We start from the raw sequence: 246,945 nt of genomic DNA, 5'->3' as shown, positions 1-246,945 counted from the left end.
AATTTAGGCATAATTTGCCAAACCTCATTAAATCTTTGGTATTCTTGTATATGTTTAGTTAATAGCTATTATTTGGGTATAAATGTGTAAATAATTATATTTTTGGTGAAAATTATTGTGACTTCCACAACAATTGGTATCAGAGCCAAGTTTATTTTGAGTATGCTTTGTAGTTTCAATTTAGACTGATCTACCACATTAGAAAGAAATTTTCAGGGTTTATTGGCATTCCGTTTTGTTTGCTATTAACTAGAATTTATAGAAGAAATGACATCGACAACAACAGTTTCTTCGTCTTCAATTTTGGCTAGAAATGTAGTGTCTAATGCTAGATTTGTAGTAGAAATTTTTGATGGCACCGGTCATTTTGGTATGTGGCAAAGTGAGGTGCAAGATATTCTTTTTCAGCAAGGTTTAGACATTGCTGAAGGAGAGAAACCAGATGATGTTGAAGAAAAAGAATGGAAGATGATCAATAGAATAGCATGTGGTACCATTCGATCGTGCCTTTTTGGAGAGCATAAATATGCATTTTCTAAAGAAACTTCTGTAAATAAATTATGGATGACATTAGAAAAGAAATTTTTGAAGGAAAGTAGTCAGAACAAACTCTACATGAAGAAGAGATTGTTTAGATTTAACTATGTTTCAGGTACCACTATGAATGATCACATTATGAGTTTTAATCAACTGGTAACTGATTTGATGAATATGGACATGACTTTTAATGATGAAGATTTGACTCTGATGTTGATGGCATCGCTTCCTGATAAGTTTGAGTATTTTGAAACTACTCTTTTTTTTTTTTGAAACTACTCTACTTCATGGGAAGGCTGATGTGTCTCTTAGTGAAGTAACTGCTGCCATGTATAGTTATGAATTAAGAAAAATAAGAAAAATAAGGAAACACAACTAAAGAAGTAGAAGCTCTTGTTGTAAGAGGTCGTTCGCAGAGTCAAAAGAAAGGATGGAGAGGAAGATCTAAATCAAAGTCCAGATTGAGTAAAGATGAATGTGCTTATTGTTGAGAAAAAGGGCATTGGAAGAAAGATTGTCCCAAATTTAGAAACAAAAACAAATCTGAAAAGGGAAAGGGTGTCGTAGAGTCAAATGTAATTGAGTATGATGATGCAGATTCAGACCTCACAATTGCTGCTACACCATTAACTGACAATTCCAGCTCATGGTTGCTAGATTCAGCTTCTAGTCATCATATGTCTTCTAATCGAGAGTGGTTTTCTGATTTTAAAGAGCTAAAAGGTGGAGTTGTCTACACAGCAAATAATTCCCCTCTTAACACATATGGAATTGGTTCAATTTGCTTGAGAAACTAAGATGGATCAATCAGAATCTTAACATGTGTTCATTATGTACTGGATTTGATGAGAAATTTTATCTCTGTTGGAACCTTAAAATATAAAGGTTTCGAAGTGAAGATGAAAGATGGGATTATGAAGATCATATCTGGTGCACTTGTGATAATGAAGGGAATTTAGAAAAGAAATAATGTGTATTATTTCTTAGGTAGTACAATTGTTGGGACAACAGTAGTAACAGCTTCAACTGATGAACAAGAGTCAAAAGCAACCAAGTTATGGCATATGCGTTTGGGGCATGCTGGAGAAAAGTCCTTGAAATTGCTGATAGATCAAGGTTTATTGAAAGGAGCACAGGCTTGCAAATTGGATTTTGTGAGCATTGCATCAAAGGGAAGAAAACAAGAGTAAAATTTGGTAAAGCAATCCATAATACTGAATGTATTTTGGATTACATTCATTCTGATATATGGGGGCCTTCCAAGACAACTTCTTTGGGTGGAAGACATTATTATGTTATTTTTGTTGATGATTTTTCTCGAAGAGTTTGGGTGTATATAATGAAGACGAAGGATGAAGTTTTGAGAATTTTTCTTAAATGGAAAAATAGTAGAGACTCAAACAGGCAGAAAGGTTAAATGTCTCTGTACAAACAATGGTGGAGAATTTAAAAATGATTATTTTCAAAAGTCTGTGAAAATGAAGGTATTGTTAGACACTTCATCGTCAGAAATACACCACAACAGAATGGAGTGGCAGAGCGTATGAATCGGACATTACTGGAGAAGGTCTGATGTATGTTGTCTAATGCTGGGTTAGGCAAAGAATTTTGGACTGAGGCTTTAGTATATGCTTGTCACCTTGTTAATCGTTTACCATCAAATGCTATTGATGACAAAATACCATTTGAGAAATGGTCTAGAGATCCTGCTACATATTATGATTTATTACATATGTTTGGTTTCATCGTATAGTATCATGTTAAAGAGTCCAAGCTGGATCCAAGAGCAAGGAAGGCAATCTTCATGGGAATCACCTCAGGTGTTAAAGGCTATCGTCTTTGGTGTCTAGAAACAAAAAAGATAATCTTCAGCAAGGATGTGACTTTAAATGAATTTACTATGTTTAGAAATGTGTCTTCTAAACAATTATTGTAGTCAGATGATATTACCAAACAGGTGAAGTTTGAAGGTAATAAATTTGTCCCAGCTAATATAGAAATTGTTGATGACTCTCTTATTGTAGATGAAGAAGAGGTTCAGATCCAAGAACATCCACAGCAACATAAATCAATTGCACTAAGGAAGGGAAAAATGACCATAAGACAACAATTTACCTTATAGTCAACAATTGCTTTATCTATGACAAAGGCAGAATATATGACACTTACAGAGGCTGTGAAGGAGGCAATTTGGCTTCAAGGGTTGCTAGGTGAACTGGGAATGGAGCAGAAGCACATCAAAGTGCATGGTGATAGTCAAAGTACTATTCATTTAGCAAAGAACCAGGTTTAACATGCAAGGACAAAGCATATTGATGTTCGATATCATTTTGTACGTGAGATTCTAGAAGAAGGTAGAATTATAATTCTGAAGATTCAAACCGCTAAAAATCCTACTAACATGATCACAAAAGTGGTAACTACGGTCAAGTTTAAACATTGTTTAGACTTGATCAATATTGTTGAAAATTGATTTTATGAGAGAATCATATGAAATTTTACCAAGGTGGAAATTTATTTTTGGTAAAATTTATTAGTCCCACATTGGGAGTTTAGAAAATAAGGAAGAGTCTTAATGCTATAAAAAGACTTCTATCCTTATTTGTTTTTGCAAGGAGTTTGTGAATTTGGATTTGTATCCTCTCCTATATATTCAGGTTCTATCGTTCTCTCTTATTTTATAATATTTTGTAATATTTCATAAATTAGTGAAATATTTTGATCGTGTTTTGGAGGATTTAGAGCTGTCAAGTAGGTCAACTCATAGCGGGGCGGACTAACTCATGGCGGGCCCATCATATGGCGGGGCGGGCCAACCCACCAACTTGGCGGATTGGAAAATCTCCAACCGAATCCAACTCAAGGCGGGCCGCGGGTTAAGCAGGCCAACTCACGGGTCTGTTAAAAAATAAAAAAATATTAAAAATATTAAAATTTTTAAGTTTGAATTATAATTTAAATTGATTAAGTTAAAAATTTTAAGTTTGAATTATAATTTTTAAACTTGAATTATAATTTAAATGGATCAACCCCACTAATTTATTAAGTTTTTTACTTTAATTTTAAAATTTAAAATAAATAAGTAAACTTTCTCAACTCACGGGCCAACTCAAGCCCGCCGCGGGCCAACCTACACGGGTCGCAGGCCTAGGCGGACCAACCCATCTTAAAATGGGTAGATAAAATTTCAACCCAATCCGCCTAAATTACTTGACGGGGCAGATTAATCCGACGAGCCTAATCCAATTTGACAGCTATAGGAGGATTTAGGTATAATTTGTCAAACCTCGTTGAATCTTTTGTGGAAATTATTGTGACTTCCACAACAATATGCGTCATATTATTGTTTATTAAACACATCTTAATTTGGACTTGTCGAAGAAATCACAGTTGATCGTCAAATCACGTCATGTGGAAAATTCGAAGTCAAACATGGAATTGGAAACTGATCGATCATCGTGCTTCCCCAATTTGATCAATTACGTTGAAGCAGATCGATTGCATACGCAGCTTCACGATGTGGAGAAGTAGAGACTTGATCTTCCTCCTCTGCCTGATCGCCTTCCTGCTCCTCTGCCAAGCTCCCGCAGCTGCCGTGGCAGCAGACCCTTTCAGAGCAGACTGCGGCGGCGACGCCTACAACTCGAGTAGCAGCTTTGGCATAAGCCTAAGCGAACTCTTGTCCTCCCTCGCTTCTCTTTCCTCCACCTCTAACTCCGCCAACGCCACCGCCGGTGCCGGTAGCGACACGGTCTACGGCTTATACATGTGCCAAGGAGACCTCTCCGGCTTCAATTGCCAGAGCTGCCTCCAGACGGCCGTCGCCGGCGCCAACCAAAGCTGCCCGGGGGTTCGCCGAGCGATCGTCTACTACGACCAGTGCCACCTCCGCTACTCCGACACAAACTTCTTCGGCGTCGTCGATGCTGACGGATTCAACCTGACCAACCCCTCGGAGGTAACCAGTTCGCTGGTGGCGTTCAATGTATTGTCCGATTTGGTGCAGGTGGCGCCCCTGCGACGGCCGCTCATGTTCGCCACCAACGTGTCGGATATGTATCCCCTGTTCGCCCTGGCTCAGTGCACGGCCGACCTGAGCCCCGACGGCTGTCGGAGATGCTTGACGGCGAGTCTGGCGGCCATCGAGAGCTGCTGCCTGCGGAGAAAAGGGTGGCGCTACCTCTCCCCGAGCTGCTGGATAAGGTACGAGCCCACTCCGTTCTTCGGCAATTACCCCAACAACTTGAGCACGTACATCATCCGGAGCCAGTGCTCGAACCTCGACATCCAATCCAACAGCCTCAGCGCGAAGACGGCCAATCTAAGAAGCCTCTTTGACGACCTGAGTGCTCGAGCTCCGGCGACGGGCTTCTACACCGCTTCCGCCGGAGACGGCAGCAATACGATGTACGGCCTCGGGCTCTGCGCCGGGGACGACGCCACGCGCGGCGAGTGCGCGACGTGCCTCTCCACAGCGGGGCGGGCCATGGCGGACGAGTGCCCCAACAAGACGGAGGGGTACATGTGGTACGGGCCGTGCTTCTTGAAGTACTCGCAGCAGCGCTTCTTCGGCGTGCTGGACACCGACGAACACATCTTCTGCGGAGGCGCGGCGGCAGTGACCGCGGAGTTCGGTGGGGCGACCGAGGCGGGAGCACGGAGCATCGCGCAGGCCGCGTGGGACAGCCCGTCGTTGTACGCCGCCGGGGAGGTGGAGGCGAACGCGACGGCGAGCAGCTACGTGCAGGCGCAGTGCACGCGGGATCTGACGGCGGACAGATGCCAGACTTGCTTGGACGGCGGGATCGGCAGGATGACGGCGTACGCGTCGTGCGGAGCGCAGAGCGGCGGATGGCAGTACTTGTCCGGCAGCTGCACCGTCCGCTACGAACAATTCCGCTTCTTCAACGATTCTTCCGCTTGGACCACGCAAGGTATCTCTTACTCCATTGATGATCATATCAGAAAGGCTGCATCACATAAAATTCAGATTCGAGAGGCAACAGCAGTTCCTTTCTCTTGCTGAATTGATTTCAACAGTCTATAAATAGTAATCCTATTTTTTTTGACAGAAGGAAGGAAATCATCAAGAGGCAGAGTCATTGTCATTGTTCTTCCAATTGTGGGAGCTGTGCTATTTGCAGTTGCTCTCTTGTTTTTATTGTATTTGAGGAGAAGAAGAGGTAAACCTCAATTAGCTTGATGATTTGATGAATATATCATTCAATCTGAAGACAACTTGACTTTGTTTTCAGGAACTAAAGGCTTTCAGGAAAGTGAAAATTCTCAGCTAAACTCTCTCAAGCAGAGAGTGCAAGACAAAGACCTAACCTTCATGGATCTGGATGTCATACAAGCAGCTACGAATAACTTCTCCGACGAAAACAAGCTTGGAGAAGGTGGATTTGGAGCCGTTTACAAGGTACTCATCTTCTTTTCAATTGTTTGTTTGTTTCAAGTGAAGCAATGGCTAAATTCATGTCATGTTTTAGGGAGTCTTAGTTGATGGAAAAGAGATTGCAGTTAAAAGGCTATCGCAAAAATCGAATCAAGGTTCTTCTGAGTTCAAGAATGAGGTGAAGCTTATCGCAAAGCTTCAGCACAAGAATCTTGTGAGGATGTTGGGATGTTGTGCTGAAGGGCAAGAGAAGCTGCTAATCTATGAATTCCTCCCCAATAAGAGTCTTGATGTCTTTCTATTCGGTTGGTTCGATCTACTTCCTTTTTCCCACCATTTTCTTTCAAAATATGTGAACTCTAAACTTCTAAGGCTATTCTTCCTTGATAGATCCAACCAAGCGCGAACAATTGGGTTGGGAGAGAAGGTTTCTCATAATCTCAGGAATCGCCAAAGGCCTTCTCTATCTCCATGAAGACTCACTCCTCAAGGTCATCCATAGGGATCTTAAAGCGAGCAACGTCTTGTTAGACAAAGGCATGAACCCGAAGATATCAGACTTTGGCATGGCGAAGGTTTATAGCATAGAGGATAGTGATGTAGACACACATCGAATTGTTGGAACTTAGTAAGCGAGCCTAACCCCTATCTACTTTCAATTTCTTAAGAATCATCATTAGTATTAGTTCGATACGTTAAGCATGATCTTTTGATATAAACAGTGGATATATGGCTCCGGAATATGCCATGAGTGGATTCTTCTCCGTAAAGTCAGATGTGTTCAGCTATGGTGTTCTTCTCTTGGAAATTATAAGCGGGGAAAGGAACGGTCGAACATACACTGAGAAACATGGGCACAACCTACTCACACATGTATGTTAATTATATTCTTCCATTACCAATTCTCAAACATTTAAGCATCTACTAAGATTATAATATTAATAGGCATGGAACCTATGGAATGATGGCAAGGCATTCGAGTTCATCGATTCATTGCTTGAGAAGCGATATGGGGATGATGAAGCAATGAAATGTATCCAAATAGCTCTACTATGTGTTCAAGAAAGTATGGAGGGAAGACCTACTATGTCTGAAGTTGTTCTTATGTTACAAAGTGATCATATCGCGCTTCCTAGACCTATACCACCTCCAAACTATATGAATAGAAGCCAGTTTGAATCTGATTTGCCTTGTTCTAGCATGATGAATCGAACGACACTCGTGTCCATCAACGAGGTGACCGACTCGTATGTTGTTCCAAGATAACAAACTGAAAGAAGGGATGGTTAGGCAACGTATGCTTTGTGAATTTCGTCCAAGAAGATAATTTAAAGAGAGCAAAAAGATTTAATCTTACTCTCTATGATGAAAGCTATGTAACTAGTGTATCTTGTTCCTTGAGCAAAGACATAAGCTTGTGTTTTGTTTTGTCTTGCAAATGATCGATAATCTTGAATACTTTTAATTAAATGGAATGGAAGCTAAATTTGATCTTAGTGCCCTTCACAAAACTTATATCCTGTGTACAAACCATCATGAATGCATTTCAATTAAATGAAATGATGAGAGTAAAAGAGCAGTTCAACGCATGAAGTCCTGTCAATATTGGATTTTAAAAAGGATCTATTGTACGCAGTTTTATCTTGTATTTGTATTGATGGAAATAGACTTAGGGATAAAACTTGGGCGAAGATGGTAATTTTCATCTACAAAGTTCTCCAATTTAATAGATGTATCATTCTATACTAAGTCTAAAATGTACAAGTTAGTTTAGTAGTCACAGATGCACCAATCCTATACACTTGTATAGAGTAAGCGAAGCTCTTAGATGTAATGTAGTTGGTTCCCAAGTGACAGACTTACTTCCTTGGGCACGAGTTTGATTAGCGGGATTGACAGTCACAGAATACCCTCCCACATGAGGGTTTGTTGCATACCTGATTTATCTATCTATATATCATTGTGGGATCGACGAAATAGATCGTTTAGGATGAACGAAATCTTGCACTTCCTTCCTTGTTTTACACTAAATTATTAGTGCACCAGTACTATAGTTCAAGAATCATCAGTTTTGTGGACTCGAATACATGAATGTTTTATTGCTTATACATGCATAGCAAAACATGCGTCCTTAAGGGGTAAAGTTCTTTGGTTTTTTTCCCCATCTTTAAATAAAGTTGGAGCTTGTATGAAGATAAGATTTACAAGGTCATTAAGATTTGACCTAATGAGGAATTCTAACTATAATGTAGAAGAAAATGAGAATAAATAACCATTGATTATTTGAAGAAGACCCACTCGGGCCTGCTGAAGGTTACACAAGATGCTCCTTGAAGGTTACATATGACTTTAGTCGTTCATGCATCCCTAGGAATATCTCCGAATATATTACATAAAATTTCAATCGTACATTCACTTTGAGAACATTTCTGATTGGAAACATCCTCAAACACTAGATTACATTAGTGACAAGACTCTAGTTGTTCACTTATTTTGAGAACATCCCTAATCAAAAATATTCCTTAAGAGATTGCACATGATTCTAGTCGTGCATTTATTTTTAGAACATCTTTATTTGGGAACATTCCTATAGCAAATCACACAAGATTATCATGCACTCACTTTGGAAACATACTTGTAACATATCATACAAGACTCCAGTTATGCACCCACTTTAGAAACATTCCCGTAGTAGATCACACTGACAATATACCCGTTCTAGAATATCCCCTCCAACATTATACTCACTTTGGAAACATCCCCATTTAAGAACATCTTGCAACAGATCACACTAGGAACATCCCCTCCAACAATGAACTTATTTTGAGAACATCTCCGATCGAAAACATCTCTGTTGACTTAGATCTCTGTGAACCAAATTCTACTATTCCATTAATCAAGATTCAAATTCTTATCTTTCAGAACTAATTTAATTATTCAATTATGCTCTGGGGTTGTTAGTTATATCATCCTACAGCATGAGCATGTAGAATAATGGTGGCGTATTAAGCAAGCTATTGCCCCCTAGCATTATATTCTTCTTTGGACAAACTAATACTCTATTTCTTCCTTTAGTCAACCAGAAGACCAGGCCTTGGATTTCACAGGAGTTCAGTTCCTTTGAATCAACAAGTCTTGTCTCTGTCACATCAAGTTTTGAGAGAAGTTTTATCTAAACCGCCATTGATCCATTCTTCTCTGTTTCTGCTACACTGTGGTTTCTGAAAGATGTGGAGGAAAGAAGATTGGAGCTTGTTCCTCTATCTAATTCCATGCTTCATCTTCTTCAGTGCGCCCAGGACTTGTGCTGTCAACTACACATCTGACTGCAGTGGAGGCAACTACAGTCGAAGCAGCGGCATCGGCGAAAGCCTCACACTCCTCTTCTCCTCTCTCAGCTCACTGTCTTCGAGCTCCAACTTCGCGAATACTACCGCGAGGGCCGACGCCGACACTACTGTCTATGGCTTGTTCATGTGCCAAGGGGACCTCCCTCATTCAGACTGCCACAGTTGCATCAATTCTGCAATCCTCGACATCAACCAGAGTTGCTCCAACTCGCGCAGCGCCACCATTTGGTATGAATTCTGCGAGCTCCGGTACTCCGACCTCAACTTCTTCGGCATCCCTGTCACTGAGGGGCACGCCACTACCAATCCTTATGAGGAAACAAGCTCGACGAAGCCGTACCAGGTTCTGTCGACCCTGGTGCGAGTGGCTCCCTCAAGCAAGCCTCTCATGTTCGCAAGCAATGTGTCGAACATGTACCCCTTGTTTGCTCAGGCACAGTGCTCGTCGGATCTCAGCGTGCAAAACTGCAGCGTGTGCTTGACGACCATCTTGGCGGCCATCAACAGCTGCTGTGTTCGACGGAAAGGGTGGAGGTACTTCACTCCCACTTGTTGGGTTAGATACGAGCCGACTCCCTTCTTTGGCGACTACCCGAATGCAACTTCTCCTTACATCGTCCGGAGCCAATGTGCATCCTATGGCTTCCTCTCCGGCGAGGTCAACAGCAAGCAATCGAGCCTTAGAAGCCTCCTCTCTGATCTACAATCCAGTGCACCTGCAACTGGCTTTTACAGCACGTCGGTGGGCGAGAATTCTAGCCGGCTGTTTGGCCTCGCTCTCTGCAGGGGAGACCTCGCCGCCGACAGCAGGGAGTGCAGTGATTGCCTTGGCACAGCAGGGGCGGCGATAGTGGACGAGTGCCCCAACAAGACTGAAGGGTTCATGTGGTATGGCCAGTGCTTCGTGAAGTACTCGGATCATAACTTCTTTGGCACTCTGGACGACAGCGACTACACATACTGCAGCAGAGGACTGGTCTCCCAAGAGATCGATCAGACAACAAGTGCAAAGGCTCGCAGCCTCATTCCACTGGCAATCATCAACTCTTTGCTGTTTGCCGCCGATAAGGTCGCGATCAACGACACGCTGTCGAGCTATCTGCTGCTTCAGTGCACCAGAGATCTTACCAGCCGGAGCTGCCGGTTATGCTTGGAGATAGGGATCTCTCAAGTGACTGATGACTGCAAGCAGGTCAAAGGGTGGCAGTACTTGTCTGGTAGCTGCACTGTGAGATATGAAACATTTCCTTTCTATAATGAAACAGCTGCAGCTAGAATTCTTGAGCTGCAGCCAGAAGGTAAAATATTCACAGACAGTGTGTTTCTTGCAAAATTGATCTCGACCAATTAGTTCTTTGACAGAAGGAAGAGGATCATCAAACGTTAACGCCATTGCTATTGCTCTTCCAATTGCGGGAGTTGCAGTCTTGGGAGCTCTTCTCTGTCTTGCATGGTGCATGTGGAGAAGAAGAGGTAGGAACCAATGATCTGAAATTGTAAGCTTTCTCTGATCAGAAATCTGAACTCAGTCTCACTTTATTATTATACAGGAAGTAAAAGCCCCAAGCCAGCCGATCTCAAGAGTGTGCAAGATAGAGACCTAACCTTCATAGATTTGGATACCATTAAAGTGGCTACCAACAACTTCTCCAATGAGAACAAGCTAGGAGAAGGTGGATTTGGACCTGTTTACAAGGTATCAATGTCGATCGTCTTTTTCAATTGTTGTTTGAAGCCTTTATGGATGAACACTGGCTGAATTGTGATCATGTTTCAGGGAGTGTTGGTCGATGGAAAAGAGATAGCCGTCAAGAGGTTGTCGGAAAAATCTAAACAAGGTATTTTAGAGTTCAAGAACGAGGTGAAGCTGATTGCACAACTCCAGCACAAGAATCTTGTGAGGATGTTGGGGTGTTGTGTCGAGGAAGAAGAAAAGCTTCTGATCTATGAATACCTCCCCAATAGAAGCCTTGATGCCTTTCTATTTGGTCAGTATTCTTTTTTTCTTTCACTTCTTTCATCCAAGAATATCGATTAGATTCTGAATAATTCTTTGAACCTTTGTGTTCATTGATAGACCCAAAAAACCGTGAGTCGTTGAGTTGGGAGAGAAGATTTCTCATAATCTCAGGAATCACAAAAGGCCTTCTCTATCTCCATGAAGATTCACTTCTTAAGGTCATTCACAGGGACCTTAAAGCTAGCAATGTGTTATTGGACAAAGGCATGAACCCGAAAATATCAGACTTTGGCATGGCAAAGATCTATAACCTAGACGAAAGCGAAGTAGATAATACACATAGAATTGTTGGCACTTTGTAAGCAAATCTTAACCACCCTCATCTACTAATTGTCTAAGATACTAAGAATTTTCTTTCCATATCAATCGTAGTGGATATATGGCTCCAGAATATGCGATGAACGGGATCTTCTCTGTGAAATCCGATGTGTTTAGCTATGGTGTTCTCCTTTGGAAATTATAAGTGGCGAAAGGAATGGCTGGGCATATGTAGAGAAACATGGGCAAAACCTTCTCATGAATGTAAGTGAATTGCATTCCTTTACTAATACTTTGCAAGCTTAGAGCAACTACTATGGCTAATGTTTATAGGCATGGGAGCTATGGAGCGCGAACAAGGCATTTGAATTCGTCGACTCATTGCTTGCGAATCGATACGAAGCCGATGAAGTATTGAAGTGCATCCATATAGGTCTCTTGTGTGTTCAAGAGAAGATAGAGGAAAGACCCACCATGTCTGAAGTCGTTCTTATGCTAAGAAGTGACCATATGGCACTTCCTCAGCCTACACAACCTCCAAACTTCATAAAGAAGAGTAGTGAATTGAAGAACCCTCATTCTTCTAGTATGATTCCATCATCTCTTCAATCTATCAATGAAGTGACTGAGTCGGATGCCGTTCCTCGATAGAAAAGTGAAAATTTTGAAGCTGAATTGTGTGTTCTTTTCATGAATTTGGATGTTTTTGGTGAGAATATTTGAGTTACAAAGAGAAGTATGAGTATGATATCATGTAAACAGAAGTTATCGAATGCATCAAACTCTTTGAGTTCGTTCCATGCTATCGAGTTTACTTCATGTAAGCAAAATCTATCTTAACTTCATTCAATCAACAAGCTTCATGAGTTTTATGTGTGCAGAAACTGTAAAATAAACTTTCAGATATCCTAATTTTTTACTCAGGTATCATAATAAGATATCGTTGATTGTTAATTAGAGCTCTTTTAGAGATCTATATGGGTTATCATGTGGAACCTATAACAGGTCAGTTTCAAATTTATTAGACATCGTTTAGTATCTTTTCGGAGACTTTATTACTATTTTTAATTTTAGAGTTTAAGGATATTTTTATCTTTTGTAAATTAGAGTCTATTTAAGCATTTATTTAGTTGTTTTGAGATAGTTTTATCCAACAGACTTGTTGAATGGGTAAGAGTTGGTTACTATGAGACAGCAATGCCCTTCTCTGTCGTAGCTAATTATAGCTTTTTAATTTACCTCCTCAAGATAGTCGTGGAACCGATCGTGTGGAGTTACAAACCTTTTGCTGAAGAGAATATCCTCCTCCAACTATAGCTTCTCGATTTACCTCCTCACATATGGTCGTAGGATCGATCATATGGAGTGTGAGGTCGATTCCACCTTTTTAAAAAAAAAGATAGTTTTATTTTAATAATATTTCCACCGTTTTCTTCTTCAAAAAGCGATGAGTTTGCTTTTCCTATTTCATGATATTCTTTGATAAAATTAATATATTTTAAAAGATTATTTTTAATATTCTATATGAATCAACGAATTCAATAGTCCCCGCTACGTCAATAATCCAAATCTATATAGTGGAAATATAAATACAATATAATTGATAGCAAATTAATAGGTTTGAAAACTTTAGAGGATCTTTTAGAAAAATATTTAAAATTGTAGAGGAAAAAGTAAAAGTTTGTGACACAGTTGAGAGGGATAAAGTGCAATTTAGAAAATTATGGGGGGTGTAATGAAAAGCCAAAAGAAAAAAAAACTGGAAAATCTTAAAATATTGGAACTTGCAAGTAAATAAACAGAACAAGAATCCCCGATCGTCGTCTTGCCTCTTCGCCTTCTTCATCGGACCAATCCGCCCTAATTGGAGCATTGCCGCCATCACTGCCCTACGCGCTTCCCGTTCAGCTGACTTCCTTTATCTGGAAGAGCCGGCCCCCGGCCGCCGTTCTCTCCAGTCCGCTCGATTGATGGTTCCACATGCATGAGGGAGAAATTAAGATGTTTTTTTAGTAGATCGTCGACGTCAATTGCCGCAAAAGATACAATTTTTATTGCATTAGCGGATTCTTTCTCTTCCATTATAGCATCTGAAGTTGACAATTTGTTTTAGCCAAAGTCCTCTGTTGTAGAATTATAGAATAGATTTTTTTTCCCTTTTTTTTTAATCACCGCCGCCATTTTTTAAAGTTTCAGCTTCGTTTTTGCTGACGATGGGAAATATTTACTCTCTACTTTTTCTACTAATGCAAGAAGTTCCATCTCTTCTTCTTTGTTTGACCATTCACAATCAATTCAAGCCTCCTTCACGGCGAGAAATGGTAATTTTCTAACCTTATTCTTATAAGTAATTGCGCTCAACTACTACAACAAGCTAAGCTTCTTTGACTTTATCATTCTGGTGTCATTTTAACAAACCATTGCGTGTAGTGATTTCTCAATCACAAACTTGCATGCCCTATCAATATGTTGGTTTCCGTCACATCATGACTTGAGAAGCATCTCCCTAGGTTCCACAAAAATTCATGAACACCAATGTGATGCTTGTCTCGATGTCTTTTTCCATGTCCTGACTAATCTTTATTGATAGAGAGGAAAAAGAACCTTCTGTTGATTGTAATTGAAAGAGTTATCCTGCTAACAACCTTTCATGCTTCTTCCATTTGAGGGGAAAACATACTCCAACTTGTTATCGGGTAAAAGTGGCAAGTGGATTGATTGTGTATATTCTCTATTGTTTCTTCTCTTTTTGGCACAATATATTCTGAAAGATGTTCAGGAAAGAAGATTGGAGCTTCCTCCTCTTTCTAATTCCATACTTGATCTTCTTCGATGTGCCCAGAACTTGTGCTGTCAACTTCACAACTGATTGCAGTGAAGACAGATATGATCAAAGCAGCGGCTTCGGAGAAAGCCTAATCAGTATCTTCTCCTCTCTTAGGTCACTCTCTTCCACCTCCAACTGCGCGAATACCACCTGCTGGGGCCAATAGCAACACTGTCTATGGGTTATACATGTGCCAAGGTGATCTTTCCCATTCTGACTGCCACAGTTGCATCAATTCTGCAATCGTTGACATCAACCAAAATTGCTCCAACTCACGCAGAGGCATCCTCTGGTATGAATTCTGTGAGCTCCGATACTCTGACCATAACTTCTTTGGTATCCCTGTTACTGAGGGGCACTTCACGATTAATCCCAATGAGGAAACCAGCTCAAATAAGCCATATGAGGTGCTGTCTAGTTTGGTGCAAGTGGCTCCCTTGAGTAAGCCACTCATGTTTGCAAGGAATGTGTCAAACATGTATCCCTTGTTTGCTCAGGCACAGTGCACTTCAGATCTTAGCGTGGAAAATTGTAGCATGTGCTTGAGAACCATCTTGGAAACCATCAAGAGTTGCTGTATTCAAAGGAAAGGGTGGAGATATTTCACTCCGACTTGTTTGGTTAGATATGAACCAACACCCTTCTTTGGCAACTATCCGAATGCCAATTTTACCTACATCATCCGAAGTCAATGTTCACCGTATGATTTCCTCTTGAGTGGTCTCAGCGGCAGGGAGGCAAGCCTTAGAAGTCTCCTTTCTGATTTGCATTCCAGGGCACCTACAACTGGCTTTTACAGCACCTCTTCAGGAGAAAACTCTAACCAGCTATTTGGACTCGCTCTCTGCAGGGGAGATCTTGCCACACCCAGCAGGGAGTGCACTAACTGCCTTGAGACAGCAGTTGCTGCAATAGTGGACGAGTGCCCCAATAAGACTGAAGGATTCATGTGGTATAGCCAGTGTTTTCTGAAGTACTCGGACCAGAACTTCTTTGGCACACTGGATGACAATGACAAGATATACTGTGATAACGGGCAGGGGTCCTCAGAGATCAATGCAACGACAAATGCAAAGGCTTTTAGTCTCGTTCCATTTGTAGTAAATAATTCATTGATGTTTGCTGCTGATAAGGTTGCGATCAATGACACATTGTCAAGTTATCTCCTACTTCAGTGCACTAGAGATCTTTCTATTGAGAACTGTCAGTTATGCTTGGAGAAAGGGATCACTACAGTGACTACCGCATGCAAGCTGACCAGAGGGTGGCAGTACCTGTCTGGTAGCTGCAATGTAAGATTTGAGACCTTTCCTTTCTATAATGAGACTGCTGCATCGAGGATACTTGAGTCGCAGCCTGAAGGTAAAGCATCAACTAGATTTTTCATGTAAACAGTTGAAATTTTGATTGGTGGCAACACACAGGCGTACTGAGATATTTGATAGCTATAATTTTCACAATGTTCTAACTTAGATTTATTCTGATACTTGATCTGTGTGGTAAGATTTCTTCAATGCCAACTAATGATTGATATGATAGCAGCAGCAGGCTAGTAGTTTATGCTAGGCCTTGAAGCAATTGTAATACCCTTAATTACATTTAGTATACCTTCATGATCTTTAACAGGAACGACAAGATTGAGATCACGAAAGGTTAAAATCCTTGCGATAATTCTTCCACTCGTGGGAGCAGTACTTCTGGGTCTGTTTCTATGGTGTGCACGACAGCTCAAGAGAAGAATAGGTAGATGACTATCCGCTATATTGATATGTGAAGCTTGAACTGCTAAGAGTTTAATGATTTATATACTAAAATCATGTTCACTATGATTCTTTAGGTAAAAGGAAACATAAAGTCGATGACCACAAGAGCCACAAAAGTAGAAGCTTGATCTTCATAGATCTAGCTATCATAAAAGTTGCTACTGATAATTTCTCTGATGAAAACAAGCTTGGAGAAGGTGGATTTGGACCTGTTTATAAGGTATTGCAACTTCTTTTCACTTGGAAAAAGACTTTAACAGACCTAACAATATGACTTTGGCTGCATTTCAGGGAATCTTCCCTGATGGAAGAGAAGTAGCAGTTAAAAGGTTATCACAAGAATCCCAACAAGGTTCTGCTGAATTCAAGAATGAGGTGGAGTTAATTGCGAAGCTTCAGCACAAAAATCTTGTTCAGATGTTAGGATGCTGCGTAGAAGGGGAAGAGAAGCTACTAATCTACGAGTACCTGTCCAATGGAAGTCTCGATGGCATTCTCTTTGGCAAGTTTCTGCTTATCCTCTCTATTTGCTTACTTATGTGTTTATTTTGACATTCTTGACATACCCTCTTATACTTGAACAACAAACTACTTCTTTTCATTTGCCAGTCACTTGTCTGAAACTATGAACCTTTCGTATCAATGGAAAAGGGTGTGCAAAATCAAAATGTCCTTTTGATTCACCATTGACCATTGGGTACTTATGTATTATGTGTCTTAGACATTTAGATTCTTATGTCGTCTTCATTATGCTTCCCAGCGGATCCCGACAAGCGTATTCAGTTGGACTGGGAAAGAAGATTTCACATAATTTCAGGTATTGCCAAGGGCCTTCTCTATCTTCATGAAGATTCACTTCTCAAGGTCATTCACAGGGACCTCAAGTCCAGCAATGTTTTGTTGGACGGCCAAATGAACCCGAAGATTTCAGACTTTGGAATGGCAAAGATTTATCAGCCAGAGGATGATGAAGTGGCCACCAGAAGAATTGTTGGAACTTAGTAAGCGAACCTAAAACTCTCTCTTGCACCTACTCAACTAGTGCCACCTCTCTGACCATGCATGTTGCAATCGACAGTGGGTATATGGCCCCAGAATACGCCATCCATGGAATTTTCTCGGTCAAATCTGATGTATACAGCTACGGGGTTCTACTCTTGGAAATTGTATGTGGGGTAAAGAATGGCAGAGCACATTTTGCTGAACACGGCAAGAACCTTCTGCGGCGGGTAAGTTATTCATGTTCTTCCATTACTCGAAGACAATGAAATCAACTGAACATGGTCTTAATAGGTATGGGAGCTCTGGAACGAAGACAATGCAGCTTCAATAATTGATCCAGTGCTGGAGAACAGGTGCTCAACTGATGAAGCAATGAAATGCATCCACATAGGATTGCTATGTGTGCAGGAGAAGGCCGAGGAGAGACCCACCATGTCTGAAGTTGTTCTTATGTCAAGAACTGAAGGCATGGTGCTTCCTAAACCTAGACAACCTCCAAACTTCGCAAGGAATTCTGGGTCAGATGGTTTGCTGTTTGGATCATCACTCAAGTCTATCAATGAGGTGACTGACACTGAGGCTGTTCCCAGGTAAATCTGTCTGATTCATGAAGCTGAATATTTTTGTGTCACTTGGAAATACCAGAATCATATTGTGTTCTTTCATTCAATAAATTGATGACAATTTGCGAATGCCAACGCAAAACGAAACCCATTGTAGGGATTCAATGTTGTGTGGAGTTGATTATCGACTCATGCCTTGAAAGAGTTTCTTGGCTAAATAGAACGACTAAAGAGCAAAAGAACAAAAATTTGTAAGTTTCTTTGAGAGAACTTTGGACATTTATATAGTGGCAATATTTACCTTTTAAAAGTTCTTTATGAGTAAATCTTTTGTTATTTCAAATTTATATAAACCAAGTATCTCTGACTTCATCATCCACACGGCTACTTACGCTTTGTTTGGGAGGAGGTGAGAAAAGAAAGGAGAGGGTAAATTAGAGGAAGGAGAATTTTAACTCTTGTTTGAGATGGAGTGAATTAAGGAGGGGAAGGGGAGAGAAGAGTAAGTTTTACCTTTCAATGCTCATGAATCGTTAAAATTTCTTACACTTCGATTTGGAGTGTAAAGAAAGGAAAGAAAAATTAAAAAATATTTTATTTCAATTTTATTTTTATTTTAAAATATTAATTCTTAAATTAACTCATCTATTTAGATATCTTGTTTTTGCGCCATCGCTCTTCACACAACGAGCGTCGTCACCGTCCAGTGTCCAATCGCTCGTACTCTATGGCGTTGGTGTCGACATCGGCCTTCACTATAAATCTTTTTGAAAACAAGATTCAAGAGGATAGAGATAGATAATCATAATTTTCTTTTTTTTTTCTTCTCCTCTAATGACAGGGACAAGGACTTATCTAAAGAGCATGCGTTATCTATTTTAAGACCTTAATGAACCTTCCATCCCTTCCAAACAAGAGAAATTTGTGGAGCAGGAAAAGCTTTCATTCATAATTGTAGCAGCTTCTGTATCAGAGGAAGTGAATTCTGGAGTACCATCATGCTTACGATGAGTGTTTGATGTTTTGCTTCAATCCTTCACAGAACGATATTTTAAAAACTTTCAGAAATTATATCTAAATCTGCATTAATAGTTTGTTTTTCTTTTCTTCTCAGAATGGAGTTCATTCGGGAACAAACGAGGAGTCTTCGATCTATCACCATCAGTGGAAAATACGTGACTTTAGATGTGTGGAAACGCAACTGAGCAACAAAACCAAACATCATCAGGTAACTCTTGTCTTCTTTCCATCTTTTCATATTACCCTAACATTTTTAGAGATTTTATTTTACCTCTATATATACTTTACAAAACAGATTAAATACAAGCAAAGTTGCTTTTTGTTCAAATTTGGGCTGGGAAAAAAAATTGAGGGACTATTTTAATTTTGATTTTACAAACAATAGGGGATACAATGAAAAAACGATAAAATATTGGGGTAAAATAAAAACGACTCTAGAAAATATGTTCTAGTCAACTCAATGACGACTAGAAATAGAAAATAGTTTAAATTAACATATCTTTGTCATAATTTCTCAACCCTTTTGCAATCTTTTCAAACCTTTTTTGGATCCTCCTGATTACTATTTTGTCTGATACATAAATTGCAACTCCAGCATTTTCTATGATTTAATTCATCCTTCACTTCCGTGCTACTCGTTCTTTGTCGAAATTCCTTGACAAGATCAAAAATTTGATCCAAAAATTGTTTTTTTTTAAAAAAAAATCTTCACAGCATGAGAGGCTCTGTGTTAATTCTCTTCTTCATCGTCGTTCTTCCCGCCGCCGCCGCCCAACCGCCGCTGTACAACAACTGCACCGGAGGCACGTTCGACTCGGCGGCCAGCGGCGGCTTCGGCAGAAGCCTCAGCGCGCTCTTCTCCTCCCTCGCTTCCTCCTCCTCTGCCTCCAACGCCGCGAATGACACTGCCGGCGCCGGCACCGACGCCGCCTACGGCCTGTACATGTGCCAGGGCGACCTCTTCGGCTCCGACTGCCAGAGCTGCATCCAGATGGCGATCGCCGAAATAAACCAGTCCTGCGCCGGCTCCCGGAGGGGCGACATCTGGTACGACCAGTGCTTGCTCCGCTACTCCGACCTCGACTTCTTCGGCCAAGTCGATTCTGCTGGCGTTAACATGAGCAACCCCGGCGAGCAGACCAGCTCCATGGAGCCCTACGAGGTGGCGTAGATTGAGTTCTTTCCTTTTTCTTTTTCTCAAAGATGAGATTTTTAGGCGATTGAGATGGAAATTGAGCAGATGATGTCGGCGTTGGTTGAAGAGGCTCCTTTCCGGCGGCCGCTCATGTTCGCCTCCAACGCCTCCGACCTCTACCCGATCTTCGCCATCGCCCAGTGCACCTCCGACCTCACCTCCGCCGGCTGCCAGCGCTGCCTTACCTCGATCTTGGCCTTCATGCGGACCTGCTGCCTCCGCCACAAGGGCTGGCGCTACATCTCCCCGAGCTGCTGGATCCGATACGAGGCCTCCCCCTTCTTTGCGAGAGGTGACTACAGCATCATCCGCAGTCGCTGCTCCGACGACGATTTCCCTGCCGCCCTTCTCGCTTCCGAGCAGTCGAACCTCCAAACTGCAGTCGCCGAATTGGAATCCAACGCCAATTCGAGCGGCTTCTACAACACCACGACAGGTGATCAGAGAGTTGGTGATTTATTTGCCCTCGCGCTCTGCCGGGAAGACCCCTCGGCGTTGCCGAACAGCGCGTGCACCGATTGCCTCCACAGAGCCAGGACCGCCATCGCCGGCGAGTGCCCGAACAAGACGCAGGGGATCATGTGGTACGACGACTGCCTCTTGCGGTACTCGAACCAGAGCATTTTCGATGTGGTGGACGTCGAAGGGAGAACCTTTTGCAGCGAGGAGAACGTCTCGTCGGACACCGACAATATAACGATAACCGGAGCTTTGGCGCTCGTCGAAGCGGCGGTGGGCAGGGCGTCGTTGTTTGCTTCCGGCATTTTCAAGTTAAGCAACGCGAATCCGAGCTACGTGACGGCGCAGTGCACGAGGGATCTGAGCAGGGAGAATTGCCGTAGCTGCTTGAGGAACGCGACAAGCAGGATCGTGGCGGATTGCCGGCAGCGAAGAGGGTGGCAGTTCTTGTCCGGGAGCTGCATGATTAGATACGAGGTGTATCCTTTCTTTAACCAGACGGCGGCGACGATCACATCGCCGGAAGCCGCCCCTCCGCCGGCGTTTAGTGCCGCTCCTCCGCCGGCACCTGGCGGTGGCGGTGGCGGTGGAAACTCTTCGCGAGGTTTGCGTCTGCCTCATTGCATCAAAATTCGAACTCGAAAAAACAGTGAATCTTAATCTCTTGCAGGAGGAGGACGCGGTAGATCATCAAATGTTAATGTCATTGCAATTGTTCTTCCAATTGTGGCAGTTTTGCTCCTCCTCGGAATGCTTCTCTTCTGTCGATGGAAGCTTAGAAGAAGAAACAGAGGTAACACACCATTAGCTCTTTTGCTTGCATGAAGATTCAACTGCTAATTTTCGCTCTTTTTTTAGATCATAAGAGTCTTTTGGATCAAGATTTCAAAACTAGAGAGATGTCCTTGTTCGATTTCGACACCGTAAAATTGGCTACTAACAACTTTTCCAATGAAAACAAGCTCGGGGAAGGTGGATTTGGACCTGTTTATAAGGTATCAACACTTGGAACTTCGCTGCATGCCGTCTCATTGATGTCATGAAACAGAGCTGGGTTCATTGATGTTATCTCAAATTTCCTCAGGGAGTTTTGCGTGATGGAACAGAAATAGCAGTCAAAAGATTGTCGGAGAAATCCAAACAAGGCCCGACTGAGTTCACGAATGAGGTGAAGCTGATCGCAAAGCTTCAGCACAAGAATCTTGTGAGGATGTTGGGATGTTCTGTGGAAGGCGAAGAAAAGCTACTGATCTATGAATTACTCCCCAACAGCAGTCTTGATGCCTTTCTATTTGGTCAGTTCTTTTCTTCTTTTAGGTAATTAAACATGTAAATTCTAAATTCTTATGATCTCCATGCTTCTTCAACAGATGCGAACAAGCGTGCACAGTTGAATTGGGAGAGAAGGTTTCAGATAATCTCAGGGATTGCAAAAGGCCTTCTCTATCTCCATGAAGACTCACTTCTGAAGGTCATACATAGGGATCTCAAAGCTAGCAACATCTTGTTGGACAAGGACATGAATGCCAAGATATCAGACTTTGGCATGGCAAAGATTTACATCGCTGATGAAAATGTCGTCAACACGAATCGAATTGTTGGAACTTTGTAAGTGAATCCCAACAACATAAACCACTGGAACACAATTCAAGTCCAACTTTGTACTTCATTGTATATGAATGTTTCATTCAATGCAGTGGATATATGGCCCCGGAGTACGCCATGGATGGAGTTTTTTCTGTGAAATCAGATGTGTACAGCTTCGGTGTTCTCCTCTTGGAAATCATAAGTGGCGAAAGGAACGGAAGAGCACATCTTGAGCAACACGGGCAGAACCTTCTCAGAACTGTAAGTGATCAAAGTTTCTCCATTCTGTTGGCTGTACTATACATGTTACAAATAGCATCAAATTAGTAAAATTGCTTGGATCTTTGTAGGCATGGGATCTGTGGGAGGAAGACAAGACTATCGAATTCATCGATCAATCGATCAGGGATCATTGCCCGGTCAGTGAAGTAGTGAAATGCATCCACATAGGGTTGTTGTGTGTTCAGGAAAATCCAGAAGAAAGACCCACCATGTTTACAGTGGTCGTCATGTTGAGAACTGAAAACATGGAGCTACCTCCGCCTGGACAACCACCAAACTTCTTAAGGAAGCCTCCGGCGGAGGCCGATGCATCATCGTCCTCACAGAGCCAAACTCCATCAGCTCTTCAATCTATCAACGAGGTCACAGAGTCTCAGCTTTCTCCAAGATAGGAAACTGTAAGTATTTGAAGTTCTACATGCAGATTTATTTAGGTTTTGCTAATTCATTTGCTTGATTTTCTGTAGTTTTTCTGATAGAGTTTGAATTTTGTGGAGTGGCAAAAGACACCTTAATTCATACTGAAAAAGAAGAAAGAGATGAAACTTTAAGTGCTAAGATATGTGATTATCTGAAGAACTAGATTTCTATCTTGAAATGATTGTTAAAGAACAGCTCAATTCATGAGGCACCTTCTCCAGTGGGATTTTATTACTTGTCAACGGAAAATAAAAATGAAATTGACCGTTTTGAAATCTTTCGAAGGCTTGAATCATGGATCATACTTGTTCAAACAGACTGGTAGTTGACGCAGAGTCAACTTCAAAGTCTTCATGATTTTATTACCCTCTCTCTCGAACTCCTGCATTTCTATTATTTAATTTAATCTTCAGATTCCTGAACAAGATGAAAAATTTGATCAAAAAATTGTTTTTTTAGCTTTAAGAAAATTCTCACCATGAGAAGTTATGTTTTAATTATCTTCTTAATTCGTCGTCGTTCTTCCCACCGCCGCCGGCCAACAGTCTCTTAACCATAACTGCACCGGAGGCACGTTCGACTCGGCAGACAGCGGAGGTTTCGGCGGAAGCCTCAGCTTGATCTTCTCCAAACTCTCTTCAGCCTCCTTGGCCTCCAACGCTGCGAATGACACTGCCGGCGCGGGCACCGACGCCGCCTATGGTCTGTACATGTGCCAGGGCGACCTCTCCGGCTCCGACTGGCAGAGCTGCGTCCAGGTGGCGATCGCCGAAATTAACCATTCCTGTGCCGGCTCCCGGAGGGGCTACTCCGACGTTGGCTTCTTCGGCCAAGTCGATCTTGCTGGCTTCATCATGGCCAACTACGAGACGACCAGCTCCATGGAACCCTACGAGGTGGCGAAGATTGACTTCTTTCCTCTCGTTTTTTTGCTCAAAGATGAGATTTTTATGCGATTGAGATGGAATTGAGCAGGTGATGTCGGCGTTGGTCGAAGAGGCTCCTTTACGGCGGCCGCTCATGTTCGCCTTCAACGCCTCCGTGATGAAAACAGAGATCTACAATATCTAATATGACAAATGAGAAAAATACAATATACGAAATTAGACGTTAGAAAAATACCTGGAGCAGAAGATGCCGATGAGTTCATCTTTGTTTCCGAGAAAGAAACCTAAACAATAGAGAGAAAGTAGAGAAGAAACTGCTCCTATCACCCGCCGTAGACAAAAATTTCGTGTATGTCTCAATGGGGCGACAAAACACATACATTAGGGTTAGGAGTAGGGGTCTCTACATATAGAGGAAATAATGGACCAAGCCTACCCATTATGGCTAAGCCCAATAACATCCTATTAATTATGCTAGTCCACATAAATTATTCAACATTCTCCCACTTGGACAGCATAATTAATACATTAGATTAATCAACAATATGTGACCATAATAAGATGTCAAAATAAGTCAACACATAACACAAAAAGGTCTAAAATGGAACTATAAGCATCTTAATAATACAGAAAATCACATTCGAAGGAATAATGATATCATGCATTGTAAGATACTTATATCCTGTGACCCAACAACAAAAATGGAATGTGGATAAATGGGAAAGCTCAACACATGACATGTCAAAATTTGAACAAAATGCTATTTCCCAGTAGAATGATCCAAACATCTGCCCAAGATGTCATATAATAACAATAAAATTGAGACTGAGTCCGAAATGTTTCCACAATATACAATATTGCCCAAGATGTCATATATAACAACAAAATTGAGACTGAGTCCAAAATGTCTCCACAATATACAATATTGTCCAATATGTCATATAATAACAAAATTGAGACTGGGTCCGAAATGTCTCCACAATATACAATATTGCCCAAGGTGTCATATAATAACAACAAAATTGAGACTGGGTCCGAAATGTCTCCACAATATACAATATTGCCCAAGATGTCATATAATAATATACACTACTGTTATTATATGAGCAATATCAACAGTAGTTATTATTTGAGTGATATCTCAATATTGTTCAATATCTCAAATATTATAAATATGAGGTCATAACAAAACATAAGCATAAACTCCCACTAACCCAAAATATCAAAAGACCTTACTACACCCATACGGGTTACATGGTCTACAAAAGCTTTAACAATTATGTCTTTGGTTAGGAGATCAGCAATATTAAGCTCTATAGGGATATGCTCGACACGAGTTTTAAACTCTTGAACCTTCTCTCTTACAAACATAAATTTTGTCTCAAAGTGTTTGGTGCGCTTTGAGCTTTTATTATTGAGAGAAAAGCTCACCACGACAGAGTTATCATAATATATAGTGAGAGGCCTAGAGATACTCTCCACAAAATCAAATTCAGCAATAAAGTTTTTCAACCATATTGCTTGACATGTGGCCTCATAACAAGCTATGTACTCTGCTTCCATGGTTGATGTAGCTGTAAGAGTTTTCTTTAACACTTTCCCAAGAGATAGCTCCTCCAGCTAACATGAATATATATCCTGATGTGGACTTATGATCATCTGGGCAACCTCCATAATCAGAATCAAAATAACCTGTTACCTCAAGATGATTTGATCTCCTATATGTGATCATATAATTTTGGTACCTTTCAGATACCTCAAAACACGTTTTATAGCCTGCCAATGTGCCACACAATGTTTACTCAAATATCTCCCAATTAAGTACACCCACAACAAAAGCAATATCAAGATGTGTACAAACTTGAGCATACATAAGGTTGCCAACAGACTTTATTAGAATGAGTCCATTTTTTTTCATGTTTTGTTATAACAACAGCGGAAGATTCAGTTATGGGAACATTAGACTCATTCTCAGTAAGGGCAGCATCAACATTAGAAATGGCAAGGAATAACTTAATAGAGTCAATCCAGTCCTCATAATTGGTTCCATTCAACTTTGGTAAAGAGTTCATACTCATAGGCAAAGCTGGAATTTAAATATTAATGGGAGATTATTGTCGAACATATCCAACAAAAGAAATAGAGCTTATGACCACAATAAAGTTATCTCATGCAAATGCAATCCCGCCGAAGGGTCCCGAATTACAATGCATGAATTAATTCTCACATCACATAAAATAATTATATTTTAAAGCTAATATCGAAAGGATACTGAAAACTTTAAAATATAATTATCAATAATTAGAATTATATTAATAAAGACAAACCGATAGGGTAAGTGCATTATTAAAATAATTCCTAATGCCACACTAATAATAATTTTCCAACAATAATATTTTATCATAATCCGTCTCGCGAAGGTGAGCTCACAATTATGAAAAATATTAACAACAATACAAAATGGTCTTAAATCTAAAAGACCTCTTTTAAATTTAAGATAACTTAAAATAACAATTATCGTAGGTAATTTGGTTAATGGAGAAGAACAAAACCATTACCTTAATTATGCAAGCAAAAAGCAAAAAAAAAAAATTGGAATTTGGAAGGCCAAATGAGTTAATCATGCATCCTTTTGCATGCAGTTACAGTATAGTGACGTGACACCACATCTGTTGTGGACCAAAAAGACAGCGCCACGACATGGTTTTTTTTTTTTTAATTACTATTTCACATTAATTACTATTTTAATATAATCTTTGACTTTTCCAACATCGTGCCCTAAGCAAGCTTTGGCAAAAAAAAAAAAACTTTGATGTTGGTCGGCGCCGCATCTTTCATGAATTAGTTATCATGTTTTCTAACTTAGTTTACTGCTGGATTGATTACTATTTCAAGGTTTTGTTGGAAGATTGTGAGATACAACGCACTGCATCCTAATGAATAAATTCCATGATAATCTACAATATCTTGCTTAACAGTACATCAATTTCTTGCCTCAACTTGTAAAGAAGAGGTGGAAACTGGAAAAGCAAATTCTCTTTGTTGCCATGAATGAAAAAGTGAATATATCTATCAAGGAAAATTTAATTTTCTTTCTGGTTTGTCACTGCTTTGAGGAAAAGAAACAATACGAGGCCTCTGATTTCCCATGCTTCAAAATAAACTTCATGGCAATAGTCTAAACTTCGAGTCTTTCGACGAAAAAAGAAAATACAGTATTTTTCAAATCGTAAAATTCATTGTCATATTAAAATTGATAAACCTGGCTCTGATACCAATTGATGAAACAAAATCTACAATATCTAATATGACAAATGAGAAAAACACAATATACGAAATTAGACGTTAGAAAAATACCTGGAGCAGAAGATGCCGATGAGTTCATCTTTGTTTCCGAGAAAGAAACCTAAACAATAGAGAGAAAGTAGAGAAGAAACTGCTCCTATCACCCGCCGTAGACAAAAATTTCGTGTATGTCTCAATGGGGCGACAAAACACATACATTAGGGTTAGGAGTAGGGGTCTCTACATATAGAGGAAATAATAGACCAAGCCTACCCATTATGGCTAAGCTCAATAACATCCTATTAATTATGCTAGTCCACATAAATTATTCAACACTCCGACCTCACCTCCGATAGCTGCCATGGCTGCCTCACCTCGATCTTAAACTCCATCCGGATGTGCTGCCTCCACCAAAGACCTCTACCTTGAGAAAAGGTAGACAATTACATGAGGAGAATTTCACTCAAGAAATAACAGAATTATGGACAAGAAGATGAGTACCAGAAATCATGACAGGAACAGAAACCTTGAGAAAACCGATGATATCGATTTGGATCCTTCAGGATAATCTCTTTGTTGTAGGTAGCTGATACAAATTTGAAAGTTCTATGGCAATCTGTACATACCCTAAGGTTTTTACCTATCCGAATTATGCTTCCACCCTTCATCAGTGCAAAAGCAAGAGCCAATTTTTCAGTGTGACCACACAAATCCATCACTTTGTCATCTTCCTTCATCTTATGGCTCACACAAGAAGTGTCAGATACAAAACCTGACTTGTTCATGGCCTTTCTAACTGACTCTAAAAGATCATAAATCTGTGGAGAAACATCCTTCAGGCTGCAGTCACCAACACTGAACCTGTGCACAATGCCTTTAGCCTCCACCCAACTACAAGCAGTTTCTGGCTTAAGCCCCAGCTCTTTCATAACAGATCTTGTCTTAGCAAGAATCTCCCACCTTCCTGCATCAGCATACAGACGCGATAAGTGCACATAAACATTTGTGTCGTATTGATCCAGCTCTAAGGTTTTCCTAGCAGCATGCTCTCCCAGCTCCAGGTTTCTGTGATTCCTGCACGACGAAAGCAGTGTCAGCCATATAGCTTTGTCAGGTTCCACAGGCATCATGTTTATAAACTCGTGTGCTTCCTCAAGAAGCCCTGAACGACCATACAGGTCCACCATGCATATGAAGTGCATCATCTCTGGTACAATACAGTAGTCTCTTTCCATAGAATTGTATATCTCTTTGCCTTCATCGACTAGCCCACCATGGCTACAGGCTGACAAAACAGAAACAAAAGTGACACCATCAGGCCTGACTCCTAATCTTTTCATCTCATCCAGCAACTGCAAAGCTTTGGCACTCATTCCATATTGGCCATAACATGTAATCAAGATAGTCCAAGTAACCACATTCTTCCTCGGCATTTTGCCAAACAGAGAAGTAGCGTATTCGATGCTCCCTGACTTCACATACATGTTAAGGATAGAATTGTACACGACCAAGAAGTCCAGATTGTTGTTATCATAGACGTGTTTAAGTATGTACCCATGCATTTCTTTACCTTTGCGAAGATCAGTAGTCAAGCCACATACATTGAGCACCGTTGCGAGTATGGACGATCTCAACTGATACAGATTGTGCGAAACCATCTCCTTGAATAGTTGCAGTGCAGCCTCAAATGACCCATCGAAAAAGTAACCATTGATGATCGAATTCCACGAGACCAAATTTCTCTCGGTCATTCTGTCAAAGACACTCTTTGCACAGTCCATCTTTCGGCATTTTGAATACAAATCCACCAATGCAGTCCGCAAAACCACATCAGCAGTGTCAAGAAGACCACTCCTGAAGCAATACCCATGGAGCATTCTTCCTGACTTAACCTCCTTCAATCGTGCACACGAAGAGAGCAAACTAGCGATAGTTATCCTATTCGGTTCAATTCCCTCTTCCAACATCCTAGAGAAGAAATGCAGCGCTTCGGTTGCACGTCCATTCTGCGAGAACCCACAAATCATCGTGCTAAAAGAAATCACATCCCTCTCGGGAATTTCATCGAACAGGCGATAGGCTTCGTCGAAACAGCCATACTTCAGGTACATTTCCACAAGGCCTGTGCCGACCACAAGATCACCCATGCAAGAAGACCTGATGGCAAAGCCATGGATTTGCTGTCCATGGAGAGGAGACACTTTTAGCTGGAGGGAGAGCTTGATGAGGGCTGGGATGGTGAATCTGTCAGGCCTAAGACCTTCCTTCTGGGATTCCAAGAAGTAGGCCAGGGCTTCTCTCGGCCGCCCTGTGTTGAGGTGCGCCCTCAGAGTGGAATTTAGAGAGAAGGTGGTCATGGAGGAGATGAAATGAGTCGGATATGGAACTTTCATAATCTACAGTGAACAAATCTACCTAGTGGGAAAGTGGAATGATTGAGACTGGCTAAATCAGCCTAAAAATAGAAACTGAGAATCTAGTCTCAGTTTTCCCATTCAAGAAATAATACGACCTGATAATGCAGCAGATACAATTTGGCTTTTACATGGTTCAGTTGGTGGAGGACAGTGTTCTCCTCCTCTTCAACCGCATGCTCCTCTCACTCCAATTCCCCTGAAACGATCGACTTGTGAATGTTCTTCCTCCAGATGCAGTGTGTGATGAGCCCTCTCCGTTGTTCCATTCCATCTCGCTGATTCTTCGCGACGGCCCTGCTTCTTCTTCTTCTTCGTTTATCATAACACTGTCGCTGCTGCAGTTGCTGTTGCCATTTCTGCTTTCCACTGAAGAAGGAGAAGAAGAAGAAGTGTTGCTGTAAGTGTTAAAAATGGTCACACTCTCTCTTCTTCTCGTGCTGTGGAAGGAGTGGCTCTTGCCCTTTCCATCATACAGCGGCAAGATTGATCTCCCATGGCGGCTTCCTGAACCGGCTCTGTCGCATCCCAGACTGTAAGAAGTAGACAGTTTCCTCTCCACTCCCTTCTTCGCCCTCACAATCTCTCCCAACTGCTCGATCGCTTCGTCGTTTGCAGCGCCTTCAGCCGCCTCTTGCTCCAGCTGGGAGATCATGCCACTCAGTGTTCTTCTCTGACTATGAAGCGATCGCTGGCATTGGCAATGGGAAAAATGATGCAAAGTGATCGATTTGATTCAGTTTATCATAAAAAGGTTCAATTTTTCGTCGAGTTGCCTACCCTCTTGTCGAGGAATCGACCGAGACCATGATCTTGAAGTTTCTTCTTTCTCCACAAGTTACAGCAGAATCGAACAGTTCCAGCTAAAATGAGTAGCATCACGAGCTGGAACAGCAGGAAGACAAGGATCGCCCCTTCATCGCCTAAACTTATTTCAAGTCACAAGATCTTAATTTCATCAACAAACAAGAAACTAGAGTTCGAATCACCATCACCTTCATCAATCGGTGCGCTTTGTTCATTCGGTCGTGAGCAAGTCCAAGCAATCCTTTGGCCTAATCAAAACACACTCTGTTTCAGTTTGAAAATTTTATGGAAAGAACCAATGGATGATTTGCTACCTGCAGTATAACATGGAAGACTGCTTCCTATCCCTGCAAGAAATCAATGCTAAAATGGAATAAATCATGCACAAATCTTCTTCATCGACGAGCAATTTCAGAAGAAACAAACTCACTTTTTGCAGAGAGGATTGACAGGAAAGTGCTCTCATCCATGTCGAAGCTGTGAAGGTCACTCTTGGCCAACAAGGAAGACATTTCACCTGAAACATATACACAAATCGAATTCTCAAGCATTGTGTCCTAATTGCGAAGAACATGAACTAGGCCTCACCATGATAGCTCTCACTCCAGTAAACAGTTCCTGTAGCAGGAGCCAACAAAGTGATGACCATGCTTGTCGGCTTAAGTGCAGATACAAATGTGTAGTTTCCGGTTGTTCGGGTAGATTTCTCCTCCATGATCGTCTGAGAGACGTAAACTGCGAACCCCGAGCAGTCGAGGACTGGACTGCTCATGATCACTGAATCTTCAGCATTCTTCTGAAGGTGCTTCCTAAGCTCCCCGGCCGGCGAAAACGAATACAGAAACCCATCCAATGAGCCAATTGACAGCCAGCCTTAGAAGTTAAACAGGCAAACTCTTAAGAAGTATGCTTAATTCTGCCAAGTTTTGTGATCAGTGTAAAGATCTTCGGCTGTTTACCATTGGAGTCGACGACTGGCACGATCGTTTCCGAGCTCAAGAGACCGACGTTGCTCTGCCAAGAGACGGTTCCTGTCGATACATCAAGTGACATTACGGTAGCCTTCCTGGGGAAGACTAGATACAGATGCCCATTGTTTCCAGGCACAATGTTCATCATTCTATCTATCGAGCTAAAATCTTGGATCCATCTGAAGTGTGGACTACGAATGAACAAGGAATAGATCTGGCCTTCGGTGTTTGAAACCTTCACAGGGAAGTAATTATCATTCATCAAATCGTAGAAGAAGTAAGATTTTGGTAGAGGTTCTTACGTAGATGGTTCCTTCACACTGATCGACAACAGGCGCTGAATTGAAGAAGCAGTCTGTGGTGTTCTTCTTGCAGCCTTGACGATAACCAAACCGATAAAGCAGAGGGCCAGCGCTCCACAGAAGCTGCTCTCCTCTCAGAGAAAGAGCGAAAAGGCCACGGTTTCTTACCGCAACGAATAACGACGCGTACAAGCAAGATATAGAGATTCCAAGTATTTCCCCCGATCGCCGGAAGGTTGAGTTCTCGCCGAAGAAGACGTCGACGGTGGACTCCGGACGACCGATGTTGGAAGGATTTATCCTCAAAACTCGATCTTCGGCGACCAAATATATCTGACAGTGGAAAGTTCATCTGAATATAGTGGAAAAATCATCTAAAAGAAGTGCAAGTTATGGCGAAAGATCACCTTTCCTCTATCGTCGGCAATGGGGGCAAGATTTGATCTGCATTTGTACTGGAGAGGGATGATCCAAGCAAATGAGCCATTCTTTTCGAAGCAGATCAAATTCATTCCGGCGCAAGAGAGGAGCTTTCCATCTTCTGTGAGCATCAGTGGGTTCCCCAATCTGTTGCCCTTCCTAATGCGCCCTTCAGCTGGAACATAAACGCGTTAGAATTGAAGCAGTGCGCCGGAATCGATCTTTTCAGAAAAGAGGGAAACAACAGGAAGGGGAATACTGGGAATCTCGCGGGATCGCCATGAGTCTGTGGCATTTGCAAATGGCGGCGCGAGGAGCAGAAGGAGAAACCGGAGTAGCATCTCGAAAGATTCTAGAACGCAAGCTTAATTTGCCGATAATCTATGAAGCAGTTGTAGATCTTGGGGAGCGGTTGACGGGAGTAACCGCCGCCGCAGCCCCACGTTCTGGGGAGCAACCGCCGCCGCCGAACCCCCAAGCAAGATTCCATCAGTTAGATTTCTTTTTTTTCCCTCATTTTCGAGATTGACAACTATTTGCAATCGTCACCTTGTTCCAAAATCTATCCATATCTTCCAAATTTAACCCCCCAAAAGAAACTCCGGCCATGATTTTTCTAAATTTGGCATTGCAATTGTGGACGCCGTCCACCCGTTCCATGCCTTTTCTCCCTTTTTTATCTTCCAATTTTATCAACACCTCTTTTCGATCTAACAGCTTCGAATTCCATCCCTCCAAACAATCAATTTCGATCCAACAAACAACAGTTCTTCCTCTAATTCGATATATTCCATAAATTTCGAGGTGTTTTTTTTTGTTGCTCTGATCGGTTGTCGATCGATCGGGATTATGAGCGGCGGTCGGAGGCTGCAAGGGGAGCAACTCCGGCAGCTGCGCAGCATCTTCAACCGCTTCGACATGGACGGAGACGGCAGCCTCACCCACCTGGAGCTCGCCGCCCTGCTCCGCTCCCTCGGGCTGAGGCCCTCCGGCGACCAGATCCACGCGTTGCTCGCCGGCATGGACGCGAACGGGAACGGCGCGGTGGAGTTCGAGGAGCTCGCCGGCTCCATCGCGCCCATCATGACCGAGCAGGCGCTGCTCAACCAGCAGAAGCTCCTCGCCGTCTTCAACGACTTCGACCGCGACGGCAACGGCTACATCTCCGCCGCCGAGCTGGCCCGGTCCATGGCCCGCATGGGGCAGCCCCTCTCCTTCTCCGAGCTCAACGACATGATGCGCCAGGCCGACACCGACGGCGACGGCGTCATCAGCTTCTCCGAGTTCACCGCCGTCATGGCCAAGTCCGCCGTCGAGTTCCTCGGCCTCACCGGCGCCGTCTCGTAGCACAATTAATTAATTAATTAATTAATGTCGGGATTAGGATTAATTCGCTTCAAATAATTGTGTAATCTTTAAGTGTTTTGGTCTTTTAAATCGGTCAAATTCAAAAATAAGTTCTTTATTGCATTTCTTATACTTTTATTTTCATTGTTTAGGTCATTTAATAGTTTAGAAAACTTTATTAAATTTCATACTTAATTGTTTAATTTAAATTGATTAAAATTGATAGATAAATCTAAATTGATTAAATTTCATAAATATCCCTTGAAATTATTTTTTTCTCTCATTTTTATTATTTGAGCTTTTAAAAAAAATTGATCAAAATGGTTAGATTGATCTAAACTAGCTAGTTAATTAAATACATATTATATTCCTTAAAACAGGCTTGGTTATATCTCATACTTATTATAAACATTTAATATAATTATCTTTTTGTTATAGTGTTAAATAATTTTAAGGTCTTTAATCCAAGTATATCTATGACGATCTAGGCATCCAATAACATTGCTAAGAATTCCCTCAATTGCTAAGAAAATTCAGATAATTGGTTTGGTTTACTTAAGATTTGAATTTAATAGGTTTGAATTATCATAATTAAAATTATCATTATCCATCTAATTTGAAAAACAACATGATGTAGTAATGAAGCAACAATTAAGATGTCATCAATTACATGAAAAACAACATGTTGATTGTGTCTAACATTAACATGGCTGTGTCTTTTACTACCTGACTAAAAAAAGAAGTCCAGAGTTGAACATTGTTTGATCGTGCTTCCCAACACAGTTATGTTCAACCAACTACAGACATCCAATAGTTAACATAGCTAGATCATGCTTCCCAACACAATTGTGTTCAATCAACCGTAGATGTCCAACAGCTAACACGGCCAAACCATTCTTACCAACACAATCGTGGCACGGTGATGATGCCCCAAACCTGATAGGCTTTGTGATGTAGGGGGACTCGAGCTTTAAAAGGTCATAACTTTTAATTCAAGTTGAACCACAAGATATGTAACTTATTAAATCGAAGCTCGTTTAAATATCTATAAATGATTATTAAGTGTAACCTGTAACAGTTCAGTCTTAGATTAAAAAAAAAATTGTTTAAACTCTTTTTGAAAACTCCAAACTATTAGGATTATTTTCATCTTTTACTTCATAGGATTTCAAAACTATTTAAATCTTTGTTTAAATATTATTGGGAGATAATTATTATCTTTTATTTTGAATCAATTTATTTAGTTAAATCTAGTGACGGCTCCTTCTTTTAGTTTGGTAATTTCTCGTATTTTCTCTACCATCTCATTGTGAAAATAAACCTTCAGAATAATCGTTATTATATCCGGCATTACTTCATTATGAAACTAGTTTCTCCCCCTCATCATCTCTCTTCGTTTAATTGTAAACAAGGAATGAAATTAGCTAAGAAATAAATGTCAATGAATAAGAATAGTAGTTCCTTATGAATAAATTACAATTCATCAAACATAGAAATACATATTTGGTGATAATTTGGGAATATAATAGCTATTTCTATGAACACAAGACACCATTAATAAATAAATTGACCTAACAAAGACTTTGGGTCCATGAAGATGAATCTATATATCAATGAGAATGAAGCATAAGTGTGGAATATTAACATTTGAATCATCATCATCATCTTCTTCTTAAATACAAGTAATAATTAACATTTAATCACATTTAGGTCAAACTGACATGGCTTGTGTTCCTTCTTCTTCGAAAATACATTTAATCACATTTAGGTCAAGAGGCTAACCATTTTGCATTCTCTTCCTATTCATAGTCCTTATTAGAATGTTAATTTAGGAGACTTCATCATTTATTTATGAGATCTTAATCTTTTTCTTTCTTGAAATATATAAAAAGGCAAAAATTAAATGAGATGTAATTTATTATTATTTGTCTTGCTGTAAGATGCAAGCTACCTAATTTTAGCCACAAAATAAGCGTGATTTGGCAAAATCCTTTTTATTTTTTAAAAATATGAAAACAAAATACAATTTTAATTTATATTTATTAGGATTTATCAGGAACGGGAAAGGAAGAGAATGGTTAATTTAATCGCAGTATATATTCATCCGCCAAATGCAAATCCATGGCGGCATCGCATCGACGCCGTGGTTGAGTAGATCGAAGGCGTGCGCTGCTTCGATTTTGTGAGCGATTGTTGTTTGATTCCGTATCGTCTATCGCCGGAATCGCGACGATGAAGAAGAGGCCGCCGCCGTCGTCTTCGTCGTCGCCGCAGGCGGGCTTCTCCCCCGGCAGGCTCTGGCTTGGTCTGCAGCTGCTCTTTTGGGCGTCGGTGCTCGCCTGCTCGCTGGCGCTCATCCGCATCGCCGCGAGATCGGCGTCCCCGGATGCGGCTGTCGGCGAGGAGCCTCCCGTGACCGTCGGCACCCCCAAGATCGCGTTCCTCTTCCTCGCCCGATCCAATCTCCCGCTCGATTTCGTTTGGCACACCTTCTTCCGGGTATATCCGTCGCCAAAAGTCTCGCCTTTGGGGGTATTGCTTTCGCTGGCACTGTTAGAAATAAGCTCGGGTTTGATTTGTTGTGCAGAATGCGGAAGAGGAGAAATTCTCGATTTACGTCCACTCTGAGCCGGGATTTGTGTTCGATAAGACGACGACGAGGTCTCCGTTCTTTTTCGGCCGTCATCTTCGCGATAGCATAAAGGTCTTTTTTATCCTCATTTGTACCTTTTCTCCCTCATTTGGACTTAATGAAGAACTATATAAATTGAGCGAGAGTGGCAGGTGATTTGGGGCGAGTCCACTATGGTTGAAGCAGAGAGACTGCTACTTGCTTCAGCCCTCAAGGATCCTTCCAATCAGCGTTTTGCCTTGATGTCCGATAGGTACCATTACTTCCTTGAATATTATAAAGGAAACTAATGATTCTGTTTATATATATTTCATATTTGTGATTTCAGTTGATCTAATATTTGCTTTTCCATGTTTAAAATAAAACCTCTTTTTGTTGATGGGTTTGTTTCTGATCTCAAAAATGAAGCTCATCGACCTACAATGGCTTGTACCTTGGTCACCTTTGCTGCAAAAGGGCAACTGATACAGAGGCTTTCCTTATTTTCTGTGCTAGATAATTGTAAACTGTATGTTGCTTGTGTCAGCAACTCTTATGTTGAACATTTACTTGTGACTTAGTTGATTCTATTATCTGGAAACATGATTTATATTGCTTATGTCTATCCAGTAATCCTTTTCTTGCTTATCTTATACCAGAGCAATTATAATCTCTCTCTGATTCATTTTTTTTCTTTATTGGTTTTCAGGCTATTTTAATCTTCTTTTAATGCGGCAATTGTATTATTCTGAATCTGTTTTGATTGACCATGATAGGGCTGAGTGTCTGATTCATTTAGTTTATATTGCAGCTGTGTACCTCTTTACAACTTCAGCTATATATATGACTATGTGATGTCTTCTCCAAAAAGTTTTGTGGATAGGTAAACAGCCCGAAGGGTATTCTAATCTTATTTTCTTACTTTTACATCTTCTTATTGGATGTGGAGATGGCTAAGTTATATTGCCCTCGTTCTAGCTTTCTTAGCAAAAAGGAAGGGCGTTATAATCCAAAAATGTTTCCCACAGTACCCAGGGACAGATGGAGAAAAGGTTCTCAGGTAATTTAGAAGATAATCAATGTGTCTACTTTTCACAGTGAAGATTAACAATTGGTGTTTGTTTCTCTTTGAGTTTGTATAACTGTATAATTTTTAAATCCAGTGGATAACTTTGGTTAGAAAGCATGCTAAGATTGTTGTGGACGATACTGTTGTTTTTCCAGCATTCAGGAGATTTTGCAAGGTAAGGCCTGTTGGTGAAATTTTTATTATTCTTAGATATTTTGTGAGCTTAAGCTTTGTCTTCTCTGGAGTTGTTTGCATGCTGAACCGGCACCATAGAGGCATAGTGAGTAATGGTTAGAGCATGGTGATCTCTGCTGAGGGTTCTAAAATCTAAACCACTTGGGATACCTTGATCATATTTTGTCAGTTAAACTATTTAAAGTCTCTTATTGTGACCCTTGCAGCACCTGACTGGAGAAGTACTCGGAGGAAAACAGAAAAATGTGAGTAGATTTATGATCACTCTAATCAAATCAGTGCCTTTTGAAATGAACTCAGATCTTTTGTTTTTTCATTTTTTTGTATTATATATTGTGTTTCATTGTGCCACTGCTACTTCAGTTAACTTAATTCATATTACATTGATGAGATACTTGTTAACTTAGTAGCATGCTTTCTTTCTGTTAACTAAGTTTACCTGCTCAACACCTTGAAATGCTTTTTTCTGCTAATATATCTAGAAAGGATTTGATTCTTCTTGTTGACTACTGAAACTCTTAGTTGGAACTTCTATTCTCTTTTAAGTTTTAACATGTTAATATTCAACAAGAACTCTTTCATAAGTTCTTATTTGAGCTTACAAAAAGTTAGACATTGACACTCGATTTTCTTTGATGACATGTAACACTTTGGAAACACCATATCCTGCACTTGGATTTACACCTGTTCAATACTGCTGTCGAAGTTTTAGCAACATACAGTATGTGTCAATGTGGTGCTTGATGAAGTTCAAGTAAACAGATATTAAGGACTGGACAAATGTACATATGGGTGCCAAATTTGAAAAAAAAAAACTTAAGATAAAAGTTTACTAATGCAAAAGGAAGATTATTATTCTTTTGCAGCTAAAATTGTCTTCCATTTACTATTGCTTTCTGTTTATGCTGGCTAGCATTTACTATGTTATAATTGTTTTTGTGCGTTTGAGTTCATTTGTGATATTTTAAATGTTTACTTCTCCACAGTACCATCAATTGGAAATGAAAATTGCGTTTTCTATTGGTTTTATGTCACAAGTCTCTTTTCAATAGTAACTTCTAATCTTTATATTTTATATGTGCAGAAAGAAGCAGCACAGGAAGAACACGATTGCATAACAGATGAACACTATGTCCAAACATTATTCTCTGTAAGACTGTCATGCTCAGAAAGTTATTTGTTTATCTTGATTCCTGTGTTTGTCATTTGTGTAGTCCTTCTAACTTTTGCTGAATAATAAACATGCAATAGTTTGTGCAGAGCTATGTCAAAGTAAAATTAGGGAACTTAATGTGTGTGTGTTTTCATGGTCTGACCATTCTCTCTCTCCCTCTCTCTCTCTCTCTTTCAGATGAGTCAACTTGATGATGAGCTGGAGAGAAGAACATTAACATATACTTCATGGAACCAATCTATCGATGTGAAGGACAAAAGAAGTTGGCACCCTAAGACATTTGAATTTGCCGATGCTAGTAAAGAACATATTATGGAAATAAAGGTCACTTACTATCCACTATTTCTAGTTAATAAGCTTGCTTTTCTTCCACATTTTGTGCAGTTCACCAACCCAAAATTTCTAGCTTCTTAGGTGGGATTGCCCCCACTGCTACTTAAGCCATTGAATCACTCTCTTACCGATGCACTAGGTGGGGAGCTTAGTGATGTGATGCTATTTTCATTTGTTACCAAGTGTTGATGTTATCATACCGTGAATTTCAATATGCATTCCCCTTTTTATCAAATAGATCATAAAAGCTACTACTCAAAGTTTAGGTATCATAAGCACAGCTGACAGTATGATTCTGCTTATAAATTTCGATGAAGAGCGATATGTTCTTGTTTGTACTAATTATCTTGATTTCTCAACAACTGTATCCAAGTTCCTTTTACCTTAAGGCTCTCTTCTTTCTTATTTTGCAGAGTATCAATCATATATACTATGAGACGGAGTATCGAACCGAGTGGTGCCAGCGCAATGCTGAGTTTGTTCCATGTTTCTTGTTTGCAAGGAAGTTCTCCAGGAGCGCCGCTATGCGCATTCTCAACGATGGTCTCGTGGGCCCCTTCGATGCCGGTTCTTTATTTTTTCCAGACTCATAATTTTGCCTCTACAGGTAGCTCGATAGTTGCAGAAACACACACACACCTTAAAGTTTGATCATTCAATCATATTCATTCAGATTATCTGAAAAAATTGATCCAATTCACAAAGACCCAGATGAAATAAGAAGTTAAACTCCATCCCGACATCTACGGGAATTCGACTGTTAGGCTGTTAGTAGATGAAAATATCAGGTTTGTACAGAACCAAATACAACGCATTTCGATCGGCAAGCTTCAGTTCAACATGTAATTGTTAGCAGATTATAGAGAGAATTTGTCTACTGAAAGTACAATGTTCCACAAATACAGAACTCTCTTGTGGCTTACACTTGATACAATGTTGGTAAATCCACAAGTTTCCATATCGTTTACTACTGATTGATGCTTGTTTTATGTACATCTTGCATTGTTTCCGCATTGAACTGTTTCCACAAATAGGCTGTTTTCGCGACTCGAGCTTACGATCTCAAGATTATATGGCAGCAATTTTACTGTTGCGTCAAGAATTGAGAGAAATTAACACTCAGAGAAAACAGAAAATATTATGGAGTGAAATTCTGCAAGAATTGAATGGTGAAGTTGAATTTTGCAAGAATTGGATGGTCAAAATGACCTTTAAATAACTTTATCGATCCGTTTCAAACGGAGATAAGAACATGATCCGAAGAAAAAGAAGTGTATCGTATTTTACTGTTCTTTTCCTTTTTTATTCCATTTCTATTTTTATATATTTGCTGAGGGACGAGAAGAAGATAAGAATATTGCTCTTGAAGCAGAGTGACGCAGGAGGTTGCGCCTTCCTCCGAGGCGAGGTTAGGGTTTGGCTGGACGGTGGGCGACTCATCGGATTCTATCCCTCGCCGCGTTGGAGGGGGATCGCCGTCGGAGGGAGAATCCCTGAAGCGCCAAGGAGCCATCCGTCCCGTCCCATTAGGTGCTGGATCGTGAGAGCAGGCGAGATGGACGAGGTGTTAACCGCCGCCGACATGGCAGCATCGAACGCGTCGGTCGGGCACGGCCCCCCGCCGACGTTTTCCTCCAATTTCCCCCTCGTCTCCGCGGTCCTCGCCTTCTCGGTCGCCCAATTCCTCAAACCCTTCACCACCTTGTTCGTCGCTCACCTCCTCCATTCAAAAATTCCAATTTTTATGATAATTTAGGAAGCTTATGTTTCAGATTTTCCTTGCATATCTATCGAAGCAATGGAACAAAATACGACGTTATTTATTCCTTTGTGATCTTTCATATGCTTATTCTAGAAATGCAGGTACAAGGAGAAAAGGTGGGATTCTAGGAGGTTGCTTGGTTCAGGTGGAATGCCTTCCTCACACGCAGCTACCGTGGCAGCTCTCGCGGTGGCTGTAGGTCTCCAAGAAGGGATAGGCAGTACTCCCTTTGCACTTGCCGTAATTTTAGCATCCATTGTATGCACTTCTCTGGATTCTACAAGCTATCTTTTTGATTAGTTAATTATATCTTGTCTGATTACTTGTTGATATTATGATTACTTCGTTGCACTACATTATCTAGTTACTGTTTCACAGAACAGTTTTCCCCAGATCTTCCTTTTGCAAGCTACATTTCATCTCTTGTTGATATTATGATTACTTCGTTGCACTACATTATCTAGCTCCTGTTTCACATAACAGTTTTCCCCAGATCTTCCTTTGCAAGCTACATTTCATCTCATGTTGAGATTATGATATTTGCAATTCACAATGCTATCTTTGAACTTGATATTGTCAAATTTTCATTATGATTTGGTGTATGTAACATCAGCATTTCTAACATATATCAGTTTCCAATCTTATTGGATTGTTTCAGGTTATGTATGATGCATCAGGAATCCGATTGCATGCTGGTCGACAAGCTGAGGTAAGTCTATTAGGATAACTTGCATTCTGTTTGTGGAAACCAAAACTGTTTTCTGTTTTTGTAAAGATAAATTATAAAACTATGTGCAAACAAACTAATTGGCTCATTTGTTCTAAGTTCTTTCAGAGGATGCCAAATATTCATGTTTACATTGCGAATGAAATGGTTGTATCTTTTTTCTTGCCGATCTTTGTACCTATACATTTTAACCTTTTTCATATAAAAATCTTTGGCGATTAACTACACTTGACCTTTTTCTGTTCATTTGATGAGGTGTAGAATGAGCTACCTAGTTATTTTATCATTGAAGATTTGTCAACAATTCAAGATAATATATAGATACTTTAAAGCGTTCTCAAATTCATGGTTGCCTCTTAATAATTGGTGTCTATAGATACTTTAAGCATTCTCAAATGCATGGTTGCCTCTCAAGTATAATGGTGCTATAGATTGGTGTCAGTGAGTTCACTTCCCTCCTGCCTGTTGAAATAAGTAGTTAAGGCTAATCTTTCTTCATGTAATTGCCATTCTTGTGGAACCTTGTGAACTTTTTGGTGGTATCATAAGTTTTATCCAGTATATTACAAGATTATATTGCATTTTCTCCTTTTCTTTTGAAGTTTTCCCTCTTGCTCTACTACATCCACGCAATCTTATTTTACAAAACTCCAACTATGATGTATACTGTCGTATCTATCCTTATTCTGATACACAACGATGCTTGGAAAAAAAAGCGCTCTTATAACTTACATCTCAGTATGGTTATTTATGCAGTTGCTGAATCAAATAGTATGTGAGCTACCACCAGAGCATCCTGTATCCAACTTCGGGCCTTTACGCGAACCTCTTGGACATACTCCACTCCAGGTACTCTTCATGTGCATGCATTTCGTAATACAAGTAAATCACATGGTCTAGAATAATAAGAATCTATTTAATCCTTAACTTTGATTTGCCTGCTTCTGTAATCACACGAGTCATTACGATCACACTATAGCTGGCTTCTGTAATGACACAAGTTCTTGACACAGGTTTGTGCCGGGGCCCTACTAGGCTGTGTAGTATCCTATCTCTTGAGAAGCTCTGTGTAGGTTCCCTGATCTAGCACAAGTCGGAACTGGCTTTCTTTGAAGTTACCCTTTCCACAAAGCCACCAGGGCAGATCTTATGAATGCATCTATAGAAAATGTAGGAATGTTTCTTCACTGGGTAATATGTGATATTTGTCTTATAGAAAATTCATTTATATTGCTTATGAAGAGCTAGATTCGCATGCTAAACTTGCACTGACCTGATGGTGGTTGTCGTCTTATACCAATTTTTGCTTTTGCTTCTGGTTTATGAAGAGCTGGTCCTGTTCGATCTGATTGTGTTCGACTATTAGTCCACCATTATCTTTTACAAAAAAAAAAAAATGACTCATTCCAGTTAGTGACCAATCTGTGAAGAGGTAAATTGAGAAATTACAGTTGACACGAATTGACCGTCAATCCAACTGCAAATCCTGTTCCAAAATTCAAGTTTTATGCTTCTCAAGCTTGTCCCTCATCAATGGATTCTGTTACTCTTCTGCCACCAAACTCCGCTGTTAAGTCCTCTGGTCATCGTGTTGCTTGTCCACACGCTTGGCCGGCAGGAGGCAGCGCTGCTGGCCGCGGTGGACGCCCAGCTCGTCCTTGTGGCGAATGCGGGTGCGGATCAAGGTGGCGCTGGCGGTGGTGGCTGCTTGTGTCGCTGTCGCGACGGTGGCTGCGCGCGCTGCTGGAGGGGCTGCGATGGGCAGATAGCTTCTACCTTGCGGTGGCGTCGGCGAATGAGTTCTTGTACCTGCCGGTGATGAGAGTGGAGAAGAGGAACCAGAGGGCGGCAGAGTGGGTCCTGAGGTGGAGGATGACCGCCGGCGATGTGATGGCGGCGGACCTCGACAATGACGGATCCATAAGGTACGGTTTCGGATCTATCCCACGTTTCATCAACATTATAATATTTCCAAAAAGCTCGGAACAAAACAAAGCAGAACGACTTACAATCAGACAATCATATTCATCCAAAATTATGGAAAAGTAGAAGTCTAAAAAAATTAATCAGAGGAGAAATTCTATTAAAGAGATAACGATAAACTTAAGCCTCTTATTATATTAATAATTCCAAAAGATTGGGAAAGGCGTAAAATTAAATTAAATAACAGTGTTCTTTATTAGATGATTAGTCAGTCTAGTTTAGATAATAATGGAGTTGAGGGTTGAATAATCTGGTGATCGGCCAGTCCAATTAGGATAATAACATGGTTGACTTCATCACCAATAATATAGTTAAATATCATTATCATCAAAAAGAATATTCCAGTTTTAAAAAAAAATATCAAAACAATGTTCTATTTATAATTTTTATCTAAAATATCTTTTATGTGCTCAACCTTATAACTATTTTGATCAAAATATTACCATCAACCAAAGCAACTCCACCTAGGTACGTCATTTTAGAATTGCTATGAACAATTCTACTTTATAGTTAAATTTAATTTTAATTAAAACATTACTTTAGAGTGCTTTATATAAAGAAGGGTGTCTTTTGATGACATAAGTAAAAAAAAAAAAAGACGTTTTTTAAAAAAAAATTTCAATATTTAAATTAATTTTTCATTATTCATCTGATTACTTGCACACAAGTAGGCCAAGTTGATGATTAAGGCATTCTAAAATAGGCAGCTATTAAATTTTTAATGAAGTGGGGACATCCTAATCCAACATCCAGAAAAGGAATTTAGTGGATTATCTTTTCAACATTATGTATTTTCATTTTTTATTTTCTCAAAATTATTAACCACCAATTTAAATTATTATTTTTTAAAAAATTATATATACATAAAAAGAAAAAAAAAATCATGTGATTTATGTTGAACTGCGAGCCCTTCTTCAATCTTCTTTGTCATTTCCACAAACACATGGAAACCGAGCCGCTGCTTCCCCTAAAACTCGGATCTCAGTCGCCGGCTCTGCCCAGCCACCGGCAGAGGGCCTCCGTCACTTCCTCCGTTCCGCCGTCTTCCGTCCTCTGCCCTCTCCCCGAGGACGGAGAGATCTCCATCCCCCTCTCCAGCCCCAGCACCGCCATCGCCGCCTCCTCCCTCAAGGACCTCCTCATCTTCGGCGAGTTCCCACCTTCTACCGACGACGAACCAGGTGAATCCGCCCCTCTTCCCTCGTCTTCCTCTCCTCCTCCCGCCTCTCCCCTCTCCGGCGCCGCCGCCTCCCATGCCTGGCTCAGCGACCCCTCCGCCTCTCGGGGGAGGAGTAACCTCCACCGATCCCGCACCGCCCCGGCCATCTCCGCGATCAATGACGCCGGAGGATCCCATGTCGACACCCCTGATCGCCCCTCCATCATCACCCAGGCTTTCCTCCTTCTCGTCGTCTACCTCATTTTTGGGGTCTCGATCTACACCTTCAATCGCCATCACTTCGTCGCCGAAGAGACCCACCCCGTTGTCGACGCCTTCTACTTCTGCATCGTTACTATGTGCACCATCGGCTACGGCGACATCACCCCGGTTACTGCCTCCGCCAAGATATTTTCCATCATGTTCGTCATCATTGGCTTCGGTTTCGTCGACATCCTTCTCTCCGGGATGGTGTCTTACGTGCTCGATCTCCAGGAGTCCCTCCTCCTCTCTTCCGTCAACAACCCAATGAAGATCGACGATAAGAAGATGCATAATCAGCAAAAGAATCACGACCAGCACCAGCACAGACACGACATCGCCCGGAATTACATAATCGACGTCAAGAAGGGGCGGATGAGGATACGGATGAAGGTAGCACTTGCGCTCTGCGTCGTCCTGCTCTGCATCGGCGTCGGCACCGGCGTGCTGCGCTTCGTGGAGCAGCTTGGATGGCTCGATGCCTTTTACCTCTCCGTGATGTCTGTGACCACCGTTGGGTACGGGGACCGAGCATTCACAACGCTGCCGGGCAGGCTGTTTGCGTCGCTGTGGCTCCTAGTGTCCACTCTCGCCGTCACTCGTGCATTTCTTTACTTGGCTGAGGCGAGGATCGACAAGCGGCACCGGAAGATAGCAAAACTGGTGCTCTCTAGAGACATGACTGTCGCAGAATTTCTCGCCGCTGATACGGACAATAAAGGGCTTGTCACGTAAGTTGCTTTGCTCTCCCGTGTTCTTCCTTGTTTTGATCTATTCATATAAGGTTTTTATTGCTTGGTCTCTCACTGCCGGCACGAATACCATGAGAATTTGGAGTTATTTAGGAGGAATCCTGACAAACTGAAGCTTAATGAGCTAATAAAAGAAGATTCAGACACATGGCAGATTTGTTAAAATTGACATCGTGTACAAGTTCCAAATAATGAGTTAGAAATGGTCTGCGTTGACATAAGGATTTACTTTTCTAGGTCTCATCAGCAAAATTTTCACCATGGTTTTGCTGGTTCCTTCCTTTAAATGCCTAATTAGTAATTGACCTTCTAACTCAAGGAGGTGGTTGGAGAAAGATGCTTCTTTTGCAAAGAATTTGCTTGACATAATTTTGTAACCCGTTAGTTGGTGAAAAAGGAAAAGTAAGAGTGCTGTTGAGAGGCTAAACAAGATTTAGTAAAATTTGGGGCACATGAGGATAATATTGATATCGAACAGTTTATGTTTGTGACTGTTTTAGTGATATCTTGTTGCTGGAATTGGAGGAAGATGAGGAGCAGGGGTGATCAATGCAGAATAGGTGAACTATAATGTTTCATTATAGATTTTTATCTGAGAATAAGTGGCCAAGGCCAGTATATATATTTCAGAAAGTTTGATACAAAAAAGATTTATGTTTTGCAAGGATTGGATTCACTTTGAAAAATTGATAACATATTAACATTATTCCTGTGTTTGTAGTGTGAGGAATATGAAAACAGTGCCCCTTTATTTGCTAGTGATTGTTGGTGGTTTAATAATTTCTTTCACTTGTGAGAAACAGTCAGATTTTGAGGCCATGCACTAATAAGGGAGTCATTTTCCAGATGCAAAGAAATGCCTTTATGATTGAGATATTAATTCAGTTTAGGCCTTACTATGCTGTCAGATGTTGATATTAATAGCCTATCACTCTCACCTTTTATGTTTCTTTGTGTTTATATTATTGTTTGAGTAGCTTAGAAAATTTCAAGATTTTTGTTTCAATCAAAATAACCTTGGACTATGTTCTTTAAGTTTCCATTTTTTACTCTTGTTTGTCGCAGATTTGTCTCACATTGAGTAAATGAAACACCATACTTTATCATTAGGCTGGTTCACTTTGGTAGAAAGCCACGGCTGAAGGGACTCACCCTTAAGCTTTAAACTAAAGACAAAAGATAAAGCTATGATCATCAGCTTGTTCCTTCTTATTCTTCCCCCTTGGATAAGAGCTAAATCTGAAATCTAACAAACTTTTAGAAAGAACTATCATCTTGTACCTCGATGATCCTGGTGTTTAGTTAATTAGCAAGTGTGATCGTGTTTCCAATTTGTTATGATTGAGTCTCTCAGATCTAATGTTGATTTGTTTGGTTGCTCCAACAACAATTTCTTCAGCCACCAAATACTGATTTTTTTTTCCATATTACTTCCTGCAGCAAATCAGAATATGTGATATACAAACTTAAGGAAATGGGAAAGATCTCCGAGAAGGACATCATGTTGATCGGCAACCAATTCGACAAGCTAGACGCCGGAAAATGCGGAAAGATCACCCTCTCGGATCTTATCGGGAGTCATCACTGACAATTCTCAAGAAAAAAAAAAAGTAACATCACAAGGTTCAGTACAATCTGCGATAGGAAGAAAGTTGCAACCTAAACATGTCACAGAAAAAGTCTCATAAAATTGTATAGGTTTTGCAAAGGGACAGCCTCAGGCTCGATCGCTTGTGCCTGAGAACTTGTACGTAGGTAAGCAGTAGACTGTATGCCATACTTCATGTAGATTCTGTAGCTCACTCGATAAATGTTTTGTCGATTTTAATATGCTTCTTCTCAGGAATATACAACTTAATTGATTCACATATGAGAATTGTGTAGCTTATGATCACATCAGATTTGCTCAGAGAGATGGTCGAATTCGTGTTATCCAACGATTTTATACGATCGGCCTCACAATTATATATAAAATGATGAAATTACAGTTCAGATTCGAGCTAACACGTGCACAAGATGTGTCAGTCGTGGGCTCATGTTGGGCCCAAGTAGGAACATCTGAGCCATATGCTGTTTCTGTCTGGTGGGCCCATGAAACCTCTCTGTAATTGAACCGGACGCCCAGGCCCATTGTTCATGTCGCACATAGGAATTATGCGGGGCGTCGCATTGAGTTTCTGTTTTTCTCGGTCAGTGGCCTCTTATTAAAGACGGATGCGGCGGTCGCGTGTTGCTGAAGAAAGGTTTGAGAAGCTGCGGCGGAAGAGATCGTGAGGCGAGTGTAACCTTGTGGCGGCATGGTATGGATGGTGATTTCTCCATTAATTTCTTTTTGTTTCTATTTTTTTTCTAGGTGTCTTTTTGTCGATAGTTTTGCTCTTCCGCTAGGGTTTGGCCGTGATTGTTGTTTCTCTGCGTGACTCTTTCGATCGGGTGCTTGTTTGGTTTCAGTTTTGGAATTCGGTGGGTTTTACACACGTAAATCGGGTTCTTATCTTTTCGTTTTTCGTAGCCAGAAAAATGCTTTGTGCTACCAGTTCTGCGTTTTGTGAGACTTTCATTGTTCATCGTGGGCAGATTCTGATTGATCGATTAATTTATTCATGTGCTATATTAAGGAAATTATGATTGGGGGCAATTTTCTTCGATATTTTTGTTCGGTGAGTGTTTCGTGCGGAAGATAAATTTGGAGCTGAGATCTGAATTAGGCAAAAAAAAAAAAATTGTTGTAGTCATGCCTTGTGAAGCAGAAGACTTCAACTAGATATGCTAGTTGTTATATACTTGAAAAATAGGTTATTTACTTTTTGCTACTGCCAAAGAGGAACATTTTCGGTGGATTGAATTTTCTCGTGTTTTCTCTTCCATTGAGCTTATCTCCTTTCATTGTTTGTTGTTTATTGGTATTTATGATCTGTTCCTATGCTACCTCATCGTTCCTAACTAGTATCTCAGTCACTTTAAGAATTATATTGTATTGTTCAACTATTATCAAATCAATAGTTTTAGTTATGCTTCATGATACTAGAATGATAAAGTTTAATGTGTTCATCTTAATAATGTATATTGAAAGTTAGTATATATGATACATTATATATATCAAAAAATAATTCTACAATAATTTAATTGAATTGTAGGATCTTAAGTTATGCCCCCCAATCCCATGATCCACTCCAACCTTATGATCTGACCACATTAACCTCTTCTGGTTCCTAGATAAGATCCCGATGTTAACAATCTTGAATATTTGTATTGTTTTTCCTTAGGATGATCCAGAGCTTGTAGCTATTAGGCAACGAAGAATGCAGGAGTTAATGGGCAAACATGGCACTGTAAGTTATGTTTATCTATGTTGGAGTGTAAAAATTGCTGTGTTTATAACGAATACTCTTTGGCCTTTTGTCAGGGTAATCAACAAAATGGTGAGCAACAGAAAGCACAAGAAGAGGCCAAAAGGTCTGTTAATCTTTCAATTGGAATTTAGTTAAATTGAAGTTTAAAGAACCATCTATCTGTAACTTGAAATGCAGGGAAGCAGAGGAACGTAGGCAGTTGATGCTGAGCCAGATATTGTCAACTGAGGCGAGAGAAAGGCGTAAGTGTTTTATTAGATTACTTTTCATCATTGTCACTCACTATTGTTCTGTGGTTGCCTCCATCATGTCTCCTATGCATATAGACTCTCCCAGTGATGAAAAGCTTCTTAGAACCTAAGCATGTCAAAATCAATGTCTTGACGGCGCATCTAGGAGTTTGGCACCCTGAGATTAGATTAGTCATGTTGACTGAGAAATATTTATTTTTTATCCTAATCACTGATCCAGTCTCTTTTAGTCAGATTAGAGACTTGTATTCAATCTAATATTTCATTAAAAACAACCTGAAAAAAATGTTCTACTGGTGTTTTAAAAGTAACTTCATATACACTAAGATTCATTCTGGAAGGTAAACCTGCCAATTATCTTGAAAGGTAAGCTACTAGGTTTAGGATATGGATCTATAAATTATAGTATGGAAATTTTGTTTATGAAGTTTATAGATTGTTAGGCTGGTAAATGATATTAACTGGAAATTACAGTATCCTTTTTTGTTTATTTTAATATGCTGGTGATGTCTTGTTAACAATAGATGATCAACTATGTACATATGGTTCACCACTGACAGTAACGTTCGTCTTCTGTAGTTGCTCGTATTGCTTTAGTGAAGCCTGATAAAGCAAGAGGTGTGGAAGATGTTGTACTAAGAGCTGCTCAAACGGGACAGATAACCGAAAGGGTACAAATTAGAACAAACGCAGATCCTGCTTATTACATGATGATGCATTCTTGAAGAGCTTCTCATGTTTGGTTTCAGGTTTCTGAAGAAAGACTTATTTCACTTCTGGAGCAGATTAACAGCCAAACAAGTAAACAAACAAAAGTCACAGTAAGTTGCCTCAACTCCTCAACACATACTCAACCATCTTCTTATTCTGGTTTCGGAATCGTATCGATCACGCTGCTCTCCCCTTTCCAGATTCAGAGGCGTCGAAGTGTGCTCGAAGATGATGACTAGCCGGGATCATTCACTGAGATGGTTGTGATCTTTTGGTAATTAATTCGCGTAAAATGGTGTTGCTGGATGATGCATGAACTATTTTTGAAATAACTTGGTTATGTTCTGGACCTTGTTTTTCTTGGCAAATCAACCATATGCTGTCACATTGAGCTATGCTTTTATGTATCATTTGTGAGTGTGAATTACCAATTGGAGGTTGTTGAAAACTATTTTTTAATGATTTTTAATGATCATGCTCCAAGTGAAAAGATATCTTGATGATGTGGATTATCATATCAAATCAGATATGATCAAACGTGACAATAAAGATTATCATTTACAACAATTTCTCTAGGTGCAATTTTGAAATGGCTTCAAATTATTAAGCATTACTGGAGCTGGATGATAACAGTTGGATGATGTATTTCCTCTTCTGTAAGTATAAATTCTCATTATTGTAACTTAAATATTAAATTTATTTTTTTAAAATAAAATGGATAATAAATAGGTTCATCTAAAATTTTAAATCAACGCTTCAATTTTTATTTGGATTTTTGAAAACAATTTATCCTTAAGACCGGTTAGTTTAACTTTAATCTAGTTCAAAAATATCAGGACCCGTTTACCCGATCCGATTAACATCTCAAACAATTGGGCAGCCTGCCACCGTGCCCGAATCCGCAAGTGCATTAATCCATCAGCAACCTCCCCTTATCGAACTTTTTATAGGTTCAATTTGGATCCGCTCCGATATCTCACCAATCCCATTAATATGGTGGCATCGACCATCCGCTTTCTCCTCTCGCCCTGAAGCGATTCGCTTCGCTTCTGCCCAATTCCCATCCGAAACCGAAACCCTAATCGCCCGCACGCCCTGTTCGTGCCGCTCGCCCTCTCTCGAGGAGGCTTCGATTCGATCGCCCCCTCCTCCAGGGTCGCGCCTGTCTTCCTCCGGAGCTCCGAATAGGGCTCCGACAATTTTTACGGTTCGTCACGATCCCGCAAGACTTCGTTTTCGTATCAACCAACTCGCTTCTCTGGATATAAAGGTAGCTTTTTTTCCCTGCTCGTCTCGGGGTGCAGCCCGTTGTTTGCATTGTGTACTTATTTGATCGTTAATATGTCCTTTTTTTGCACTTTTGATTTGTGTTTTTTTGTTTATGCTCAGTTATTGTTGGTATTTAGATATGGTTTTGATTATATAAATGAAAAGCTTGTTGATTTCACATCGTACAGTGCTTTGTTCGATTAAAAATTTGATCTTGTTGTTTGTTCTTATGTGGTAGAAATTGGCATGCTTATTGATATGATGAGTTTGTGTAGTGGAGGCAGTTGTAGTCAGCGAGGCGATCGATTATCTCTCATAATCAAACTATGATGGATGCAACTGACAACACTGAAATTACTGTCCACAATCCAAGAGCTCGGAAGTTGAGATCCTTAGTTTGGAACGATTTCACCAAGGAGAGAAAACCGGATGGGAGTTATGTTGCTATATGCAATCATTGCAAGAAGCAGCTCACAGCTAGCAGCAGGAGTGGTACTACTCATCTAAAGAACCATCTTGTTATCTGCACGTCAACCAAGCGAGGTAAACGCAAGAAGCTGGTGGTTCGCCGCCTTGTTCTCAAGTCTAACGATGCCAAGAATGAAGGTGGTATGAGTTCCGAGCACTCCCAGTTTGATCAGGAACTGAGCCGGCAAGATCTTGCCCGCATGGTCATTCTGCATGGTTACCCATTCAACATTGTTCATCATGTTGGTTTCAGGACCTTTGTTAGGAACCTTCAACCGCTGTTTAAAATGGCGTCTGCTGATATTGTGAAAGCAGATTGCATGAAGATATATGAGCATGAGAGGCTCAGGTTGCATGAAATGCTAGACAAACTACATTCTCGAGTTAGCATCACAGTCGATATGTGGAAATCCATTGCAGACATGGACTATGTGTGCTTGACCTGCCACTATGTTGATAATGATTGGAGACTTGAGAAGAAAATTCTCAACTTCTTTCCTCTTGGGCCTTCTGAACTGGGGCAGGATGTGAGCAAAATCATATTGGAGAGATTGCAGGAATGGAGTATTGATGGAAAGCTATGTGCTGTAGTGCTAGACAACTGTAGCACCAGAGATTTGGTTGCCAATGAGCTTGTAGGGTGCCTCCGTACGAAAGGTTTTCTTATTTCAAGTGGTGATCTATTCTCTGCCCGGTCCTGTGGTCATTTGCTGAATCTCATTGTTCACAAAAGTGTAGAAGTAGCATGTGAAGTCATTGATAGAGTTCGTGCCAGTGTGCAATATGTAAAAACCTCACCCGAAAGGTTATCCAGATTTCAGAAAGATGCAGAGCAAATAGGCATCCCAGAGAAGCCATTGGTTCTTGATGTTCCATCTAGTTGGCCGTCGACATATATGATGCTTGAAACTGCATGTCATTATCAAGAGGCTTTCAAACACTTGGCAGAAAGTGATCCGGACAATGCAAGCTTTCTTTCACCCAAGGATTGGGAAGATGTCAGAGCGATTGTTGAGTGTCTAGATGTGCTTTACCAGGCTTTGGAGAAGTTCTCTGCCACAAGAATCCCTACTGCAAATCTATACTTCAATGACATGTGTGGTATTCATCTTCTTTTGAAGACATGGTGTAAGAGTTCACAACCGTTTGTTGCATCCATGGCTAAGGAGATGCTTGAGAAATTTGAACAATGCTGGGACTCAAGTAGAATGTTAATGGCAATTGCATCTGTTTTAGATCCACGCTACAAGATGAAGTCTGTGGAGTACTTCTTTAAGCAAATTTACGATGATGCATTTGAAGCTAAAACAAGGATTGACAATGCTCGTGACAGCTTTAAAAATCTGTACAATGAGTATGTAGGCCACTCTGCAAATTCTTCAAAACTTCAAGCCTTTTATGCCGGGAACAGTAGTGCCTATAGTGGGAGTGAATCATGTAAATGGTGGAGAATATAAGACATCTCGAATAACATTATCTGATACACAGCGTGGATTAGATCAGTATCTCAAAGAGACATCCTCTGGTCATCCAGCAAGATCTGATCTCGATATGTACTTGGAGGAAGCTGTTCATCCTTCAAAAGGTCCTGAAGATAATTTTGACATCCTAGCATGGTGGAAATACAATGCTGCCAAATATCCAGTGCTTTCTATGATGGTCCGCGACATCATGGGTATTCCTATATCAGTTGTTCCATTAGATAGTGAAGCAAGAACACTAAATCAGTATCTAAGTTCGACAGATCCAACGATTACAGAATGCTTGATATGCTCTCAAGATTGGATAGTGTCTCCTGTGGATCCTCTAGCTGCTGGTGGTGACTAGACTACTAAATTGTGGAGACCAATGGTGATGAGTGCATGCTAGCTGCTGGTGGTGACTAGGCTACTAAATTGTGAATATGGTAGAAGATTTAAATTTGTTGGAAGGTCACACGAAATCCAATCATAACTCTTATGAGAAACTGTTTTGCAGGAACTAAATTGGCAAAGATATGCTCGCTGACTCAGAAAGCTGAAGCTTGCCCATGTTAGGAGCTGGAGATGCCTGCCCTTTGCATGAACAGCAATTCTGACACTTCAATTGAGCTTTTTGGAAGTACGTATAACATTTCTTATCCTCCATGACACATCTTCGTTGTATAGTAAATTGTGTACTTCACAATGAATATAGAGTAGCGATGTGTCGTGAACGTGTGCACAATAATAGTTAAGGCGGTGGAGACTTGGGACGTGGACTGAGTGTTGCTGCTGCATCATGCACCATCGTGCCATAACTGCAGAATGGGCAACTGCAACGTCTCATCACTCCTGTTCCCTTTATATTTTGCTTCGAATCAACGGTTGCAGTCGTGCAACGTAAAGGAGTAGGAGGGAATAAGACAAAAAGAAGGAAATCCACGGCCTTCGCGTACGACGGCGACGACGACGGGCGCGATTGGCGCTGCAGTTCCAGTAGGGGGTAGGGCATCCACCGCCTTCAATTTGCTGCCCTCCTTCTCCTCTAGTCAAATCTCCCGCCCATCCCTTCCGAAATTTTCTATTCAACTTCCCAGATCGCTCCGTTTTCCTACTTTGCCTCGCATTATTGTTTTGTCGGCAAAGTTTCGATTTTGACCGGCGATTTCCGATAAAGGGCCGACCTTTGGGATTCACGGAAGGAGGAGGAGGGTATAAATCGTTATCCGGTACTCTGTCATGCCGAAGAAGAAGAAGGCGGCTAAGCGCAAGAAGAAGATGACCGCCGCGGATGTTGCTCCTAATGGTCGTCGCTTCGTTTTCTTTCTCCGCCGTTCGTAGTTTGCCTGCTTGAATTCTTTTTGTTTGTGTATTTGATTCTTCAGATCATGGGCATCACGACGATGGGGTGCCGCCCCCGCCTGAGGAGATCAATGAACACGATGGCGGATCCACGCCGTCTTCTTCCTCTGCATCATCATCGCCTCGAGAGCACCATTGTTCTCGATCTCCCGAAGAGTTTCCTGGATCTGAACCCGTTGCCTTTAATGGATCAACTCCAGGAGTGGTCTTGGTCGAGAACGACCTAGAGGAGGAAGAATCTTCTATTGTTATAGAGGAAACAATTTTTAGCTCTACCACGGAGTTCTTTCCTAAATCCGAGGGTTCCCCTGTCGAAACTACTAAATATGACAAGGAAGATGAGGGATCTGCTGTTCCTGTCAAAAAGATTGCTGCTTTGGCTGAAGAGGAAAGGCACGGTGATACTAAATATGACAAGGAAGATAGGGATCTACTGTTCCTGTAGAAAAGATTGCTGCTTCGGTTGAGGAGGAAAGGCAAGGTGATACTAAATATGACAAGGAAGATGAGGGATCTGCTGTTCCCGTCGAAATGATTGCTGCTTTGGCTGAAGAGGAAAGGCAAGGCGATGAGATTGCTTTGGCTGAAGTCCAAGTTAAAGAAGTGCTGCTTACTGATGCACATGCGACGGTCGAAGAACAACTCGATGAGAGTCATGGAGATCGTTGTTTCAGTGGCAAAGCTGAGTCCTTAACTACTACTGAGGTGCTAAAGTCCTAATTTTTATGGAGCTAATTTCATCTATCTCCATTACTGTACTGAATGACCTGTTGTTACATGTAGCTTACTCCGCCTCCTCCAGTGGTAGTTCATCCGACGACGTGGTGGAGTTGCTGTGGATTGCTCGACGTCTTTGCGGGTTCAGGGAGATAAACTAAAAAAAGGTAAATGCGATCTACTACCTTCTCAGTAGAATGCCAAGCTTTGAAGAATTCATCTTGTGTTAAGTAGATTCGTCATATTGTGTACTACCATCTGTTCTCGAAAGCTTTGCTAGTTGTCTAAGATGGGAATATTGAGAACATATTTGGCTTCTAGAATGCGGTCTTCGACATGGTTTCTGCACTGTAAACATATTAATACCTCGGATCATGCTAGCAATGTGCTGATGATTAACAAATATGCCACTAATCACATAGATTTAGCGTAAGTGCTTTATGTATAACATAATGATATTTCTTCAAATTCAATCACTGAGACTCCGACACTCCAGGCTGACATCTACGTATATCTTATCATTATTAAATTATTGGTAGAAAATCCAATAGATAAATTCTATCAAAAGGAATATTCTTATAACGGAATAAAACAACTGTTCAATTTACGATGCATGCGGAAGCCATTGATATAAAATACATAATTGATATAAGGTGTTTATTCATTTATTTATTCTAATCCGCGGTTCCGCCGCCACACACATCGAACACTGCTCCTGCTGCCTCCTGTTGCTTAACACTTTTTCTTACCTCTATCTGCAGTATAAGGAATGCAACTATAAGCAAAGCTTAGTAAGTACATACCTAATCTCACAAAACAACGGAAATCATTGCATGCTTTCTTAGTAATTAAACAGGAAATAACTTGTAGTTATGAAGTCATGTACTTAAGCAGAAACTACCTGAACATGGAAATATTTGTATTGCATAGAAAATTTCTAGCTTCTTATAATTGAAAGTCACGTTTGAATTGTAACGACCCGGCCCAGCCCATTTGGCGGTCCATTCGGCGGCCCATTTGGCGACCCTTGTGGTCGTCGACCGTCGACCGTCGGCTCGTCGACCGTGTCGTTACTCATCCGGCCCAGCCCATTTGGCGGTCCATTCGGCGGCCCGTTAGGGCGACCCTTGTGGTCGTCGACCGTCGACCGTCGGCTCGTCGACCGTGTCGTTACTCATCTGGACTTTCCACCCCTGGAAGTAGATTTTTGCCTTCCCCAGGATTCGAACTCTAGACTTACAAAACTCAGTCATGTGGTTAGAGTAAAAGTCAAGTCTTGTTGTAGCATTTATTTTAAAAAAAATAGAAATATAAATGTTATTTATCGATTTGGAAATTTGCAGCGACCTGATCATCCACAAGTGCGGTGCACGATCAAATTCTAAAAAGATCAAATTTTAAATTTTAAATGAGACAAATAAAATCACTTATAAATAAATAAAAATATATATAATACATCCTAGATTTAAAAATTTATTTATCTTTAGAATTAATTGAGCGAAGTTGAAAATTTTATAAATTACCGCAAGCTTAATTACTCATAATAATCCTCATTTTTTCTATAAAAGATTTGTCAAGAAATTAGAAACTTCCGAGGGTTAATTTGGTAAACGCCGGAACACATTTTAAATATTACTCCGAAATGCATATTTTGTAATTTTTATGCTTTGCTCCTCTTCCTTACTTTAATTACCAAATAGACCCGTGGACGAAGAGGCGGAATAGAAGCAAAAACGCATAGCCGGCGGGGCTCTGAGCACTGATGAGTTCGCGGAGCGCTATCGGAAGCCCAACCGCAGCGTCGTCCTCACCGATGTCATGGACGACTGGAAGGCCGCCGCCGACTGGCTTGCACCCCGACGGTCGCGACCCGAACCTCCATTTTCAGGTCAGATCCTTTTCCGCCTTTTCAACCCTTTCCCTTGCTTATGACTCGTGTAGTGATCAAGGAAGAGTAGCTTGATTGAATCATAAGTCGGAGGAGACACCATACTTAGCTTACACACACACACACACACGCACACACACACACACGAGGTCCATTCAATTTTGCGCGGAACTAAGTTTATTTTTTTGTTGGAAAATGAATTGGATAACTATGTTGATATATATGATCATGACATGATAATTATACTATGAAAAAGAGGTTTGCTTAAATTCCACAAAATATTTATAATTGATAGATATGCATTAGAAATTTTCAAATGCCTTAACTATGATTGTGGCCCAATCTTTGAAAAATTTATAAAGTATCACAAGCCTTAATTACTCATGGAAATCTTGTGCAAAGAGTGCCCAGAGTAAGCTTTTAAACAAAGTAAAGTGATCATCCAATCTGTTTTTACATATGGGAAATCAGTTTTAATTAATTGTTCAGTATCAATGCTTGTTGTTTCTTCTGTGCCTTGTGACTTTGATAGATCTTGCTAGATATCAAGGGAATGAGAAATTAGATTTTTGATAATATCTTCATTTCAAAGGTTCTTCCTAAGGCCATTATTGCACTGTCTTAATGTGTTGACATGACCGGTGGTGTTATCACAGACAATTCAATTATATTCCTCTCCACTTGCAACACTGATAATCGATCTAAAAGGAAAATCAATGATCAAAATAATACAAGTCAGACTTGATAGGAAGTAGAGCTCTCCTTTCTTCCATAAAATATTTACAACTTGATAGATATACATAAGAAATTTTCAAATGCCTTAATTATTATGATTGTGATTTGGATTAAAAATAATCTTTGTTATGTTTTCCTTAATTATAATTATTGATTTGATTTATAATTTAATATTTCTCTGTCGCACATTTAAATATGAATAGGACATGCCCTAATTGTCTTGGTCTACAAAACCCAGTCATGTGGTCAGAGTACAAGTCAAAGTCTCCTTATGCTTTGTTTAGTCAAGTCTTGTTGTAGCATTTATTCTGGAAAATTGGAAATATAGATGTTATTTATTGATTTGGAAATATATACACAAGGTCTCTTTTTTTTAGAAAATGAATTGAATGATTTAGGTTGATTGTACCGTGAAGAAGGGGTTTGCTAGCTTTAACTTCCACAAAATATTAACAAATTGATAGATAGATATATATATATATAAGAAATTTTCAAATAGATATATATAAGAAATTTTCAAATGCCTTAATTAATTATGATGATGGTGATTGGGACTAAAAATAATCTTCGCTATATATATATTTTATTATAATTATTATTTTGATTTATAATTTAATATGTCTCTGTAGCACATTTAAATATGATTAAGACTTGCCCTTGTCTTGATTTACAAAACCAAGTCATGTGGTTAGAGTTAAAGTCAAGTCTTGTTGTAGCATTTATTTTAAAAAATTAGAAATATAAATGTTATTTATCGATTTAGAAATTTGTACTGACCTGATCATCCACAAGTGTGTGGCACCATAAAATTCTAAAAATATCAAAATTTAAATTTTAAATGAGACAAATAAAATCCCTTTTATGTATATAACAAAAAATCATTAAAAAATTATTTATATTTAGAATTAGTTGAGCGAAGTTGAAAATCTAAACATCTAAATTTTAATCGATGAGCACGAGTGACCCCCGGTTGACTGTGTGGCATTGACTAGGAGTCAGTCTACCCTCGGAGAAAGAATCACACGTAACTTACAAAATGGGAATGCAAGTCATCATGACAAGTCTTTGCACCAAAATCTACGAAACATACTTTATTATTCCCTCACAAAATAAGAATGCAAGTCGTCATCACAAGTCTTTATTCCCTCACAAGGAGACTGCAAGTCTTCAAGTGGAAATCTACAACCATTTCACTTTGAATATGCTTTATATATGTTGTGCATCTTGATGCTGTGACATCAGATGCTTTATTTTTTGTTGCTAATTTCGAGTTAACAAATTGAATTTATGTAGTAGCTTGGCTTTATATGTATTAAGTTATAGCATGTCGACTAGCTCAATCCTAGACCATTGCATAAGTAAAGGAGGGATTGCTCAAGTTGTCAATTGGATATGTCAGTTAACCCTTATTGCTAGCGTTGTAGTGTTTCTTATGTATTGCGATGGTGTTGCTGAATTCATAGTTTTTTTTTCTTAAAAAGAATTGAAAATAGAAGCTTGGAACAAATGCATCTATTGATTTACACTACTTGATTGTGGAAACACTTATCAGATGATTCAAGTTGCGAATGCTCAGAAATACTCTTTCCATTGTTCCTGTTTCAAGTAATTCAGCTTCTTATTTTTGTTCAATACTTTGTAATTTGAACTAGACTTACTGTAATAATATTATGGTAGGAGTGTCTCCCACCGTTTGTCAATTTTTAAATAAAAAACAAATAATAATATTTATTTTCTTGTGAGTACGAAAATAAATAAATTTCACAAGTAATTAATTGATGACATACCAAACCATTCTATGTGTTAATATTAAAGTTGCCTTCGAGGGCATAGTAAATAATTAGGATTCAAAACTCACGTAGTTCATGCATGACCAATGTATACTGGATATATAAAAAAGTGTTAATATTAACATCTTTTATTTAATTTTATGGTAGAGCAAGAAAACATCATTGCAAACTTCACCTTTTATTTAGCATTAACAACTAAATATGACCAACTGTAAGGAAGCGATCCCTCTTCAATCCTTGAAAGTTCAAGAGCTTAAACTCATTATTGCCATCTCGACTTAAGCTCTTGCAAGCTTTAGCGAGATTTGCACATACATCCAATCGTACAACTTGTCTATCATCCGGAAGAGAGTAATCCTTGTGGATTTTTTCATGAATATGACTCCCAAATATGCCCAAAATCCAACTATAAACCCCATAACAAGGAAAGCATAATTTAGAACTCTTTCAAGCTTGTCATCTTCTTCATCATCTCCTGCTTGAGATGGTGAATTGTTAGATTCGTCACCAGGACACTCTGGAAGTGGCACGCCACAAAGGCCCTCGTTGCCAACATACATCGAGTCATTGAAGGTTGACAATTGACCGCCTGTTGGGATTCTTCCTGACAACTCGTTGTAGGAGAGATTCAAGAAGCTAAGAAAGTTCAAAGAAGATAGGTTGGAAGGAATTTCTCCCATGAGACGGTTCATCGACAAGTCAAGAGACTCCAATTCTGACATGGCACCAATATTTTCTGGAATTCTTCCTGTCAAATGGTTGTTGGATAAGTCTAGGAAGTACAATCCCTGCAGCTTCGTGATCTCTTTCGGAATCTCACCAGAAAGTTCATTGTTCGACAGGTCTATGCTTGCCACTGCACTAAGAGCATTAGAGTATTCATTGGTCGACCCTTTTGCAGTTATTATAATGTTATCATCGAGCAAATAGCCCATGTCACCATTCGAAAAGTAGCCACAAGATTCGCATCCATGAAAACCAGAATAGTTGCCACTAAAACGCAATAGACCATGAGTGTAGTTTTGTTTCACAGCCATAGAACTAAAATTTACAATGGTGGATGGAATACTGCCAGTAAGTTTGTTGGATGAAAGATCCAAAACTTGGAGGAGAGCAAGATTTCCAATATTCACTGGAATAGCACCATGGAATGAGTTTGAGCTCAAACGAAGAATCTTTAGCAATGGGAAGCTCCTTCCCATCCATTTTGGTATTTCACCAGAAAATTTATTCCCACCGAGATCAAGAACAATTAATTTTTTTGAATTTCTTAAGGCGGTAGGAAATGGTCCAGACAAATTGTTATTGCTCATGTGCAAGGAGTTCAAATTAATTGGATATGAGCCGTTGCAATTTGGGACTTCGCCCGATAAGTAATTGTTGGATAGGTGCAGCATATATAAATTAGTGAAATTGCAAAAGAAGGCCGGCAAGCTACCATAAATATGATTATTAGACAACTTTAATACTTGAACGCCATCAAAATGTGCATAGCTTAATGGAATTGTTCCTTCAAAGGAGTTATTTGAGAGATCCATAATGTTAGATAAACTAGAAGGTAACTGACCATTCAAATTGTTTGAACTTAAGTCAAGTTCAAATTGTGGATTATTGGAAATGAAATCCAAGAACCAACCTGGAATATTTCCATAAAGTCCAACTCCAGATAAAGATAAGTCTTCCAAAGTTGTTTGTGTTTGAATCCAGGAAGGAAATCTAGTTTCCAAATGACAATAACTCATATGGATCATCTCAGCATAAAAAGGAGGAAGCCAATCATCCGATAAATTCAAATTCAAGGAGTTATAAGATATATCCAAATCAATTAAATCGGTGAGCTGGGAGAAGTGAGCATCAGTCATGTTGCCCTGTAATGAATTCCATGAGATATACAAGAATTGCAGTTGAGATAATTGCCCAAGACTGAAAGGGACTGGCCCACTGAACTTATTGCCATGAATGTTAAAGTTCCATAACTTGGATCCTTGTGGACATTTAGACAAACCATCAATTAGATTTGTTAGTTCTCCACCAATATTATTCAAAGACAAATCGAGAGTCTCCAAGTTGCATAGATCACCCAAACTCAATGGTACCTGCCCCATCAAGTTATTCATTGATGCATCGAAATACTTCAAGCTGTGAAGTTTGCCAATGTTTTCTGGTATTTGACCAGAAATATAATTATCAGATAGTAATAACTCCTCCAAATAGACGAGATTGCACAAAGCATCCAGTATACTTCCAGAAAATTCATTAGATGACAAATCCAAATGTAACAAGCTAGTGAAGTTGCCCATGCTCAGAGGTATCTCTCCAGTGATATGATTCTGAGACAAATCTAAATACTCCAAGTGGATAAAATTGCGCATGCTCAAAGGTATCTCTCCGATTATATAATTCCAAGATAAATCTAAATACTCCAGATGGATAAAACTTTTCATATCAAATGGAATTTTTGTTAAAGAATTATAAGCTAAATCCAAATGCTTCAGCTTCACATTTACATTCATAGAAATATTACTCAGCAAATTGGGTTTCATGGTAGTTGCATTAGCTCCTACTGCATCTTGTAGAAAACAATTTGATAGAGCAAGATGTTCGAGGCCATTATAATTAATTTGGTGAATCCAGCTATTTGCTGAAGAGAGATCGACACAACTCATATCTAGATATTCTAGAGAAGTTAGGTGGGAGAGCCAACTTAGATCATTTGACCATAGTGAAGAATAACAATCGTAACAACTAAGGTCGAGGAAGCGTAGATTAGAAAGATTGCCCAATTGTTGAGGAATTGATCCATCAAAGTTGGCACAGGATAGATTAAGATATTCCAAATGGACAAGCGAGGAAATCATGCTAGGCACCAAGGTTGAGAAGTTGTTGAAGCTTAAATCAAGGTACTTTAAATGCTTCAGTTCAAACAAAGAAGGATTTACCTTACTTTTATTAGGAGATGAAGCATATCGATCAAGTGGGTAGTGAAGATCAAGCCTAATGACATGGTTGGTGGTGTTGTCACAAGAAACTCCTCTCCATTTGCAGCAGTCGTAAGTACCAGTCCAAGAAGAAAGCCAGTTGTCGGAGTTATACAAGTCAGACTTGATGGCAAGTAGAGCTCTCCTTTCACTCTCCAAGCAATTGATCCTCTTAGACGCATGTGGATGATCCTCACAGCACACTCTAGTGCTAAACAAGAAAATGATTAGGAAGAGAATAACATGCTCTGAGAAATTAGAACGGCCCTTGCAACCACAATTGATAGTCATAGAGTGATTAAGGAAGATTAGCAAGATTGACTCATAAGTTGAAGGAAAGACCATACTTAGCTTCTATATATATATACACACAAGGTCCATTCACTTGCACAAAAGTAAGTTAGATTCATTTTTTTTTTTTTTGTTGGAAAACAAATTGGATGACTTTGCCACTATGACCATGCCACAGATGATGATTATACCGTGAAGAAGGGGTTTGTTTTGTTGGATATTATCTCGCTATTTGGTGGACTGACACGTTATTTTGTAACACATGGATTTATGTCATTAAGGAACAAATCCATTAAGTGATTTAATTAATGGTAATTGAGGGTTTGTGTTATTGGATATGAGTTTACACGTGTAGAACCTGTTAATCCGTTTTGTTATTAATGATGGATTGATAATGAAATTTGATCCATTGCTATATATAAGGAGTGGTCCCCGTAGGATCGGATAATTTCGAGATCTCCCTGCTACCCATTAATGAGCAGGGTACAGTGTCAAATTCCTACGGAAGATCCGTGCCTATTGCTTCTTCGCAAGATCACATGGATTATGTGGATCAGACAAAGACGATGGCAATTTTGTTGCATTTAGGTTCACCGTCTATTTCAATAATTTAATTTTGTTACATTGTAATTTCAATGATACTAGATCTTGAGCATGTTTTCTTTTATTTGAGTTCATACAACTTTAGAATTCATGTTTAGAAAACAAGAATTTGAGTTCATACCACTTTATTCCCTCATGAAATGGGAATGCAAGAGATCATCACAAGTCTTTGCACCAAAATCTACGAAACATACTTTATTCCCTCACAAGATGAGAATGCAAGTCATCATCACAAGTCTTTGCACCAAAATCTATCAAACATACTTTATTCCCTCACCATGAGACTGCAAGTCTTCAAGTGGAATTCTACAACCATTCCACTTTGAATATGCTTTATATTGTGCATCTTGATGCTGTGACATCAGATGTATCTTATCTCCACCTAGAATTTCACTCCTAATAAATTTTATTTTTTAAAAAATAAAAATAAAAGTCTACGGAAGAAATAAATTACTAAACACTTAATAATTAAGTGTTGGCCAAATGATCTTATAGTGATTTGGCTTTTATTCTATGGCCATAGAACAAGAAAACATTATAGAATACATCATTACACCATGCAAACTACACCTTTTATTAACTTTCACGCAACACTTTCATCATACACAATGGCATTCACAACTAAATATGAGTAAGTACATGGAAGCCATCCCTCTCCACTCCCTTGAAAGTTCAAGGGCTTAAATTATATATCCTTCTCTCACCCAGTTTGATATTCCACCAAAAAATTTATTCCCACTAAGATCAAGAGCAACTAATTCATCACAATTTCTTAAGACAGAAGGAAATGATCCTGACAAATTGTTATTGTTCATGTGCAGGGAGTGCAAACTAATTGAATATGAGTCATTGCAATTTAGGACTTTGTCTGATAAGTAATTGTTGGATAGGTGTAGTGCCTTTAACATAGTTAAATGACAAAAGAAAGCAAGCAAACTACCATTGATATGGTTATTAGACAATTCTAATACTTGAATGGCATTCGGATTTGTATAATTCAATGGAATTGTTCCTTTAAAGGAGTTATTTGATAGATCCATAAAGATAGATAGACTAGAAGGTATCTGACCATTCAAATTGTTTGAGCTGACATCAAGATGAATACATAAATTTTGCAAAATGAAAACCAACTTGGAATTTTTTTTCATAAAGTCCAACTCCAGATAAATATAATCTTGCCAAAGTTGTTTGCGTTTGAATCGAGGATTGACAATAGCTCATATCAATCCAGGAAGCATGAAAAGGAGGAACCCAATCATCTAACAAAATATAATTCAAAGAGTTATAAGATGTATCCAAAGTCATTAAGTCGGTGAGCTGGAAAAAGTGAGCATCAATAATATTGTCCTGTAATGAATTTCATGAGATATCCAAATATTGCAGTTGAGCTAATTGCCCGAGATTGAAAGGGGTTGACCAACTGAACTTATTATGTCTAATGTTAAAGTACCTTAACTTGGATCCTTGTGGACATTTAGATAAACCATCAAGTAGATAGGTTAGTTCTCCTCCAATATTATTTTTAGACAAATCAAGTGATTCCAAGTTGCATAGATCACCCAAACTCAATGGTATCTGCCCCATCGATCCATCAAGTTATTCATTGATGCATCAAAATGCAGCAAGTTGTGAAGTCCACTAATGTTTCCTGATATTTGACCAGAAATATTATTATCAGATAGGAATAACTCCTCCAAATAGATGAGATTGCACAAAGCATCTGATATATGTTCAGAAAATTCATTATATGACAGATTCAACAATAACAAGCTAAAGAGGTTGCTCAAAAAATCTAGTACACATCCAAAATATCCATTAGATGACAAATCCAAATGTAATATGCTAGCAAGGTTGCCCAAAAAATCTGGTATATGTCCAAAATATCCAGTAGGTGACAAATCCAAATGTAACAAGCTAGTGAGGTGGTTCATGCTCAAAGGCATCTCTCCAGTGATATGATTCCAAGATAAATTAATCTAAATACTACAAGGGGAAAAAATTGCACATGCTTAAAGGTACCTCTCCAATTATATAATTTGCAACTAAATTTAGATACTCCAGATGGATTTTTAAGATTATTCTAAAAATTAATCCAGTTTTTTTAGTATTGTTGTATCTTATGCAATGCGTTTTTAGTGATGCAGAACCTTGGGCTTGTTCCTTGAAGACCAATGGCAGATATAGAGTTTGAGACAACAAAGTGATGAGTGGATGCAGTTCTTTCTGGGCTTTTATGCAACTTTTGTTGTATTTCTTGTTTGCTTTTGCTGTAGTTAAATTTATGGGCATCTCGTTGTTATAATAAAACTATTTGGATGTGTATATTCTGCAAAGGGATGAAGAACTCGACATTTTCCCCATTTCTTAAGCTACATCAGCATTCAAATCGAACTCATGCAATAGGACTGGATCTTTTGAAATTTGGGTTTGATTTGCTACGTAGATCCTCAATTTTTTCCAGTTGAATCAGACCAGAATTTTCTATTAATCGAACTCATTTCATCCTCAATTGGAGCATGGAGATTGTTTGAAATCTCAATACTCTGTTGCGGTAGAACTCTCTCATACTGTTTGACTTCTTTTTTTTTCTCAAAAAAAAATTAACATTTAGATTCTTGTGAGAATGAAAAAAAAACTTTACAAGTAATTAATTAATGACGCACCAAAGTACTGTATATAATACTTAATATGTTGCCTGATTATTGATTACCAAAATGACCATTACATAAAGATGTTCAAAATATTAAATTACATCTCTATTTTTCTTCTTTTTTTTTGTAGAGCAAAAATATCATAGAATAACATCATCACACCATGCTATAGCTTCAGCTTTTATCGTTTCAACTTTCACACCACACTTTCATCATACACAATTATAACATTCACAACAACTAAATATGATCAACTATATAATAAGGAAGCAATCCCTCTTTGCTACTTGAAAGTTCAAGGGCTTAAGCTCATTTTTGCCATTTCAACTTCAGCTTTGCCTTTGCAATCTTCAGCGAGAGTTGCACATACACCCAATCATACATCTTGTCCACCAACTGGAAGAGAGCAACCTTTATGGACTTTTTCATCATAAGCATGCCAAAATATGCCCAAAAACCAACTATGAACCCCATCACAATGAAGGTATAATTCAGAACTCTTTCAAGCTTCTCACCTTCTTCATTTTCTCCTATTTGAGATGGTGAATGATTATTAGTGTCATCACCAGGACACTTTGGAAGTGGCACACCACAAAGGCCCTTATTGCCATCGTAGATCGAGTCATTGAAGGTTGACAATTGACCACCTGTTGGGATTCTTCCTGACAAGTTGTTGTAGGAGAGATTCAAGAAGCTGAGGAAGGTCAAAGAAGATAGGTCAAAGGAATTTCTCCCATGAGACGGTTCATCGACAAGTCAAGAGACTCCAATTCTGACATGGCACCAATATTTTCTGGAATCCTTCCTGTCAAATGGTTGTTGGATAAGTTAAGGAAGTACAAGCCATGTAGCTTCGTGATCCCTTTTGGAATCTCACCAGAAAGCTCATTGTTCGAGAGGTCTATGCTTGCCACTGCACTAAGAGCCTTAGTGTATTCATTGGTCGACCCTTTTGCAGTTATAAGAATGTTATCTCTGAATTCATATTCTACGCCCTTCGGCAGGTAGGCATAGGAATGATAATAAAATCGATAGCCAAACGCAATAAATCAGTGCAGTTTTGTTTCACAGTCATAGAACTAAAATTTGCAATGGTGGATGGTATACTGCCAGTAAGTTTGTTGGGCTTAAAAATGAGAATGCAAATCAGCATCACAAATCTTTCGGTGCCTTGACTACGATTATGATAGGGACTAGAAATATTCTTTATTATGTTTTATTACAATTGTCAAATTGATTTATAATTTAATATTTCTTCATTGGAGGTCCAATAGTGAATATTGACATCCTCAGTTCGGTTTGATATTTTGATCATTCTTTCATAAATTCGATCACCTCAACTTTAGTGGACACAATCTTCTTGACTCCTTCATCAACTCAGTCACCCCAACTCCAGAGGACATAATATCCTCAACTCCTTCATCGACTCAACTAATCAGACTCCAGAGGATACAACCCCAGCCTCTTCGACTGCTTCATCAACTTGGTCATCCTGACTCTAAAGGACATATCTTCCTCAACTCTAGAGGGCATATCTTCCTCGACTCCTTCATCAACTCGATCACCCCCAATGGCAGAGCCAAAAATTTTGTAGCCTCCGGGCTAATCCCGATTTGATCGAAAGCTCCCAGGCTATCTTCTTCTTTCACATATATTTTTTATTTTTTCTACAGTAAATTTAATTAATAGTTCTTCTTTAAATCCATTAGGGCCCCCGGGCTAAAGCCCAGGTAGAATTATACTTGGCTCCGCCATTGGTCACCCCAACTCTAGAGGACATAGCCTCCTCAACTCTTTCACATGCCTAGTCATCCTATAGGGATCCACTGACGGTTACTGTGAATATTCATGAGTATGACACCACGAGCGAGTGTAGGACAATAATAAGGGTGTCTCCCTAGATATCCTCCTACATACATGTGGCATGCAATGAATGGAAAAACGAGTAACGGTTGTTGGATCTGTTCTTCTTGAATTGTAAACGTGGAGATGCTCTTTTAGGCTATTATTTAAACGCTGAAGAAAGCATGCAATAGGGGGGGGGGGGGGGGGGGGGGGGTGATTCAATTTTTTCTTCTTCTCTCTAGATTATTCCATTGTTTCTCATCTTCCTTAAGTCCCTATTCTAACCTGAGCGTCAGAATGGCCATGCCGGCTCCCTTGGCGCTCATCCTAACTCTCATCGGAATATTGCAAATATCTTTGGCGTCTTCCACCTCTCTAGGATACTCAATATTCACCATTTCTACTGTTCTATCTTACTGACTCACTAAACCGCGATCTCAGTCAGGAACAAAATTGGTGTCGTTTGTTGGAATTCCTTTTCTCACATAAACTGAGATACTAAGATTGTGGAACAGGAAAAAATTATCGAAGGCCCTAGCACCGCAGGAGACATAGCTCGTGGAAAAGTCATCACCATGTCATGAGAAGATTTTCAAGCATTAGTGTGGCAAATAATATAACAACTTTTGCATAGAATTTCTCCCCTGAATCAAGCCCCAGATGTACTCCCCAACGGAACACCTATTGGTTCAATGGGACCTCTCTCATTCCTTTAGCAGTTGCAAATCAAGAGAAGGTTAGTTTCGTCACCTCTGACGAAATTTTTTGTTATACTATCATGACCTTCAAACTAAAAAAATACATGGGCCACATATCAATGACTAATGGACCGGGTGTTAAAGCAATAATTAGGTAGAAATGTGAAAATCTATGTGGATGACATCTTGATCAAGAGTGTCCGAGTCGAAAACTTAATCAACGACATTGAGGAAATTTGTAGTATTGTATGTCAATACGATCTCCAACTGAACCCCAACAAATGCATGTTCGAAGTCAAGAGTGGGTGTTTCCTTGGGTACATTATGATCAAGCGAGGAATTGAGGCTAATCTCGAAAAGGTGCAAACATTACTTTACATGTCTTCTCCTCAGAGTCATAAGGAGACAAAGAGATTGGCAGGTCAAATCACATCACTCTCCTAGTTCATTTCTTGATCGGACGACAAAAGCCTACCCTTTTTCAAAAATCCTCCGGAAGTCAACACGATTTGAGTGGAATAAAAAGTGTGAACAAGCTTTTGTGGAACTCAAATCTTATTTGATGTAATTGTCTCTTTTGTTTAAGCCCTTACAGGAGAAACTCTATGACTCTACCTAGCTGCCGTTGAAGAAGCTGTCAATGTTGTTCTACTCCGACAAGAGGGTAGTATTCAACACCCCGTGTATTTCGTTAGTCATTTCTTGAAGGACGCGGAGACTAGATATTCCACTTTGGAGAAACCTTATTTCCTATCGCATCTTATCATTGTGCCACCAACTCTGCTTTAGGTCGCGGGCATTGATTAAGTCTAAGAGCTCAGGGTGACTCATCAAATGGATGACGAAGTTCAGCGAATATTATATCTAGTACCAATCCTGGACAACCATCAAAGTGCAAGTATTAGCTGATTTCTTAATTGAGACTCGTGGTCAAGAAATGCACGAGGTATGAAAAATCTTTGTAGATAACTCTTCCACAAAACAAGGGGAGGTGATTCAGTTTTTCATTCTTTTTTCTCCAAATTATTCCATTGTTTTTCATCTTCCCTAAGCTTCTATTTTAATTTGAGCGTCGAAGTAGTCTTGTCATGCTCCATCGGCACCCAACCTAATTCTCATCGGAGTATTACAAGTATCTTTAATTTGACGTCTTCCACCTCTGTAGGACACTCAATATTCATCACCTTCACTGTTTTATTTTGCCGACTTACCAAATCGCGATCTAACTGTTAGGAACAATTAAGATTAGTGGCATCATTCAATATTTTCCACAATACATTTAAATATGAATATGACATGTCTTTGTCTTCTTTTACGTACAAAACTCACCTATGTGGTTAGAGTAAAGTCAAAGTCTCCTTGAATCAATGCTTTGTTTAGTCAGAGTCTTATTTTGTAGAATTATCTTGCAATCGAGCTCATACTACTCCTCCAGCACCAATCACAATTATTCATGAGGTTAATTTTTAACTAAAATTTTTTTTCACTAACAATAAACCTCTCAAAATGAAAATGAAGACTAAAGAAAAGATAGATTATCAAATTTCCTCAGAGAGGAAATTCTTCAACTACTGCTTGCTTATCTTCTGGATGATCTGGATACTATTCAGAATCAAACTTAATTAAGAAGAAAGGAGCATTACCCTTCAGTGAAGAAAGGGTTACTACAACCATGCTATAGCTTCAGCTTTTATCGTTTCAACTTTCACACCACACTTTCATCATACACAATAACATTCACAACAACTAAATATGATCTATCAACTATATAATAAGGAAGCAATCATATCCCCTATTTGCTACTTGAAAGTTCAAGGGCTTGAGCTCATTTTTGCCATTTCAACTTCAGCTTTGCCTTTGCAATCTTCAGCGAGAGTTGCACATACACCCAATCATACATCTTGTCCACCAACTGGAAGACAGCAACTTTTATGGACTTTTTCATCATAATCATGCCAAAATATACCCAAAAACCAACTATGAACCCCATCACAATGAAGGTATAATTCAGAACTCTTTCAAGCTTCTCACCTTCTTCATTTTCTCCTATTTGAGATGGTGAATGATTAGCATCATCACCAGGACACTTTGGGAGTGGCACACCACAAAGGCCCTTGTTGCCAGCATAGATTGAGTCCTGAAAGGTTGAAAATTGACCGCCTATTGGGATTCTTCCTGACAAGTTGTTGTAGGAGAGATTCAAGAAGCTGAGGAAGTACAAAGAAGATAGATTGGAAGGAATTTCACCCATGAGATGGTTCATCGACAAGTCAAGAGACTCTAATTCCGTTATGGCACTAATATTTTCTGGAATCCTTCCTATCAAATGGTTGTTGGATAAGTCGAGGAAGCATAATCCATGCAACTTCGTGATCTCTTTTGGAATTTCACCAGAAAGCTCATTGTTTGATAGGTCTATGCTTGCCACCGCACTAAGAGCTTTAGTGTATTCATTGGTGGACCCTTTTGCAATTATTATAATATTATCATATATGTTCGTATAAAAATCATAATAGTTGACTGACCACCAAAGATCACCGTAGTTATGTTTTACAGCCATAGAACTAAAATTTGCAATGGTGGATGGTATACTGCCAGTAAGTTTGTTGGATGAAAGATCCAAAACTTGGAGGAAAGCAAGATTTCCTATACTCATTGGAATAGCACCATGGAATGAGTTTGAGCTCAAACGAAGAATCTTTAGCGACGGGAAGCTCCTTCCCACCCATTTTGGTATTGCACCAGTAAATTTATTCCCACCGAGATCAAGAACAATTAATTCTTCATAATTTCTTAAGGCAGGAGGAAATGGTCCAGAAAATTTATTATTGTTCATGTGTAGGGATTTCAAAGGAATTGGATATGAGCCATTGCAAGCTGGGACTTCACCTGATAAGTAATTGTTGGATAGGTGTAGTGTACATAAATTAGTGAAATTGCAAAAGAAAGCCGGCAAACTACCATGAATATGGTTATTAGACAACTTTAATACTTGAACATCTTTAAAATTTGTGTAGCTCGATGGAATTGTTCCTTCAAAGAAATTATTTGATAGATCCATAAAGGTAGGCAAACTAGAAGGTATCTGACCATTCAAATTGTTTGACCTTATGTCAAGGCCAAATAGTGAATTATTGAAAATGAAATCTGAGAACCAACTTGGGATATTTCCATAAAGTCCAACTCCAGATAAATATAATACTTTCAAAGTTGATTGTGTGCGAATCCAGGAAGGAAATGTAGTTCCCAAATGACAATAGCTCATATAAATCCGGTGAGCATGAAAAGGAGGAAGCCAATCATCTGATAAAATCAAATTCAAAGAGTTATAAGATATATCCAAATTCATTAAGTTGGTGAGTTGGGAAAAGTGAGCATCTGTCACGTTGCCCTGTAATGAATTGAATGAGATATCCAAGTATTTCAATTGAGCTAATTGTCCGAGACTAGAAGGGAGTGACCCATTGAACTTGTTGTCATAAATGGATAAGGATTGTAACTTGGATCCTTGTGGGCATTTAGACAAACGATCAAGAAGATTTGCTAGTTCTCCACCAATATTATTCTTAGATAAATCCAAAACCTCCAAGTTGCATAGATCATCCTCCAAACTCAATGGAATATGCCCCATTAACTTATTGCCACGAATGTATATGAATTGTAACTTGGATCCTTGTGGACATTTAGATAAACCATCAAATAGATTTGCTAGTTCTCCACCAATATTATTTCCAGATAAATCCAAAACCTCCAAGTTGCATAGATCACCCAAACTCAATGGAATCTGCCCCATCAAGTTATTCCATGATGCATCAAAATATCTTAAGTTGTGAAGTCTGCCAATGGTTCCAGGTATTTGACAAGAAATATTATTAGCAGATATGTGTAATTCCTCCAAATTGACGAGATTACCCAAAACAAATGGTATACATCCATAAAATTCATTATATGACAAATCCAAAAGTAATAAGCTAGTGAGCTTACCAAAAGCATCCAGTATACCTCCAAACAATCCATTATATGACAAATCCAAATGTAATAAGCTAGAGAAGTTGCCCATGCTCAGAGGTATCACTCCACTGATATCATTATCAGACAAATCTAAATACTTCAAGTGGATAAAATTGCCCATGCTCAGAAATATCTCTCCAGTGATCTGATTACCATGCAAATCTAAATGCTCCAAGCAACTAAGGTTGGCCATGCTCAAAAGCATCACATTAGTGATATGATTCCGAGATAAATCTAAATACTCAAGATGAAAAAGACTTTCCATATTTAGTGAAACTTTTGTTAAAGAATTACCAGCTAATTCCAAATGCTTCAACTTTCTAGTGACCTTCATTGAAATATTTGTGCCAACTTCTATTGCATCCGGTAGCCAACAATTTGAGAAAGAAAGATGTTCTAGTCTATGAAAATTAATTTGGTGAAGCCAATTAGTCGTTGTAGAGAGATTGACACAATTCATGTCTAGATATTCTAGAAAAGTTAGGTGGGAGAGCCAACTTAGGTCATTTGACCATAGTGGAGGATGCCAATCACAATTACTAAGGTTGAGGAAGCGTAGGTTAGAAAGATTGCCCAATTGTTGAGGAATTAATCCATCAAACATTGCATTGGAGAGATCCAGATGTTCCAAATGGACAAGCGAAGAAATCATACTAGGCACATGGTTTGCGAAGTTGTTGAAGCTTAAATCCAAGTATTTTAAATGCTTCAATTCAAACAAAGAAGGATTTACCTTACTTTTGCCGGGATATGAAGCATATTGATCTAATGGATAGTGAACATCAAGCATAATGACATGACTATTGGTGTCGTCACAGGTGACTCCACTCCAATTGCAACAGTCATAACCACTCCAAGAAGAAAGCCAGTGATCAGAATTATACAAATCAGACTTAATGGCAAGTAGAGCAATCCTTTCAGTCTCCAAGCAATTGCTCCTCTTAGATGCATGTGGATGATCATCACAGCATGCTCTAATGCTAAACAATAAGATGATTAGGAAGAAAATAGCATGCTCTGAGAAATTAGAACGACCCTTGCAACCACAATTGATAGTCATAGAGTGATTAAGGAAGATTAGCTAGATTGATAAGTTGAAGGAAAGACCATACTTAGCTTCTATATATATACACACAAGGTCCATTCACTTGCATGAAAGTAAGTTAGAGTCATTTTTATTTTTTTTGTTGGGAAACAAATTGGATGACTTTGCCACTATGACCATGACACAGATGATGATTATACCGTGAAGAAGGGGTTTGTTTTGTTGGATATTATATTGCTAGTTGGTAGACTGACACATTATTTTGTAACACCTAGATTTATGTCATTAAGGGACAAATCCATTAAGTGATTTAATTAACAGTAATTGAAGGTTTGTGTTATTGGATATGGGTTTACATGTGTAGAATCTGTTAATCCGTTTTGTTATTAATGATGGATTGATAATGGAATTGGATCCATTGCTATACATAGGGAGTGGTTCGTGTAGATTGGATAATTTCAAGATCTCTCTGCTGCCCATTGATGAGGAGAGTATAGTGTTGTCATCCAAATCCTTATGGAGAGGAGATCGAAGAGAGAGATTGCAGCTGAGAAGAGAAGAGGAATCGAAACGCTAGGGTTCGGGAGAAAGAAAAAAAGCAGAGTGGAATTTTTAAGGAAAAGAATAGCGATCGAAATGTTTCGGTCGCTAAATTTTAGCGACCGAACTTGATTCGATCGCTATTTTAGTGACCGAACCTTCTTTCGGTCACTATTTTAATGACCGACCCTTCTTCCATCGCTAAGTAGCGACCGAACCTTGGTTCGGTCGCTAAAATAGCAACTGAATCAAGTTCGATCGTTAAAATTTAGCGACCAAATCTTGATTCGGTCACTAAAATAGTGATCGAACCTGGGTTCGGTCACTAAAACTCATGCAGATACCATCCAACTCTAAAATTAACGACCCAATATAAATTTGGTCGTTAATTTAGTGATCGATTTTTAAGTTCCATAGCTAAATAGCGACCGACTATAATTTCGTCGCTAATTTAACGATCGATTATAATTCGGTCGCTATTTAACGACGGAATCTAAAAATTGATTGCTAAATTAGCGATCGAATTATAATCGATCGTTAAATCCGTCGCTATTTATGATTATTTTTGTAGTGATGGATTACATGGATGCCACAAAGACGATAACAATTCCGTTGCATTCAGGGTTATCGTCTATTTCAATAATTTAATTTTGTTACATTGTAATTTCATTGATACTAGATCTTGAGCATGTTTTTTTATTTGAGTTCATACAACTTTAGAATTCATGTTTAGAAAACAAGAATTTGAGTTCATACGACTTTATTCCCTCACGAAATGGGAATGCAAGAGATCATCACAAGTCTTTGCACCAAAATCTACGAAACATACTTTATTTCCTCATGAAATGAGAATGCAAGTCATCATCACAAGTCTTTGCACCAAAATCTATCAAACATACTTTATTCCCTCACCATGAGACTACAAGTCTTCAAGTGGAAATCTACAACCATTCCACTTTGAATATGCTTTATATTGTGCATCTTGATGCTATGACATCATATGTATCTTATCTCCACCTAGAATTTCACTCCTAATAAATTTTATTTTTTTGAAAAATAAAAATAAAAGTCTACGGAAGAAATAAATTACTAAACACTTAATAATTATCTTATAGTGATTTGGCTTTTATTCTATGGTAGAGCAAGAATACATTATAGAATACATCAAACTACACCTTTTATTAACTTTCACACAACACTTTCATCATACACAATGGCATTCACAACTAAATATGAGTAAGTACATGGAAGACATCCCTCTCCACTCCCTTGAAAGTTCAAGGGCTTAAACTATCCTTCTCTCACCCAGTTTGATACTCCACCAGAAAATTTATTCCCACTAAGATCAAAAGCAACTAATTCATCATAATTTCTCAAGACAAAAGAAAAGGATCCACCCAAATTATTATTGTTCATGTGTAGAGAGTGCAAACTAATTGAATATAAGCCATTGCAATTTAGGACTTCACCTGATAAGTAATTGTTTGATAGGTGTAGTGGCTTTAACATAATTAAATTTCAAAAGAAAGCAAGCAAACTGTCATTGATATGGTTATTAGACAATTCTAATACTTGAATGGCATTCAGATTTGTATAATTCAATGGAATTGTTCCTTTGAAGGAGTTATTTGATAGATCCATAAAGATAGATAGACTAAAAGATTTTTGACCATTCAAATTCTTTGAGCTGACATCAAGATGAATACATAAATTTTGCAAAATGAAAATCAACTTGAAATTTTTTTTCATAAAATCCAACTCCAGATAAATATAATCTTGCCAAAGTTGTTTGCGTTTGAACCAAGGATTGACAATAGCTCATATCAATCCAAGAAGCATGAAAAGGAGGAACCCAATCATCCAACAAAATATAATTCAAAGAGTTAATTATAAGATGTCTCCAAAGTCATTAAGTTGGTGAGTTGAGAAAAGTGAGCATCGGTGATATTTGCCCTGTAATGAATCTCATGAGATATTCAGGTATTATAGATTAGCTAATTGCTCGAGACTAAAAGGCGTTGATCCACCAAACTTATTGTGGTTAATGTTAAATTACGTACCTTAACTGGATCCTTGTGGACACTTAGATAAACCATCAAGTTGATATGTTAGTTCTCCTCCAATATTATTTATAGACAAATCTTGTGATTCCAAGTTGCATAGATCACCCAAACTCAATGGTATCTGCCCCATCAAGTTATTCATTGATGCATCAAAATGCAGCAAGTTGCGAAGTCCACTAATGTTTCCTGATATTTGACTAGAAATATTATTATCAGATAGGAATAACTCCTCCAAATAGAAGAGATTGTACAAAGCATCTGATATATGTCTAGAAAATTCATTATATGACAGATTCAATACTAACAAGCTAAAGAGGTTGCCCAAAAAATCTAGTACACATCCAAAATATCCATTAGATGACAAATCCAAATGTAATATGCTAGCAAGGTTGCCCAAAAAATCTGGTATATGTCCAAAATATCCATTAGGTGACAAATCCAAATGTAACAAGCTAGTGAGGTGGTTCATGCTCAAAGGCATCTCCAATGATATGATTCCAAGATAAATTAATCTAAATACTACAAGGGGATAAAATTGCACACATGCTTAAAGATACCTCTCCAATTATATAATTTGCAACTAAATTTAGATATTCCAGATGGATTTTTTAAGATTATTCTAAAAATTCAATTTTTTTAGTATTGCTGTATCTTATGCAATGCGTTTTTAGAGATGCAGAACCTTGGGCTTGTTCCTTGAAGACCAATGGCAGATATCGAGTTTGAGACAACAAAGTGATGAATGGATGCAGTTCTTTCTGGGCTTTTATGCAACTTTTGTTGTATTTCTTGTTTGCTTTTGCTATAGTTAATTAAATTTATGGGCATCTCGTTGTTATAATAAAACTATTTGGATGAGTATATTCTGCAAAGGGAGGAAGAACTTGACATTTTCCCATGCCTAAAGCTACGCCAGTATTCAAATTGGTGAAGGGTTTGATTTGCCTTGTAGATCCTCAGTTTTCCAATTGAATCGAATCGAACCAGAATTTTCTATGAATTGGATCGAGACTATTTGATTTGCTTGGTCTACTGGCCCCTACCGTCTTGCTTCAGATCTTCATGAATCAAAATTGAAGAACATGCAAGACTTGGGCTTCAAACTTTCTCAACATCAGCTTGAAACTTTTGCGGCGGATATCCATCCAATCCTGTTAAGGAAAGACTTGAAGCAACACAAGAACTTTCAGGATGCAGATGAGATGGAAATGGATTAATTAACAATGGACTTTTGATGTCGGACGGGATAGCGATTATCTTGAGAACAATATTGATTCCATTGGTTCAACTGCAAACGCCGAAAATAATCTTCTATAATTTGTTAATTCAGAAGAATGTCAGGAAATAGAGAAATAAATGACTCTACCGAAAAATATTATTAAATCAAAATTTCTTCTTCCCTAAATATTAATTCATAAAATATTTATATAGATTTAAACTCTAAGAAAAATTCATAATTAAAAGAAATTTTTTTTAATAAACTTGAAAAGAAATTCCTAATATTTTTCTTAACAAACTCGAAAAAAAAATTCCTAATAAAATTTTTTTTAACAAACTCAATTTTAAAAATCTTAAACAGATTTTAAAAATCCTAAAATAAAAAATAGAATTTTTAAAAATTTTAAATGGATTTAAAAAATCCTAAAATAAAAAATAAAACTTTTCAAAACTATTTTAAATATCAAAAACTTTAAAAATTATTAAAAATAAAATTATCAAAATTAATAATAAAAATCTTCAAATTCTCTTGCATCACTCACCCCAGGTTGAAAGAAACTCGTCCTCGAGTTTATAGTAATGTTAGGTGGTCGCCCATGAAGAATATTGTTTAACACTAAATTAATAAAATTTATTAGTAGTTGCTAGACTTTAGTAATCCTCGTCGATTCACTGATGAGTATGACATTAGAATGCCACAGATTGATCATCTTCCTTGTCAGTAGTCTCAATCATACTTTTTTAAAGTCCAAAAGAGAAGTTGATAACCTCGAGTTCTTTTCGTCATAAGTCGAAAAGGAATATAGTTGTATCGAAAGACATAAATTAATAATCGTATTGTTGGATGCTCCTGCATCAACTCTTTTATGTCAAATTGCAAATAAAGCTCTAAATGGATTAACAATGGACTCTTTCTGTCAAATTGCAACTTCTGCTTGCTTTGGATGATCTGAAGTGTATTAAGAGTCAAGGGTAATTAAGAAGAAACCCCTTCAGTGAAGTACTCAGGATGAAGGTGCATTGCACAAACCATGGGGATTTTTCTATAGCGATTCTGTGAAAAAACAAGCTTTAACATCCCATCAAGAATGGCTCTTCTTATGCCAACTCTCGATGTACAGATTATAATAAAGGAAAAAAAAGAAGAAGAGAAAGCTCAAGCAGATAGATGGATAGAACCAAGAACTATCTGAAACTGAAAACCTAAAAAGACCTCTGGCCTGCTTGAAAAAAAATTCCTGCAATAGTTAATGACACACCAAATTACACTACATAATATTACACAATATGTTGAAGTGATTGGTAATCACCAAAATTGTCATGCAGACTTCACCTTTTATTGTTTCAACTTTCACATTGTACTTTCATCATACACAAATAAAATTCACAACTAAATATGACAAAGCACAAGGACTTCAACTCATTTTTGGCATTTCAATTTCAGCTTTTCTAATTTCACTGTCATCTGTTCCATAGATCTTATCCCAAATCTTGTCAACCAGCCGGAAGAGAGTAACACTTATGGCCTTATTCATGATAATCATAACACAATATGCCCAAAAACCAACTATGAACCCCGTGAGAATAAAGATATAATCCATAATTGTTTCAGGTTTGTCGCCATATTCATCTTCTCCTGCTTGAGATGGTGAATGATTAGCTTCATCACCGGGACACTCTGGAAGTGGCACACCACAAAGGCCTTTGTTGCCGGCATAGATTGAATCACTGAAGGTTGAAATTTGACCACCTGTTGGGATTCTTCCAGACAAATTATTGTAGGAGAGATTCAAGAAGCTGAGAAAGTTCAAAGAAGATAGGTTGGAAGGAATTTCTCCAATTAAACGGTTCATTGACAAGTCAAGAGACTCCAATTCTATCATGGCACCAATATTTTCTGGAATCCTTCCTGTCAAATGATTGTTGGATAAGTTGAGGAAGTACAATCCATGCAGCTTCGTGATCTCTTTTGGAATCTCACCAGAAAGCCTGTTGTTTGACAAGTCTATGCTTGTCACCGCACTAAGAATTGTAGTGTATTCATTGGTTGACCCCTTTGCAGTTATTATAATATTATCATTGAGGAAATATTCCACGCCACCATTCTCAGAGTAATAACAGGATTTGCATCCATGAAAACCAGAATAGTTGCCACTAAAATGCAATGCATATGTGTAGTCTTGTCTCACACCCATAAAACTAAAATTTGCAATGGTGGATGGTATACTGCCAATTAGATTGTTGGATGAAAGATCCAAAACTTGGAGGAAAGTAAGATTTCCTCTACTCATTGGAATGGGACCATGGAATGAATTTGAGCTCAAACGAAGAAACCTTAGCATCGGGAAGCTCCTTCCCACCCACTTTGGTATTACACCAGAAAATTTATTCCCACCAAGATCAAGAATAATTAATTCATTACAATGCTTTAAGATAGAAGGAAATGGTCCAGATAAATTGTTGTTGTTCATGTGCAGGGAGTTCAAACTAATTGGATACGAGCCATGGCAATTCGGGACTTCGCCCGATAAATAATTGTTGGATAGCTGTAATATCCTTAAATTAGTGAAATTGCAAAAGAAGGCCGGCAAACTACCATGGATATGGTTATTAGACAATCTTAATACTTGAATGTCTTCAAATTTTATGTAGCTCAATGGAATTGTTCCTTCAAAGAAATTATTTGATAGATCCATAATGACAGATAAACTAGAAGGCAAGTGACCCTTCAAATTGTTTGAGCTTATATCAAGGTGAAATAGTGAATTATTGAAAATGAAATCTGAAAACCAACTTGGAATATTCCCATAAAGTCCCACTCCAGGTAAATCAAGTCCTAACAAAGTTGTTTGTGTTTGAATCCAGGAAGGAAATCTAGTTCCCAAATGACAATAGCTCATATGAATCCAAGAAGCATGAAAAGGAGGAAGCCAATCATCTGACAAAATCAAATTCAAAGAGTTATAAGATATATCCAAACTCATTAAGTTGGTGAGCTGAGAAAAGTGAACCTCTGTCATATTGCCTTGTAATGAATTGAATGAGATATCCAAGGATTGCAGTTGAGCTAATTGTCCCAAATCAGAAGGGATTTACCCACTCAACTTATTACCATAAATGTTTAAGAATTGTAACTTGGATCCTTGTGGGCATTTAGATAAACCATCAATTAGACTTGTTAGTTCTCCACCAATATTATTCTCGGACAAATCAAGAAATTTCAAATTGCATAGATCACCCAAACTCAATGGTATCTGCCCCATCAAATTATTTGTTGATGCCTCAAAAGACTGCAAGTTGTGAAGCCTTCCAATGTTTTTTGGTATTTGACCAGAAATATTATTATCAGATAGAAATAACTCCTCCAAATAGATGAGATTGCATAAAGCATCTGGTATATATCCATAAAATTCATTATTTGACACATCCAAAAGAAACAAGCTAGTGAGGTTGCCCATGCTCAAAGGTATCTCTCCAGTGATATGATTCCCATATAAACTTAGAAACTCCATGTGAATAAGACTTTCCATGTCAAATGGAATTTTTGTTAAAGAATTAGTAGCCAAATCCAAATGCTTCAACTTTCTATTTACATTCATAGAAATATTTCCTTCCATCTGATTACTTGACAAATTGAGTTTCAAGGTACTTGTGCTAGCTCCCATTGCATCTTTTAGCCAACAACTTGATAGTGAAAGATATTCTAGGCTATTATAATTAATTTGGTGAGACCAATTAATTGCCATAGAGAGATTAACACAATTCATGTTTAGATATTCTAGAGAGGTCATGTGGGAAAGCCAACTTAGGTCATTTGACCATAGTGGAGGATGCACATCACAACTTTCAAGGTTGAGGTAGTGTAGGTTAGAAAGATTGCCTAATTGTTGTGGAATTAATCCATTGAAGTTGGCATTGGAGAGGTTAAGATGTTCCAAATGGACAAGCGAGGAAATCATACTAGGCACATGAGTTGAGAAGTTGTTGAAGCTTAAATCCAAGTATTTTAAATGCTTCAGTTCAAACAAAGAAGGATTTACCTCACTTTTCTCCGGAAATGAATTATTTTGATCACCTGGATAGTGAAGGTCAAGCCTAATGACATGGCCGGAAGTGTTGTCACAGGCAACTCCTCTCCACTTGCAACAGTCATAACCGATCCAAGAAGAAAGCCAATGATGAGATTCATACAAGTCAGATTTGATAGCAAGTAGAGCTCTCCTTTCACTCTCCAAGCAACTGATCCCCTTAGATGCATGTGGATGATCATCACAGCATGCTCTCGTGCTAAACAATAAGATGATTAGGAAGAGAGTAGCATGCTTTGAGGAATTAGAGTTGCCCTTGAAATCGAATCTGATAGCCATAGAGTAATTAAGGAAGAGTAGCTAGATAATTGAATCATAAGTTGAAGGAAGAAACCATTCTTAGCTTGCATATATATAGTGTGGGGGAAGTAAGTTAGATCTTTTTTGTTAGGAAATCAATTGGATGACTTGGGAGTAGAAATATCTATAATTGATAGATATCAAGTGTCTTAACTATATATGATTGCGATTGGGAGTAGAAATAATTAATCTTCATTATTACGTTAATTTATGTAAAGATATAGAATTTGGTTGGGAAGTTTGCCCTTGCTTGACTTGGCTTAGCATCTCATTTGCTAAGATTAAGATACGACTAGGTCAGTAGTACATTTAAACATGAATAGGACGTTCTTGCTTTACAAAATCCACTAGTCATGTGGCTAGAGTAAAGTCAAAGTCTCCTTTGATTTAATGCTTTGTCCAGTCAAAGTTTTGTGGCACCATAATTCCAACATGCATACCATCACAGTTGACATTATCTTCGGGGTCAATTTTCAGTGGGTGCGAAAATATCCCTCAAACAAAAGGTCACTATGCTAGGATAAAGTCATTCATGATTTACCTTTTTTTCAAAATGTGTGGGGGCAGGTTTGGAGGGGCCTCTAAGATGATGATTTCACCTTTTATTATAATAGTTGACAACATCTTCTTGGCAACAGAAGAACGATCATTAGTAATTTTTCTTTCAACTAATTAATATATTTCTTTCATAAGATGATCCTCTACGAATACAAATACATTTTAGCCCAATCAATAAAATTTTATAAATTATCACAAATTTGATCTTTAGTTGAGATTTCATTTATAAAAAAAATTCACCTTTTTCTGAAAATGAAAATAAAAGAAAAAACATAAATTATTAAGAACTTAAAGAGTGAAGAATGATACCATACCTTTTCATTTTCACTATGTGATACTGTATTCTTTTTCATTTTAACTATATGTTTATATATACAGATCATATTAACTGATGTCTCTTGTAGTTCCATTATTAATATTTTGTCTTCTGTATTTTTACTAATGTTATTTAAATACTCTTATAGTTTACTCTTATTATCCAGAGTGTTACTGATCATAGAGCTGTTATCTTTCAGTAACTAAATTTGGTCTTTTAATTAACTAAAGGTATTATTCAATCAATCAATTATAGGTGGAACTAAGTTTATTTTTTTATTGGAAAATGAACTGGATAACTATGTTGATATGATCATGACATGATAATTATACTATGAAAAAGAGGTTTGCTTAAATTCTACAAAATATTTATAATTGATAGATATGCATTAGAAATTTTCAAATGCCTTAACTATGATTATGACCCAATCTTTGAAAATTTTATAAAGTGTATATCACAAGCCTTAATTACTCATGGAAATCTTGTGCAAAGAGTGCCTGGAGTAAGCTTTTAAACAAAGTAAAGTGATCATTCGATCTGTCTTTACTTATGGAAAATCAGTGTTAATTAATTGTTCAGTATCACTGCTTCTTATTTCTTCCTCATGACTTTGGTAGTTCTTGCTGGATATCAGGGGAATTAGAAATTAGATTTTTTATAATATTGCATGCTTTAACACCAAAGAACAAGATGATTAGCAAGAGATATATAGAGTAGCATGCTTAGAGGAATATAATTATAGCCGTGGCCCTTCAGTAAAAGGTAGAATTCATCACTTAACAGTTTCATACGGTCGACCCTATAATCATCTGTGAGGAGGTAAATCGAAAAGCTGCAGTTGATCACGATGGAGAAGGACGTTGCCTTGGCGAAGCTCCACATGGTCAACCCCATAACCATCTGTGAGGAGGTAAATCAAAAAATTACAGTTGATTATGAATAAGACATTGTCTCGACTTCATCGAGATTCGATCCTTGTCCACTTCAACAATTATATTTTGTTATAACCAACTCAATTATGCTCCGGCGGCTATAATTATAACTGCCCTTACAACCACAACTAATAGTCAGATTGGATCATAATTAAGTTGAAGGAAAAAAAATCACACTTAGCGTATACTCAAGGTCTTTTTTTTTTTAGAAAATGAATTGGATGACTTTGTTGATATTACCATAAGTTGAAGAAATTTTCAAATGCCTTAATTATGATTGTGATTGAGACTAAAAATAATCTTCGATATGTTTGTTTTTTTTATTAAAATTATTGTTTGATTTATAATTTTATGTTTCTCCATAGCACATTTAAATTTGAATAGCTAGGACACGCTTCTATTAAGATAGTCAAAGTCTTTCAATTTTTTTACTAGTGTTGTTTAAATGATACTATACTCAAATTTAATAGCATATAATATATATACTTATTAATAATCTTTGAAAATATTATAAATTATCACATGCTTAATTACTCATAACAATCCTCATTTTTCTCTATAATAGATTTGTCAAGAAATTAGAAATGTTGAAGGGCTAATTTAGTAACGTGATAGCACTTTTTACATATTACCCCGAAATCAACACTTCAGCGTAGACCCGACCACGGGCCGGGTCCAGCCCGGACCCGGCCCCGGCCCGGGTGAATGGGCTGGGTGGCCTGTTGACCCGGTTAGCCAGGCTGAACCGGAACCGGCTCGGCAGGGGTTCAAGAGCTGTGAAACCGGTGGGTTGAACCGCCGGTTCAACAATTTAAATTTTTTAATATAATAAATTTAAATCAGTCGACTGATGAGAAAAGTCAGTTGACTGGATTTTAAATTCTGACAAAAATCAGGTGTGATTTCAGCAATTCAGTGGCCGTTTTCTTGGTTTGACTAAATCAGTTGACTGAGATGGTAAATTCCCCGGAGTGCACTTTTTTTAATAAATTTTAAATTTTTTAATATAATAATCTCGAACCGTCGCGAACCGTGAATCGGCGGTTCTGAACCGTGAACTGTAATCATCTTGGGCGGTTAAGGTTAAGGGTCGACCTGCCATGAACCGTCGAACCGGCGGTTCCGAACCGTCAAACCGTCGGTTCTGAACCGTGGTCGGGTCTACTTCAGCGGATTTTGCAATTTTTCAGTTTGCTCCTCTTCCTTAGTTTAATTACAAAATGGACCCGTAGACGAAGAGGCGGAACAGAAGCAAATGCAGGAGAGGCAAGGGTTAGGAAGGCCGGCGGTGACTATCGGCGGAGAGGTGGAACGGATAGACGGCAGGGCTCTGAGCTATGATGAGTTCGTGGAGCGATATTTGAAACCCAATCGCCCCGTCGTCCTCACCGGACTCATGGACGACTGGAGGGCCGCCGCCGACTGGCTTGCCCCCGACGGTGGTGGCCCGAACCTCCATTTCTTCGCCGATCACTTCGGTAAATCCGTCGTCCAGGTCGGATCCTCTTCTGCCGCTTCAACCCTTTCCCCTTGTTTATGACTCGTGTGTTTTTGTATCCAAGTTGAGAATTTGCGGCGACCATCTTCTGTGCAAAAGAAAATATGTGCAATTGGCGCACAACATCCCCCCCACCCCTTTTTCTTCCCAGTGTTCAAAACTGATGAGACTGGGAATTGTTTATATTCGTGTTTCGTGTATTTATTAACTTGCGGTAGATCAATTAAAATTCAATGGAAAGTTGAGAACACAAAAGTACAAATGATGGATTAGTAATGGTGAAATGGAAGGTAATATAAAGTAAAAAAATCTGATATTCTGATTCTCTCAAGAAAGATTTTTATTTGGCTTTTGTACCCTTGGATTCTTAGGTGTCCAATCTATCAGCAGTTGTTTGTTATTACTTGTTTGCAATAATTTTCTAGGGAATTCCATGGTGGTGGAATCGCACATCGTGTTCAGCGATGGTAGCAGCGACTCCCCAATAGTTTGTTGGTTTTTGCAGTTTTCCCCCATAATCTGCTTTATCACTTGAACACTGGACCATAGTTGTTTATTGCATATGTCTACTTTGTTTAAGCTCGTTGGATGCCTCTAATGTTGATTCTTATTTCTGATCTAATGCTACAAATTTATATCTTGTGTAGGTCGCTGATTGTTCTACAAGAGAGTTTACAGATCAGAAAAGGCAAGAGATGACTGTGGCTGAGTTCATCAGCTATTGGCTCAAACTTTCTTTGGAAAAGAGGAGTGTCTTGTGTAGTGATGAAAGCAAGCCTTTGCTATATCTTAAAGATTGGCATTTCAACAAGGTACTAGTTTTTCTCTATGCTAAGCTGTATATGTTAGAATAAACATTATATGATGTGGATTGCAAGTATTACACCCTGTAACAATGCTTTAATGCTGTATTTCCAGTTGCAATGAATTAATGATTGAATTATACCTGCAATTATCATACTTAGAATCAGTTTTTTTATTTTGGCATTTAGTTTCTTATTCATTTATATTTTTTATTTCGATGTTAAATTTTAGGAATATCCTGATTATGTGGCTTATACGGCCCCTCCATTTTTCACTGATGATTGGCTCAATCTGTATCTTGATAGTCACTTGATACATAGAGATTCAGACATTCACCGTGATAAAAATGAAGCTAATTGTGCAGACTACCGTTTTGTTTACATGGGACCAAAAGGTACACTTGATGAGCTGGTGCACCATGTGCTTGTTCATGGTTTGGTTATGTCATTGCATAAAAACAATTATCATCTACTATTTGTAATTGCTTGTGTGCTAATTCATATTGTTGAACTATAAGCATTAGGAAAATCCTTTTTTCATTCTTTTACTTTTCTGTTTACCAATTCGGTGCCAATTTCTTCCAATTCATATTTCAGGCACATGGACTCCTCTTCATGCTGATGTTTTTAGGTCATACAGTTGGTCTGGAAATGTTTGTGGGAGAAAACATTGGTTCTTTCTACCACCTTCCCAGTGTCATCTTGTGTTTGATAAGTACTTTTTCTTTCATCTTCAATTGTTTCCGTTTGTAAATGCAACAATTGTAAGAAGCCATAGTTGGGGTTTAGTGGACCTTTTGCTGACTTCAAACTCCATAGAAAGCCATATCATTAGAAAGACATGGGCTATATAGATTCTTTTAATTAAATTATTTTGTATTCTATCTCCCTCTGTCTCATGTATTAAATTATAATTCATTTATCTTTTCTAATTCACCTTTTGAATTTGTCCATAATGTCATAACCTGTTTTTTTTGCAACTCAACTGTTATGAGATAATATTATTAATATTTAGTTTATCTTGCATATAACTCACATATACATCTCAACATTTTTACCTTCTTTATGCTAAGTATTAACAATTTGGTGTTGCTTTCATAATTGACAAACACTTCTTTTACGCATATTATTAATCTAATCATAATAGTGTCTACATAACATACACCATGCTAGTTTGAACTCTTACATTAGCTTGCCCTTAAATTCATAGACGTTCATCAAACTAATGAAGATACTGAGTTTCTCTAGTAGAGCATGTAGTAGGTGCATTTTAATTGTTTTTGTTTTCAAAATTATACTTCAATATCACACGGTATTTGTTTTATATTATCAAAGTTTCAGCTAGTATACTTGTTTATTTTTATGTTCAATTATAACAACTTTTTTGTGTGTTTGATTATTGCCCAACACTTTAATGCTATCTAATACATGCTATTTGCTTTATATTCTTGATGTGTAGGCTAGAATGCTTGTCTATTTCTATTTCTTTCATTCTTATGGGTAACTGCATCCTAGTGTAAAAATTTAATCTTCACCTTCAAGTTTGATCTAATAGTTGTGGACTGTTGGTTATATTATTTATTATGAGCATCTTAATTATTGTATGAAGTAGAGAGATTTCCCTTTGTTGCTTTTGTTTTTTTTTATATGATTCATATTCACTCTTGTATACTACCAAGTTGCATTTGTGACGTGATTTTTCTTTTTCATCATGCGAGTGCATAATTTGGGATTATTTTAAAGGCTCTTTTCTTGATCATGTAGATACTTGAGATCGTCAGTATATAGTATTTATGACGATGTCTCTGAGAAAAAGTTCCCTGGATTTAGAAAGGTAGTAATATATCCTAATGATAGATTTTATGTCATTAACTTGTTATATCTGTGTGCCTTCGTAACTGCAAAAATTTCATGTGCAGACAATTTGGTTAGAGTGTATTCAAGAGCAAAATGAGATTGTTTTTGTGCCCAGTGGATGGTATCATCAAGTCCATAATTTGGTAAACACTATTGTGTTAAGTTATTATTGTGCTAAGTTATCATTTTTTGCACTTCAATATCGGTGCATGATTACTGTTTTCCATTAGTCTTGCTTACCTGCTTTATACACACATATACTGGACTTATTTTCATTAATCATCTTCATGAAGCATAGCCACGATTCTAGTTACTGTATATTGCACCAAATTTGAATTTACAGTCCTGATGTGTTAGACACATACCAGTTCATTATAAAGGACTATACTTCAAATATATGACCTTTTTAGACAATCTACAATGCCTAATTACATTTATATATTATTCTGTATCCATTCAAAACTTTGCATTTTGGATGTAAAAAAATGGTGATTTTGACTGAAGTTCACATAAATGGGCTGGCATGACTTTTTTAATGTTTTAATCGCTTTTAGGACAAAGTTGGTTTTCAATTGATTGTTTGTTTGGATTTCCATTTATGATATATATATGTCAAATTCAGGTTAAACTTATTTCCAGCATGCAGATCCCTGTATAAATACTTTTGCGATTTTCAAACTTGAAGCTAGTGTTTATGTTGATTAACCATGTAAGGATTTGTTATTTTTCTATATGAACTAGTGTGGATTCTGAGTAGAGTTCATCAATTCCTACTGAAGACAAGGCAAATTAAGACTGTAAAATGTTATCATTGCATTTGATCTTATTATTCAAACCTTTTGGCTCATGCAAGACATGTAATATATATTAGCTAGCTCAATTTAAACTGTGAAAGTAATTTTATTTCGAGAGGTTGTTTCCAAGCTCAAATCTTGCACCTGCTACTATTTGCACTGCATATATATAGCTGATATGTTGACGCTGGGAAGTTTAAAGTTTCGTTGCTACGCTCATAATCATCTAGCACATACAGACTTTCAATTTATAAAGAACATTAAATACAGTCTAAAATATGTCAATTTTATTTAACACAGGTTTCTGGCATTGTGATAATTGTATTTCTTTATCAACGAGATATTTAACATTTATTATTATTATTTTTTATGCCTGTTCAGATATTGCAAATCCTCACTGTCCTTATTTGATATTTTAGGAAGACACCATTTCCATAAACCACAACTGGTTCAATGCCTATAACCTTTCCTGGGTGGTTAGTATAGAAAGTAATTATTTAATATCTGGCTAACTGCTCAAAAATATCAATGTTTATGTATGTCTTTCACTGCTTCAACCAGTGGAATTTGCTGTTGAGAGACTACAAAGTTGCTAAGGAATACATAGAAGATATCAGAGATATCTGTGATAACTTTGAAGGCCTTTGTCAGCGAAATCTCGCCGCCAACACAGGTTGCAACAGTAATGTTTATGATGAGAGTATGTTAAATGTTTCAGTTATCGAGCTTCACTTTCATATCATTATGATCTTTTGCAGGCATGAACTTCTACGATTTCATGATTTTCATCACAAGATTCACCCTCAGCAATATAGTTCAACTTTTTCATCTCAGACATGAGGAAGGCTCTCTTAACAGTTTAGCCACTAGATCTAACCTTTTCATCACCAACCTTATCTCTGTACGTTCTGTTGCCACGAAAATGAAATTCGCCGACGCATTCACTGAAGAAAATATAACTAGCTGTTCGGAAGAAAATCTGAATGCCTTCTCTGATATCCAGAAAATCATCCATGAGCAAGAATTTCAGGATCTGAGCAGGGCATTAAGGATGGCATATGAATGCATCAACACCACTAAATTGAAAGAAGGTTCACAGACAGTTTCAGACTCTGCCTTCTTTGATTTTGTCACGTCGCTGGGTTCGAAAATTCACGGCCCTGAAGATCTAGTCGGTTTGATCGACCGAGTTCTGGAGAAAACCGACAACAGTAATCGCAATATCAACAATCCATGTGATGCTGAACCTTTTGTTGTTTAGACTTGAGAGAAGTTAGTTGTTTGTCATTAGTTATTATTGCATTCATGTCTGTCCTCGTTCAGTCCAAGATTAAGATTTTGATGACTGTTCTTGTAAGTTTCTGAACTTTGTTTTTGGTGTTGATCAGAAGAGGAATAAAAAGTGCAAGACTATTGAACACTCATTGCAATATTGCATTGATATCTCTTTCATTATATGAATCAAATGATACAGGACTCGATCTCCTTTCAAATTATTCCAAATCCATACTCCTCATGGAGTTCCTTGATCGATTAATACGCGCCGTTCTTGACCTGGAACGCCACGGCCAACGAGAGGCAGTTGCTCGTCAACTTCTTGACGATGCTGGTGGCGTCCGCCACCGGCGACACCAGTCCCGGGTTCTCGCTGAATGCGTCGTTGCAACTGTTCCACGAATAAATCAAGTTATTTAGAATGATTAATTTTTATATATAGAATTGTTTTTCGTGTATATTTTGATTCGTTTACGGTACCTTCCGACGTGAACCAGTGCGGCGGAGATGGCGCCGGTCACCTCGGTGTGCTTCTTCCCGTCGCTGACCGCCGCCACCTGCTTCTGCTTGGCCTCCTGCAGGCTCGCGACGGCGTTCGAGAACGCCTCGTCGCACACCGCCAGGTTCTTCTGCAGCCGTTCGTCGCCGCTGTGCGCCGCTAGGGCCTTCTGCGTGACGCTGCGCGCCGACTGCGCGCTGGACAGGGCCTCGTCGATGGCGGCCTTGGTGAGGTCGCCCAGGGTGGCGGCGCCGGACTTGAAGGCGAGGTTGGTGCAGAGCTGCGGCACGGTGACGAACTCGCAGGCGGAGGCGACCTGGGTGGCGATGCGGCGGGGGGAGGCGGCGGCGGCGGAGCCGGCGAGGGCGGCGAGGAGCAGGACGGTGGAGAGGAGCCTGGCCATCGTAATTAAGCAGACGACTATTGATCTATCGGAGGCGGCTCTCCCTCTCTCTCTTTATTGAATTAGGAGAGGAAAGAGAGCCAAATCGATGATGTGAAACAGGGAAGAGATTGGATCCTTAAATACAAGGGACGTCCTCGGCGTTCTTGGTTGTGGCTTATTCGTTGACCATTTCTTCAGGCGATCTTTCTTCACCATCCATTTTTAGCAAACTTACTATTTATAGATCAGTACGAGGACTAAGATCCAACTAATTTGATCGTTAAATTGTCGAGATCATCGAGCTCCACGTGGCACCGTAGCAGCTGATGTGGAAGAACTCCTCCGAATTGCATGGTGGCTCTGGAGCTGGGATGAACAGGGAAAACTTGTTGGTTTTGGTGATGTTTGTGCATGCCAATAACAGATATAAAAGTTTTTATTTATTTTTTATTTGTAATATTTAATTCCTTGACTTTCCTGATTTGCCATGCTATGAACGTCGTGGATGCGCCGCATTTCGACTTTTGGTTGACTTTTAGTCTTCTGGCATGTGAGAGGTTGAATAAACTTTTATGAGTCAAACAAACAAAATAGACAGAGATTTGGCTTGTAATATTTGCCAGGGAATCTAGATTTAAGTTGAAAAAATGATGATAAATTGACGAAATCGAGCGTAGGAGCACGAGGATTGTAACAAAAAATAAGATCTTTAATCTCTGTTCTTTGTCTTGCAAAGAAATGCACTTGGATTCAGATTTGTCGACGAGAGTGACGGCGAATTGGGGAGCAGAGGGCGAACCGCCGGCGGCCGGAGGGCGGATGGGGGACGATGCAGGCTTGGAACTCGACCTGCATACCGCCGCCATCCAGAAAAATCTTGACTTTTTAGAAAAATCTTGACTTGGAGCGATTCCAATGACCTCTTCGCATAGACCGATACAGAAAGAGGAAGAAGATGGAGATTATGTCGCCGAAGTGCAACGGATTTCAAGAAGAAGAAGAAGTCAACGGCGAAGATGATAATATCTAGGAACCTTGGCAGTAAGCTTTATCTTTGCAGAAAATGTCCATCTATTGCAATGTTTTGCATAGATTACAGGGTTTTTATTCTTCCTATTTTGATTAAGTGTCAATATTTTCTTGCATGCATAGATCAAGAATCCATGAATTGATAACATCAATCAAACTATATTGTTGTGGTACTCAGCTCAAATTTCCTTCTTCAATCTTTGTCTCAATTTACCAACAATTGTCAGTAGGTCTTGGTTTGGCAACACTATCATATCGTAGCTAAAGATCGACATATAAAACTATCAATGACACCAATGCTCCAACAATGGTGAAGTCATTCAGTATGTTATGCTTGACTTGCACTAGTAGATGAGCATGTAGGGGGACCTTCACTAGTATTCACACTTATTCACTTTGATCGGACCACTTAGAAAGGGACCTTCATAGAAAAGTCTAAGTGAGCCCCCTTTGTTCTTTGTTTGAGTTTTATCCTTGAGTGTTTGGTCATACAAGAAATGGAGGATGACAAAGATTGCAAGGGTGTTTCAATTTCCTCAAAGCATGCACCGCGATATATGTCTTAATTGGTATACAATTCTGTGTGCCAAATCTAACTAGTTCACATGGAAACTAGAGATGGAGATGACTTTGTTAGCAATTTCTTGCCCATTACATACTTATGCTCCAACAATGGTGAAGTCATTCAGTATGTTATGCTTGACTTACACTAGTAGATGAGCATGTAGGGGGACCTTCACTAGTATTCACACTAATTCACTTTGATCGGACCGCTTAGAAAGGGACCTTCATAGAAAAGTCCAAGTGAGCCCCCTTTGTTCTTTGCTTGAGTTTTATTCTTGAGTGTTTGGTCATACAAGAAATGGAGGATGACAAAGATTGCAAGGGTGTTTTCAATTTCCTCAAAGCATGCACCGCGATATATGTCTTAATTGGTATACAATTCTCCGTGCCAAAATCTAACTAGTTCACATGGAAACTAGAGATGGAGATGACTTTGTTAGCAATTTCTTGTCCATTACATACTTAGCCATTGTTAGATGTTTCTTCTAGTTGCCTAACTTGACTTGACTCATTCAATTTTCTAATCAAAACTAGACATTATTCTTGCATTATATATACACAATAGGTGTAGTCTTTCCTCCAACTTACACAACTTAGCTACTCTTCCTCTTTTTCCTAAAGAAGGAATCGATCGATAAATGGCTCTTATGTGCTACTTCAAGAGCATTTCTGATTCCTCAAAGCAAGCTATTGCTGTCTTAATTGCCTTAATACTTGTAAGTGCATGCTGTGGAGATCACCAAGGAGAAGAAGTGGGCAACAATTGCTTAGAAACTGAAAGGAGAGCTTTGCTTGCCATCAAATCCAACATGTATGATTCTGGCTATTGGTTATCTTCTTGGATCGGCCATGACTGTTGCAAGTGGAGAGGAGTTGCTTGTGACAGTGCTACCGGGCATGTCACTAGTCTCGACCTGCACTACCCCTATGAATATGATCCAATGGAGGAAATTATCGGTGTGAGCGAGGTAAACAATTTTTTGGCTGAATTGAAGTATTTAAAATACTTGGATTTGAGCTTGAACAACTTCTCTGCCCCTGTGCCAAACATGATTGCCTCACTTGTGCACTTGGAGTATCTCAACCTGTCAAACGCATTGTTTATGGGATCAATTCCTCCACAACTTGGGAATCTTTCGCAGCTGCACTCCCTTGACCTTGGATGTTGTCATTCGTATTCGATACTAAGCTCAGATGATCTGAGTTGGCTCTCCCACATTACTTCTCTAAAATATCTCGACATGAGTTGTGTGAATCTCTATGAAGCAAGCACTTGGCTCCACCAAATTAATTTAGTTCCTACTCTACAAGTGTTACTTTTGAAGTCTGCAATGCTCCCTCCTGTTCCATCTCCTCTGCCCGGTTTCAACCTCACATCCATCGTTGTGCTTGAGCTCTTTCAATATGAATGGAACATCAGTGCTTCCATGATGAGGTGGTTGTCTAATGCTAGCAAGCTAGAACAGCTTGATTTATCTCGGCGTGGCCTTGGTTCTCTTGATTTCATGGGGCTACAAGTTGCTTTGGGAGCTCTACATAATTTGAAGAAGCTAGTTTTGTTTGATAATAAATTACAAGGAGAAATTTCTGTAATAATGAAGAACGTTAGCAAGACGTTGCAACATCTAGATTTGAGCTGGAATTCATTATCTGGAGAAATTTCAGCAATGTTTTGGAGCCTTCCGCGCCAATTGGAGTTCTTAGCATTAGATATGAATAACATATATGGAAGATTTCCACGGATGTTAGGGAATTGCACGAGATTGAGACACTTGAGTATGCAAAACACTCAAATAACAGGAGATATTCCAAGAACAGTAGGGGAACTTGTCCATTTGGAGTATCTTGATTTGTCTCAAAACCGTATAACAGGAGAGATACCATTGAACCTCGGAAACCTTACAAATTTGGTAGTTCTATATTTGAAGGGGAACAATTTAGATGGATCAATTCCTGAGAGCTTTGGTAATTTTGTTCACTTGGAAGAATTAGATATCTCTGAAAACAATATTTCTGGTGAAATACCAAAAAGCTTTGGAGAACTTCAAAATTTGTTGGTTTTAGATTTACATGCCAACTCTATCAGTGGGCAAATACCGAAAATGATCGGTAGAATTCCCACCTTGCGGTATTTGGATGCATCAGAGAACCATCTAACAGGAGACATACCGAAGACTCTTGGTGGCTTATGTAACCTAAGCACACTACATTTGTCACTAAATGATATCGATGGAGAGTTGACAGATCTACTTGATGGCTTATCTAATTGTCCACAAGGAGCAATGCTATCATCCTTCCTCATTGCTGACAATGAATTGAGTGGAGTTATTCCATCGAACTTCGGATTATTGGCTCACTTAGAGGAACTAGACCTCTCTTCAAATTCTATGCAAGGCAACATGACTGAAGCTCATTTTTCCCGGCTTACAAAGTTGATGCATTTGAATATATCTTTCAATTCCTTGAATGTAGCTCTACCGAAAGATTGGCATGCTCCTTTCAGTGCCTATATAATCGATATGAGCTTTTGTCATCTGGGAGGTATGTTTCCTTCATGGATTCGGTCCCAAACACATTTGGATACGCTGTATCTTTCTGGTGCAGGACTGTCGGAAACAATTCCACTTTGGTTCTCGAATTTCATTTCAGAAGTTTCACTTCAAAATCTTGACTTGAGCTCAAATAATTTGAATGGTACGTTGCCTTCTACTCTTTCTCCATTTACGGATCTTTCCAATAACTTGTTTGAAGGGCCAATTCCATTGACTTTAGCAAATGCAAACTACCTTCAAATCTTAACATTGTCTAATAATCACATCAATGGTAGTTTTCCGGCCTTCTTGTGCAATTTAACTTCCTTACTTGTCATTGATTTGTCTAACAACTACTTGTCTGGTAGATTGCCACAATGCAAAAGTGTCTTCCTATTCTTTTTGCAGTCTTTGCATTTGAACAACAATAGCATCTCCGGTCGATTTCCTTCTTTCCTAGAAACTTGTGACCGGTTGCTCACTCTTGATCTCGGTGAGAATAAATTTTCTGGTGAAATACCTACATGGGTAGGAGAACACTTCCCATCTTTGAAATTCTTAAGTTTAAGGTCGAATGTTTTCACCGGTATCATCCCAGAGAATATAGGACATCTCCCTTCTCTACAAGTTTTGGATCTTTCTTTCAATAGTCTCTCTGGTAGGATACCTCCATCTGTAGGAAATTTTAGTGCAATGTTTGCCAAACGAAATTATACCTACTCCAACGCATGCAACAGCAATACTATTCAGTGTATGAACTCGGGTCATCCTTTGTCGCCGAAAAAAATGAATTCAAGTCAGTATTCCCCAATGATAAGATGATAATCAATGCAAAAGGGCTAACCATTGAGTACACTACCATTCTGTCACTTGTAACAAGCATAGACCTATCGCACAATAAACTTTCCGGAGAGATCCCAAAAGAGATGATGAATCTCCTTGGTTTGCGCTTCCTAAGCTTGTCTAACAATCGCTTGACAGGTAGAATTCCGGAAAATATTGGTGTCTTGAGAGAGTTAGAATCTGTAGACTTGTCTATGAACAATTTCATAGGAGTCATTCCCTCAACCTTATCTGTTCTACACTTTCTCAGCCACTTGAATCTATCATACAATAACTTGTCGGGAAGAATCCCAACGGGCAATCAATTTTCAACCTTTAATGACCTCTCAATCTATGTTGGCAACAAGGATCTTTGCGGTGCGCCACTGTCGGAGTGTCAAGCTCCAACACCTCAGGCAGGAGATGAAGAAGACAGTGAAAAGCTTGAAACAATACTGAAAATTGTCTTCATTGTGATGGGATTTATAGTTGGCTTCTGGGCATACTTTGCCACCATAATACTGAAAAAGTCGATAAGAGATGCTCTATTCCAGATGGTGGACAAGATCTATGACTGGATCTATGTGAAGCTCTCACTCAAGTTTGCAAAGTTGAAGTCCAAATGGCAAAAATGAGCTTGATAATTGATAGATTCACAGCAAATAGCTGTATAAGAAAAACAAGATGTTGTTATGATTTGTTGAATCAATGTAGTTTTTGATAAGTTTATTAACTACATAGTGAATGTGGTCAATGAAAGCTTTTATGTTTTTGGTGTCATCTAAACCATTTTGATCTCCAGCTACAGTGTTCCTTTTTGAAAGAGTGAACAACACATTACATTATTGTGATTACTTATAAAAATGTTGTCTTTCACCATTGTTGGAGTGAGAGGTTCATGAACCTCTGTTACTGTCATGAAATATTAACAAAGCCTCAGTTCAAAAAGATAGACCAAGAATACGAGAAATCACAGACCAATATCAACAACAAGCCGCAGATCAAAAAGAAACTCAGATATTTCTATCAAAAAGAACAATCATACAGAATTAGGCATGCGCCTTTCGATATGATTATGATAGTGACCGACCAAAACATACACTAGGACAGCCAATTAATATACTATCAATGACAAATAGCAGTGGAGAGGTCCTCACATAGGCAAATTCTGCATCAAGTCGAAACAACCAGTTCCATATTTGACTGGCTGGCCAAGGCAAACACTGGCTGATGGAGACTCTAATGTGTCTACTTCCCCATGCAAAGCTGATTCGACGATGAACTTGGTGGCAGTCTCGAATGTCATCCTACCAAAGGGCGAAGTGTTGAACCCGCCCATACCAAGTCTGTTCATAGGTCGGTATCCACCAGGAAAGGTCATGAAATCAGCAATTAGGCTTAGATGCCGGATGTTTACATTTATACCGTATAACCCAAACACATCAGTGACCTCCTTGATGATGGTTGCTCGGGCTGCTTCTACGCCATATGTGTTGAGCATTGCATGTATGTCGTTCGAATAAATTTGATTGACATCCAGATGCTCATACAAATTCCAAAGTGTGGCAAAATCCACTCCCGCAATCTGCAGTGTGAATGGATCGGTATTGTTTTTATTTTCTTTCACTGTACACTTGTCGATGTTCTTGTATTGCTTCACGTACACACACTTTGATGTCTTTTGCGCAATCTGCACAGAGGAAATGAGTTAGGACTTCCAGCAAGTCTATATATATACACATACACACACGATAGACAGTATACAAATCACAGTTTTTTGTTGTCTCGAGTTGAAAGTACCTCAGCCAACAGAATACGGGGTTCGTTTCTGAAGACAAACTGAACCTCAAAGTTCAATCCTTCAAACTTGCAAGATATTGCTCTTTTGGTTTTCTTGCTTCTTCTTTTGGGGGTATTACCTTTCTTTTTCACCTCTAATTTTTCACTCTTCCCTTTTGATTTCTTTGTTCTATCTTTTGACACAGTGATAGACTCAGCTTTAGGTAGGCTTTCCTCCTTTCTTTTGTCTTTTGATTTCTTCTTGCCATCAACTGACATGGGTGTAGAATCGACTTTACTTGGAGTTTCAGGAGCTTCAGTGTCTGTGTCCGAATCAGGAGGGTTTCCACCTCCCATAACATAATCTTCATCTTCTTCAAGCTGATCAATTCCACTCTCAAATCCTGATCGGATCTCGTCATCATGTTCACCTGTTGTTGCGGCAAGCTTCTCATTCTCGATACCATCCTCATACTCCACTTCATCACGTGCTTGTTTTGACTTTTTAGCACCAGTTCCATCGTCATCATCACTATCATCGTCGTCGTCATCACGGCCATTGCCACCATCAGTGTTTGCCTCTGCGGTTGTTGCTACATTTCTAGATTCATCCTCTTCAAGCGCTTCCTCGTAACCATTTTCTTCCTTGCCAGAAGCAACATTGATGTCACTGATCCTGTGTATCATATCCAAGTGTTTTGTGATGGCTTCTTCCATGGCATCAACAAATGATGTCCTAATAACCTCCATGCAATCTTCTAATGTTAGCTCAGAAAAGGCTGGATAGAGTTCGCTCGGATAAAGAGTCATTTTCAGCTTATAAAGAGTTGCGATCTTATTCCCATAAATGGAAAATGGGATAGTGCAAACCTCCATCTTCTCCACAACATCAGCCACACAGACTCTCCTTAACTTGGCAGCAAGACGTTCGGCGTCATCTCTGCAAAAGATGATAGATAAATCATCATATCATTTATAAAAAAAATCCATTTCAGAACATTCACACTTAATTACTTCTAGTTAAAGACACCAGGGCCAAGTTCCTCAACTTACTTTGTTTTCCAAGCATGTAGGGGGCAGTTCATGAGAGGAGTTCGGATATCCTTTGAAGCAGTCATCAGGATTTCTTGTAAACGGGGTATTCCAAGTGTAACGTTCATGTCTCCCTTGCCAGCCAAATGAAATGTATTAAGCCTGTAAACGAGAATTTATAATTTGTTATACATTAAACATTAGTTATAGTACAATCATGAAATGGATGTGTATTGTTAACTGCAACTTCACTCCTAATTTGCAGTTTCCTACAATATTAGAGAAATACTTTCAAAAAATGTTGAGCTAAATTTGATTTCTCACAAAAAATAATTTTAATAAAAAAGAAGCATAAAAGTTTATCGAACAAAGTTGGATGTCTCACGTCATTTGTGTTGATGGTTCTCCAACAGACTGTGCAGCAACGACACCAACAGGCTCACCCGGATCGGCAAGACTTGTGAGGTACTTGAGCTTCATTAAGTTCATAAAGGTCTTTTTCTTAATTTGATGAGGAGACCTCTTTTGATTCTTAGAAATAAAATCAGCTGCACCCTCTTTCAGAGAACTTGGCAATTTGTTTATAAAACTATTTGATTTTTCCAAAGTGGCATCAACCATTTGGTCATTAAACTTTTGCATAACAACTTTTTGATTCTGCAATTAAAGATCGTTATATTAGATATAGCTGAAAACTAAACATAAAGAACATGCATAGGAGCTACGGAACGAAATTACTTACTTCAGAAAGCATTTTGAACTCAGAAATGTAACTCGACTTAAGAACATCAACCCCATCTTCCCCGTAAGCGAATTGGACAACAGAGCCATCTGCATCTCGCACTGTATAATCATATGCGACTTTCAGACACTCAAGATTCTTGACAAGGCACCGCTGCAAGTACCCACTACGTGATGTTTTAATGGCTGTATCCACCAAGCTGCAGGTACATACAGGTCAACATGAGAAAAATTATCAAGAAGATAAATTAAAAAGTAGGATGTTTACAAGATTTATATAATTGAAAATTAATTAACATGTTAGAAAAATTGAATTCAGTGAATACATTCATCTATAGGTAGGCATCAAGAACACAGGTTCCAAGTACACAACCATGACATAGGGTTGTTTGTGCACTCAATTTATAAGACCAGATATTCAAATGAAACCTATTATCATTTATTATAACCTATATTCATAGAAGTATATTAGATAAAGAAGGAAAAAATATGAATTCGAAAAGTATCCTACTAAAATTAAATTTAACTGGGATGCTACGATTAAGGTTTGAATTGCATAAAATATAATTATTAATATACCCGTCACGCCCAGCCATGCAGTGGAAATAGTATTCTTGGGGTCGTAGACCAGTCAAAAAACGATCACTAATGAAGCCTCCAGACCGGCATGAAACATCCCAAGGAGGAAAGCAAGGTAAAGTTTTACCAGATACCATACGTGGTACTCGTTTCCCTTCCAATTCTTGTTGGCCCAACAAAGAAGATATTTGTGTCATATTGACCTACAAAGGATATTTAGATCTGTTAGAAATTATAAATAGAGGACATGGAACTGTTTTCCTTGAAACAAACAAACAAATATCCAAAATGCCTTTCCATGATACAGCATCTACAAAGCAAGTTAAGAGCTATAAAACTTCAAGTTCTTTTTTCTTTTGTTTTTTGCAGAAAAATCTAGCCCACTTTGCTGTGCATCGAATTCCCACTATACATAGGTCACATCAATTTTTTTACTCCTCAAACTGGCAAGGAAAAAAAAAAGACGACAAGAAAGATATGTTCTTGTGTACCAAAAAGAAACATAGGATTGTTTGGCAGATACGACAGCACAGGTTTTCATTTGTAAGCCATAATAATGAGCAAAAAAGATGTATAAAAACAAGTGTTTAGGTCTGTAGCAAATTAGATTTATCTAAAATCACAAATCATTAACAAAATAAGATTAGAATTGTAAAATGATGTAGGAGATAAATAATTCAAAGCAAGATGACAAAAAATAGGGATGAATGAGCAAAAAGAGAAAGATGATACAGGTTAAAAGCAAGATTCCAGTAAGGAATGAAATATTAACAATCAAGATAACCAACATCATCACGTTAATAAAAAAACTACGTTTGTCTCAAATATTTGGGGTCAGCTACATAAATCTTATTACTCATTAAGTTCAATGCAGGGCTATATAATTAATAATATCTAAATCAATTGAATAATTTTTGTTACATCAACTTATTGATCGCCTCACACATCTCTATATCATCCCAATCTAATTTCTCTCATTTTATCATTTATTGGAGCAACACTGAAATCCATTTAGATAACCACTATGTTATGTAAATGAAGAGCACAAAAATGGTATTATGTCAAAAAGATCAGTGTGGCTTTTGGGAATTGAATGTGTATATGCAATATGACCAACAACATGTGTAAAGAATGCTCCGGTGGTAGAATCCTTCTGTGGCTGCTACAAAAATAGCTTAGTTAATGCTTAGAGCCACCAACTAAGTCTACCATCACATTATAAAACAGATGTGAAATGAAAATTTCTTAGCATCAACAGATTAGCAAAGTAAAATTGGTTGAGCTAGTTGAAGATTTAAGGTTTCAAATTTGTTCCGAGATGAGGCTTTGGTCCCCTGCCTGAACAAGACAATACTAGATTGGAAACGTGTCAGATGCAACGTCACACTGTACTAAAGTAACTAAGGAGGGAGAATCGAGGACCATGCTGAACTTCCTTAACCCTCGTGAGAAAAATGGGGAGTCAGGGAGGGATGTTGCCAAACACTTCACGACAGGGTGGAAGTTCAGATGTTGACTGGCACCGAACAACATTTTAAATCATGGTTAGATTAGACAATATTTAACAACTCACCAAACCACCTTTTGCTCCAGTCGCCGTCATAAGAGAGAGACAGTTGGTTAAAAATGACTTTGATAGTCCACTAGGAAAGAGGGTCTGATTTATCTCGGAAGTCAGACTATTCATGGCATTTGACATCATCCTATCCAAAAGAGCAGTTGCTGAATCTCCATGACCACGTAGAACTTTTTCAATCTCACCTTGCAACTTCATAGGATCTGTACATGCAAAGACAAAAGTATATGAAGAATGTGAATACATGGATGTAAAGAAGTAAATCAGTAAACTAAACTCTTAATTGTTGCATAAATCAAATATATATATGAGCAAAAAATGGTATCAATCTTAGGTCACAAGTTATTAGTAATCAGTATCACTTATATTTTTTTATACAAACCAGATGAACAAATAGGTGGTTTGAGATGACCCATATTTCCGTGACTTTCTTGTCTTAGCAAAAGATCATGCTAAAAAACAACTCACTAAAGAAAACTTCAGAGATACTAAAAATGTTTAAATGCAAAAGCGTTCAAAGTAAAATATGGACAAGTTTTATAGGACTGTAATGAATTGTTCCTACATCAATGATGTGAATGATATTAATAACATCCAAATCTTGTGAATAAAAGATGCTTAGGAGGAATCTCATCTTAGATTCTTTTTCTATTACCTATTTCATATTACGGATAGTAGAATAGAATTTGGAAAAACTAGAACAAGCTAAAGAACAGAAAAGTAGTTGATGCATTAAGCTGAGCACAGTGAACGAAAATAAAAATGGAATAAGGTGATATGAAAAGAGACAGAGCAATATGTGAATGTGAAATCATCAATAGCAATTATTGCCATAGAGTTGATATTTATTATGCATACAGTATACCAAAGGACTTATATAGTAAATACCTTTATCATCATCTTTCATTCTCGTAAAGCGCCTATGGACTTCTTCACTTAACATTTCGCTTTTTTCTAATATCCTATCCCTTTCCATGTCTGAACTCCTTTTAAGTAAAAGGTCGTCTACTCCACAAGTGAACCCATGCATCTGAAAACAGAATAGACACATTTTATGCCTCAGATTTTTTTAAAAACAAAATACTAGAAGAACAATGAAACAACTTGGGAGAATGTACCTGAAGAAAGGAAGTAAATAACCGGCTAAATACAGAAAGCAGAGTTCCTGCAACATCTGGACCATAAAGTTCATGGACTGCATGGACTAAACCATATGTACCAAATTGTGCCTTGTCGATCATTCCATGTATGAGCTCATTATTGTAAATATGCAAAACAAGTTGAGCACTATCATTCCCAATATACTCTTTTTGTATTCTTCCTTTCTTTTCAATAGTAAAAGGAAGGTGACCTCGTGTGACATAGTTAAGGATTGCAGTAATAACCTACAAAATAACAAAACTATCAGCATAATTTGATGCAGTTTCTTCCAATCTTTTGCATTTAGGTAACAGTGTAGTCATGCTAAGCAGCTTGAAAAGAAAATGTGTTGTTTTATGTAGTACAAACCTGTTTTCCTGTCCACAATGGTATTGGTTTCCATATAGCAGGGGGAAGAGGCTGAATCTCATTCTCAGACCATGAGAGTGAAACCTTTTCACCATATCTATTTTGAGTATATGATGTAGGAGGCATACAAGAAACATATATAAGTTGATGATACTCTTCGCGGGTTAAAAAAGTGTCCAACTTTGTCAACAGGACAGCACTCACAATATGATCCTGAAGGCCCATCAGATACATATTTATGCAAGTTGCAAAAGAAGAAATCGAATTGAAATAATTCATAGAGAATTTTTTTTAAAAAAAACATAAAATTCTTTTACCTGAATAAGCCCTCTAATAGGGGATCCACTTGTGGGAACAATATATTGTTTATTTGCATTAGCAATGTTAAGAGCTTCAGCACGTGAAATTTCATCTTGTGGGAGGTGTACATTCATTTCATCACCATCAAAATCCGCATTGTAGGTGCTGCAACAATAAATATATACCTACCAGGTTGAATACCAATCCAAAAGGTAAATCTCAAATTATAATTAACATGTTATGGAACCTGCAATTTGCATAGTGCATACGAATTGTCTTTTCCCCTTTCAACACACGAACGACATGAGCCATCATACTCGGTTTATGAAGGGTAGGCTGCAAAATATTAGACATTTGAAATTGTGAGTTGTAAAATCATATACCATCAAAATCCCATTTTCAAACGATCAAAAGAATATCAAACTTCTTGAATGCTATATACAAAGAGTATTGAACTTCTTGAATGTTGTACTTCTGCATCGGAGTTTCCACAGAACCAAAAGTCCATGGGAAGAAAAGTTTATCTAGATACAATGATCTTGGTAACTGAAATAGTCTTATTTTTGGTCACCAATTCCATTTGCTTGATGTTCTAATTAAGTTGCAGATTCATTTAAATGAATATGCTCCCGTAAGCTAGGCTTGGGCAACAATTAAACTTTATACTGTGCTCCAAAATATATATTTTTTCTCAACCTGAAACATTTTATACAGTAACTATGGTATCATAATATAATGCACATCAAGATAATATAGTGTTAATTGTCCAAAGGTTACTGAACAAACCAGAAAAGAGTGAACAAAGAACACTACCAGATGTAGATTCAGAAAGTTCACAATAAACAACTAGAACTATATGAATCAACCAGATATTTTGCAAGAAACAAACGCATGCAAATGGCTTTCACAAAAGATTAGATTAATCTCAAAGGGAATACCAACATCAAATCAAAAACAGAATGAAGTCATGTAAAAAAACAAAGTAAAAGTGGCACATAGCAAAACTACAAGGGGGGTGCACATACCAAAAAAATAAAAACAAACTAAAATGAATTAAAAAACAAATTTAAATTGTATGCTAACAGCAAATTCCAATTTAAAATCAGTAAATTTTGCCTGGACCAAGCAGCATGGTCTGAAATTAAACCCCTATATAGCTACAAATTAGAATAGTATAGTTAAAACTATGAAGCCTTAATCCATCAAAGTTGCTAATGAAACTTTCTTAGCTAGCTCAGCTGGTAGACCTACTTATAATCTTTGCAACTTGCCTGGAATAAAATATTTTAACTTTTACTTAAACCCTGTTTAACCCCCAAAATGCTTATAACCCTTAATCTATTGAAGTTACCAATGCACCTTCCCTAGATAGCTTAGTTGTTAGGACTGATTTGACTCTTTGCAATGTTCCTGGGATCAAATATTTCAAATTGGAAGAAAATGAGTTTCATCAACATACAGAGAGACATGTTCTTTAAAAGATCATTTGAATTTCTTTACAAAAGCATTTCCTAGAATTTCTGTAGAATTCATCTATAATTTAGACAAGGTTAGATTGACAGCTAATTAACCATTTCTGTTATTAATGTCATTATCTGGAGAAATCCTGATACAGAATTTCAAAATACACATGCATGGTGTTTTACCTACAAGAGGCCATACCAAAATGCACATCAAAATGAAGTGATGAAAGGTAACCAGATGAAGCTAACAGAGAATCTTGAAAATCAAAACTTCACAAGTCAAGCAATTCGCTAAGCAAGCAATGTAATTATGCAGGTAAGCAAGCATCACTAGACTGACAACTTGTAACCTAGACAATTTGTCACCCATGGCACTAAGCTTGTCATCATCCATTATAAGTAAAAGTTAATACAAATGTACTACTAACAGTAACACATTGATTAAAAATCAACAATTTTTTTGTCAATGAAAACTGAGGAATGCCAAATATATATATACAACAATGAAATCTGGAAAATCAGTGAAAATAATAATAAATTGACACCAATGGAAAAGGGATTCAGAGAAAATCAGTGATTTGAGTAATGGAAAAGGGATTTAGGAAAAAAATGACACTAATGGAAAAGGGATTTAGAGAAAATCAGTGATTGAGTAATGGAAAAGGGAATAAGGGATTTAGGAAAAAAATTGATTGAGTAAACAAAGTATAAAGAAAAGTCAATGCAAGTTCTAATCACCACTAGAAGCCATAATTTATTTCGATCGCCATTTTGAGAAAAGTGATTATTAAGAAAGCAATATATAATATGATTATACCTGTCGGTTAACAAGCACAATGTCTCCATCTTGTAAATGACGATAGACAACCTTGCCTTCAAAATCTGATTCTGGACCCATTCCATGTTGGGCAGTGACAGCTCTTGATGTTGGCAATTTCCTTGAGATGACATTGCGCATATTTTTGCTTGCTTGCAGCTTGTACATTCTATCCCTGTCCTTGTAGTGTGTAGCTCCAGGAAGAATATCGGCACCATTCATTACAGCAAACCGCAACTTTTTAACATTCCAAGGTGTCACTCGCTAAAGAAAAATAAAATTAATGTACAATGAGATAACAAGAACAAGTATATTGACAACAAGGAGAAGAAAACAGTAACTCTGAAAACAAGAAGTGGTGTATGTTTCCTCAGAGCATAATGTGAAAGAACAAGGAAAAAGATCATTCAATAGTGCAATTCACACAATTTTCCAACTGGAGAAAAAAAAACACAAAAGAACAAGAAACAGTATTTATCCTCAACAAGGGTAGTTCTTCATAGATGTCTCTTAGATTAACATACAGTGGAACAAAACAGGAAACCTACAGAAATGAACCAAAGGTTAACAACCAATGAAAGAGAAAAAGGCACGTGCCTCAGTCTTTCAAACTGGATTTTAAATTTTTTTGCAAAATCATTTGTGCACTACAAAATCTCAAAATGAGCATTGCGGACTACAGAGAAAGTGAATATCTCTTCAGATGTTAATTCATTGAAGCTAATTAAAAGATACCTCAGGATATGTCAACCTCAATGCAAAGTAAGGAGGAATGCCAATTTCATTGACAGCTAAGTATGGATCAGGAGATATGACAGAACGACATGCAAAATTCACTCTCTTCCCCATCATTTTCTGTCGTAGGATACCTGACTTTTTTTCCAACAATTGGCGAATACCATTAGCTTCTTTTTCGCTTTTCCCTGCAAACAAGAGAAAATATAATAAAACACGTGTAATTGCACAACCAGTAACCTGATAAACTTGATAATTGCAAAATGAAATTTAGAGCTGAAAGAAAAGTTCTGTATATAAGTTCCTAAATTGCTCACGGACAAATATCAAAATCATTACAGAACAATGAGGCTTGCAACCAGGTTAAAGAAAGCACTCAGAAACTTTAAAAAGTATATGCAGGCTTGCAACCAGGTTAAAGAAAGCACTCAGAAACTTTAAAAAGTATATGCAGGCTTGCAACCAGGTTAAAGAAAACACTCAGAAACTTTAAAAAGTATATGCAGCAACATGTGAGGGAACCTTTCTGGTCGGTTTTCTTAGAGGGAAGATACTTTAAAGGTGTACATATATAAAGACAGGAACGATGGGAGAAAGGAGAGGATGAGAAAGAAGCTACTGGTTTAGTTGTTAACTTGAGAGGATAAAAAACTTCTTAAATACAATAAATTCTTAATTAGTCTTTTCTTGGTTTTCACAGATCAGTTTTGAAGAACGAATGCTCAAATTCATCAATTCAAATATTTAGCTTTTCCCTTTTATATGTCGAACGAGGCAATAAAAGGATGATCACTATATTGACTAATTCACCACTATTGATTTGCCTGTCAAGTTATTTTATCGAGGAAACTGTTAGTTTTTCTCACACATAGACACAAAGATTGAAAAAACCATGTAGAAAACTTGAATGCCCTTGATACAGAATCCAAACCTTTCAAGTCAGTGGAATAAGAAGAGATGTGATAAGAGAAAGTGAGACAAACATGTACTTGTAATACAGGTAGTGGATTGACAAATTTGTTAATCCTAGATCTGAATCAATTTCATGTTATCAGGATTGGTCATATCTGATCTAATATTTCCAGGTTTCTTGAGCACCTAATCAAAATTGAGGCATAATGTTGCAAGAAAAAATACGAGTTTTCTATCATTCAAGTTGTGGCATGGCAGCAAAAAGGCTGAGGATCAACAAAGGAGTTTCATCTACAGCAAAGTAGTGAGGGAAAAAAATCAGGAGTGGCCATGATCATTTGACAAGAGGTATAGCATGGTGCAGGTTAGTTAGTGCATGAAGGGAATGATGACAGAATAAGGATTTTATTTTTGCACGTGAGCATTGTGGTTAGAACCATATGCTTCGCGATTCAATTCTTACAATTAAGTTATGATTCACCAGGGAAATGATATGTATCATACATATAAATTGAAATTTAAAAAGAACTGTAACAATAAATATACCTAACTGACTCAACTAAAGATACTTAATAATGTGCCATTATTGATATTATTTATTAAAATATTATTCAAAAATAAATAACAATAAATAATAAAATTATTCAGACCAATACAAAACTCTAAACACTGCTAATCCCAATCCTCAAAAAGGTTGAGAGTTGCATTAGCAAGAAATTGGCTAAATCTATATACACGAATTTTAAGCATAAAGTCGAATGAAAAGATGGAATTCATATAGTCAATGGCTAAATAGTTAGAATAAACATGGCTTAATGATGATAATGATATTTTTAATTCAACGATATGATTTATTAAGCAATAATATATATTGAATAAAAGTAATCTCAAGATATAAAAGTATTGATTAATTCTTTATGAACATAAATAATAAAAAATAGTATGAATTATCATAAATTAAAAAAAACAATAATATCAAACATGTTATCATCTCTATGATGGTCTTCTTTGAATAAGGTCATATTACCTTTGAAAATATAAAAAATAAAAAAAACAAGAGTCAATCATTCCATAATGAGTTGATCAGCTTAGAGTAGTTTTCACCTATTATGATACATTTTCACTGGTTTTATGTTTACAGTTTTTGTAGATATGAATTCGGTTCAACTCCTATTCAGACAGCTGAATCGATCACTCCAGGCTGATTTTCAACAGATCTAGTACAAATATAGAAAATTTTAAGAGCTGATCCTTTTGGTGCAAATAAAATAAGTTGATCTAATATTAACTAGCCTAAAAGAATAAATAGATTCAAAGATCTTATTTGGTGCTTACTTTTGGCTGAGTTCACCTCATTCTGTAGTTAATTCAAGCAATATGACAGCCTCTTTTATTCGGTACTTTTTCTCTGTCACCAAGAGATTGACAATTAAATCAGAAGAATGGTACTCTGTGCATGATCGCTACAAGTACCAAAACGACTGCATTTGCAAATCCTCCACAAGCAACAACCTTTGCAGAAATACTTTGTTCCCATGACGACCTTCGAGTGGACATTGTCCAGGAGGCTCCATAGCAAAATAGATTGACAACACACACACACACATACCAACTCTTGAGCCACAATGTCATTCTTGTCATTGCCAAAGACCAATTGCACCACTGGCAACCACTGTCAGCTTAAGTTACCAACTCAAGTATCCTATGGGTTCTTCTAGCATGGATCTTCTGCCACTGATGTTCTTGCATCTCCTCCCCTTTCAACCAACCTCACAAATATGAAAACCCTCTCATAATTGCTAGCCAATATCTACAACCTTGATCCTTGGTGTTTTCGTCAGCACACATTGTAGCACTCGCATGCTATGCCTCAGTGAAATTAAAATCTAGATTGTTAGGTTTAAATAAATTGTGAAAACCAGATGTAGACACCTATAAATCACCAAAACTGAACTTTAATTTAGTATAAATTTGCATCTTTAGGACATTCCGTTCCAACACTAACTTTCCATACTAACAAAATGGGAATGAAATTGATGTGAACAGAATACATACTAGCAATGTCTACATATTCTTTTGAATTCTCAGTTTTTTCCACCCAAATTTCATGAAATCAGCACCAATAGTCAGTCCACTTCCCTAAGGGATTAAGGTGAGAAAATTTTCCTACATGACTAGGAGATATATTGTCTTTTCATTTATGTTCTCATAGGCACTAAAAAAAGTTCAACAAAGATAAGAAAGCTTGATGAAAAATACGGGAATAACACGCACCTAAACCCTTGCTACTATCATACAACACGTTCACACTTCTTTGAAGATCCATCCAACTCCGCAAAATATCAGAATTACTAGAATCACCAGTGCAACTCTTTAAAGCAATGTTAGCTTGTTGGACTTTGTTCAGCAAAGTATTTTGGGGATGTTCCATTACCTACAGTGATGAAGAAATATTGCACATATATCACGAGTACAAAATAAACAATAAAAGAAAGGTGCAAGTGGAAGTAATTGAACCATCATCAAGCTACCAGTTGTTTTGGATCAAGGATCTCAAATACAAACATAGGAGGACAGATTTATCTAAATGAATATACATTTAGGATAGCATTCTGGAAGAACAAAACAAAATCACAAAAAGCAGATATTAATTTTGAATGAGGTGGAAAAAATCAAGGGAAAAAAATCCTTCAAGCCAAGAGCTGAGGCTCTTCTTTCCAGCAGGAGCTAAAGATTCTCTGCTACACATGTACAGAGGATCAAAAATTAAAGATTACATGATCACCTTTTATTGACAATGAAACTCAGATTCATATATGCCCAATATGAAAATCCTAAGGTCTTACAAAAACAGACAGAAAAGAAGTAGAGATCTTAAGCAAGGCCCAAAACAAATAATAGCAGTCTTGCTCCAAAAAAACAGTGGAGTGAAAAACAAATGTCAGATTGTTCATTGCAATGTAGGTGAGAGCTATAAACAATATTACAAATTAGTGGTACATACTTACTAGGAAAATAATTACTGATTCATAAGATCATGACACTTGTGTTTCTTAGTCATACACATAACCAAAAGGTTCTACAAGTAACAAGATATATGCAACAGCTTACCCCACGAAGAGCACTGGCAGCAGCAGGACGGAACTTGTTTGGTGGAACAAGAATAGCCTTCAGAAAAAAAATCTCAAAGCCCCTCTCCATGGGACTCTGGCTTCGACATTGAAGGTCTAACATTAGTTGGCAGAGATCAGCCTCATTTTTCCACAGATCTTTTAAAATAAGTTCTACCTGAAGATATTATAACAAGTATCAAGAATAACTGAATTAAAATAGATATATCAAAGAAGACAGGTTAGGTGCTAAACCTCAGAAGGCAACAAATGCTTTTGTCCAGGAGATTCCATCAGCTTGATGACTTCTGAAGGCAAATCATCAAATTTGATTTTTCCTTTTGCTTTTTGTTCCAGTGAAGAAAGTTCATCAACCATTTCTGAGCTACTCTCTCCTCTTGAATGAGTAACAGTTGAATTTTTTGACTCACTGGATGTTGGGCCCACATTATACCCCAATAGAATATTGGCTTTCATATCAGAAGCTCGTATTCCCTACAAGTATTATTGCAAAGCAGAGACACCATTAGATGTTTGATCAACTACTACTTATCCAACCAAAACAAGGCGTTACCTGGAAAACCCATGAGAAAAATAACATTATATGTGCAAATTAAAACCTCAAGATGAGGAGAAATTATTCCATTTTTACCAATTTAACAACCAAAAAGGGCTTCATAAAACCTGTCCAACTTTAGCTCTAATCTACATATAAAAGGGCAACAACCGATAAAATTTTGATTTTCAATGACAAGTCTATATTTTCCTTTTTTCTAATTTGATATTTCATGTCATGTTTAGGGATTTTGTTATCAAAACCCGCAAAGAACCAAGCCTGTCCTACATAAATTTTCATGGTATTGGCCTTGGGTAATCATGGAGACAACACTTGTGACCATCTTCACGGCCAAACACATGTTTTTTCCCCACATTAGATTGTTGTTGGTGAGTCATGTTACGGAAAACGTGTTGCTAATGTGACAGCTTTCGGACATGTCGCACACAAATGCCTTTTGGTTCATCATTTTCTTGCTTTGCTCCATCTCCAACTCCATCTCAGTCACTCATACACCCAAATCAAGTTTTGCATCAGCAATCATGCCTCCACCACGTGCACCTCCTCCCCTGGTAGCCCATATACAATCATGTGCCACTTTATGTCAGATTGTGTGCTCAACTTGCTTGCATTTTTCATTATCTCCTTCTTCATCTTCTTAAATGTCACTTTTCATGGTGCAGAATTCACAATTCACTCCTTCCTATTATACTATGCAAGCAATGCATGCCTTTTAAAGGAAGAAGATTAATAATGAGGGCATTTGGGGATCCATTACTATGAGGGTTGTGGTTTTGCATTATTAATTATAAATTTGAATGAGATGATTTTGATAAATTAATTTTTAGTGCATGATATATGAATTGAGTGGGATTATGAACCATATGCAAAATTGGTAAGCAATTTCCTGCTAAAAATTTGTACCACGATGTTTCTAAAAGTTCAGCACATTCCTTATTGCGCTATCACAAATATCTATCAAATTTACACCTTGATGGGTTCCTTCGCAATGGAACCTCATCGTCTTATTCCCATCAGTAATGCAACATGAGCCTTCATTGACTGGGGAAGAAGATGGTGTAGAGCACTGACCTATCAATAAGTCCATCAGCATCGAAAGGGGGACAGCATTAACAGTGAACCTATCGAGACAAACCATCATTGGCAACAATGAAGGCAAGCAAGAGGGCTCCAACAAGGAGCCCCTTTCCCTGCTAGTGCACTGCCTTCATCCCTTGGGTGTGTAAGACCAATGCCTAGAGCATTAGAGAAATAAGAAAATTAAGCCAAGGACAACACACGAAAATCATGAAAGTGAAATAAGTCCAATGTCCATGAAAGAGCAACCCAGTGCACAAAGCTTCCGCCAATATGGCGTCTCAGAAAAGGCTCTATTGTACACAGTCTTATCCTGCATTGCAAGAGGTTATTTCCACAATTCAAATCCGTGACCAAAAAGTCACGCGGCAACAACTTTACCGTTGCGCCAAGGCTCCCCTTTAAGTCCAATGTCCATGAGGTGAGAGTAGTTTACAAAAGCAGCTAGATTCCACAACTGAACCCATCTGCATATATGCTTGTTTAGTCATCCTCTTCCTTATTGAGGAATGATTGTGAAATTAACAGATCTATAGTTGCATGAAGTTTATACTAACAATCCGAAAACACAATAATTAAGTGATAATCACGTTCATATGTCAAGTTTCACATTTTTTTCAAAAACTTCACCTGTCTGAAAGTAAAATATGTGGAACAAATTTTGGCAATGACAACAATATCTAAGTTGATAAAGTTGTAGTTCATCAGGTATACCTTGTTGAACCAACCAAAAACAGGACTGGTGATGGATGGATTCTTTCTACCACAATTGTCACACTTTTTTGGCTTATCCTTCATAAAGTTATATAAAACAGCACGGGACTCAGAGTGTTGAAGTGATGTCCAAGTTTTATGCTCTGAACTTGCTGCTTCAAAATCTGATGCTACTGATGTTACAGATTCTGCACTTTCTTCTTGGGGAAAAAATGCCTCACTTGATGAGTGGGCTTCCAAATTTCTAGCCCCAGCAATGTCGCCTTTCACAATAAGACGCAATTGTTCAACGCAGTGCTTTACCTGAAAATAGTTTTGACGAGAAATATCCTATGAGAATATGAAACACACAAAGTAAACAGGCAGATAATCAGGGAAGTAGAACGAAAATAATATGGAATCACCTTGTCTTCATTTTTTCTGAACTTATGACAATAGAAGCAGGTGACTTGAAGTAGGTTCTGGAGGATCGTGAATAGTAATGGGTTATAAATTGGTTTTGCAAGGTCAATATGACCACAGTGACCTGGGCAACGAACAGAAAGCTGCCCACAGGACTTGCAACTAAAATCATCAACCAGGAACAAATTAAAAACTTTATATTGCTTGAAAATATTTGTCAACTATTATGTGCATAAAAATACAGCAGCGAATCAGGATTGACAGAAAAAAATCAAATGAAAATGCAAGTTCATGTGAAGCACTATCTGGTGGTGATCAATAATAAAAGAAGGCTATAACAAGAAAAAAGGACAATGTCGAACTCATCAAATAAATATATATGGAGAAACACAAAGGTGAATTACAAAGGATTTTTCCTGAATAAGGAAACGTCAATTCTTACATCTCTATTTCCTTAGATAAGGCAGCAAAAATCAGGCACCTTCAGTATCATGATAGAAATTAAAAATAATAGACTTGCTTGTGCTAACACTAATTCAATAAAAATACAAAATACAAAATGAATGCTACTGAGGCTAAGTTAGCTCATCCCAAAAAGCAAAAAGTAAAAGTGTTTGCAAACTTAGGAAATTTGAGAAGTCACTCAAAACATGATATTTCGTATCAATGCATCCACCATAAATATAGGACACCTGTTCAAAAATATGTTCCTTCAATTATGCGAATTAGTGGGTAAAATCAGAACACTAGACAATCCCTTCAGTCTTAATATGCAAGGATGGACAAAAGAACCTAAATATATGAACCAAAAATTGAATTAAACCAAAAACAAAAATTCAAAGTTTTTCGAGTGGGATTTCAGGGATTCATTTTTCTGCATTTCAATTTAGGGCAAGTTTTCAGCTTTAAAAAAAAACTAAACCGTTATTATATAATGTATATCATATAATTTCATATTCATTAAATTATATCACATTTAGTTAATTAATAGTTGCATATTTAATATGTTATAGGTTATTAGATATAAATTGTATACTTGATTTGTCACAATCTAGTTAAATATCAACTGTACAACAAATTCTTTTTCCTTAAAGATAGAGGATCAACCGAAGTAATACTCACGGGTCAGTATCATTGAGTGGACCCATTGCAGGATCATATAAGCCATCTGGAACCGGACTATTCTTCGCATCAAGGAGATCTGCTTTGGTGATCTTTTTGACACTTAGCCTACGTACCTCTTCCGGGGTGTAAAAACTAAAATGAACAGATTCAATAACTGCTGAAGCTGCCTGCGCGTAAGCAAAGAAAAGAAATTGCATTAATTTCTCGAGCAAAGAGGAACAGGAGTTTACAGAAACAGAAAAAATAATCTCTCAAGGACGTAACAAACCTGAACCAGTTAAGAACAGCATCAGTTCATGTTTGTTTTGTACAATATCAAAAAAAACCAAAAAATAAAGAAACAAACTGTTTGTTCCAAAATTCAAATATCGGTTCCTGAACTGAGTACTACTATAGAACAAAAGGGATATGAAACACAGAAACGAATCAAATAAATATGTAAACGCAAACAAATAAAAATAAACGAGATCAAATTTTCCAATGTATCGGTTTCTAAACTACATTTTGGGAAGATGGAAAAAACCTCTTCGTTTCGAGCGTCGGTCATCGTGAAGAAAGTTTGGGCGAAGCGATCGCCAGGAAACGTCGCAAGTGGGGAAGTCGCGGCGGAAGAAAGGTAAACGGGCGGGCGGCGGAAGCGGGGGAAGATGATCAGTGCAGCGGCGGCGGCGGAAGTTGTTACAGACGGAGGAGGAGGCGGCTGAGGGAGGATCTCCTAAAACCCTTTACCGGACTTTAAATTTATGAAAATAATAATAAAAAAAAATCGAGTTTTAAAATTATTTATACAAGAAAAAATGTAAAATAAATATATTTTAAAAAAAAAAAACATAAATCTGCAACCCTGTTGAAAAATTATATTTTACTACTGTTTTTTTTTCTTAATTTTTTTAGTAAATTTTTTATTTATTTAACAATAGTTTATAAGTTCATTTGTATACTCCCATAAGTAATTTAAAATTAATCATTTTAATTAACAAAGTTTTCCTAGACATGCACAATAAAACAATTCATTATTTACCATGTTAATAATAGCTTCCACAATATTTATAATAAATCTGAATTTTATAAATTTTTTTCTGCCAACATGAGGGTTTAAATTGATAAGAGCTTAAAAAATTTTAGAGTCGTTTACAAAAAAAATCAATATATTTTGGGGCAATTCAAAAGGCAAGTAAATTGTGAAAATAAGATTACTTTTTTTGTGTTAGAAATAATAAATCTTTGTCATTCAATTTTATGTATCCTTATCCATTTCAATAAGTATGTCTTGTACTAATCAACTCAATCATACTCCGAGAGCTATTTCTATGCATACAGAGTTAGTGTTCGTGTTGTAAATGAAAAAAAAAGTATTTGTGGATGGACTTTTAGGGTTTGAATTTTACATTGAGTATTTTTCAAGGAATATTATGAAATTTGAATCATTCATGATATTAGGGTGTCACATAAAGATCTACCTATACTTTTCAAAATTATTTAGTGGTCGATTTACGAGGTTAGCTTTAATTCAATTAATTGAATTACTGCCTATCTTTAGAATTAATCTTGCAAGAGTTAGATACCTAGATTAAAAAAAATATTATGAATGGATGAGTTTTCAACTATTAAGATTTAAAATGAATGTATAGAAAAAAGAATTAAAATAAATATCTGGTATAAGTAAAATAGAAAATATAAGATATTGATGAAAATTAAGATTATTCGTATCTTTATCATACATGCATTTATGTTGAATGTGATTAAGGCGTAATTATTTAATATTTGGATTTATTTGGAACTTCAAGTTTAAAAAGACAAATGGCGAATCAAGAAAAAGAAGGAGAAATTAAGAAAATGATATTTGAAAAAGAAAATTTTGTGGGATGTGAAGAAAGCTTATGAAATAAAAAAACAAATTTTGAGATTTATTGAAAGATTAAATTTAACAATGCTTTTATATTTTAAATTGTTTTATTAATATTTTTAGCATGAATTGTTATATTATGAAATTTTATTTATGTAACAACATTTATAATTTTATTAGAATAATTTAATTGTGGTGTAAGAATTTAACATGCATTATTTATCTAAAAACTAATTTGTAACTGTCAAAAAAATATTTTATTTATTAATTTTTGCTATAAATGGAACCAAATTTATAAATGGAGCCAAATTTTTGGGCCGACCCACGACAGGCCCTAATCTGATCGCCGCCGCCGCCGCCGCCGCCGCCGCCGCCGCTCCACTCCGGCCTTCGTTTCCCCACCACGGATCGCCGTCGCGCCGCCGTCCGCCGGCCTTGCTACTTCGGGCAAAGGCGCTCAAACCAATCGAACATGCCCAGGCTCTCAACGCCACAGAATCAAATCAAGGCTGGCTTGCTCAGGCCCTCTGTTCGCTCACTCAAGCTCCTCCTCCTCTTCCTCCATAGGGCATGCAAGCCCACCCTTGTTCTCCATCTTTTCTCCCAAATAACCGCCAACTCTATCCTCGTCCATCCCTATACTCACTCCCTTGTCGCCCGTACACTCCTCCAATCCCACCGCTTCCGGGAAGCCAAGCGCTTCATTTTCCGCGCTGAGTCGGACTTCGGTTTCACTCCCAACAGCTCCCTCTTCGAGTCCCTTATCCATGGTCTTTGCGTCGTCGAACGGAATCCAGATGAAGCCCTAGCTATCCTGCAGGAATGCATTCAGCATCACAAATTTTGCCCCTCTGTCGGAATCTATCGTGCTTTCGTTTTGGCTTTTGGTTCTCAAGGTAGATTCGATAGAGCAGTACAGGTCTTGGAGGCCATAGGTGATGAGAAAAATCTATTTTTGACTGATAATTTCATATGCAGTTCCATCATCTCTGGATTTTCGAGGATTGGGATGCCTGCACTAGGTCTAGAGTTTTATGAAAGAGCCAAAGTTGCTGGCTTGGATCCTAATCTTGTCACCTTTACTACGGTGGTTGATGCTTTATGCAGAGAAGGGAGAATTGATGAGGCTTGCAATCTGGTTCGGAAGATGGAAGACAATGGAATGGTGCTTGATGTTGTTTTGTATACCTGCTTGATTGATGGGTATATGAAGAGAGGTGAGATAATGGAAGGACTTCGGAAACACAAATTCATGATGGAAACAGGAATAAATCCAGATGCAGTTAGTTATACTAGCATCATTGACGGTCTATGTAAGGAGGGGAGTGTAGAGAAAGTGATTGGTTTTCTGACTGAAATGGCGAATCAGGATATACAACCCAATTTAGTGACTTACACAACTATAATTCGTGGTTTCTGCTTGAGGAATAAGTTGGAGGAAGCACTTTGCTTACTGAGGAAGGCTGAAGAATTTGGTTTTGTTGCAGATGAATTCCTTTATTCTATCATGATTGATGGCTTCTGTAGGAGGGGGGACTTAGATGGTGCTTTCAATATGCTTGAAGAAATGGAGAGAAAAGAGATAAAGGTTGGGCCTGTGACCTATAACACCGTCATCAATTCTCTGTGTAAAGTTGGTCAGATAAACAAGGCAAATGAGATCTCAAATGGTTTCATCAACGATAATTTTACCTATTCTATACTGTTACACGGGTACCTCAAGGAAACAAATGTAGGAGGCATCCTGGAGGTAAAAAGGAGATTAGATGAATCTGGCGTTATTTGTGACATTGTTACTTGCAATGTACTCATCAAGTCTTTTTTCATGGTAGGTATGGTAGAAGATGCTTGCAAGCTGTTTAATGAATTGCCTTCGATGGGTTTGGTTCCAAATTCAATTACATATTCTACTGTGATTGATGGTTACTTTAAAGAAGGTTTGGTTGAAAAAGCACTTATGTTGTTCAATGAGTATCAAAGGGATTCAACATTCACTAGTTCTTCCATCCATGATTATATGATCAAAGGATTGTGTAGGCATAGTATGACAGAAGTTGCTATCAAAGTGTTTGAAGACCTTGTTGAGAAAAGCCTATTTCCTGATGCAACTACTTGTAGGATGCTAATTCAAACTATATTTAGTGAAGGTAATGGTGATAGTTTGTTGAGGTTTGTTCACAGAGTGGAGAACATAGACCCTGAGCTTCTCTCTTTAATATGTAATGATGTTGTCCTTTTTTTGTGCAAGAAAGGGCGTTTTCCAATTGCATTGAATGTGTATATGCTCTTGAGAATGAAATACTTGCCAGTCAAGGGCAAATCATATGATGTGCTTCTGGAAGGTCTTTCACGAATTGGAGATAAACATACAACTGAAATAATAATGGGTGAATTCATCAAACAATATGGGACCTTTGCATCTGATAGGTCAAATGCAATCTTCCTTTACCTTTGCAAGAAAAATGTAGATAAAGCTATTCATTTTTTGAAGTTTAAGAGCAGAAGGATCCTAGCCACAACTATTGAATCCCTTAAGAAGAAGGGTAGAGTTGAAGATGCCTACAAGTTTTTATTGCAGTCTGAAGAAAATGGAGTGTCGTTGGATTTATTTGTTTACTCCATTGTGGTGGATGGACTTTGCAAGTCAGGTTATCTTGAAAAAGCTCTAGACCTATGTGCAGCCATGAAAAAGAAAGGACTACATCCAAATATAGTCATCTACAATTCTGTGATCAATGGGCTATGTCAAGAGGGATGCCTAACTGAAGCATTTAGGGTTTTTGATTCTTTGGAAAAACTTCTAATTCCTCCTACAGTTGTTACTTATTCTACTCTTATAGGTGCTTTGTCTAGACAAGGTTTTCTGGATGATGCAAGCAAACTATTAAAAAGGATGATCAACGAGGGTGTTATTCCTAATACATATGTTTACAACAAGCTAATAAATGGCTATTGCAGCTTTGGTTTAGTTGATAAAGCCATGGAACTTCTCTCAGATCTAGAAAAGTGTTCTTTGAATCCTGATGCTTTTACAATTGCTTCTATTATCAGTGGATTTTGTCAACAAGGGGATGTTGAAAGTGGTCTAAGCTTCTTTATTCAGTGCAAGAGTAGAGGGCATTTTCCAGATTTCTTGGGCTTCATGAGCCTCATAAAAGCGTTCTTTGCTAAGGGAAGGCTGGAAGAAGCAAGAGGCATGTTGCGGGAAATGTTGAAGTCCGAAGAAATTACGAACCTGATAAATGCTGCTGGAAATGAACTCCATCTAGAGTCCTTGCAGAATCTTCTATCAGTTGCATGTGAGCAAGGAAGAATTGAGGAAGTCATACCAATTCTAAATGAAATTTCTTGTATGTTTTTTTCTTCTGCAAGGTTTAGCAGCCACAGAATGTTTACGAAACTGAATAAGCTGCATGATTCTGATATGCTAGACATGAAAACTGAAAAGACAGTGGGAACACATATTCATCACCCAGAAAGGAATAGGGAGTCAAGGCCAGAACATGAACTCAGTTTGAAATTCAACATAGACAATGACAAGGAAGCTCATGAATATCAGATAGTAAAACCACCGGGAGATGACTTTGCTACCTACTATGCTATGATTTCATCCTTATGTCGCAGAGGGGAGCTGCAGAAGGCTAACATTGCAGTCAGAGCAATGCTTCAAGATCAAAAAAAAGTTCTCAGTCAGCCACTTGGGACTCTTTGATTAGTCAGAACCTTTCTGCAGGTTTTGGTCTGCTCATGGACAAGTGATAAGCAAAGCTGAGACTATTTTTGTTTACTGTTTTCATTCAGCTCCTTGCAACACTTTGCTGGGTAATAATTTCTGCAAGAGATTAAATTTTGTGCAGCGAGTCAATCCTAATGTGAAATAAAAACTCTACCAGGTATGGTGTCTATGTTTCTCCGTAAAGAATCCAGCTGTAGTCTCTCCAATATCTTCTATGATATTCCTGGATCTGTTTGAAAGTGGAAACTTAGCCTTGTTCCAGAGTTGGTACATGGCAAAATCCCCGTAGCTTGTAGATCAGAAAACATGCACAAAATCCTGATGCTTTTTTGATGCCACCTGACCTTCACTTGGTGACCTGATCTCTGATGCTACCAGTGTTTGTCAAGAACTAATGGTCTGAGGCTCCTTGTAATATCCATGGGGCTGTACTAATTAGACAGAGTCCATCAATTCTCAAAAGCAGACTGTTATGGTGCGACACTCAGTCAGCTCGAGGACATCAATTAGTTCACAATTCATAGTAGATCCTCTTCATTTAGATGTCAGCTTTTTACATTAGTTTTTTCTTTTGCTTCAACTGCTAACAGTCCTAGCCATTAAGTTTCTCTTATTCATCCTCCCTTTTTATAATCTTTAAACCTTAAAAGTGGAAGGCAGTTGACTTTTGTTTGGTGGAAATGACCTAGGGATCACGCACATTGGTGCAAGAACAACAAGGATGAATTGTGAATTTCAGCTATTTTGAGCTAGCCTAGTGGCTGTACAAGGTGATTGGAAAATTGTCTTCTGGACGTAAGGTGCATCCCTGAAATATCCAACTTTTGCATGAAAATGTTAGTAAAATTTGCTTGCATTATTAATGTATTATTCTTGGACAGTCTCTAAAGTTTGCATTACAAATAGAAATCACATTTAAGATAATGTTACATCATTGTCACCAACATCAAACCATATTTGTCGAGGAGCCAGGTAATTTATGATAATGATACAAAAATCACAGTCAATAATTCTGCAACCTCTCAGAAAGTCCTCATACAAATTCAGTAATGGTGTAGACAACCATCCTGGTATCTTCTCATCTGGTTATACCAACTGTATTTTACTAATTAACGAAACACCACCTCAGGTAATGCTGAAATGCAAGTCACCACCTCCCATTAATCTCACATGGTTAAGTGAGGCCCTCTTTGGGCTTCTTGAATTTCATGGGTCCACACCTGTTGCACAAAAATAGAATATGGACTTGATATTAGCTTCATGTTAATTTAGAAACTAGAGGATTGCCAATTATTCAATCACTTTTTTCTTTGCTAATCGCCTTATAGTATGTATGACTGTTGATTTTTTTTTTCTTTTCTCTATAGTGTTTTCTGATCAATGATTAAATTGCATAAAGGAATTGATGAAAAATTGGGAAGCCACTGTAGGACATAATCCTGAAGCTTTTGCAAGAATGGTATGACACATGCTTGTTGTATACTTTTGCTATCGAATGAGAAACAATTTCTATTTACATTTGATCGAATCTCTCTCTCTCTCTCTCTCTCTCTCTCTTATGCTCTAGGTAGATATGGAAGTTGTCCCCGAGGCAATGGTGCAACGGTAGAACATCCGGGTTGTGACCTAGGGACCCGTGGTTCGATCCCCAGTTACGGTGTATTTGTAAGAATTTTCTTCCAAATGGGGAACGCAATCAAAGGATGCTGGACATCTGGATTGGCCGCCGTATGTGCTTCCCGATTTACTCTGGTGGTCGGTGGGAAACTTCTGTGGGACCGGGCCGGCCACCCCAGGGATTGAATCCATGAGACTGACTGGGATTTATCATTTTTTTTTCTAGGTAGATATGGAAGTTAATGGAGTGCCTTTGAAGGTAATGTAAGTTATAGAGACTTGGTTGTCATTCTTAGTTCTGCAGAAGATGAATCAAGTAAATAAGTGGATTTTGGATAGATCATATTACAATGATAAGCAACACATTCGTAATTAGTTTATCACTGGGAAGGATGGGAAAAATCATATCCCATCTATTTTTGTCCATGGGATGAAAGATAGTGCCACTTCACTTCCATTGCCCACGGGAATTGCAGCGTTTGGCACACAAATTTGAGTAATATGTCTCAAACCACATGCAACACTTATCTTGTAATATTCTGAATTCTGTGAACTCCAAACTTTCTTCAAAATAATTGACAGGTGATAAAGTTATAGATAAAATGCCTTTGAACAATCTGATGGAACCTCACATAGGCTACTATCTTTCTTCTGGAAGGTTCGACAATGATTTATTTTTCAGTATTACAATCATCTATCCCAGTTTAATAGGATAGATCTTTCAGACTGATTTTAGTTATCTTATCCTTCTGTTTCCAGGATTTTGTTGATAGTGGAGCACATTCTACAATAATTTCTAAAAGTTATGCGACAAATGTGGGTACGGTGACCCTAAATTACTTTGGATTTATATGCTATTGAGAAAAAGCTGTTTCCATCCGAGTCTAAGCCTCCAAATTCATGTAGCAGCAATTGGAGCCTCTATGCTAGCTTCCATATAGGAATGACAGATGGATTGCTCTATGATACAATTTGGAGAAGGCGAAAGAGTAATTAACTATTTACCGAAGATGCTTGTTCGTATATTAGGCTCTATTGAAACTCCTGGATCAGCATTACACAGAGGTGTTGCTGTTGCAGTTGGCCAGTCAGTGTTATTAGGCTTAATCCATGTTGCACCAATTAAGGTACTTCTTTTTGTTTTGACCAATTCTATCAAAAACATGATTATTTGCAGACATTTAGTTATTGACTGGTGATGGATCTGGCCACTAGCTCTCGTCACATGTTCTCTCTATTTGGAAATTTATTTTCCACTTCGATGGTTGATAAATCAACTTGTGTTATGGTACACTGTATTAATGTCTCTCTACTCAATCGATAGATTTGCTTCTAAAAATCCATGTACATCAACACATGTCTACGAGGCAATTTATCTGTTTTACTATAATGCCGATAATAATTCTAAAACTTGGAGGAATCTGCATATAATATTTCATGAATCAGTAACTCTGTCTATCTTGGTCATAGATTGGCCCATGTATTCTACCCATGCTTGTTTCTATTTTCTTTAATCTTTCAAAATGTTATGTTCTTTTGTGCCTTATAATTCCTTTTCGAGTGAGTTCCATACAGATAAATTGTCTCCCAAAGATCATCAACTATCTGGGCCATCATTGTGCTTGACTGTGAAATATTCTAGCAGAAAAGGGCATACATTCATGTATCCCTGATGAAGAAAAACACTCAAAACAAGCATCAATAGGTCAACGATCTGATCGGGTAAGCAAACACAGATATGCTTTGCTATTATCTTGATTTCTAGCATTGCCAGTCGAAGCTTTCAAACTTCTCTGCTATTCAGTGTATCTGATACTTTGGTGTTGTCCTATGCAACTGAAGATTTTGTTACCAAGCGATGAAGTTCTTATTTGAAGTTTTCTGAAAAGAGAGTTTACCAAGAACACTGCAAAAAAATACTATGCTCATATAATGAACGTATCATCATTAGTGAATGCTTTTGGCTATATATTATTTGAACACTTCCATTTGTGGAAGCGTTTATTCAATGAATTCTGAGTTCTTTTACAATGTCCAAAGAGAATTCCAACAATCAAAAACTGGAGCAGGAACAAGGACAATATAGATTTTGTAGCCTCTCCATGAAAAACCTACATGGCATAAGGTTTTAGAATGACTCTAAAATGATTTGTTGAAGAATCACAAGACCAAGTCTTCTTCAAGTCTTCCACATGATACCATTCATTTAAAACAATCAAATACACAATACTGCATAGATTGGAAGAGTGCTGGCAGTCTCAGACTTAAATCACCATAAACTAAAGCCAAATATCGATCATTATCAGTAAACATAACAATCAGCAATCATCAAACTTGAAAATAGCATCACATATCTTCACTAAATGCATACTATCTATTGCTTACTCTCTCTTGTTTTCTCTTTTTCTTTGCTAGAGATCTACAGGAAGTAGCAATTACTGTTTGGGCGAAGAAAAAAGAAGAAATGAATACTGAGAACCTTTAGCCGGAGTGAGCTTCTGATGGAGTCTTGGCATCAATGGACAGTGCATGCAATCCACTCTGCAACTCCTCTTGCAGCAGGTCGTAGATAAGCCTGTGCCTCTTCACCAAGCTTTTCCCCTCGAACTCCTTCGAGATCACCCTGACATTGAAATGCGTCTCTCCATCAGTGCTTCCCCTGACTCCGGCGTGGCCTGCGTGGAGATAAGATACATCCTCCACCTCCAATTCCGACGGAGATAGCCCTTGTTGCAATCTCTCGATGATTCTCTTCCTCCTTCCACCAAGATCATCCCTTTCCGACGTCTCATCCTTATCAGCGAGATTTGAGTTACCGTTGACCTGTGAGGCCGATTCTCCAGGGACTTCCTCGGCTTCGCCGCCCAAAATTGAATTTTTCTCTTCTTTATTTGTTGTGCTCGCAGTCTTGGATTCTACAGGTTTACTGTCGCCGGTCTGGGCAGACTCGATGTACAGCTGGACGGCCTTCTGCTGCATGAGCTTGAGCATGTTGAGGAACCCGTTGTTCCTGGACGGGGTGAGGCTCTGGCGGAGGCCGAGGAGTTGGACGAAGTCGGGCGGCACGCGGGCGATGACGGTGGCGGGGGATCCAGAGAGGCCGAAGACGAGAAGGGCGGCGAGGCCCTTGGTTAGGGCGGAGTCCGAATCGGCCTCGAAGCGGACGGCGGTCGGGTCGTCAGGGTCGGAGAAGGCGCGGACCCAGACCTGGGACACACAACCGCGTACGCGGTGGGCGTCGGTCTTGAACGCGGGGTCGAGCGGCGGCAGCCGGGCGCCGTAGTGGAGGAGCTGCTGGTACTTGGCTTTCGGCTCGGGAACCGACTGGAAGAGGGCGATGATGTCGCGCAGCTTGGGAGGGAGGAGGGAGGCGTCCACGGATTCCAATTCTTGGTCCTGCTGCCGTTGCTGCTGCGCTCGGAGGGCGATTGGGGAGGATCTTGGGAGAGATTGGAAGGAGATCGGGGAGGAGAAAAGGAGCGACCTTGATAGGCAAAGGAAGGAGGAGGCGTTGGAAGGGAAGGCGGAGCGATTTGGGAGGAGCTTGGGAGATGCGACGAGGCGGCGAGCGGAAGAGGAGAAGATGCAAGAAGCCGCCATTGCTGGACACGGGGAGAGAGACGGAAGCTGGAATGAGGGATGGATCTCTCCTTTTGTGCTTGTCCTTATCGGATCGGATCCTAAAAACATACCCGATATTCGGATTTGGATCCTTTTCGGAAAAGCAAAGAACATTTTTTTTTAATTTTTGGAAACAACCTTATGTTTCCGGCATTGTCTGCGACCGTAGGTCAAAGTCAAACATGAGGTTGCCGCATATGGAAAACATATGGGTCAACGTATTGATTTGGATCGGGCCGGGCCTTATTTTGAAGCAGGCCCACTGAAGCCCACCATTTCAATGGCCCAGTGGCATTCTCGTAAAATCATGCAACATTAAAACCCTAGGTCGATGCCGTTCCTTGTATAAATTCCAGCGAGGGCGCAACATTTGGTATCTTCTCGCAGACTTCCAAGATGTCGAAGCGAGGTACTCCTCTCGCTCTATTTGTGCCGGATCTGCCGTTGAAGATCTTCGTTGCGGAGAAAGTTGAGTTTTTGTGTCGTCTTTTTATTTGGATTTGTGGCCTGTGGGTTTGTAGGTCGCGGAGGAACGGCGGGGAACAAGTTTCGGATGTCTCTGGGTCTACCAGTGGCGGCGACGGTGAACTGCGCTGATAACACCGGAGCGAAGAATCTATACATCATTTCTGTGAAGGGGATCAAGGGTCGCCTCAACCGTTTGCCTTCTGCCTGCGTCGGGGACATGGTTATGGCTACCGTCAAGAAGGGGAAGCCTGATCTCCGGAAAAAGGTCATGCCTGCTGTCATTGTTCGTCAGCGGAAGCCGTGGCGCCGAAAGGATGGCGTATACATGTACTTTGAAGGTATGCTCATTGATCTCTATATCCAAGTCGATTTCTTGTGTATATATTTGTTTCATAACTTATTGCAAGTTATAGTTTTTTGAACCATTGACTACATCTCACTATATTTAGATTGAACGTGGTTGATCAATAACAAGTTGAGAATGAATTTAAGTCTTCTCTCAAAATTCTTATTCGGTTCCATGCAATTTCTCACTGAAGTACCCTCTCTTACAGGGAGCTTATATGGAAGTTTGAGATCGTAGTGATGTGATTTAATTCAAGGGCAATAATTTTTGCTTGCCGATTCATGGTTGTAACAATTACCGTTAGGGATGGGAGAAACAAGGATAAATGTCTCCCAATAGTGTTATTATACAGGTCTTAAACCCTCTTCCCCAACCTTCAGTATCTGTGTACTGCTAACATCACCTTGCCTTCTACATGGTAGTACACTTCTACTCTATGGAAAATATCTCACTTTTTTAAATTTCTTGCCACTGATAACATCAGTGACATAACACTGGCATTAAGAACCACAAGGTGTTCTGGTACCACATTAGATGTGTAACAATTGCTTTCCGGGATAGGAGGGACAAGGTTAAACTACCTCCAATAGTGCTTGTATATGAATTTGGATTGTCACCCCCTGAAGATCGTCTTGCCTTTCACATGGTAGTTTACTGCTTATGTTTCTACACTCTGAAGATTGTTTAACTCTTGGTTTCCCTCACAATTTGTGTTTGGTTAATCGTATGATATTCAAGTTGACACATTGATAGGTAAATTATTTATTTTTGATGCACCATTTCATCATTTACCATTTTGCTGATATTACATCCTTGCGGCTCTGCTATAGTTTTTCCTGTATGTGTCCCTGTTCTATGTAGGATAAGCGTTTCACATGTTGTATTGTCTCTTTTTAATTTTTACTGCCACAATAGCCTGTTAAGTATTCTCGGATGGATTCCAAACTAGTAATTTTTCTTTTATCTGCATTCTGATTGTTTTCATCGACATTTTCTCAATTAGCTGTTGCTTTTGCTTTTCCAATCATACAGACAATGCGGGAGTGATTGTTAATCCAAAGGGAGAAATGAAAGGTACTATACCATGCTAATTGGTTCTTTAACCCTTTGTGTGTTTTGATCGTTTCAGGACTTGGTTAACTGTTTGATTGTGTCAGGATCTGCAATCACTGGACCAATTGGCAAGGAATGCGCAGACCTGTGGCCAAGGATTGCAAGTGCAGCAAATGCAATTGTGTAATTTGCTTAAGATCAACAGCTGAGTTTTTAGTGTTCACTTTTCAGACATTGGTTAGGCACCAAGGTTCTTTAGATTCTTGTTAAGCAGCTTTTATTTTGAAAACCCCGTGGAGTGTTTCCATGTACTACTGATGATTGTGCCATTTTGGATTTTGAACACAATACTTTTTTGGTGCTTAGTAAATTTCCAGTTGTGATAAATGATGATTTCTGGTGATTTTTTCGACTAAATTACTGTAGTTTTTTACCGTTGTGATTTTTGTTTTTTGAAAGAAAACGTTTACTAATAAGGATTATGTGTTTTAGATTTTATTTCTTTGATCACTTGGTTTGTTCATAATTATTGTATTTTAACTGTGGATTAGTAAAACAGGGAAGAAATTGATGCATGATGCTGGTTATTTAATTAGATTAAAATGTGAATATTTCGATTTCTTCAATATCTGTTAATTTTAAGGCAGAAGCAACATAATGAAAAAAATTTTAATTTGATTATTTTTACAAATTTACGTTGATAATTTTTTAAAAATATTTACTTTATGTTATTTAATTTTTACTAGAATTTAATCTGTTTTCATAAAATTATGAGTATTTTACTAAACCAAAGTAAATTTTGGTATTATGAAAATCACTTATACAGCTTTTCTAATATTTAAATTACATATTTTATTTTTAAAATATCTCTTGACCGATGAATTTAAAGAATTTAAAATCATTTAAATTAAAATCAATATAATTTTGAAAGTTTTTAATGTATTTTTATTTTCCGATCTAAATGAATTAAATTAAGAATATGTTTTTAAATTTTTTAATTTATTAGATTTTTTACATTTATTAATTAATTTTGAATGATTTAAAAGTTTGATATTTTTTAAATAAGAAGAGTTTTAATATTGTATTAAACTTTATGCGTTTGTGATAAATTTTATTAAAATTTATAAATTTAAAAATTTATTATTCACAATTTATGTTATTAATAAATATATATTAAGGGAGTTTTCAAAAGTATATAGAGTGATTTGTAATTTTTTAGATTCATCAATTAATTTTAGATGAAATTGATTAATAAAACTATAAAGAAAAGAGTTTTTGAAAATATGATACATAATTTGAGTATCATAAAAATTTAATATATAATTTAGATAATACCGAAACTTAATAGGATAAACCCGTAATATTCATAATAGATAATTATTTTTTATCATTATTTTATTCAATATAATCAGAAACTCTTTAGAGTTAAAGATATTAATATTCCTAAATAAAAGACAAATATTTTCTAATACAAATAAGAAGTATGCCCTTGAAAATAAAAGACAAATTAAATTTAAAAACTTGATGCATATTAAAGCTTCTTAAAATAAATGCAAGATTTGAAACGTATTAAAATTTTATAGCATATATAATTTATTTTGGCCATGTATATATTTACTAACCCTTAACAAAATAAAAAAGTACCATTAAACATCAAATTTTTTTTTATCAAAAGTAAAATGAGTTTTTTTTATCAAATCATCGAAAGAACATCTCATCCCACTGCTACAATACTAAAGGGATAATTGATAATTATATACGTTTGAACGATGAGATCTTTTTTTGTAAGTCACTATAAATCTTGGAATATTGATGTATTCACCAAGTTGTAGGATTTATCAAAAGAATTAAAGTACCCTCACAATTTTGAATCTATATCTATTCCAATTCTGGTGTCTTATTTGTTTCTTAACCCCATTCTCCTCTCACTTTTGTCTAAGAATCATCTAAGAAAGAAAGTAAGAACCATCTAAAATGATAGATGTTGCACTTTTATCAATCACTAGATCTTTAGAGACCATAAATAATAAATTATAACATCTTTTACACTGTGCTAAAATGATTCAAACTTCATCATCTCGTTGCATAAACATTCATGGTAAAAAATCAAAGACCTGTGGGTGATAGAATTAGTTCTAGCATCAACCATACGGTCAGGAAGTACCTTGAAATTCATCAGGAACATTCATTTCATGCAAAACAAAACATGAACATAAAAAAGTAGCAGCACTGTGCATGCATTTTCAAGGAAGAACTAGAAAAATGGTGCCAATTAGTCACAATACTAATTTAGCAAAGAAAAAGCCACTCAAACTCATCTTTTTTGGATCCATTCTGAAACTTATCAGGCATCTTCAAGGCCGGTGGACTTACAGATAGGGCACAAATTCTTAATCCCTAACCATTTCTTGATGCAGACAGTGTGGAAGTGATGACCACAATCGAGCTGACTTAGTTGCTCTCCTTCAACATACTCTTCCTGTCAATAAAGGGAGCAGCATGATTAAGGTAGCTATTTGAAAGAAAATACTTCAACTGGTGACTTCGTGCCAAACACACTAATACTGCTTAAGGCATTGCATAATCATACCCGACAGATGGAGCATTGTTCAGCATCCTCCGATGATTCCGATGAACTAGATATATACTTGCATTGCGAAAGGCCGTTCAGGATCTGTTCCTCACTGAGTCCAGTGTTGACATTACCTATACTCTCTTCTAACTCCAGCAGTTCCTGCATGTGTGATGGTTTTTACAGTTAAAAGTTCAAATGATCCTTGCTCTAAGGCACAAGAAAAGGCTGAGTTTATTACCTCATAAGACATATCATCAATGTCCATCCGCATATCTCGATACATATCATGTGAATTTCTAGCCCTATGGAATACCGGCTCAAAATCCAGGGGACCCTGCAGAAAAAAAAATGTTAATAAGTCAAATGCCACCATATCGAGGAGATCCTATTTCTAGCCCTATATGTATATCACCCAATTGCAATTCTCCAATTACTTCCTTGTATATTTACAAGTTACAAAATAAAGGTTTGATTAATTAAACTGTAACCAAAATTTTACAATTAAAAAGATTTTTTCAGATGAATGAAGGAACCAATTCATAAGGAACCTCATTGTGATATTCATCCTGACATCAGTGTTTGTTCATAGGTTAAAGGACTGCAAATGTTTATCTTTCAACCTTAGATATCAGAAAATGTTATGCGTATGCATATGCTGCTATGCAAGTCTCAACCCCCTGGTTAGAAATTTATTTTCTTACATTTCGATAGAGTACACTATAGCACACCCAGGCAACATTTGAAAAGCGACACTGGTTATAATTGAAACAAAATCATTTACAGTGACAGTAATGTTTCAAAAGATACATTATTTTCACAGTGAAATCAACGATTCATTCTTTTGATGAAATGCATATGCTGGGAAAGAACTTGCCTAACCAATATTCTATAGAAAACATAGTTTTAGAGTGTATACTTTCCTATTCATGTAGCTAATGGGGAAATCAACGTATGAAATCTATGTTTTGATGTAGCTAAGTATGAAAACGAACAGGTGATTGGTGCTTGAAAGTGAATAAAAGGATTAATTGTTGAAAAGGAAAAACAGAAGTTGAACAGCCTTAAAAACTATTATCAATCGTTATGTTTCATTTTATACCTCTAAAATCCTGCATCTTCGTTCTCTTCTTACAGTTGCAAGGCTCCTTGTTGACAAGTGAACACCTGAAACACCACCATTTGGCCTCGGCAACATATTTAGTATTCTCGTGTATGAATGAGGATAAACACGGTTAACAGGTCCTGATTCACAATGCACATTCTCCACCAATGTGGATGGATGATCATGATGCAGATCAAGGCTCATGCTCCCATTTCTATGTATAGAACCTGTTAAGTCAAAGGACTCACATACAGCTTCTTGATCTAATGTACGACGATGGTGTAAGTGAGCAGCACTGTTCTCTCCTGTCAATTGATGGAACGCCAAGTTGGTGCCAACCTGTGATGTAGGTACTGCATTTCCAGATAAAATTGTGCTACTTCTGGCCAAACCCCTGTTTGACTGGTCTTGCACTGGCCCCATTCTGTTATGATAAGTAACAAATCGATGTGTGAAAGTATTTGAACCACTAACTAAGTTTAGTTCCTCTGTAGGTTCATCAATACTAGGCATTGGAGACCATGAAGAACTTCCTACTTCACTGGTGGAATTTCTACCAGTAAACCTAGAGTGCACTGAAGGATTTGATGGAACATCTATAAAGGGTATTTCAATAACAGGAAAAGGATCATAGAGAGCAAAGGAATTATCTTCTAGATAAAAATTAGGTGTAGACGTAGTAGCTTGATCTGCACGGGTGATTTTTCTACGTTTGTTCCTCTTGGAACCTACTACATTTCCAACAGAATAAACCAAAGACTGCTCTTCGAAGGCTACAATTCTAGCCGTTGTGCTCCTTGTATCTATATCTTCCTTAATATTATTTATACCTGATGAGGAAGACAGATGAGACATATACTTTTTCCAAAATAACATCAAAAAGCAAGATAAAGGGAAACAAATTAATCTCACCGTCATTGAAAGTAGTAGAACTTATAATAGGGGAAGACTCCCCACAAACTACATCCACATTTTTTCTCTTGTGCGAAGAGTTTGTATCACCAAGTTTAACCTTTTGTCTTCCTCCATTGTCCTTGGAAAAGAAATCAATCTCTCTGAAAGATCTCTCAGAGGTTCTTGAAGGGATTTCATCGAGAGAAACATGTGGCCTTTGCAACAAACCTCTATTATGTGATTCTTCTGGAAGCCCTGGTTCAAAAACCTGGCTACCAATTCCAACTGGCTGTGCGTTGCTGCTGAAAGAATTGGCACGGAGATCAATAACATCAAAAAATGGCGAGAACGGCACTACATCGTTTCTGTAAATGTCGGAAGGTCCTGCATATTCAGTAACAAAAGACGACCAATTGTTTGCTTCAGATACACTTTCACTTATCCTGGGTCCAGTTGCTTCATTATTTGTACGACTTCGTGCCAAACTACTTTCTGGTTTTATTTGCTCATGGCTACCTAAGTTAGCTGGACGCATGCTGGAGTTAGGGATGAGTCCATCCCATATACTTAAGCGAGCAGTTTCTGGATTAGTGAAACTTCCACCTAGGCTATTACTGTCAGTAGGATACAATAAATTTCCATTTAACTCATGGCTAGCTTGTGAATCATTGGAAAGTCCTTTCAAGAATGTATGTTGATACATCATTGAGTGGGTTGAACCGGATGCTTGATCAAAATCAAAAACCTCCAAGGGTTGGAAACTACTCCTTTGCCTCTGTATCAATAAATAAGCTTTTATATGAGAAGAGAGCCATTAAGGTGGACATATGGAAAAGGCAAATTAATTGGAATAAAAGACATCAATCAACAACTTCAAGAAAATTGAGAACGCATAAGGTGTCAGAAGGTAGGACAATCGAGCAATCTAGAGTAGATTTCTCTATCGTCAAAACATGTTTTGATTATCAGCTTGTGGAAGTCAAAATAAATGCTTGAACCTAACAAACAAAATTGTTTGTACCAAGTACTGAGCAAATCCATACATACTTGTTGCGAAAAAACTAGACTTATTTGCTATATGGATAACAAATCATTAGACCTATAATAAGTCACTAGCTCTTAGTCATTATACAAAATGTTGTAAAATTTTCAAACCTCATTCACTGCAATTGCATATGTTACCAAGTTGTTCATTACCTAGGTAGATGTTCATGATGACTCAAATTCTTTACATGTTCCAATATCTAGTTAATACGAAGTTCGAAGGCCTTGAACCTAAGCTAAATGGGTTTTGATATACACAATTAGAGTAGACTACTAAAGGAAAAGTACTATGAGCTTAATGTTAACAATCATCTCCCTTTGTAAACAATTTCCCGATAAAACTGATAATCATCCAGTAAAAAATATGCTTTATGTCTGTATTAACTAGTAATTAGATGTACATCCATATCCATTACATTTTGTGCCAAGACAGACTATAGTTTAGTCTCATACTAAATTAAACTATACTTCAGTTAGTAACACCTCCCACTTGTATCCATAGTTTTGTACCACTCCGACTATCAGTTGATTAAACGAACACCAAAAGAAGCTTGACTGATAACTCAGTTTTCTTAATGTGCAAGTTCGCAGTTGCCTTTCACTCTCCTATTTAAATGCCGCCCAAATACTTAGTTTCTTTGTTTTTGGTATCACTCCTAACTCTATAATTTGATCAGACATTCTGAAGTTTGCAGTACATCTTTCCTTAGATCAACCTCCAAAGTTGGGATAGATCTTTCATAAAAACCATTACATAAACAATACAACAGATGCCCAATTTTCCCATGTAAAAGCAATAAAAACTCTTACACAATGGCATGCCAGATCAGTGTGAGTTATCAGGATACGATCAGAAACCTCCAGAGAACGATTCAATCAGCAATTTCTAGCGATGGAAAAATTCTTAAACGGAAGACGATGAAGAACAACAAACACAAAAAATAAATGCCAGATTAAGAATAATCAGAAGGTGACCTAAAATATGCAATCACCAATCTAGAAACGATGCAATCAAGAACAAATAGCACCAGCAGTTCGAAACAACGACCACACCATCAAATCCCAAAACAAAGCCCGCGATTGTTACTTCCCCAAAACCGAAGACTAAAAAAAATCGCATCTTTTACGCGTAGTTCCGATCATCCAACCAAAAGGCCTCACCTTCGAGTCAGAAAAGGACCCAGGGATCTCAAAGATCAGCCGGAAAGGAGCCTCCTTTACGCCTCCGCTCGCAATTCCCCCTCTTTCCGTTCAACAAGCGCACCGCCACCAACTCCACGGTTCGCCCCTCGCTCTCGCTCACAGGATGATGAAGGGCGTCGGCGACCGGAGAGGCGATGTTGATCGATGGCTTTCCTCCGCTCGCCCTCCTATTGCCGTTTTAAGATACATAGGCGATACGCCTCTGCCCTGATCGCGAAATCTTTACCAGAAAAGGGTTAAGAGTAGATTTTGGCGGATAAGAACAGATCGGCAGAACAGATATAAATTTCCAGATTTTGTTTACGAAGATTTTAATTTTAAATAAAAACATAAACATAAAAAATTGATAAGCTTTATATTATCGAAAAGTATTCCTATATTACATACCATATGAGAGAATAGCAATTTAGTTTTATTCCTAATATATCTTCTAACTCATTCCAATCTAATAAGCATTAATTAACATCATCAACAATCTTTAATATGTTATAATTTGCTTAGTATTATTTAAGATTAGAATTGATATCCGTATTTAAAATATGCGACTGTGCATAACATGGAAGTCTAAACAATTTTCTAACGCGCCTGGAATAGTAAAGAATATCATTTTTATATATTTTTTATTTTACGATTAAGTTATTTAAGATTTTATTTTAAAATTTAAGGGTTGGGAGTATAATAGTTAAATATAAAAAAAATTAAAATAAAAATTAATTAAGATTTAAGGGTTGGGTAGTGAGTGACCCAAGTGCATTGTTTGAAAAAAGTACGCTTCTAAAAAAAAAAAAAGTAGAATTCATCATCTCAGCGGTCCCATACGGTAGGCTCTATGATCATCTGTGAGGAGGTAAATTGAAAAACTACAGTTGATCACGACGGAAGAGAGTATTGCTTGACTTCGTCGAGATTCGAACTCTTACCCTCTTCTACAAGTCTGCTCCGTCGTAATCAACTTAGCTATGCCCCGGGGGCAAAACTATATTGAGTAAACTTTTTATAGTGATCGGTCCCACTGTCGAAACGATATCAGAAAACCCTCTAAAAGATTTTTTGGAGGCACGATATCACTATATTGATAAGAGTCTACTGCTGAAACAACACCTTAGTCAACAGTTACATGGTACTAAGAGGATTTGAACTCGGAACCTCAAGCAACATATGTCTCCATGCTTACCACTTGGGATAAGGCAGTTCGACAAAGTTGCCCCGGGGTATAGTTGAATTGGTTACGATAGAGTATAATTGCAAAAGAAGATAAGGATTTGAATCTCGGTGAAGCAATACCCTCCTCCGTCATGGTTAACTGCAGCTTCTCGATTTACTTCCTCATAGATGATCATGAAATCAATCGTATGAGATCGCTGGGGTGAAAATTCTACTTTTTGTAAAAGAAAAAGAAAAGCACTTTAGCGCACTCCTTTGAGAGGCAACAATCATGTAACAAGAAATAAAGTTTTTAACTAAATAAAAATAAATAAATAATTTCAAAGATAATTTAAATAAATTCAATTAAATTCTAATAAAATTATTACATTAATTTTATATCTTTATATATATTAATTAATTCAAAATTATGCTTTTAATTAATATATTCCTCTGCCGGTTTCTTCCTCCCCTCTAGAAACCCTAAACATCATAATTCTTCTTCCTTGCAAGAAAATAAACAATGACAATTGACTTACAATATATAAATTCATTTAATCATTGTTGTGAATTTGTCCATTTATATAAAACGTCTTCTTTTAATCATGATTGATTGGTTGTAATATTCACATAGTTAAAAAATTAATATCCAAACCGTAAATTTTTTGAGTGTTTCATTCATAATTTAGTAAAGATATGTCAGATTCCACTCAATAAATAAAACAAAATAAAAAATAGAAAGTTTAAGAGTATTATGAAAATAAATATTTGATTTAGATAATTGTATTTTAGGTGTTTTTATGTAATTAGGACGATTTGATTTGGAAATGAAAATAAATATTTGATTTAGATAATTATATTTTAGGTGTTTTTATGTAATTAGGACGACTTTGATTTGGGAATAAAGAAAATTATATTTAAGATAAAGGACAAAATGGATGATACTTTCATAATAATCTATGATTACTAAGGATGAGTTGATCCGATTGGGCTCATAAGGAAAGAGGAGGTTGGGCTAAGTACATGGGTTTAAAAGAAGATAAATTTAAAATTTTTAACATGATTAATAGTTAGGTCCGAAGTTTGATAGTGGTGTAAATCAAATTCAAAATCCAAAAGTATTTAGGAGACAGAATCAAGATGTACTCAAGAAATATATATAAACCTCAGATGATCATTGTTAAATGGAAAAGTAATAATGACAACCGTTAAAAAGGAGAATACTAATATCATAAAAGACACTATTAAGTAATAACAACTAAAAAAAATATCCTAATTTAGGAGAAGGTATGCTCCCACTAATATACTAATTATGGACGACCTCTATCTTGACTTAAGCATGTTCTCGTTGGTTAACTCTCGATTAGTGATGCTATAGATTTTTACCAGTAGATGGACAAAAATGATTAAGATTCTTTTTTTAAAAAAAAAATTACTTGAAGTAAATGGTGAGCTCTTTAAAAAGTGTTTTCTAACATTACCAAATTTAGCCAAACAAAAGTTTGACTTCTACAATTGGAAAATTCTAAATACGCGGGCCCTACTGTTCTCAATTGCTTTTCTACGAAAGTTCCATATTCTAAAATTTTTAAATTGCTCTATTATTTGCTATGATTAAATAATTTAGTAGATTGGCTTTACTAATTGTAGATGAAATTAAAATAAAAAAATCACAAATATTAAAAAAATTGTTTTTTTTATTTTTGATTTTTTCCGATAGATTCCAAGGCAATCTTCCTACCACCGCCGTCACGTTGCTTCGAACCTTCCACTCTTATTGCGCCACGTAGACCGCTTCGCTTTCCTCTAGTCGCCACGCAGGGCCAGCACACGCAGCGACTTCCGTTGCATTTGACCGAAGCGAGGAGAGCGAAGGCACTAAACCAACGCCTTGTTGCGGCGGCGCAGGCGGCGTAATCGTCGGGGCTCTCTTCGTAGTCAACTACCATCGGCGGACTGACCTCAATCGCAAGGCAAAGACGAGCAGCTTACTTCTGGAGATGGAGGAGGGGAGCCGAGACCGAGAGCAGGAGGAGCGGCGGCGGATGGCCTTCCCTCTTGTTATGCTGCGGGACGTCCAGGGATGGGTGCGTCTCTGCTTTGGATTAGGGTTCAAGAAATGATCTTTATGGAATATTGGATGATTAGGGTTTTTACGATTCCAGAAATGTGCGTTTTCCTTTGTTTTTTTTTTTTTAAATTGATCTTCTTAGTTCTTTGTGGTGCAGGAAGGAGCCAGGGAAGAAGGGATCGCCGACTTGGAGAGTGTTCTCCCTCCATGAACTGTTCGTAGCGACGAATAAATTCAATTACGACAACAAGTTGGGCGAAGGAGGGTTTGGGAGTGTATACAGGGGCCGGCTCTACGATGGAACTCAGGTACGTTTTCTGTATTTGTCTTAAGTAAAATTTACATTATTGGCTGTCTTGTTTATCATAGAGTGTGGATAATTTGCTTCTGAGGGCATAGATGAGTTGGTTACGACAGGACAGACTTGCTGAAGTAGGCAAAGGTCGGATCTCGGTGAAGCCGAGACAATGCCCTCCTCCGTCGTGGCTGCAACTTCTCGATTTACCTCTTCACAAATGGTCGTGAGACCGATCGTGTGAAGCCGTTGAGATGACGAATTCCATCTTTTGCTGAAGCTAAAGTGGAAAATTTGATGTTTATAGCTCGAAATCATAGTAGTTACTCTATTTCATGGAGGAAAACCCACATAAAGGATTATTGGCACAAACTGAGTTCATCATTCTTTAACAAGTTGTTCAGTTGTTGGACGACTGATGAACAAAAGGGTGGTGTTTGGATGCTAATGTGAAAACCCAAGGAGACTCGATATAACCGAAATGTTAAGACACTCGGGTGGGGGCTAGCTGTTTGATGCTAAAACATGCATATGGAGGTGAAAGCGCAAGGAAACTCAATCCAACTCAAAATGCTCAAGACATTTATGTGGGGAGCTCCTTGATGCTAAAAAGAATATTCAAGTCACTTAAACATGTGGACTAAAGGAAGTAGTACTAAGGAGCAATAGGGTGATGTTTGGATGCCGATTTGAATGGCCAAGGCAACTCATTCCAACCCATATCATCGAGACACTTAGGTGGAGGGCTCCTTGATACTAAAGCTTGCCGAGAACTAAAGGAGTTGGGATAATGAGAGGAGCGATGTATTATTTGCAAGAGATGAATAATGGGGTATAATACAATGAAAAAAACACTAGGAGGCCTCACTGAACCATATGGAGTAAGGGGTTGAGCTATCTATTCTTTTGTCAACTAATACGCCATGTGCCGATATAGAGGTGCACTTACATTGCCTTACTATTGTTTCAGGAAATATACCCAAAAAAAAGGACTAGGTAAACATTAAATAGACTAGAGCCGTATATTAAAGAATTAAGGGTGATTTAGAAGAATATGCTATTACATTATGAAGGATCTAAGCATTTAACCAAATTTAGCACTTCAGTGGACATGAATGCTGTTGAAATTAGGTGTATAGGCATTTTATGGCACTGATCTTCTAGGTGGGTTTACTCAAATTGGCAAGCTTGGCCATTTAGTTAGCAGCAGTCTATGAAAATTCAAAGTTGAATTACTTTATACTAGCTCACAATTTTATTGATTGTGATGTGTGTGAATATATTATTCTTGAGTTTTTAGATGTTCTTTTCACCATATATGGTCAATGACAATTCTTTCCTAGTTGAGTTGACAAGTTCGTTTTCAAGTTTCAATAGGAGCTAAAAGAGGCATAGGAACCAAGAATGCATCAAAAGGAAGTGGTCAAATGTGAAGATGCAATGAACAAATAAAATAAACACAAACCAATGTTGATATATTGATGAACAAGAAGTACAAATGCACACAACTACAAGAGAATGATTCATTTTGATTTCCAATCAACGAACTTGTATCCTTTGTGAGGGGGAAATGTTTACTTTGACATGAAATTACTTGCTAATTTGTGTGTCTCAAGGTCCTCTAAAAATTGTCTTACCTTAGGCATTGGAAGATTCTAATTTTTTGTTTGAATCATATTATTCAATCGTCTCATAACTTTATTTGAGCAATCTTGGCTATGCGTTAACGCAATCCATGCAATGTTACTATTTCCTGAAGTTTTATTAATTAGATTCCAATATAGATTGCTGTCAAGAGGCTAAAGGTTTGGAGCAACAGAGCAGAGATGGAATTTGCAGCGGAGGTTGAGGTTTTAGCAAAAGTGAGGCACAAGAATCTGCTGAACTTGCGCGGCTACTGTGCTGAGGGGAAAGAACGCCTAATAGTCTATGACTACATGCCTAACTTGAGTTTGGTCTCCCATCTTCATGGTCAACATTCACAAGCATGCCTTCTTGACTGGAAAAGGCGTATGAACATTGCCATAGGTTCAGCCGAGGGAATTGCGTAAGTCTTGAGATATAAGCACTCCAAAGTTGCTAGATATTTACTTCAAAAACCTATTTGATAATGTATGTTCAAGCCACAAAACTCGAATTTACTTTACAGATATCTTCACCACCATGACACACAGCACATTATCCACAGAGATATAAAAGCAAGTAATGTTTTGCTAGACTCCAAGTTCCGAGCACGTGTTTCAGATTTTGGGTTCGCGAAGCTCATTCCAGATGGTGCAACACATGTTACCACAAGGGTGAAAGGAACTCTAGGCTACCTAGCACCGGAGTATGCTATGTTTGGTAAAGCATCAGAGAGCTGCGATGTCTATAGTTTCGGCATAGTGCTTCTTGAGCTTGTGAGTGGCAAAAAGGCTATCGAGAAATTGAACCTGACAGAGAAGCAACGAATTGCTGACTGGGCTCTCCCTCTAGCTCAACAAAAGAGGTTTAAAGAAATGGCAGATCCAAACCTCAAAGGAAACTTTGTGGAGTCAGAATTGAGGAGGATGGTGCTTGTCGGGCTCATTTGCGCCCAAAGTAAGCCAGAGAAGAGACCCACAATCCTTGATGTAATTGACTTGCTTAAAGGCGAGCCAAAAGAGAAGCTACTTGATTTGGAAAACAATGAATTGTTCAGGGTGAATTTCGGCCATATTCTTTCTAGTTCTCAGCACAGTGCAGATGACATTGAAGAGGGTTCACAGATCAACAGAATCAAAGAACTTGGTCCTTTAAATTAAACCATTACAGGTAACACCTAGTTGTATGATATACTTGCAGACTATCCATGAACCATGGTGTAAATATCTAGTCAGTTAATAAATGCATTTGTGATACTCTTCCTCCAAAAATTCAGAACTTTATGCAAGATCTTCAGAAGTTGGGTGAAACCAACATTCTCAACTCATATATTCTTTAACAGGATGTTTCCATCTTTGTTTATAGCAGGGAATAATAAGAGCTAAATTGAAGGTGCTGATAGATTGCAAGGCGAATTGTTTCCATCTTTTCCCCTTTAATCCTTTTCTTTAAGCTTATTGGTCAGCCAAGGAAACAGATTTTGAATGACTATTGTGAATCAAAAGAATGTGAGAAGTGAAGAAAAATGGTTTCTTTGAAATACTTTTCTGTAGACATACAGTACAAATTGCAATATTTTTGGTTCATTAGAAGCACTACAAAGCAAACATTAATTTCAAGGGATTCATGTCCTTTCTACAATTCCAGGTAGCCCTTCTATGGATTTATTACTTTATTTTTAAAACAAATATTGTTTTTCACACTTCTATTTACATTTTATAAATCTACTGGAAAGTTGTGACGTACAGTAAAAAAAATAATAGTTTCAAATTGTAAGGTGTAACTCCAGGCCAAAGAATTTGTGATGCTTTACCTATTCTAAACAATGAACACTACATAGGGTACGAGAATGATGAAGTCAAATTGGTTTATCTCTTCGTAGATGGTCGTGAGACCGATCATATGGGGCCGTTGGAGTGGCGGATTCCATTTTTTATTGAAGAGAATGATGAAGTCAAAGAATAAGGAGTACCGGAAGTTGGAGCCTTCTACTTGACAGCTTGTGGATGTCTCTGACAATGTCGAAAACTGCATCAGGTTGAGCCAGTTTGAGTGCGTTACAAGAGAACTTCTTGAGTTCCTTTTTTCCAGGACCAAACCATCTAGCCACTATGCTGGCTGTCTCCTCTGGGTTATCAGAGAACACTCCTGCTCCATTGTCTACTACATAAGGAACGTTGCCAACCTCCTGCGAGGAGCAGAGACAACCATTCGGTTACGATCGATGAGCAATCCCAACAATTTGGAGCAGATGAAAACTCACCTGTCCCGGGATGAAATCATTTAAAATGATAGGAAGTGCCCTTATCAAAGCCTCAGCTATTGTGCCTGGTCCAGCCTGAAAATTGAAAGCACATATATAAGCTGAAGTACAAGCTTAGAACTCAAGACGAAGAACAATAGGAAATCAACGTGCCTTTGTTATGATGCAATCACAGGCTCCCATCCATTTCTCCATTTGCGTCACAAATCCTTTGATCTGAAATCAAAACTTACCATTGATGATTATGTAGGAAATAAAAATCTATAGGAGTTTGTTTAAGTACTTCATACCTTCACAGGAACTTTCCAATGGATCGACTGCAATGAGGACTGTAAGAACTGGTTCCTTCCACAGATGACGATAATTTGTCCAATAGGTTTGCCAAGCTTGTTATCAAAGAGTGCTTCTCCAAGAGCAATTGCAGTTTCCTTGACTGGTCCCATACCTTCTCCACCTCCCATCACTAGAACAGCAGGTAAATGCAAGTCCATCTGGAGTTCTTCTCTTAGATCACCCTGTTATGCATGTATTTCTTAGAACTTCCCAAATGAATCCTCGCGAATCGATCAAAGTCGAACCTTGTTCAGGATTGCGCGGCAGAAGGATGGCCTGATTGGCAAACCAAAGACGCGGATCTGAGAAGGTTCTAACCCTTCTAGTGATGCTCTTTTCGACACCTCCTCTGAGGGGCAATAACATCTGGTCACACCATTGTGGAACCTAGCAAACAAAAATTGCAGATTGCACCATTAGACTTCATCCAAAAAGTTTTAGCCTTTACTATAAAAATCAAGAATCACATGAAACACACCATGTTGGGTGGCAGGTATGAAGGTCTGTGATCACAGTAACAAAAATGACTCTTTTCTGGAACATCTGCCATTTGAGCACCCATAGAGGTATGTGCTGCATGAGGGGATGGACGCTTATAATTATATCTGGCTCATACTTCATCAGACCTGCTTCAAATTCCCTGCAAATTCCCAATTTCCATTTGAGGTGATAAGAAGCAAGAATCGAGGCGATTTCTACAGCAGAGAGTGTCAAATCTTCAGTATAACAACTCTGACAAACTTAAAAATATACTTGGCATAGTAGGAAGCGAGGGCTGCAAGGTATAAGCAATGAACCCAGCGAGGTGAGGTGCCATGAAAGGCCAGCTTCCACAGACGAACATGCTTGATTAAGAACTTGTAGGTTCGTTCCATGTTGTTCAGGGGCCAACCGGCATTCTCTTTCCCCAAATCCTTCACAAAAACCTGTACAAAAGTATGCATTTTGCAGATAAATCAATAAGAAATTGCATAATTTATCTCCAAATTGCCGGCATTCAAACCAAAAGATCGGAGTATCTTCTCAATCAAAGAAGCCGATCTTCGATAAATACCCACAGTCAAACAAGGTTAGTTACCCGGTACTGGAAGCCGAATTCGAGCTGGAAGGCGTCGCGAATGGCCTCGGCGGAGGCGCGGTGCCCGCCGCCCGTGTCGCTCATGAGCACGAGAACATTCTTGGGCCGGTCCGCGCCGAGATGGGCTCCCCGCCCTCCCCATCGCAGGGCCCCGCGTAGAACGAGCATCGCACCGGCTGCCGATCGCCTTGGCCTCCGCCATAGTAGGCGAACACGCTCTGGAGGACGGAGTCCGAGATCCATCGCCGCGGCGACACCACCGACATCACCATGGCTTTGCAGGCGCAGGCTCGCAATTGGATTGCGAACACCACAAACCGAAGCAGATATAGAGGATCGCCGGAGCAGCCAGCAGCGACCGAAGCAGGATCCAATCCAAAGACGATTGCAAATTTCCCATAGACCGCCCATCACAAGCGCTGCACGAACATGAAAGGACGCGTGTGCGGACAACATTGGAGGGAGAAGGGATTCGGAGAATGATGCTTTAGAGTTGGGATGATTCGCATAAGCGAGCGAGATTCTGCCGCCGGGAAACGGCATATTCCACCGGGGCGCGGGAGAATCAAATGCGGTATGTTGTTCCGCAGGATTCCTTGGCGTTTTATCTGTGCGCCTGGGACGCAGGAAAACATTCTCAGTTACTTATTTGAATTTGAATGGTACAAATTTCATTTTACCCTCTGAAATTCACTCACTTTTTCAAAACGCACCTGAAGTTTAAGGATCACAAAATACACCCTCATACTTTTGAAAATTCTTTTTTTTTTCATTGTCCCCATGGGTCGCGCTAACTCTTTTAAGTATCCAATTATGCTTAATATATAATTAGTTATTTAAAAGAGTTCAAATAGTATATATTTAATCAAAGCAGAACCTTCTTATCTTAACTAAGAATCATGTCTGATTAGGTCCGAGATTGAGGGAACCATCGAGGATGAGACTGGCGTTGGGTCGGAGTTCTTCGAGGTAAGTCTCATTGGGTTGGAAATGCACAAGCTTGAGGAATCTCTGCAACAGTCAAAAAGGATTAGAATGGAGATCAAGGTAGACTTTGGTGAAGTCACTCTGACGTCCAAATCAAACTCCGGTGATCGGAGAATCAAGAAAGAAAAAGATAGGAGAAAAGTAAAGAAGTGGCTAGATTTGTGTGTACATACTTGCACTTGTAAGAGCAAGTTTCCTTTTATACTATTTCTTTAGCGGGAGAAACGAAGCCCACAACCTCCCACTCTTCCCGTTTTGATCGAGGAGGAGCCATGTTCTAGTAGAAGGGATGCCACATCGCTCAACGTTCTCCGTGTTCTATCGCCCATGTTGTCCCACGTTCTCCGCGTTCTCGGTTAACCATGTCTTCCCCATTCGGGCATGTTGATATTCAAGCTGGAGGAGCTTGCGGCATTAGATTGTACCAGAGTCAAGAGTCGAACATTAAATAGTAAGGACACAAGAGTTGAGAGTCGGATGTTGAGTAATAGGGATATAGGAGTCGGACGCCGAGTGCAAGGGCGGAGCCACGTTTTACTTTACCCGAGCTATAGCCCGGATGCTCCACGGTGAAACAGTTTAAATTTACGTAAGAAATTTTTTTTTAAAAGAAAATAGAAGAGTCACCGTCGGAGATCAGCCCGGGTAAATCACCCGGGCTGGCTCCACCATTGGCCGAGTGGTAGGGATCTCAAAGTTGGACACCGAGTGGTAGGGGCCCCGGATTTGTGAGTCGATCGTCGAGTGTGATGATCACCACTACATTGAATCCAAGTTAGACGTGAATTTGATTGAGCTTGAATGTGACTCAAAAATTCTTGACTTGAGATCTCCCTTGGCATAGTCCTAGAACTTAGTTTGTTTCGTGGGGCCGATCGTGTGGGGCTACTAAGATAGCGTTTTTTTACAGAAAAATATAGAACTTAGTTTGTTGGTCGTCTGAACGTTTGGTCACGACTATCAATTGAGTCCAATGTAACTAATCCATTTGAGTCATGCCCAGCATCAATTGACACTGTTAATTAGGGTCTACGTGAAAGCAAAAGTAGGGAGAATAATATCACTTCTTCATATCTTTCAACTTTTTTCCCATTTTTATTTAATACAATCTTAATTTAATTGTTTTGTGTGGATGAAGTTGGTGATTCCTTATGCGGACTCATTTTGCGTCATTTCTCACTACCTCCTACTTTTCCTTTCGTGTACGACTAAATATGGACTCTTAATCGCCTTAATTAAACATATCTTCTTAAATCGATATCTTAATTAAATATATCGTCTCCAAAGCGCAACGCCGACGCTTCCATGCCTTTTCCTATCCGTGTCGCCGAACGTACCCATTTAATTACCCACTTTGGCATTGACAGCTAACTCCACGCGGATTCCAACTCCGTTAACTCCGCGTGCATATAAATATATATATGCACACACATACGCAATTAACATTAGCCTAAACCATCATTTCACTGCCTCTCAGAACCCTAATCACCGATGCAATTGGTAACCCGCTTCTGCTGCTGCTTGGGCGGCGTCGCCGCCGGGGACGAGGAGGGCGAACGGACGGAGCCGTTGATCCGGTCATCTGCGACCCGGATGAGGTCGAGGGCGCAGGAGGTGCAGGAGGAGATCGGGGGAAGGTGCCGCAGCCTGGCGGCGCGGATCAGGCGACACCAGAACGGGCGTCGGGGCCCGTGCGATTTTGGGTACGATTCGGTCAGCTACGCGCTCAACTTCGACGAAGGGATGGAGGAGGACGAGGGCGAGGGCGCCCCCGTCGGCGGCAGGTGCCGGTACCGGAACTTCGCTTCCCGTCTCTCCGACTCCCCGCCGCCCCGCGCCGCCGCAGTTGGTGTCGCGTCTTGAGACGATTCGCCGGCACGGGCTGCTGTGTCGGTGCCCTTCGTATATGGGGACCGTATTGTAACGACTGCTATACTTTCTAATTGCTTTAAACGTATCTTAGTGCCCTTCGTAATTGTATTACTAACGATTTTATTAAACCATTAATATAATGGAATTAAATTGATTGTTTTTAGATAAAACGAATCAATCAAATTTTATCTAATAATCGAGTAATGTCCTACTAATAATATATTGATTTAATCAATTTAAACATTTATAAAATTATTAATACGATTTAATGGATTTTTTATTCATCCCTACAGAATGTTGATAAGACACTCAATTAGCAAAATCACTATGTTTATAATTTAGATTAAAATATTGATTTAATAATTAAAATTTAAATCATTTTACGTTTTAAATTATTACAAATAATCAAAAATTATAACAACTCATTAAGTATTATATCTTTAATAAATAATAATAAATAAATAAATAAAGCTCATTAATATTCAACTTTGTTTATTTCATACATTTCGTATCTCTTGAATTAATATAAATAAGAATTGAGTAATATATTCATTTACATGCATTGTTGAACCATAACATTTAATGCAGACTTCCGAAAGGATATTAAAGGAGTGAATATAATCAACATAAAAAAACAACAGTAATCTTTCATTCTATCCATCTGTTTTGCTCGTGTGTTGCACGAACTTTTCTCCACAAATCCCATTTAAAGAACAAATTAACTAATTACATCTTGAAAAGTCAAAGTCCATTCTCATGTCCACAATTTACTATAGAATCAATTGCCTTACGGTGCACACGAGTCATTTTCCTCGAGGCATTGTTTGTGCAGATTAGTACACGAGTCGTATACCAACAATTAACTAGTTTGGTCCACTGGAATGCACCTATCAAATTATCATAATTACACATAATCGAGCACAGGTTATAAAAAAAGTTCCCATCCCTGGGGCAACTAATATTTTAGCTATATTTTACATCCCTATCTCTATCCAATGCTAATTTACTGTGCAGAGCCGTGTAAGAAAAATGAGTTGAAGAAGAGTGAGAGATGAATTAATGTAGGTATCCAGTGTGTTTGAGATACCACAATGCGCCTTCTGCAGCATGTTGTTGAGCGGCTTTCTTTTGTGGCTTAGGATCCCCAAAGCACTCTAAGTGTTCAGTGCCAGCAACCTCTACAATAACCTTGTATGTAAACCTGCATAGGTATGCATGTATACATCTTTAAGAAAAAGTTTTTAACATGGAACAAGTTTTTAGCCTATTTGAAGTTGGATATAATTGACTATTCGCTAAAACACAGTTTCACATTTGATTTCATATAATTAGCCTGTATTGTGAATTAGTTATACGTATTTTGAATTTGTATTTAGGCATAGAAGTCGTATTTTACTGACTGTATTTCCACTTAAGTCTTAACAATCAACCTACATTTTTAGATGGCTCGGACCGTCCTCCTTACAGCAATGAAATGATGGAGGACTCCAGTAGCTGGCAGCACATATCTCCATCAGCCGTGACTTGGCTGATTTCTGAAGCGAAAAACCTACAAAAATAAAGGTAAAGTTATTCAAAAAATTTCCATAAAAGATTTTATTCTTGTTTCGTCATCACAACTACAAGGGGAAAAAAGGAAAAATATAAAACTCATACCAACTGTATTGGTGTGTTTTTCATTTGTACTTGATTCACGGGTCTGAACATTATTTCTCATGGATTGTAGAGTTTGATGATCATTACTTATGTTGCAAGATTCAGTGATCCTGGCACCAGCTAAATCTACTCTAGATGACTCAGAATTTACACTGCATTTCAACAGATCGTTTCCTCTTCCAGAATCAGATGACTGTAGAGTGTCTCCTGAATTCTGGCCTTGCAACTTTTCCAAACCATGTTCCAGATCTATAAGTTCTTCATCAAATCCAATCAGTCTTGCTTCTCCTTTTTTAGTTGACAGCAAAACTTCCTTCAATGTTTTACTTTTAAGCTTATATCCACGAGCCTGCGAGAAGACAAACAACTATTAGCAGTGACCAAAATAGATGAGAAATCAAGGTTAATAAAGCCCCAAGTCCCAAATTTTTATAGGAACAATCCAAATACAGATTGATTTACATCAGAATCATAGATTTCAATCTCAAGGCAGATTGGACGATCCAAATGAGATGTACCATTCTGAAAAAATGTCTAGACCGATACAGATACAAGGTTCAACAAGTGATACAAAGCTAAATAATGGCAATATTAAACTGAAATACTGAATACAAGTGACACAGAACCTAATACAAAACTGAATGCATCTGATACAGTTGATACCGATATAATATGAAATTGAAAGAACCATATATAGCTGTAGCATCTGCAAAATACACATGCATGGTAAAGTTAAAACAAAGTTGCAAGTAAACCCAATTTAAGAGAGAGCATTTAATTAGCACAGAATTGATTACATATATACCTTACAGGTAACATGAACATAATCTCAAAATTTCGAATTTCAAATTCTCATCCCTTCTAAGTTGTAACTTCATAATGAGAAAATTAACAAATATGCGTATGGAAAATATTCAAGAAGATGTCACATTATTAAGCTTCAATGCAAAATAAACAAAGATTTTGTGTGTCTTTGGGAGGTTGGGGGGGGGGGGGGGGGGGGGGGGGGGGGGGGGGGGGGGGGGGGGGTTAAATTAGAAACTGAACTAGGCTTGTCTTTCTCTTACATTAGTAATCCGTGTGCAGCCTTACAAGATTAGTTTTCGAATCTTTGAGATCTGGAGCTTCTAGTAGAAAAGCAGGCCAAATTAATGAACATTGTAAGTGGTCAGGAGCTTGTGACAATTTAGTAGGGTAAAGAAGAATATGAAATCATGAAACTTCAATGTTACAATCTTATTGAAGCATGTTATAGAAGAATACATAATTTTAAGAGTTTAGAGCACACTAGATTTGAGTCAAAAGACTGTAAGTTAATAGCAATTCATAAATTATAAACTCAAGAAAAACTATAAGTTGACATGATCAAGTAGGAACCAATATATATCAGGTGTTGATGTGTCACACTGTGGGCTAGGACTAAACCAGTACTGAAACAAATATTTAATACTTTGTAGCAGATAGGAAGTGTTGCCACGTTATAATTTTGCACATCATCAATTAAATTTGTATCACTTTCTCATTTTAGAAAATAAAAGGAAAGCAAATCTATGCATATGGATTAGGTTAATTTTTTTAAGGGTTTGCCTCTAATAGAAACCACAATATACTCCACTTACCAGAATCATTGAAGTAGTGACAGCTATAGAAGTAGTGAAAACTCAATTAGGAAACACTAGCAAGGAGAATGCACAACCATCATGTTAGGTTAAGACCATGGTTTCAAATGGCAATGGACACAACCGAAATGTATTGTTCTATTGTCAGCCTATACCAATATTGACACTGGTAAATTTTCACCTATGGTGGTACCAACTGAGATATAGTCTATCTTGGTCGGTACCATTCAACATCGATTTTCTTCCTGTGACTTATCCTTTGATAGTCATGGAGAAAAGATAAGGGAAGAGGGAAGCATCAAGTGAAACACCAACACCAACAAAGAGAAATGACCTCGAACTAGGAGAAACCAAGTAGTAGTCATATGTTGCACCTATGCTCTCTTCTAGTTATAATTGTAGATTCAAGTGCTCTTTTAGTGGTTAATCAAGATATATTTATACGCATGTGGAGAAACTAATTCCAACAACAAAGGTCTTGGGTTAATTGAAACTCATGGGGATTATAAGCACAAAACTCTTAATTTTGGCACGCATTGAAGTGTGCAAGTGTTGACACAATACAAATGGAATTAAAATTTAATGAGTCTGAACGGACCTAGTCCAAATAGTCTAACAAAGATTTGAAAAGGCTTTTTCAAGCGGAAGATAGTTGATAGTTGAAAATTTGCATAGTGCCTAGGTTAGAGGTGAAGCGCCTATTCAGGAGCCTAAGTGGTTGGCACTAAATAATATTAAAATAAAATAGAGAAGAATAAGTAAAAAGAATAGGGATATATATATATATATAAGCACTATAAAATTAACTTTTCCTTTTCATTATTTTAAAATAGTATAATCTTAATGCTTTTAACACATCTAGTAGTCGAAGGTTTACATATAGTATGGCATGAATTCAGTGTACTTTATAATGACAATGCCTACTACATATATGACACTCTAACATGTCTAAAATAATGTTGAAGTAGTTATACATGACAACATAAAAAATATAGGACACATTATCACTAGCAAAGTGTATAACCCAATGAAAGTAAAATTTGCAAGACAATTAATAGACACATAACACAATTTAATTAACATATAACATTATATTTCACATTACAATGAAGAAGACTCATAACACAATTTAATAATGTATAACATAACAAAAGAGGATGGATGTGGTTGGTCTGCATATTCTGATTTTATTCAAGTGAACCAATTAGATAAATCCTTTTTTTAGAGAACCTACCTAAACTGCCCATCTAAGACGCTTGGACTGCCTTGTTTACCTAGGCTGATCACTTTTTGGAACAAGTGTCAAACAGACTGTGGTTTGAAATCTTGTACCATGCCGGGTGAAACGGTTGAAACGTATCATTTCAATAAATTATCAAAACTCGATATCACTCGGCACTAAGGTTCAAAATCTCGAGCAATGTAATTTTAACCTTTGACTAGAACATTATTGATTTAGTATCATGCCGATGCTTCGATGCATGGTGTTGGTGACAGATTGACAGTTGAAGGAGGAAAGAGATAAAACAAAGGAAGGAGACATTGTCTGTGCTAAGTGGTATCAAATTTTGATAATTTACCGGAATGATCCATTTTGACCATTTCACCCGATATAGTATAAGATTTAAAATCATGCTCGACACAGATAGTGTTCCTTCCTATGCGTCATCTTCCTCTTTCAACTTCTAATTACCAACATCATACATTGCAACATCAGCACATGAAACAATATCGTTTCAATCAAAAACCAAAACTCCAGCACAGCTCAAGATTTTGAACCTTGAACAAGACTACTTGATCATTAGGTGATTGTGTTGCGTAAATCACACTTCACGTTCCTAATCAGGGCATTTTTTTTTGTTGATTTACTTTCCTTAATTCCTTTTGCCTTCAAAGAGACTGGCAGCAGTAGAGGATGTTTGGCCAATGAGATTTGAGTAGGCACTTGCTAGTAATGTTGTTCAAAGTCTACCTAGATCCTTTTGTTTTTCCTTATTAGTACTTACTGCTTTTAGTCCTTATGTGTGATATTCTTGGGCTTCTGTTGTGCATTTCTGATCGTGACACATTATGAAAGTTGTCTAGTGTGCAGTGACATTGTCAATGGCAAACAATCAAATTGTCCTATTTTTTCCCTAGGACACTTGAGTCTTTTCCTTTCCCTTGGTCTATTGTGTGTTGTTGTACATGACATTTCAAGAAGAAGCCGACTTGAGAGATTCATCCCTACGATCTCTCTTATCCTCAAGAGATGTTAGCTGTGGTGATTTAGGGCTAGATGGATTGTTGGTTATGTGTTCCATTAGCCCCATACCTTTATTTTGCATGCGTATGTGTAATATTTTTGTTCATTATTGTCGTGCCTAATCAATATTTGACTATAAGAGTTTGTCTAGCTTATGTAACAAGATGGGCGCAGGTAGTATCTAAGTTCAAGTTTGAGGGGTGTGTATAAGAGGTATTTAGGTTTACAGACTTATTGCTGCAGTAGATTCATATTGATATTTTAGGTTTAGAATTCCTATATTGGGTTCTATATATGCATGTAATTATCTCTTTAACACAATGCAATGCATTGTTTTCTTTTTCCAAACTTAATGAATATTTTTATATGCTTCAATATCCTTTTCACAATTTATAGACTTTCTCAAGCTATTAGCTCTCGCAAATATATTCCTGTATAGGGATGGGGATGGGCCTTACAATATAAAGCTTTTATAATTGAATTTTTGTGAGCACCTAAAGATTTTAGGCATGCTCTAAAAAAACTAAACAAATAGGCAATTGAAACTTCTAGAAACAACAATAGCTTTAGCGGATGATAATATTAGAACTAGTTTTAAGAATACATATGTGAACTAGTTTCATGAATAAATAGACAATATAAAAACAAATAAAGAAGTGGTGTATTGGCCATACCCTTAGCTCAGAAAGTGCTTCTAGTGAAGCCATTCTTCTAGCAGCTTTAGAATTTTTGTTGCTTGATTCAAATGTCAACGGTTCATCATTTATGCCAATTTCTACCTTGACAAGATATCCTTCATGGATTTTAATTGGCTCTGGGAGCCCCAATGCGAAACCCAAATGCTGACAAAGTTCTCGTAGATCTTTAGTAGGATTAATCTGAAAACTAGAGAAATCCAAAGCAGATTTCAATAGGTTTCGCATTAAATCCCAAGCAATCTTTAAGTTAAATCCAGTGTCGAGAAGTACTGCACCAACACAAGATTCAACTATGTCACCGAGTACCTAACAAATTGATGACATATTCACATATTAATTCATGACATAATCAACAAATAACTTTTTTCTAATACAAGCTAATAGTAGAGTCCAGGCAAACTGAAGTATGTTGATCAAGAAAAGGTGCTGCAGCTGCAAAAGGAGGATTTTATGTATCAATGAAAGTTACTTTTTGCTACTTGAATAATTATAAAATCGGTATTAATTTCACTAAATTACCCAGAAAATAAAAGCATACACCAAAAAGCATTATTACCTTCATAGCATGGGATAGATAAAACCAACCTTGTCTAACAGTTGAAAATATAAACAGAACCAATATCTGAGGTATCACTCCATCTTGCCAAACATATACTTATCGGTCCAACCAGGATGAAGACCAGTAAAGGCTTAAGGATCCATAATTTCACCATCCTGGCCTACACAATAGGAGTGATACAGAGACCAGTGTCTACCAGGGGCTTATTCTACAATAAGCCAACAGCCATTAGCATTGCCTAAGAACTAGTAACCATTTTTCCAGCTTTCCATCTGATTTTCCCCCTATAGATACCTAAACGCATGCTCACTCAATCTTGCTAGTGAAACAACTCTTGCCTTGTGATTGGATTTAACCATGTTGTTGTGTTTTGATGTGTTGGCAATGTGGTTTAAGTTAGGTCTTCCCTATGGTTTTAAATGTGCATTGAGTATGCAAATAGTTTGACAGTGCACATGATAATTATTGAGATCATGTGCTCGACGATTGGAGACATAAATCGTGTGGAGGTGGTGCTCAATGGACCCAATGGGATCAAGTTATGGATATGACAATCGTTAAGATTGTGGAGCTCAACAAGGAGCTCGCTGCTTGAGAGTTTGGCTTGGATTGAGTTAGTGCACTAGAGCTTGGGGAGGAGCTCAGTGGACTCAAGCGTAGCAGGCTTGGATCGATAGTTGTTGATGGAGTATGTTGCCTCGGAGTTGGCTTGGATCGTGTTAGTGAACTAGAAATAGGGGAGGGGCTTGATGGACTCTAGAGTGAGGTTTGGATCGAGGTGTTGCTCTAAATTTGCATAGCAACATTGGACTCAACAAGGATTTTAATGGATTCAAGGATCTAAAGATCTGAAGGCATAAGAGCCATGAGAGATTGTCGAGTGAATGTATTGTTTTTGTCTTTGAGCATGTAATATTGTGATTGCCGAGACAATAAATGCACTACCTAGGGATTGATAACCATGCTAGATTAAAATGGTTTGTGATTGTGCTTGTGCTTGTATGATATCATTTATCGTATAATTATTCTTTTGGTGTATGGTAAAGGTAGCTCAACTTGAGGGCTGGTAGCTAGAATGGAGGGGAACTCAATTTTAGAGGGAACTTTGAGTTTTTGATTGCCTTTATATTTGTCATTGGAAAATAAGAAAAATGTAGTTACAATAAGAAAATATAAAAAATCTAACTATATCTTCTATTATTTAATAAAAATTAACTCCTTACTTAATATTTATAGAATTTATTAGTATAATATTAACATAACATTACCAAATTTATAGAAAATTAGAGAACTTTGATACAAATCTGACACAATTGCTCACTCGTTTGAGTCCTGTAAACCACTCTTATTACAGCACAATTTATCACATTGTAATAAATTGATATGTTAAGATCTCACTTAATCCTTGACATCCTTAGTAAGGTCCCAAGTCTCCTTAGTCAATAGCATGTGAGATCCAACTAGTGGAAGACCACTACACATAACTATTTCCAAATTGAATGTCTCATCAGGACTAGGCCAATATCCACTTTTACCAAATACAACAATTAGCCACAGTTATAGAGGTAGAGCACTAACTAGATATGGCTAAGCATATGACAAAATGCTTATGTTCAAGTTAATGATAGTTCTCTAATGTAATGCTTATCAATGCCCCTTGTGAGCCCACCACTACCTATGGGCAGTTAAACTTAGGTGTCAGTTGATGTTCAAAGTCTACCTAATAACCCAAAATTATTCTTCATCAAAGAAATATAAAGATTCAATCCAATGATAACCCTGCCATCACATTTTAGCTCTTCCCAACCAGAGCAGCACACAATTTCAAGGATTAGATTTGCTCTAAAACCAAGTATAAGTCTAAGTATAACCCAAATTTATTCTTAATCAAAGAAATATAAGGATTCAATCCAATGATGACCCCACCATCACATTTTAGCTCTTCCCAATCAGAGCACCACAATAAATTCCAAGGATTAGATTTGCTCTAAACCCAAGTATACGAACCCTCCAAAATGAGAGAACAAGTTAATTAATCTGTAGGTCCAACGGTGCCTTAAAATGGGTAAACTCAAACTGTGACACTTGGCATATCTTAGTTTTATAAACCACTTCGCAAGTTGTGTGTGCCCCAATTATCTGAACTACATGAATCTTATCTCTCCATTAAGATTTATGCAGGAGTAGATGATTATTGATATTCAAATTTTTTAAAGTGCATTTTATTACACTAATACATAGTAAAGTGGAGTGTTAGATATCAATAATAACTAAAGCATAAATACACCAATAAAGAACCATCTAACAGAATCAATTTACCTTTGGGCATGCAGGTTCCTCAATAAGGTCCTTTTCTAAATCAGATAAAAGAACAAAACTTTCAAACTCATGTACTGCTTCTGCAAGGCACCTTGAATCTTGTATCAGATACTTATGAAGGGATCTCTGAACAGCTACATTTGCAAAAGAGTTGTTGTTAACTGTCAATGAGCGTAAATCTGTTATTTGACCTGGCTTCAATTCTGGATAAAGTGAGTAGAGATATGATGTAATCAAGTAGTCCAAGACGGCATCTCCAAGGAATTCTAGTTTCTAATTAAGAAATAGAAGGCAGTTCATGCATCAGAAATATGCAATGTTCAACTTAGCTTACTATACTATGAAACTTTGATTGGATTCTTATCATATATTTAAACATGTCATTAAAAGACAGACCTGATAACATCCACCAGAGTGCTTACTGTAGGAAGGATGCACAAAAGCTTCAAGAAGAAGGCCTTTAAAACGAAAATTATAACCTAGTTCTCCTTCCAGTTCCTTCACATTGATATTACTCATAAGAGACAAATTATTGTTACTTGAGTCACAAATTCGATAAACATTTGAAACGTCATAATCTACTGGTATGCCAATCCAACGTAGAAATGCAATTGCAGCTTTGAACCCACTTTCAACAAGAAAAGCACCAATAAGAGCCTCAACAACATCAGCAATGGTTTTCCTTTGCAGCCATTGATGTGATTTGGTGCATTTAATATTACATCTTTCATCTCCACCATTCTCATTGATCTTTCCTCGAGGATGAATAATAGATTCAGTATCTGTGTTGCAAAACTGTTTACAAGGGCGGCCAAGTGCAAAGAATTGTGATGGATCAAACAAATCATCATGTATATAGACCTGAAATTTAAATACAGACAGATAATTAAACAAATAAAACTTTGATTTCAATGGACTTGAAAATATTGCCAAATCAGTTATCAAAAAGAAACAAATTAAGCTAGTGTAAACATCTAAAATAGAAAAGTTTCAAGAGAAAACTAAATTGGAATCTGACAAAGAGCAACTCTAAATTGGACAAATAAAATCTAAAAGGAACATGGAAAGTAATTTGAATTATCACTTTGTAGTTTGTAGGAAAGTTGTTCACAAGACCACAATCAACTATGAATAACTGCAACAAGCTTGACCAAAATACACTACTGCAAAGCAAATATAATACATACATATATATATATATATACAAGACAATGAATTGTTTTCAACAAAAAAAAATGCAAACACAAGCATCCATACCTTTGTTAGATAAAGTTTTGAATGCATTTTTACCTGATAGCAAAGAAATTCAACACAATTCTTTGACCAATAATCAAATTTGTTCATGAATAAATTTTCAGTACAAGTAAAATTTTATTCACTTCTCTTCATTAATAACAAATATTTTATTTTACTTTACCTAATTTAAAATATTTAGTTTCTAACACTTGTCACCACAATTCACATTTCAAAATTATTCTAATATAATATCATCTGCAAATAGCAAATATGCTGGTTTATTTAGATATACATAAAGCCATAAAAAAATGCAATATTTTAACAATAGTCATGACATACAATGGTATTTATCACATTGATATAATTAGTAGACATAAGTTCAATAGCCATACATAAAGCCTTTGGATCTTTGTCCTTTATACACTTCCTTTCTTTGATTTGAATAATCATGAACTATCCTTCTCATATTAAAAACTCTGGTGTTGCTACAGAAATCACCATGATCATTGAACTCTGTTATTTATCATTTTCTTGCCTATGTTTAATTGCTTCATAATTATTTAAGGCCTTTATACTTCTGTGGTTTTCCCAATCTACTAAACACATATTCATTATTTCATTACATCAACTATGATTCCTATTCACCACATCATCATTACCAGCTCTCTTGCAGTTACACCTTCTTTTATACTCTTCAATTAAGCTGATATCTAATTCTATTTGTTATGGAAGTCCATTAGTAGCAATGTTGTCAACATTGAGATAGTAAATTTCTTCTTTCTCCATCCTACTTTTACTTTGAAATGAAGTTTAGTCACCATGCATGCTTGATATGGAAGATAGAGTGCTCCTGCACTCCATTGGTCAAATGCAGTGCCCCATGGTTTCACATGGTAAGAGGATATCCCTTCAAAATTGACCAATCATTTGGGATGGAAAGTGCACCAACTCACTCCAACATGATATCACATCTTAATAAGATGGAACCAATCCTTCAGTCATGATGGGCATGAAGCACTGTGCTGTTGCTCTATGCTCAGTCCCACGAGAGAAAATGTCAGATCCAGGTGTGCAGATATTAAGAATATCACTCCCACCACCACCACCTCGTCCTCCCAAAGAATGATTCAATGAACTCCATCCAACTTCAGCATTTAGAACAGAATGAAGATTGCAAAGACAAAAGGTGTTTTCCAAGGATACATAAACGAAAAAGGTGTTACCTGTAAATTTTGTGCAATTGCTAGCTCATATAAATTTGAATTATTCACAACACCAGATCTCCTTCTGGTCAATTCCCCTTCATCAAGGGCCTCATAGGAAATAAAGCTTTGACGCGCAACTGCATATTTCAGGAAAGAATCACCAAGCACTTCAAATCTCTCAAGAGACAACCGTTCCAAACATCTTTCTGTAGTAAGGGCTTCTAGGATCTGCAATTTACTTATTCTGATTCAGTCAAAATAATTTAATATGTAGACATTTTTTTTATTGCAAACCTATGGACAGACTACAATCTAATAACCCAAAGAGAATGAGAAAACATACACAAGTAGCTCTAACTTCAGAGGCCTCTGGGAAAGATGAAGACAACACATTCTTCAGTTCAATAGCAACAAGAAGATTTTCAAGGCGATGCATCAAAGATGGTAACAAAGACAAAGTACTCCCAAGGTCTTTAGAGAATCCAACTATTTTTAAAGAACAAAGCTCCGCAGGCAACTCCACGAAGTGCTCATCTGATACACGGGCCTCTGTTTTTGCAAAGAAAGGGTCAAAGTAATGGTTATTATAGTAAATAAGACCAAGTGCGATTCATTTATAGGGCAAAAGATCACATGGATCTCAACCACAATTGTATTAGACTATAAATTATTATCATGACCATTTAACATGTGCATTTTGTAGTGATATTTTGTGAAGCAAGCAATTGAGATACAACTGAAACAATTTGAATCAGCTGCAGACTTGCAATTTTGTAACTCACAATGAACTAAACATTGAGCTTCTTATTCAGTAGCACTATCCCATACAACATATAAAAAAATTCAGTCATCCCCCCTAGTTTGAAAGTTCATGCAGCCATAGCACTTGTATTGTGTGCGGATTAATAAGAAGTACCTAATAGAAAAAGCTATCAAAAAACTATTCTTTTGACAGAATCTAACTAAATAGTTGAGAGTTGTCAATATAACTAAAGTAACAAGTAACTTACATTTAAAACTAACAACATAGTGAATTATATATAAAAAAAGATACTAATTATCATGCAGCACAGTTGCAATGAAAAAATTCTGGTAAACGTGCAAAGCTATTGGTACCTATTTGTAGATTGAACCAAATCACAAATAGATCATCTGCCTTTATTGTTCTCCAATCTTTTATTAAGTTATTGTTTTCTCTTGAATCTATTGCGTTGATATGATCATAGTGCCTAATTGCAAGCATGCATAATTTACCTTATAAGCAACCCAATTTCATATGATCATATGTACATCCTACATAACCCAAATGCATAATACCAGTGCATATGAAAGAATTATTATGTGAAACGTTGAACTATAGAAACATAAACAGCTTTCTGAAACATAAAAAAGGATTGTGCAAAATGCAAATAAAAAGTCACAATTTATCTACAAATACTATGATATTATACATTTGAACAAATTCCCCATCATGGCAATAATGCTGTGGATCAAATTAAAGTAGTAGCTACCAGCAATGTATACATTGTGATGGCATTCCTTGCTGAGTTTTTGGTATGGATGATTAAGCAGCATGTCCATAAATTATTCAAGGTGATGCAGGAACCTAATAATTGGAGAACTAAAAACTCATCAAGCAGTGAACATTTGAGCGAAGATATATGAGCAACAAACTTCTAATTATTCGAATCCATACACCCATTCCAGAACCTGTTGAAGTCGCTAATGTGTTCCCTTCCTAGTGCAAAAATTTATGTGGTAGAACCACTAACCTCCAGTTATGGTGTTAGTTCTTGCCAATTGTGCAACTGCTATAAAAGGTTTTATCCTCATAACAGGCAGTATATCAAATTCTCTGAACCAACTAACGTCCATTGAGGATAAGATCCAACCTTTTGCAAGATTGTAAATTTTGGTCATATTTCTAAGAAATTTTTGAAAGAAAATATCTTATAGGAAACGGCAATCTAAAGTTTTGCCACTTTGTAAGGGGCTTTCGGCACTAAGTCCCATAATATAACATACATGTGTAATAGCAATAGGTATAACAAACATGATATTGTGAATTGTTAGGGGCACAATTTTAAATAATTAGGGGCTTTTACATACATAGAAATTATATAGAGTTGTATATGTAAAGTTGCTATAAGGATTTTTATGATAAATGTGAAAAGAACTTTTATGATAATGATCCTTGCAGTACATATTTCTGATACAAAATTAATCATGAATGGAAACATGTAAAATATTGCTAACAATATGAGAGTTATAAACCTTCAAAATATATTAGCAAATTCTGATGGTACGAGTTATTAAGCATAAATCCTACCTAGACATGTGCAGGCAAAATAATCAGTTATCTACACATCCTGTTAAATCCACCATAAACTGATATTTTGAAATAATTGGACTAGCATATATACATATATATATATATATATACCCGAAACTAGAGTTTCTATGTGGATGGGTGCTTGGCTTTTAATTTGTATTGAACTTATGAGACACAAAAGTTTTAATAGAAATCTGATACTAAAAGACATATTGCAACACTAGAGTTGGGTCTTTTACTATAAATATGTCCATGTGAAAAACAAATATAATGTGAAATTTAGAGTCACCTGTATGCTCTTGTACTCTATTGTGTAGTAGGTTACGCAAAACAAAGAGCTGTTTGGCCTTCAAGAAAGGTTGTTCTGGATAGGATAGCTTGATCTTGAACCTGGATTTAACAGTGACATCACACATAAGCTTTGGGTTTTACCACCGTTGTTATACAACAAAGAATCAATTCAAACATAAATGATTAAATATGGAATACCACTGTAACAGAATGAGTGGCTAAAAAGTAGAGTAAATAGATATGAAAAACCTAGTATTCTAGTATGGGTAGGTTGGTAATCTTAGAAATTACATGGTAAACCAGTTAAAGAATGATGATTGAAGGAGATATAGAAAAGGACGATAGAAAACCCTATCAAAACAATAAAAGAAATTTGAGAACTTTATCAAGAAACTGTCCTCAACACAGCTTATTTCTAGGAGAAAATTTTAGTTCTACTATATTATTTTCCACTTTCAGCCCCTAACATTGTCATTTCTCAAGAAACTAGAACGGTTCGCTGAAATTCTTAAAACTCTTTCTTCACACTTTGTATTAAGACTGCCCTAGTATTTGCCTTGTACTTCCTAACTTAATTTGATTAGCTGCTATTTCAATTAGTTTGGGAAAAGATTTTACATAGGGACATGCCAAAGAAATCCTCAACAAGCCAAAAAAGAACTGCAAGGTCTGGGTAGCAATCAAGCCTTCTGCACTAACATAACAAAAACTGCAGAAATACAAAGAATGAAACATACCTGTGAAGTTCTATGAAAGTAGAAGAAACAAATAACAAAGGTAAGAATGCCATAGTAATGAATAAACTTAAACATTCAATATTGTGACAAATAATTCACACATACCTACCTGCTCTCCATTAGACACAGTAATTGCTACCTACCTATAAGCCTTCATTTAAACCCATTAAGACCAGAAGAGCAGACATTATGGGAGTGGATAGCTAAACAGGGGTCAATAGACATCCAATTTAGGATACGAGATTCACCTGCTTTCACAGCCACTTCTGGGTTTGAACCTTAATGGACCAATTTTCAAAGTGATTTGAGAGTCCTTCATGATAGGATGCAGCAGGTAACTCCTTTCGTGGAGGTAGACAGACTTATCAGGGAAAGGAGGGTGGCTGGGAATTTCACAGTAGCTTCACCAGATACAGCAATGACTCACACAGGGGCTTCCTCAGGCTTTTAGTATCTCATATGGCCTTCTATGGCTTCCAGAAGGAAAACATTTTATTATGGTTGGTGATCATGAACAGAGTCAACACAGAGGTAACGCTCGTCCAGAATAAAGTCCCTTTGCCTGATCTCTGTGCTGATGCAACACTGGATATACCAAGGTTCAAAATCTTGAGCTGTGTCAACTTTGACTGGAACAATAGTGTTGATGTTCCAATGCACGGTGCCAGCGACAAATTGGAGGTTAAAGGAGGAAGCCGTCAACAAATTGGAGGTTAAAGGAGGAAGCCTTGATGGAGATTAGAGGAGAAAGGGCATTGTCTGTGGCAAGTAATATCAACACGTTTAAACTGTTTCACTTGACAATGTATGAGATTTCAAACCATGGCATATATTGGAGACTGGGCATTTCTTTTATGAACATCAAGCAGCTTGGATTCTGTGGCAGGCAGTAAAACACAAGCTAAAACACCATGATACTGTTCCTTGTTCTACCAAGGTTTGGTTGGATTGGAACTCACCAATAAACAGACAGCTGGCAAATATTGGAAAAACAATGGACTCGGGGTTGGATCTTTGTTCCCTGATGATGTGATATGATGAAAATTTTCAGAAACAAAAGTCTCAAAGATATGCTGAAGGACTAGGATGACCTGGTCTAGAAGTGGAGTTTTCAAGAAAAAATGGATAAGCAAGAATTTACCAGTCTGATGAGAAGCTAGCAATTGTAGCAGCTGGAGCATGCAGCTTTGGACAGTTCCTACTTTGCTGAGATATACTACCTTTTCTTATTACTTTTATGTTTCGGGAAATAATCCCCAATCACGATACCCTAGGTAACTGTCTTCAAACTTTATATATGTATTAGAACAGATAGGGAAACTTACATGTAGGTCCATTACCTTTACATATTCACATAGATACCCTTTTTTTAAAAACATTGTCCCTCAAATTGATTCAAATATATTGTAGAAGCTTGGTTTATTACAAATATGTTGAACTCAATACACTCCTAACGGTTAGTCACCAAATCTACTAGTTGATCATAAGATGTATTAGCAATGTCTTGTTATTTCCTGTATTTATTTCCGTCATGATATAATTGACACGATCAAATTAACACATGAGAACACTTACACTTGTCAATAGGTGTTGTTTCTTTTATTGTGCAAGAAATTGTGAATTCATGTGCACCGTCTATTCACCACTCCCCTCTAACCGGACAAAACCTACACCAAGGACCATGGAGGATTGGAATTACTACAGGTGAATGCCAACACCATTGACCTGGTCCATAAAATTTATGCTACTATTTTAACAAATTCCAATGTTTTATAGGTGTAGGCTCTACAAGGAAAATGGAAGGGTGAATCATGGCAAACTAGCTTGTGATGCAAAACCAACTAACTCATTTGTGGAAAGGAATTTGTCAAACATACACACACATTCAGGATGTTTTTTATACAAGATAGAAAACAGGAAGAATACTTTCTTTTAATCAGATATTTGGTTGGTGAGTAGAACACCTCTGCTATCCTCTATTATATCTCTTATTCTAAAGGAGTGGAAGAATATGGTAGTTGCTGAAGTTTGTGTATCTCATGGAGGCTGGAACATTAATGTCACAGCAACTTTATGTCTCCTTTGGTGCTCTCAATCAAGTTGCTATAGAACCTCCTACTGCAGTAGACACAGGAGAGACAAGGTTGTTTGGTCTGTTGCAGCAAATGAGCACTTTAGTGCCAAATCCCATCAGGTAGATCTTAGTCCATATGGTGGCGCATATGGAGATTACCCAGACCCCAACAACTCTGCATCTTCCTTTGGCATTTGTATGGGGGGCTACTAACTGATACAGTTAGATTACAATGTCACCTTGCTTAATCTAGTTGTTGTATCTCTGGCAATGGTGCTGAAAAATATGTTCTCCATGTCCTAAGGGACTGCCCAACTACTACGAACACCTAGATGAAGCTGTGCACCAGTTCAGTGCCTGGATTCTTTGTAGTGATTAATCATGTGAAATTGTCAGCAATACTGTGCGTATCTACGTCATTGGCTTCTTCTAGAGCAAGCATAGAGAAAAGTGCATCCACATTAAAAATCCCATACTAATAATAAATGGAATGATGAAATTATTTTCAGGCTATTTCTTTTTCCAAATAAACATTCAAGAAAATCATTCAACTCTTCTTTTAGTTCATCTAAAATCTAACCAAATAAGTACTACAACCTTTTTGTCATCCATGTGTATGTGACTAGATCTTCATACAACTTTGATAGTTAGAGGATTTAAATCGCAATTCTTGCTAATATAGTTGAACGAATAATCCATCGTAACCAAATTTTGTTCTATAAGACCCCATCCATAAGTAGATGTATATCAACATGCGTTGTGTTTCTCCTAGGGTAGTTATGTATACATACAAATATGAAAAAGGTAGCATGTAGTAGTTTTATATTACAGGAAGCAATATAAGGCATGTAAAATATACATTCTGATTACCTATCCCAGTAATGTTCTGCATAGCTTGTATTCTTGCAGCGACTATTGCCATTTATTCCATAATAAATTCCATCAATGAAAAAGAACAGGTTCTTATGTGGAGTGAAAACTAAGCTATTTACGACATCAGATTTATTCACTGAACCATTGAGAAGTTGTAAAGTGTCATCATTGCAATAGGAAACTTTGTCAAATGCAGATGTTCTGTTTGTGAAGGTTTGAGATGATAAGCATTGTCTTATAGTTCTCCAGTCAATCTTCTTTTCCATGTAAATTTGTTCAGTGATAGGAAGCAACAGATATGAGTTTGATGAGACATCGTGAGTTTCATTAAGTATGCCCAAGGGAACAAAATTCAAGGAATATTCTGATCTGTCAAGTATGATCTTGAGAAACATTTCCTGGAATTGCTGTGCAAGTACTATCTACAAAGAGAGTAACATGATGTAAGATAAATGTCAAGAGCAAAACATGATGCTTTCAGATTAAACAATCATTTGTACCTCCTCTTTGTCAAACGTTACAATCCCCTGAGATAAGAATTTTGTATTCACAATCCTACCATGATTAAGGTGTAAATCAACTTCCAACCTTTCAGCTTCTTCAGGAAGAGGATTGCTGATAAAAAGACCAAACATCCGGTAATCTCGATCATTTGGCTTGGGAACAAGTTGAATATAGTAGAAATACATATCAATCTTTGTATCATTACTCTTCCATGAGCGTCTAAGAACAGCAGGTAACAGCATCACATAGAGTTCTTGACTAGAGCTTTCATCTTGACAATACAAATTCAACTGTCAAGCATTTAGCTCAAATACACTAAAACAACATTAGTCAAAGCAAACTGAAGAATCAAACCTTCATTATTATTGTTGTTTCCTGAAAGATTATTTTGGGATCCATTCTTTGTTTGTGATCCATCCTTTTCCTCCGCAGTTGGAACAGGCAACAGATAATTTGTCAAAGCACCTCGCTTATGAAGTTCCTCACATGCTTTTAAACAGGCAATTCTCTTGGCTTCATCCTTCGAGGTACAAGGCAGACTATCAACCTCACGAATTGGAGAATTTGGCGGAAGAATAATTTGACAAATGGTTCCGTCTAGATCATCAATATATAAGAACTTAGGTTTAGGAGTGAAATATCTGCAATATAATATAAATTACAAAATCAAGACGAGATAGCTAACTCTGCCCATGAATTAAAAAAAGGTAATTACATACATATCCCGCGGAAGTTTGTCACAGTAACGATGGAGGAGTGAAACACTACAGCCTGTGCTAATTGAAGCGCCTGTACTATCAACTTTATATGTGATGTCTTCCAAATCATCAAAGGTCATTTTTGATGTTCTATTACTAATTTCTGTGTTCATTACATGCTCTCCAGCCACAAAATCACACAATATCTTTTCTTCACGCTCATTCCCCCTGCGATAACGAAATGACTTGTATGAGGGTAAAAATTTGCATACTACCTCATAGAACAAACTCAGCTACATGCTCACAATTCGGAAAACATGAAAGAGAAAAGGCACCTCTCCACAAGGAACACATATTCAGAAGTAGTCATTCTAGCACGACCTCTGGACTGTATAAAGCTTGCAACTGTTTCTGGTAGATCAAATCTCACAACCAGACAACAAGTTTGGATGTCAAGACCCTCTTCAGCTACATTAGTAGCCACTAGAAGATTCACCTAATGTATTTATCAGAATGAAATAAAAAAGACTAAAAATTATCAACAAGGCAAATGCTGGAGAAAAAAGAACACCATCTTTTAGCTGATCTTTTAGATTATCAGCATATTTTAAAGGAAAATTGAATAGAAGAAATGAAAATAAACTTTAATATGCTCAATATGCGAAGCAAGCAAATAAGGTGAACATTAAAGATTTTTTTCATTTACTGTTTTTGAAGAAGGAAACAAACATCCCATTTTCTAACATACTGAATGATAGGTTCAAAGTGGGAAGGATGCTTAGTATGTTAAAACTTTTTAGAGTAACAAACAAGACAAATCATGGTATATGTTACAAATAAGAGATAAGGTAAATGGCCTTTTTTTCTAGAACCTCTTTTTTTCACCAACCAAATTAAGTATTGTAGTATTTCACAATTTGTTCACAGGTTGGTATAATGATGCAGTAAAAAATGCCAAGCACAGGCTGAAGCATGTGCCATTTGAATTTTGATTATATTATAACATTATATCAAGAGGAAATTCATTATTTTGTTACAATATTGTCAAATATAATTGAATGAATAGAGTTCCAAAGGGATTGGGATAAAGTTTAAACTTCATTAATATTCAATTAGAAGAGATGGATCTTGTACCCTGCATATAAGTTAATGAAAATAAAAAAGTAGAGAATCTTCAGAGAGCACCTTTCCAGAAGAGAACTTCTCGACAATGGCATTCATCTTTCCACGTGACATGTTTGCTCCTGAGTGACAACCCACAAGGAACTCACATTTCCAAAATTCAAGAGACTGTAAACCCTGAAGGATATTGGCTAACGTTTTTGCACTGATAATTCTCTTCACGAAAACTATGCATTTCATGGATTCTTGTAGCCTAGTGAAAATTGTTTTTGAAACTTTCAAACAGTGCCATAAATCATGAATTCGTACTTGAAAAAACCCTTTCAAGTATAAACAAGGGTTGGAATAATAATAAGAAACAAAGAAATATATCAGAAGGTCTAGCAGGATCAGGCATCTTTGTTTTCCAATATCCTTCTATGCATCAAAAGTTGAGAACGAAAATAAACCAAAAATTTAGTCATGACATGGAAGGGGATAGAGGTTTGAAGATAAACCAAAAATTTGATTATCTAGGCCATGGTGTAGATGATTGCAACTTATAACTGCTCGCTAATGCAATAAATTGAACCACAACATATCCAATTCTACTTGAATGATTCATAATCACATAACTTAAAGTGTGATAATCCAGCCAAAAATTAGCTGCTTCTAGTTATTTAACCATGGCATTTATGTAATGAAACTTTAAACATCTTATTCTTGTTTTTAATAACCATTTTGATAAGAAAACCAAAACTGGCATTCTAAGAACAATCTCATAAACAAAACCACATAGAGAATCCAAAATCTCATTATTTGGAAAATGAAAGGGATTGTGTTCTTTTTAAACTACCTAATTATGATAAATTGTCCTAAAAGCATAGTAAATTTTAACCTATTCTTAATATAGCAATCAAACTTGGAAATAAATATGCTATCCTGGGTTTGAAATTTTGATCGTATCGGCGATACGGGTGAAATTTTTCATTCTGTCGATGGACCGGCACCGGCACAGCAGTTCCGGCCGGGAGATGCCACCGGAGGCGCCGCCCGGGCCCGGCGACACCACCAAAGGTGCCGCCCGGGCCCGGCGAAGCCACCGGAGGCGCCGCCCGAACCCGACAACGCCACCGGACGCGCCGCCCAGGCCCGCTGATGCCTCCACGCGCGGGCCGCACGCGACAGCTGCAATCGCCGCAATTTTGGTTTTTTTGGATTTTTTAACTTAGGATTTAATTGAGATTTTAATAATCAATTCCTAACTATAGTTGGGATAATTTAAATAGGCTTTATTAAAATCTATAAAATTATCTTATTATATTTTTAAATATTTAGATTAAAATTTTATTTTAATTAATATATTTTATATTTTAAAAATACCGAAACTATACCGGCACGGTATGATACGGTACCGAAACTGTATCGTTCCGGTCCGAAACCGAAACATCGGCACGGCTCGATATTTTAAACCTGGATGCTATCCTCTAAATAACTTATTCCCTAAAAAAAATTATCTAGTTTTCAATAGCAGCAAAAAAATGTTTAAAACACATAAAAACTTCCAAATTTAAAATTTAATCATCTAAACTGCATCATATGGTATGAATATCAAGCATAGAAACACAAACATTACATCTCGCAGATGATTATGTCAACATGTCTCTCCAATTATTCAATACTATTAATGAAGAAAGCTTAACAAAAATGCATCAGGTAATGTCACATGTTTAAATGAACTAAGAGAGAGAAAAGAAGAAAAAAATAATAGATATGCAAACAGTTTCTTTGGCAAGTGTTTGGCTTGCTAGGGCACTCAAGTCAACTTCTGTGTGCAAACTTAAAGTGAGCAAAGCAGACATGTTAACATAGAGCATGCCAAGATCCAGTAACATAAAACCAAAAAATCAGACATACCTGTAGGATGACAGAATTTGGATAAGAACCATCAATTTGTTTGAGTAGAATGGATCTTCTATGGTTTCAAAGTGCAATGAATCAGCATCATGATTATCTGGTAAATAGCAATCAATAACACATTAAATTACTTGTCGAGATATGATGCACCATAACGCCATGACGCGAACAGCACAGTTGATAAGTTAATGTTAATGCACCTCTTTCCCTATTAGATATGGAAGCCAAAATTGCAAACAGCAATAATGGCTCAATGCTAATTCAATGCTAATGCACCTCTTTCCCAATTAGACATGGAAGCTAAAATTGCAAACAGCAAATGATGACTTGATGCACCTCTTTACTAATTAGATATGGATGTTAAATTTGCATAGACAAGACTATTTTACACACAATGAAACAGACCGTTCAAGGAAATTGACAGAAATAACCTGATACAATTCCTAGATAAACTTATTCAAATAACCCCTTCAAAATAATTATCCTTTGAATAGGTTATTAGATTTATTAATAATTTTTATATTGACTTGGTATTGTCGTAGGGTTATTTTTATAGAGTCATTATGTAATCTTTTGAGAACAAGCAATGAAGTAATTTCTTTGAGTTAATCAAATTATTTTGATTATTGGAGGACGATCCCCTCAAAGTGATCTTCTCATCCCCTTTCTTCTATCCTTTTCCTTATTTTTCTATGAGATAGGGCGTGGGTTCTTATCAACTTGATATCAAAGCAAAGTTAATTTCATATTATGACAAATTAGAGATTCTATGAAGATGAATTCCCCTGTTGGCGAAGTAGAGATCCTACTGGATTTATTTCTGAAGCATAAAGATATTTTATTCTACACGATATATCAAATGATTCAAAGGTCGAAATAGCTTCTTTGCATCTGCATGTCATGTCATGATCTGCAATATGGGAAAAGTTTGTAGATGGTCTTCTAACTCATTTTACACATCAAGAATATAATAATGCAGATAAGAAATTATCCAAAATTCAACAGATCACCACGGTAACAAAATATCATAATCGCTTTCTTCGACTCTTTAACCAAACTTGTGATTGGTTAGAACGAAAATTGCTGAATATTTTTATTGAAAGACTTCATCTTAACATCCAAAAAGAGACGAAGACGCGCTATCCTCGTACTGTAAAAGCTGCATTATCTTTTGCATGAATTCAAGAAAAGAAAGTTAATGAGGAAGCGCGAAGAAATGATGAGTGGCATTGAAGTCATCAATGCACACAAAGATGAACCAATAAAGGATTCAAAGGAAAAAGATGATATCAATGAAGAAAAAATACAAGAAAGTGTCAATAAAAAACAAGATGTCATGACGATAAAATCAATTCATGTATCGGAAGGATTACAACCTCCACAAACAATAAAAGGAGGATTCAATGAACAACAACGAGATAATTACAAAGACAATATATACGAAGAGCTAAACCTTATGACACCCGTAATTGAAGTCATTGGATCTACACCAATCTCTACTTCCATTGTTCTAGTGAACGAAGAAATAATGCCTTGTCATCTCCAACAACATCCGACATATCATGGAGTATTTTTTCATCGTAACTCGATAAGGACCCGACGTAAGGCTAAGCGAAGAAAAAGAAAGTATTGGCGTGCTCATAAATTTTCAAAGAAGACCCAAAGGAAAATTTCAAATTTAAGAAGGAATTATAAAAGGTCATTTGTCTTCGTCAAAAGGAGATTTCAATTGGTGCATAATAAGAAGTTATTTTATACAAATCATCGAAAGAAAAAGAAGAAAAAGATCAACCTTGAGGACAAGGTTGTTTTGAAGAACAGTGGAATGATACGATCCCTAGATAAACTTATTCAAATAACCTCTTCAAAATATTATCTTTTAGAATATGCTATTAGATTTATTATTAATTTAGATAAGGTCATTAGATTTATTAATAATTATCCTTTGAATAGGTTATTAGATTTATTAATAATTTTTATATTGACTTAGTATTGTCGTAGGGTTATTTTAATAGAGTCATTATGTAATCTTTTGAGAACAAGCAATGAAGTAATTTCTTTGAGTTAATCAATTTATTTTGATTATTGGAGATCAATCCCCTCGAAGTGATCTTCTCATCCCCTTTCTTCTATCCTTTTCTTTATTTTTCTATGAGATAGGACGCGGGTTCCTATCAGAACCTTAGTCCTTGCATAGAGAAATTTCCTCACTAGACACCCTAATTTGGCTCCGCAAAGAGTTTATGAGTTAATGAAGAGGATTTATAAGAATAAATTGTTAAGAGTGTTAATGCAACACTTCTTCCTCAAAGATAATTGCATGTAGACGTAGTAATCACTATCACAAGCATGTAACATGGTATGACTCATCGGTGAGTCACTCCCACAATCCCACTAATTTGCTCCTTACTTCTTCCTCAACGATAATTGCTCATAGTAATCAATAACATACACATGTAATGCGGTATGACTCGTCGGTGAGTCACTCCCAAAAGCCCACTAATTTTTCTTCTCAAATACCCCAGCCAGGAAGTAAAGAAACCTCTTACAACAACTATCTTCTTATAAAGACTAAGACAACTAAAGATCAAGAAGATGAAACTAAAGAGTATAAGAGAAATACTTAAAAGATTTATACAATCAATATTTTGTTAGCCTTCAAATGCTCCTCTTATTCTCCTTTTATATCTTTCAACCTTCTTCAGCTTCACTATTTCACTTAGATTCATTGTTTTGTCACTCATCAATCGATTGAATCCACGTCAGTTGGCTTTCTCAATCACTTTAGCTTATAATATACGAACGGCTACCTCACCCGATTGGATTTCACCATCAATCAAGAAATCTCCTTTAAACTCTAGGTCATCTAACTGTATAGCTCATCTTTGTACTTCTAGCTTTTTTCTTGAGTCATTAGTCAATTGGATTACCAAACTCAATCAATTGACTATCTAGTCGACTAGACCCTAGACAGAAACATTTTGTTAATGAGGCACCAAGCCCGAGTCAACTCCTTAATCGACTCAACTTATCAGTAAAATGGATTCCAACATCCACCGACCACCGACTAAACTCAATTGGTCGATTGCCTACTCAAATAAAAACATCCTGCCCACTAGCCACCAAGCCTGGTTGACTTGTTAGTTGACTCAGCTCTATAGTCAATTGAGAACACCCTCCAACCGATAGGAGCCCCAACTACAATCTTCCTAATGATTAAATTTCTGCCTAACTTGAAATTAACCCTCTCCTCAACTATAATCATCCTAATGATCGAGTCTTTGCCTCAGTTGGAATCAATATTGAGTAGTGGGATGGGTTTTTTTTTTGCAATAACTTGTTCTATTCTATTAGCCTGCATTAATTCCAATCACAAGCACCACAAAATTAATATCATTTTAGAGATCTAGATACTCAAAGTATGATGCTTTACAAATTCAAACAACTAAGCTATTAGATGAGTCAGGTTTCAAACGACAGGACATTAAAATATTTGTGATGGATGGAAATAAAAAATAATCATCTCTGACTAATTCTTACATTCATCCATCTTTCAACATTAAATTAATTGAAATTTTAAAGTGGCATAACGAAGGCGAGACATAAAGATAGCCAAATTAACCAATATGGTCAAGTGCAAATGATTTGGCCTCCTTGAATTCTCAGATGATTCCAACATATGCCTACTAAACTTGAGAAAGTATGTTAAACAAACGCTGTTTATTTTGGATCCAATACACAACTTTAAAGGTTGGGTTCAGTTAGTCACAATTTTCAGATTCAGAGCCCAGATTTGTGAAACGTGTAAAAGACAAAGCAGAGCAAAAAGATACATGGAGAGTTATTGTTGTATCTAAGTTAATGTGCTTGGGAAACTAGCAAGTAGATCAAATTTTTTGGAGCCCTCTTTGAAAAATCCAGAGAGCTCAGAATTCATTAGTTTTAGTATGATAGATAGATTGTTTAAAACCAAGACAATGACGTTATGTGACATATTACCTTTGAGTTGATCAGAGCATGGAGAGACTTGACAGTGGTTCATCTCACCTGCTAACCAGTTCAAGGAAGGAGGAAATATTTAAAACAAAGGCCAATGTTTTTTCCCACTTGAATAATGCTAAGAAGCTAAATAAATGTATTAAAATAAGATTAGCATTCTTATGGCTAAGTTGAATGTAACAATTGTTGTCTGTATTAAATTAATAATTCTTTTAATTTCTTTTTCCATACTAGCAAATAAATGCCATAATGTAGTAAATAACTTTAAACTTAGAAATTTAAATTTCACTCCAGGCATAGCATGAGTATTAATCTAGTAATCATGTATTACCTTTATGTTTATTTTATCATGCTACTTGCTGATTCAATTTGCACTTTTTTCCTTCTGTTTGTGCTCCTGAGCCACAAAAGAACAAGATGTTAAAACTTTAATGGATCAAGGTCATGTCTTTATCAGAAGGATGTTTTGAGGACACTCTGTATACTTTTAAAGATTTGAGGCTTTTGATTTTGCTACTTTTTATGTTATGTTGTTACATATTTATATACATACTATATTTTGGAGTTTCTTTTTCTTTTGTTGATAATCATGTAAGACCTTTTTCATGGTTAATTAGGCAAACTTGGACTTTTGTTGCCAGCTGTAAACATTATAGCAAACAATGATTGTGTATTTCCTGTTAAGTGATACTTCTATGGCATAGTGGATTCATGCAGCCATCATAGATGTCATGTCATGTCATGCCAATGGCTATGAAAACCTACCCTTGGAATGTGACATATGCAGTTGTCTCTATCTTATAAACTACTTCTTCCATGCAGTGTTGTCAAAATCGCGAGTCAACTCGGCGAGTTTGCAAGTTTACGAACTTTGATTTCAATTTCATGTTGAATCGGCTTAAAATCATACCCCCTATGTAAAATCGGTAAAATCGCGAGTTAACTCGCTAAAATCGATAAAATCGCGAGTTAACTCGGTCATAAGTCGAGTTTGAGTCAAGCCGGTTTAATTGGGTTAATGGGTTTGGATCTGGACAGTAGACCCGTTAGGAGAAGAGATAAGGAACCGGTAGGGATTTGGGAAGCTACAGTGGCATCCCAAATCGCGTCATATCCCGATCGCGAGCGGCGAGCCGCCTCCTTCTTTCTCCTCTGCTCCTCGCGGCGAGCAACGAGCAGCAGCGGATCCATCCTTCCGCGAGTAGCTGAGCCATCGGTGAGTGGAGGGCGGTCCGAGCCAGGGTCGGCAGCGACAACTCAGAGAAGGAGGCCTCGCGGCGAGCAACGAGCAGTCGGACGGCGACAAATCAGAGAAGGAGGCCGATCGGTAAGAATCGGAGCTAGATCTCGGTTTATAGTTGGGTAAGCTTAGATCCATGGATTTTTCAGAGTTAATGGTGTGATCTGATTGTGGATCTTGGGTTTCGGTCTCAAGCAAGAAGAAGAAGGGAAGGAAGAGGTCGGGAGGCCGGAGGTAAGGGATTTCTCATTTCTCAGCTAGATCTTGGTAACTTGGTTGTTAGGTTTCTTTGGATTCTTTTCGATTCTTCTTAGTTCTTAGATCATTCTGGAATCTGGATTGCGGATTGCCTTCAATCTTCATTCCACAGTTTGGGAGCTGTAGAACTGACCCAGGTTGGATTTCTTTGGATTTCTCATTCTGGATTTCTCATTTCTCAGCTAGAAATGTCAACTCAAGGATCATCTAAAGGGTCATCAGATAATTTGAAAAAGAATGCTTCGGGTAGTAGAACTGACCCAGGTTGGGAGCATGGATATGATGTTGTTGGTAATTCAAGAAAGGTGAAATGCAAGTATTGTGATAAGATTGTAAATGGTGGCATTTTTCGTTTCATACATCATTTAGCTTGCACTCGGAGGGATGCGGAGCCATGTATTAGTGTTCCTGATGATGTGAAGAAGAAGATGTTGTCCCTTGTATGCAAAATTGCTCAAGCATCCGAAACAAAGAAAAGGATTATTTGTTCTAATGAGGTTTCATCAGACAGTGGTGAAGAGCTACAAGCAAGTAAAAAGAGAAAGGGAAAAGCAACAATGGAAGAATTTATCCAAGTTAAAAAAGGTAGTTCTCATTCTCAAGTCACAATTAATCAATTCGTGAAGAAGGACATAAGAGAAGAAGCTTGCCAACAGATTGCCCGGTTCTTTTACACATCTGCCATTCCCTTTAATTGTGCAAAAAATCCTGAATTTGCAAAGATGTTTGAGTTAGTTGGGAAATATGGTTGTGGGTTTAAACCTCCATCTTATCATGAGTTAAGGGAGACATTCTTGAAAAAAGAAGTAGATAGAACAATGACTTTGCTTGAAGAGCATCGATATGTGTGGAAAAAAAAAGGATGTTCTATTATGTCTGATGGATGGACCGACAAGAAAAGGCGATCTATATGTAATTTCTTAGTGAATAGTGAGAAGGGGACGATCTTTTTGCAATCCACTGACACATCTGATATCTCAAAGACGGCAAATAAGGTTTTTGAAATGTTAAATGAAATTGTGGATAAAGTTGGTGAAGAAAATGTTGTGCAAGTAATCACTGATAATGCAGCAAATTATAAAGCTGCTGGAGAGATGTTGATGTATAAGAGAAAATGCATTTTTTGGACACCATGTGCAGCTCATTGCATTGATTTGATGCTTGAAGACTTTGAGAAAAAATTGAAAATCCACGAAGTCACAATTTCAAAGGCAAGAAGAATTTCAACTTTTATATATTCGAGGACTCTTCTCATTTCTCAATTAAGAAAGTGTACAAAGGGAAGGGATATAATTCGGCCTGCTATTACAAGATTTGCAACTGCATATTTGTCTTTGAATTGTATTAATGAACTTAAAAGTGGTTTGCAACAGTTGTTCACATCTGATTTTTGGAAGAGTAGTCGATTTTCAAAGATACAGGAGGGAAAATTTGTTCAAAAGACCATTTTAGATGGGAGGTTTTGGCGTAATGTAGTTACATGTCTGAAGGCGGCAAGTCCTCTCATTAAAGCACTTCGATTGGTAGACTCTGAAGAACCTGCTATGGGTTTTATTTATAAGGCAATGGAAGTTGCAAAGGAGAAAATAAAAGTCAACTTTGGCTGTGAGAAAAAACTGTAAGCATATGTGTTTGAATCAAACAGTTTGATATTAAATTTCATAATCATATACATCAATTTATTGATTAATTTGATATTATATGCGATTTCTTACAGTTATGAACCGGTATGGAAGATTATTGATGAAAGATGGGAAAATCAACTTCATCACCCATTACATGCTTCAGGTTATTTTTTGAACCCTGTGTATCAATATAGCCCGGATTTTGAAGCGGAATCGAGGGTAAAAAATGGACTTTATGACTGCATGGAGCGAATGATAGAGGATCGAGATGTGAGAAGCACAATTCATGCACAACTGGAATCCTTCAAGAAAGCAAAAGGGTTATTTGGTCGTGATGCAGCAAAGCTAACCTTAGGTAAAAAATCTCCTCCAGAGTGGTGGGATTCTTTTGGTGATGATTGTCCTGAATTGCAGAAATGGGCTATACGTATATTGAGTTTGACTTGCAGCTCGTCTGGATGCGAACGTAATTGGAGTGCTTTTGAGATGGTAATTATTATAAATCATCAAAACTCAATTATGGTCTCTATCATGTCTATATGATATATAATATAAATAATATTTCTAATGAAATGATATGGTTATAATTTTTGATTGTTTGATAATTTATGCAGGTTCATACAAAAAAGAGGAATCGCTTGCATCAGAAGAAAATGAATGACTTAGTATTTGTTTACTATAACTTGAAGATGCAAAGGAAGAAGTCTAAGGAAGATAGTAAAACTCCAACCACTTTTGAAGAATTCCCATCTGATGATGAATGGATAACTGAAGTACCTAGATCTGTAGGATTGAATTTGGTGGATGAAGATGATGATGTCATTGTCAACATAAATAATGATCCTCTAGAGCTAATTAATCTTGTTGATGATGTAGATAATAGTGCTCATGTAGCCATTGAGAGTAACATAGGTGATAAAGATGCCATAGGATGTGATAATGAGCTTGATGGTACTGATGATTTTGATGTTGAAGATGAAGATGAAGATGAAGATGGAGGTGATGATTTGGATGTTACCATGGATGATTTATCTTAGTAGTTAGTACTTAGTAGTAAATCTTTGTTTGATGTTTTATTTTATCAAATTTGGACAATGGAAGTTAAAACTTATTTGGTGTATTGACTATTGGACTATTTTTGTACATTTTCATGTTAAATTTTCATGTTTAGTCTTGTTTTTATATGTGAAAACATGAACACAACTCTTTTTTGACATTTTATAACTCTTTTTTGGATTATCTGTAAACTCGTACGAGTTTACGATACGAGTTTGTGCACCCCTAACCGAGTCGACACTGGAATCACGAGTTTGACAACCTTGCTTCCATGAAAATTTCTGCAGACCCAGCCAAGATTCTGGTTCAGAAAAAAATTCGAAAAAAAAAACTAAATAGAAGACTAATGAAATTTGATTCAAGAACAGGAAACAATAACTCCAGGATATGAAACATACCCCCCGATAAGTTAGAGCGTAAAACAGCCCTTGCCTTTGATAAATACCGCTGAATATGACAGCTGTCATCGTCGATCTTCACTCTCTCTAATTCTGATAAATCAGTCTCATCTGAAGCTAAAAGAGCATGTGTAGCCTTGACAGCATAAAAAGGTAAAGGAAGAAAACATTTTATCAGGGTGAAGACAAGGAAATGTTTTAGGCAAGATATGTAAATGTAACCAATATAAAGAAAGAAATAACTGGGAGAGAAATAATGACACATCTATGGTTAAATGACCAATGAGGAATTAATGCAAAGCAATTTTGGTCATTATATGACAGAAATAGAATCCAAAGTTCAATAAAAGCAAATTTAGTTTTGCTTATCATTTTTTTCTTGGGAATGGAAGCATGGGGCTAGCTAGATGATTCATGCAAAGCGTCAATGCAGTTAATAAGACAAGAAATCACTGAAGATGCATGCTGACTTAATGCAACAGAAACTAAGCTTAAGCATAGACAAAAAGAAAGAAGCAATTTCATTGATGGAATGGCAAACAAATAGATGTAACCTTGAATTGGCTCGATCAAGATAACATAAAGTAAACCCAAGAAAGTGAAGTAATTTAACAAAATATTGAATCTTACAACTATTGAAGAATGATGTCATTTCCAATGTTTTACCACCTTCTAATCACCCTTTAGTTCTCCTAGTTTCTCTTCGTTCTACTACCATTGGCCAAATGATCCCATTTATTATGAATTAGTAGAGGCCACTTTCACACACTTGGCCAATCATAAATCTAATAGGAAACTTTGATAGTTCATCTTGACTAAGAACAAAAGGTTCAAGATGAAATGTAAGGCTTCAAGAGAAGTAGATCTATATAAAGCTGTAGGTAACAATTTTATATATCTTGAAATTATTATTCAAAAGGAAATTTAAATGCAGTTCAAGGTTTACTTGTTTTTCCAAATCAACACTCAGATCTTTAAAATGATTAAAAAAAGAACTTGTAAAGCTTATAAACTCTTTATCATTTTCATCCTCCAACTATTAACGCTGTCAGTTCAAAGGGCGATGACAGGTAGGTATGTCATGTGTATGCCACGTCAAGTAATGTGGTTAAAGATTAGAGGGTGAAATGAGATGCTTTTGAAAACTCTAAAGATAGTTTGACGATTTTAAAACTATGTGGGCCATTTTGAATGAATGAATGAAATTTTCCCTTAAAAGAAGGGATATTGATGAAAATATTAGGAAAAATAATGGGAGTCTTTGGAATCTTGTATACTCACTATGTGCTTCTTAGGCTAAAAAAAGTTAATAAGACTCATGTACATCACATACTTTACGGATCAGTGTTGAGCTAAACATCACAGATATCATAGAGATGAAATGTTAACATAGATGTGTAAAGACTAGAAAAGATCAAATAAAAAATATTAATATCCTAAAGCAATTAGGTGCAACGCCAAATCCAATAGTTGATCAAAGAAGAAAAACAAAAATTAGTTAATGTAAAAGAGATGGTTTAATTAATATAAAATATAGAATTAAATAGAGGTTAATGGAGTGATAAGATCATGTAGCCGGTCTCAGATAGTTAAGACGCACACACGATGCTGAGGATGATGATTGTATTTCATGGTTGTATCTAATCCTTTAAGCAGAGATGTTTGAATGTTCACCTAAGTAATTATTCGAAATTAATTTTTATTCAAATTTGGCTTTAGCACACAGGTAGAAGTACATATCGTCATATACCACTATAGGTTGCAGCGTGATAAATTAATTGTTCTGTAATAATTGAAATTGAGAAGAGGCTTAGTGCAGCGATTGCTAGAATCATGCAATAATTGGACAATTTAAATTATATTAAATTCACGATTATAACATAGATTAGTAAAATACCAAAAATCAAAATAGAGAGCAAGCATAATAAACCAAGATGAAATATTAGGAAAATGAAAAAATACTAACAAAAAAAAGGAAGTTGGGATTTTAGAATAACAATAACAACCAAGCCTTATTCCACTAGGTGGAGTCAGCCTGGGACTTTAGAAACAAGCAAAAAAAACTTTAACATTACATGTGATTGCATTTTTGGAATTTGTTGTCTATTTTCTCAAATAAAGAAAAATACTTCCTCAACAACATTATACTTAGTCAAAATATCTCCGTATCTGAATTTGACCACAAACATATCGAAAGAAGAATAATAACTTACTTTTAAAGCTCCAACTAGTCCAATCTGATTCAAACAAAAAATAATATCATCATGCAATCTAAACAAAGACTTTATCTTTTTCTGTTGTTCTTTGACTTCAGAAAACATATCTTTGATCATGGAGGTGCACTGCAGAAGACAGAACACATGAAATTTGGTTCCTTGTTCGAGATATATACATATATACATTCTAAATCACCTGGAGCTTTATTTCTTCGAGCTTATCAGAGTGAGCAACAATGAGGCTTGAAGCCATTCGAAAAACTGGATCATAATAGTAAACCTTGACATGTGGAGAAGCAGCAAAACTTTCAAGTTCTGATTTATCATCAACAGAATACACCTGTTAAATTAAGAAAACAATAGAGAAAACATTGGAACAAAATGAAAGAAAAGGGGAAATTTACACAGAAAATATTTCATAAAAAGATATCATATGTACCTTGGCATCAAGCAAGTTCTCAAGACTATTAACACATTTGCTAGAGAACGATTGATTTGTTGCTCCTGTAGCTCACATATGTTCTTAAGAACAATGAGAATGAACATTTAACGAAGAAAAAATAAAATAATAGTTCAATATCAGAAGATAATGAAGAATCAGACTAAAAACTTAGATTAAAAAGAAAACAATTGAGAAAAGAAAATTTAATCAATAATGCTCACTAATCACTGATAGTGAATTAGTGATCCTAGAAAGTGATCGAGTATATATTTCCTTGGATTTTGTCATCATCTTTCACTCATATGCAATGAAATCCAGAGAATTACACAATTAACAAGTATAGAGATCATAAAGTATTTTCAAGACAACATACAAGAAAAATCAGCATCAATATTGATTTCATGATTTTCATCTATCTAACCAATCTAGCAATATAAGAATGTAGAAGGGTGCATTATTCAAAATAAAGGCCTTGCAATTGGCATCATCCTTCCCTGCAGCATACTCTATCAAAGTCGGAACTGAAGCATCTCTTTTGTCACGAGTCGCAACTATCACAAGCATCTCTACTGTTTCTCACACTGAATAAGCAATCAAGCACCCAACAAAGAGTCAAAGTCCAAATCATAGAGAGATAGTAGCGACATAATAGCTGCCCATATAGTCAAGAATGTTCTATGATAATAATTAGCCAATTATCAGCCTTAATTATATAAGGAATATTCTACAATATCCATTGCTTAGTTAAATATCATGCAATTCTAAATGCTATTTGTATAGTGTCATTTGATTGCTTGCGTTCATATGTAATTGGTTTATATTGTTATTATGGTATCCTAATGTTGTTTAACTTGATATATTAAATGATAGATGTAAAAGTATTTATATGGATTGCTTAGATTTAATTAACTAGATTGTCATAGATGTGAACTTACACACACATATTGTATTGTTATTGTTGCCAAAACTAATGTTAATTATCTCCTCACTGTAACCATATATGTATGTGCATCAGCGTCATAAAAATGGTTTGATGGCATATTGACTGCATACCATTTATACTATTGCCCTTATCCAAATACAAAGGTTTCTATTGCACAAAATTAAAAATTCAATGCTATAAGATATAGTCCATAAAATAAAAGGTTAAATTCTATAAAATATTTCCTTTTATTTTGTCCATAATTAATGGTGAGAATGATACGCTCACAGGGGTAACTATGTCTTCAAAAATATCATTTGTTACATTGTTTTTATAAATAATAAAGATCACAAATACCATTCTAATTGTCATTAATGCTTACTGTGGAATAAAAGATCCATGAAGCCCTATCAGGCATAATCAGAAATCAAGATAAACATGGCACACATTTTACAATGAATATTTATGAGAACACACAAGATTCTTGGTCATATACTAGGATAAATTACCTTTTCCAATGATAGGGGAAGCTGTCATCCCAAATATGCGAGGACTTTTCTTGCTAGTATCGTAGAATTCCTAGGAAATCATTAAGAAAACTAAGAATCAAAACTACGCTGAAATTTCAGAGGTAGCAACTTTATTATCTTCAGGTATTTGGTAAAAGTACCTTCATTATTTGTGCATAGGCATGCCTCTTGTGTGCTTGTGCATGATGGCATTCATCAAAAATCAGCAAAGCAATTAGATCCATCTTAATGAAACAATGGTGCAAGCTATGCAATAATATCATAGGAGTCATAACAAGCACCTATGAAGAATCAAGACAGCATATGCAAATCAGATACACAGTGTTTCTCACGCTAAAATGTAAACCATCTTGAAAATTACAGAAAAAGTAACTAAATTACATAAGAAGTAATAATAAAAGGTATAGTTACAAGTTACAGATGTAGCATTTTTGTGTCCAGAACTTTTCCTTTCATTTACATTGAGTTTGCTGCTACAGATGTTTCTATAAAAATGGTGTAATTGCAATAATTTTTGTTTGGCTTGAGCTTGTTCCATATAGGAAAAAATGGGATTAGGGAATAATAATTAGGAAGTTTAGACTCAATTGAAGGTTTTCCAATTATCTGTTTGGAAGGCAAAGAGAAGAGGAGGTGGAAGATATTTAGTCTCTCTCATCTTCAGCAATCAAGGTACGTGTGAATGACCTTAACAGCGACAAAAAAAAAACTCTATCAACAAGAGAAACCTTGTAAGAGGTAGGATTTGAGCCTTTCGTAGGATCATTACGGCGAGGCTAGAGGGGATGAGTAGACAACACACTTGAATCGTTAATTCCTCACATAAATATACTAACAAAACAAAGATTAATATGTTCGTGTGTTCTCAATTGTTTGTGTCAAAAGTATACACGGCGAAAAAGAAATAAAGACATGACAAAACTAACACAAGATAATTTTATTTGGTTTAGACACCTTCTATTCTACAACCTATGATGTGTCAAGTGCAATACCCCAAATAGTTCCACTAACCAACCTCTTCATAAGAGATGATTGGTAATACTCTACAGATAAAGATACCTTCATAAACCAACTTTAGAATTTCACAAGCTTCACACTTAACAGGAACTTTACTCGCAATAAATCCCACATCTCCTAGTGATAAAAGATAAGCAATGAGAGACTAAATAACTAAGGGCTTGAAAGTTAAAATCTTTCAATCCTTGTCCAATTTCTTGGATCATTTTAGACACTTGTTGATGAGCACCAGGAGATCGAGTATATTTTCATTCAACCTTAGTACCCAATTCCTAGAGCTTATAAACAACACCCCAATTGGCATCTTTCAGTAGCTTCCAATCCAATGGCTTTCTAGCCAATCGACTAACAAAAGGTGAATCAATCACCCAATCCACTAGACTTAAAGAATAAAATATTTTGTTCACCCATAAATGACATCGAGTCGACCAACTTGTAGAATTCCATGCTCCAACAAACTAGATTCAATTGGTAACTGGGTACTCCACTTCACTTGGCTCACAACCAATAATAAGCTTATGTACATGAGTTGCCCAACAAAACACAACTTAGAGCTTATCCCACAGTTAAAGCCTTCATAACCATCAATCCCCAGCTGGCTAAAGCACTACCTTCACATCTTTGAGCACCTCCCCGAGCTCCAACACAGCAAATAATCCAAGCAGCACCTTAATCAAGGCCTCCATCTTTGAACCCACTAAGCTCCTCCCTGAGCTCCTGCACCAACTCAATCTTAACCAAGATCTCAAGTTCATAATCTTAAGACTCCAAGTTCAACACTCATTCCAAGCCTCCAACTCTTAGAGTCCACCGAGATCCATCTCCACAACTCGATCCAACCCTCCAAGTCTCTAGCACACGAACTCCTCAAGCTCCACAACTCCATGATTGCCACGTTATGCGGAATTTGTGGGTATCATATATGTTGCATAATCTTTAATGATCCATGAATATATATTGATATTTTGAAGTGATTTACGAAGTATAAACAGCATTGTGAAGCTTCGTGCACCGGGCTGCCCTTAAACAGCATTGTGAAGCTTCACAAGTGTAGGTCGATTGATACAATATTGTACCAACGCAACATAGTGATCTCACTTGGGCTTGATGGGCATAATTGCTATGGCAATATGCTCCACCTTCAAGTAGCATATGTAACTTATACCAAGATTCCAAACCAAATAGCAGTAAAACTACCTAGAAATAATTCAGCCAATATGGGGCTCCCTTTATTTTTGACATTTGAATAAAATCAACCAGGTATTATGTTCAGAATTGATGTAGGAGCGCTAATATGCAAAGTAATGCAACATAACAATTAAAATTGGTCAAGTTAATCAAAGACCATTTTTTTTAACTATAATGACTTCTCATGGCAAAATCCAAAATAAATACCAAATCCACCTATCAAAGATTTATGAACACTATCATAGAATGCAGATTCCCTCTACAAACTAACTCATTCCTTGTCAATACATAAAATATGATGCAACAATGAATGGTGCAAAATCAAAGGTCTTTTGATGTCACCTTCTGCAGAAAAATATTCACCTTTTTCTTACTAAGCCATTATGTATTTTTAGTAAGATATGTAGTCAATAAACAAAACATAACAAAATTAAGATTATAAATGTTTATTAACCAGTTATTTTGATATGCATGATACAGTTCATCAAGTCATTGTTGATTCTTGAATCTAAATAAATAAATATACAGCTATATCCACAAAAAATTCAAGACTGATTGGGAAATTTTAGGTCATAAAGAATCAGCCATTGACTATTTCATTAATATAGCTATTATTTAAACAAGTTTACAAATATTTAATGACCATAATTCATAGGAGTAGAAGAAAGGTATGCATACATTTGAACTTTGCTAGTGGTACAAAGTTTTGTTTTAAGACATACACACACACTCTTGAAAAATTATTACAGCGATGTCATTTCATATATAAGAGATCTATAAGAGTTAAGCATCTGAATATGGATGACCAATTCTAACAGCAATCACTTCCCATTATCATGAGATTTTGCTTGTCATATGCAAAATTCCAGGCTAAGGATAAGGAGGGGTTAAAACCTATTAAACTCCATAGGTTCCCAACAGGGTATGAGTGAGGAAGAAGATCAAGCAACATAACTTATCTAGAAGCAAGAGTGGGATAGAAAACTCTCTCCTCCACATTCAACACCAATGGAATCCCATATATTTGTGAATCAAATCATACCACATTATTGCACCAGAGTAACACTTAGCATTAAGAAAACATTAGGCATAAGGTCTTCTCTTTGGAACCCATGGACTCATGACCCACAATTAAAAATTAATTATACACAATCAAATATAGAAAATAAAGTTATTGAAAGGATGAAAATGTAAAATTCACCTCGGCTTTATTAATCTCTTGATTCCAAGCATTATGGTCCTTCAAATTCTTCTGATTTCCATAGTAGCAATGAACTTTAAAATCTGTTGAATTCTCTATCACCATGGCTTGCTACAGAAATAACACCAATATAATAATCATAATTAAGGTGTAGTTACATTCAACAATATTTCAGAAAACTTAACAAATTTCGAACTATAAACATTCTACATTAATCACAAGAAATTTAAAAGTACAAAAATAAAATGTCACTATATAAAATAGTCCTAAATTTCTGTTGATACACAATGTATTACAATATAATCGAAAACAATGTTGACATCAATGACAACAATCCACCAATTTCTTCATTTAAACATGCATCAAAGTACACAAATTTCAACGATATGATTGTAACCATTTCTTATACTTAGCATAATGCATACATTTCTTGGTATGGAATAATATAATTGAACAAATAACCTTTTATCCTTCACTATTCATCTACCAAAACAAACTCAAAGCCAATATTAGAAAAACCTAATCTGCATGGTTAATTCTCTTCTCCTTCAAGTTGTTGCATCTTGTTCACCCATCTCCCCTCGAAGCTTTGAAATGTTGTGACTATCAAGGCTCCCCTTCACATATCTTAATACAATTGTTTTTAAAAAAAAAACTCTAGTACCAGGACGCTTATACACCACTCTCAAATATAACCTAAAGATCCCCCTAAACACCATCAAGTATTGCCGAGGGCAACTAAACTTTTGTGCTAAAATTTTCTACTTTAGCCATCAGAAATTTAATCTTTCTTTCAAGTGCCCAAAGAACTCAATGACAATCATGAATACCCTATCAATAGATAAGCAACCACTAGGCAATGTTGAATTGGCAATAGCTAAAGAGGATTCACTCCTACAAACAAGATACACTTCCTTAGACTGTTTGTCACTTCCGTCCTTTAGTATTTTTTCTGCAGTTATAGGAGTCTATTGCAGGGCAAATATCAATTATTTTTGTTGATGGTTGTTAAGGTCAGTCTTTCTATGTAATTATTCAACCAGGATCTCAAACTGTTTGGCTTCAGGGCATTTTGAGTGAACACCTCAGTTCACTCATATCATCTAAAAGAACGAATGACCTTTCAATCTTATGAATTTATCAAACAAAAATTTGTTACTGATTCTGTACCAATGATTCTAATGTTAGAGTAAATTTGATAATACTACCAAAGACAAGGTAGTATTACAACCCTTCACCAGTATATTTTAAACATGCACACTGTGACTAACTGTGCACGAAGCACTAGCACTGAGGTTGAGCTAGTGGAGAAGCCTCCAAGATCTCATTCTTATATGGACTTCTTCCACAACACCCGGTGATCCATGTGATAAGAGTATTATTTTTTGAGGGTTTCTTTGAAGTCAAAACTTCTATTTCACAAAGCTTGGAAGCAATGTCACCACCCCACATCAAAATATTTGGTGCATAATGAGCCTGAACCACAAGTTGTCTTCTTCTGTTTCAGTTTCAACTCTTCTCTGGCCTGTGAAGATTCTAGCTCTATTTTTTCAGTATTTTCACTGGAACAGTGCTGAAGTTGCTCCTTTTAGAAACCAGTATCAGTATAGAGGCCAGTCCAATAATCTTAGCAATAGTTGTATCAGAATTATATTGTTTCATAGTACAAATTACGATAAAAATGGGGGGCGGCACTATTGTTTCCACACTAGGACTAATTATCCTACAACAGATAGTAAACTGGGGCTGGGGGATCAACAGTAAAAGTATAACTCCCTAGAGACACAACAAATGTACACGCAGCACAGTATTATAGGAGGCAATGCAGCTTGTTTAACCGCACGGGATTAGTGTAATCAGGATCTTAATTCCACTGCTGTAAGCTCCCCTTCAAAAAAACCAGCTATAGAAGATGATCCCGGCGCCATCACTACTCGGTGATGCGGAAAGGGCGGAAAAAAGAACGAGAGATCGTACCTGACGAACAAGGGGGATAGTGGGGGCAAGGAAGATGCACACTCTCTCGCTCGGCTTGCGGATGAGGTGACCAAGCTCGTACATGAGCAGCACGGCGATATGCGTCTTACCACACCCGGTACCTAAATAGACGATGATGTTCTCCTCCACGGCCTTCTTGCAAAGCTCCAACTGATACCTGAGAAATTGCTCGCCATCAGTCAATCAAAACAAAACAAAACACAAAAAAAAAACACTGATCAAAGCGAAAATGCTCTACTTTCTGGCGATGGTCCTCGGATCTTTGATTCCACTGGAAGCCACTGAACTTTCGCCGCCGACCATCAAGCTTTGCTTCCAGCGAAACCCTCACGAAGAAAAGCGAAGTCCGAGACGGAAGAGCGCGGACGCAGCAAGACTCGAGAGCAGCAACGATTGGCGATCTTTCGCGAACGTGTTGCTTGGGGCCGAAGAAATCGGATTTATGCGGGGCGTCAGGAAAGTGTAATTCGACAGGCATTTCGTACCGGGGGACGTCCGCATCAAGAATTAGTGCGTCGCGCACAGTACAAAGTCAAAGGCATCCCACTTTAAGTATTTCCAGTCTACCATTATAATTACATAATTATTTATATATTATTATCTTTTATTTAAATTCCACATCATTATAACTTTATACTGTTACAGATATCTTAATTATTATAACACTGGTGTAACATATATTTAATTTATTTAAAAATATTTATATATTTTTTTGAAAAATAGTTAGATAAAATAATAAAAAAAAAGTTAAACCGCTTAAATGTACAATCAAAAGACTAACATCATAGCCTAGACAGTATTAACCGTTAGACACACATATGACCAATCATAAAAGAAACTACATCAAACTCATAACACTACCAACACCAAGACACCATAGTTTTACATGTTCCCACATCACAACACATACATGTCCATCTACGGGTCATACAAAGCACCACATACCACAAAATCAATCTCATCTCAGGAACAGAGCTACCAATAACTTAGATACTACCATGACTTGAGATCTACAATCTTATATACATGAACCTGCACCTTGTAAAAAATCCAATCAAACTCAATGATATGAAAATTCTAAATTTGAATTTGGATAACCCAATCAATCTCAATGATCCGATCTAATTTTTTTAAATATTTTATATGATAATTTTTTATTTTTATCTAATACTTTAATATTATTATTATACAAACATTCTATTAGATATATAAAATATTTTAATTTTTAAAATAAAATTTAATTTAATTTTAAAAACTCATAAATCCTAATTTCAAGTTAACTCGGATCCATTGGAATCCAATCCAATTCAAAAACATTCAATCTGAACTTAACTCGAATCTAAAAATATTCAACCTTAAAATTGTAGGGTCCCTAAGGATATCCACATTTCCACAATGACATGATATTGTCCACTTTGGGCCTAAGTCCTAAATCTTCCACCCATCAGGACTTCCCGGGATTACCCACTTTCTTTATTTAAGGTTCAACCCACATTGTTAGATCCAGATCATGGCTCATCCGGTGATTAGTCCGGTGAAGAGCGGCCTCGCTCTGATACCAATTGTAGAGTCCCTAAGGATGTCCACATCTCCACAATGACATAATATTGTCCACTTTGGACCTAAGTCCTCATGGTTTTGCTCTTGGACTCTCCCCAAAAAGTCTCATACCAATGGAGATATTTTCCATCCTTTTAAACCCATTATCTTTTCCATGTGTTTTAAATGTGGGACTATGTTTGCACTTTTGCAACACAACAAAAATATTCAACCCAATTAATCAAATTAACATTAGATTCATTTTGACATCATGGAAGTTATTTAAAATTTTCTTTGATGTTATTAATAAATAATAAATTCACACCTTCATTGTCGAGCCAATCTATCTCTCTACCTTTAAACCTTTTGCAGTTTTTTTTTTTTCTAACTGTGTTCAAAACACAAGAATTCAGTATTTATCTGATTATCTGAAAATCAAACTATATTTTAAAAAATCAAATACATTTGTTTAAATGATTAAATACATATTTATCCAAAATCTGATTATATATATTAAATATATGTTTTTTAAATGCATAATAATTTTTTTAAATAATTTATATTTTTAATGTTTTAAATCGATTAATTTTAAAGATAATCCATCCACCAAATAAAAATTCTTATCAATTATAAAAATAAATTTAAAACAAATATAAATTCGCAAAAGTACTCCGTCCATAATTGTTTTTATTAAATAGAAAATACATGGTAAAAAATGATAAATCTCAATTAGTCTCGTTCAGTATCTTTGGAGATGATCGATCGAACCCCATAGCAGTTTCTCATCAGCCACTAGAGTAAATCGGGAAGTGCACGCAGCGGCTAGCCACGTCCAATATCCTTTGATTGCGCTTTTCAACGCCCAACATACTTTGATTGTGCTCTCCATTTAAAACAAAATTCATGTAAATATATCGTAGCTAGAGATTGAATCGCAAGTATCTAATTGACAACCTGAATATTCTACCGCAGCATCCCACTGACCACCAGGATAAATCGGGAAGCGCATACGGCGGTTAATCCGGATGTCCAGCATCTTTTGATTGCATTCCTTATTTGCAAAAAAATTCTTACAAATATACCGTAATTGAAAATCGAACCATGGATCTCTCGATCACAATCCAAATATCCTACCGTTCTACCATTACCTACCCCGGGACAGAAAATACACGGTAGAGCAAATGGAACGTTGTCTATCAGCAATTGTTCGCATTTATTGGCGGCGAATGAAAAAATAGGAAACTTAGCCGCGTTACTTCATAAAATATTGATAATTTCAATCCGCTCCTCGTTTCTCCGGCAGTGGAAATGGTGGCATTTCTTATGAGCCAAGTAAACTTCAAACTATATTTCCTCTGAAGTGCGGTCGATCCTTCCCTTTATCTATCGATCGCTCCTCTCTTCTCCGCTCGTAGAGTTGATTTTTGATCCGGCGCAGTTTTCTGGTGAGTCGATCGAGTCCTATGTCAATGTCGACTTCGTTTCTCTCGCTCTTTGATTTCCCTGCTAGATTTTTATATCTCCTGCAACGAGAGTTTGGTTTGAGCTTGGGTTTTGAAGGTCGAAAAGCTGCATAACTCCGTCTTTTTTTTTCAGATTGTAGATTGCCCGAGACGACTCGTCATGTTCAGTAGGGTATTCGGAAGGAACAAAGAACAGCCAAATGCCTTGGCTACTCTGGATAAGCTCAATGAGGTGATCTACAGTTTTTCATATTCTACTATATGTTGTCACATTAGCATCTGGATAATTTGACGGTAAACATTTTTCTAGATAATGGGCTAAGGTAAAAAAATGTTAATCGTTAGGTCTTCTTTGTGGTTTGCCTTTTATAATTCAAATTTATCTCTAAGAGAAGTGTCTGCTATATAAAAACTGATTGCTTTTTGATTTTACTGGATAGTTTGCATTTGCCAACGCAGTAAACATTGTTGCGGGATAAATTGTATACCCATTAACCTTGTCCAGTTTTCCTTTTATTCATACTGGACTACATGATTCCAAGTCTGTTTGGTATTAGTTAGAGAGATAATCGCAATCGCCTATGAGAAAAGAGCGCTCAGAGTTCAAAGTTCTAATTATTGAGTTGGATTTTGGTAGATAAATAGGAAATAGGAGTTCGCATCAGTGCTGTAGACAGCTGTTAATCCTGTACATTTTAATATCAGGAATTTGAAAGAGAGATTTGCAATAGAAGTGAATTTTCACTGGTCTCAATTATGTTCTTTTTCATTTTTAACATGTGCAATGTATACATTCTTAAGAAAACACTTCTTTGCATTCAAACTTTGCACAGAATAGGAAACCCATACTTCAAACTGTACATTTTTAACAATTGACCTCTCAATCTTCAGAACGGTAACAAATACATAACTTTATTAACATCCCCTTCATAAAGTGCACAAGGCACACCACGAGGAAAAAAAAGTGTGATAGTTGAAAAATAGATTATCATCTTTACATCCCATTTGCCTTAGGGCTCTAATTGTTCCTCCCCTATTCATTTGAAGAGGAGGTAAGCTCAATGAAATAAACCACCTTGAGCATGGTGATGTGTGAATATTGACCACTTTCAACTTTGGCACACTTTTTCTCCCATGTTACTTGCAAAGAGGAAGAAAGTGAACTTTGATGAAATAAGTCGCCTTGAGTTATGCGATGTGTGACGTTGACTTCTTCAACACCTGCAACAAGAACAACCACAAAGAGGGGAATTCTGCTTTGAACTCTATCTCCCACCACAATCTCACCAATCCTTCTACAAGTTCTTTTATGCTTGGCAAATGCCATCATGTTCTGCTCATTCTTTCTCCGAAAAGGACTTATAGAAGACATGGAGGTATAAATTGTCTGTCACTTTATGACAAGAATAACTGTGCTCGTATTTACTATCACTTTGAAAGATTGACCAGTCAAATCTTGACAATTTTACTTGAGGTATAAATTCACTGTTTTCTTCAAAGTTTGAGTGCCAAAAATTGTTTTTATTCAATTCTTAAAATACCTTAAAAACCACAGAAGTTTATGAATCTAGAGACTGCATATTGTAGTTATGATGAGATGTTGCCTTAAGTGCATTTGCATTTTCTAGATGAACTGTCTTTAGTGAGCTTGACATATCCAAACAGAGTAGCTTTACTAATTTATATCATACTTGACCTTGGTAGTATTTTATTTTTTTTATCAAATTTATGAATGCGTTGTTCCAAAACCACCATAATCAATCAGATCCAGGAGTGCCATCAGTGTGTGTTTCATATTTGTGTTAGTTATAAATTGGCATTTCTAACAATAAGTTAAGCAATTATCGTCTTTCTGTATATTGTTATAATGGCATCTGATTATTTGTTTCATGTCTACAAGTAAAAATTTTTAGTCTAATTCTAGATGATATCTTGGTAACTTGAAACCATATTTGATTTATTTCAGACACTTGAGATGCTAGAGAAAGAGAAAGTTCTTCTGAAGAAGATGGCCACAGAGGTTGAGAAGGCCAAGGAGTTCACTAAAGCCAAAAACAAGAGAGGTGGGAATTTTTATCTGCTATTAGATATATTTTCCATGACTGGTAAAACTGATAATGCACTTTTGATGAACATGGATTTCTTACCCTGATGTATACACAAAGAATTTCTGCTATCTATAAGACCAACAAGTAAAAATGTCTCTCTTGTTTATTTCATTTAACATAGCACTTATTTTGACAACTCTTTGTTCAAGAGAAATTCCCATGATGTACATACAAAGCATTATTGCTATTTATATAGCCAACAAACAAAAGGCGTCGCTTGTTTGTTTCATTTAATATAGCACTTCTTTTGGCAATTCTTTGTGAAAGAGAAATATCCATTTTCTTCTACTTACAACCAACTTGCCATGGGAAATAGGAAGCATGGAGGAGTCTCAGTTGGCAACAACTTTTGAAAAGGAAAAGATGGAAATTCATAGTAAAATCACCTTGCATGTGTGAGATCAACCCAACAACAACTAGTTTATGCATTAAATCATGGCACACATTAGACTTTTTATGCATGACTTATCCTTAAAATCCTCTTCATGTATTTTGACCCCTTTTGACTAAGTTGCATATGTTGAATTCATCATTTAATAATGACGAGCACCTTCTCAATCTTCTAATGCTATTTTTGCACAACATGATTATCACTATTATAATTATTTACAGAGCTTGGTAAAATTAATTAGTTAATCATTCATCTCAAAAGCTCATGCTATTCGGAAAGGAACCAATTTATATTTACATAATGCATTATTGCACTTGTCCATGTGGGACTAGTGACCGTGGAGCCTCCTATCTTCAACACGTCCCTAACACTTATCATGAGTAAAAGGTATGAACCTATTTCTTAAATTTAAGTCAGATAAGATTTGAACCCAGACCTTTTTCTTTGATATCATATTAAAATTGATTGGGTAACCACTTAGCCTGAAAAGCTCGAAATGTTAAGAAAGGGGTCAATTTATATTTATATAATGGATCACCACACTTGTCCATATGGGACCAATGGACATAGGACCTCCTAGCTTCAAAATAACCTAAGGTGCATTTCCATTATGTTTAGGATGTAACCCTATGGCTATAACTTGGCTCATGTAAGTTGCATATAAAGGATCCTTGTACAATGTAGCTGTGCCAATTCAACTTTGCTTAACTTGAATTTATGGGGCTTTATTCTAGGGACATTCCTGGCTTTGATTTTTTTCCCCTTTCATTTTCACATATTGGGTTCGAATGAAATTAAGAACCCCAAAAACTCTACTCAACTTCAATAATTATGATATTCAATTTTAGAAAAAAAAATCCAAATAGCTGCACAGAAACTCAACAAAAAAAAATCGTTTTGGATTCATAAAAATAAAAAACATATTTGAAATTTGGAAAATCTAAAAAAATCTCAGAAACTGCTCTTTGCTTGCAAGTAGAAGGATTACTCTCCATATGTTTGTCAAGATTTGTTTTTATTAATGCAGCTGCTATACAATGCTTGAAAAGGAAAAGACTTTATGAGCAGCAAGTCGAGCAGCTTGGCAATTTCCAGTTGCGAATACATGATCAGGTATTCCAGAATCAGAAATTACATCTCATGCTTTGCACCTTGAATATGTCTTGTAATCAAGTAACGTTATCTGGGTTATCTTTCTTTTCTTAGATGATAATGTTGGAAGGTGCAAAAGCTACTACAGAGACGGTAGATGCACTGAGAGCTGGAGCAGCAGTCATGAAGGCTATGCAGAAAGCTACGTAAGTATTGGATACTGTTTATTTCAGTAATGCCACACATTGCAATTTGGGTAATAGGAAAAGCAACTTACGCATTTTCTATCTGTAATTCTGACCAGTTGAATCAGAAAATTTTCTTTCTTCTTGGTGGTTTATTGATTCGTGAGTTTCATATATGATATTTGTGCGAAGAGAAAACTAACTAGTTGGTTATGATTTCTATTTCAGCAATATTAATGATGTCGATGCAACAATGGATGAGATCAATGAACAAACAGAAAACATGAAACAAATTCAGGAAGCATTATCTATTCCTATTGGAGGAGCAGCTGATTTTGATGAAGTATTGCCCAATAAACCATCCCTGTTCATTCTTGTTGTTCTTCATGTCATTAACTCTGGTCTTGTTCAAATATCAGGACGAATTGCTAGCGGAACTTGATGAGTTGGATGATTATGAATCGATGGATCAGTTACTTCAGCCAGCTACAACTGCTCCTGCTGCTTCACTGCCGGTTCCTACTGGTAGACTTCCCACTCGACCTGCTCCACAAAAGGATAGTCCTGAGGAAGATGAAATTGCAGCATTACAGGCTGAAATGGCCATGTAAAGGCTTTTGTGCGGTAAAAACTACAAGTTTCGAGTTCTTGGATTTATCCTTTCCATCATATCTGCCCCCCTAACATTTACTGATAGGAACACTTGTAAAGCTCATGTGGAAATTTGGGGAACCTTATGAAAATGGGTAAATCTCTGTATCTTCTTTGTATCATCTTTTCATTTGGAATCCTATTCAGTTTGCCTCTGGTTTGCACATGTGTGTTGGTCTTGCCACGTTTGTCTCTTCCACTGTCTAACTACTACTATGCTCTACTAGTGATAATCTTGTATTTGGTTTTTAATTTTAAGAGTTTGATTAATGCACTGTTAGTATACATATTGGTGTGTGTGCATGCTACTTTTAAGGGTTTAATTAAGATGCAAGTTTAGTTATAAATATGAGTTTCAATTTGCTTTAGGAAGTTCTAAAACATGAAAACCTAGATTAGAGGCTAAAATAACATAACATGTATGACCTTCTGTGCTTTTTAATGTCATTGCTTTTAGTAAACTATGAGGGAGTTGTTAGTGTCTAGTGATGAAAGATTTGACTGGATCATGTATTTCTACTTCTAATTGGCAGTCACTGATGAAAGACTATTGTCATTGCAGTTTGACCGGAGAAACCAATCCACTTGTCATATGTCATTAGGGCCTTCTCGTTCATGAGAACAACAAAACTGATATCAAGTAGAAGTGTCTAAAGAGAGAAAGTAATTAACTATGATATCCACTTAAATAGAAAGCTTATGTAAAGTTCAAATATAATGAAGAAAGTACAATGAATTAAAATGCTAAAACTTAATAGAAACCACTCATATCTAGTCATCCTAAAAATCTCTGCTGTCAAAATTTTAGAAATTCTTCTGCTGTTCTATTTTTTTATCTACCTATGCATTAAATCTAGACTCCTTTTCTATCTAGGTACCATGTGTTATGCTGGTTCCTGTAGAAATGCTCCATCATGCTAACAAAGTGTGATGCTCACGGTGTGAATGTCTCACTGTCTTCACATAACTCTAAACATTATGTCACTACTAGATGACCAGTAAATACAAGATGAGGCAGGCTTATATGAGAATCCAGACATACTGATTGAAGTAAGGTACATAATTTCTTCCGGTGGCGAAAAACAAATGCCGGCCTGCTGCTGATAAGTAGACAGATGTGGCTCCACACCGGAAAACATAGCCCAGTGCCTTGCGACTCCACAACCACTCGGCGTGGATTGGGTAGGGACCAGGTTCCCATAGTTGTGTCCTAGGTGAGTCAAATTACTTACTGAGGTCCACTGGTGATAAGGTTTTGAGATCTATATCCATTTGCAGCGTTTTAGATATAGATCCATGCTACCCAGCATGACTTGTCTGCTAACTCCCAGACCATGCCATCTCCTCGCTTCGTGTGCATGTTTAAAGATCCAAGATCCCCTCACAAAGACTAGTTAGGGTTTGCCTTCATGTTTTCGACATAGGAGAAGTTTTGGTACATTTTGCATAACTTATATTAGGTGTAGATTGCTCGCCCTCTTATATGTTCTACTATGCAAAGTTAGAAAAATACACAAATAGCTCATTGCAACTTTTGTATGACTTAGGTACCAAATAGCTCAGACTTGAAGATATGCCAACTTGTATTTAGTTAATCGATCATGTTTAACTATTGGACTTACTGGACGTCTAAATCTTAATCATATTGTGATCTTTAATCATCACATGCTCATTTTAGTCATACATAATGCATCATCAATCAAGCTTACTCTGGTATTTAGGCAATGCCTAAATCTTTACTAGATTGTAATATTTGATTATCTCATGCTCATTTACACTGATTACTTAGACGATGTCTAATTCTTGTATTCATATCTAGCTACAACGAGAAGTCTCTGATACTCAACATCATTTTTCCTACTGAGTCTTCCACATGATCTTTGCACAAAATAATTTATTTCACACATAGTCAACGTATAAGTACTGCACTCGACGTATGCAAAGGTCAACCCTAAGACCCCATTAATTACCTGGTCGTTAAATTCTCAGGCAACTGGTCCTTTATTAAGTCTTTAGCAAAAATAATAATGATTATTTCATGTACTGTAAGTAATTAAAATCTTCCTTGCATGTGCATCTACATATATAAATCATCTTGCTTAAATCAGAGTGATCTCTAATGAATTTCTTGTTAATTCTATTAGATTAAATTAATTTTAGATCTATAACTGATTTCTAAATATTATAATACGCCCAATAGAAAATTAAGAGTTGTTAATTACCTTTCTATAACAAGATTTGATATTAAATAAATGAACTATGAAGGTGGAGTTTGCGTTTGGAAGTGTGCTGTTAGTGTCGGTGCTGAGACTTAGAAAAGAAAACAGCAATTATTAAAGACACGTGGCCCGAGAATTGATGGAGTTTATATTTGCCAATTAATTAAATGGAAAAATAACTAATAATTGGAGATTATAGATAATGGTGGTGGAGATGTATTAGTATGGAGGGAATTAGAAATTTTATATTGATAAAAAAAAATATGTATTTACATTGAGTGAGGACGGAAATGATCATATCGTCGTCCCTATTTCACAATTAGCTCGATTGTGAGCTCCACACGAGTTCATGACTTGCTTAATATGATTCATGATCGACACTTCACAAACGTTTTATAATGAAATCGTAATTGAATCGTCATAAAATTGTTATTGTGTGGTTGAACGACTGTTTAACTACTATTTTACGTCTAAATTGCTTGTTCTAGCGGCTACTGATTAGATTCCTATGAGAGGAAGACATAAGACAGGAGGATGGAGGGGCGAGTGGTATTTTAGAAAATTGATGAATGATTTATTAATTTTAAAAAGTAGCAAAATGAAATTCCACGTCATAATGACGCTATCCCCAGGTGTCCGTCAACTGTGCCACGTCGTCACTTTATGGATCTCCGCATGACGGTAGCCGCTGTCGGTGCTGATCCGCGTCCCGCTGACCTCGCCGATCGGATCATCCTGGCCGTCCATTGCGGATCCCATCTGTACCTGTAGGTGATCAGATCGGCTTGGACGTGACAAAAGCGGCTGCCATGCAATCAGAACACCCCACGTCAGCCAGTCGAAATCTAGCGCAGTGACCTCAGGATTACGCAGTAGTTTAATCTAAACTAAATCCAATCATAACTAAATCCAATCGTGAATGATTCTGATTCTTTGCTTGCCAAAATAAAATTCAAAATCATTTTTTAATTACATTTTAATTAACAGTTCATCATTTCATTCGGCTATAAAAATGGTGTAATCTTTTGTTCTGTTTCAGACTCTTCGCCATCTGGAAAGTGGAACGAGAAGTAGTTTTAGGTTTCTGTGTTCATTCTTTAGGGTTAATTTTTTTACTTCGATTTCAGATGAAACAGTGCTGGATTTGATTTGTTCAGGACTATTATATAGTGGCCACATGGTTTGGAGCTTTGGACTACAGACAGCTACCTTCCCCGGCGATGCCGTCTCTTTGAGCATTGGAAGGCAGGCAGAGGCGGCTCAAGATCCCGAGCTCCACCGAGAAAAATCAAACTTTGATGCTGGGGATCGAAGAAAGGTAGCATTTTGGGATCTTGTTGAGGTTTCGAATTGCAGAAATGGCTCCAAGCTTGGATCTTGGGGACTGGTGGGCGAAGGAGATCCGCCGCGGCAGCGGCGGCGGCGGCACGCCGGTGGTGGTGACGATGCAGAACCCGAACTACTCCGTCGTGGAGGTCGACGTGGAGAAGGGCGGCCGCGGGAAGAACGCGAGGCAGTTCACGTGGGTGCTGCTCCTCAAGGCCCACCGCGCCGTGGGCTGCGTCGCCTGGCTGGCCGCCGGCGTCTGGGCCCTGCTCGACGCCGTCAGGAAGAGACTCCTCCCCCGGCGAGGCCGCTCCTCCGAGAGCGATAAGGGCAGGCTGCTCTTCCGCTTCCTCGGGGCCTTCTTGCTCCTCTCCATCGCCATGCTCGCCCTCGAGATTGCCGCTTACCTGCAGGGATGGCACTTCAAGAACCCTAATTTTCGCATACCCGAAGCCGGCGAGATCCGCGGGTGGACGCGCGACGCCTACCTCTCTTGGCTTTCCTTCCGGGCCGACTACATCGCCTCCCCTCTCCAGACCTTGTCCACCTTCTGCATTGTCCTCTTCGTCGTCCAGTCGATCGACCGCCTAGTCCTCTGCCTCGGCTGCCTCTACATCAAGTTGAAGAAGATCAAGCCCGCCATCAATGGCGATCCATTCAAGACCGAAGATTTAGAGGCCTCAAGCTGCGACTACCCCATGGTGCTCGTCCAGATTCCCATGTGCAATGAAAGAGAGGTCTATGAGCAGTCCATTTCGGCTGCTTGCCGGATCGACTGGCCGAGAGATCGCATGCTGATTCAAGTTCTCGACGACTCCGACGACGAGCTGATCGAGCTGTTGATCGCCGGCGAGGTGTCCAAGTGGAGCCAGCGGGGCGCGAACATCGTCTACCGGCATCGCTCGATCAGGACGGGCTACAAAGCCGGGAATCTGAAGTCGGCCATGAGCTGCGACTATGTCAAGGACTATGAATTCGTCGCCATCTTCGATGCTGATTTCACTCCCAACCCTGATTTCCTCAAGAAGACGATTCCACACTTGAAGGTATGATCGATCAAGCAAGCCATGGTTGAGCTTCCTTGGTTCACTGGTCTCACAGGTTCTTGTCAGTTTAGGGAAACCCTGAGGTCGGGCTGGTTCAGGCACGGTGGAGCTTCGCGAACAAGGACGAGAACCTGCTCACTCGGCTGCAGAACATCAACCTTTGTTTCCACTTCGAGGTCGAGCAGCAGGTCAATGGCGCCTTCCTGAACTTCTTCGGTTTCAATGGCACCGCCGGCGTGTGGAGGATCAGAGCACTGGAGGAATCTGGGGGTTGGCTCGAGCGAACGACGGTCGAAGACATGGACATCGCCGTCCGTGCTCACCTCCATGGCTGGAAGTTCGTCTTCCTCAACGACATCAAGGTGTCGTGTGAAGTGCCTGAATCTTATGAAGCCTACCGGAAACAACAGCACCGGTGGCACTCCGGCCCGATGCACTTGTTCCGTTTGTGCCTTCCGGCCATCGTAAAATCGAAGGTTTGCAGTGTTGATCATACCTTGAAGTCCTGCCTCATTCAAAGATTTGAATTCTGATGATCTTGCAGATATCGATATGGAAGAAGGCCAACTTGATCCTTCTTTTCTTCCTCCTGAGAAAGCTCATCCTCCCATTTTATTCCTTCACATTGTTTTGCATAATTCTTCCTCTATCAATGTTTGTACCCGAGGCCGAGCTGCCGATCTGGATAATCTGTTACATCCCTATCGTCGTGTCGTTCTTAAACATTCTCCCAGCTCCGAGATCCATCCCTTTCCTCATACCTTACCTTCTCTTCGAGAACACAATGTCAGTGACCAAGTTCAATGCCATGGTGGTCGGCTTATTCCAACTCGGAAGTTCGTACGAGTGGATTGTGACGAAGAAGGCCGGGCGATCTTCGGAATCTGATCTTCTGGCCGCAGCCGAAAGAGATGCAAAGCCTATGCAGCTCCTTAGAGGAGTTTCGGACAGTGAGCTCATGGAGCTCACCAAATTGAAGGAACCACAAGAAGAAGAAGCACCTCCTATAGAAAAGGAGAACAAAATTTACAAAAAGGAATTAGCTCTTGCCCTTCTCCTCCTCACAGCTGCTCTCCGAAGTCTCCTCTCGGCGCAGGGCATTCACTTCTACTTCCTGCTGTTTCAAGGAGTGTCGTTTCTCCTCGTCGGTCTCGACGTAATTGGGGAGCAGATGAGCTGATCCTGCAAAAGAGAACACAAAAGGTGCTAAACCAACACGGCAATGTATCAAGCTATATCTACTTAAACAAGTTATGCATCTCTGAAGTCTACTTGAGGACTTCATCCCTGTTTTTGGTTGTCTACTTTGAGGACATTCTAGCAAAGCCAGTGAAACAAGTTAGTCTGTCTATCCGATTCGATGAACAAGATCTTGAGGGCAGAAAGTTTTCCAGCAGCATTTACAGTGGGAGAGTTGAGAGCTGGTGTTTACATTGGATCATACTAGGGATTGTGTTTACAAAATATGCATATCAGAATTGATTTGAGTTGGAAACTGAATGAAATAATTGATGGTGCAATAACTCCACTACGTAAACATCAAAGCAATGTAGTATCTACTATCATTGATCTGTTGTTGCTTGCTATTTCCTATTAATGTATGAAAAAAGTTTATCATTTAGCATCTGACATTGCTAATACCGGTTGAGTCTTGAGTTGGAGTAAATGGGCAACTCCATAACTAGTTTAGCTAGAACTACAACATCCTCCTTGAGAATGATTCACCATTACCTTGTCCTTCTTGTGTGAATAGAGGGAGAGGTGAGAAAAGGATGTGAGAAGGATTATGCAATGCATGCACTATGGTTGATTAGGATGATGGATGACCCTACAAGCACATGCATTTTATTGAGATGATCATGAATGTGCCCATGTTTTGTCTAGTAAGTAAAAGGGAGATCTTGTCATATGGAAACTGTGATCTTGTCCCTTTCTTTCAAAGGGCTTTGATTGGAGATTTTTGTTGTTGTCTGACTACTTGGAGCTGATATTGGCTTGCAAAGAGATTTAAATTCCTCCCTGTTGATATGCAACCGGGCAATTCAATTGAGGTAAACTTGTACTTACATTGGTAGAGAAGAATGAATGAGCTAATGCACCTCTTCACTGGCCACATCTGCAAACATCAAGCGATACAAATCTGATCATGCAAAGATTACCTCAAGGAGGAAACACCTTCTTCAAGAATCTCATCGTAACCGAGTTGCAAGTCGCTTACAGCATAAGTATCCGAAAACTAGGTCAGAAGATTCTGAAAAGTATTATATAAACTAACTAATGTTGGAAGACTCCACAAGCTTGAAAAATGCAAGGCATAGCAAACAGGCAACCATGGAAAAATCAAAGCGGACTGCCACCTATAGCTTCAGGAAAACGAATTCTTCAATTGCCGGTGTCTCTCCAATTTTCTTCAGAGTTTCCTTGTTGGGCTCCTCGTCAACGCCAATGGCCATTATAGCCTGTTTCCTTGGTGCAGTCCTGCCTACACTCATAAAGCTAATATTCACATTCTGTTCCCCGAGAATTCTTCCCACCCTACCGATATTACCGGGCTGATCGATGTTCCGGCACAGTATTACATTCCCTTCCAGGCTCACATCCACACTGAAAGACCCAACAAGGGTGAGGCGGGGTATGCCATCTTTCACTCTTCCTTCCACTGTGATATCACCAGCATCCGACAAGGCACTGGCAAACTTGGACTCAACATTAGATAGGTGGATCTGAATTGAATCTAGAGGAATCTCAGGAGAGGTGTCACGGAAAATCCTCTCTTCGCTGATGCGAAGACCTCGTTGCTTGGCTGTATAATCTGCATTGACAATATTGACAAACACGCTGGATATAGGTTCAATGATCCCTTTAGTGATCATAGCACGAAGAATCCTTGTGTCCAAATCATCAGGATCCCGAGCAGATGTGTAGACAACTTTAATGCCCTTGATACCGGTTCCCCCAGCTACTAATTGGACAGCTAGCCTGCCGAGTTTCTCAGCCAGGATAACATAAGGGGCTAGCTCAGACAGGACCTGTGATAAAGAACAATGTCTCAGGTTCGCTTGCAATGCAAAATGGAAAAATTATGGAGACCTATTGCAAATAATCACCTCAGCAGGAACCATGGGAGCATTCACAGCAGTGGCAGCTAGTTCACCATTCAATGCCCCAATAACAGCCTCTGCTATTTCTACAGCTACACCTTCCTAAGAATATTGACCACATAGATGATCATGACCATAAGTCAAAAGATGATATTTTTGAAATACCAACTAAAATTTATCTACTGATCTTCTTATGAATCTTCGCTACTTGTATCTTATACAAGTAAACTTCTGAAGAGGAGATTATACAAAATGCTTCTGCTACAAATATAGACGGGAAAATACTACAGCTACTGATGCAGTGAAAGTTGTTTTTTATCTACACATTAGAGCTTGAGTTTAGAACACATACCTGAGCTTCCACAGTGCTAGCTCCAAGGTGAGGAGTGACAATAACATTTTCATGAGTTATCAACTTGCTGTCTTTTGGTGGAGGCTCAACAGTGAATACATCAAGCGCAGCCTGTTTCAGTTACAATTAGCAAAGCCGATAGTAGTTTCCAAGTTTCAACAAAATCAGCATCATCTATGATTCATTAGAAGAGTCTTGAAGACATAAATCAAATAATGGGCATGCATGATAGTTTGATCCACCAGACATTTTACCTCCATACATCAATTACTTCAAATTTTATCAACACAAATCTAAAGCAGCAAACGCATCAAAACTGCAGGTTGATTATGTTTTTTTTTTTCAGTTCAGGATTATGAGGAACTAATAATGTAATATCTGGGAACCAAGTGCTATGTTGTCATTTAGGTGAGGATACATAAATTGGAAGCTGAGAGATGTCAGCAGAAACTTACCTGAGCAACCGTGCCATTATCAAGTGCTCGGACCAAGGCATCTTCATCGATAACCCCACCCCTGGCAACATTAATTATCCTCACTCCTTTTTTTAACTTTGCAAATGTTTCATCATTGAAAATCTTTGCAGTTGTTGGAGTCAATGGCATGTGAAGAGATATGAAGTCGGCAGTAGAGATGGCTTCATCAAACGATACAAGCTCCACTCCAACGGCTCGAGCTCTATCAGCAGGTGCATAAGGATCATGAGCAATCACATGCATTCCAAGTCCTTTTGCACGTCTGGCAACTTCTGAACCGACTTTTCCAAATCCCATAACTGCCAATGTCTTCCCTACCAGAGAGACACCAACATATTTGTTGCGCTGCCATTTGCCTGAATATGACACACATGGCCGCATTTGAAATTTGTAAAATATACTACAAACTGTAAACTTATATTACTAGTGTAAATGCAATTAAGGGTAATAAACTTGATAGGTGAATAGAAAACACCAGAGATATATACAAGTATTAAACAAAATTCATCATTTCAGCTCAACGAGGTGCATAATACATAACTCTTAAAAGCATACAAATATGTGGAGAATCTCTAATATAACAAGAAACATGTCGGTTTTAATAGTACCCGACATTTTTCTTTCCTTATGGGTTTTATTAGATCCCTAATTCAAATGTTCCTAGAATATATACTGCTTTTGTCTCAATCAATTTACTAACTCAAAATTTTTGAACTTGCAACAACATCCGTCACCTCATGCATCATACTTTGTCCAACTACCTTGTTGAGTAAGATGTGTAAGCAACAAGGGCAAAGACACCTATTTGAAACTGGGGAGATTATTCATGAACCACTTATGTAAAAATGTAATTAACACAACATATGGTTCTTAAACTGGTTGCATCAATTTTAATCCACGGGTTTGAAGAGATAGGAGACCTTTTGAAAGTGGTTCCACAAAATTCACGAAGTACATACCACATCAAAGAACAAACATTTACTCATTTCAACCTTGCACTGTGAGTAATTTATAAATATATCTCAAAGTTATCACCAAAGTTATCAAGTTAACATGCACTGGCACAAAACCGATCTTATGAAGAGAAGTTCAGTATCCTACCTTAATAATCTATAATCACCTTTTTGTGAAGGATAAAATAGTTATTTACTTTGTTCTTTTAGTGTTCATATTCGAGGATCAATATGAAGTTTCGAAAGTCAAATATGAATTAGGCCACAAAGACCATCAAAGTTCAACAGAGAAGCAGACCTCGTTTAACTGGTAGTCTAAAACTCGCCTAAATTTCCACCTTGACCTGACATTCACAAGGTTTTAAAAGTGTATGCAAATAGTATGCGGTCAACACACTGCCTAGAGCATAGGCAGTTCGTGGGAAACAGGGGAGGCATATGCAGTCAGTATAAAATAGTAAAAATATTTATAATAATTCGAAGTATCATCATTTACAAATCAATTAGTTAAGTTAGCATTTATAAGCGACAAACTAGAAACAAGGTAGCTTAGGCTTTTGAGCCAATTTGGTTTAGTATAAATTTGTTTAAATGAACCCAAAAAAAAAAAATTTTTATATAGACTACATATATCATATGCGGTGGTTCCCTTGAAACTGCCGCTTATGTGGTTCAAGCAGCGACTTTTTAAAACCATGATTCGGTAATTTGTGAATAAATTAGATAAAAGATCAGAAAATCCATAATCAAACAAGCAATTATGCAATAAGGATCTGAAGTATTTCTTATCCACTCCCGTGTTAAAGATCAATCTCGTTCTTTTTCTTGCAGATCTAGGCAAAATGCAGGTAATGAACAACAAAGTCGGGTCACTTACCAGCCTTCATCGAGGCGTCAGCCTGCGCGACGTTTCTTGCCATGGCAGTGAGCAGCGCGATCCCGTGCTCAGCTGCTGCGACCGTGTTCGCAGTTGGCGCATTGACGACGAGGCACCCGCTCTCCGTGGCAGCTTGGAGATCCACATTGTCGATGCCTACCCCAGCCCTGCCGACCACTTTGAGTCGCCCATTCGACGCCTCGAACACTTCCTGCGTCACCTTCGTCCCGCTTCGCACGATTAGCGCGTCGCAAAGAGAGATCTTGACGCAGAGATCCTCGGGCGAAAGGTTGTACGAGCAATCCACGTTGGCGAACTCCCGGAGCAAAGCCAACCCGGCCTCCCCGAGCTTCTCGGCCACCAGAATAGTTGGCCTCGCCGCGGCTTCGATTCGAAGTCCCCTTCCCGCGCTCCGGGTTCGAAGAGCGGGGATCTTGGAACTGGCGGGGTTGTCGAGGTGGATCCCGAGGAAGCAGGTTCGAGAGCTGCAGGATCGGAGGGAGAGGCACGATGCAGAGGAGGAAGCGGCGGACGTGAGGAGGGGGTGGATGTCCGGTGAAGTGGAGGAGAGGCGGAGGAGGGATTTGGTCGCGGCGGCAGCGGCCATGGCGGCGAAAGCTTCCGAAGGGAAGGGCAGCGGGCAGTCAGCTTTTGAGCTTGTGAAAGGTCGTGTGGACAGGGAAGTAGTAGGTTTTAAATCGAGATTGCAAAAAATGGAAAAATAAATAAATAAATAAATTTAAAGTTATTTTAAAATAATTTTTTTTAAAAATGGTAATCCTCACGCTCTACTCACGTGTCCCTGGTCCCGGATGTGAAGCAGTTCTTCTCTTCCCGCTCTCGAGCCGAGGATGAATGCGGCTATAAATACCAGCATCGCTGCCTTCAACCGACCATCCCCATCTCATCCGATCCCGCAGACGGAAGCAGATCCTGCATCCTTCGATCGCCCGGCGAAGAGCCTCTCGCTTTTCATCTCCTTCCTTGCGTGGTACGATCCCTCCTCGATTCGAAGCACTAGATTAATTTCCCCTCATTTTTTCCCCCAACTGTTTTTGTTTACGATCGGAACTCGTGCTGCACCTTTTACTGTTTTGGTTTATTCGTCTCGTATACGCCTCCGATCTTGGGAAGATTGACCGGATCGTGGAGTGCGGAACTGTAGATTTGCTATTTACTCAGACGAAGAGTGCGAGGGAGAGAATTTATCTTCTTTCGCCCAAGATTGGGAGGAAGCGGCGGGTGGAAGCGCAAGGTAGAGTAATTTTATTGTTGATTTTCTACCTGTCCTTGTCTTGAATTGAAAATTGCAAGCGACGGATCAGAAGCGGAGGGCTATGTAAGGAGGCACCGCTCCGGTGGGCATCAAGTGTGTAGAGACTTAGAATAATACATATGAAACTCGTGGATCTTGTTGACCTGATGACCATAGTTGGCTTTTGCTCAGATTTTGTGATTTCACAGGCTTATCTTTAGCCTTTTTGGATACACGTTCAGTTAAAATATGGGTAGGCTATCTAGTGTTTGGGTTGTAAAGTCTTCCTTTTCTCCTAAGTTGTAGTTTGTCAATAAATCTTGGGCCTTTGTGCAGCCTTTGGTTGTAGGATCTATGCATTAAGCAAATTCTTTGCAGGCATTGAGGATCTCATATGAAAGGAGGCCAACAGTTTGTGTGAGGTTTAGACCCTTGATTCAGTGAGAAAAGCTTCATGGTGAATCTACATGCATTCAGGCCTTTGGCACAATGTGCTTTTATAGTCAAGGTTCTATCGCCCTCACTAATTGCTAAAGCTTTTCCTCACTGGATAATACTTGGTGTGATCATTCACTGCATTGCTTGTAGAGTGAGAAGGAGCAAGATGCTATGTTTTTGTTTGACAAGGTGTTCTTTCAAGATTCTGAGCAAGCAGAAGTCTATGACTTCCTCGCAAGGCCGATAATTGAAGGTGGACACACTTACATGAAAGAAAGACTTGTCTTCTTGTTGTGTTTACTTATTGATGTTTCTTGTTAGAAAATGATAATTTATTTCCTATTTCTTCATTAGTGAAGATCATGTCTAGTCTTACATTTTTGAAACAGATTAATTATCTCTTTATACAGGTGCCTTAAATGCAAGAAATGGTACAATTCTCATTTATGGCCAGGTAAGCTGTGATTTTAGACACCTGTTTCAGTGTGATTACTTTTACCAGTATAATACTGAAGGAAAATATATTGGCAAGAAAACATAAGTGTAAAATCATATATTTGCCAATTGCCACTACAAGTGTTGGGTGCTAAAAATGCGTGCTCAAAGATATAGAATTTAGGTCAAAGAATGCTTCATATTGCTTCAGGTGAAGTTTGATGTTTAGACTGACAATAGCCTAGTTACATAGGGAAATAAACAGGAAAAGGTAAAATGTGCTGACATCCTTTTCTGTCTCCAGTTGGTTTCAAGATTATGACCTTAATAATTGCCAATATTTCTCTTAGATAGTGACATAGGAGAATCTGATGCTATCAAGTGCATCCATGGATCATGAGGAAAATATGAAAGAATGGAAAGGGTTTTTTAGTAAGAGTAGAACCATGCAAAGTATATAGGATACTCGAAATCCTTGATCATCACATGGTTTTCTAGTGCTACTCTTTGTTGGCATAGTTATTTGTCATTTGGCAGAGCTCACTTGTACTCACTATACACCTACCAGCCATATCTTATATTCTATGCACATGAAAGTCCACTTAGTTTTGACAGAATTAACTCTATCTTATTGTTGTGCATGAGCTGGTAGATCAGCTAAGAAAGAATCAAAAAATTGAACAGCATGCGTACACTTCTCTATAGATCAACTTCAGGTCCTCATTACACATCGAACTCCATGATCTCAGGGCAAAACAGTATTGAGGGTCTGGGAAGCATCATTCTGCTAGCAATTGCATTACTCTTGCATAACTAATGGCTACCCATGACTGTAACCTTGTCACTCAAGTTGACCTTACCATTGCTCTGAGGCTCACCCCTTGTAGCCATTGGTGAAGAACATGAAACCTCCTTTTGCTGTATATTTGCAGAAATATTTACTGCAAAATTAGGTGCTTGACTTTTTGGATTACATTCTATGTTTTTTTTTTCAAATTTATATAACAAACTCTTGAGTAATGACCATGGAGTTACTAATTTTTCAAATTGTTGGATGTAAATGGACAGACTGCAGCTGGAAAGACTTACAGCATGGAAGTTAAGAGCAAAATACCTTTTCAATATATTCTGCTTTTCATATGATTAATGGAATATATATTAAGGAAAACGAGGGCCAAGGAATATTTCTTTCTGGAGCAACTGAGGTGAGCTACAAGTGCTGAAAATGTTCCAACTGGTAGAGGCACATTCCTTTATTTACCTTCATGTTCTTGTGTGTGCTTTTAGTTGCTGATTACAAATTCTAGGCAAGCCTTACTATGCCTCCAGGTAAGACCACCTTTGGAAGTAATGCAAAATCCACCATTTTTAACTGATTATCGCATAGTTCACAATCTTTAACTTTCTGAAACAGAGGCTTTGAGAGGGATTTCTTTTCTATTCTCACAGTCAACTGTTTTATATTCCTAGCTGAGATTTCTGCATCTTTTAACTTACACAGGATTGAGCACGGGAAGTAGCAGGAGTCATTCTCTCTACATATTTTCAGTTCAACAAGAATCTGCATCGGATGTCAGGTAATTGGTGCCTGTTTATTATCTTTCACTTATGCACCTCTCTACTGAAAATAGATTTGTGCTTCCTAGTATATATTCTAATACTTAATTTTCTTTTTCATCAATTTGTAGCTTTGCTATAATAATACATCAAATCAATATCAAGCCTTGATGGATCAAGAAATTTGCGTTTGATGGTCTAAAGCAATTAGGATCTAGAAGTCCACCTTTGAAATTGAGTAACATGTGGTTTTATTAGTTGGTAGTATTATTTGCAACAATTGCTTCTCTTGCATTGGGCTACATATGAATGTTCTACTAGTTTTAGTGTGCCTAGGTCACACATGCATGTTTCATGTGCTAAATTAGAATATTAGTATAAATCCAATCGAATAAAGGGGGTGTTTGGTTTAAGGTTTTCCAGATGTAAATGTTCAGTTAAGTTCTTGAAATTTGTGCAATGGACATCATATGAGTGTTTGGGTTTAGATGGTGAATGTACATATGGGGTTGAAGTAACTGAAAATTGGGGGTTGGCAAAAAGGACCTATGGAGGTCCTTTTTGCCAACCTGAAAGTTCAAATTACACATCTACCCTTGTAAAAAATATATAAAGATTTTTTCAAGTTTTTAGTAAGGGTAAATAAGTAAATGGACATCTAAAATACAACTCAACCTCATATTCATCAAACACTCCATTTACATTTATATTTTCTCAGCCTTTTCTCAACCCCAACTATACATTTACATATTTTCAACTCCAACTTTCCGTTGAAAAAATACGACTTAAAACCAAACACCCCCAAACTTACAAGTGTGAGGTTGACTGAAATATTGAGACCTAGAAAACCTGATGTCCGAAGAACATTATGTTACATCCCTACTCATATTTTCCCCTTAGGTGTTGTTTCTACCATGTAATGTAATTGTCATACCAGGTCAAAAATAGGGAAGGTGGTTCTCGTGGACTTAGCTGGCTTTGACAAAGCTGAGAAAGTACCTGGTTCTGGAACAGTACTTGATGAGTCTCTTGAACAGGCTAAGAGCGTAAACAAGTCCCTTTCGGTGTTAGAAAACGTTATCAATGCACTGACAAGCGGTAAAAAAAATGTTTCATGAACTAAACCCATGGTTTTTGCTCTTTAGAATAGATTGGTCGATCAACTGTATCTATTTTCTTACAGATAAAGTGAACCACATTCCATATGGGGATTCCAAACTCACCCGGATCCTTCAAGATGCACTGGTCAGTTACTGTTTCATAATTGGGAAATCAATTGCAATTGTGCTCATCTTTATCTTTACACTGCAGGGTGGAAACTCCAGAACTGCGTTTCTGTGCTGCTGTTCCCCTAGCCCGGTAACTGCTTCAGACGTCCTCTCCACGGCTCGATTTGGACTTAGGTATGTCTGAGCATTTTTTTATGCCACTTTTACAACAAGAAACTAAATATCATTATTTTACCGCAGAGCAAGGGGATTAAAATATTCACCAAGAACCAACAGTAGGGACGCAAAAGATGAAAATCGAGGTAATGTTGCTCTTAACTTTTTTGGGACTAATGGTTTCTCTAACTATCTTATATGTTTGTCCTTTTACTGTCTACAGACGATGGGAGAGGATCAAGCTCTCGAAGCTGAGCTTGCAATCGCTCGGGAGGTTGCGCCAAAAGTTGCTGATCCAGCTGCAAACACATCTTGATTCCGCAATGTCATGAAATGTTTAGCTTCTTATCTCCCTTTCTTTTTAGTTTCTGATAAGGTGAACCAAATCAACTGGATTTTAATTGAACCATTTGTCAAACGATCTTGCAACTGGCATTCTTGGAAGAAATATGCATATATGATGATACAACCTTGCGTAGATCTTGATGGCATGAGAAGAATCATTCTTAAAGTAGCTGTTTTGTCCTTTGTTTCGTTTAGAAAATTTTTATGTTTCCATTAGAAAAAAATGGCTTCCATTCGTGAATTGTTTAGCAGGTGTGTTTGGTTTAACTGGGCTTTTGAGAAAAATCAAAATTCGCCTAGAATCGAACTGCTTGATTGGCCCATTCATGATTGAACCCGGCCTTTTAATACACTGATCGTTGATGCATATCGAGTGTAGTCCCATTATGCCCCCGGGGCATAGGTGAATTTTACGACGCAGCAGACTTGTAGAAGAATCATTCTTAAAGTAGCTGTTTTGTCCTTTGTTTCAGGCAATACCCTCCTACGTCATAACCAACTGCACTTCCTCGATTTACCTCTACAGATGGTCATGGGACTGACCTTTTGGGGCCGCTCAAAATTGGCATAGAATCGAACTGGATCCACCTTTTTTACAGAAGAGTTGTCCTCATTATTATAAAAAAAATAGTTTAAATTAAAATTGAATTTGATTTTAATTTATTTAAGACTTAAAATGATTTTATCTTTTAAATTTGGTAGAAAATTAAACCATTTTCTTTTAAAATGTATCAAAATAATATCTCACTTATAATTCAATATTTAACATATTAGTACCGCTTTAGAATTATTTTATAAAAATAACATAATTTTAATTTAAGCTGTGGATTAGATTATCCTTGATTTATATTTTTTAAATGATGTTAAATTTTGATAAAAAAGGATGTTTTTTTTAAATTTTTTATTCTGATATATACTAATATAGTATATTTATATATAAAAATGAAGATAAATTTCATTTATCAGATTAACTTATTCCTTAACTAAATTACAAGAAGAGTTTTTACAACTTGCTAAAATAAATAAATTAGTTTGCTGGTCAAATTTTGGTTCAGGTATCTGTCTCGCATGTCACGCTCCTATGCGGGGTCTCCGTAGGGTTAATCGCTCGCATAGTTTTTCTCTTCCCATAATCCCATTCTCATCCCCAATCCATCAGTTCCAGATCTGAGATCTGGGAGCCGGCCATCCTCCTCCGCCTCCGCCGCCGACGCCGATCCGATCTCTACCGAGGATTTTCTTGATCTGAGGATTTTTCCATGGCGTGTCTCGCCCTATCCCTGCAGCCTGCGAATGGCCCCGACATCCTCCTCCAAACCCGCGAGTGGTTCCCTCCCGCTCGAGCTCTCGCCGCCCTCTCCGCCTTCCGCCAGGCTCGCTTCTCGCTCTCCTCCACCGCTGGCCCCGCCCGTGGCCATCCCCCTTCCTCATCCTCCGCTGCCGCAGCGGCCACCTCGCTTTCCTCCTCTACCGATGACCTTGACTCCTCTCTGGGCGACGACCCCCTTGCGGCCTCCGGTGGCCAGCTCGTCGTCGGGGTCGAGAGCAAGTACCGCGTCGTCTACCGCCTCGTCAACTCCGTATATGTCCTCGGCGTCACCACCGCCGACCACCACTCCAACCTCTTTGAGTGCATCAACACCGTCAACCATGCCGTCTCCGTCGTCGTCGCTGCCTGTCGCGGCGTCGACGTCACCCCCGAGAAGCTTCACCGAAAGTACCCTGAGGTGTACATGGCCCTAGACATCATCCTCCGCGGCGTTGGAAGCGTCCGCCTCGCTTACATCCTCTCCTCCATCCACGGCGACAACATCGCCAAGATGGTCCATACTGCCGTCGAGGCGGACAACCGCGTCCGTGGCGCTGATTCTTGGGCTGGCGGTGCGGAGTCTCTCGCTACCGAGCGTCGTGCCAACCTCGACGCTTTCTCTTCTGCCTCCTTCGAGCTCCCCACCGAGACCATTGCTGCTGGTGACGAGGTCGCCGCCACCATCGCCCCGGCCGTTGCCTCTCTACCGGAGGATCAGAAGGACCAGCCAGAGGAGGCCACCCCAGAGCAGAAGGACCCCTTCGCCGCTAGCGATCGCATCGACAAACCCGACGAGGCACTCGTTGGAGGTTTCAAGAAGAACAAAGATCTGGCCGCCAGCACTGCGGATCCAACTCTCGCCCTGGCAGGCCTCGAGGTCACGGCGCTTCCTCCGGCCGAAGCCACGAAGCCCACGTTCATCGGCGTGGAAGGATTTGAAGGCGAATACGGAGGGATCGAGTTTGGCAACGAGGAGGCCTCCCTTTCGGAAGCGTTCGAAGGAATCGAAGGGAACACCCCCTTCGGCGGCGGGCTTGACGCCTCAGAGTTCATCACAACAACAAAGAAGAAACCCCAAGCCGAGGGTCTCACAGGTCTCGAACTGCTCGCCACTGGTGCGAGCCCTGCAGCTGCCACCGCTGCTGCAGCAGGAGCCGGCACGCCTCTCGAGAATCTACTGGTAACGAAGACAAAGGAGATGACTAGCCCTGAGATGTACATCGCTGAGGAAATCAATGTCGAGTTCAAGGAGTCTCTTCTTTCTCGCGTGGGCTTGAAAGGCACCATCTTTCTCCGAACACTACCACCGAAAAAGGCTTCTGGGAAGGAGACGGAGTTCTCTTTCCGACTCGAAGGCACCTCCTGCATCAAGAAGGCTGCACTGCAAAGTTCTCGTGTAAGCAGCCTCGAGAACGGGTTGTTTCACGTCAGGACTCTATCCATGGAAGACCCCATTCCTCTTCTTCTGTATAGCTTGCAGCCTCGATCGACCCCAATACCACTGAGGATTCGCCTTGTGAAGCGCCACACTGGAAAACTTCTCAGAGCAATGATACAATACGTCTCCAACCCATCGTTGCTCACGCCATTGACCAACGTAACGTTTACCTTGAAGCTTCCTGTAGAGCCGACGCTGCTTGAGGTAGCGCCAAAGGCAATCCGTGCAGAGAGGGAGATCAGGTGGCACATCCCTGATATCCCTCCCAAGGGTCCTCCAGGCCGGTTGAGAGCAAGAATGCCAGTCGATCAGGACTCGGCAGAAGGTGAACTTGAAGTTGTTGGGATGGTGAACTTCTCTGTTGAAGGAGCTACAACGCTGTCAGGCATATCCCTGAGACCAGTTTCTGATGGCATTGCAAATTTCAATGAGGTTAGCCATGTTTTTGCCAGTGGAACATACATATGCTGTTGATCAGCATCAAAAGCTCACTTTGTGATTGCTTACATTCGTTTGTTCCACAACCATTTATCGAGTTGCTGAGCATGATGGAGTTGCAGGTGCAATACTTCAGTATTTGGTATAAGCGATCCAACTACCTCTCTTTTTATGAGCAAATTTTCTTTTGGCTTTGTTATCCTATAGAGCTTTGAGTACACTATCTCTGAAACATTGAACAGTTTAAGGAAATACTTCTCTGTATGTGAATTTACAATTGTTCTTTTCGATGTTAGGGGTGTTGTTCTTTGGAAATTTTCTGCATTTTGAATTCTTAAAAGCATGAAACATTCGCAGAATTAGTTGAACTTATTTGAACTTACTCCTTTGTTCCAAGGATGATATGCTGTATTTGATTCTTGTTTTGAGTTTTCACCCATTTTTATTAGTTAAATGCTTGAACATTCAGCAAATTAGTTAGAAACACTTGTGCATTTGAATACCCTGCATCATCCATTATAGTGTTCATTATCACTCAAATTCAGTTTGTATGTTCATTCTTCCTACTCTTATTCAACATTGATCCATACCCTGCATCTAATAGATTGCTTCCATAGCTTAACTAGGCCTATTCTTCATTAGTTAGCTTAAAGTAGCTTTACCACAGGTCAGATAAAGCAATTAGGAAGAACAGTAATGTGATCCAAGAGATCCACTATAAGAACTGGTGCTACTCCAGTAATTAAGCTGTTATTAGTGATCATGTAGTGAAGTACTTACAGTTCTTCAAAGTAACAGTTATATATTAAGCAGCAATGACATCTTCTGGAATTATTATTATTGCAGAAACTGAAACGTATGTCAGCTTCTTGGTTCTGTGTTTTGTTCTGTTACTTTCATTATGGACACACAAGTTCACTATTGACAGTGTAGCTCTATGCAAGAATGTGAACTCGCCGATCGATCTGCCTGGGAATCTCCTTGTTGCTTATATGAAACCAAACTCGACGGTGCTATCTCTTGTATGAACTCCATCGTCTTGAAATGAAGTGTAGCAAACTGGGAAGTAAGGTTGAGTATTCAGTTAAAATTGAACTGAATCGAATTAATTAAAATTGAACTGAATCAATTTTTTTTAAATTAATTGAATCGAATCAAATTTTTAAATAAAAATTGAATCAAACTTTTATAAAATATTGATTAATTTAATTTTTGACTGAATTAATTAAAATAATTAAAATTTTTAAATATTATAAAAAATTTATCAATTAATTAGAAATTTATAAATTTATTTATTTAAAAATTTAAAAATTATTTTTTATTTTAATTAATTCGATTTATTTAATTTAATCAAATAAAAAATTTTAAAATCAAAATCAAATAGAATTAATTAATTTTTTAATAAAAAATAATTAAAATAATTAAATTGAATTTTTAAATTTTATTGATCGATTTAATTGAATTTTTACTCTTTTTTTGTAAAGGATGGAATCCGTCATCTTAGTGGCTTCACACGATAGATTAAATTGAATTTTTATTCTTCTTCTGCAAAGGATGGAATTCGTCATCTTAACGGTTCCACATGGTTAATCTCACGACTATATGTGAGGAGGTAAATCGAGAAACTGCAGTTGACTATGACGGAGAATAACATTATTTCGATTTTATGAGAGTTGAATCATTATCTTCTTTTATAATTCTGTCATCTTTTATAATTCTGTTCCGTTGTAATCAACTCTCACTTCTATTGGGAAGAGAGAGAAAGGACAAAACAATTTTGCGCACATTGCTTACAATTTCCAGTCTCCAACTTTCCGAGTCAACTCTGAATTCTACCCGTTGATCTAGAGCATGATGAGGCACTGATCGTCGGATCTCACAAATAACCAATTTTATTTCGCGTTTCTCTTTATAAATTGCCTTCATTTCCTCTGTTCCTCTTCCAATTCCACATCTCGATCGCTTCCCCTCTTCGATTTTGGAGTTGAATTTTGAAAACTTGACCTTGTCCTGCGATTTCGCCGGCGATTTACGTCGACGATGCCCGTGGACGATATCGCTCTGATCCGGGAGGCGGCGGACGCCGGGCTTCGGAGCCTGGAGCGGCTCGCCCTCCAGCTCTCCCGCCACCAGCCGCCGTCGGAATTCCGAGACATCGCCGAACAGACCATCGCCGAGTTCAAGAATGTCATCTCCGTCATGAAAAGAACCGGCCACGCCCGCTTCCGCCGAGGCCCCCAGCCCGGAGCCGCCATCTTCTCTGACCCACCTTCCACTGCTCCTCCGCCGGCGGCGGCTCCCCCAACCGTGACGCTGGACTTCACGAAGCCGAAGAAAAGCTTAAGCGTCACGGATACGGCGCCAATGTCGAACGCCTCGTTCCTCTCGGGGCTCAGCGGCGGCGAAGGCAGCGTCACCGGAAAGTCGAGCTACTCCTCTGTCCTCGTCCCCTCCACCGGGGGAAGGCCCCCGCTCGCGCGTTCCCACCACAGGAAAGACCCGCACGACCACCCCCACAGCGTCGGCGCCGGCCCCTGCCCCTGCCATTGCGCGAAGAAAAGGTACGCACGCAGTCGAGCTGCACACGTTAGTCCATTCCCTCATCCATTCTCTAAATTCAGCCAATTCTCGGCGTATTTTAGCAAAAGGAACCGCGACAAGAAGACTGTGCGCGTGCCGGCGATGAGCTCGCGGAGCGCCGAAATCCCGGCGGACGAGCACTCGTGGCGGAAGTACGGGCAGAAGTTGATCAAGGGCTCGCCTTACCGAGGTGCTTAAACTCGGTCTATCCGCCGTACGATCAGGAAAGGGCGCCTTCGTGGCTCGATCTGACCGGTTGGCTCTCTGTCGCAGGGGGTACTACAGGTGCAGCGGCGTCAAGGACTGCCCTGCTCGGAAGCAGGTGGAGCGGGCGGCGGACGACCCGACGATGCTCGTCGTGACGTACGACGGCGAGCACCGGCACGGCCATCGGGGGAAGTCAGCGCCGAAGCTGCCGGTCGTCAAAGAGGCGCCCCGTTGACCTCGGCGAAGCTGCCGCTCGTTGTTTTTCAAGGCGGTTGACTTTTAGAAGACAAAGGGAAAAACGTAAAAGAAATGGTTGACATTTTGACTAAACAATCGAACAGCGAAGTTTGACCATTTAACCTTTCGTGGTTATTCACAACAGTAGTGTGTAATACAATTGCGTTGTCATTTGACATTGTTTATTTATATAGATAAAGATAGAATTCGTCACTCTAATGGTCTCCCGATCATCTATTAAGAGGTATATCAGAAAGTTACAATTAGCTACAAAAGAGGAGGCCATTATTTCGACTTTGTCGAGATTCGACTCTTGTCCACTTCAATAATTTTGTTCCGTTGTAATCAACTCAACTATGTTTCGGAAATAATAAAAATTAAAAACATGAACATTATTTGGATTTTCATGATCGCTAAGTTAAATGGATATAGCATTTGACTTAAATTTTCTAAAATACTCTTATATTATTTGATCATTTAATCGTATAAAATTTAACAATTAACTTCTACAACTACTATAGAAGCTAATAAATAATAAATTTATATTATTTTATAATTATTTTTCTAAGTTATAATTTAATTAAAATAATATTTTAATTATCAAAATAAATAATGAGGACTCTATGATATTTATTATATTTTAAATAAATATTATTTGATCATAATATAAAAATTAACATATAGCTCTAGAAATTAGTTGGTGTTTGAATTTTATTTCTATGAATGATAATCTGATTAAAATAATATGTTAATAAATAAAATAAAATGATAAATAAGTTTATTATATTTTAAATAAACATAATTTAATTTAGCATGTTACTTTTATAATATTTAAAAATTAGTAGATAACTCTTAGACAAGAGTAAAGATAAGGATAATTCAAAATAGATGGGACAATCGTTTAATTTCAATTAAAAATGAGATTATTATCTGATTTTAATTGAAAATTAAATCACCTTGATTTTTTGCCCAACTATGCAAAAGGTACTTTGAAGAATTGACCTTAGCCGCTTAAAGTTGACTTTTTCATTAAAAAAATATAAATCCTTCTGACTTTTAACTCTTAGGGCATAAAATTTATTAAGCTGCTGATGCTACACTAATAAACTTAATGCTATGCTTTTTAAAAAAAAATTTCTAAGTTTTTAGGATTTGAGATTGGTCAACCGAATCTAGTATTAAGATTATATTGTCAACTCTCCCTTTGAATAATTAAAATTAAAATAAATATCCTTTTCATTTAAAAAAATATAGGAATCCATTTTAAAGTAATTTTTGGAGTCACAATATTTTCACATTATAATTCACACAAGTTACTCGTTTAGCTCCATAAACTTTATAAAATTTCTTTATGCAAAAATGATAATGTCAATTACAAATTCACACGTCTCTTTGAAACTGACGATTATTTTTTAAAAATTATAATTTTGATATTGTTGATATTCAACTAGCGCTAAGTCACCTGAATTTGTCTACGCGATCCATTACAAACTAGTCAAGTTATCTGATAAAGTCATTATTATTCGAGCCACCTTTGAACGATTTAAGTTGGTCTGAGAAGAGCAGTCAAACTATCAAATTAGTTAGAGTGATTGAGTTGCCGAGTTGATCTAAGTTATTTTTACACTTTTACATTTTTATTTTATTCCTTGGAGCACTTAAATATTAGAGGAATTTTACTAGGGCAACTCCTACTTGATTCTTTGATATGTGTTATTGTTCCCGGGACAATGATGTCGCGGTAGGATATTTAAGTTGTCATCCATGCACCTACGGTTCGATCCTCATCTAAGACGTATTTACAAGAATTTTCCTTCAAATGGGGAGCGCAATTAAAGGATGCTGGGCGTCTGGGCTGACCGCTGCGTGCACTTCCTGATTTACCCCTGGTGGCCGGTGGAAAACTTCTGTGAGACCAATTACTTATTACTCATAGAGTTGATTACATCACAAGAAGAAAGTTTCAACGGCAATACTCACTTATATACGATAGTAGATTCCTACCACATCAATTTTTATAAACACTTTTATAAATCATTTATTCACTCTACTCTAGTCTTTCATTTTGCTCTATCAAAATCAAATTCATCTGAGAACTCTAGGGACAATATGAGAATTTTAAAAGTATGAATGAGTCAATGAATGAAAATTTGATGGGGAGCAAAATATAATTTTTCTCGAAATTGTCGTCAGAATACATTTCAAATCGTTATATACATAAATGTAGCGTTTGATGGGTCCAATTATAATTTTCTCAAATTGATCACAAATCGTTATATACATTAGCACATTCACACATGCATATATGTTGAACCAAATAAATTTTTTTTTAAATTAATTAAATCGATCATATTTTTAAATAAAAATTAAATAAATTGAATCAATAAAATATCGATTAATTTAATTTTCAATCAAATTAATTGAAATAATTAAAATTTTTAAATATTATGAAAGATTTATCAATTAATTAAAAATTTATAAATTTATTTATTTAATTTTAATTTTAATTAATTTAATTTAATTTATTTAATTAAATAAAAAATTTTAAAATCTTACTAAATTAATCGAATTAATTAATTTTTTTAAAAAAATTAAAATTTTAAAATAATTAAATTAAAATTTTAAATTCGATCGATTATCGATTTATTCCATTTAATCTAATTTTTGCACAAATGCTGTCTTTTCCATTTTTTTTTTTACCCTAATCCTGTCGCGAAATGGCATATAACTCTGAGTCTGACGCCGACCCATCTTTGTTTTCTCCTGACGCCCATTCTCCTGGTCCGATCTCTTCTCTCGTCTCCTCCTTGATTTTCTGCTTACGGTTTGCGCAGCTTTTCGAAATGGCATCCAGGGATTTTCGAAATGGCAACGAAGGAATCGCAGCCGGTGATCCCTGAGTCGGTGCTGAGGAAGCGGAAAAGGGAGGAGCAATGGGCTCTGGCGAAGCATCAGGAGCTCGCCGCCAAGAAGAAGAAGGCCCGGTTGAACCGGAAACTAATCTTTGCCCGTGCCCAGAACTACGCCAAGGAGTACGAATCCAAGGTGCTATTTCGGGAAGAAGAAGAAAAAAAAACAAATTCGTTTTTTAAACTGATTTAATAATCTCTATTTGACAGGAGAACGATCTCATCCAGTTGAAGAGGGAGGCGAGGACGAAGGGTGGGTTCTATGTCAGCCCAGAGCCTAAGCTTCTGTTCATCATCCGGATTAGAGGGTACATGAATCATTCATTGGATTTGCAATGCTTCTTAGGTTGTCGATGACGATAATCTCTATTGTTATTCTTGTTTAGTATCAATGCTATGCATCCAAAAACACGAAAGATCTTGCAACTTCTTCGACTACGACAAGTAAATACTGATAGCTCTATTTACTATGTTCTAACAATTTTCTAGTGCATACATTTACTTGTTCTTTGCTGCAGATCTTCAATGGCGTGTTTTTGAAAGTTAACAAGGCCACAATTAACATGTTACGTAGGGTGGAGCCTTATGTCACATATGGGTACTGACATGTTCTTTACTTTAGGAATGTGATTGCTCAATGTAGTCGAAATCTTTACTTCATATTGTTCTAGGTATCCTAATCTCAAGAGTGTCAAAGAATTGATTTACAAGAGGGGATATGGAAAACTAAACAAACAGCGTATTCCTCTGACCGATAATTCAGTCATTGAGCAGGTGTGTTTCCGGTGGCATTCTTTCAGTTTTTCTGTTTGTTTCATTCATATTGTCTTGATCGTGTTCGAGTTATATTTCAATATTTGTTTGTTGGTTTCAGGGTTTGGGTAAATGTGGCATTATCTGTATTGAAGACCTTGTTCATGAAATTGTGACCGTCGGGCCACACTTTAGGGAAGCAAACAATTTCCTATGGCCTTTTAAATTGAAGGCGCCTCTGGGCGGCCTTGAAAAGAAAAGGAATCACTATGTTGAGGGAGGAGACGCAGGGAACCGCGAAGACTACATGAATGAGCTGATTAGAAGGATGAACTAAGTAAGCACTTTTGTTAGATCTTAATTTTGATTCTCATGAGATGAGAGAGGTCACTTCAATGTTTAGTGTTTCCGCTGTTGTTAGACAAGTACCTAAGCATTTCAATTTGGTGCAGTTCAATCAAAATTTTGGACTTCTAATGACACATTTGTTCTGAAGTAGTAGAATTTGTTTGTTGGAAAGCCATTTGAATTTAATTCTTTTGTCATTGTGGTTTTGGTGCTGTTCCATTCAGTTTTGCACATTCAATTATATTGAATTGAACTTTACTCTATGCTGCATTAAGTCTTACTAACCAACATGAAGATTGAACTTCATGGTCACCTTGTATCCATGTTTACAGTCATTTAGGGTCTCTCATGATTTTAGGCTATGCTTTTGGATTGTAGTAATATGTCGGTTCCACTGTTCTTGTGCGACTCACTTAGGGATGACTATCGGGTACATGATACATAGGTTTTCATGGGTTGCTTGACCATTTAAAGCTAGGTTCGAGTATCCGATCATGCTTAATGTTTGGGTTAGGGTTGAGGTTTGGTTTGCCTAAAATTACAAGTACTTGTTGCTCATTTAAGTTGGGTAGGGTTCAGGTCTTGTTATCATCTGGTGTTCATTGCTTATTGAATGCTCTACTACTTCGCATTCGTCCAGTTCAGAATAGACATGCCCATTGATCATGGCGCAGGTTGGGTCAGTTTTGCATGGTCCATGCCTTCTCGACATGGTCCAGCTCTGGTCTCGACTACTTCATATATCAACATATTGGGCGATTGGTGAACGACATTGCAGTTCACGTTCTTTGTCAGACCTCAATTTTCGGTTCAACTAAACGGACCTCAATGCCCAACAAAGTGTGATAAGTTTCTCTCTTAATGCTCATGGAGAGGGGATTCTACTCTCAACTATATATAATTCAACAAATCAAATCAAAATTTGTCATAGTTTCATCTTTATTAAATGCAAGCACTAATTTCCATTTGCTTCAAGAAGGTTGTTAACTCATCTATAGAAACAGTGCATATGAAATTTAGAATGTGTCATCAGGAACGATACGAACCGTGATCACCATCAACATGGCTTTGCATGAGAAGAAGAGAGCCATATGTAGCCAAGGACAAACTCGCCGGCAAGGAGATGAGCTCGTTGTAGCAGGAATGCACATGTATATGCCGGCAAGTCATCCTTGGCTGCACACCACTCTCTGCCTCATCAGGCAAAGCCTTTGCCGTGCGACTAGTCGCCGGATAACATTCACATTTCTGCTCTATGTTTCTGGTTCGATAGAACTTGGTATATATAGGCAACTCCTAGTTAAGACATCAAACATGGTGGTCAGGCCTGGGGGCTTCTAGTGCCAAGTAGAATCTTATCTATTGCAGTTATGATGATGAATGAGGAGAAAAAAAAAAGTGGGAGTGTTTGTGATGATGATCTGTTTTGAGAGATTTTAGTGCTCATTGTAAACTACTCTAAACTCCTCAGACTTTTCTTTCTTCAGATGCTATTGTCACTGTTTAGAAGAGAAGATATGCTGACAGACTGTGGATATGTTCTAAAATGATCAATAATGATAACAGTAGTTGAATTGATGAAAGTGAAAGATGTAAAGAATAAAAAGAGAAATGGGAAAAAATACTCGACGTACATATTAATCATTGCAATCCACTCTTAGCTACTAAAGAACTTTTACTCGTGTAGATGCTGCACAAGAAGAAAAACCATATTAGAAGTTGATTAGGTAGTTGAATATGATCAATTCAAGAAGTCATGTAGACAAGAGGCCCAAAGGACATTTAATCTAGTGTAGTAAAATATGACTCAGTCAATTTAACTACTGTTATATAGAATTTAAGGGAGAAATAAAATCTATCTAATTAAATTTAAAGTATGTGGAATAAGTAGTACAACATGAATTTGATGATGACAATGCAATTGCGGCTGTTTGAATTCTTTTATGGGAGGAAAAGAATCCTACTGTTGACTGGCACTGACTTATCTCAGGCGATTTATTCTTGCCAGTTTGCATGCTTTCTAGGTGCATTGCACTTTTCTTTTTCAACCTAATAAAGATGGGGCTATGACTGCCAGTCAAAGTGTAATGCCATTCCAGTAACTAGATTCTTGATTTGTGTTTTCTAAAAGAGATGGAAGAACTGCAACCAAAGAACAGATGGAAGATTTTACCTTCTCTTTTTATTTGAGATGTGCCTCTAGAGTTTTTTATGAGGCATCTGGTTCTGTGGAAGAAAAATATATTGGGAGGTCCACCCACCTAAATCTTCCACCAGATGTTGTTCATAAGCTGCTGTTGTTTGTCCCAAATAACATCATAAAAGGTGAAAAAGAAACTTTGCAAGGACATGAAACACTACGTTTTTGCACTTTCATGCTGTCCATCTATGTAGAGAGAGGTAGCAAAGAACAAAGAAGTAAAATACAGGTGGACTAAAAACAGCAGTATTCCACATGATAGCCATTAGCCAATGGAGGAGAGGAAAAAGTTCATTTGGTAGTGCTAATGATGATTTCTGTATTCTAATTTATTCAAAAGTGTCATCAGTATGTACCTGGTTTTTCAGCAGGTTCTGGAAAGACTGATGGCAACTCATGGAATGGCCATTGACCTGGCGCATGAGCTTTCTATTACCAACCTGGTAGGATCTTCAATAAAAACAAGTGAGGTTTACAATGAATTGGAGGCTGTAAATTGCTCCAATTTAACTTTCATTTGATGCACATAAGCATGCACATCAGAGTTTATGAGAAAAATGACTATTGGAAACCTCAGTATGTGATCAGGTTTGGATCTTTTTATTCAAGGTAACAAACAGCGATACAAGATGCGAAGCTGAAGGGAACAATGAATTGAATGTGACTGTAGAGACAACGGAATAATAGGATGCAGATTCTATTTAGTACAAGACAGACTTCAAGGGTTGAATTTCATCTATATGACATGGGCAGAGTCTCCTGGTTCACATATCAGTACAAGCCTGGCTGGCGAGATCTTGCTGGCAAATGCTGGTTGAACCTTTTTGTATTCCTGCTGAACAAAAGCAGCAGCTTCCTCAGCGCAATCAGCATCAACCAGAGCGAGACAACAACCTCTAAATCCAGCACCACTGAAGCGTGCTCCAAATACACCAGGAGCCTTCAAAAGGATTTCATACAGATCTATCATCTCTTGGCACCCTACAAACAGTAAGAGTTTGATTATGTTTGGTTCTGTTAAACTTGGAAATTAAAAAATTCTAATATTTTGTATTGCATTCGTTATGCGATAATCATTACATGGGTATACATAAAGAGTCATGATTGAGCTCCAAATCTAAAGTACTAAGATGGGCCTAGACACAACTACACCATCTAACCCATGAATTCTAATATTCTTCAACTCTTCCTTAAGCTGGAAGATAAATACTATATGTGTCTAATTAGTTACATAAATTTGAAAGTAAACATAAAAAGAATAACATTGACTAAGCAAAGTTCTGGAAATTATTGACACAGCACATAGGTGATGAATTTTCAACCTCAAACATGCATCGATATGGAGGATAAAGAGAGATATCTCAACAACAAATCTCTTGAGTTTCTCCCTCAAGAGGCGCATAAAAGAGCATGCAGTAGATAGAGGGAAAAGGAAAGCACTAAAGGATCCTAGAGGAAAGATCAGTAGCAAAGCTTAGCTTAATTCTTTCTCTAGTTTGATCTTCATTAGAGATACATAGCATAGCTTGGCTCTTTGCTAAAAGCTCAAGTATCATGTTTGTATTCTTACATCTATCCTATGCTAAGCATTACTTTTTCAAACAAATTAAATATTTCTGGTTCCATCTAGTTGCAGCTAAATCCTACTTGTGATCAGAATATATTTTTTCATGCAACACATTGTCCTTTTTATTTTTCACTTCCTCTTTTATTTTAATCCAACACTTCTTTTCTCTGAAAGAAATTAATCAGATTTATCTATCCATTTTATGCCACCAATACATAAAGAAGGTGAGGGCTACAGGGATATCTTGGTCTACATCAAATATTCTTAATAGTTGCATACCGAGAAAGCAAGCATAACAGGCAAGGAATATTGTTCAGCAATAAAATAAAAATAATACAACTCAGTATCAATTTTATTTAGTTACCACACTCATAATTCTCAATAGAACTGCGACCAGAAGCAGACACAAGCCTCCCGAAATCATCCAAATTTCCAGAAGCCCATGCCTTAAGTCCTAAAATGAACAAAAATAAATGTAAATTGCCAAAATGCACAAATATATTGCAGACATTACTGTGACTGCAACAGGTAATGCATAGGAAGTTCAGTTGTAATGCAATTTTCAATTTCACTTAATCAAGTTTATAAATTCTCTCTTTAATCTTTTAGTTCATTATGACGATTTTCATTAATTGCATAATATATGTTCTAGGATCTCATGAATAATTATTTGGACAATACTGCTACGCCAAAGGAAAAACAAGCTACACATGGGTAAGAGAAACAACCTTCTTTAACCCGCTTATTTTCTGAGAAGTAGTGAAGAGCTCTTTTTGCCAGATTAGGCTTTAACAAATCCTGAAAATGGATAAGAGAAGTAACTTTTAAAAACCATAAGAAAACTCTAGGTTATCATATCAAACAGTTTATTCTTTTTTCACTTCCTAAGCAAACTAAGAGTAACAATGCAAGTTGCCTTAAAATGTTTTTTTGTCCAATCTGCCATAAACTACTCAATTCCTGATTTATGCTGGCCAAACAACAAAAATTAATTTATCAATTAAAAAACAATCAAATAAACAGACTGATTATTGATAATACGGAACTATGGGGAGATACCAAGCAAAAGGCAAAACTTGGATATTAGATTCAAAGAAAAAGAACTTTACCTTCTAGGAAACAGCAATTGTTAACTGCTTCATATTATTAGAACATGTTAGATTAGTAATTAGAGAGAAGGAAATAGAAGTGACCATGGTTATTGATTGCTAAGATACTAGAGTTTCAGAATATTGAGGACAGATTTTCTAAAGTAATCATATACTCAATGCCTGTAAAGGTAAAAAAGAGCCAGTTGAATAACAACAGAAATGACAATAAACCTTATGTGATGAGTATTTGAACAGCTGCATGGAGAATTTTCCCACTGTGATGTTGAACTAATACCACAAAATATTTTTTTAGCCAAGTTCTATGAAAGGGCAGCCCGGTGCATGAAGCTCTTGACAATACGAGATTCCGGAGAAGGATCTATTATAGTTGCCTTACCCTGCTTTGCAAGAGGTTATTTCCGAGATTCGAACCTATGACCTCCAGGTCACCCGATAGCAATTTTACCTTTGTGCCACGGCTCCCCTTCTATATGCAATCAAAATATGGCCTAGCATATTATGAGAAAAATGTTTTGGCAAGATTGTAAAGAACAATGGACCACGAGTCACAACCATCTGCACCACTTGTATGAATTTTATGCCACCATTGATCTCTGCATAGGGTTATACCTCATGTGCTATGCAACTCTTTTAATCAAAATTTAGGTTTTCTTTTAATTATGTTAAGAAACCTAAGAATGATGTTCATTGACTTCATGAAATATCTCAAGAAAAACAGAAATTGCAGTTGTCAGGAATAATTATTAATGACCAATATCATAAAAAAAAAAGAAGTAAAAGAGCATACCTTGTGTGCTTCAAAGAAGGTTGGATCAACTGTAAAAAGCAAAATCAGCTAATATTATTTGATATATTATATTCTCCAGGTAAATAATCCACCCCTCCCTAAAACATTATTTTCTTACCGTTGCAAAGAAGAGGTTCCATGTATCCATCACCTGCAGCACTGTAAATGTGGAATTAGCATTGAAACATATGACTTCCAAAGAATTAATGTACATCTGAACAGCTGTAAGTTTAATTAGATATTTTAGATTCTTCTGCAAGGATTTGTTGTCTCATTCAAGAACATTTACAATACAATATGGAACATCATGCTAATGCTAGGATGTCTGTCATGTATGTATGCATACTACCAGATCAAGGATACAAATTGCATGTCTGGTGCACGGTAACATACTTAACCACCTTCACCATCAATAATTGGAAGCATACCCTTCATCAAGATGCCCATATATATTCTGGTATAGAAAAGACTAACAACTGAAGTTGACTAAAGGACTTCACAAGGTTTGTATTTAAAAATTTGTTGCATAAGATGGGTGATGGAAAATGAAAGAGAAAGCTTTAATGTGGCTTTGAGCTTTCCTTATTTACAGAATTCCAGAAAGATGCTAAAACTAGCTCTTAAGACAGCAAATTTCAAGGGCACGATAAGCTAAGTAATATTATTAGGTTTTTCTTTCTAATCTTTAAATACAGCATCATCCACTAAAGGAATTATCAAACACATAATGTCATCATGTGGAACTTTTAAAGAGGATAAATTTTTAGGCCATACTTGACTAGGAAAAATTAACAAATATGTCAAGTATAATCAATGAGAATAAGTAAATATAACAAAGTTCATAACTTCATTGATCTGGTCTGGTCTTTGATGAATCTTCAACTCTTACATTTTGACAGAAAAATACAGCCTTCATTCCAGATGCTAGTAAGATGCAAATTCTTGGATTAACAACTATCTTCCATCAATCTACAATGCAAGCCCAAGGATGCTTTCATACAAACTAATCTTGATGTTGTGCATGTTCTGATGCACCCTTAAAATAAGACAAGAACCTACACTGCAATGAGGACAACAAAGTGTGGAAATCATGATGTGCAGAACAGTGTGCAATGGAAGGAGTTGCTTTTTGTTATAGCTGAGGTACCAAACATCACTGAGATTGTCTCAACAGTTCTTGGAGGAGCCAATAGGATGGGACACTCACAGGGAAGAAGCTTCATTTGTTAGAACATAAGAGAGAAGATAGCAAAGGAAGAAGGAAGAAAAGGATGTCAGAGAGAGACAACGAAATAAGAAAAGAGGAAGATTCTAGCATCAGTTGATGAAAATGGTCTTGTGAACAAAGAGATGAAAGAGGGGGAAAGAGAGAACACATTTAACCATAGGCTACTGACAATACAGAAGCCTTCCAAAACACTAAGATATTCCTCCTAAATTGCTAAAAGTCAAATTAAGGGTACATGAATATATGCAAGTAGATTTTTCCTTCGAAAACAATGTATCTTTCTGCAGAGAAAAAGGAATCATGTAGAACTAAGATACTTTATGAAATAACCCGACATCCACATTCACATGGTGCACAATACCACATAATGCTTGGCAAAGTATCTTACTCTAAAAGAATTTCTGCTGCTTCCTTGCATTCTGAAACACGAGTATTGTATCCAGAATTTCTTATTAGAGGTTCCTTTAAACCTGAAAATGCCAACAAAATCTTGAATGTAGCTTGTCCGTGGGATCGCTGACATTGTCCATTTTGCAGATTTGAGAAGTAGACAATGTCGTGTTTCCTTGTCTATTCCAATAAAAGCAGTTAGCAGATAAAGCCATTGAAACAAAAATGACTTCAATTAGTATCAACAAAATTGTTTCAAGAAAATGTTGAACATACTGGTTTAAAAAAATCAAAATTAAACTAGATATCAAAGGGTACAATATGCTAATTTTGTTCTAAATACCTAGTTGTTGTGTATACCCACTAAAGTAAGAGTAAGAAATGATAGGATTGTTTGTTTCAAACTCCACTAACCAAAGCTATCTACTTAAAACTAACTCCAGGTTTTGAGAGAACATAAAGACAAATCCCTTATTTCTCCTGTTTCTGTGGCCTCCTATGTCCTCTTCTTTAACCTTTTTACTCCCTCACTTTACCCTACTTTCCAAATCTCTGCCTTTTCACCAGATACAATTGATTCTTTAATAGAGAAAATGTCATAATTATAGGACTCATATAATAGGAAAAGATCATCCAGCAGAAAACTAAGTTGCATCTAGTACTGTAAAACTATAACAAGTATAAACTCAAACAAAAATAGTGCTCCATTTGCTCCACTTGGACTTACCTTACAGTCAATCCATGTAAGATGCCCATACTTTGAAAGCAAAATGGCTGACTGATCCAGAATACCATTTTGCAAAAGTAAATATCCATTCTCAATTAACCTGCATTATGTAAGTTAGCAAGAGCTCGTCATGGCACAAATCAAAAAGGTTCTAAAATTAATTACATGTGTGCATTTTGTAACTATAGCCAAAGTCTAAAAGACCAGCAAAGAACCGCTTTAGGTCCTAGACCGGAACAGTTCTGTAATGGGACAGTGGCACAAGTTGACACTAATCAGTTTGTGTCAATGTAGCAGCAGGGGAGGAAGAGGAAGAATAAGAATATGAGGGGAAGGGGGAAGGAAGAAGGAGAGGGAGAGGAAGAGTAAGAAGACTTACCTCCATTGATCATCAACCCACCTCCTAGAGTTAGCGATTTCAGAGAAATCAGATAAGAGATTGGCTTGCCCGACATTCAAGTTCATTGATTTGTGAAGAAGTTTCTTTGTGATGATGAGGGCTTTGATGTAAGCCCTTATCGATGATTTGAAATAGGGCTACAACGTCATGATGTCGTGACAACTTGTTCCATATACCAGGACTGGTTCAAAACAGTACATCTTACCCGTATCATGCAAAATGGGAGGAAATTTAAAAACTTGACCATAGATTTAAAAATAAACACATTGACAAATGTAAATTTATAGGAAGTGTTTTCACGATTTGCATTTTCTAAGCATTTAAAGAAGCTAAGTTTGCAATTTGACAAAGGTAGGTGATGCAAATAATATGATAAAATAAAGCAGATCATGGTTTAATTTTAATTTTATTTTTCTCTCTTTAAAAACATTAGTATATTCATATTTATACTTTGTCTAACACACCTAATCCATGTTGCATCAAGTCTTAAAGACTGGGCTACTGGAATGCTTATCTATAAGTTTGCTTCTATATAGTTATTTGCTCTTCCTTGCAAGACTGGTGTAGGCACACAACCTTGTGAGATTTGTCAGCTGAGGCACATAGATTTATCCCATCCAGCTCATGTTGTATCAGCGGATTTTCATGATTTCATTCACCAATTAGCTCTGTGCTAAACCTATTGCTAATGCTTTTGATGTTGCAGAACTTTTGTCCTAGAGAAAAACACGACTCTAGTAAAAATAAAATTGGAACTACAGAAATCAGCATAAAAATTTTAACCCTCAAAGCAGTTGTCCTCACATTAAAATCAAGAAATCATAACTGTAACAGAGAAACTAACCATTAGAAAATCTTGAATTCAATTTTAAATACAATATTTTGGAAGAGCTTACCGATCAAGTTCAATGTTATCTTCAGGGGAAATAGTCTTATCATTTACCCTTTCTAAAGCTAAAAGGTAAGCAATGCCAACCTGTTCATAAAAAAAATGCAAATCTATTAGATAATAAAACATACTTTAAGACAAGGAATATAATTAAAGAAAATGCAGTACCTCTGGCTTATAATACATATCACGCTAGACAAAATTTGTTTGCTTTATATGTCATGCTGCAGGTCAAACATTTTAATTGTTGCAATAAACTGTAAAGTAACATGTTCTAGCATAAGTAGTACAGGCGTTATCCAATTCTAAATTTATAACATAGCTTATTCAATGGCCTCTGCAGACTTATAATTGAAAATTTCACCTTGAAAGATGGTTTTCATGCAAAGTTTCAAATTGGTAAATTTTCAAAGAGTAATAGAAAAACGATTAAGGAAAGAGACTATGGTCATCGAAAATCAATTTGGGTTTATGCCTGGTAGGTCGACAATAGAAGCTATACATCTTCTCAGGCAACTAATTGAAAAGTATCGGGGGCAAAAGCAAGATCTACATATGATATTTGTTGATTTAGAAAAGGCTTATGATAGAGTCCCAAGGGAAATTATATGGAGAATTCTAGAAAAGAGGGGTGTTAGCGTAGTATATATTAACCTAATTAATGATATGTATGAGGAAGTAACGACTAGAGTGAAGACTTCAGGCGGATTAACTGAAGCATTTCCAATAAAGATAGGGTTACATCAAGGGTCAGCTCTAAGTCCTTATCTTTTTACACTAATCATGGATGAACTTACTGGACACATTCAAGATACCGTACCATGGTGCATGTTGTTTGCATATGATATTGTATTGGTAGATGAGACACGTGAGGGAGTAAATGCTAAATTAGAATCTTGGCGAGAAACACTAGAAGAGAAAGGTTTTAGGCTTAATAGAGTAAAGACAAAATATATGGAATTTAAGTTTAGCAATATTGAACGTAATGAGACAAGTATTAAAATAGGAGATGATGAGTTGTCTGGAACTGAGAGTTTTAAATATTTAGGATCATTTTTGCAAGCCGATGGAGGGATTGAGAGAGATGTCTTACATAGAATACAAACAGGATAGTTGAAGTGGAGGAGAGCATCAGGTGTTTTATGTGATCGTAAAGTGCCTCTAAAACTTAAAGGAAAGTTCTATAAAACGGCAGTTAGACCTGCCATATTATATGTCGCTGAATGTTTGGCTATGACTCGAGTACATGAACAAAAGATGAGAGTTGCGGAGATGAGGATGTTAAGATGGATGTGTGGACATACGAAGATGGACAGAATAAGAAATGAGAGCATTAGAGAGAAAGTTGGAGTTGCATCTATTGAGGAAAAACTCCGTGAGACACGTTTAAGGTGGTACGGACATGTACTTAGACGACCGATAAATGCTCCAGTTAGGCGGTGTGAAACTATGACAAATACGCATACCAAACGAGGGTGAAGTAGACCAAAAAAGACTTGGTTAGCAACAATAAAACAAGATAAAATTTATTTAAATATAAATGATGCATGTCTGTATTGCACACTAAAGTTTAATGCTTCTATCTTCATGGGATCATGCTTAGAACTTAAATGGTACCTGTTGACTACCAGCAGGTCAACTCTGCCTATTATCATGCAAAAGAGGAACAACTTAAACGAAAGGCAAATCCACCCTGTTGTTCATCTATTCATATCTTGCATGTTTGCTCTGTATGGATGGTCTCAATTACAATTTACGAAGGCCTCCAACTTGGCAAATGTTCTCATCTAAATGGCCAATCCACTGCTGCACCTGCATGAGTTCATGGTCCCTTCAGTGGATGGGCATGTGTAATAATTGAATATTTTGTCACACATGGTCACTCTCCTCAACTAATCTTTTCACACTTCAGCAATGACACCTCATGACGAATAACTATTTGAAATTTGATATATTCACCTCTCTGGGACTGTCCTGTCAACATAATGTTGTCTATCCTTCCTCTCTCTTCATTTGGATATAGTGCAACTGTGTAAAGGCTAGTGGTTTTATTACTACCCTGCCCTTCATGTTTCCTTTTGTATCTAAAAAAAGTGTGCTTGCATACTTCTTAGAGTCATCATGTATACCATTAATCAAATTGCAGTCTGACTACATGATTTCTAGCATGTTATCAGTATTATCATAGTAGAAACAACCACAAAATATAATCCAAACATTTTGAACCCCAACCATTAAGGATTAGAAACATAATTAGAAATAATATGTTGGACAGCACTAGCAATAATCATGTATGAATAGACTTTAACATGCAAAACATACACAAATTTAGCTTTGTTTCATCATGATAGATTGATAGTTTTAAGCTATGTACAAATTATATGAAATTGTACAAAGTGCACTTGTTCTCTTTCAAAACACAAGAAATTCAAAAATACAAGGAATAATGATATACTTATACAAGTTAACATACAGCTGCTGAAGAGCTAAGTCCTGAACTGTGTTCCTCTGAGCCACAAATGAAGCCGATGAAACCCTAGTGCACCAAATTACAGTTCAGTTACTTGAGGGACATGAATTTCAATCATAAAATGCAACAAAGGACAACAAAATAAGATGCTTAATCACATGAAAAGGGTCTAGCTAGCAGAAGTCCACAGTAGTCATATACATATCCCTTCTACAAGAAAACATCACTGGCTAATGAAAGAGTAGATTGCAGTAACATCATATGAAGATTTTTAATGGATAAGATGAGAGACAGAGTAATCCTTCGAAGCATTTCAAACTTTAACTTGTATGCCAACAATTGCATTGCATTAAAACATTTAGTTTTGGCTCAGCAAGATCCACTAGTAAATACATGGACTAGCACATGGTCCCCAATGGTACCCTCAACACAAACAAATAAGTACAAATTTTGTATCCAGAATGAGCACTGTGCGTCAACAGAGGCATATTGGTCTGAAAAGCAGGGTCAATTAAGATTTACGTCTGTATTTCCAGAGAAAAATAAACATTTTATGATCACATCCTACTAAGCCAAAAACAAATCATACATAGGGGGAAATGTAACCTAATGATAAAAATATCATATTGAAAATGTAAGAATTGATGAATTGGAATAATAGAACAAATCAAAATCCATTAACACATAAGAATGAGTGTTGTATATTTTTTGACCTTAGTCAGATGATGTCCTTTACTTTGCAATGCATAAAGTGCACCTCTAGGGTAACGTGCCCAATCCGGTTCCTCACGAATTTTCTTGGGGCATTGAACTTCATCAACACTGCAATAACCACGAGCTACAATATTGGTTACTCTCAAAACGAGTTAGAGGAACAACTACTGTAGAAATAAGTTACTCAAGCTTAGGTGGAGCAAAATGCACGAATAATCCAGGAACAAAGATAAAAAGGTACACCAAAACATAGTAACATTTTTTTATCATTGTACAGTTAGAAATTTAGAGAATCACTACGGTTGATGTTCCTAATGCCAATGTTTTAAGAAGCAAATTGATATATTTATTAATTATTCGAATAACCAGATTTGACAGAAAAATAAAAATAATATTAATCTATTTTATCTCAGATATTTTATCAGCAATATACTGAAAAGTTCCTCACCTGAACTTTACTTCTCCATGGAACTGAGCCGACTTTACTGATACCTATAAGTAAATTCAGAACATCAAGATCAACGTAAACAATAGCATTGAAGTTCTATACTGTTAAACATTCTCTTAAAGTAGTTGCAATAAACAACCAATCAATGTATCAAATGCAGAAAAATATGGGGCAACAAAAATTGTAAGAATGACATGTTAGTAGAAACTAGAAACCCTCTAAATCACATAGAGTATTTTACTTCTATAAGCAGAAAGAGAGATGCACTCTGCGCTGAAATAAACCACAATGCAACAAGAACTTTTCTCTTACCTGAGCATCGTGTGATGGAACAAAGCCCAAAAGTAAGCCCATGTTGATGGTCATGGCTGTAACAGTTCCTCCCTTAAGAAATTGAAAGAATCACATTCAGGTTCTCAATATCAAAGAAAAAGATCCCTTCAATCACCATTAATATTGACAGAGATTGAGCAGAAAATTAAACAGAAGCTTCAGCAGCTACTAAATTGCATTGTTTGCAAAATGTTGAAAATCTATTGAGAGAGAGGAAACCCATTCACACATCAGTTCTATATACTATTAAAAAAAATACTAGCAATGGGAAATATGTCCCAAATGAAAGTTAAGAAAATTCAAGAATGTTGTTATAAGAGGGGAAAAAAGACCACCTAGACGATTATTGTAGTGACTAGTGAGTTTAGACTTTAAAGGAGAAAAAAAATCTAATAATTATATTGATCTCACATGTATGATAATGTAATCAATTGTATTAGAGCTTCTAGGAGTGGATCAAATGATTTTTTAACTATAGGTTTCCATCACGGGTACCTTAAGTCATTATTCTGCTACATTGGTACTAGATGAGCCCAACCATAATTATATGTAAGATAAACTTCTCTAATGCTGTAATTATTGGTTTCCATCAAAGGTCACCCTGTATCATTGCAGATAACACATGGAGCAAATTGAAGATGCCCTTGAATCCGAGGTAACAAGGTAGGTACAGAGATCGAGTGCTCACACCCATGATCAACTCAGTGGGGGCTATGTAACGCCAGACTAGTTTCTACTCATGCAACAAAATCTTGAGACCAAGGTAAATCAATGAAACTGTATACTGGTACATGTAAGAAAGTAAAAAATAAATATATTATATGACGAATTTCAATTAAAATTAAAAAAACATTTATTTTTTTATTAAAATGAAATAAAATTATTTGGTTTGGACAAGTTTTGGGAGCCAATCAATTCCAATTTTAGTTAAACTTCAGTTTGGAATTTTCTAAACTTCAAATTTTCAGTTTTGTTCAGTCCATGGTAAATCAGTAAAATAGAATTATATCGATTATAGTGAACACACATATATATGAATATGTGTTTATATTTGTACATACATTCATGAAGACAGTAAATTTTAAAATATTATAAGAGGTATTTATGATTAAAAATCACAATACGATGGGTTCAGATGAATTTGATAACCTATCAATTCCAATTTCAGTTCAACTTCAAATTTTTCAGTTTGTTTTTCAACTTATAATGAGTATAATTCAATTTTAACAAACATATAATTGAACAAGCCCCCATCATCATGGCCCACATCTATTCCAACACAACACAGAAATTGTTCATGGACCACATCTATTCCAACACAACACAGAAATTGTTCAGAGAAGCAGAAAGAGCAGAGAAACGCATCGAACCTGATGATCAATGTGCGCGCCAAGCGGGCAAATCCTATACGGCGAGACCACAACCCTCACATCCCGAATTTCCGCTCCACTCATCTCCACCACCCTCTCCTTCACCGCATCAATCTGAAAAAAAAAACACAGAAAAGAAAAAACAAATAATAACTATCACCCTATCACTCCAATCAAACCAACGACGATGATCCGCAATGACGAAGCCCAAAAGAACACAAAGTGCAAGATGATTAGAAGAAATCGCGATCCAGAGCCAAAATATGAGATTCGAGGATTACTTCCTCCGGAGATGGCCACGAGGAAGCCCCCATCGTCTGCTGTCGCGGTAGCTCTCCCAGGCCTCGACGAAGGCGGCGAGTAGATCCGAGAGAGCCAGTGGAGACTTGAAACGGGAAGCCGTTAATAGAACCAGAGCCTCACAGCGATGCATTTGTTGTCCTTGCGATCAGGGGAACTGTTGCCAATTAGGGAAACTTTGTAATATAATTTTCAAAATGGCCCCACCGACCAGGCCACCCACCCCATTTTATCAATTTTATTAAGGTAATTTTCAAAATACCTTCCTATAATATCATATATTATTAATTTATATTGTAATTAGAAAGGTAAAATAAGTATTCTGGTCATAGCAAATTAGAAAGTTTAGGGGCTTTTAATGCTAATAAACGTTTGAACGTTTTGGGAAGATGTTAAATGCGAGAAAAAATTATCAATACGCCCTTGGAGTTTAAAAAATCTTATAAGTGTACCTTTAATCATTTGAAAGTGAACTAGGTGAATAAAATTAAAAATAATTAATTGATCTAATATAATATGTCAATTCAAATTTAGTATATTTCTAATTGTTAAAATGATATATTACATTTATGTATATTAAAAATTAAATTAAGGCTTGATTTTTTTTAATAATCAAAAGTTTGGGCAAAGCATTTTAATATGCATGTAACATAATATCATATTACTATTTTAATAGTTAAATATGAGAATTCAATGCATTTGAAACTGTGAAGATTATGCGATACTAATTAACTCATAAAATTAATAAATTATTATATTTTCCAACTTTGTGCTTTAATAAAAAATAAAATTCACCATCTATTAACCACTACAAAAAAATATTATTTTATTTTAATCGAAATTTAACTTTTATCCATTTTAATAAATACGTTACATCATAATTAATTCAACTATTCATTGCATCATAAAAGATCCGAATCACATCGCATCATATCTTATCATTATTAATACTTTTTGTTTGGTAGTTGGGGATTTTTTGGGTAGAACGTCAATGACTAGGATTGAGTAGGATTGTAATTGAGCATTTTTTTTTCGCAAAAGTCAAAAGTTTTTTTTATAAATTTTTTTAAAAAAATATATCTTTCATACGTAAAAATTTAATTATTTTATTTTAATCATAATTAATATATTAAAAATATTATTATATTATCAAAATCACTTTATATTCATCAAAATTATTTTAAAATAATTATTACTTAAATAACTACTACAATTCTCTTAAATTTTAAAATCTTAAATCCTAAAAGCTAAATAATATTATTTCAAAATACTCTACTAACGATCAACATTATTTATACATCATCAAATTATTTTAAAATAATTATAACAGCTACCCAAATAGCACATATAATACTATAAATATATAATAGAGCACCAATTTAATAATTTTTATAAACTCCTTAAATATGGGACACCTTTTCTTTTTTAAAAAAATCAAACTAAATCAAATAAGATTATAAATTGAATTAAAATATCAAACCAAAATTATCATTTAATTTAATTAAGTTTAAGTTGAATTAGGGCTTATAAAAAAACATCTTATATAGCACAAACACTATAGACATCCTTTTTGCAATTTAAATTTTGGTTATATAATAACAAAGAACTGAGATATAAATAAAGCTATTCAACATACATGTCAAATATTAAATTTATATTTTATCAATTTTTGTAACAAAAAATCAAGATCAAAATCATATTGTATAACAAAATTCATCAAATCAAACTACAAGAATCAAAAAAAAAATCAATCAATTCAAAATTTTGGATCGAACCAAATAATATAATAGATTACACTCTTTTCATTTTGTAATCTTTTACATGAAATAAGACATTAAGCTAGTACAAAACACATGTGATGTAACATACTGTAAGCTCATCAATATCAAAAATATTTATCCAATTCGATCCAAAACACAGTATCAGCTTCACAGAATGCTCCAAAACAAGAAGCTTGCATGGGATTTTACAAAGGATCAAACTTGTTTCTAAGAAAAGTTGCTTTAGTATTGAAGGAAGATACTTAATCCATTTAAACATGTACTCAGCTCAATCACATTTCCTGGCTTTGGTAGATCATTTGCCATGATAAGAAAAAAGAATAGACTTATATTTTTTCACCGTTCTAGAGTATCATAATCCTATGAGAAATTTGATCATCAAGATAATTCTCGAAAAATAGGAAACTATATCAAACATAGGCATGTACACATCAATGAGTTGTTTAACCAAATGCAATCATCGTTATGCATTGAAATTCTATGGGAAATGAGAATTTACTTACCTCTTTGGCGATTAAGCACAAAAGAATTGAACATGGTTAGGCTCGGCTCGGCTTACTTTCGTTGCTACTCAAGCCAACCAAGTTAGGCAGACCTGAAAAGCAACCTTCAAGATACAAAAATTAGGATTATCTAAGTTCCTTACTGTAACAGAATGCACTAAAGAAACCTACTAAAGAGGAGTAACCAGCAAAAAATTAGGACGTAAGCAGCATCAAGAGCCTCTTGAACATATCAATGTGATAGAACTTTCATCTAAAGCTTCTTCGAAGTAATTAATGTGCTGTAATTGCAAGAACTAGGATCAGAAGGAATTGAAACTAAGATGAGCCAAATTATTATTCTCTCATTAGAATGTGACTTTACAGAAGCTGGCAGACGTCTGCTCATGGTTGCCAGAAAAAGAAAATAAATAACAGAAAAAGGAAGGAAAGAGCTTGTACTTATTTCACCCTTTTCCTTTTTTTTCCTTTATTTTCCTTTTTCATTATCAATGACCGACGAAATGTACAGCTGCTTAAGCAATACTAGAACTTACCCTACTCAGCAGCTCATCAATTCCTACTTCACTGAACTAAGGCATCAGTAATTCCAGACATTAAGATGCAACTAGAGATTTATAACTCTTTCAGATCTTACTAAGCTACTAGTTACTTGTAGTCACAATGGCAGTTGCTGGTTTTATCATATCATCAGAGTTTGGAGAAATGCCAATGCTCAGGGAATTATTTTTATCTTTTGACAGATCAGCATCATCTCTTTCTTCCAATCTCAGAGCATGAGCAAAGTTTTTTGAAATCTGATTGATAAAGGCTGCTAGGGTTCCTTTGGTCATCCCTAAAAGCTGCTGGAACAGACCTTGCTGAGTTAGATAGCTGATGCTGGAGGGCCTTCCTTTCCTGCATGGCTTTCTCTCTCTCCTCATAAAACTCAAAATCATCAAGAATTGATGCTTCATATTCGTGCTTCTTAAAAATACTTAGCATCTCTAAACCCTGTTCCAGTTTCACCTGTGCATATTAAAACAAACTAGTTTTACTACTACAGCAAAAGTGTGCATAAGGGGTGCAAAAGATAAACAGCTATAGACAATGCAGAAGGAACCCTAGATTAAGATTTAAATATGGAAAATTAGAAAATGACTTCATGCAGAAATTAAGTGTCTACATGACTAGTGTTTTGGAGAATCACAGACTATCTTGGATAGCTAAGTTCAGTGTCCTGTCTGATTCATCCAGTCAACTCTAGTTAAAACATCTCAACTGGTATGAACCACAAGCCATTAGACCAGATTAAGCATCGGTGTCATTCTTATTTATTTATATTTTCAATATATCAAGAATTTGTAGATATAAAAAGAATTACGAGAAAAAACTTGGCTAGTGAGACTGGGTCAACCGCAAACCAATTGGTAAACTAGTTCATTGGTCAGTCAACGCATTGCATAATGTCTGATAGGGTAGATTTGCAAAAATAAACCAATGGGCACCGAGAATCATGCACATGCATATTTTTTGAAGATCATTCAAAATTGACTAGTATTCTTAATAATGAAAAATCCAATCAACTATGGATAAATCAGTATTTAAGCAAATTAAAGGACACAAAAAAAACCGAATTTGTAAAACCAATTATTTCATTCATCCCATTTTGACCTATTGAATAACTCAACAAAATTCCCTAAATACAATCCAGTTGACCCAGCTGTAACTTCTGAGGTTAATGTTTTGCTAAAAATAACATTGCAACAATTGTGCAAAACATTAATGAAAGAGGCAAAAATAATTTTTCTTTGCTTGGATGGAAATATGAAAGAAAAACATGAGAGAAAAGTGGGCATGCTTTCCCTACACAAGGTTTCCTTGTGTACAAAAATTATGTCAACTAAGATTTTAAATTGAAGTATTTGATTCCGCCCAACAAATGTCACTGAGTTACATTGCAAGCAATGGGCATTGAATCAAGCAAGCAATTACATCAATAAATCAAAAAACAAAAAACACTCACAATTACTCACTCCCCTTAAGATACTAGATTTCAGCTGTTTTGAGGTTTTCTCTCTCTAAATCTTATGAACCCTGTCTCAGTGGCTTGATCTGACCTTCACTTGTGTTGAAGAACTCTAATGGAGTATGGACTATAAATATCTACGATGAAATGCTTGACAACTCCTAATGTGTTACTATCTTTTTGGTCTCGGCTACAAGGTATCCTCACACGGTCACACCATACTGGATCTGACACCCAGTTCAGAAAAGGAACGACAAGGTTACACCTCTCACAACAGTGCTTTTCTACAAATGTGAAACCCTAACCTTTGGTGAGAAGTCATCTGGATCTAACTTGCTTAGCACTAGATCAAGCAACTGTTGCTAATGTGTTACTATATTTAATGTGTTCGATAAATAGCTTTGCTAAATTAAATACTTTCACATATACTTTGCACGAATTTTGCTTGATTCAAATACCTAAAAATTAGACTTGATGATTGACTAGTCAAAATGAGAATCTTACCTCTTGGGTGTCTCTGCTGTTGGTGACAGGCTTATTGTCATTATTTTCAAGAGTAATATGTCGAAATAGATTGTTGGGAACATCTTTCACAATATGCCACTTGACAGGGAATTGACCATTCCACTTGTCTTGTTGCCAGTAATCCACACTTTTTTCAAAATCAACAGGTTCGATCATTTCAGCTACGCCACAGAATTGTGCACTTGCATTTACCTGTTTATGATTGGCAATTTTGTGTAACAAGAATTAGCATTCTGCCAATATACTAAAGAAAAATAAGTTATTTGACGGCAAAGAGTCATTGCAGGGAATTAAGCAAGGAATCACTGCATAATGAACATATTTAGTACAGAAATTTGATGAAGTAAACAGGACATAAGAACGGAGTTACCGAGAAAAATAAGAAAACTGGGCATGGATCTTCTTTCTTTTTTGCTTCATGGTATGCGGAATCTAACTTTCGGTTGCCATTGGAAGTGCTAGCCCAAACACCATATTTGATGCTTTTGTGAACATTATCCTCAGTGTAAGATTTAATTATAAAAAATTTGGCATCCTTGTATTCTGTAACAAAGTCAGGACTATTATATAGATTATGATCAATCCCTCCAGAACTATTATTTGGATTCTCCGACAAAGGAATCTTTTCAGTCATCTGATTCTTTCTATTTGCCCGTGGCCCTCTATTTTGTTCATTAAGAAAATCAAGAGTGCCATTGCAACTGCACAACAAAGCATTTCCTAATCCTCGCCTCCTACCTTTCTGGACATCAACAGCTCCCTGATCCTTAATCTCTGAGTTGGGAAAAGATGTACCATATCTGTTACTGTGATATATTCCAGGAGGATAACCTCTTTCAATAGGACCCGCAGAAGACCCAAAACCATATGAAGATTTCTGTTGCAGTGAACCCTAGAAGTAAAGGGACAATAAAGTGAATATGCCATAAAGAAAGCCAGTATCCACAAATAGTTAGAAGAGAGCACAAACCACTACGTGTTCCATAAATTTAGTTTGAACCAGCTTGAGGCAAAGTGTTAGAACATATGTAAATATGTAAAGTAGAGAGGGGATATTTGTAATATTTTTTTATGTAATCAATAATATATATATATATATATATATATATATAAGTAGTAGGGAGATGATTGTGGTGAATATTCTCCCAATACAAAAATAACTAATATTAACTTGAAAGAATATGTGCAATTAAGCTAAATAACTTTTATCTTTTCTTGCTACAAATGAATCAATTATTTTTAACCTATTTATTTAAAAATGAAAAGGAAAAATCATATAGAAGAAAAAGTTCAACCTGCAACACAGCACAAGAAATGTGACACAACACAAATAACTGAGATATCATAATATGCTTTCAAACACAATGGTATAACTATATAGTTTCCATTTTATCCTATATGACAAGGCATGAGAAAACACTACCAATCCAAAAGGCATGGTACTTTGTCCAAAAGAGAGAGCACCAATGGGTTGTGGTGAAGCAGCTGATGATAATAATGGAGTTGCAGACCCTGTCCCTTCTGAGAATCTCAACCAATCTGAGCAGAAACAAACATGAATCAAAACATCAGACCTCAATGCAGATTATTTTTTAAAACATATATATAAATACTGTATATCAATAGTACTACCTCCACCAGAAGAGTCATATGATAGATGATACCCAGGTGTTGGACTGAATAGGTTAGCATTAAAATTCAGGGTACCAGCAGGGAATGATCCTTGTTGATCAATTGGCATTGTCCAATCAGCCTGTGAAATTGGAATTGCAGAAGAGATATTGGGAATATTGATAGGAGATGGCTGTTGGTAGTATGCATCTGAGAATTGGAATTGTTGAGTGGAATAAAGCTGACCATCTCCACTAATAGAAGGTAGTGGGGTCATGACAGGCGAATATGAGCCATACAGCATCTGAGGGATATAGCCATAACCAGGGTATACCAGTGACGGATTCTCATTATAGACACCCTATATAGAAAGAAAGCTTCATAAGAATCAAACAAATAAAACATAGAGATAGGGTCATTGTCCTTATTTGGTTATTCATACTCACAGTTTGACCAACATCCAGGCTTTCAAGATTTAAAAGGCGAGAGTGGCCTTCCCAATCAATAGTTGGGTTCTCATATCCTGGAAAAAAAAGCATGAAACTATTAAAAATTGTGCCTGAATTCAAATTCATAATCAAATAATCTGATTTTTTTATTGGGGCAAAAATGTGTTTGTATCCAGTTTCAATTTCATAGTCAAACACCAAGGAGTTAGATTAGGACAACACAAACACAAACATGGAAAATGAAGACAAAAATAATTAATAGCAGAAAAGTACTATTATGGTTCTTAATAGTAAGGTTCTAAGTACTGCATGCATTAGTCTTATTCATCCTCCAGATAAACTAGCATATGCATCATTTTACTATTTAGAATGAAACAAATGTGCACATCTCATATAGGTCAGACAACAACATCGGCACAACTATAATGAAGTATAAGAAAACAACAAAAAATAATGCAGTAAAACTTTGAGAATCTAGAGGTTCAACTTAGAATCAACTTATCATGATAATGCTAAAACACTCAAAAGTTGATAGTTTAACTAAAACTAACCTCCATAAAAGTATTGTGCTTGAGGAGCAAAGGTAACTTGCGGGTATACCATGTTATTGTCACCAACTGCATCAAATGAACCCAAATTCCCTTGCATATCTCTTGTGATATCCATGCTCTTTGAATTGTGTGAAGCATCAAATGTTTTTACTTTCTCATCTTTAATAGATGGTGACTGATAGAAGATTAAAGTTATCGGTAGCTAGAAATTGTACATGCACAAAATAAATATTAATGAAGAGGTTACCTGTTTCTTTGCGATGTCAACAACGACTGGCTTCTGTATGATGTTTGTGATTAACAGTGTCAATGGCTACATCAGTAACTAGAAGTTGTGAATGGAAAGGAATAAGTGCTAATGGAAAAGTTACCTGTTTACTTGAATTATCAACATCAACTGGTTTTTGTTCAGTGTTTGTGGTTGATAATGATAGTGGCTCCATTGAGTCTATTAAAGAAGCAAAACAATATATTAATTATATTCTAGCATGTTATGGAAGAAGACAAATGCAAACTACTATAAAAGCACATATGAGCACAATTCAAAAGTTAAAGAATTATGCCACAACCATACATGTGTGAGAGATATGCATGTAAATACAAGTTCACAAATAGGTAGGCTGTAGATTTCAATATGTCCCAAACCTCAAAGATTACAATACATCTCAGACATCAAATTTTATGAAAGGCGACACTTGTTTAAAACTAAAATTTACTTTATCTTAGTAGCTTAATAATGTGGCATCTTTATTATATACTTATCTAAAAAATATTAGAGGAATTGTAATTATGAAGTTACATCTCCAACAAGATTAGAAAATTTATACTTAAAGACAGTAAGATTGTGTTCCCTCTTATAACTAACTTTTCTAACAAAATAACAAGCAAGTTATACATGTACTCCATTTTGGGATAGTTAAATAATATATTTCCACATTTATTTCACTTAATAATTTTGTTAGGATTTTATCATTGTGTATGGTATGTGGTATTATGATTACATATTCGACCTCTATTTTTTTAAGAAAAAAAAATGTATGGCATGTATCAGGCTTTATACCTATTGTATTGAGCTATGCATCAATCTTGACATATTAGCCATTCAGTATGTCTCATATGCATCACCCAATACAACAAAAGATTTAAATTTAACAAAAATTGTGATGTTTCCACATATTGTCAGGTTTATGACTAACCAATGTTTAATTCAGATCAACTCAAATAGACAAAAGCCTTGTCATTTGAAGTAAATAGTACCTAACAATCTCAAGATAATACATGACACTCTTGACTAGAAAGGACATTTTTATAAGAAAAGAATTCAATATATCCTAAATATTATTACTAGAGACCCAACGAAACAAGGGTTTGGTGCCTAGTAAAGATTTTAAAATGTCCTAGTTCTTTCCTTCTAATAAGTCTGAATGACAAACTCAATCCATAAGTAAAAAATCTTCATCCAATATTTAGCATGCAACTATTTGATATTTTATGGATCACAAAATTATATAGCTCATTGCTTATGCATCCAAAATATTTCAAATTAATCAAATTGTATCTCTCAGTATTATGCATATTTTATTATATCAATACCAAAACTGACTGACATTACTTAATATCTATATTGTTGTCCATCAGAACAAGTAGGCAAGCCATTATCCCATACAATCGTTGCCCTTGCGCTTCAACCTCTCTAACAGGTCAAATAACAAAGACTCACACGACTCGTTGCAAACTGTTCTGTCTCAAATACTTACTGACGCACGGAATTCAAACTGAAGACTGATCGTCTCCATAATCTCCAGAATTATGCAAATAAATAGAGGGCGTGTATCATAGACGATGAGTAAAAGAGATTCTTCACACCAAAACCCTAACATGGTTACAGATCTCTCTTCTTTCAATTAATGTCGTAAATCTAAAATACAGGGCAAAACTTAAACAAAGAATACGAGCATTCAAAGGGAGATCTACAAAAACTCCCAAAAAGGCAAGCCGGATCACTCAACTACCCAAGTCCTCAGATCGCACTAAATCAGAATACGGAAACATAAAAAACAAATAATTTCCCCCCCCCCCCCCCCCCCCCCCCCCCCCCCCCCCCCCCCCCGTACTTTAAACCGCAATACACAAACCGAACCCCAGAAGCAGCAATCTTTCAGAATCAAACATGAAGAAGATGCAAAATTAACGGCCGTGCAGACCCGGAAACCCATGAATCTGGTGAAAGAATAGGGGGTACCAATACGATCCGGCACCTGTTGCGTCGCCGCCATCTCGAACCTCGATCTCCAGGCTGGTCTTCTTCCAAAAAATTAGAAAGCAAGCAATCTCCCTCGTCGATCCCTTCGCTTGCGATCTCGTCGCAGGGACCAGCGGGGAGAGGGTTTTGACACTATGGAAGCGGATGAATCAGACAGTTATATTTATCGTAGTTCGGCCTAATTTTTAAAATGGCCCCTGAAGTCCAAAACATTTTTAAATGTTTTATTAAATGTAGAAATACTCTTCAAGTTTAATTTAAAAATTATTTATTATTAATGGATAAAGGCATTTTAATAATAAAAAAGAATCAAGAGATATTTTAATGTTAGTAAAATTTAAGGGTTTTTTAAAAAGAAAATTCTTCCTTAATAGTAGTAAAAGATAAGGATAATTGACCAAATTGATATAATTTATGTTCAAAAATTATATTTTTGATATGATAATGATTCTATACAATTTTAATATAATTTTTATTTGTAAACTGATTTACCAATAAAATTATTTGATGAAAATATATAAAATCTATCAAAAACTAATTTAATTCAGCCTAATTGTTAAATATGTAATATTTTTTTTAAATCCCTTTAATGTTGATCCAATATATTTACAATCAGGGTATTCAATTATTATGTCATCTGTCATGACCAATTATAATTTCTCGATTTATCTTCTCATATATGGTCGTGGGAGTGACCATGAGATGCCACTAGGATGGTGAATTCTACCTTTTATAGAAGAAAAGTGTATTCAATTATTATGAGCTAATTAATTTTCAGGATAGATCTAATCTCATATTCCACTCACTAAATAAATTTAGAAAATACGGTGACTCTTGATATGGCAATCCAGCATTATCAATAGTTCAATCGTTATATATTTTATGTGGGAAATTGAATCATGATTATTTGAGAATACACTCTATCTTTTAACACCATATCCAATTTTGAGAGATTAATTTTGATACTTTCGAAGCATAGTTAAGTTGGTTATGATAAAATAGAGTTGCAGAAAAGGGCAAGAGTTCAAACCTCGACAAAGACGATATAATACTTTTTTCTGTTATGACCAACTACAACTCATAGATGGTTATAAAATTGACCATGTAAAACCGCTCATAGATGGTTATAAAATTGACCATGTAAAACCGCTCACGAGGCCCACGATAGAGGAGGGGCAATTTGAGGAACACAAATAAAGGCAATGATAGTTCAACTTTTTGAGTAAAGTAACACACACAAAAATTGATGAAATATATAAAACTAAATGATGTTAAACATTTATGAATTTTTATATTTAATTTTTATTTTTTTCTTTTATTTTTTGCCGAAAGTGAGTTTGTCCAAGTCACTATGATAACTTTACTTAAAAAAAAGGAAGAAAAAAAAAGCTTCTTAAACTTTAGTGATAAGTACTAATATAAAAGTACTTCTTTACAAATGAAAAATAAAAATTGTATAGTAACAAAAACAAATTAAAGTGTTTTTATCAAATCCACTTATCATTTTTATTAAAAAGAATAGAATTCCCTACCACAAAATCCATTATGAAATTATAACTCTTTCAAGGGGGGAATATGCAAAACTTCCAAACGGCCCCGGTTTTGATCACGAATTCAGCTGCGGTCCGGTCAAAAGGTCTCCGTGATTTAAGTCGTGGATTAAGTCGTAGGCGCTCGTTACTAAATTTGTTGTAGATTTCCCCGAATCCGATTTAATCGAAGCCGACGATCGACAGGGACAGGCATAAATAATTGGCCCGCGATAAGGATTAGGGTTAGGGTTCGACTTGCGGCTTTGCGACGACCATCGGAGGAGGAGGCTGCGGGAAGGCGATCGAATCAACCATGACGGGGAAGGCGAAGCCGAAGAAGCACACAGCGAAGGAGATCGCTGCGAAAGTCGACGCCGCGACGACCAATCGGGGCGGCGGCAAGGCGGGGCAGTTGGATCGCACCGGACAGGAAAAGGGCGGCCACGCCAAGCTGGAATGCCCTCTCTGCAAGACCACCGCTCCCGACATAAAGTCCATGCAGATCCACCACGACGCCCGCCACCCCAAGATCCCTTTCGATGAGTCCAAGCTTGTCAACCTCCACGCTACCGTCTCCGTTGATGCCTCCAAGCCCCGTCCGGGCGTCCGCGGAAGCCACAAGAAGTAATTTTGTTCTATGTTTGTCCCGCAATTCTCGCCTATACCTCTACTTGTTATAGTAGTACCTCCGTCATCGTCGTCGATCTACATGCTGGCCTCCCTTTAAATATTTGTTCTTGTACTTTTAACGCGCCTAAGCGATCAGTAATGGTGTGTCCATACGTTTACCGTATCTGGTGATGAGAGGCTAGGGACATGTGAATAAGCTGTCAAAGTGTTGGATGTTTAACTTTATTAATACCTATGCTATTCCTACTTTTATTAATACGTTTTTGCCTGAAGTTTGGTTGTGCCAGATTTTTTTGTGTGTCTCATTCTAGATTCCATCTCTGTGGTTGATGCCTGTTAAGATTTTGTTTTTCCCCAAATTATTTGAAATAGCAACTAGTGTTAGTAAGGCAGATGTTAGACCAGTCTTAATACAAAGTGAAGAAAGTGCTTTAGGAATCTCAGTGAACAGGTCTAGTTCGGTTAGAAACGACAATGCTAGGGGGTTGAATGTGGACAATAATCTAGTGGTAGAACTGGTATCTAGAGTGTCTTGAATCATGGTAGACTATTATGTTGTGTATGTGGATTAGCTAGCTTATAAAGCCATTATAATAAATTAAGATATCTGATTGTTGTGTATGCTGCTACTTTGTAGTATGGCAACTGAAATTTTGGAGGTCAAGGAGCCATTTGTAGCAAGTGAGCAAAAGATTGAGAATTCTCTTGATATTCATACAAATATTGTATTAGGAATTTAAGCCTATGCGAACTTACATATTAGTTTTATTATGTTTGTCATTGTGCAAGTAGTATTATTGCCTCACAAGGAAGTAACTCCTCTGATTCTTGCTGTTACGGGGAGAAGAAATAGTGAGCTTTTGTATAAGTTAAAATTTTCTGATTGAATGACACTAAAGAAATAAAATCGAAGAACAGTTTATAGATCCAACTCACATATCGGGACTCAAGCATGTTTAATATTGTTTTGGTGTCGAAATATGGTTATTGATTGGCTTTTAAGGTTTTGATGGCAGTGATTTTTTTTTAAAAAAAAATCCCATGATTTCATTTGTTTAATTGCTGTCTTTAATACTTGACAAAGCCTTATGTTCACTCCAGTTGTTTATGTTTTATCACTGCTGCACTACCAAATTTTAGCCTTCTAGATCCATAGCAAACTTGGTTGTACCAATTTCTATGTCAAAACATTTTAGCAGGTTGAGATTGCTGCACATGTATAATATTGTGCAAAAGATGTTAGTGTATTGGTATCGTGTAGGTTAATTATGGCATAATTTTGCCACTAAATGATGCTTATCTTGTTTTTGGGAAATAGTTTGTTCTCGTATTTGAGTGTGTGATCATCAATTTCAAGTATCTGTTTGATCAGTTTTAAACAAATCTTGTTATGCAGAACCTATATATTTTTGAAAGACCATCATGAGATTGCAACACTGACCATTGAAATGAACATTATGACTACAAAATAGTTTCTGAATAAGTTCCTTGGCTACTTTTGAAGAGAATAAATTGGTTATTCCTTCTCTCCTGCAATTCTTAACTAGTAGTGTTATGTTCTATTACTCCATTGTCCCCCACTATGTGCAATAAAGATGCTAATTAGTTCATTCTCCTCCACTCTGTGAGCCATT

At 37.4% G+C, this 246,945-nt stretch overlaps 30 protein-coding genes, 1 long non-coding RNA gene and 9 pseudogenes across 33 annotated transcripts; 24 read left to right on the top strand and 16 right to left on the bottom strand.

The window, feature by feature from the left end:
- The first annotated feature begins 4,024 nt into the window (after positions 1 to 4,024).
- On the top strand, positions 4,025 to 12,214 carry LOC141835548 (uncharacterized). The gene is given in 15 exon segments (XM_074722950.1): positions 4,025 to 5,471; positions 5,610 to 5,720; positions 5,793 to 5,959; positions 6,030 to 6,240; positions 6,326 to 6,563; positions 6,658 to 6,808; positions 6,881 to 7,186; positions 9,164 to 10,605; positions 10,637 to 10,758; positions 10,836 to 10,981; positions 11,063 to 11,273; positions 11,363 to 11,603; positions 11,678 to 11,751; positions 11,754 to 11,827; positions 11,897 to 12,214. Coding segments are annotated over 15 exon segments (5,229 nt in total). The 5' UTR covers positions 4,025 to 4,054.
- Positions 12,215 to 13,419: 1,205 nt separating this feature from the next.
- Positions 13,420 to 22,881, top strand: LOC141835547 (uncharacterized). The gene is given in 17 exon segments (XM_074722949.1): positions 13,420 to 14,540; positions 14,542 to 15,752; positions 16,017 to 16,133; positions 16,228 to 16,373; positions 16,445 to 16,655; positions 16,914 to 17,154; positions 17,232 to 17,382; positions 17,447 to 17,745; positions 19,453 to 19,900; positions 19,979 to 20,996; positions 21,063 to 21,185; positions 21,251 to 21,387; positions 21,477 to 21,687; positions 21,763 to 22,000; positions 22,090 to 22,240; positions 22,330 to 22,659; positions 22,729 to 22,881. Coding segments are annotated over 16 exon segments (5,232 nt in total). The 5' UTR covers positions 13,420 to 14,334; the 3' UTR covers positions 22,654 to 22,659; positions 22,729 to 22,881.
- A 438-nt stretch (positions 22,882 to 23,319) lies between these two features.
- On the bottom strand, positions 23,320 to 29,210 carry LOC141835545 (putative pentatricopeptide repeat-containing protein At5g52630). The gene is made up of 4 exons (XM_074722948.1): positions 27,494 to 29,210; positions 27,380 to 27,439; positions 27,201 to 27,277; positions 23,320 to 23,739 (listed from the first exon to the last, which is right to left on the bottom strand). The coding sequence occupies exons 1-4, from the start codon at positions 29,208 to 29,210 to the stop codon at positions 23,320 to 23,322; spliced, it is 2,274 nt and encodes a 757-aa protein (XP_074579049.1).
- A 193-nt stretch (positions 29,211 to 29,403) lies between these two features.
- Positions 29,404 to 32,108, bottom strand: LOC141835544 (protein GAMETE EXPRESSED 3). The gene is made up of 10 exons (XM_074722947.1): positions 32,027 to 32,108; positions 31,755 to 31,942; positions 31,348 to 31,680; positions 31,034 to 31,280; positions 30,663 to 30,947; positions 30,505 to 30,591; positions 30,389 to 30,421; positions 30,263 to 30,322; positions 30,048 to 30,190; positions 29,404 to 29,958 (listed from the first exon to the last, which is right to left on the bottom strand). Exons 1-10 carry the CDS (start codon positions 32,106 to 32,108, stop codon positions 29,404 to 29,406), a joined length of 2,013 nt encoding a protein of 670 aa, XP_074579048.1.
- A 508-nt stretch (positions 32,109 to 32,616) lies between these two features.
- LOC141836410 (putative calcium-binding protein CML14) lies at positions 32,617 to 33,114 on the top strand. The gene has a single exon (XM_074723898.1). The coding sequence runs from the start codon at positions 32,617 to 32,619 to the stop codon at positions 33,112 to 33,114; it is 498 nt and encodes a 165-aa protein (XP_074579999.1).
- Positions 33,115 to 35,213: 2,099 nt separating this feature from the next.
- LOC141835929 (glycosyltransferase BC10-like) lies at positions 35,214 to 39,479 on the top strand. The gene is made up of 10 exons (XM_074723335.1): positions 35,214 to 35,613; positions 35,702 to 35,818; positions 35,899 to 35,999; positions 36,537 to 36,608; positions 36,704 to 36,785; positions 36,889 to 36,969; positions 37,196 to 37,234; positions 38,074 to 38,139; positions 38,341 to 38,487; positions 38,910 to 39,479. The coding sequence occupies exons 1-10, from the start codon at positions 35,347 to 35,349 to the stop codon at positions 39,087 to 39,089; spliced, it is 1,152 nt and encodes a 383-aa protein (XP_074579436.1). The 5' UTR covers positions 35,214 to 35,346; the 3' UTR covers positions 39,090 to 39,479.
- Positions 39,480 to 39,842: 363 nt separating this feature from the next.
- LOC141836409 (uncharacterized) lies at positions 39,843 to 42,201 on the top strand. Its single transcript, XM_074723896.1, has 5 exons — positions 39,843 to 40,200; positions 40,360 to 40,516; positions 40,917 to 40,967; positions 41,742 to 41,834; positions 41,999 to 42,201. Exons 1-5 carry the CDS (start codon positions 40,052 to 40,054, stop codon positions 42,056 to 42,058), a joined length of 510 nt encoding a protein of 169 aa, XP_074579997.1. The 5' UTR covers positions 39,843 to 40,051; the 3' UTR covers positions 42,059 to 42,201.
- Positions 42,202 to 43,886: 1,685 nt separating this feature from the next.
- On the top strand, positions 43,887 to 46,970 carry LOC141836355 (two-pore potassium channel 3-like). Its single transcript, XM_074723825.1, has 2 exons — positions 43,887 to 45,119; positions 46,581 to 46,970. The coding sequence occupies exons 1-2, from the start codon at positions 43,912 to 43,914 to the stop codon at positions 46,726 to 46,728; spliced, it is 1,356 nt and encodes a 451-aa protein (XP_074579926.1). The 5' UTR covers positions 43,887 to 43,911; the 3' UTR covers positions 46,729 to 46,970.
- Positions 46,971 to 47,325: 355 nt separating this feature from the next.
- LOC141836424 (uncharacterized) lies at positions 47,326 to 49,846 on the top strand. The gene is made up of 7 exons (XM_074723912.1): positions 47,326 to 47,440; positions 48,407 to 48,472; positions 48,547 to 48,596; positions 48,671 to 48,735; positions 49,324 to 49,415; positions 49,494 to 49,565; positions 49,656 to 49,846. The coding sequence occupies exons 1-7, from the start codon at positions 47,438 to 47,440 to the stop codon at positions 49,692 to 49,694; spliced, it is 387 nt and encodes a 128-aa protein (XP_074580013.1). The 5' UTR covers positions 47,326 to 47,437; the 3' UTR covers positions 49,695 to 49,846.
- Positions 49,847 to 51,009: 1,163 nt separating this feature from the next.
- On the top strand, positions 51,010 to 53,078 carry LOC141836408 (zinc finger BED domain-containing protein RICESLEEPER 2-like; annotated as a pseudogene).
- A 535-nt stretch (positions 53,079 to 53,613) lies between these two features.
- On the top strand, positions 53,614 to 65,364 carry LOC141836385 (uncharacterized). Its single transcript, XM_074723865.1, has 5 exons — positions 53,614 to 53,958; positions 54,038 to 54,407; positions 54,575 to 54,719; positions 54,798 to 54,898; positions 65,161 to 65,364. The coding sequence occupies exons 1-4, from the start codon at positions 53,892 to 53,894 to the stop codon at positions 54,885 to 54,887; spliced, it is 672 nt and encodes a 223-aa protein (XP_074579966.1). The 5' UTR covers positions 53,614 to 53,891; the 3' UTR covers positions 54,888 to 54,898; positions 65,161 to 65,364.
- LOC141836148 (uncharacterized) lies at positions 59,374 to 62,433 on the bottom strand (annotated as a pseudogene).
- LOC141835543 (uncharacterized) lies at positions 64,109 to 65,738 on the bottom strand (annotated as a pseudogene).
- On the bottom strand, positions 65,718 to 73,281 carry LOC141835542 (uncharacterized; annotated as a pseudogene).
- A 2,218-nt stretch (positions 73,282 to 75,499) lies between these two features.
- Positions 75,500 to 76,350, bottom strand: LOC141835541 (uncharacterized; annotated as a pseudogene).
- Positions 76,351 to 78,507: 2,157 nt separating this feature from the next.
- LOC141836504 (uncharacterized) lies at positions 78,508 to 81,345 on the bottom strand (annotated as a pseudogene).
- Positions 81,346 to 84,494: 3,149 nt separating this feature from the next.
- LOC141836354 (arginine-specific demethylase JMJ20) lies at positions 84,495 to 89,657 on the top strand. 2 transcript variants are annotated; one of them, XM_074723824.1, is made up of 10 exons: positions 84,495 to 84,776; positions 85,427 to 85,591; positions 85,815 to 85,977; positions 86,180 to 86,297; positions 87,347 to 87,416; positions 87,502 to 87,582; positions 88,653 to 88,709; positions 88,795 to 88,906; positions 88,992 to 89,134; positions 89,237 to 89,657. In XM_074723824.1, the coding sequence occupies exons 1-10, from the start codon at positions 84,537 to 84,539 to the stop codon at positions 89,492 to 89,494; spliced, it is 1,407 nt and encodes a 468-aa protein (XP_074579925.1). In that variant the 5' UTR covers positions 84,495 to 84,536; the 3' UTR covers positions 89,495 to 89,657. The 2 variants fall into 2 exon arrangements, with proteins under 2 accessions (XP_074579925.1, XP_074579924.1); XM_074723823.1 differs by having other exon boundaries at positions 88,992 to 89,657.
- A 98-nt stretch (positions 89,658 to 89,755) lies between these two features.
- LOC141835815 (uncharacterized) lies at positions 89,756 to 90,410 on the bottom strand. The gene is made up of 2 exons (XM_074723186.1): positions 89,989 to 90,410; positions 89,756 to 89,899 (listed from the first exon to the last, which is right to left on the bottom strand). The coding sequence occupies exons 1-2, from the start codon at positions 90,408 to 90,410 to the stop codon at positions 89,767 to 89,769; spliced, it is 555 nt and encodes a 184-aa protein (XP_074579287.1). The 3' UTR covers positions 89,756 to 89,766.
- Positions 90,411 to 92,623: 2,213 nt separating this feature from the next.
- On the top strand, positions 92,624 to 95,975 carry LOC141836609 (uncharacterized). Its single transcript, XM_074724110.1, has 4 exons — positions 92,624 to 94,175; positions 94,638 to 94,679; positions 94,737 to 95,191; positions 95,368 to 95,975. The coding sequence occupies exons 1-4, from the start codon at positions 92,624 to 92,626 to the stop codon at positions 95,971 to 95,973; spliced, it is 2,655 nt and encodes an 884-aa protein (XP_074580211.1). The 3' UTR covers positions 95,974 to 95,975.
- A 332-nt stretch (positions 95,976 to 96,307) lies between these two features.
- On the bottom strand, positions 96,308 to 114,392 carry LOC141836603 (DNA-directed RNA polymerase I subunit 1). Its single transcript, XM_074724105.1, has 21 exons — positions 114,310 to 114,392; positions 113,784 to 113,953; positions 112,664 to 112,823; positions 112,260 to 112,562; positions 110,147 to 110,386; positions 109,893 to 110,069; positions 109,056 to 109,215; positions 105,870 to 106,057; positions 105,135 to 105,398; positions 103,102 to 103,190; positions 102,872 to 103,019; positions 102,555 to 102,767; positions 102,164 to 102,430; positions 101,934 to 102,075; positions 101,043 to 101,248; positions 99,470 to 99,672; positions 98,892 to 99,090; positions 98,535 to 98,806; positions 98,171 to 98,311; positions 97,139 to 98,057; positions 96,308 to 97,028 (listed from the first exon to the last, which is right to left on the bottom strand). Exons 1-21 carry the CDS (start codon positions 114,331 to 114,333, stop codon positions 96,492 to 96,494), a joined length of 5,022 nt encoding a protein of 1,673 aa, XP_074580206.1. The 5' UTR covers positions 114,334 to 114,392; the 3' UTR covers positions 96,308 to 96,491.
- Positions 114,393 to 116,104: 1,712 nt separating this feature from the next.
- Positions 116,105 to 119,590, top strand: LOC141836529 (uncharacterized). The gene has a single exon (XM_074724043.1). The coding sequence runs from the start codon at positions 116,105 to 116,107 to the stop codon at positions 119,342 to 119,344; it is 3,240 nt and encodes a 1,079-aa protein (XP_074580144.1). The 3' UTR covers positions 119,345 to 119,590.
- Positions 119,591 to 121,765: 2,175 nt separating this feature from the next.
- Positions 121,766 to 122,718, top strand: LOC141835722 (uncharacterized). Its single transcript, XR_012602412.1, has 3 exons — positions 121,766 to 121,805; positions 121,895 to 122,112; positions 122,631 to 122,718. It is a non-coding gene; the product is annotated as an uncharacterized LOC141835722 (long non-coding RNA).
- Positions 122,719 to 123,260: 542 nt separating this feature from the next.
- On the bottom strand, positions 123,261 to 124,616 carry LOC141836214 (sufE-like protein 1, chloroplastic/mitochondrial). Its single transcript, XM_074723652.1, has one exon. It carries the CDS (start codon positions 124,583 to 124,585, stop codon positions 123,467 to 123,469), a length of 1,119 nt encoding a protein of 372 aa, XP_074579753.1. The 5' UTR covers positions 124,586 to 124,616; the 3' UTR covers positions 123,261 to 123,466.
- A 297-nt stretch (positions 124,617 to 124,913) lies between these two features.
- LOC141836273 (large ribosomal subunit protein uL14x/uL14z/uL14y) lies at positions 124,914 to 126,860 on the top strand. The gene is made up of 4 exons (XM_074723719.1): positions 124,914 to 125,015; positions 125,128 to 125,412; positions 126,453 to 126,494; positions 126,578 to 126,860. The coding sequence occupies exons 1-4, from the start codon at positions 125,003 to 125,005 to the stop codon at positions 126,658 to 126,660; spliced, it is 423 nt and encodes a 140-aa protein (XP_074579820.1). The 5' UTR covers positions 124,914 to 125,002; the 3' UTR covers positions 126,661 to 126,860.
- A 1,774-nt stretch (positions 126,861 to 128,634) lies between these two features.
- Positions 128,635 to 133,535, bottom strand: LOC141836762 (uncharacterized). Its single transcript, XM_074724287.1, has 6 exons — positions 133,250 to 133,535; positions 131,063 to 131,819; positions 130,148 to 130,980; positions 129,287 to 129,382; positions 129,064 to 129,207; positions 128,635 to 128,952 (listed from the first exon to the last, which is right to left on the bottom strand). The coding sequence occupies exons 2-6, from the start codon at positions 131,748 to 131,750 to the stop codon at positions 128,818 to 128,820; spliced, it is 1,896 nt and encodes a 631-aa protein (XP_074580388.1). The 5' UTR covers positions 131,751 to 131,819; positions 133,250 to 133,535; the 3' UTR covers positions 128,635 to 128,817.
- On the top strand, positions 132,902 to 139,769 carry LOC141835540 (PTI1-like tyrosine-protein kinase At3g15890). Its single transcript, XM_074722946.1, has 5 exons — positions 132,902 to 132,919; positions 136,373 to 136,521; positions 136,663 to 136,813; positions 138,585 to 138,847; positions 138,950 to 139,769. Exons 1-5 carry the CDS (start codon positions 132,902 to 132,904, stop codon positions 139,581 to 139,583), a joined length of 1,215 nt encoding a protein of 404 aa, XP_074579047.1. The 3' UTR covers positions 139,584 to 139,769.
- A 452-nt stretch (positions 139,770 to 140,221) lies between these two features.
- On the bottom strand, positions 140,222 to 142,369 carry LOC141836763 (putative monogalactosyldiacylglycerol synthase 2, chloroplastic). Its single transcript, XM_074724288.1, is given in 10 exon segments — positions 140,222 to 140,407; positions 140,410 to 140,611; positions 140,687 to 140,761; positions 140,840 to 140,902; positions 140,977 to 141,201; positions 141,265 to 141,406; positions 141,498 to 141,659; positions 141,773 to 141,945; positions 142,098 to 142,219; positions 142,222 to 142,369. Coding segments are annotated over 10 exon segments (1,398 nt in total). The 3' UTR covers positions 140,222 to 140,321.
- A 2,170-nt stretch (positions 142,370 to 144,539) lies between these two features.
- On the top strand, positions 144,540 to 145,067 carry LOC141836765 (uncharacterized). The gene has a single exon (XM_074724290.1). It carries the CDS (start codon positions 144,576 to 144,578, stop codon positions 144,945 to 144,947), a length of 372 nt encoding a protein of 123 aa, XP_074580391.1. The 5' UTR covers positions 144,540 to 144,575; the 3' UTR covers positions 144,948 to 145,067.
- A 461-nt stretch (positions 145,068 to 145,528) lies between these two features.
- Positions 145,529 to 185,541, bottom strand: LOC141836151 (endoribonuclease Dicer homolog 4). Of its 2 annotated transcripts, XM_074723570.1 has the most exons (25): positions 185,349 to 185,541; positions 185,090 to 185,267; positions 183,113 to 183,223; positions 179,847 to 179,987; positions 179,686 to 179,755; positions 178,252 to 178,316; positions 178,009 to 178,152; positions 177,810 to 177,938; positions 175,597 to 175,732; positions 167,021 to 167,117; positions 165,188 to 165,377; positions 164,338 to 164,498; positions 164,024 to 164,230; positions 163,659 to 163,945; positions 163,301 to 163,575; positions 162,798 to 163,222; positions 159,115 to 159,215; positions 156,837 to 157,042; positions 156,512 to 156,721; positions 154,449 to 154,913; positions 154,053 to 154,325; positions 151,151 to 151,480; positions 146,613 to 146,961; positions 146,391 to 146,505; positions 145,529 to 146,157 (listed from the first exon to the last, which is right to left on the bottom strand). In XM_074723570.1, the coding sequence occupies exons 1-25, from the start codon at positions 185,411 to 185,413 to the stop codon at positions 146,013 to 146,015; spliced, it is 4,875 nt and encodes a 1,624-aa protein (XP_074579671.1). In that variant the 5' UTR covers positions 185,414 to 185,541; the 3' UTR covers positions 145,529 to 146,012. The 2 variants fall into 2 exon arrangements, with proteins under 2 accessions (XP_074579671.1, XP_074579672.1); XM_074723571.1 differs by lacking the exons at positions 185,090 to 185,267; positions 185,349 to 185,541 and having other exon boundaries at positions 145,530 to 146,157; positions 179,847 to 179,881; positions 183,113 to 183,148.
- LOC141836153 (uncharacterized) lies at positions 172,706 to 175,254 on the top strand. The gene is made up of 3 exons (XM_074723572.1): positions 172,706 to 174,135; positions 174,235 to 174,631; positions 174,757 to 175,254. Exons 1-3 carry the CDS (start codon positions 172,706 to 172,708, stop codon positions 175,177 to 175,179), a joined length of 2,250 nt encoding a protein of 749 aa, XP_074579673.1. The 3' UTR covers positions 175,180 to 175,254.
- A 2,420-nt stretch (positions 185,542 to 187,961) lies between the features above and the next one.
- Positions 187,962 to 192,705, top strand: LOC141835947 (vacuolar protein sorting-associated protein 32 homolog 1-like). The gene is made up of 7 exons (XM_074723352.1): positions 187,962 to 188,094; positions 188,246 to 188,344; positions 190,079 to 190,175; positions 191,639 to 191,724; positions 191,818 to 191,909; positions 192,117 to 192,231; positions 192,308 to 192,705. The coding sequence occupies exons 2-7, from the start codon at positions 188,273 to 188,275 to the stop codon at positions 192,497 to 192,499; spliced, it is 654 nt and encodes a 217-aa protein (XP_074579453.1). The 5' UTR covers positions 187,962 to 188,094; positions 188,246 to 188,272; the 3' UTR covers positions 192,500 to 192,705.
- Positions 192,706 to 195,771: 3,066 nt separating this feature from the next.
- Positions 195,772 to 198,734, top strand: LOC141835829 (putative xyloglucan glycosyltransferase 5). The gene is made up of 3 exons (XM_074723206.1): positions 195,772 to 197,130; positions 197,202 to 197,606; positions 197,675 to 198,734. The coding sequence occupies exons 1-3, from the start codon at positions 196,117 to 196,119 to the stop codon at positions 198,308 to 198,310; spliced, it is 2,055 nt and encodes a 684-aa protein (XP_074579307.1). The 5' UTR covers positions 195,772 to 196,116; the 3' UTR covers positions 198,311 to 198,734.
- Positions 198,735 to 199,212: 478 nt separating this feature from the next.
- Positions 199,213 to 203,537, bottom strand: LOC141835936 (D-3-phosphoglycerate dehydrogenase 1, chloroplastic-like). The gene is made up of 5 exons (XM_074723341.1): positions 202,890 to 203,537; positions 201,039 to 201,415; positions 200,584 to 200,694; positions 200,238 to 200,333; positions 199,213 to 200,159 (listed from the first exon to the last, which is right to left on the bottom strand). The coding sequence occupies exons 1-5, from the start codon at positions 203,494 to 203,496 to the stop codon at positions 199,488 to 199,490; spliced, it is 1,863 nt and encodes a 620-aa protein (XP_074579442.1). The 5' UTR covers positions 203,497 to 203,537; the 3' UTR covers positions 199,213 to 199,487.
- Positions 203,495 to 208,275, top strand: LOC141835539 (kinesin-like protein KIN-1; annotated as a pseudogene).
- A 1,172-nt stretch (positions 208,276 to 209,447) lies between these two features.
- On the top strand, positions 209,448 to 211,759 carry LOC141835707 (uncharacterized). Its single transcript, XM_074723085.1, has one exon. It carries the CDS (start codon positions 209,564 to 209,566, stop codon positions 211,523 to 211,525), a length of 1,962 nt encoding a protein of 653 aa, XP_074579186.1. The 5' UTR covers positions 209,448 to 209,563; the 3' UTR covers positions 211,526 to 211,759.
- A 1,770-nt stretch (positions 211,760 to 213,529) lies between these two features.
- On the top strand, positions 213,530 to 214,511 carry LOC141835538 (putative WRKY transcription factor 17; annotated as a pseudogene).
- Positions 214,512 to 217,368: 2,857 nt separating this feature from the next.
- On the top strand, positions 217,369 to 218,709 carry LOC141835988 (large ribosomal subunit protein uL30w-like). Its single transcript, XM_074723405.1, has 6 exons — positions 217,369 to 217,558; positions 217,633 to 217,730; positions 217,809 to 217,866; positions 217,941 to 218,020; positions 218,094 to 218,196; positions 218,297 to 218,709. The coding sequence occupies exons 1-6, from the start codon at positions 217,379 to 217,381 to the stop codon at positions 218,510 to 218,512; spliced, it is 735 nt and encodes a 244-aa protein (XP_074579506.1). The 5' UTR covers positions 217,369 to 217,378; the 3' UTR covers positions 218,513 to 218,709.
- Positions 218,710 to 221,304: 2,595 nt separating this feature from the next.
- Positions 221,305 to 233,545, bottom strand: LOC141836125 (galacturonokinase). The gene is made up of 14 exons (XM_074723537.1): positions 233,440 to 233,545; positions 233,159 to 233,272; positions 231,768 to 231,839; positions 231,456 to 231,499; positions 231,007 to 231,115; positions 230,297 to 230,359; positions 227,831 to 227,910; positions 226,535 to 226,634; positions 225,806 to 225,987; positions 224,308 to 224,348; positions 224,190 to 224,218; positions 223,019 to 223,088; positions 222,655 to 222,744; positions 221,305 to 221,704 (listed from the first exon to the last, which is right to left on the bottom strand). Exons 1-14 carry the CDS (start codon positions 233,470 to 233,472, stop codon positions 221,460 to 221,462), a joined length of 1,272 nt encoding a protein of 423 aa, XP_074579638.1. The 5' UTR covers positions 233,473 to 233,545; the 3' UTR covers positions 221,305 to 221,459.
- Positions 233,546 to 236,054: 2,509 nt separating this feature from the next.
- LOC141835887 (YTH domain-containing protein ECT4-like) lies at positions 236,055 to 243,271 on the bottom strand (annotated as a pseudogene).
- Positions 243,272 to 244,883: 1,612 nt separating this feature from the next.
- Positions 244,884 to 245,567, top strand: LOC141836159 (protein METHYLENE BLUE SENSITIVITY 1-like). Its single transcript, XM_074723582.1, has one exon. The coding sequence runs from the start codon at positions 244,995 to 244,997 to the stop codon at positions 245,307 to 245,309; it is 315 nt and encodes a 104-aa protein (XP_074579683.1). The 5' UTR covers positions 244,884 to 244,994; the 3' UTR covers positions 245,310 to 245,567.
- Positions 245,568 to 246,945: the final 1,378 nt, after the last annotated feature.

The sequence above is a fragment of the Curcuma longa genome, chromosome 10 (genome assembly GCF_044706935.1).
Source record: "Curcuma longa cultivar G26 ecotype Majalengka, Jawa Barat chromosome 10, ITB_CL_G26_1.1, whole genome shotgun sequence".
NCBI classification, from domain to species: domain Eukaryota; kingdom Viridiplantae; phylum Streptophyta; class Magnoliopsida; order Zingiberales; family Zingiberaceae; genus Curcuma; species Curcuma longa.
This window is presented reverse-complemented; position numbering and strand designations above follow the sequence as displayed.

Coding starts and splice junctions, on each gene's coding strand:
- LOC141835707 (XM_074723085.1), top strand. CDS start 209,564: ATGGCGTGTCTCGCCCTATCCCTGCAGCCTGCGAATGGCCCCGACATC.
- LOC141835545 (XM_074722948.1), bottom strand. CDS start 29,210: ATGACCACCTTCTCTCTAAATTCCACTCTGAGGGCGCACCTCAACACA. Junction 27,440..27,493: donor TGGAAGCATAATTCGGATAG/GTAAAAACCTTA, acceptor AATTTGTATCAG/CTACCTACAACAAAGAGATT. Junction 27,278..27,379: donor ATATCATCGGTTTTCTCAAG/GTTTCTGTTCCT, acceptor CCTTTTCTCAAG/GTAGAGGTCTTTGGTGGAGG.
- LOC141836609 (XM_074724110.1), top strand. CDS start 92,624: ATGGCTCTTATGTGCTACTTCAAGAGCATTTCTGATTCCTCAAAGCAA. Junction 94,176..94,637: donor GAAGACTCTTGGTGGCTTAT/GTAACCTAAGCA, acceptor TCATTTCAGAAG/TTTCACTTCAAAATCTTGAC. Junction 95,192..95,367: donor CTGGTAGGATACCTCCATCT/GTAGGAAATTTT, acceptor CTAACCATTGAG/TACACTACCATTCTGTCACT.
- LOC141836424 (XM_074723912.1), top strand. Junction 48,473..48,546: donor TAATGGGCAAACATGGCACT/GTAAGTTATGTT, acceptor GCCTTTTGTCAG/GGTAATCAACAAAATGGTGA. Junction 48,736..49,323: donor AACTGAGGCGAGAGAAAGGC/GTAAGTGTTTTA, acceptor CGTCTTCTGTAG/TTGCTCGTATTGCTTTAGTG.
- LOC141836153 (XM_074723572.1), top strand. CDS start 172,706: ATGTCAACTCAAGGATCATCTAAAGGGTCATCAGATAATTTGAAAAAG. Junction 174,136..174,234: donor TTTGGCTGTGAGAAAAAACT/GTAAGCATATGT, acceptor GATTTCTTACAG/TTATGAACCGGTATGGAAGA. Junction 174,632..174,756: donor ATTGGAGTGCTTTTGAGATG/GTAATTATTATA, acceptor TAATTTATGCAG/GTTCATACAAAAAAGAGGAA.
- LOC141835829 (XM_074723206.1), top strand. CDS start 196,117: ATGGCTCCAAGCTTGGATCTTGGGGACTGGTGGGCGAAGGAGATCCGC. Junction 197,131..197,201: donor AGACGATTCCACACTTGAAG/GTATGATCGATC, acceptor TTGTCAGTTTAG/GGAAACCCTGAGGTCGGGCT. Junction 197,607..197,674: donor CGGCCATCGTAAAATCGAAG/GTTTGCAGTGTT, acceptor ATGATCTTGCAG/ATATCGATATGGAAGAAGGC.
- LOC141835947 (XM_074723352.1), top strand. CDS start 188,273: ATGTTCAGTAGGGTATTCGGAAGGAACAAAGAACAGCCAAATGCCTTG. Junction 191,910..192,116: donor AAGGCTATGCAGAAAGCTAC/GTAAGTATTGGA, acceptor TTTCTATTTCAG/CAATATTAATGATGTCGATG. Junction 192,232..192,307: donor GAGCAGCTGATTTTGATGAA/GTATTGCCCAAT, acceptor TTCAAATATCAG/GACGAATTGCTAGCGGAACT.
- LOC141835929 (XM_074723335.1), top strand. CDS start 35,347: ATGAAGAAGAGGCCGCCGCCGTCGTCTTCGTCGTCGCCGCAGGCGGGC. Junction 36,786..36,888: donor GATGGAGAAAAGGTTCTCAG/GTAATTTAGAAG, acceptor TTTTAAATCCAG/TGGATAACTTTGGTTAGAAA. Junction 38,488..38,909: donor AACATATTATGGAAATAAAG/GTCACTTACTAT, acceptor CTTATTTTGCAG/AGTATCAATCATATATACTA.
- LOC141836125 (XM_074723537.1), bottom strand. CDS start 233,472: ATGGGGGCTTCCTCGTGGCCATCTCCGGAGGAA. Junction 225,988..226,534: donor TTACATGGATTGACTGTAAG/GTAAGTCCAAGT, acceptor TTATTGGAATAG/ACAAGGAAACACGACATTGT. Junction 224,219..224,307: donor GGAACCTCTTCTTTGCAACG/GTAAGAAAATAA, acceptor TGCTTTTTACAG/TTGATCCAACCTTCTTTGAA.
- LOC141836151 (XM_074723570.1), bottom strand. CDS start 185,413: ATGGTCGGCGGCGAAAGTTCAGTGGCTTCCAGTGGAATCAAAGATCCG. Junction 179,756..179,846: donor CCTATGCACAAATAATGAAG/GTACTTTTACCA, acceptor ATGATTTCCTAG/GAATTCTACGATACTAGCAA. Junction 167,118..175,596: donor ACGCTCTAACTTATCGGGGG/GTATGTTTCATA, acceptor GCTATTTACCAG/ATAATCATGATGCTGATTCA.
- LOC141836410 (XM_074723898.1), top strand. CDS start 32,617: ATGAGCGGCGGTCGGAGGCTGCAAGGGGAGCAACTCCGGCAGCTGCGC.
- LOC141835540 (XM_074722946.1), top strand. Junction 136,814..138,584: donor GGCTCTACGATGGAACTCAG/GTACGTTTTCTG, acceptor ATTCCAATATAG/ATTGCTGTCAAGAGGCTAAA. Junction 138,848..138,949: donor GGTTCAGCCGAGGGAATTGC/GTAAGTCTTGAG, acceptor TTTACTTTACAG/ATATCTTCACCACCATGACA.
- LOC141835936 (XM_074723341.1), bottom strand. CDS start 203,496: ATGGCCGCTGCCGCCGCGACCAAATCCCTCCTCCGCCTCTCCTCCACT. Junction 201,416..202,889: donor TGACGCCTCGATGAAGGCTG/GTAAGTGACCCG, acceptor TGTCATATTCAG/GCAAATGGCAGCGCAACAAA. Junction 200,160..200,237: donor CTCCCATGGTTCCTGCTGAG/GTGATTATTTGC, acceptor TCTTTATCACAG/GTCCTGTCTGAGCTAGCCCC.
- LOC141836409 (XM_074723896.1), top strand. CDS start 40,052: ATGGACGAGGTGTTAACCGCCGCCGACATGGCAGCATCGAACGCGTCG. Junction 40,201..40,359: donor CTCAAACCCTTCACCACCTT/GTTCGTCGCTCA, acceptor CTAGAAATGCAG/GTACAAGGAGAAAAGGTGGG. Junction 41,835..41,998: donor TTGGACATACTCCACTCCAG/GTACTCTTCATG, acceptor TTCTTGACACAG/GTTTGTGCCGGGGCCCTACT.
- LOC141836159 (XM_074723582.1), top strand. CDS start 244,995: ATGACGGGGAAGGCGAAGCCGAAGAAGCACACAGCGAAGGAGATCGCT.
- LOC141835544 (XM_074722947.1), bottom strand. CDS start 32,108: ATGCTACTCCGGTTTCTCCTTCTGCTCCTCGCGCCGCCATTTGCAAAT. Junction 31,681..31,754: donor TTGCCGACGATAGAGGAAAG/GTGATCTTTCGC, acceptor TTCCACTGTCAG/ATATATTTGGTCGCCGAAGA. Junction 30,592..30,662: donor CTGGAGTGAGAGCTATCATG/GTGAGGCCTAGT, acceptor TATATGTTTCAG/GTGAAATGTCTTCCTTGTTG.
- LOC141836214 (XM_074723652.1), bottom strand. CDS start 124,585: ATGGCGGCTTCTTGCATCTTCTCCTCTTCCGCTCGCCGCCTCGTCGCA.
- LOC141836765 (XM_074724290.1), top strand. CDS start 144,576: ATGCAATTGGTAACCCGCTTCTGCTGCTGCTTGGGCGGCGTCGCCGCC.
- LOC141836603 (XM_074724105.1), bottom strand. CDS start 114,333: ATGACCGACGCTCGAAACGAAGAG. Junction 112,824..113,783: donor CCACTCAATGATACTGACCC/GTGAGTATTACT, acceptor TGATGATTTTAG/TTGCAAGTCCTGTGGGCAGC. Junction 103,191..105,134: donor TTGTGCTTGTTAACCGACAG/GTATAATCATAT, acceptor AATATTTTGCAG/CCTACCCTTCATAAACCGAG.
- LOC141836385 (XM_074723865.1), top strand. CDS start 53,892: ATGCCGAAGAAGAAGAAGGCGGCTAAGCGCAAGAAGAAGATGACCGCC. Junction 53,959..54,037: donor CGCGGATGTTGCTCCTAATG/GTCGTCGCTTCG, acceptor TTGATTCTTCAG/ATCATGGGCATCACGACGAT. Junction 54,408..54,574: donor GCTTTGGCTGAAGAGGAAAG/GCACGGTGATAC, acceptor TGAAGAGGAAAG/GCAAGGCGATGAGATTGCTT.
- LOC141836273 (XM_074723719.1), top strand. Junction 125,413..126,452: donor CGTATACATGTACTTTGAAG/GTATGCTCATTG, acceptor CCAATCATACAG/ACAATGCGGGAGTGATTGTT. Junction 126,495..126,577: donor TCCAAAGGGAGAAATGAAAG/GTACTATACCAT, acceptor TGATTGTGTCAG/GATCTGCAATCACTGGACCA.
- LOC141836355 (XM_074723825.1), top strand. CDS start 43,912: ATGGAAACCGAGCCGCTGCTTCCCCTAAAACTCGGATCTCAGTCGCCG. Junction 45,120..46,580: donor GACAATAAAGGGCTTGTCAC/GTAAGTTGCTTT, acceptor TACTTCCTGCAG/CAAATCAGAATATGTGATAT.
- LOC141836762 (XM_074724287.1), bottom strand. CDS start 131,750: ATGATGTATCAACATACATTCTTGAAAGGACTTTCCAATGATTCACAA. Junction 130,981..131,062: donor TTCTACTACTTTCAATGACG/GTGAGATTAATT, acceptor CTTCCTCATCAG/GTATAAATAATATTAAGGAA. Junction 128,953..129,063: donor AACAATGCTCCATCTGTCGG/GTATGATTATGC, acceptor CTTTATTGACAG/GAAGAGTATGTTGAAGGAGA.
- LOC141836529 (XM_074724043.1), top strand. CDS start 116,105: ATGCCCAGGCTCTCAACGCCACAGAATCAAATCAAGGCTGGCTTGCTC.
- LOC141836354 (XM_074723823.1), top strand. CDS start 84,537: ATGCAGGAGAGGCAAGGGTTAGGAAGGCCGGCGGTGACTATCGGCGGA. Junction 87,583..88,652: donor ATCATCAAGTCCATAATTTG/GTAAACACTATT, acceptor TTGATATTTTAG/GAAGACACCATTTCCATAAA. Junction 88,710..88,794: donor CCTATAACCTTTCCTGGGTG/GTTAGTATAGAA, acceptor TGCTTCAACCAG/TGGAATTTGCTGTTGAGAGA.
- LOC141835815 (XM_074723186.1), bottom strand. CDS start 90,410: ATGGCCAGGCTCCTCTCCACCGTCCTGCTCCTCGCCGCCCTCGCCGGC. Junction 89,900..89,988: donor GCACTGGTTCACGTCGGAAG/GTACCGTAAACG, acceptor TTCGTGGAACAG/TTGCAACGACGCATTCAGCG.
- LOC141835988 (XM_074723405.1), top strand. CDS start 217,379: ATGGCAACGAAGGAATCGCAGCCGGTGATCCCTGAGTCGGTGCTGAGG. Junction 217,559..217,632: donor CCAAGGAGTACGAATCCAAG/GTGCTATTTCGG, acceptor TCTATTTGACAG/GAGAACGATCTCATCCAGTT. Junction 218,021..218,093: donor GAGCCTTATGTCACATATGG/GTACTGACATGT, acceptor ATATTGTTCTAG/GTATCCTAATCTCAAGAGTG.